General features: G+C 43.2%; 1 protein-coding gene across 5 annotated transcripts; it reads left to right on the plus strand.

Annotated features, from left to right (window-relative positions):
• Positions 1-105768: 105768 nt before the first annotated feature.
• TRIM2 (tripartite motif containing 2) lies at positions 105769-231770 on the plus strand. Of its 5 annotated transcripts, XM_084856295.1 has the most exons (18): positions 105769-105877; positions 131063-131244; positions 134445-134682; positions 143932-144083; positions 145419-145599; positions 150815-151538; positions 155566-155669; positions 156185-156352; positions 158435-158603; positions 164334-164404; positions 174562-174702; positions 189111-189176; positions 191930-191987; positions 193597-193745; positions 208857-208931; positions 209524-209638; positions 228197-228241; positions 230129-231770. In XM_084856295.1, exons 2-18 carry the CDS (start codon positions 131111-131113, stop codon positions 230233-230235), a joined length of 2697 nt encoding a protein of 898 aa, XP_084712421.1. In that variant the 5' UTR covers positions 105769-105877; positions 131063-131110; the 3' UTR covers positions 230236-231770. The 5 variants fall into 5 exon arrangements, with proteins under 5 accessions (XP_084712421.1, XP_084712418.1, XP_084712417.1 ...); XM_084856292.1 differs by lacking the exons at positions 189111-189176; positions 191930-191987; positions 193597-193745; ... (2 more) ...; positions 228197-228241; positions 230129-231770 and adding exons at positions 121698-121748; positions 176040-180381; XM_084856291.1 differs by lacking the exons at positions 189111-189176; positions 191930-191987; positions 193597-193745; ... (2 more) ...; positions 228197-228241; positions 230129-231770 and adding exons at positions 130337-130391; positions 176040-180381.
• Positions 231771-277165: the final 45395 nt, after the last annotated feature.

The following is a 277165-nucleotide window of genomic DNA, read 5'->3' on the forward strand; positions in this document are numbered from 1 at the left end:
CAGAGTGAGGTCATCTCCTCAAGTGGCAAATGGTGGGTGGTGTGGTGAGGGCAGAGCAGTGTGTTCCGCACAGGTGGCCTGCACCCCCAAGCTAGCCTGCTGCCCTCAGGTGACATGGAGGATGCTGTCCCATTACCAGTGTTGAAGTAAGATCCAACTGTCAGTCTGGTCAGTTTCTGTAGGTGGAAGTGGGTTGGGTGCCATATTGTCCTTTGCCTCAGGAAGAAAAATGTCTTGGGCCTGCCCTGGCCCTGATGATGGGACTGTTTTTAGAGTTGTGTCCTGACATATGTGAATCAGGAGAGGTCCAATGTATACAGAAGGTCTCTGTATGACTAAAAGGATCTCTAACAGTAGGGCTGACCAGGACCTTAGACCGACCTGAGACAGCAACTGCCAGTAGACTACTGGCTGGTCTATGTTCCCCAGTGGTCTGCCTCCAATTTAAGTAACTTCATATAAGAAAATGTCTCATGCTGAAACTAGTAGAAATCACTCTGAGATAACTTTGGATTTCGAAGGCTTCTGCAGAAAATGTGTACTTTCTTCTAAAAAGAAGTCTTTTCTTTGTAATAGCTGGAATAAGAGTACTTCCAGATGGAAGATTCTAGTGCAAACAGTCAAATGACATTGTGCAGCTATTCCATCTTTTCCTTCTTGAGTGGAAGCACCTTAAGGCTTCTATTTGAGGGCCAAAATGGGCATCACTTAAAACTGCACCTAGAAGTTCTGTTTCTTCTTTTCTTTTTCTTTACTCTATAGTAGGCGTAGAGCCCCAAACATAGATTGGGACCCTAGCATGGGGTTAGGGGGGCTTTTAAGATCCAGATTGGGGCCCTGCACCTACTCTAGAGTAGAGTAAAAATAGGTGGGAGACATAGCTGCCACCTAGATATGGATTTAAAGTAATGTCTCTTTTGGCCCAGAGAGAGAGAGAGAGAGAGAGAGAGAGAGAAGTATATTCAGGATTTTGAGGGAAACTTTAGGTGCTACATTAGAAGACATATTCCATTATCATACCCACAGGCACATGCAAGTTTAATAAACATCTTGATCATATATAACTCAAAACTATATGGTAGGCAACCACAACTTGCCATGTCATGTTTGGTGAATCAGCGGTATTATTCTAGTATTTGAATACTCTACTATAGCTAGTGTATAACGAATGTACAAGCTACATCTCCAGGACCTATCCAAAATGTAATGAAACACACGGCTTGATTTATCCTTATATATTGTGAGGAATGTCCAGAAATTGTGAAAATCTGTGCTTCTCACATGCATAACTGAAGCATCTTATATTGGGATATGATGTTGCATGGGACTGATGTTCTGTGATATTCCTGGGAGTTCTCAAAAACAGTGCTGAGAAATATGTTAATGGCTGCCAGAAAAATGTGGCCAAGAAGTAGGAAAATACGAAATTCCAGATGGGCATGACTGGTTACAAAATGCTGTTAGATAATCATATGGTGTGCAAGGAGAGAACAAAACATAATTTGATGAGAGATCTGAAACATTTTTGTGCTGGAATGCTGCATGGTGACAGTTATGCAACATATACCATAAATATTGTAAATAAAATCAGATGGATGGAGAAAGAGACAGACAGACAGACAGATGGGTAGTGTGTCCCACAGCAGCAAACAGCAGCTGGGGAAGATTTATATTGGCTACAGCCCCAGTCCAATTCAATGACACCCTCCCAGTCATGGCTGTTCTTAATTCTTAAAAAGAAAGTTAGGAGATCCAATTATGGATCTTTCTCATCAGGGCTGGTCCAAGACACTGAAAAACAAAATGGAGCCCCCTCCAGTTCCAGGTACAAAAGCCAACTGGACTGGTAGAGGAATCTGTCCTCCACTGCACCTGAAGGCAGCAGGCTAACTTAAGGGTCACAGAAGAGGGCACATTACATAGAGGTTTCTTCTCTGACATCTTGGTCCTAGCATCTGCTGTGTGAAATGACTGCTTCAGCCTAATGGTAGGGCCAGCCCTGTTCCTCATCCACTGTAGTTTAGGTGAACATTTCAACGAACCAATCATTTCTCATCTAGTGATAACACTCTTAGCAACAGACTCCCCCTCCCAATTCTTGAACAAATCTGTGCAAACAGCAACAAATAATAATAATCTGAATTGCCATGAGTACAATTTTTGGGTGGAAAGGTGGGATAGAAATAAAATAAAATAAAATAATTATATTGAGTTTCTCTTAAGGCTGCCTGTAGCAAAACCATTTCCTACCATCTGCAAGTGCTAAAAGGCTAATTAACAAATTAAGCTTATTTCAGTCTGTCCAGTTAGACACAATGCATCCATCTTACACCCAACACACTATGGTGAACTAAATCCTCAGGTAGTCAATGAAAGTGATGGCACTGGCCACTGCAATTTATGCCAAATTGCCACCAACTCCCTCCCTCTCTTTCTGCAGTGCAAGCAGCCAACTAGCCAAACTAGTGCACATAAAATAAGCACGATAGGCTCTAACACGGTTGTAAACTGTACTGTTGGAGAATCTGTGATGTTTTTCTTAAAGAAATACAGCAGATCTGGTATAAGCAAATGCAACAGCTGTCAGTGTGGAGTTCTCACCTGAGGCTGTTTATATAGATAGCTAAGTCCCTATTTGTCTTTTCCTTTGCTCTTTCCTTTTCCTTTGTCTTTTCCTGCAGGGAGCAAACATGAAGGGATCCTGTTATGTCCACACCTCAGTACCTCTGTGATATGTCTTTCTGACATCACGGAGTATGCTTTTCTCTCTCCAGGATTCACAGCCATGGTTCTATAATTATTTTATTTTATTTTATTCTCTCTCTCTCTCTCTCTCTCTCTCTCTCTCCATCCCACCCTTTTTTGTTTTGCAAGGAACCCAAGGTGGCTTATACTGTCCTCCTCCTCTCCATTTTATCCTCACAACAGCTAGAAGGTATTGACCAATGGTTATCTTTTTAATTAACAAGCTTTGATTCTCAACTTGTCTTTCCCTTTTTTAAGAACATGGGTGAACACATATAGCCTTGAGCCTTGATTAATCTGGGATGAAAGGACTTGGCCATTTTCTCAATTTTAACTTTATTTCCTTAATACTAGTTCTCTCTCCTTTGAGGCAGTTTCTCTAGGTGCTTCCTGGTGGAGAGGCTCTAGCATTAACAGTTAGAAAGCATTATGCAGCTGTACCAGTTTGTCATCCCTAACAGATTTTCTGAATAAGAAAACAGATGGAAAAGTAGTGGGAAAACGCAGCATGGTTACAACCAGAAGACAATGATGATTAGGGATGTAGGGATTTTGTTAAATCCATTCCATCTGTGTTTTGCAGGCTGTCAGGCATCATTTGTTCTGTTGTCCGCTCATTAATAGAATCAGATATTTTTAGGGATGTACGAGAATTTTGTTTCACTTGTGCTAATGCACATTAGTGCAAGTACGAATTCGTGCAAATTCCCTCAAAAAGTTAAAAAAAACAAGTCCCTGTGACTTGGAAAAAGATGGTCCGCTGTGGAATCTGCAGGTCAGATTCATAGAAATCCAAATTTCTCCTCCATCTCTAGATGGATTTCTGTGAATGAGGCAGGTCAATGGCACAATAAAAGCTTCATCTGGAAGCTCTCTCTCTCTCTCTCTCTCTCTCTCTCATCTTCATTACAAATTTAAGATGGTTTAACTTTCTCGGCTTTTTCCCAAGGAACACTGGGAGTTGTATTTTTTATGAATGGAGCCAGTGCTATATAACAAGATTCTTGGCACCCACACCATAGTGCAAGTCCCAGACTTCCTCCTACCATCATGTCAAGTGCCATATATATTTACATTGGTAGTATGGATAAGCCCTTTTATCTTTGCATAAGGAATTGATGGAATTCATTGCCACACAGCATGATGATACCGCTAGTTTAGATGGCTTCCAAGGCAATCAGACAAATTCATGCAGGCGGATGGCCATTGATAAATTTATTAGTCATGGTGGCTATATGGCATCATCATGTTCAGATGCCATTGGTCTCAGTTGCCTGGCAGGGTGGGAAAAAAGTGGGATAGGGCAATTGCGTTCCTGCCCTGCTTGTGGGTTTCCTGCAGGCATCTGGTTTGCCACTGCAGGAAGCAAGATGCTGGTCTAGATCAGGGGTGGGCAGAAAGTAGATCTCCAGGTGCTTTGGACTTCGATCCCAGCATTCCTGGCCATTGGCCATGCTGGCAGGGGCTTCTGGAAGTTGAAGTCCAAAACATCTGTAGATCTACCTTACCCATCCCTGGTCCAGATGGACCTTTGGTCTGATCCAGCAGGAATTTTCTTATGCTCTTAGCTCCTATTCTGAGAATGTGCCTGAACTGAACAGCTATTTGTAACTTCTTGGATGCCCTTGTTTTGTGGGTGCAGTCATCTCTCTTCAGCACCTCTACAGCAGCAACTGACGTGGCAGTAGTTGAGACTTCCTGCAATCATGCATGTGCTTTTATGTGGCTTCCTACCATGGCTACTTTATCTCTTTCGCCATTAAAAACTCTGGGTTGTTCCATCCTGGGAAGTTAGGAGTGGGGTGATGAGGAGGAGGAGGAGGAGGAAGAAGACAATGATGATGATGGTGATGACGGCGGCGGTGACGGACAGAAGGGGCACTTTGCTAATTGCTATTTTGGAATGCCTTGACTCTGGTAAACACCATTCTGTACTAGCCCATTTGGCTGCCAACCTAATTTTAAATCCATTTGTTTACTCAACAGTGTGGTGAGTAATAGGGTGGTTTGCTTTACCAGAACCACACCAGGCAGATTCAGAATGACTCACTCCAGCTTGAGAAGACTTGCACTATTTCCTGGGCTACCAGAAAGATGATATAATTACCACTTAGGGATGGAACATGTTCATGATCACATGGAGAGCTGGGTGCGCAGCCAGGCAAGCAGTATACCAAAAGGAAAATGTTGCACGTAATTCAGCAAGAATGCATTATTCATTGTGGCAAAAGCCAAGTTGGGGCACTTTCCCTCACAAGCAACCCCACGATCAGAGAGCCATCTAGTACTCTAGTGCAGACTTCCCCAGCCTGGTGCACTCCACGTGTTTTGGACTATAACTCCCATCACTCCTGACCATTGGCTGTGCTGGCTGAGACTGATGGGAGTTGTCATCCAAAACATCTGGAGAGCTCCAGGATGGGGAAAGATGCTCTATTAGGTTTTGTGCAGGAAGCACAGGCAGCGTGAAATTGGGCAGCAAGAGACAGGTGTGTGTATCGGTGGAATATTTCTCCAACACTCATTATCAAGCATAAAGGACTGGCTGGAAGATCATGGGGATCCAAAACGTACAAATCCACTGTCATCCTTCAATAGAATTTTATCACTTGGATCACCAATACAATGGACAGGCCTTAAGTGGTGTGTGGTCTTGGCTGGCTGAACCATAAGTGTCTTGAGATGTGAACATCTACTTTTCACTTACCTGAAAATTCCAACTTTATTTTATGGGGACACACACATGTGCGCACGCACGCACGCACACGCACATGCACATACTTTTCCAGACTTTGTGGCGATGACTGAAAGTATAAACCCAGACTGATTTTGAAAACACACAAGTGCATGTCTAGCCAAATCCAAATAATCTCATAATTTGTGTGTATGTGGGGGTGAAATATGTGAATGTGTGGGTTAGGGGATTATTTACTTGTTAACCTTTAGATTTGGCAATTCTGGAGCTGTGGTTTCCTAGCCGTGACAGTGTTCACTTGTATAAGGCAACTCAGTGCCGCTTCCAGCCGTCTTACTCATCTCCCCAGTGAGGCTCTGAGTGATGTAATGCTTGTAACCTGATATCCTGGTTGGGAGGACCTGCTGGGCTGGTGGTGCTCCCCTGTTTACAGGTGGGGATTAGCTCTTTACAAATGGAAAAGAGAACTTCCTAAGATTGTTCATGTGATTTGCATGCAGTGGTGTTACCAGATCTTACCCCTAGATCAGTCTTCCCCAACTAGATTCCCTCCAGATGTGTTAGACTGTAACTCCCATCATTCCCAACCAGGGTTGGGGAAGGCTGCCGGAGGTGATATCCTTAAGGATTTTGAGACAGGCAGCAGCTGTTACTCGGCTGCAGGACTTTGCTTTGCCTGGCTCTGAAGCACTTGCTAGAACTGCCTTCTCACCCCTCTCTTCTTTAATAGAAGAAGAAACCATCCAGAAAGTGTGACTTTCCCATTGTAGTGTTGTAGAGATGGAATCATTCTACTTGGATTGCTAAATGCATAACAAATAACACTGGGTGATTTCTTCTGTTCTTTTCCATGGCTTGTAGTTTTAAAAGATTCTAAGTACCACTAGTGGTACATTTGGCTGCCCAACAGCATGGACAGGCCACTGCAGGATTGTTGTGCTCCTGCTTATAACTGCAACAAAAAGAAATGGAATGAATTGTTCCTCAAACAGGAAAGCTGTGATGCACTATGATCCTATACCACACGAGCTCCAGTTTGGAGTGCAAAATGATGCAGAGCTGGTACATGGCACATAGGGTAAATCCCACAGATCTCAGGTGCCATGGAGTGCATCCAAATAGAATCCTGGTTTGCAAATAACAACAACCCAGAGTACGGGTTGAGTATGGGTTGTTGCTGAATCGTGGGTTGCCGTTATGTGTGAACCCTGCATTATGGTTTAACATGGTTTCTTAACCACAAACAGCCCAAGAAAAGAACCCATGGTTTGTTGTTGGGTTGTAAACTCGGGGTTTACGCAGAGAACACAGGCTCCCTCCTGATGGTCATAGCAGTGTCTTCAGCCTTGGGAGGGGGACTAAAAAAAACCTATGGTCCCTGGAACGCTCTCCCAGGACCATGGAATTGCACCCAAAGTCACAATTGGGTCTCATTGACATCAGTGTGGAAAGCTGGTTATAACTAGGTTTGACTCATTGATTTCAATGGGACTCAAGTGAGACTAATCCTAGGTCGACAGTACTTGAGCCAGTTGAGGCTTAATGTTAACAGACATTGCTGGGATATTAATATCTTGTTAGGAGAAGCCTAACACTTTCAAAAGTGCAACTGTTTTCCTCTCCTCACCCTGATTAGCAAACCTGCAGAACATTGCTCTAAGAACAGATTTGCCAGTCCATAGATCATAGAATCAGTTATGATGGAAGGCTAATGATAAAATTCAAATTGTGTGTGTTGCAAACTACTCTTTCTTTAAAGAATGCTTTTTTTAATATTGCTAGGTTCGCTATGTCCATTACATCCATGCCCATTTTGCACCCTTCTCTGTTCTGAATTTGGCCCAGCGCTACCATTAGGCAGAGTGAAGTAGCTGCCTCAGGCAGCTGGGATGACAGCAGTTGTGTAGCAGAACCAGGGCTCTCAGGAATGCAGCACCAGCACTTTTTTTATTAGCAGGGATGCTGACATCATCTGCCATCTCCCTCAGAATTCTCTGTTCCTTCTGAGCTTAGCTTCAATCCACACAGTAGCTGCTGGGAAATGAATTTTCCAAGAAACAATATATTGTTCCCTGTCATAATGCAAAATATTTTGCTAGGTCCTGGTTTTGTATGGGCCATTAAGACCCATTTGCTTTAGAAAGGACCTGGTCCTAGTGGAGATAAAATGGCTAGAACTGGTCTGTGAATATGGGTCAACACAACAGCCTGGATTTTTGGACCCTCGTTGGGGGCATGGCTGTAGGCTGATGAGCTCCTGCACTTCAAAATTTGCCACTGCACCACTGGACAACAGCAATGGGAGCTTCCCTAGCCATTTTTCTTGAGCCCCCCTGTCTGCTCTTCCCTGTTGGAGGACAGAGCTGTGTGTGTCACACAGCCTGCCCTATATCTCTTAAGCTACCCTGCTTCCCTCAGGTGCAGTGAAGTTCCTTCCCATTGCCACTATTTAAGTAAGTTTCAGCTGCCAGCCCAGTCAGCTTCTGTAGATGGAATGGGGTGTGGGGAATCTTGCTTCAGGCAGAGAAATGTGTTTGGCTGGCCCTGAATAACCATTTCTTGTGTTCAGTGTGAACCACACACTGTGCCCGAAGAAGAGATCTTGGCAGCTTCATGACCTACCAGTTACTGTAGTCTGACCAGTAATACGTACTATCTGAGCCACTGGGGCAATCTCTGGCCACACTCTGTCTTCCTTCCTAGCAGTAATAAACATGAGTGCTGGGTAGTGCTACACAGAACACAGTCCTGCCTTTCTTCCAGCAGTAGTTGTTTAAACCACATGTCATGATTCATTGTACCACACTTTAGCATGAAGACTTGGAAGCCTCCTCTAATTAGCACTTAGCTTGGATTATAAAGGGGTGAATTAAGGTAATTCATGCTCAAACCTGGAGGCTAGGGGCAGGTTTGCACACTTGGGTGTGGGCACTGCCTACTTTTGAATTTAGGCAATTATTGGTATGAATTCAAGTTGGTTAATGTAACAGACATCAGTATTGACCTCTCCTGAAATGCAGGCAGTAAACAAACCTATCACCTGGCAATTAACTTACCGTACTACTTCTGTTGGCAGAAGGGATCATTAGGATTATCTAATGCATCAGTTTTGTTTTAGGTTATTTTTCTGTTCACTTTTTAGAGCGGGGGTGTGTGTGTTTAAGAACCTGGGAAATCACCCATTCTCAGCTCCACTGTGAACTCGCTGGGTCACCTCAGTTCAGCTACACTCTCTTACCCTCAGCTTGCTGAGATAGAGCAATTCTGGCTTGTCTTGCAGGGTTGTTGCCAGGGTGGCTGAGATGATATACCGAAAGTACTTTGACCTGTTAGGAAAAGCTGGAGGTTTCTTCTGACTACTATATTCTTTCCGTGTGTTGTTATGCTAACAGTGCAACCCTGAGCATGTCTACTGAGAAGTAAGCCTCAGTTCAATGGGGCTTACTCTCAGGAAAGTGGGTATAGAGAGGCTTGCAGCCTTAAATCTTTTGAGTTCTGTTGCACTTTAAAAATTTGCTTGGCTATAAATGGTAAATGGTTTAAGAAATCTATTCTTCCCTCCCATAATTTCCTAATTTTCTGCATAAGGAGAAATTGCTCAACATCTGTCAATAGAACAGTAATCTTAAAGGAATTTTAAAGGCTTGTCAAAAAGGGGAAAGAGGTGTGGAAAGACAAACTGTTTTTTTTTCTCCTAGTGATAAGGCAGCTCTTGAGTTATCAGTGGAAAGATGGGGGGGGGGATTTTCATGAAATCCACAAGCCACACCCCCAGCTCAGTTCCTATCAGATATTGTAGGAATTATTTATATAGTATACATTCCAGTAGGGAGACAATCTCTGCACTAATCTCCCTCCAAGCTCCATTCACAGGGGTTTTCTCTTGTTCTGAGCTGGAAGCTCACCTCTTTCCCAATTCCCTTAATTCTGAAGGGAATTTTCAGAAAGGTGTTCATTGCTTTCATGTCCACAACCCGGACCTTCACAAAGCAAACAGGCCAACTAGGCCTAAGTGAGCCTTTCCCAGCCTGGTGCCCTGCAGATATTTTGGACTCCCATTAGTTGCAGCCATTATGGCAAATGGTCAGGAATTCTTGGAGCTGTAGTCCAAAACATGGCAGTATAGTGGTATATTTTGAAGTGCAAGCACTTGTCATGACAGTCCCCACAGCCATGCCCCCAAGGAAAGTCCAGATATTCAGGCAGCCATGTTGATCCATGTCAGCAAACCTGTTCTAGCAGTTTTCATGTCTAGCAGGGGCAGAACCTTTGTAACGCTATTGGGCCTTAATTGCCCATTCAAGACCAGGCCACCCCAAAATGCTCTGCATTACAACAGGAATAGCTCACAACAATGTATTGTTGTTCGGAAAATCCATCTTCCCACCAGCAGCTGTGAGGACAGCAGCTAAGCGCAGAGGGAATAGGGAATTCTGAAGGGGGTGGGGGTGGCAAATGATGTCAGAGTCCCTGCTAATAAAAAAGTGCTGATTCTGTGTCCCTGGCTCTACTACACCACTGCCAAAACATCTGGAGGGCACCAAGCTGGGGAAGGTTAGCCTAAGCATTCCTTCTGCAGGAGATGTTCTTCCTTGGCCTCAGCAGGGCCATCAGCCCAAAGAGACAGAATCCATCTCTCCATTGTATAGCTCCTGCAGTTGCCATTTGAGCTGGATAGCCCAGCCCTGTCTTGCTCATTCCCTTGGAATTCAAGGATGTGCTCACCTGGGTGCCAGGTTCTTTTGGATCCTGATGTCGTCCCATTTGTAAGTGTTAAAGCAAAAAGAGCCAAACTACACGTTACACGAATCATGTGTCATATAGCTGAGGTTTATCTGACATTTTGCTCTTGTGTAAGCGCTCACAGCCCCAGTTCTGATCGGGACTGTGAGCTTTTCTACACAAGGCTGTTTAATTGCCTGATAATCTGCCATATCTACTTTCAATGCAGAATTGAGATTTGCGCTACACGAGGAGCGTTTCCGTTCCAGCTTTTCTGCTACAAAACCTCTAGGTGCCACTGTGGTATGGCAGAATGGCACAACTACACAAAAGGAACTCACACTTTCTTTCACTGTCACAATTAAATGCTGCATTTTCTGTGCCCCCTGCTGTCCCCCCTCCCCCAAGTGCTGGTTAGACACAGAAGCAAAACTGGAGGGTCATGACTTCATCTAAAGAACCTGTAAGCATCTGTGATAGGGAATGACGAGTGCATGATAAATGCCTGTAGTGGAGACGCAGAAGACCATTGTTATCTCAAGGAGGATCAGTGGTGCCCAGTTCTCTTGCCCATCTCTAGAGTGCCATTTGGGCCTGTTTAGCTGTGCCTTACGTTATTGGTTTCCAGGGCTGATTCTGTTGACAGCTAAAGGCTTGTAGATAAAGCCTTTGGCAAGAGTTCAAGCTTAGCTCCTTGCTGCTTAGAATGGCTGCCCATTATTAAGGCTAATGTTTTTCCCCTGCAGGAGGATGAAGTCATGGGACTAAGTCCAGAATGGGAGGGATCAGTGGGATAGTATGTGCTTTCCTGGGACCCTCTCAAAGCAGAACCTCACCATAGGCTGAGCTGGACAGGTGCTACAGGGTCAGGCCACTGGGATCCGTTCGTCACTGCTCATATCTGATTTGCTGATCTGATAAGAGTACGGGGTTCCCGGTGACTGAAGGAATGTGTTCTTACCTTGCTTTCAATTACACTTGCTGCACGTATCACATTTTGTTTACTTGTGCTTCACTAATTTCTGTTAACCAGCTTTCTGTTAATAAAATTTCTTTCCTTCACCCAATAGTGTGTTAACTGCATTCTGAATATCCTAAAAAGAACCACTGCCTACTGGCAAAAGAATTGGCAAAACAATGCCTTGTGTGGAAAAGCCCCATCACTCAGGGAGGGGAGGGTTAAATCTTTCCACCCACCCTTCTCCCCCCCAAATTTGACACACACACATGGGGCTGTGAGAAATTTGCGGGTGGGGGGATGGGCCATGCGGTGTAAAACATCACAATATGACAGAACAAAAGAAGAACCCAGCTTGATCACACCAATGCCTTTCGAGTCTAGCATTTTGTTTCCCACAGAGGCCAACCACTACAGGCAGGGCAACCATAAGCAGGACATGAGAGCAATTGTCCTCTCCCACTGTTGTTCCTTAGCAACTGGCATTCAGAGGTATGATTACTGCATTTCGGCCCCCTCCAGCTATACTTATTAATAAGTGCAATGCCCATCCATTCATTAGGTGTGCAATTTGATGGCATGTACTGAATGTGTGCCTAATATTATGTGCCCATATTCCGCCATTTTGCCTAGAAGGAGTGGCATCTCCCAGCTTTGCTCGTGAACACTGGTTCCCCCTGCCCCCTTTCAGTTATGAAAACCAAGGGCCAAACTAAATGTGATGTTAGTCATGCAATTAGCAATTGTGCGATTTTAAAAAAATGCGGCTGATCCAGATTGGGACCACAGTATGAGATAAGCAGGGCTTTACCTTTGCCCTGCTGGATCAGATTGGCTGCTATTGACTTTTTTAAAAATCACACATTTGCCAATTGTATGAATGACATCACCTCTGGTTTGGCCCTTAGTAGCCGAGGAGTGTGATATCTGTTCCTCGGATGAAGACGAATTCTAGATTTTGAAGTGTAATCTTTCAGAACTATTTCCCTCCTAAAAATCATTGATTTATTCATTAGGCTTACTCAAAGCTATACTAGGCAGGAATACTTAAAAAAAAACAAACTTAGGCTAATACAAAGGCTGCTTCCAGATGGAGGGCTCCTGGCACTACCCGTCAAAAGATATTATGCAGCTATTTTGACTTTTTTTTCCTTCACAGATTTTTTTTTTTTTGTGGGGGGGTTTGGTGGAAAGAAAAAAGACAGAAGCAGTGGGGAAAACATGGGAGAGTTATAAATGGAAGTTGTCATTGTCTGGACCATAAAATTCTATGAATGAGGCAGGGTAATTGCATCAAAAGTCTCATTTGAAAGCATCCAAGGATACCACTAAAAGATAGCTGATTACTTTTGTGCTGAATCAGGAGTGAGGTAGTTAAGGTTTTAGTTTAATGGTGATTGAAATGAGTGTGTTTGCCTGGTCCTAGGGATATATGGATTTTGTAAATCTGTCTGTGTGCATTTTACGGATTGTCAAGTGCCTTTCATTCCATTGTCCACTCCTTGACAGAATCAGATTTTTCCCAGTTTCCCGAATTTGCACAAATCCGCACTTGTGAAAATGCACAATTCTCCCCTAAATGCTCAAACCCCCCAAATATGCATTTTTATGCTTTAGACTATGGGGGAAATGCACATTTTTAGCTGATGTTTTTTATTTTACTGGTCAGCAAGTCCGTGGAATCTGTGTGCCTCAGGAAAAGCCAGTTGACTGTGGAACCTGTAGGTCAGACTCATAGAAATCCAAACTGTTTTTATTCCGCTGCGCATTTCTCTGACATCCCTACCTGGTACACAACTGTCAACAACTGACCAGATACAAACTCAGTTTGATCAGTCATGTGAGGGTTCCCCCATTTTTGAGCAGTTGTACTTTAACCTGGCAGTGGAACAGGATGGTAACTAAAGATAGTGTGCTTCAGAAAAACCTGACCTCCTACTAAATCTTAATGCAGCCTTCCCCATCCTGGTGCCCTCCAGATATGTTGGCCATGCTGACTGAGGGATGATGGGAACTGCAGTGCAATACATCTGGAGGGCCCCAGTTTGGGGAAGACTGTCCTAACAGCATCTATAGAAGCAGCTGAAAAATAATTCTGTGATGCACAGCTTCTGACTAAATATTTATCCTTTCGGATACTTGAATCACAACCTATGCACGTCTAGTCAGACGTACGTTCCACTGAGTTCAATCTGATTTACTCCCAAATAAATTATTATTGTTAGCTGCATTGAGCAGCACTGTTTGGGGGAAAGGTGGCATATAAATCAAATTAATAAATACATGTTTATACTATACAACCTATGGGATTGGGGGTTGGACTCAATGGTCTTATAGGCCCCTTCCAACCCTACTATTCTATGATTCTATGATTGCAGCCATAACAACCCACATTCAAAGTTTCTAGTACACAATGCCTAAGCTCCTTTTATTAAACTCTTGATATATAAGCTGCAAATTTAAAAAGTTGTTGCAACTCTAGCCTTCTGTGCTAGTCTGATCTCATATCCTTTATAGTGTTCTGTCACCTTTGAGCTTAAGTGGAAAAAACACTATTTTTTTTTAAAGGAAACTCTGACTTCCATTTTAAACTCCTTTTTATACTGCAAGCATTAGCCTCTCTGTGAGCTCTGCCTTATGCTACAGAATGTCATGTATTTCTTTTCTTTTCTTCTCTTTTCTTCTTCTCTTTTATATTAAATTATGATTTGTGCCACCAGTCTGCAGAGATTCTCAGTGAGGTTTGTTTCACCTGCAGCTGAGAAGCAAGAAGATAGAATGCAAGGAGACAGTGTTTGTACAGGGAGACTGACAAAGAGACCATGACGCAAAACTACTGCAGTGGTTTAATCAAGATCTTTCAGCTTCATGTAGGTTCTTCACACACTTCCACTTCTTTCAGCTTGTACTGCACGCAATATGTTACTTCATACTGTTAACTTTATTCTTAAGTGACCTCAGTTTAGATAGAAGGAGGAACAGCAAGGGAAAATAGTCATTTGGAGAGGCTGTAGTTTGGCGTGGCTGCTGTATACAGACAATTATTTCTCTAAAATAATGGGACATTTGCCCCTTACTGTGATTGTGGCTTTAGCTATGATCCAACCATTATACTTTGGTCACTGTACAAATGTAATGGAGGAGGGAGGACACAAAGCTTTTTCATGTGTGTTAAAGCCTAATTCCTCATTGACCCTGCTCCCCATTGTTGTTGTCGTTCAGTCGTGTCCGACTCTTCTTGACCCCATGGACCATAGCACGCCAGGCCCTCCTGTCCTGCGCTCTCTCCCGGAGCGTGCTCAAGTCCATATTCATTGCATCAGTGATGCTATCTAGCCATCTCATCCTCTGCCGTCCCCTTCTCCTTTTGCCTTCAATCTTTCCCAGCATCAGGGTCTTTTCCAAAGCGTTTTCTCTTCGCATTAGGTGGCCAAAATATTTGAGCTTCAGCTTCATTATCTGTCCTTCCAATGAGCACTCAGGGTTGATTTCCTTTAGGATGGACTGATTTGACCTCCTTGCAGTCCAGGGGACTCGTAAGAGTCTTCTCCAGCACCACAGTTCGAAAGCATCCATTCTTCGGCGCTCAGCCTTCCTTATAGTCCAGCTCTCACAGCCATACATTACTACTGGGAAAACCATAGCTTTGATTATACAGATGTTTGTCGGCAAGGTGATGTCTCTGCTTCTTACTATGCTGTCTAGGTTGGCCATAGCTTTCCTCCCCAGGAGCAAGCGTCTTTTAATTTCATGGCTACAGTCACCGTCTGCGGTGATCTTGCTCTTGCTCCCCATAGTCCCACCAAATTAATTAGAGTGCTGAAATTGCCTTGACCTGATTGCAGCCAGCTTTTGGTCTAGTCAGTTTCACTCTTTAGAGATCACTGCATCTCCTTGGCCTTTTAAAAAGGGTTTCATGGGCACATATGTGGATATGCAAACATCATTCCTACTAAGAAAATGACAGGCTGTGTTGTACTTTCTAAGGTATAGTGACTCAGAAGTAAGTCCCACTGAATTCAATGGGGCTTAGTTCCAAGCAAGTGTGCATACGAGTGTAGCCTTAAACCAGTTACAAAGTGCTTTGGATGTGGAGGTGTGTGGACTGAGCTTGAAGTTGCCATGAGGGTCACGCTAAAACCTACATATTTCTAATGTAGCAACACTGCTCCTGCGAGTATACAGTTCTGCAGGTACAACTCGAATCACAACAACCTTAAAAACTAGTTTGACCAGAGACATGGTGGAACACGCATACCTACATACATAGACAAACGCACGCACGCACGCACGCACATGCATATGAATGCCAAGGACAATTGTGGCCCTTCTCTTAGCATCTCCAAGTCTCCAAAAAGCTGATGTTCTTACATTTCCTGAGGATAGTCTGATGCAAATGGAAAATGGTGGTTAATCCAGTTGTTCAAATGGAAAACTGAGGTGGCAGCTTTTGGGTTTGATTGTTGAGGTGATGTCAGGGTTAAATGTATTTATAAGCTTTATTGGCAAAGTTTCCAGCAGGCCTGGCCCTACCATTAGGCAGAGTGAGGCAATCACCTCCCTCAGGCAGCAGCTGCTGGGAGGTGGCTGCAAGGTGCTGGAGGAGATAAATGTGTGTGCATGGCCTTTTCTGCACCCCCTAACCCAGTTTGCTGCCTCCAGGTGCAGTGGAAGATGCTCTCCCATTTTCAGAGTTGAAGAAAGATTCATCTTTCAGTCCAATCAGGTTTTGTACCTGGAATGGGAAGAGGCACCATCTTGTTCTTCTTTGTCTCAGACAGCAAAGTGTCTTGTGCCAGCCCTGTTTTCCAGCACTCAAGGCAGCGTATAATCAAGAATACTGGGTTTTCCATACATGGGAAACTCAGCCTTGGTGGAAGGGGCATTAATGTACAGATAGAGATGAGAGGAGAAGCAGGGCCTCAACATCCCTCAATTGCAAAGTTGGCCCTCTCATGACGCAGGGTGAATCCCCACCTCAGATGGCAAAATGGGAGGAGTGGCAAATTGTGCACTCCCCCCTCCCATCAGGAGGACCTGCTGACATACACCCATGTTTAATCTATGGATTAGTTCTAGGTTAATCATGTTTAACCCACAATTAATGCATAATATCCAGGTTTGCATACCACGAATCAATTTCCAATCAGGTCAGTCAAAGGTTGTTTATGCAAAGCAGAAGTGGGATGCACCATGGCAAATCAGCAGTTAATTAACCCATGATTTGCCACCATTACATGTGAACAGGGCCAAAGTGAGCTTCAAAGAAGGCCTTGGTAATATTCCTGTGGAAACTGTTCATATGATGCTTTCTCATGATCCAGAACTACTGTAAGATTTTATGGGAAGTAGCCCCCTCTCTGTCTGTCTAATGTGGAACTCTTGTGCCTTCCTGACTGGCTCCTGTCAGGACAGCAGCCTTAAGAGATCAGAAGTGTGACTCCATATTGCAGCTCTTACGTTCCTTGTAAGAGAGAGAGAGTGAGAGAGTTAACAAAGCACAGTCAAGTAGAAAGAGAATGTGCAAAGAGATGTGCTATATAGAGGCAGATTCAGAATGTTGATCATTATACCTAGGCTGGGTTCCAATGGGCACGTTTGCTGTTCCAAATAATTCTCTGGTTCTGGTGCAACGTACCCAGGAGTGCATTAGGGGATCTTGGTTTATTGACATACAACAACACACCAGGATGGAGGTTGCTCCTCAGTTCACCACTACGCCTGTTTTAGCAGTGCCTGTGCAGGAACTCATTATTCATGATTTCATCTTACTACTTAAAATGCGTAATAGCTCAAAGGTTCCGTTGATGGATTTCTTCCAGCTCTTTGATGAGCCAAAGATAATTTCTCCATGTTCTCCCCTAACCAGTCCCCACTCCCTGTTTGTGGTTTAATGTTTACACTTGTGCTACATGTCTTTACTAGACTGGAAGATCCTCAGGCCGGGGATCTTATCATCTTTGTCTAACTAGCATGCACACCCATGGAGTGCTAATATTTGCAGCTGCAAAACCATGGTGAGGTTGTCTACAGCAGAGTAAGTACATACGTTGGCCATGTACCATGTTCAATCCAGACTTCCGGGCCCTGTCTTGAGACAACTGAAAACTATCTTTAAGCAAGGGTTAACAGTGAAACATCTCTGTAGCTACCTCCCAACACTCAACAATCATAGGAACATAGGAAGCTGCCTTATACCGACTCAGACTATGGGTCCATCCAGACCAGTATTGTTGACACTGACTGGCAGTGGCTCTCCAGAGCTTTAGGCAGGAATTTTTCCTGCCCTACCTGGAGATGCTGAGGATCAAACCTGGGACTTTCTGCATGCAAAACATGTGCTCTACCACTGAGCTATGGCCCTTTTCTCATATTATTTGTTACCAAATTACCTTTCCAAGCGATTTCTAACTATATTTGAAAAATCAAGTCCAAGCACAATGAATTGGACCAAAATGGAGTAAGGGTGTCCAACCTAGGGATGTTGGAGAAATCCACAACAGAACCAAATGAGTTTGGATTTTCAGATTCTGCAGTGGACCAGCTTCTCCCCTGTTGGGCAGATTCCACTGACTTGCAGATTGATTTTCTGAGTTTCCCAAATTTTGCACAAATTTCATTGTAGAAAAATACGCAAAGTTGAAAAACAGCCAAAAATGCACATTCTCCCCATAGGCTAAAGCAAGAAAATGTGCATTTCTTGGAATTTGTGCATTTTTGTATGTGTGAAATTGCACAATCGCTCATTTGTGTAAATGTGGTTTTCCACAGATGCGGAAACAAAAACAATCCAGTTCTGTTGATGGGCGAATGATGGAACAAAAGATGCCTGACAATCCACAAAACTCAGACGGAACAGATTTTAGACAATCCATACATCTCTAGTCCAACCACATAAATGTATTCACTCCTCCCACATTTTTCAAACTCCTTCTTTCCCATCATTCTCCAGCACAATTATACCCTGCATTGACCAGAATATTTGAGTAACTGAGGCCACAATCCTATGCATGTTTGGACAGAAAAAAGTCCTACAACTCCCAACATGCCCCAGCCAGCACAGTGTTTTCTGTCTAAACATGCATAGGATTGTGCCCTTAGTATTACTTTCCATGTACATTTTAATTTGCAAAGAGTATTATTATTATTATTATTATTATTATTATTATTGCCATCCACATGTATGGCACTTCACAGAGTATCATAGAATCATAGAGTTAGAAGGGATCTCAAAGGCCATCTAGTCCAGCCCCCTGCCCTGCTGATTCAGGAAATCCTCTGCTTACAGCATCTCCAATAAGTGGCCTGGCCATTCCTCCTCTACTTCAGAAACTTTAACCAAGATAAATCCATCACCTTCTTAGGCAGTCTATTTCACTGTTGAACAGCTCATACCATCAGGAGGTATTTCTTAACGTTTACATGAAATCCCCTTTCTTGTACTTTTTTGAACCTGTTTTGAATTTCTTCAGCAACAGAAAACACATTTGCTCTGATGTCTATATGACAGCCCTTTAGATACTTGAAGATGGCAATCCTGTCACCTCCTAATGGTTCTCTTCTTCAGGCTAAACATATCCAGTTCCTTTGGCAGACTATTCACTTCAGTGGAGACAATGAACATATATTTTATAGACATGGAGTGCTTCTCTCTTTTGATGGTGGCATTGGCCAACTATGCGAGGGGGAAGATCTTCAGATACCTTTGTTCTTGAGTGGGATGTTTCCTGGCAATAGAACATCTCACCAGTTGCTGGGGAACGTGGGCAGGGAGCGTGCAGTTGCACCCATGACCTGCTTGTGGGTTTCCCATGGGCAGCTGTTTGGCCACTGTGTGAACAGAATGCTGGACCAGAGGGACCTTCGGTCTGATCCAGCATGGCTCTTCTTACGTTCTTAAGTTCTGATCCAGAAAAGTTCTGTGCATATAAAACTTCTCTGGATCAGGGCGATGTTCTATTGCCAGTAAATATTCCATTCAAGAACAAAGATATCTGAAGATCTTCACTCCCACACAGTTGGTCAATGCCACTTCAGCTCCATGTTGACATTAGTTTAGTTTACTCTGGAAACCTCTATGTGGAATGGGTACAGTTATTTTACTCAACCTTTCATATTGTCCGAATTTTTGAAAAGTCTAGGCAGCAGTGGCAACTGATATCGGGCTACAGTAGGCTGGCCACCGTATGTCTCCCTCCCATGCACATGGTGCCTGAATATTTAGGGCAACATCACGAACAGAAATTCAGTAGCTGAATATTTTTCCTGGCACAGAGATGCAGTGCTGAGGAAAAGATTAGCCTGTTGATTTAAGGGCCCTCTCAGAAAAAAGTGTCATCTTTAGTCTCCAGCTGGATTGAACTGGAGTCAGCTGAACTGATGCCAGTAATTACAGTAAACATGTAGAATTTAGAATGGATCCTTTCCCTGGCCAAGAAGCCTTGAACGTGGTGGTTTCAGCCAGATAATATACATCTGTGCTAATCACTTTAAAATAATTTTCTTAATTTCAACAGGGTTGATTTTGCACTCTTCCATGATATGGCATCTATTGCATGAATAATTGGCTGCTACGGGTAAAGTTGGATGGGTTTGAAGCAGCGAAAGAGATTGGCATTTAATTGCTTGGTAGTATTTTCTCGTACACTTGTTCTCTCAGGTACAGGTTACAACAGAGCCTTAGCTTTCTTGCATTTGTTCTTTTTGCTGTCTCAGCTAGCTTTGGTAATGAACTAGGTAGGTAGATGGCCTTTAGAGCTGGTGCAACAACAAAAAATACCCCACTGCCAACATAATCTAATCAACTTTCTAATGGTTGAAGAACTTCACAGATGTTGGGGATTTAATAAAATATATCTTGGCTCTTCATCTTTGCCAGCAGCTCAACACTTCTGGAAATGCTGCTTTTAGCTTTTACTGCAGGAGAAGGCAGATCTAAAACAGCAGAGAAAGAAAGAGTTCCACTACAGAATACTACTGGTCCAGCTCAGAAGAATTAGACTTAGCATAAAGTTGTGGGTGAAACACGGCAACTGATATGGAATAGGCAGGTCAGGGCCACAAGAGAAGAAAGTGTCTTGACCATGAGATTAGGGGGGGTTTCTTCATGGCAACTGGAGGAGACGGAAGGAGAAGCCAATCATGGTTTACCTGGATTTTTCAAGGAACTGGCTTTGGGCCTTGCAGGGCTCCACAAGCAAGTGTATCACACCAGTAAAAGTCACTTCACAGAACATACTTCCGGGGGGGGGGGGGTTGGAGTGAATGTTATTGAGAGCCAGTGTAGTGTAGTGGTGAGAGTGACGGACTGGGAGCCGGGAGATCCGGGTTCTAGTCCCCACTTGGCCATGGAAGCTCACTGGGTGACTTTGGGCCAGTCACAGACTCTCACCCCAACCTACCTCACAGGGTTGTTGTTGTGAGGATACAACGGTGAGGAGGAGGATAATGTAAGCCGCCTTGAGTTCCTTGCGAGAGGGAGAAAGGCGGGGTATAAATGCAATAAATAAATAAATAAATGTTATCTGACTGGCAAGTGCTGCTCAACTAATAAGAGAGCCCCCCCCCCCTTCCAGGATCTCCCCCCACTTTCTCCTTTGATAAAATCCTGGGAGGTTTGCTCTAGGGAATTAGTGCTTTAAGATGTGCTATTTCAATGGTAGGGAGATCTCTGTAAATTCCGATGTGCACATTCAGGGGACAAGCCTCAATACCCACAATGGGAGTTACTTCTGAGTAGACACTAATTGGTTTGTTCTGGGAAACACAGGGGGGACCGGAACAGTCTCCCTCTCTCTCCTCCCCCAATTCCTTCCTTCCTTAAATAATCATTAGAGGAACACTGTGTTCTTGCTGCCCTGCTGAGATCAATCAAAGCTTTGAAGCTTTTAAATTAAGGCTCTCTGAATGAGTTATTGTGATTCATGGGGATCTCATTAACTTCAGGAATGGGCATTTCAGGAACAAGCCTCATTGCCCAAAATGGGAGTTACTTCTGAGTAGACACATATGTTTGTGCTGGGAAAGACAGGGAGGGGAAACAAACAGATGAGAAACCAGCCTCCTTTCTAACCTGATGCTGTGCAGGAACAAGGTGTGAATTAGTTACTTCTGAAGGCAATAAACCAAACAATGGAGAATTGCAGCTTCAAGAAAGCACTTTACAGCCTTTAGGGAATTAGTGCTTTAAAATGTGCTGTTGGGGGGTGGGGGGATGTCTGTAAATTCTGATGTGTGCATTCAGGGGACTAGCCTCATTGACTACAATGGGAGTTACCTCTGACTAGACACTACTTGGTTTGTGCAGGGATGGGAAATACACAGGAAACACCCCTTGACTGGGGTCATGGTGAAAGGCACACCCCTGAGCAAGGCTAGCACACCCAAGGTAAATGTGGGGGGTTGGGGCACACAGCAACTATACTGCGGAGAACCTGACTTAAGGAAAAGAATCGAACTTTAAGCAGTCTCAGGAAATCCATTTTTCCCTGATAAGCTCCGGGGTGGCTGCTGGATGGCCACTATGTCATATATCCCTAATGACCTCCAAAATCAGCCAACTTGAAGTAAATCACTCATGGAGACACCCCCTAGAACTAGGCTCTTCTAGGACTGAAAGTAACGGTGTTACCAAGTTGACCAACATGAAATGTCTAGTTAGTGGATGATATTGGCAGTTTTTTGTATTTATTATATATTATTTATTTAAGGCATTTTTATCCTGCTTCTCGCCAAAAAACCTCCCAGAGCAGCTTACATAAAAACAAGACAGTCCCTGCCTGCAGGCTTACAGTCTAAAAGGATACAGCACAAAAGGGGATGGGGTGAGAAGAGGAAAAAAGCAAGCTGTCTTTGGCTGCAGCCCTGCTGGAATGGCTTTTGATGATGTCAATTGAGGGAGGAGACGGATGGAGCTGGTCTTACAGCTGGGCTGTGGTGCATTGTTCCTTTAAGGGAGTAATAAGAAATGCTTGTCTAGCAAATGTGAAAGTAAAACTAACTAAGGCTCCCTCAGTGCTTAGCCTCCTGGCCTGAGAGTGTTTTGTAGCAGCCTCTCATGTATTGGTCATCTTCATAAATGTTGATGCTTCTAGAAGACTTGGACATCCTGAGAGTTATCTAAATGACAGACTTAACAGGTGGAATGTCCCTGCTTCCCATCAAATCTCCCACAGCTGCTGCTGCAGCTGGATTGGCTGCTATGTCAATTTGCAGGTTCCTGGTCTCTTTTCCAGGGGAGGCTGGTGGCTCTGCTATCAGTGGGGCTGTGAATCAGCTCTGGGTTTCAGTCACAACTCTAAAGGAGCTATCCAAAGTGCTTTGCATGGGAGGACTGTGGCCACACCACAGAGTTTCCCTGCCCCTTTTGTCCATGTGACCTTTCTGGGGGTTAGAAGGAGGGGCTCTTTATGCAACAGGCAGCTGTTTGGCAATTCGCCGGGCTGATAGGCCAACATAAGGATGCTGAGCTTTTTTTTTTAATTTTTTTTTTGGCAGCCTTCTTATTTACCTGGGTTTGTATTTCTTGGCTGGGAGTTAGGGGAGCCCATTTAGTGTTCCTTCTGCCAGTTATTTTCCCACCCGTACCTAGATCAAGTGTGAATGTGGCATGTGGGTTCCCGGTCAACAGCTGGTTGGCCACTGTGTGAAGTGAATGCTGGACTAGATGGGCCCTTGGTCTGATCCAGCAGGGCCCTTCTTATGTTCTTAAACTCTAATTTTTGTGCATTACTGCTTGGTCACCGAAAATACGTGCTTTTCTTTGCTTTGGGACTCCTGCTAGGACACAGTTTTTGAGACAGTAACCCTTGTCCTGGGAACTTATGTAACCAAAGACGTGTATACTGCAGTTTAGCATAGTGCATACCACTTCATTCTCCTCTTAGGCTATATTCATTCCAGCAGAGAGACGGCTTTCAGTGATAATTCAAGCAAGCAGCAATATTCTCAGCAACTTGTCATTGTATGTAAGGCTGGAGGGCTTCTTTGCCATTCAGCCACCACTGTCTTGGTTATTCACAATGCTCCACTTCTCTAAAGCTTCAAACACCTGCATCTTATGAAAGCATACATTGTTCCTTCAAGTGGAGAGACAACACATGTAGTGTCTGCTTCACTAGCAAAGGAGGAGGGACGGTGACTTCCCATTTATTCACCCCCCTCCTGTACCATTGCATGGCAGACTGGCCATTTCCTCTCATCTGCAGCCTACTTCATGTCTTTCTCTAGCTTTATTAACTGGATATGAAAAAGTGCTCTTGTCTTTAAAGTGTGTTTACATTTTGCTCTGAGAAAATTCCCAGGAATGAAATTGTTCATTTTTCTCCCATTGTTATCATAAAACAAAACAGGCCATGAGTTCAGAGTGTTATAATAGGGCAACCACTAAACTTGAGATCTGCTAAAATAAATACACTTATTATAACAGGGAAATAACAGGAATCTTTTATACACGTGTCCAAGCAAATCATTGTTATTTTACTGTTTTTACTGTTCTCCCATTGTGAACAGTAAACTCCCAAGTAACTCCCATTGTGGGCAATGAGGCTTGTCCCCTGACAAGCCTTTTACTGTTCCTGATTATTCTGATTTATTTCCTTGATGATTATTTGTTAATTTATATACTCGTGTTATTCTAAATTGCATCCCACACAAGAAGCATTGTGTCATTGATTGAAAAAATATAAAGAAAAATGATTAAAATAGAATACAAATACAGAGAGAGAGAGAGAGAGAGAGAGAGAGAGAGAGAAAGTTATACGATCGGATCCAGATAAATGCAGGCCCGACCGGGCTGCTGGAAGCTAAATTCCCCACCCCAACTCTCCCCAGCAACTTCCTAAAAATGAACCTCCAAGGGTTCTAAGACCTTGCTAAATGGTGTGGGCTGTGGCATGTGGGATCCCTGAAACTGGGCGAAAGTTGCCCATGCCATTCAGCAGGGTCATCCAGCCCTCTGAGGAATCTTGTCAGAAAGTTGGGGGAGAGAGGGGAAGTCAGCTTCTGCCAGCCCCGTTACACATGCATTTATCTAGTGGATAGGGAACTTTCTTCTTGTTGTCTCATAACACCAAAACCCAGGGTCATCCCATGTAGCTGATTGGTGGGAGATTCAGTACAGATAAAAGGAAGTACTTCTTTACACAGTACATAGTTAAACTATGAATTCGCTAACACAAGATGTAGTGATAGCCACCAATTTGGATGGTTTTAAAAGTGGATTAGACAAATTCCTTGTGGAGAAGGCTACTAGTCCTGATGGCTTTGTGCTACCTCCAATATCAGAGGCAATATGCCTATGTACACCAGTTGCTGGGGAACATGGGTGGGAGGGTGCTGTTGCGCTGATGTCCTGGTTGTGGGTCTCCCGTGGGCATCTGGTTGATCACAGTGTGAACAGAATGCTGGACTAGATGGACCCTTGGTCTGATCCAGCTGGGCTCTTCTTATGTTCTTATGTTTCTGCCTCAGTGATGTTGCCAAGTTTTGTTTCCAGGGCTTCCTCTGACATTATGTGTTCATACATCTTGAGACATGGATGTGCACATTGGTGATTTCTGTTGTGGTGATGGTAAGATATGAGAGAGGAGAATGTATGTTCTGGGTACACCAGTGGGGTTTCCCCCTCACATATGTTTCCTCTAAAACAAATGCACATTACCTTTCCTGTTACAATTAACAGTGCAACCCTATGGGGATTTACTCTGAAGTAAGTTGTATCGATTCCAGTGGCACTTGCTCCATGCACATAGGACTGCAGCCTCACACAATGTAGGATGTGGGTGTATGCCCATCTGTTTCTCAGCCTCAGAGGTTAAAGGCTGCTTTTCACATTACTCCTCTTAAGGCTGTATGTAGAGGAACCATTTTAGCAGTACCATCTTCCAGAGAGTGTTTTTAAATGTGTTATATTGATGTCCCCATGTTTCTAAGACAGAACGTAATGCTGTGACTTTGATAAGGATGTGGCAGATGACCACACCTATGTTGTGCTTTTTTGTTGTGAGACTGTTTATAGGAGTCTTTATTCCCTTTTTTCCCTTAGTACATACATTTCCCTGATTAGTATGTACCCTGACCAGTACAGAATGAGTAATCTAGACAAATGGTGAAACGATTTAAAGCCTTATCTCCAGCAGAGTTACATAAGAAATGGTGGCATTCTCCCCTGCAACCTCCATCAGCCGAATGGCTTGGTGAATAACAGCCCATGAGTGACTCAGATGGATTTCCCATTTGGCACGCCTCTCTCTGCACCCGCTGCCCTTGTTTGTACAGAGGGAGCTGTCCCTGTCCAAAGTTAGCTTTCACTATTTGTCTATCCTGAGATCATAGCCTTCCTGCCAACCTTATCGCAACTGTACGCATGCAGTCGTTTCATTAACACTCCACCTTCTTGTCAGCCTATTCACAAATGCAGGTGTCGCAGGTACTGGGCACTGAAAATATTTATCATGGTTACGATTATGGAATCAATCCTTAAATTCCCCCAAGCGACTTGTGGAAGTAAGATGCCATTATTGTTCCCATTTTACAGGTTGGGAAACTTACATTACAACTGCAGTACAATTGTACACTTGTCCAGTAATAGAATGGTTCTGGCAGGAGATCATTAAACTCAATAATGTAGTGCAGCTTCAGTTTGTATCTTCTAATCTCTCACATAGTATTAAGCTATTTCCCAGCAATATGGACTTTAAAGGAAAATATAAAGATTCACTGTACATCACTGGTAGCTAAAAGCTCTGTTCTTGGGGCTTGAAAATATTCTATATATTTATATCTAGATGAGTTGGCAATAGATGTTGTTGTTATATAAAGCAAGATTATCTAGAATGTTCTGGCTCATTTCGGAACCCTTGATTTGCTGCCTTGGGCTTGTAACTGAACGTTAGCAATCAATTGAAACAGCCTACCTTTGACCCAGCAAAAATATGAAATCTAGCTTTTAAATAAACAACCCCTTTTGGAAAACATTTTCTTGGTCTCTTGGGCCTATTCTATAAAACCCCTCTTTCTCATTTTTTTCTACCAATGTATATATAGCTACCAACCTTGGAGACCATTTCATGCATCTGGCAAAGTGAGATTTACCCTTGAAAGCTTCTAAGATATGTTAGTCTTCCAAGTCTTTTTGGAGTGTGTTTTTAAGTTAGGGTCATGGAGACAAATAAAGCTTCAGTGCTTGACTGCATACCATTTTTTCCCCATCTTCTATTCCCTTCTGTTTTTTTCTCTCTCTCCCCTCTTTCATCACCAGATTTGTGGAGCAGAAATACTGATCATGGAGTGGGCAAGGGCAGAAGGAATGTCTCCGGTCATATTTTCTTTAATCCAGCTATTAGTAATGTCTATTGTTTATATTTGCTCAATTCAGGCTATGGCTAATAAAGATGTGTCTATGGATTTGTTAGATATTGTACAATCATAATGAAAATACAATGCACTATTAAAACTATCTTAACAATTATAGTTTCCTTTAAGGAACCCTGGAATTGTACTTTCTGCAGATGCTAAATATTAGCTGTTGTAGTTCTTTGCTGGGGATCTTCAACTTTCAGAGTTTTGGGGGGTAAAGTTAAGCAAGTTTTCTTGTAGCATGTCAATACCTGAGGTGCCTAAGGGCGCAATCCTATGCATGTTTAAACAGAAAAAGGTCCTACAACTCCCAGCATTCCCCAGGCAGCAACTTTTTGGGTCATGGGCACAATTAGCAATTTGAGAAACTGTCCTGGGTACCACCACAAAATAGCTGCCATGGGAGGCATGGCAAAGGACAAGTAACCTGCCTGAAAGACTGAGTACAAGGCAGAGGTGGGGGCTGAGCCCCAACACATTAGACAACTCATTTGAATCCACAGTTTTCGGCACCAACAAAAACCAGCATTAGACAAGGGGAGGGGGCAAGTGTGTGTGTGTGTGTGTGTGTGTGTGTAGCAGGAAGTCAGTCTGTGCTGGAACTGCGTCTGACAAGGAGGCAGAGAGCAGACTTTCCTTCTGCAGGAAAGCCTATGACACTGTAGGTTCCTCTAGACATCTGATGGGGAACAAGAATCTGTTGGAGTGCTGTGAACCCTCATCTTGTGCTCAGCCTGTATATATGTGTAAATAAGCGTTTCACAAAATTGCCATAAGTGTCCTTCTAAGGCAACTGAATCCTGGGTAAAAGCTGGAAGCCTTCAAACATCTCACTGCTCAGAGGTGGAGGGCATGTGTGGAACAATTCAAAATGACTTGAACTTGAGCTGTTTTAGTCTGCAAGCAACTTTGGGAAATGTGTCTGGGTTCGGTTTTGTGGCATCTTGTGATCCAGATAGTGCAAGCTGATCTGACCAGGGCTACACAGTGCTTAACTTTTGGAGAAGAGATTCCATCAGGGCTCAAGTTTCCTGGAAATGCCACCCTTTGATCTGCAAGTCTTTCTCCTAATCCCTGATGTGTGGGGACTCTTTGTAGTTACTAGGTGGGAAGAGAACTTGCGTTCTGCGCTTGTCAGGGCTATTTTCTTCTAGCCTTTCTTAATATGTTCCAGGGTTCAGCTGGTGGAGTTGAAAACAAGGTTCAGCCCCTGGCACAAACTAAGCTCTAGGGGTGAGGGAATGGATTATGGGTTAGGCATCATAGGCCAAGACTAGCTTTGATGGACTTCTGGTCCTCTTTATGACTACAACTATGATGGTCTAAAAGAAGCACATTCTTGGTCTGCGCTATGCTGTGACATAAATAACGGCATAGCAGCAATTACGTGCTGGAAAGTCTTCAGTTCTACAAATGTCACATAGTAAGTGAAACAGCTGTGAATATAGCCACTACCTAATGTCCCTTAAAAAAATAGTGGTGTCCCCCCCGCCTCCACAACACTGTGTGGTTAGAAAGGTTCCTGTCTGAGAACAAAGTAACTACACATGCAGAGTTGCTAGTTCAAATGTCAAGATTTTTTTTTCTTTTGCAAGGATCACCCAAAAGTCATTCATCTCCCTACCTATACTTGAAAGAGAACAGAAACATGGAGCCTGGGGGAAGTAGTCTAAAATTACGCAAAGATACAGAGTCATCAGAAATAGGTCCTTCATAAAAGGAATGTTCACAGAACTCTTATGTCAGAAGCTTGCAACCAATTTGCATATTTTAATGTTGCATCGGCCACCCAGTTCCAGCAATTTGTATGAAACCTGTAGTGAAATAATTGCACATGCATGCATTGCATTTCATCCATGATGCCTTCTGGGCATATGGGGCCAACTAATACTTAGTAATAGTCAGCAATGTAAGAAATGTGTTGCTTCATAAATGTGCCGATTGCCACAGAAGCAAATCAAACAGTATGTGGGCAAAATTCCTTCCATAAATGAATACCTTGGCTGAATCTACACATAGGAGTTATACCATTATCATACCATTATCATAACTATTAGTGCACATGATACCAATGGGCACCAATAGTTATGAAAACGGTATGAGAGTGGTATAACTGCTATGTGTAGATTCAGCCCTTGTATCCATCCTCTGGACTTTAAAAGACCAGTTATATTTTGTTTAGCCACCTGGAGGACCTTTTTGAAGGGCAGGATGTAAATCACTTAAATAAATAAATAGGATCAAAATTGAAATAGTTCCTCTTTATAGTATGCCAGTTCCACATAGGAGTTTTCAGTGTTGCCTTCTTCTCATGTCCTGTTCGTAATTTGACATGCATTTTAATGCTGAGCAGGATCCTTTGAAACCCGGGTTTGCAACCCTACCTCAAACTCTCGGTTTGAATTCTGGTTACAAGGGCAATCCTCGTGGGCATTAAATATGGTTGACACTGGTACACATTTAATGCTAAATTGTGGTTAAAGCAGGGGTAGGCAACATCTATGATTCTATGATATGTGTCCATGGGCACCAATGCACCCACACATACCTTCCTTAGTGCCCATCAAGACACCCTACTGCTCTCAATTTTTATTTGTTTTAATTTATTTTTTCTTACAGCAGCTGGAATAGCTTCAAAGTGAAGTGGGAACCTCTTGCTGCTGCCATCTTAGTTTTCCATGAATGCCTCTGGGCAGGCTGCCTTTGTGACTAACCATGCCCACCCATGACAGCCATTTTATGGCTGTGCCCAGGACAGTTTCTCACATTTCCAAATGTGTCCACAGGCCCAAAAGGTTGCCTACTCCTGGGATAAAGCATAGTTTAACTATGGTAAAAGCAAAGAAACAATGGAGGGAGGGATTCATGCCATGAAGGAGACGATGGGTACTTCCAGTCAGAGGGGTCCTAGCATTAACAATCCAAAGACATTGTGTAGCTATTCTGCCTTTTTCTCCTTAACGGATTTTCTGCAGGAAGAAAAAAGACAGAAGAAACAATGGGAAATAATGGGAGAGTTATGGGTAGAAGACATGTAGACCCCCCCTCATAAAATTCCATGAATGAGGCAGGGCAATTGTACCATAAAAGCCTAATCTGGAAGCACCTGTTGTGCTTGTTCCTAAGCCTGTGTCATGATTTGCAGGAAGCCCACATTATATATTCTCTATCCACAATCTTTTATTTCTGTGTCTTTTGACTTCATACAATTAACATCCCTTCATCTCAGCCTTCCAGACATTTCAGTTGGGTTCCCAATCACCTTAATTCTTTCCAGACACCATCTCTCCTGTTTTCCCTCCTTCTTCGAAACTACCTTCATATAAAAGCAGATTACAGCACAGTATGTTTACTTGGAAATAATACCCAATGTGTTCAATGGGGCTTACTCCCAAATAAGTGTGCATAGGATCGGAGCCTAAGTGCAGTTGCTTAGGGGATGTTTTTTATTGGATTTTTTTCTCAGAAAGGCAAGTTCAGCTGAATTGCTGAGATGGTAAAGCTGCCACCAGGTGATTTTGTTTGCCATGGTGAATTTCATGTGAATATTCTGACACATCACAAAATAAGTGTGAGATCACTTGTGTTCATTACCTGTTGTCTTCAAACGGAACTGCAGGCATGACCATGTGATGGTTTCTTAACACATACTTCTTGGTGTATCTAACTGCATGTGGAACTGATCATCAGCGGCCTCTGGCAATGGGATTAGCTGTTACTGTGATCTCATGGTCCATTTCCCTGCAGTTTGAGTGCTGGAGCAAGTTTAAGCAGCTGCCAATCCCCATGGATGGAGACTTAAGGTAACTAGCTATCCAGCATGAACATGGCCCTGTGGTGCCTTTGCTACCCAGCTGTAGACCTAAAGCCACCAGAATATTCACAACGTTGCAATTGTCAGCAAGGTGTCCACATCCAAAGCTTTCTTCACATGGAGCTTTTAGCTGCGATTGAGATGGCTCCCTCAAGGAAGTTTGCGGGCTCTTTACATGATGCTGTGAACCTCCAAGGCGTCTCCTGCACTAAATGCCCTTTGTTCCATTTTTAAAGAGATCGCAGATAATTAGCTGTCAAATTACCCCTTATGTTCCGATTCAGTTTCCTCCATGAAAAGAGTAAAAGCAGCAAGAAAAAGAGCAAGATCAAGGAAAGATAATGGAAGACTCAGATATGGGGAGAAGGAGGGGGAAAGGAAGTGGGTGAAAAAGGGAGTCGTCGTGATCCTGCATGTAAAATGGAAGCCGGAAGCCCCATTTTAAATGCAGGGTTTTAGGCTGGTGTAGAGATGTCACAAGCGGGCTCCTGAGCTGCCAAGCATCCTGCCACTGCTGATGGGTATGCCCCAAATCCTCAGTTAGTGAATACAGCATTTCAAACAGGGCAGCCCTGTTATTTGCTTTTGTGGATCCTGAGCCTTTAACCTTGAAAACACGATGGGAATGTATCCCGTCACCATATCTATAACGACTCAACATTTCATTTTTGAAAATAATAATCATATCATTATTTATCAGGCATTATCAGATTGCCAGGCATTAGCCTGCCAGTCTCACCATAGGGCTGTGGGGCTGGGATGTATTCTCCATTATCTGATCTACAAACATGTACAGCAGCTAGTCATGCATAGATGACAATACTATTCAGAAGGTGATGACTAAGGCGTTATCTGCAACTTTACGAACTGCTCTGAAGTAGCCTATGAAGGGTGACAAAATAGCATGGCAAGGGGCCAAAAATATGGCAGCAGTCCTAAAACTGTGCTAAAGAATGGTTCCAGGAGGATTTTGGAGGTGGGATGCTGTTGGACTGTGAAGTGTCGGCTTTAAAACTGAGCTATTTTGTGTGTACGTAGCAGGTATGTCACAGCATTTGAAGGCAGAGGCATTCATATTCACAGCATTCTGAAGGCAGAGGCATTCTTATGAATGGCTTGGTTCTATCATTGCCATGTTAGTCTTTAGGTGTGTTTCTTCAGCATGCTTCAAATCATGCATAGCAGAGCTATGGAATCAATGGAGATTGGGGATTTCAACACCCCTGCCCCATGGAACAAAAAAATCTTCCCCTCCCAGAGTGTCACGGTTCCTATCCAAATAGGAGCCATGTGTATTTACACTGAAATAAATAAGCCACAGCTCTGCTATGTGTGATTTGAAGATCAGTAATTTTGGCCCTAAGCAACAGAATAATAAGTTAATATGTTTCATAAAAGAATTACACTGGAGGTCTTCTCAAGAAGTATGTGTTAAGAAGCCATCACATGGTCATGCCTGCAGATCCACGATCAATCCAAACTTTTTCTTATGTATTTGATGGCGGTCTCTAAAACAGAGTCTGATGCAGAAGTTCTGTTGCACATGCAGGGGCTCTTATGTGCACATGGCAGGGTGTGGTCCAGATGGGACTGAAGCAGAAGAGATAGCATTTACTTGCTTGGCGTTGCACATCTGTCTCAGCACTGCAGAGTTTGGATCATTCATATCCACCTTCCATCCAAAGTATACCTGCAAAAATGGAAGGTATACATCAGCTAATATAAGTTAACTAGTTTCTAAGGGTGTGAAGCTGGATGGTAAAGGTGGATTCAGGTCACTATTTTGGTTTGCAAATGACTGTTAGTGTTTTGTGCCGATCTGCGTTTGCAGATCCTTTCCTGCATTTTGATGCATGTAGAACTCTTCACAAAAAACCATCCACACCTGATACAAGCATGGAGTGAGAGAGTTGGTTTGTTCTGTAAACATTTGTGGGAATTCACCCTTAATGACAGCACTGTTGGAGGATTTTTAGACAAGACTGAGCGAGCCTTTCCCCATCATCCCCTCTTTTATGTGAAAACAAACAGCAGTAAGCTGCCTGACAAGTTTTCTGTGGGAAATAGAAATGTTTTGTTCACTATAATTCATGCTACTCATTTACCCAATACAGTAGTCTGTTTCATCCACTCTTCTTTCCCTGTTTTTATCTGTATTTCTCCTTCTCTGAACTATGAACTTTAACTTCTTTCAGCCAATTTTACTTGCCCCCCCATCTACTGTTTTTTTGGATATCTGTCCACACCTCTTTCCCACACCCTCCTATAGCCTTTTCTTTCCTGTTTCTTCTTTTCTTTCCTACTCCTTCTCAGGCCTGACTCACCTGCCTTTTTTTTGTACAGACAAATCCAAGGACCTTTGATAAGAACTGTATGCACCAGAAATGTATAATTGGGCCCCCTGTTCTTGTATCAGCATTCAGCACATTACAGCCAACTAAGGGTCCTGGTACTGGGCAAAAGGGTCAAAGCAAAATCCTTAGGGCACTAAGATGCACATACATGTATTTTGTGTATGCAGTTTTCATGCGTTCAAGTTGTGCATCAAAGTTGTGCAATGGCTATGAATACATTTAAACAAAACAACCCCCTCCCCCCAAGGTATTCAAAAATTGAACAAATGGAGCGGGAATATCAAAGTTGTTCCTTGCCTGAGACATTGTTTGGCCTAGGGGCAGCCTTACTGGGCTGGTCTCTTCTTAATATTATGAACTGCCTGGGGTATCAGAACCTCCACCGTGTCTCCCAGGATTTAAACATACTTAAAATTAAAAAGGCAACTTGAGAAACGTAAAATATCTTCCCATAAGAGAAAAAGAAAATGCTTAGAATTCCTGCATTGAAAGAAAAAAGGCATGAGCCCATGTAGTGGACAGAATGTTCAACTTGGGGCTCCTTCACACAGAGCTTTTATCGAGGTTTGCAGGCTCTTTACATGACACTGCGATCATTCAAGGTGTCTCCTGTACTGAATGCCCTTTGTTCCATTTTTAAATAGATCGCAGATAATGAGCTATCAAATTACCCCATTGTGTTCTGCTTCAGTTTCCTCCATGAAAAGAGTAAAAGCAGCAAGAAGAGGAGTGAGTTCAATGAAAGATAATGGAAGACTCAGATACAGGGAGAAGGAGGGGGAAGGGGTGGGGGGAAAGGAAGTGCATGTGAAGGGAGTCAGTTGTGATCCTACATTTAAAACAGAAGCAAGGAACCCATTTTAAATGCAGGATTTTAGGCTGGTGTAGAGATGCCCTCGGTCTGGTGAGAACCAGATTCAAATGTGCATTCAGCCAAAAGGTTTAGTGATTGTGCTTGAGCAAGCCAGTCTCTCTCAGGCTGCCTTGTAGGTTGTGAAGAGGACATGGGAAAAACTGTATATAGTCCATCCAGAGTTTCCCCGGAGGTCAGGTGGGATATAAATAAAACACTTCTGCTCTGAAGTCCTGATTACAGAGAAGTGCAGGCAAGATGTTTCCTGAAACAATTAGCAAGGGCAGCTAATCAAAGGGCAATGGGGGAAAGCATGCTGGACCTGGGGCAAGGATCAGGGAAGAAAAGGAGCGGTTCACAACACGCAACACATATGTCACCGTCTCAGGGAAAGGGTCTGGCTGCGTAACAGATTGGCAACACCTACGTCTGGAAGGTCCCCGAGGGCTTTTGATTCCTCCAGCTTTGGCAATGCTGCTGGAACGTGATTCCGCCAATACTGTGTCAAGGCGGTTGAAGTGAAACGTGCGCTGCTCTTTGCTTACACAATCCCTCGGAGCCCTTTGCAAGGGGCGGCAGCACTGGGTGGTTCTCTGAAAGCCTCAATGGAACACCTCTGCCGAAGCAGCTGCAGAAAATCAGGAAAGGAAAGGACAGGCGGCGAGGTGGGCTGCTTCTCCAGGCGAGCTGATTTTTATCTGTGAAGGGGAAAGGTCAGAGCTTGGGTGAGGCAGAGGAAGTTTGCCTGTCACTTGAAACCAGCAGAATGTTCACAGGACCTTTCCTTCCTATCAGAGGTGATCTGATTACCCACATCAGCCTCATAAGCAGCCTACTGAGAGAGAGAGAGAGAGAGAGAGAGAGAGAGAGAATGAATGACGTTTGCGGTAATAAGACCAGTCATTTTATTGGCTCAGTTCAGAGACAGCAGACAGAGGCTTTACGTCCATCTTCCCCAACCTGGTACCCTCCAGAGTGTGTTGGCCTGCAACTCCCATAATTCCCAGCCAGCATCGCCATGCTGGTTGGGAAACACGGGAGAGTCATGGTCCAACATACCCTAGAGGGCACCAGGTTAGGGAAAGCTGCCTTGGGCCCTAATTCTTATTCCTAATTCCTGCTGTAACTAATCTGGATTGTTAGAATTCAAAAATTGGTGACTTCCAGCAGGAGAATGGAGAAAGGTGCCAGCAGCCAGGCTTAATACTGCCACCTATCCTACCCACAAGCCTATTGTTCAACCCTTACTTTGTACTTACTCCATGTCTGTATCGAAGAAATGACCGTAACCTGCCCTGTTCATCTTGAAAAGGAGACAAGAGATGATGTCATGTGGGCAAAAGATGAAGTTGCAAAGGTGATCTAGCAAAGGGTTTGTATTGTCTTGAGCTGGACTAAGATGAGCCAAGCTGGGGTGGTCAATGGTTGTATCCTGCCACCATTGTTGATTGGCTGAACATATAGTCCAACCTTCACAGCCAGTTTTGATAGGGCAGACCAAGTCATGCTCACTTCCAATTAAGTTCTTATTTCATCTCTCATGGGTTCCCTCATCTCTTTGGGCCAAGGTGTGATTGGTTTCTGTTGGTTGAAGCGGCAACAGCCACAGTTTACCATCCACAATGCATGTCCTGCCACAGTGGTAAGGGATATTATTTGATAGTCATTTGCTGTGGCCATTAGACTGTGGAGAGGGCAGCCAGCCTCTTCAGGCTTTATCTTCTACCACTACATAAATTATTGGGAAGTGCTAGAGATGCGTAATATTTCTGCATAGGTCTGTTCATTATTACTATTGCTGTGCTTTCAGATTCTCTCTGCACACACCCTTTTTTTTTTAAAAAAAGATTGGAAATAAGGCTACAGGGAATTAGATTGTAGCATCTGTGTCCTCCATACTGAACAGTTAAATGGCTCTCCAAACATATATGATGCCAGTGGCCAGAGGGTCTTTTCACACTGCTGAAGTCAGCTTTTAATGCTAGCGTAAAAATGGGTGTGAGTGTTTTGCCTTTGTAACTGGAATCTGTCTGGAGCTTTCACAGCAGACTGTAGCTTGAAGGCTACACTTGGACCAAAGTTATATGAACAAGAGTCACAAAGATTTGTAATCACTGACAACTTTCTTTGGCAGTAAAGCAACCGCATTGATCTTGTGCCAGAGCTGAGCCATTCAACATAAACAATAAACAGCAGATTCTGGACGTAAAGGCACCCTCTTTGTCTTAAGAGTCAAACTGCCTTTGTAAGTAAGCTGGGCTATCCTTTAAAGTTTTAGGGTTCTTCGCATTTTAGGGCTCTAAAAAGAAAAGTTCATAGAACTTTTGATCTGTTCCCCAGAAAAAAGAAGGAATTTCATTATCAATATTATTAAGCCTGTCCTTCAATTACAAATTTTGGCGGGTTTAACCATCTAGATTTTAATGAATTGATCAATTGCATTTAAACAAACTTGCATATTAACAAAGCTTAAGTTATGGCCATACCTGAATGAGGTGTGAGGTACCTTGCAATTCAGTAACCAAAAGCTACTATTTTATTAGAAGTAAAAACTATAGTTATTTAAAACATTTATATTCTGCCTCTCATACTTGATTTTTCAAGATGCCTGACAAGATTAACAGTGAAATCTTATGCATGCCTACTCAGAAGTAAGCCCCATGGTGTTCAACAGGACCCACTTCCAGGAAAGTGAGTATAAAATTACAGCCTATGCTCACTTACCTGAGAGTAAGTCTCATCTAACTCGGAGGGGCTTACTTCTGAGTAGACATGATAGGATTGTACTGTCAAATACAATAATATACATGAAAATTATTAAAAGCAGATCAGTATGAAGCAGCAACAGAAAATACATTAAAACGGTCGGCAACAATATTAAAACACATTTAAAACTAGTATCAGAAAACAAACTCAGGGGGTCCTAAACACCATTGAAGTCTGCTTAAATAACAATGTTTTTACTCAGGGTCTGTGGCCTCATGTCATGCACACTTGGGGAAGGATCCAACGGTGCACTGCCGACATGCTAGCGGAAACCAACGTTTGCAGAACCTCAATAGGGCGTACTAGTGTAAGGATTCTCCCAGGAAGCCCGTGCACTAGCAAGCACTATTGACGTTGCACAAATGCTGGTTTCTGCTAGCGAAATGTCAGCTGTGGTAGCTTTCACACACCGTTGGATCCTTCCCTTAGAATGTTGGTGAGGACCACTTTGCACAAAAAGGCAGCGATTCCTTCAAATAGTCTATCTTCAGGACACACATGGGAACTTGAGCAAGCACTAAGCCATCTCTTCCAAGAATCCTTATAGATACCTCGCCTTGGGGCTCTAGACACAAACATCTAACAGCAACCCCCCCCACACTCCACTCCTACATCTGGGGCACCAAGACAGGGCACCTCACACAGGTAAGCAAAGGAAGGCGGCAACTGTGCTATAAATCAGAACTGCCGCAACTGTCTTCTCATGTCTTCCCCCACCCCTATTTGCTGTATGTTGAATACTGTGTTTTGTCTGAACTGTATTGTCCTAGAACTCTTCCTCCCCCAACTGTGAGGACACGTAGGTAAGCTCTCTGTTGGCAAAGGCCAGGCACTCCAGTCCAGCCATTGCCACTGCTGGCCAAACACTCATGAGCACTTTTGCCTTCCAGGACCACAGTTCAGATGCATGGAACAGAAGAACAGACACTGACCCATGGAGGTCCGCTGCAACCCCTAAGGGGTACATACACTCACAGTCACTGCATGCTTCCCCTCTTCTCATGGTGATTAGTGGTCTTTCCTCAGGTCCCCCTGGTGGAACTCAAACTCCCACTGTCTGCTTCCCAATCCCATGCTGCTCTGTGGAAGAGCCTCTGGGGGCCTCTGCTCTTGGGTTGGGGGGTGCTGTTCCCTTGTTGCATGTCCTGACCACCATCTGGCTATTTGTCAGATGGGCCTTGGTTAAGTCTTGATCTCTTATCCCATAAGGCAAGGATGGGCGACCAATGGCCCACAGGCCACATGTGGCCCTCACCTACTCCTGATGTGGCCTGCAAAGCCAGCAGCACCTCACCCACTTTTTCCCCTGCAGCCCAGCTGATCTGCCTGCCGCCTTCTTTCCCAGGCCCTGTGCCCTCTCAGGTCAGGGGAAAGCTCTTATCATTGACTGAAGATGAGAACTTTCACCTGCTGAGCACTGAAAAAGGCTGCCTTGTCAGGGTTTAGAAGGGGAAAGCTCTTATCTAGATCTTTTCCCTACTGGGAAGAAGGGGCCAGGCCTGAGGAGGAAGCTCCTGAGTGATTCAATCCTACTTACTTTTGAGGCTTGCCCTGCTTACTTCTGAGTAGACATGCAGAGGCTTGTTATTTAGGATGCTATTTGGAAGTGCTGCTGATTTATCAGTCCTACTTATGAGTAGAAAAAGGTTACACCCCATTAGTGGCAGTGGAGAAACTATCTGCCCTGCTAGTGGTGTGTGTGTGTGTGTGGATACACGTGCCCCCCAGCAGACACTGGATGTGGCTTTCAGGGCTGAAAAGGTTGTGTGCTCCTGCCATAAGAATTGTGTGTACTCTTTGCAGGCTTCCTGCCCAGGGAGCTAAGTGGGTGTTGTGTTGTGTGGGTGTCTTTCCTTCTCTTTCTGTGATGTGCTCCAAGACAGTCGTTGTGAGGCGCATGCAGGGATTTGCCTCCCTGCCTGGAGGGATACTTGGGGACTTGCAGAAGCAGGGTCACTGGCTCTGTCACTGGATTGGGTGTGCTATGGTGTATTGGGGCTGTGGTGTAATGGCACATTTTGAAGCACAGGTGCACTTCATAACAGCCCCCACAACCATGCCCCCAAGAAGAGTCCAAAAATCCAGGCAGTTGTGTTGACCCATACCAATAGACCAGTTTGAGCGATTGTATCTCTGCCAAGAGCAGGTGGCTTCTAAACCTAATGGGTCTTCACAGCTCATTCAGAACCATGCCATCGCAAAACACTTTGCATTACAACAGGGAACAACATATTGTTGTGGGGAAAATGCATCTCCCCCACAGCTACTGTGAGAATTGCAGCTAAGCTAAGCTCAGAAGGAACAGGGAGTTCTGAGGTGGGTGGCGGATGATATCAGCTATGTACCTGTGGGCCCTGGCTCCACTGCACCACTGATAGGGTGTGTCTTCCCATCTGCTGCGAGTTCATTGGCTTCCTACATATGTAGATGTCACATGTGGGCATCAACACCAGTATTGCTCCTGATTGGTGGGCTATGGCATTGCGTCCAGGGACCCTGGTGGCATGTCCGCCATTTTTACATCATTTTGCATATTGTTCATTTTTCCTTCATGGGCATAGAGGGTACATAAACAGTGGCCATTCTGGTGGCATAGCAGTGACATATCTCTGCTCTCAGCATAATTACTATATAGCATTGCTCGGCAAGGACCCTAAAGTGCTGGCTGTTCCATTTTTTAAATTATCAGATCACCATGTTTAATTGATCGCTGAGTTTAAACGGGGAACATTATTTTGCAAAAGAGGAGTCATTGTTTTCATGCAGTAGGGAACCAGTTGTAGGCCTACGATGTGAGGTGAGGCAACTGGCCCTCAGGCAGCAGATTTTGGTTGCTGTCCGAGGCGATTAGAAGAGAGATAGATTTGACCCATTTTCATTGAAATGACTGGAAACAGAACAGTGACTCTTATGAAGCTGGTTCCAATAAAACTTATGGAGGAAAACCTCCTGGTAGATTGTGCTTAACGATAATTAGGAGCCACTTGCTTGGAACATTCTTTGCAAGTCTGCTGCTAGCAGGTGTAAACAGTTTCAGCCATGCTTGACTTACCGCAACACAATCCATTCCCAATGCTGTTTCAAGTGGGTTTTGTTTACCTATCTACACTCAAAAGATTCTGAGGCAATCATATTACGAATGGTGGTTTTCAGTGTGTGTGTTCATATACAATGTGTAAGTCAGAAAAAAGGAATTGAATAACTAGCAAAAAGGGAATATAGCTGAAGAGTTTGTGGGCGGAATGCTTCAAGGTTCCTCCTACACAGCTCTCTTTTTGCTAAGAAGGTTTGGAGAGGAAGGTGTCCACACCTAACTTCTGTGGAACCTAGGTGTCCCTGAGGGAATCTTGCTCAAGACAACCATATGATTATATGTACACTGGCAGGTGCTGAGGTGGTGTGCGGGGGGAGAATATAACTAGTTATTGTTTGGGATCACCAGTTGTATGTGTGGTTTTTTTTTGACAGTTTTTTTGCCAGAGAGAGGCAGCTATAAATGACTTCCTGCCAGAGTCTTTAGTTCCAGAGTCTTTAGCTTTTCTGGGCACCACATTTTAAGAAGAATGCCGACAAACTGGAGAGGGTTCAGAGGAGGGCAACAAAGATGATCAGGGGACTCGAAACAAAGCCCTATGAAAAGAGACTGAAAGAACTGGGCATGTTTAGCCTTGAGAAGAGAAGACTGAGGGGAGATAGGATAGCTCTTCAGTACTTGAAAGGTTGTCAATCTCTTCTCAATCATCCCAGAGTGCAGGACACGGAATAATGGGCTCAAGTTACAGGAAGCCAGATTCCAGCTGAGCATCAGGAAAAACATCCTGACTGTTAGAGCAATATGACAATGGAACCAATTACCTAGGGAGGTAGTGGGCTCTCCCACACTGGAGGCATTCAAGACAAGGCTGGACAGCCATCTGTCAGGGATGCTCTGACTTGGATTCCTGCATTGAGCAGGGGGTTGGACTCGATGGCCTTGTAGGCCCCTTCCAACCCTACTATTCTATGATTCTATGATCCACCCCCCTTTCATTGGATGACAGCATAAATGTGGCAGCAAGAAATGTGGTTTTGGAGTTCACCCTTAACGTATAGGAAGAGGAGATCTTATGCTACTGTTACTATATACCTCAATGTAGATTAGGGTAGAGTGTTGTCTTATTCTTTGGAAATGAATGTTCCTTAACATTTATAAATTATGGTAGAACATTCAACATGTGTGCGTTACATTATTTCATAAGCCTTACAAGAACTCTGTTAAAGTAAGCCAGTTTTATAATACCCATATTGCAGATGGAGGGGAGGCATCTATCCAACTTAGTATATTTAAGGCAAAGCCCCATATGATTCACCATATGTATCTGCCACGCAGAGCAATCCTATGGATTTCCAGAGCTTCAACCTTGGAGGAAGGATCCGATCGTGAATCATCCCTCTCAGACACTCCCAGTTGTCACGGAATTCTCCAAGGTGGCTTCTCTTCTGGGGTCACAACTACAACCTCGGAAGAGACATCAGAGAGGGAGAAAGGAAGGTGGGAGGAGAAGAAGCCTGGATCCAAGAGCCTCTCCATCACCATCCCTGCCCACTCCCTGACGACCAACCTAGACAGGCTAAGGGGCCCATCTACCTGAAACATTTTTAAACAGAGAATGGAGAGGCTATAAAAGCCTTTTCTGGCTCTTGCCAGCAGAGTTTTGGATAGACAGAGGGCTCCTCTGTCGAGCGGCAGTCCCTTAGGATTGCACTCTGCTTTTCTTTAGAGCAGTGATCCGCAACCTGGTGCCCTCCAGATGTGTTGCACTACAACTCACATCATGGCCAGCCAGCACGACCAACGGTCAGGTATTTATTTATTTAATTTATATGCTGCCTTTTGGCCAAAGAATAATGCTCAAGTTGGCTATGTATGACGGGCCTTGTAGTCCATAATATCAGGATGGCACCAGGTAGCCTATCCCTGTCCCATTCACAGCAATCAGAACCAAATCTTTAATAAAGCGGTATTACTGGCCGAACATGAATTCTGAGGGATACCAAGTTTGTATTCAAACGGATGTATAAAGATTAAAAGTGGAAAGGGCACCTCCCCCTCCTCCCCAATACCACCATGACTAGGTGCTGTTTGAAGATACTTGGCCAAGGCTAGATTGAACATGCAAACATGCACAGCACATTACAAGCTTATCATGGGACTGAGGGAGGCGCAATACTTTTGCTTCATAATGGTCACATAACTTGAGATGACACAGCACAGCAATGTTCAATGGGGTCATCCTTAAATTCTTTCCCGTAACAAGTAACCTTTATTTTAACCATTCATTTCCAATTCTCTAAATGCCACAACTATCCCTGTAAAATGCCAAAGAACCAAATTAGACAGGAAAGGAAGATGTATAATGGTCTAATTCTGGAAGGCAATTTTCTCAAAACAGTTGGAGGTAACCAAATATTATGCTAAATATGTCATAAGCTGCTTCTTATAGACATGTCTTTATTTATAGTGCTGCTGTTTCATGCAAACTGTACTTACGTTCATTAGTTTAATGTCATTACAGACCTTTGATCGAGTTCATGTAAAACAACACAGTGGCACCAGGAAATCTCAACATGAAAAAATATATATTAGGTGGCCTTTTTACTGGGCAGAGGCTCTGTGCCTAAGGTATATAAGAGGCTGTCCAGATGGAATGATAAACACTGTGTGCTAAATTAATGATGTGAGGTTAGATATGTCAGGGGCTCCTTGGAGGCCTCTCTCAGTCTAATCCAGTAGCCAAGTCCAGACACAGACAAAGAAATTCCTTTCAAAGCTTTATTCTTCTTTTACAACTTAACAACTCTACAGGTAGCAACTAGATCTGAGCAGCACAGTACCTATGCCCTAAGTTGGAACAGTTGGTCCCCGTTTGAAAGGGAATTACTGGCAGACCCCTGAACTTAAGGACTAGGGAGAGTCCCTCCCCTTTCCCCTCGGATCCTCAGGGCGCAGCCGTTGTTTGCACGCCAACCAGGCACTACGCCTCCTTTCTGTGCCCTCCATTTGGTGACGCTCTCTGCGTCGGCGTCGCGCGTCCATCAAGTCTGCTTCCCGCGCTCTGTCACTCCCAGGACTGCTATCTAAGCTACGAATGCTGGTGGGAGGAATCTCCATCAACTGTTGGCCCTGGGAAAAAGGAGCGCGCTCCTCTCCCGGCAGCAACTGCTCTTCCTCAGAATCAGAACTACTCTGGGATTCTATGGGCTCAGTGTCCACCCTGACATCATCCCCGCTCCCATGAGGCCCCCCCTCGTGCTCCTCCCCTGGGGCCCCAGGTTTGTGGGGGTACAGCTGGTGGAAGCGCCTCAGCAGCAACGGAGCATGCACATTTTCCACGGATTCCCAGGATCGCTCATCAGGCCCGTACCCTTTCCAGTCCACCAGATATTGCAAGCGGCCACGAGAAAGGCGGGAGTCCAGAATCTCCGCGACCTCAAACTCCTCCTCCCCCTCCACCAGCACTGGCGGCGGGGGGGGAGCCGACCGAGCGATGAGGGTCACCAGAAACCAGGGGGGACAGCAAGGACCGATGAAAAACGGGATGGATCTTCATGGAGGGTGGGAGAGCCAGGTGAAAAGCAACAGGGTTAATCTGGGCCATAATCTGGAAAGACCCCGTGCGGCGAGGCGCGAGCTTCCTTGCAGGCGAGTGAGAGGGGAGGTGTTGGGTGGACAACCAAACCCAGTCCCCCGGTTGCAGAGACAGACCCGGCTGGCGCCGCCGGTCTGCAGAGGCCTTGTAGGCTGTCTTGGCTTGCTCGAGGGAGTCCCGTAAGAGGTGGTGTACCGCTCGCAACTCCTCTAAAAAGTCCTGGGCCGCTGGCACCTAAGAGGGAGCTAGGGTGGACGGGAAGGCCTTGGGGTGGTAACCAAAATTGGCAAAAAATGGAGTTTGTAGGGTGGAAGCATGGCAGGTATTGTTATAAGCAAATTCTGCGAGAGGCAGCAAGGAAAACCAGTTATCCTGCTAGTAATTTACATAACAGCGCAGATATTGCTCCAGAGTCGCATTGGTGCGCTCGGTCTGACCGTCCGTCTGTGGATGGTGGGCGGAGGAAAGACGGAGCGTCACATGGAGCAACGCCAGTAGCTCCCTCCAGAAATGGGCAGTGAATTGGGCCCCCCTATCGGAAACGAGACCCTCGGGCCATCCGTGGAGGCGGAAAACATGTGCCACAAACAGCTGTGGGCAACCCAGAGCAGGGGATGAAATGGGCCATCTTAGAAAACAAATCCACCACCACCAGAATAGTGGTCTTACCGTTTGAGGGAGGCAAGTCAGTGATGAAGTCAAGGGAGAGCAGTTTCCAAGGTCCTGAGGGGGTAGGCAGGGGGTGAAGCAAGCATGTGGGCTTGCCTGAGGGGGCCTTCGCCCGCTGGCAGGTTGGGCAGGAGGCGACATAGGACTTGACGTCCTGACACACACGAGGCCACCAAAAATCCCTCGTCACTGCATGCAAGGTCTTGGCAACGCCAAAATGCCCAGCTGCGGGGGAGTCGTGGCACTGATGGAGGACCTTCTCACGGAGGGGTCTAGAAGGCACATAGACCCGGCCAGAATGGTAAAGCAGGCCACCTCGCAAAGAGAAGGGGGTAGAGTGGGGGGGGGGCAGAGGCTAGCCCCAATTCCTCCACCTTTGTGCGAACAAAAGCATCCTGAGCCTGTGCAGAGAGAAGGAGCTCCTCCCAAGAATGAGGCACTGCAGCTGCCACCAGGCCTTGAGGGGGACGAATCAGAGAGTGGGGGGAAGTTTCCTCACTCCCTGGCTGGAGGTCAGGCTTACGAGAAAGAGCATCCGCTTGTAGGTTGTCTGAGGCCTTCACATGGCAAATCATAAGGTGGAACTGAGAAAAAAAAAGCGACCACCTAATCTGCCACTGGTTTAAGGCACGGGCTGTCTGAAGATGTTCGAGGTTGCAATGGTCGGTTCTAACTTCGACTGGGTGCTGTGCCCCCTGCAGGAGATGACGCCAGGTCTCCAAAGCAGACTTGATGGCCAACAGTTCCTTCTCCCAGATGGTATAATTCCTCTCAGACATGGTCAGTTTCCTGGAGTGGTAGGCGCAGGGTTGCAGCCCGCCGCCCTCCCGATCTGGCTGAAAGAGCACCGCCCCCACCGCGAAGTCAGAGGCATCAGTTTGCACTAAAAAAGGCTTCCTCGGGTCAGGATGTAACAGGATCAGCTCAGAACTGAAAAGCCTCTTAAGTTCCTCGAAAGCCTGTTGGGCAGATGCCGTCCAATGAAAAGGAGATTTCTTGCCCTTAAGGAGGTCCGTGAGAGGAGAAGTGAGCCGAGCAAAACTGGGCAGGAACTTTCTGTAAAAATTAGCAAAACTCAGAAAACATTGCAAGTCCTTCTTGGTGGATGGAGCCTGCCAGGAGAGGACAGCCTGGACCTTTGCAGGATCCATCCTGATACTGTCAGGTGAAATAATGTAGCCAAGAAAGTCCAAAGAGGTTAGGTCAAACGCACATTTCTCCAGCTTGGCATAAAGATGGTTCTCGCGGAGGCGCTGGAGTACGGCAGAGACATGAAGCTGATGGGCATCGGAGTCCTCAGAAAATATAAGTAAATCATCGAGATATACAATGAGGAAAGTGTCCAAATAGTCCCTGAAGATGGCATTCATAAAACGCGAAAAAGTGGGAGGGGCGCAGGCGAGCCCAAAGGGCATTACTAGGTATTCATACGCTCCGTACCGGGTCCCGAAACAGGTCTTCCACTCATCCCCCTCCCGGATGCGAATGAGATTAGATGCGTTACAAATGTCCAACTTTGTGAAAATCTTGGCTCGCCCCAGGCGCTCCAGCATCTCTGGTATGAGGGGGAGAGGGTACTTGTCAGGGATGGAAACGGAATTTAGATTTCTGAAATCATGCACCGGCCTGAGCTCGCCAGATCTCTTGGCCACAAAGAAGGTAGGAGCGCAGGTGGGGGAGGAGGAGGGGCGAATGAAACCGCATTTGAGATTTGTGTCCAAAAACTCCCTCAGAGCTCGAAGTTCCGGCTCCAACATCGGATACAGCTGGCCAGCAGGGATGGTCGCCCCTGGAATGAGGTTAATGGCACAGTCAAAAGGGCGGTGGGGCGGAAGCCGGTCAGCCTCCTTCTTGTCCAACACATCCCGAAAAGCTGCATACTTTTCTGGGAGGATGACAGTCGCTGAAGGACTGCCAGAAACAGACAAGGAGGGGGAGGAAAGGGTTAAGGCCTGGGCTGGTGCCTCCTCCGGGAGGCAATGCTGCCGGCAGTAGGGAGACGCAAACTCCACTTGCTGAAGCCCCCAAGAAATCTGAGGGTTGTGCTTAGAGAGCCAGGAAACACCCAGCACGAGTGGGTATAAGGGAACCTTGGCTAAGTGAAACTGAATCTGCTCAATGTGGGACTGGATGCGCAGAGTGAGCAGAACTGTAATCCGGGTCACCGCGCCCGAAGAGAGAGGACGCCCATCAATGGTCTCCACTGCCAAGGGGGCAGGAAGGGGCAGGGTAGGAATCTTGTGGAAAAGGGCGAAGGTCTCATCCATGAAACTGGTCGTCGCCCCCGAGTCCACTAAAGCTAGGGCCTCCACCCCCCCCACTGAGAGGAGCGGAGGTGAACATGCAACAGCAGATGGGAGGGTGGGGGGGTTGGGGAAGGCACCCACCGGGTGGGGAACTGACCCCCACACTGGAGGCCCCCAACAAGCTTGGGGGGCAGTCTAGTCAGGCCTGGGGATGAGGAGGAGGAGGAGGGGGAAGGAGAGGAGGAGGAGGAGGGGGAAGGAGAGGAGCTGTGGATTTCACTTGGCAGGTCTTGGCGAAATGCCCCATCTTTCCACATCGAAAACAGCGGCGCTCAGCACGGCAGCGCTCAAACTCCTCTGGCGGCAGCGAGGCTCGAGTAGCTCCCAGCTGCATCGGGGTCTCCTCTACCCCCAGCGCCAGAGTGGGGGGTGGGGGAGGAGGCAGGAAACGTGGGGGAATGGGAGTAGGGAAATCCCGGCCCCTGGCACCCCGCCGGGTCTGCCGGCGCCCCTCTAGCTGACTATCTATCTGAAGGCAGGTCTGGATGAGGTCCTCCAAAGTAGACGGGCTAGGCGTGCACGCCAACTCATCCAAAATCTCATTATTCAAACCATCCAAAAACTGAGCCACTAGCGTGGCATCATTCCACTGTAAATCCTGCATCAGCAAGCGAAAGGTTGTCGCGTAGCTGGAAACTGAGTCCTTGCCCTGCCGGAGGCGGCAAATCTCCTGAGAAGCTGTCTGCGTGCACAGGGGGTCACCAAAAAAACGTGCCATGGCTGTCATGAAACCTTGATAGTCCCCGAGCAGGGGGTCATTAGTGAGCAGGAGCCCCGAAGCCCATTTAGCTGCCATGCCTGACAGTAGGTTAATGATGAAACCCACACGAACCTGTTCCGTCTGGAAATCCTCAGGCCTAAGACGCATGTACAGCTCTGATTGGGCCCTGAAAATCTGAAAAAGTCCTTTCTCACCAGAAAACTTCTCTGCCAACGCCACTGGGCACTTGCGGCGTGGGGGAATCGGAGGTGGGGGGGGGTTGAACCACAGCCTGTAGATTTTGCACGGCCGCCATCAGTTGAGGCATCTGATCACGGAGCAACTGGTTCTCTTGTGCCAGAGCTTGCACTGCTGGGTCCCCGGCACCCTCCATAAGGCAATCGGAGAGAGAGAGGAGAGAAAGAAAAAAAAAGAGGAACAGGGACCAAGCTGTCAGGGGCTCCTTGAAGGCCTCTCTCAGTCTAATCCAGTAGCCAAGTCCAGACACAGACAAAGAAATTCCTTTCAAAGCTTTATTCTTCTTTTACAACTTAACAACTATACTGATTGCAACTAGATCTGAGCAGCACAGTACCTATGCCCTACATTGGAACAGTTGGTCCCCGTTTGAAAGGGAATTACTGGCAGACCCCTGAACTTAAGGACAAGGGAGAGTCCCTCCCCTTTTCCCTTGGATCCTCTGGGCGCAGCCGTTGTTTGCGTGCCAACCTGGCATTACGCCTCCTTTCCGCACCCTCCATCTGGCGCCGCTCTCTGCGTTGGCGTCGCGCATCCACCAAGTCTGCTATCTGCGCTCGGTCACTCCCTGGACTGCTTTCTAAGCTAGGAATGCTGGTGGGAGGAATCTCCGTCAGCTGTTGGTCCTGGGAAAGAGGAGCGCACTCCTCTCCCAGGAGTGACTGCTCTTCCTCAGAATCAGAACTACTCTGGGATTCTATGGGCTCAGTGTCCACCCTGACAAGATACCTCTTTGCATTTCGTCCCATTGACCTCATTGGTTCTAATGGGGTATTTTCTCCCAATGCAAACACTAGCTTCAGAGGAGGAACTTTCCTCAGGACTAAAGAGGGGAGCAAAGAATTAAATTCCTGATCCATGTCTGCTCTGATCCCATCAATTATCCCTCCCAGCTGATGCAATTTGCATTTTCAAACCCTGCACATTAAATGCAGAGATGCATTTAAGATCAGTGCCTAGGGGCTACAGTGCACTTTACCTTTAATAGGCTGCACACAGCTACTTCCATGCTCTTTTCTTACTCAAAAGTAAGTGTGAGGAGCCTGCTCTGGATTGGGGCTGTATCGTGGCAGGTGGGGTTGTTTAACTGTTTATCCCCCAGTGTGGTCCCAGTCTGGCCCTGCACCTGAGATTGGCATGGGGGAAAGCCGCCATTTGCCTCAAGGCAAACTATTTTCCTATGTTAATTGCAAGTGTGTGTGTGGGGCTATGGGAGCTGATCTGGATCAGGACCATGGGGGGGGCAAAAGGGTTAAAGCCTCCACCCTTCCACAATCAGGGAGCCTGCACTTACTTTTGAGTAAGACAAATCTGCATGGTATGTAATGAAGGTAGCATGTAATTCGGCCCTTGTTGTTGTTCAGTCGTTCAGTCGGGTCCGACTCTTCGTGACCACATGTAACATAGCACACCAGGCCTTCCTGTCCTGCATTCTCTCCCGGAGCATGCTCAAGTCCATATTCATTGCATCAGTGATGCTATCTAGCCATCTCATCCTCTGCCGTCCCCTTCTCCTTTTGCCTTCAGTCTTTCCCAGCATCAGGGTCTTTTCCAGAGAGTTTTCTCTTCTCATTAGGTGGCCAAAATATTTGAGCTTCAGCTTCAGTCTCTGTCCTTCCAATGAGCACTCAGGGTTGATTTCCTTTAGGATTGACTGATTTGACCTCCTTGCAGTCCAGGGGACTCGTAAGAGTCTTCTCCAGCACCACAGTTCGAAAGCATCAATTCTTCGGCGCTCAGCCTTCCTTATAGTCCAGCTCTCACAGCCATACGTTACTACTGGGAAAACCATAGCTTTGATTAGACGGACCTTTGTCGGCAAGGTGATGTCTCTGCTTCTTACTATGCTGTCTAGGTTTGCCATAGCTTTCCTCCCAAGGAGCAAGCGTCTTTTAATTTCATGGTTACAGTCACCGTCTGTGGTGATCTTGGAGCCCAAGAAAATAAAATCTGTCACTGCTTCCATTTCTTCCCCTTCCATATGCCAGGAAGTGATGGGGCCAGATGCCATGATCTTAGTTTTTTTAATGTTGAGTTTCAAGCCAGCTTTTGCACTCTCCTCTTTCACCCTCAACAAGAGGCTCTTTAGATCCTCTTCGCTTTCTGCCATTAGGGTGGTATCATCTGCATATCTGAGGTTGTTGATAATTCTCCCAGCAATCTTAATTCCGACCTGTGATTCATCCAACCCGGTGTTTCTCATGATGTACTCTGCATATAAGTTAAATAAGCAGGGTGACAATATGCAGCCTTGTCGTACTCCTTTCCCAATTTTGAACCAATCGGTTGTTCCATGTCTGGTTCTTACTGTTGCTTCTTGACCCTCAAACAGGTTTCTCAGGAGACAGGTAAGGTGGTCTGGTACCCCCATCTCTTTCAGAATTTGCCACAGTTTGTTGTGATCCACACAATCAAAGGCTTTAGCATAGTCAATGAAGCAGAAATAGACGTTTTTCTGGAATTCTCTTGCTTTCTCCATGATCCAGCAAATGTTGGTGATTTGATCTCTAGTTCCTCTGCCTCTTCGAAACCCAGCTTGTACTTCCGGTAGTTCTCGGTTCGCATACTGCTGAAGCCTAGCTTGTAGGATTTTGAGCATCACCTTGCTGGCATGTGAAATGAGCGCAATTGTACGGTAGTTTGAACAGTCTTTGGCATTGCCCTTCTTTGGAATTGGAATGTCAACTGACCTTTTCTAGTCTTGTGGCCACTGTTGAGTGTTCCAAATTTGTTGGCATATTGAGTGCAGCACTTTAACAGCATCATCTTCTAGGATTTTAAATAGCTCAGCTGGAAGACTGTCATCTCCGCTAGCTTTGTTGTTAGGAATGCTTCCTAAGGCCCACTTGACTTCACTCTCGAGGATGTCCGGCTCAAGTTCAGTGACCGCACTCTCATGGATATCAGGGACATTCAGATCTTTCCTGTATAGTTCTTCTGTGTATTCTTTCCACCTCTTCTTAATCTCATCTGCTTCTGTGAGGTCCCTGCCTTCTTTGTCCTTTATCATGCCCGTCTTTGCACAAAATGTTCCCTTGAGATCTCCAATTTTCTTGAAGAGATCTCTAGTCTTTCCCATTCTATTGTTTTCCTCGATTTCTTTGCATTGTTCATTTAAGAAGGCCTTCTTGTCTCTCCTTGCTATTCTCTGGAACTCTGCATTCAGTTGGATATATCTTCCCCTTTCTCCCTTGCTCTTCGCTTCCCTTCTTTCCTCAGCTACTTGTAAAGCCTCATCAGACAGCCACTTTGCTTTCTTGCATTTCTTTTTCTTTGGGATGAATTTAGTTGCTGCCTTCTGAACAATGTTATGGACCTCCGTCCGTAGTTCCTCAGGCACTTTGTCTATCAGGTCTAATCCCTGAAATCTATTCCTCACCTCCACTGTATATTCATAAGGGATATGATTTAGGTCATACCTGAATGGTTTAGTGGTTTTCCCTACGTTCTTCAATTTCAGCCGAAATTTTGCAAGAAGCAGCTCATGATCTGAGCCACAGTCAGCTCCTGGTCTTGTTTTTACTGACTGTATAGAGCTTCTCCATCTTTGGCTGCAAAGGACATAATCAATCTGGTTTCGATATTGACCATCTGGTGATGTCCATATGTAGAGTCGTCTCTTGTGCTGTTGGAAAAGAGTGTTTGCTATGATCAGCGTGTTCTCTTTGCAAAACTCTATTAGCCTTTGTCCTGCTTCATTTTGTACACCAAGACCATGCTTACCTGTTACCCCAGTGATTTCTTGACTTCCTACTTCAGCATTCCAATCCCCTATGATGAAGAGGACATCTTTTTTTGGTGTTAGTTCTACAAGGTGTTGTAGGTCTTCATAGAACCGATCAACCTCAGCTTCTTCAGTATCAGTGGTTGGGGCATAGACTTGAATTACTGTGATGTTGAATGGTTTGCCTTGGATTCGTACTGAGATCATTCTATCATTTTTAAGATTGTACCCCAGTACTGCTTTTCCTACCCTTTTGTTGACTATGAGTGCTACTCCATTTCTTCTAAAGGATTCTTGCCCACAGTAGTAGATATGATGGTCACCTGAAGTAAATTCGCCCATGCTTGTCCATTTTAGTTCGCTGATTCCCAAGATGTCGATGTTCAATCTTGCCATCTCATGTTTGACCACCTCCAGCTTACCTTGATTCATTGATCTGACATTCCAGGTTCCTAAACAATATTGTTCTTTACAGCATCGGATTTTCTTTTCACCACCAGACACATCCACAGCTGAGTGTCCTTTCGGCTTTGGCCCAGCCGCTTCACTCTTTCTGGCGCTACTTGGAAATACCCTCTGCTCTTCCCCAGTAGTATATTGGACACCTTCCGACCTGAGGGGCTCATCTTCCGGCATCATCTCTTTTAGCCTTCCATGGGGTTTTCTTGGCAAGAATCCTGGAGTGGGTTGCCATTTCCTTCTCCAGTGGACCACATTTTGTCAGAACTCTCTGCCATGACCTGTCCTATTTCTTGACAGGATTCATTGAGAGCTAACTGCACGTTGAAACCATCAAATGTGATCTGGAATCTGGATGCGCTATTGATGTTCTTAATTTGAACTGCAAGTTCAGACATGTTTCAGGAGAACTGGCTCTTAGCTCCGCCAAGTGGCGAGGTCCTCTCATGACAAGAGCAAGGTGTTAATGAGATAGGGACAGAGTGTAAGGACAGAGTAGCTACATCAGCCTTCCCTAACCTAGCGGTCTCCCGATGTGTTGGACTTCAACTCCCATCATCTCCAGCCAGCGGGGACAGATTGGTATACGAGCTACATCATATGGAAAGTCCCACCTCCTGCATCGTAGGGAATTAAGAGTAGGGTTTCTGTCATGTGGGACATCTAAGTTTGGAACTGTACTGCAGTTGGAACTCTAAGTTTGGAAGCGTGAGTTGCTTTGCTTTGCGAGTTGCTTACTGTGCCTCCTGCCTGATCCATCCATCACTTCCTTTGCTCACTTGTTGTAGCAACCGGGATCTTTTTTCTACCCCGTGTCAGTAGGGGGAAAGGTGGGGGAGATGAATAGCTGTATCTCCTGTCACTATCAACCATTTAAAATTATAATTACAGTTTCCATTTAAAACCTTCTGGCACCTCAAGATCAAAGCAGCCCAGAGAAGGAAAAAGTCTAAATGCACAATTTGTTATAGTGTAAGGGTCAGTCACCTTTATTAAGGCAGGGAACCTATGTCTTGTTTAATAAGAGGCTATGACTGGGTTTGCACAAGATGCTAACCCACGCTTAGTGGTTGAGTGTTGGTTGTTGTTGAACTGTGGGTTAGCGTGTTGTCTGATCCCAGGACATTTTCCACAGGGTGGCATGTTAACCTTGCAGTGTGGCTTATTTTTCTTGAGAACCCATGGTTTGTTGTTGGGTTGTTTGGGGTGGTTAAGAAGACACACTGCATGGTGAACAAGCAACCCTGAGGAAAATGTCCTGGATTCAGACAACATGTTAACCCACAGTTCAACAAACAACCCACGGTTCAACAACAACCACACTCAACCACTAAGTGTGAGTTAGCGTGTTGTGTGAACGATCCTACGCACACTTACTTGGGATTAAGCCCAAATAAGCTACAGCAGGACTTATTTCTGAGTAAAGATGCATTGGTCTATACTGACAGTGAATGATATTATTAATTTTCGTTGCAGTTATGGAGAAACATATTGAACATTATTTCTGTAACTACCCAGATGTAGTGACTTAATGTTATTCATATTGCAAGAGAAATAGAGGGCCAAATATGGAGTTAATATAGAAATAAAAGAAGATTGTTTTTGACTCAGGCTTGAAGCCTAATCCTATGGTCTGTTTTGCAAGGCAAAAATGGACAGGAATATGCAGAATAGCGCTGCAGTGTTGTACCCATGCAAAACGCTCACAATGTTGTACCAGCAAACTGTGCAACTACACTGTGCAAGTCTTGTGTGAGTCGCATGACAGTAGAGAAGGGAGAGCAACATCATTGTGCAACCTTTCAATTGCATGAATGTCCACATGTTAAGGCCCAGAGAGGAGACAATTGCAAGGACTGGATTATTGACAGGATTATTGTTAGCTGCCTTGACAACTATTTTTGTAGTGTAACGGCTGGATATCAGTGTAATAAAATAAATAAAATGCTGACTGGGAATATAACTCCAACAAGCATGACCAGCGCAGAGATGGTGTAGTGGCCTATTGCAAACACTTGTAGGATCAGACTACTACTAGTAACCTCAGAAGTACAAAAGTAGGGGCAAGGGCATTTATTTAAGGGGTAGCCAAATGTCCTACTTCCAGAGAAGAGCTTCATCCTTTTTAGCATCAGTATTTTGTTTCCATAAAGAGGTAGTGGCTTTACTGTTTGTCTGTTGACATGTCAAAATTGACTTTTGGGGGATCACTTATTATTATACCCTTGATTTTAATGAGTTCTATGAAACATTTTCTCCGTTCCATTGTCCTGGCAAGTGACAAATTGACCACACCACTTTCTGGTGACTTCCCTGAGTTCTTTTCCCAAATAGCTTTTGGATGCCCTCCATCAGCCTTCCCCAACCTGGTGTCCTCCATATATGTTGGATTGCAACTCCCATAATTCTCAGTCAGCACAGGTGGCCATTGGCCCTGCTGGCTGGGAATTCTGGGAACACATCTGGAGAACACTAGGTTGGGGAAGGCTACCCTAGATGCTAATGAGATGTTCTTAGGCGTTTCAAGACTCCAGATGTTCACTGGCTTTCCAAGCAAGGGAGGATACCTTTTCTCAGTCTGGTCTGCAATGTGTCAGACAAGGTGTATTTATTAAAAGTTGTTTAAAGATCCTGTTCTTTATCTGGTACAAATACTATTCTCATAGAAAGCACTTTGTGGGTTGTGATTTACTCGAGAACAGTATGTTCTGAGAACCTTCTATTTTTGAGGCCTCCTTAAATTGCAACAAATCACAGAATGCCTACCTAGTTCTTTGTTAAAATGCTTGACAAACATGACATACGTTGTGGTGGATGTCTGTTTACGCCTTCATACTGACTCCTTAATTACATTGCAACATTTATTACAAAAGTACCTTAAAGGCTCCAGCTGCAACTAATGTGTAACAAGAGTCACTTGTTATATATCAGATGTAGGACATTCAGAAGTGTGAGTGATGTTGATTCAGCCCTCCTGATGCAGCTGGTGAAGGAGAGGTTTGCTGATCTCTGAAGTTCATGGATATTGCTATACATGAGATCTGAGCATCCCTGGTGGCTTTTAAAGTGGGATATTAGACCATGCAAACTCAAGATCAATGGGCTGTATTTAGAAAAAACAACAAAGCATCTTACAGCACCTTAAAGACTAAGAGCGCAATCCTGTGGCCACTAGGCAGTGGCTAGACAGCCAAAGGGTTTTTCGGGAACCAACCTTGGAGCCAGCGCTTCGAGGTCAGTTCCCAGAAAAACCCTCTCTGCACCTCCCCTGCTGCCTCGTAGGTGGTGTGGTTTGCCCCCGGCTCTGCACTCAGAAGAGCAAGGTGGAGTGGGGGAAAAGTGGGTGTTCCTGGGAGGGGCGGGGAGGGCGGAAGCGCCAGTACGACTCTTCATATGCGCTGTCTGACCTCCCCACCCTGCTCCGAGCCGCCCCAACTAGACAGCCAAAGTCGGCCATCTAGCCACAAATGCAGGGCGGCTGGAGCATGGAGGAGAGGATCCCCTCCACACTCTGCCCGCCCTGCATTGGATAGTCAGTCGTCTCCGAGTTTGGAGGTGGTCGACTATCCCCATACGTTTGCACCCATGTATTATGGCATAAGCTTTTGTGGACCTTGCATCTGAACTTGTATCTCTAGAAGTGGACTCTAGTCCACAAAAGTTTATGCCTCAGTAAATGTGTTAGTCTGTTAAGGTGCTACAGGACACTTTGGTGTTTTTGCTGCTACATGGTAACTGTGTTTAGAGAAACTGAATATTGCCCCAAAAGAAAAATAATTAATGGCATGATCATGTTCCAAAACATGTCCCACTAGGAGGCCCTGGATCTTTGCAAAAGATCTAGTACCTCCCTATTGAAGCATAATCATGTCATTAATTATTTTTCATTAGGCGCAATAGGGATTTAGGAGAGACATCATTAATCTACAGTCTACTGCTTGAAAGGGTCTAATTTGAACATATGATGAATAATGGTCCATATAGCCCATTACTTTGACAGTGGCTTTCCAGGATCTTAGGCAGCCCTTCTTCCTAGCTTTGCTAACTGGGATCCTTTAGCTGGAGATAGAAGGGATTGAATCTGGGCCCTTATGCATGCTAAGCATGAGTTCTACACTGGGCTAAGGAGCCCTCCCATCTCAGGCTGGGAAAGGCTTCTGTCTTCAGACTTCGAAAACTCTTGCCTGTCCAAGTAGAGACTACTGGAAATGGTGGCCAATGGTGTCCATGGAAGAGTTCTAGTCTTTGTAAACACTATAGGCACAATGATGTAACAGTAGCTGTTGGATTTATTTACAATCTGTTAGAGCAGCCTTCCCCAACCTGATGCCCTCAAGTGTTGAACTACAGCTCCCATAATCCCACAGCCAGCACAGCACAGGATTATAGGAGTTGTAGTTCAACACATCCGAAGGGCACCAGGTTGGGGAAGGCTGAGTTAGAGCTTTCTCAGTGAAAGAATGCCAAGGCAGCTCTAGTAGCTGAACTAGTTAAATGTTGTGTACAACGTTTTGAAGATATATAGGACTATCTAAATGTTAATATTAGTAAGTGTAGTTGTCATGGAAAACAAGCCTCTGGCAGCCAGCAATATTTGTCATTGTCACTGCAACTGAAAGTGTTTTTTGTTTAAATTGAAAATGCCAAAAGGTTGTATAGTTGAGTGCATTTTGCAAGTATATTTTTAGCAGTAGCATTGAATGGGCTCCAATGGAGGAATAAAGAAGAAATGACATATTGGTGACCTTTTTGCATGACTTCCACTAAAGGGGTTCTCAAAATAGTTGTGTGTGCAGTGGGTGGGTCGAGGTTTGGCTAATCCTGTTTCCAGGGCCTGGGTCCTTAAACGCCTTTGTTCAGAAATATCAGATGTCTATCAGGAATCAACACATAATGTCCTAGGAACGTAGACTGAAGAATGCCTTGGTTACAAACTATACATTAGGCCAAAACAAATCCCGCATTAAAGCAAGTGCTACCTGAACATTCATGATTATATTTCAGAAGACTGAGGGATGGGAGGGGATGGGAGCATAACAAGGGGTTGCGTGCATCAAACTACAGGCATATTCATCTAAGGACAGATTCAGACATTTCCCACACCACTGCAGTGCAACTTTTGCAGCCATTATGAACAGTGCAGAACAAGTGAATTGAGGTTAGCTGAAAAGATTCAGTTTGTGATGGAACCCAACTCAGATGTGATCAGATTTGGAGTGCAGTGACATCACACCATGTATGTTTACATGATCCAACATGTGTACAGTCAACATGTGTGTAATACAGCTGGATCATGACAGCAAGTCCCACCCCCACTATATATGCATTCATGTGCACATCTGCAACATGCTTTTGCACGTACACACTGGTGTGTATAGGTTCATACACACAGCTGCAGACGGTACGTTGTGAAGTGTCTCCAAATGCACGTATGAGTCTGCTCACATATAGTTTGTATACACATAGCGATTGGCACATTGCAAACAAATGCATGTATGGCAGAGGGCAGAGTCACTACAAACCCTCTCCCATCCTATGCATGTTGACTGTATGTACTGGATAGCGTGAAAAAGTGTCAGCTGCCAGTGGGGCTAGGGCAGAGGAAAACAGGGCTGTGCTTTTTTTTGTCAGCAGCCACACAACTCTCTCAATGGCTAGCTCCAGTCTAAATTTAAAATGGCTTAATCCCTGTCTACTTTTTCTTTTCCATGTTTCTAAATACGCTAGACGTCTATTTCTAGACTGCATTTGAAAGAACTTAGTCAAAATTTCAGGTATGGCATCAAGGGTAGGCATGGTCAAGCACTGGCCAAGGGCCCCCTCTCCAGCAGGGATCCACTGGCAATAGCCCCTGGATTTGCTCCCCCTCCCCACCTTTGCAACCTGCTTGGTCACCCACCTCTCCCTCGGGCCCAGACAATGGTGGAGTAAGAAGGAGCAGCAGCAGATGCCCCTGCCTACTTGCTCACTGGCTCTCTGCCTATGAGTCAGCAAGTGGTAGCAGTGTTGGGAAAGAGAACGAGAAGAAGCAATAGCGGTTGCTGACAATGGCAGTGAGTACGTAGACTCACTGAAGGAAGGGGCCTATTGAGGATGTCTTTCCCAAGGGCCCTCAAAAACCTGAAGCCAGCACTGGGTCAAATCCAGACTCTTGAGAAGACCCTCTCCATAATCAATTCCATTATCTGTTTCTGTTACAGGACACCACCCATCTCAAACCACACACACACTCCCCCAAGCAAAGTGCAGGATGTTAAGAGGCCTATCAGGATGTTAAGATGTTTACACTAAGAGGATATTATTGTCACTGCTTAGAGGCCTATCAAGCATTCCCACTCTCATTAGATCACCAAATTTCATGTTTGTGTCTCATCCAGGTTCATGCAGTGAAAATCTATATATATATAAAAAAGTGCTCATCCAGTTGTGTGATCATCTAAAGATTTTGGATGTCCCCCTGGCCATTTGTATAGATGGTACTATGCTGTAATGTTAATTGTCAGAAGGCTTTCCCATCTTGTATTCCCACAAGCACTGTTGTCCCATTGCCAATGGGTCTGTCAGCCAGTTCTTGTGGTACTTGTGGTACAGTTCTTGTGGTTCCTCAGATTCACATTCATGAGGATGAACATGATGGCCGGGAGCCAGTTAATTACTTTAGGCACACCCAAACATGGAGCATGTGCATCACTCCACATCCAAAGATCTCGGAGCAGTGAACAGCAGACAGAATAGAAGAATAAAACACCATGTTGAAATAATTAATATATTTTTAAAAGAAACAGAGTTCTGACAAACCGAGTTTTGATCAACCACAGCTGGTCATTCAAGGGAGGCCTCCCAAAATTGTGAATTACAAAGGAGGCAGTTCGCAGCCTGGCATGTGACTGCGTTGGTGGCTATTTTTGTCCTGGGCCCAAAGGAAGTTCAGTAGCACTTTAAAGAATTGCTCTTACTCTTACATTTTAGAAGAGCCTTCAAATGGGGATGTCCTAAAAATAAAATAACCCACTGCTTTGATCCCTGAAAATATGTATCTCGTTGTTAAAGTATTTCTGGATGTTCCAGGAAATGGACTGTGCATTTTTAAGTATGACAGGGAAATGTGTCCATTAGCCCAGCCACCAACAGAAGGCATACAGCGCCACAGAAGAAACTGAGCCTAGAAATGAGGTAGGGATAATTTTTCAGGCCAAGCAGCAAAAAAGTATAATGTTAGACATACTGAGACCTGTAGCCAAAAATGTTGTGGTGAGGAGACCTAAAGAGGTGAGCAATCATTGCAGGAATGCCAGAACATAAATACAGAGAGCCAAATAGATTTTAAAATTAATTAACAGAGCAATCCAGAGGGGAAATCCACGAGAGGGGAACCATCAAATCCAAAGTCCTGCTGGAAAGTGGGGGACTGGAAGGGAAAGAAGTACATCAGCTCCAGGGCTGGCATACTTTCCCACCTGCCATTTCAGGGGTGTGTTTTGGAGGAATGGGAGGGCTTTGGACCCTATGTAATGCCCCCTAGCATGCCACTTTTTGCCATTACTGCCATTGGAGCACTGATGGCAGCATGGCAAGAATGGCAGAGGTTTCATCACCTGCAAGGAGGAAGCTTTTGAGGGCGGAGAAGGAGTTCCACTCTGTTCCATGTCCCCTGGCATGCTCATCCAGGAACCATGGGATTGCAGCCTAATTCCATGAAATATTAAGAAAATAAAATTTTATAGAATGTAAACATAAGGGCTGTCAGTCATCCTAGTGCCTTTGTACTTACTGTCAAAAATATTGAAAGGCAGAAGGCCTCTCTAACTTTGCAAGCTACCATTAATGATGACATAACCCATTAATTGACAATGTGGTTGATTTTATTTCAAGAGAATAAAAAATATATATGCCTAGTAATGGATGCCAATATGAAATTAGGTGTCTGTGCCTTTAATAACCGTATAGGAGGCAACAGGATTGAGGGTCACTTTCTTCTATCACTATAACACTATGAAGAGAAAAACTGAAACTCTCCCCTATATAGACTTGTTCATACACTGAACCTGACCAGAGCCATTAGGCAGAGTAAGCAATCACCTCGGGCAGCAGATGCTGGCAGGCAGCAGTCTGCCAACTGTTCCTCCCCACCACTCCCCTGTCTTGGAGGACAGAGCTCTGTGTGCCACAGAGCCCATTTCGCACCACCTAAACTTGCCTGCTGCCCTTGGCCATGGTAGATGATGCCCTCTCTTTCCAGTGTTGAAGTAAGATTCAGCTGTAATCCCTGTTGGCTTCTTTACATATAATGGAGGGGGGCATGCCATTTTGTCCTTTACTGTAGGCAGCAAAATGTCTGGCCCAGCCTTGCGCCTAATAACCCTAATGGCAATGGCTTTGAACATGTAAGTTGTATTATTGTCCATTAGCAAGTAGTAGTTGTTTTTTCCTCAGCGCTTATCACAGCCTGACATGTGCATCCTGGCAAGCACTTCAGACTAAGGCTATGCGGCAATGGAACCTCGTGCTTTCCAACATTCACACGTTAAGGAGCATCAGTTCACAGCTATATAATAGTCTCTTTCAAAGCAATTAGATATGGTAGCTCTGACTGTAAAATAATAACGGGACAGATCTCTCAGCTGTTCCTCTTTGTGAGAAACTGCTTAAAAACATCCTGCCTGAAAAGCATCGGAGAACGAAAGGGAATAAACAGGAAACAGATAAATAAGTAGGTAAAAAGCATGATGGAGGATGGGTCAGTAGCTTTGAAAGTAGATGCAAAATGTCTCTCGGGAGAAGGAACAGCTGCTGGCATGGTGCAGCTTTGGTCTTAGCAGCTGATCAGCCATCTCGGCTGTGCTTCTGACTGGTAAATACAATTCCACATGGCTGTTTTGGCAAAAAGAAAGAAGATTATGATCTGCTAATTTTGAAAGCCCAGGTGTAACAAAATAAGCAAACCTTTGCAAGCATTTACGTTACACTGGCTGTTTAAACAATGTATTGCCTTCCAACATCTTGCCTGCACTTTTTAATTTGCACTGCTGTTCCTTTACCGTTTGTGTATTCCCCCCTCCCCACCTGCCCAAATAAAGTTATATGAAGGCCCAGATTGCCCAATGGTGTAATAATAATATGTGCAGACTGGTAAGTAAGTCAGGCTAAGTGTTCTTTCAAGTAAAAGTGTCTCTTACTTGTTTGTTTTTGTCCTATGCAGTTTTAACTCTCTGAATTAGTTATATAAGTGTTCCCTTTGGCTCACTGTCAAGGTTTCAGATTAATGAAAGCTACCCTGCGCTTGGCTGGGGAGTCAACACACACAGCTGGTCCACGTGTCATTGTTGTATTCCCAGCTCCTAAATATTCTGTTGAGTGATGTGTATGTGGCAGAGGGCAACATATCTAAAAAGGAGCAAAAGCGAAGAAGTCAGAGTTGTAAAATGTGCCCTTTGGCATGGCTCAGGTTAGAAAGGGCAACTTCAAGATGGGGCACCAGAAACCAGAGTTAACCACTTTGACGGGCTGAATTAGACATTACATATATGGGTGAAACAACCCACCCGCTGTCCTCCTGGGAGACGGCACTGTCGTACTGGAGGCGAGGGCCGGTGTCCAAGCCTGCTCGTGCACCAGTGGGACCCACCATTCACACAACGGGGAGCTAGCAGTTCTAAAAGCAAATGAAACAAGCAGAAATGCTTGTTTCCAGAACAGGGCAGGTCAGTGGAGTGCACACAAGGACATTTCACTGACCTGTCCCAATCTGGAAACAAGCATTTCTGCTTGTTTCTGGGATTGCTTTTTGAACTGTTAGCTTTCTGTTGCATGAGTGGTGGGTCCTGCTTGCACAACAGAATGAGTGGGAGCACAGAGGTGGTACTGGATGCTGCCCTAAGTGCCTTCCCCGCCCATCATTCTGCTGCTCCAAATCACCCTCCAGTTGGTCCTCCCACCACACACACACACACACACACACACACACATCGCAGCTCCAAACATGTGTTTGCCTGGCAGCTTCTTTGCAACTGAGAAGCGAGTCAGGGGGGAAGTAGCTTAACCCGTCCCCTTTCAACCACTTCCCTACTAAAACTTTCTCCCTGCTTCTTCTTCCACCTTCCCCAGCTTAGGTTTCCCTGTTTGCAAAGTAAACATAGGTCCTGAACACTGGCAGAGGTAAAAGCAGCAGAGAGGGCACTTTCCAATAGAGAAGACGTCATTGGTCTGTTTAACAATCGCGGCAGCATAACATGTACTATGACCCTAAGTTGCATTGAACTGTGTGAGGTTTACTTCTTAGTAAGCATTGATAGGGTTGTGCCTCACCTTAGAAGGAATCATCTGAAGTGCGGATGGCTTTTGCTTTCAGTTTCTCAAACAACCCCCCCCCCCCATGTCAATGCAACTGTAAAGTAATAGGTTAGTTGCATGGCATGACTATTATAGTACATGCAATGGGGATACAAATATCACTTGATTACTGCTACTATTTCAGTTACCAATATGAAATGGCTCTCTGTATAAGCCAAAAAGGTGAGCCTTTCTACACAAGACTTTTATTGTGCGCTTATGATTGCTCACTCATGGTAGCTTGCAGGTCCTTTTCATGACACTGCCATCCTCCAGGGCCTCTCCCATGCTTTGTAACCATTATCATGTTTTTTCCCCCTAGCCAGTAAAGTCTGGTATTATTTAGAAATGGCAGAATGAATGTCTCGTGTAATTGCACAATTCCACTGTACCACAGCGCCATCTAGAGCTTGCATAATAAAATATAGAGAAAAGCAAAGAAAGAAACCCCCTAGAAAACAGCACGTGTAAAGGAGCTGATCTTAATCCTACAAAGAATCCGGAAGCAGAAGCCTCAGTAAAGGTGCAGGATAAAGGCCTCATGTTTAAATGCTTAGTGTCTAGCTTTCATAACATTAGTACTGCATTTCTTCCTCATTATGCTATGCCTTTCAGGATTGGAAAAATGATATCAAGATGCAGTTTGGGGCAGATGGAAGCCACCTTCATCTTTTTTGGGGTGTTAATTTTCTGTTGGAGTCCCGCCTTTTCACAGTCATCTAATGGCAGGGTGGATTAAACTAAATCACTGGTCTAAATCAAGTTTCCCATTTTTTAATTCCTGTGTTTCCTGAACAAGATTGCATACTAATTTGTTGCTGAAACAAAACATATATTTGTTTGCAACTCTTTAAACATTCTAGGAGACGAATCCAAAATGTCTGGTCATGTTGCCGACATTCCTTTTACACTACAAAATTATGTCTGCTTAGAGAAAAGGGTGTGTGCATGCATAATTAATGGATTTCTGTTTGACACTCTCTGAATACATGGAAGGATCATAAGCAAGATCCCTTGCTTCAAGATGATTTCTATCTGAGGACAGCATTAGATATCCTGGATTATGGCCCAAGGGCCAGAAACATTTCAGAAGCAGGGGCTGGGGAAGACAGTGTGTTGCTCCACTTTATGGAAAGTCCATGGTATTTTATTTGATATGGTCTTAAATACTGATAGTTGGGGATAAGGATAAACGAAGTACATGGATTACAGTATGATCATTATTGCTTGACCTCAATTTCTTGTGTTCACCACTCCGAAATCTGTTCTAGATATGGAGCGGTATATAAATATTGTAAATAAATAAATAAATAAAGTCACTAAGTCAGAATTGCCAGTGGCTGGAATCTAAAAGAACCTCCAACAATGGTATAGTAACACAACAAGATTTGGGATATTGCCCTTATGGAAATGGGCAGATCAGAACATCAGATAAACTCCTAGGAAAAAATGGTTTCTGTGGCTCTGTAACCAATCAAACATCAATCCTTTGATCTGTTTTAAGATCCATTTTGGAGGCCCTGCTTTTTGGCCTGCCACCAATAACACTAAGGGTGGTTGTGGTGGCCCCTGCCCTACTGAGAGACATCTGGCTGGCCCCATCCGTGGCTGCTTTTAAGACTGTTTTAAAAACTCACCCATTCTCTCTTGCTTTAGTTGAGAGTTTTAATGGTATTTGCTGCAGGCAGGTCTTTTACATTATATTTTTAATTGGAACTGGTTTTATTTAAAATTATTAATACTTCGTATCTTTTATTATGTTTTCTTGTATTGTTTTTATTCTGTAAGCCTCCTTGGGAAGACTGGTCTTGAAAAGCAGGTATGAAATGGAAGAGGTGGTGGTGGTGGTGGTGGTGGTGATGATGATGAAAAAAGCACCCCACGTGAATGGTAATCCCTGTGTTCCCAGATGGCTACAATCTCAGCTGTTTTCTTGGGGCAGACACTCCAGGATAAAAAGTCCATTGACACTGACGTATTATTTGCACTCAGTAATCTCTCCTTTTGTTTGCTGTTGCTGCTGATTTTTGTAACACAGCACAATGTGGTTCAGAAGAAAGTCCCATTGATTGCAGCCTTATAAAACACACACACACATTTTTGAAAGTTAATTCCACAATAAATTGGTTGATCTCTTTAAAAAAAACAGCAACCTAAAGACAAAACTGTTATTTTTTAATGATTGTTTCTCACTGAAATATCCTCCCTGCTTGATGATAATACGGTCACAGATTTCTGCCATGTGGTTCTGACTGCCATCTGGGTATGTGTGTTTGTTCCTGTACTCACACATAATGTCTTGCTTCCTTTCTAAATCACATGAGGCTGGAATAATGCGTTGATACTTATTCTCAGATATGATAAAGGCAAAGCTTGAGCAATCTACATGGAATCTGAAGAGGATTCCATGACCTTGAACAAGCGGAACTTCTGAGGAGGTGCCAGGAGTTCAAATCTCTGAACATGTGGCTGTGAACATGCTTAAGTAAATTTAAACAACACTGCTCTGTAAATATGTGTCTGATAAAAATCCAGTCTGGTGTAATTCAAAGGGATTCCACCACCCTCCTTTTTTGCCATTGTAGTACATCTGTGGTAGAAACAGGTTCCTAGTATCTGATCACGAGGGTTGCGCTAAAACCATGGGTCCTGTGGTGAAATAATCTCTTTCGTCCCCCAGCTGCCCTGTGATTATTTAGAAGAATATCTCTGCTGAATGCAGGTTTCACCATTCACTTCAATGGCACAGAACCACCTCCTCCTGTACAGTGAATGGGGAATACTTTTTAGGGAGAGTCAGACAAACTCCCTCATGTGGTTAAACCACATGATGGGGCTGCGGGGCTATATTGGCTAGGCACTCCTAAGGTGATGCACCCACAACCTGACAAAAATGTGTTCAGCAAGCCTGTGAAGCTGCTGTATGTGCATTCTCCATGCAAGGGGAACTCTTGCGACAATGCCAAAGGCGCATGTCAGGATCTCCCCCTGAAGGAACTCTATGCGTATATGTTGGTATGTGTGTAGAGCCCTCCCACATGACAAACACATGGCTGATGGAGTGTGGTTGCCAGGAGCATTGGCAGCAGGGCGGGGCTGGCCCATGCAAGCTCATATGGCCCACCCCCCAACACACATGGGGTGTTCAAATGAACACCCCTTTCTGCACGAGAAGCCCTGCAACTACAAGAGCCCAGGAGGCCAGGGCCAGTTCTACCCCTCGTGTCATATCGATACGATCCCATCATGGTGATGCTATATCCCTCTTGCGCATTTATACCTCGCACTCACAATGACATCTGCTGTGGTATATAAAGCAGGAAATAATGCTAGAAAAATCGCATACAGAATGTGTAATGTGTCCCAACAGTTATCAGTGGTAACTGAAGTACTGAATACTGATATTATGGGAGCAGTCGTTTGTCTTAAAACAATAGCTGTGGAGTATTTGTTTGCCTTCTTGACTATAAATTTTCTGCTTCAAAACAGGCTCTTTCAAGAAATGTGTTTGTGTGAATAGATACACATTTTGGGGGAGAGTCCATCAAGAAGTTACCCTGAGTAGACCCTATTGAAATGAATGGGAGCTGTTAAAAACCACAATTGTACCTCTTGCCTTCCTTCATTCCAGCAGTGCTTAGGCAGGTCTTGGTGGATTTTGCCCTTTGAATCAAACCTTACCTCGCTTGTAATCTATTGGTGTCAGACCAAGACCTGGATAAAAGCTGCTAGGCAAGAATTTCACTGCCAGGAGCAAGTCCTTTAAAGAGGGCACAAGATATCACAGAATCCATGTTAGTGTAATATCTTTATGAGGCCAACTCAAAGGTTACAAAAAATGTGCAAGCTTTCAAGATCTCCAGATCTCTTCATCAGGAAGGTGTTAAAATAAGCAATGGAGGAAAGTCTGACCTGATGTTAATGTTTGCATGGTCAGAGTCTTCAGAGAAAAGGGAGGAAGAGGGTTTGCAGACATTCAAACTGAACTCTGCGAAGTTCTGAGGATTTTATATTTTCAAAACTGGGACTCAACTATTGTTTGTTTCTTGTTCTCAGTGATCCTAGGGAAAGCAGTTCCAGGTGAAACCTGAAACCTTCACATCACATAGATGAGCCCAGTTTGAATGTCTGCAACCTCCCCCCTCCACGTACACATTTTTCATCTTAAGGCTCTGACCATGCAGACATCATGACTTCCACACTGTCAGCCCTTTTTTTCCCTCCTATTTGCCCATCCTCCACAACCTGTTTGTTTTTTTTGTAATATCTTGCCTGATCAAGAGATCTGGAGATCAGAAAAGCTTGCATGTATTTTGGGGTGGCCTTTGAGCTGGCCTGATAAAGGTATTATTACACCATATTATTACATTATATGGATTTTGGATTCCACCCATCCCGCCCTTTCTTATGGCCAATGTGGCTACCTTTTGCTTTTTGTATAAAATATCACAATGATCATCATAATAATGTCTTTTCTCTCTCACTTGTCATACAGTACAGTAAAACACTGGTTAAAGGAGTGTACCAGTCACATGCACAGAGCATGCTTTGTTTAACCTCTTGTCATCAGCAAACACATGCAGATTGCGTGGAGTGAGGTATAATACTCTCCTATAATTTTGGGTTACACCTACTTCTGGTGTGGTCCTGTACTTTAGCTTTGGCAGCCACTCTCAGAATAAAACTGTTTCTTTAAAAAAGGGGGGGCACAATTTCAGGTCTAGTCCCTGCTGCTGGAGGCAAGGGTGGGATGACTGGGAAGGAAAGGACTTCTGCTGCTATAAATATAGAGAATGAATTAATTTTCACAATGTCTCTTCATTCAAAAATTAAATAGGTGGAAATTTCAGTTTGTGCACACCTTGCCTGCAGTGGCAGACGTCGGGAGCGGAACAAATAATATGTGATCCATCTTCATAATGGAAAACAGAACAGGCATTTCAAAGGAAATAAATATTGTGTTTCAGACTCTCCCTAGCACTGCCTGCCTTACTCTTAATTTGCATGGTTTTATGAAACACAGGAACTGCCTGTGGCCTAGTCAAATCAACTGCTTCCCATTTTAGCTCAGCACATGCAATTCTCACGATATATTTTCACATCAATTATTTCTTTGGCAACTCCATTTCATGGTCAAAAAAGAGGCATCTGTCTGTCTGTTTGTTGCGTGTAAATACATGGATGCATTTTCATTTTTGTAAGTCTTAGATCAGGGTAGAATTCAGCCTTGTATTTTTATTAGCCCAGGGTCCAGAACTGGAGCCAGATGCAAAATGGTGGCTAAGGGGTTCGAGCCAATTACTAAATCTCAATCAGCAGTGCTGTAGTGGAGCCAGGGCTCACAGGAACTGGGTTCGCACGTCATGATAAGCCATGGTGGTTTATGGGCCATGGTAGGGTCAGCGTAGCTTACCAAGATGTCCAAACCCAGTGAAGGCAATCCAGCATGGATTATTTTTCCCCAGCAAACCACCCTGAGAACCTATGGCTTGTAGTAGGGTTGTTGAGGATAGCTTGTTCTCAGGGTGTCTTGTCATGATGTCCAAGCCCAAAATAGGGAGGATGAGGAACATCTAAGCCACCTTGGGTTCCTTGCAAGAGGAACAAAGGTGGGACTTGATGATGATGATGTGCACATATTAAAAATGTAAATATAAGACAGTAGGGGGAGGGGGGAGTATCATTGGGACCACATGAACTGGGAAAGGAGAATTTAACCTTTCCCCCCACTATTGTAATCCAGACAAAAATTGTCCCAGTCCTTAGAATTGCTCTTGGTATCAGACAGAAGCCTCCATTGGAAAATAGCAGCTTTCAGAGCATGGCGGTGGGGAGGGGGGAGTTTCCATCCTTACCCACCCCCGTGGCTCCATGCTGCTCTTCCTCCCACAGCTGCTATTTATATTTTTTTAATGGGCACATTAATTACTGTCATGCGATTAATGTCACTTCTTGTCCTAATAAAATGAACCAACTGCCTTTTAATTTTAGCTTTCCACATGCAGTTTTCACTCTGTATTGTGGAAACAGCCTTGTCAGTTTCCCTTTCCTGATTTTGGTAGCAGAAATGAAATAGATAAGGCTCTCATTTACAGCACTTTGACATGAATTGAGTTCCTCCCATTTAAAACAAAACCAACAAGAAAAAAGAGAAAAGGAGGGGCTCAACACACTCATTCTCCCAGCAAATTCTGCACTTGGGATTAACTATGGTCCTTAAGTGAAGAATGGAGCAACGGGAATAAACATTGCTCGGTGCATCTGACAAGGGGAGGGGTCACGGCTCAGTGGTCAAGCACTGGTTTTCTGTGCAGAAGCTCAGTCCCAGGCTCAATCCCTGGCATCTCCAGGTAGGGCAGGAAAAATTCCTGCCTTTAACCTTGGATAGTCGCTGCCAGCCAGTGTCAGAAATACTGGACGAGATGAACCAGTGGCCTGGCTCCATGTAAGGCCCCTTCCTAGCTTCCTAAGGTGATACCGAGAAGCCAAACCACTGATTCCAAAGGTTTGTTGCCATGTTACAGTTTGACACACTCCTGTTAGTTCTTGCATACTTGTGGGGTACTGACGACTGCACTCTTCCCCAACCTGGCACCCTCCATATGTGTCAGGCTGCAGTTCCCATGATTCCCAGCCAGTGGTCAGACCGGCTGGAAATTACAGGAATTGCAATCCCACACATATGGAGGGTGCCAGGTCCACTGCATTACATGCAATAAAACGGGGATGTGGCTTGAGAAAGTGATATGATCCCTTGACACGCTCACTAACTGGCTCACTTTGTTCCCAGACAATTTCAACCCCCATCGGAGACAACCTTTGCTAGACCCACCTGACGGCTTTTTCATTTTTTGTTCTTCCTCTTTACCGACAGTTTCAAGTTTCAGATTAACTTAACAGGAAGTGCAAGTGGTACGCAAGTGGTACACAACTTCCCTTTCAAGAAAATGCATGCTTGTCATGCACTGTCTACAGCATTTGCACTCTGGGCTTTATTTTCTCTTCCACTACAGGGTCCTGTACTGCAATATTACTTACCCTTTTGATCTGAAGCAGGACTTGTCACAGACCAAGGGGGTGTTGCGTAGTATTTTGACACCTTGGAGTTGGCCTAATAAAGATATTATGGTAATATGGATTTTGGACAGTTTCTTTTCAGGTTTTTCTGAACATGACTAACTTCATTTTTCATGTGATCGTTGTTTAAGGTGTGTCCTCGTGCATATCTGCTGAAAAATAGCTAGTGCTGATATATCTGTAGTGTCCACTAGGTGGCACCAGATGCTTAAGCTGGACAGCTCCTAACCTATTTCAAATCGCTAATGGAAATGATCACTCAGCACTCACACAGCTCGCCATTCATTCGTTTTAGCATTCTTTTCCATTTAGTCCTAGTACCCAATACTCCCGTGGTAGCTAGAATGATTATTAAGGGCCAATGTCAGTGTGAGCAAACTATTAATATAAACTGGCCACTCTCTTTTTCACAATTCTAGCATCTGGAGATACCCTATGAGCTGCTACTGCTTTAGCTCACTCATCTAATGCCAGGGCATGGTTTGGGGTTACATGTGAACCTGCCCATGCTAACAAGGAAGTACTTATGAAAACGGGTAAACATCTTCAAGGTCATCCTAACTGGATCAATCTGTGCCTGATACTGTGCCTCCATTCTGTTTCATAATCATCCCAGTCACTTTAGTGGGTCAGCAGGTTATAGTTTCTAGAAACTGCAAGACACAATTCTCTGTCGTCTCTGAATGGAGAAGTCATGTTTTGGGTTAGCAGCAGAATGTGTTCTAACCCAAGTAAACAGGTTGCCTTTGTCCTTTAACTTAGAGCATTCACTTTGGAAACCAGCTTATAAATCACTAGAGATTTCCTAGGATTAAGCCCACAGTGAGAGTCCTGTCCTTATTTAGAACATCTGCGACATCAGCAGTAGCAGATTGTTGGCTCTCTGTCAGCAGAAGCAAAGTAGTCAAATGTTCAGCATTTATACTGATAGTGCAGGAGAGATTCATTAGCAAAAAAATTTTTTATGTTCAGGCAATGTATGGGATAGGATAGGATAGGATAGGATAGGATAGGATAACAGTGTATGTTATCCACTGAGCCTGTGCAGAGCACCAAACCAGTTTTCCTATTATTATGTGCTTTTGTTAAATCAGTCCAAAGACTGAATATGCATTTGTATGGTTAATGATAATTTTCAAAGCTATTTTAAAAACTAGGGGCAATATCCAATGCTGCCAGCATGGTACCAGAACCCATCACGAGCGCAACGGGAAGCTAGCGGTTCTTGAGGCAACCAGAAAGAGCAGAACGTTTGTTTCCGGAACGGGGCAGGTCAGTGGAGCTCGCAGAAGGAAACACTGCTGACCTGTCCCACTCCAGGAACAAGCGTTTCCATTCATTTCTGTGGTTGGTTTAGGAAGTGTTAGTTCCTGTTGCGATGGAACTGGTGGAGGTGCAGCAGCTATACTGGGTCTGAATTGCAAATCAGCAACACTTGAAATTATTTCAAGAAATCAAAACCTCCTTGAATGACCATTCATGGTTATGGATTCTTTCCTGAGGGTGAGTTTATCCAATCACGTTTCACAGGGAAACAAAGTTAGCTTTCCCTATAGTTCTTCTGGGGTTATGTGTGCTCCTAAATGCATCCCCACAGGCTGCAATAATGATAAAAACACCTGAAATGCAATGCTGATGTTCAGTGGCTGCATTTTCCATGAGGCGCATTTTAGGAACAAGTAACTTCTGAAGAATTATAGGGAAACAACATTTGCGGCATGGGGGCATTTTTCTCTGAGCTGCATTCATGGGAGGGGATTCCCATAGGGAACTATTGGATCCTTTTCTCAAGCTCACCGGGTAAGTCACCATCTCTTGGCCTAACATGCCTCACAGGGGTTTTTGAGGATAAAATGAGTTCACCCCTCATGTATGCTGCCATAGGTTTCTAGAGAATACAAATGTAACTGAAAAATATACCTCAAAGGTTTTTGAGTGAGAGAAATGGCATGAGTGGGCATTGTCATGGAGCTGTCTGTTCCATGACAACTTAATGCTCTTCGAAGTGTATGTGTCTGGAGGGGGGGAGGTAAGTGGGAAGGGCTGACAGAGAGAGTCTCAGACTTGGTGCTGAGGACTCCCAGAATGATGGTCCTGGAGGATCTCAATATCCATGCCAAGTCTGTCCAATCTGGTGTGGCTCAGGACTTCATGGATGCCATAACAACCATGGGGCTGTCCCAACATGGAATCAGCTCAATACATGCATCAGGCCACACTCTGGATTCGGTTTTGTCAGTTGGGCAGGAAGACAGTGATCTGAAAGTGGGGGATTTAACATCTACCCCTCTGTCATAGTCAGATCTCTACCTATTGAGATTTAGACTTTCAGCAGCTTTTCCCCTATGCAAGAGTGGGGGACCTATTTGAATGGTCTGCCCCTGGAGACTAATGGAGGCCAGTGGCTTCCAAAGGGCTCTGAAGCACTTTCCAATTGGTTTGATTGGCACTCCTGTTGAAACCCCAAGTCACTGTATGGGACAGGAAAGTGACCACGGTGGTTGACAATATCATGCCCAAGCACCCTCTCCCACTTGGCAGAGCCAAATTAGTTCCTTGGTACACCTGGTGGCTGAGGGAAAGGAAGCAAGTGGGGTGTCGCCTGGACCACAAGTGAAGAAAGACTTGTGCTGAATCCAACCAAGCACTGGTTAGAGCTCATTATCGACCCTACATTGGGCCAGTTATGGTGGCAAAGAAGAGGTTATTTTCCATCTCCATTGCATCTCCACAGTGTCATCCAGCAGAGCTGTTTTGGGTGGTGAAGGGGTTATTACAATCTGACCCTGAGAGGGGATTTCATCAAACCCAGGTGAGGCAGTGGCTGTCCTGAATCGGTACCTGAGCAGGGTAATGGACTGGATATATACTGGCCAATAAACTGAAGCTCAATCCAGACAAGATGGAGTTACAATTAGCTGGTAGTTTGTCTGTCTGCTTGAGTGGTGTTCAACCAGTCCTAGAGGGGGTTGCAGTCCCCCTGAAAGATCAGATGCGCAGCTTCAGGGTGCTCCTGGATTCATCATTGTCACTTGAAGACCAGGTGGCCTTGGTGGCCAGGAGCGCCTTTTATCAACTTAGGTTGATATACCAGCTGTGACCCTATCTAGACAGAGATAGCCTGGCAACAGTTATCTACTCTCTGGTAACCTCGCAGTTGGATGACTGCAATGTGTTGTACATAGGGCTACCTTTGAAGACGGTTCAGAAATGTCAATTATTTCAAAACAGAGCTGCTAGGTTAGTAACTGGGACTGGCTGAGATGATGATGTGATCCCAGTGCTTCATCAGCTGCACTGGCTTCCAGTCTGCTTTCAAGCCCAATTCAAAATGTTGGCGTTGACCTTTAAAGCCCTAAATGACTCAGGACCAGAATATCTACAAGGAACATCTCCTCCCATATGTACCTGCTTGGACCCTTAGGTCATACCCTCCTCTGGGTACCCCCACCAAAGGAAGCTAGGTGGGTGGCTACAAGAGAGAGGGCCTTCTCAGTGGTGGCACCCCACTTAAGAGATTCGCCTGGTGCCTACGTTATCTTTTTGGTGCCAGGCAAAGGCCTTTCTTTTCTCCCAGGTATTTTAGAGACATTGTTCTAGATTTTTATGGCTGTTTTATCAATTCCTGTGTTGTTTGTTGTTTTGTTTTGTACTGTATTCTTTTAAATATTTGTATTGTATTTGTATTGTATTTTTTTAACTGTATCTATGGTATTTTAGTCTTTTAATTGTTTGTAATCTGCTCAGAGAACCTTGGTTATTGGATGCATTAAAAGTATAATAAATAAATATAGCATAAAATAGAATAATATAAAATAATATAAAAGCCATTGTTGTTAATTGAATGGTCAAGAAAACAGGACAGCCTTAGCTAGGTGCCTAAATGACAGTCATGATGGTGCCAGGCAAAATGTCCTGCAGAGGTTGTTCCAAAGCCACGGTGCCACCACAGAAAAGTCCTTTCTGGTAAGTACCCACAAGATCTCCAAGGGAACAAAGAGTAAAGTGGAAATATGGGGATGCAGCATGGAGAATGATAAAGTAGGGCAGAGAGAGAGAGAGAGAGTTATACTATTATCATAACTATTGGGGCCCATTGGTGACATGTGCACCAATAGTTATCATTGCAGTATGATAACAGTAAAACTGCTATGTGTAGATTCAGCCAGAGAGAGGGAGATCAGCAGAACATCATCTACAGTTAAAAAAGAACACTGGGTCCCACATAATAACTTAGGGTTAGAAGTGGGTCTTGATCAGAAAAGGTTGATAATCATTCGCCTGTTATTATAGGTGAGCTAGCTCTCTCTCTCTCTCTTTCTCTCTCTCTCCCCCCTCCCCCTCCTCACAACTAACATTGGTTCTCATTGCTTCTTCCAAAGATTACTCCTAAATCCTATCAAGGGACAGGAGCCCTTGGCCTCAACACGTCCATGTCCTACAGCCAGCGAAAAGACAAAACACCTTTCGACATGTTGGAGGCAGAACACGGTTTGCCTTCACCCACTTCCTGGCTTTCCCCCATGGCTTTTGTTTCTTTGCTTCTGTCTGTAGAAAACAGATTTTAAAAGGTCTTCAGATATAAATCAGTGCTAAGCAGACAGGCGAGCCGAGACTCTGTCACAATGTATTCATCTGTCGAGTTTGTGCCGCATGGCTGCTAGCGGTATAGAAATACTGCAAAGCGGAAAGGTCCAAGAATGCAGCCCCGACGGAAATAAGAGCAAGGTAGGATATTCAGTCTGAAATACTGTCAAAACTGGGATGTGGCTGTAAAAATGCTGTGGACATCAGCAGCGGTCAGAAAATGGTTGCTTAGGGAGGCTGTTGGTTAAACAGATGTCTTATTATGCTGCTCCTTAAGTATGCACTTGATGCATTAGCAAGGGTAGATGGGCAGAGATCAGCTAGACCCTTTTTTTCAGGGACGGACATAGCCTTTTGACCAGAAGGGGGGAAAGTCCACATGTTGGTCCAGATACGTAGGGTTGCTCACCTGTTCAGGATTGTCACCTGCCTGGTCCACTGGCAGCAGTGGTAGGGCAGATGCAGGGGCAGTGGTGTTTCCAAGGTGGGGGCATAAAAGCATGAAAGCACCAAGACAGTAAATGCCACGCACATGCTTGTGTGTGTGTTTTAATTAAAAGGATCAAAGTTTGCCATCCCTTCCACTGTGTTGTAGGCCATCTGAGGCTGTAGCTTTGCTTCCCCTTACCTCTTGGAGGGTTAGCCATGTTTCTCCTGCAGTAGATTTAAGACAGGATCCTGGTAAGTAGTGTACTTTTGGTGAAAGCATTGGCTAGGACTGGGGAGACCCAAGTCCTCGTTCCCATTCAGCCATGAAGCTCACTGGTGACTTTAGGCCAGCCACTGACTCTCAGCCAAACCTACCTCTCAGGGTTGCTGTGAGGAGAAAATGGAGAGAAGGAGGATCATGTCCTTGGGGTCCTTGGAGGAAAGGCAGCATATAAATATAAGAAATAAATAATAATATAGATTTTATTTTTCACTATGCATATGAAAGAGACATATATCTCATGTTTTTGACATCTTTATTGTGGGCATGTCGATTTATTTGCTATGATGATATATAAGCGTGGCCTTTTCTTCATTTTCCCTAGCCAACGTGTTAAATGTGTATAAAATAAAAATAAAGATATTACTTCTGATACAGATACAAGAAATTAAAATTAATATCTGAAATGGCTATCATATATTTTGACATATTACATGTATTAGTGTGTTGGTAAATATTTTATTTGTACAAATGCCTTAGTAATATATTGTTAGAGTCTTAAGTGGTGGCTTAGAGTCTTTAAATCATCTTAGCACACTGACAAAGATAACAGGATGCATCCTAAAAGAACTTGAAAATGTAGAAACTTTCCATTAAACCCAACCCAAAATGCATAGTAATTTTGGTGATGTACAGAGGTGCAGACAAACTGATATTTTCAAACTGCAGAGAACAAATACAAAAGCACAACACGTTTCTGATTCCTCTGCTTGGGGCATCTCTACACATTATTTAGCACAGTTTTAGGATTGCTGCCATATTTTTGGCCCCTTGCCATGCTATTTTGTCTTTATAGGCTACTTCAGAGCAGTTCGTAAAGTTGCAGATAACGCCTTAGTCATCACCTTCTGAATACTATCGTCATCTATGCATGACTAGCTGCTGCACATGTCTGTAGATCAGATAATGGAGAATACTTCCCAGCCCCACAGCCCTATGGTGAGACTGGCAGGCTAATGCCTGATAATCTGATAATGCCTGAAACATAATGATATGATTATTATTTTCAAAAATAAAATGTTGAGTCATTGTAGATACAGCGACGGGATACACTCAGGATCCACAAAAGCAAATAAAAGGGTTGCCCTGTTCGAAATGCTATATTCACTAACTGAGGATTTGGGGCATACCCATCAGCAGTGGCAGGATGCTTGGCAGCTCAGGTGGCATCTCTACATCAGCCTAAAACCCTGCATTTAAAACGGGGCTTCCAGCTTCCGTTTTACATGCAGGATCACAATGACTCCCTTTTTCACCCGCTTCCTTTCCCCCCTCCCCTTTGCCCCTCCTTCTCCCTGTATCTGAGTCTTCCATTATCTTCATTGATCTCCCTCCTCTTCTTGCCACTTTAACTCTTTTCATGGAGGAAACTCAAGCAGAACACAACGGGGTAATTTGACAGCTCATATCTGCGATCTCTTTAAAAATGGAACAAAGGCAATTAGTGCAGGAGACGCCTTGGAGGTTCATGGCCTCATATAAAGAGCCCGCAAACTTCTGTGAGGGAGCCATCTCAATCACAGGATAAAAGCTCTGTGTGAAGGAGCCCTTGATCTCAATGCTGGTAATGAGTATTTGGAAGAGAGCTTTGGGTAAGGATAATGTTTGGATTTGCAGAGTCTGTGTAGAACAGAGAAGGTTCCAACAGATTGAACCAGGGCTGCCTGTCTGGTGAGGTTGAAGTTTAGGAAATTGAGGAAGGGTCTGGACATTGCTGTTAATTTCACCATGTAGCCAGATTTGGATTTTAAATGAATGTAGAGAGTCGCTTTAAATCTTAGGCCACTCCCCCACCCAAGCTAGTTTATTAATTAGGAAAAATAACACAAAAAACACAACATTCATGACTGGAAATAGGGCCTAATATTTCCCCAGTGAAGAGGGTAAGAATAACTCCCCGCTGAGTCTTACCTCATGCAAGCCCTGTGGAGAAGAATAGAATTCCCACTGGCTGTGGGCTTGTTGAATTGTTCACACACCTTGCAAGCCTGTTTTGCAGCAACAGATTGAAGGATCTCTTGCCACTTATCCTCCCAGTCCTTTCAGTCATTCTGATTTCAGACCTTGACAAAACAGACTTTGTGTTACTTTAACACCTTCCCTGTGGCCCAACAGCCCATGTTGTTTTAAACCAGATATCTAAATCTCTGTTGTCTTCAGGGCAACTCCTTGGGAATGGATTTTCAGCATGAAAATGTCTTTCAGTCCACTTGAAACATTTCCTGAAAGATCCTCAAAAGCATACTTGAGCTATGCGCATCCCCAGTCCTCCAGCTGTGAGAGGTTTCAGGGTGCAGCACCTACCTGGGTTTGGTCTCCTTTGGAAAGGGTCACTGAGACTTACTGGAATTTTGCAATGGTTGTGTTTTATTTACTTATATGCACGTTGAGCATAGGTGGAGGTACAGCATTAAACACTCTGACAGATGCTGCTCTTCCCACAGATTTATAAGGTTGCAGCTAGGGTTGTATGGATTTTGTTAAATCTGTTTGGTCTGTGTTTCGTGGATTGTCAGATGTCTTTCATTCTGTTGTCTGCTCACTGACAGAACTGGATTTTTGTTTATGAGTATTTCGATCCTGTTTGCATTTGCGCAAATGCGCATGGCTGCAAGTGCATATTAGTGCTAATGTGCACTTGCGCAGTGCGCACTTTTGAAACTGTGCACTTGCACGAATCTCCCCCAGAGTAAAAAACAAACAAACCCACGCTACTCAGAAAAAGCTGGTCCACTGCAGAATCTGCAGGTCAGAATCATAGAAATCCAAACTCATTTGGATCCATTGTGGATTTCTCCCATATCCCTATTGCAACCACCATCCTAAGTTTCTTGGGACAGTGTCTTGTCTTTTAAAAAATATGTTCCTGTCTGTCTTTCCTTCACTTTGACATATCAACCTAGCCTAGGGAAGGGGGAAAGGGAGGGAAGACAGGAATGCCCCTTTCCAGAACAGTCACTGGCCATTTCTTTAGTCACCTATTGAAAGCCATCAGCTAATCCGCATAACAAAGAGAGGGTAAACTAACCTGTCCACCCAGCCTTGCCCAGTTCAGATGTCACAACAACTTGTGCCCAGCCAGGGTAATTATGCTAATTAGGCAGCTTGCAACCAGCACAGGCAGGGAGGGAAATAAGCCACCGTAGCTTATTTTCTGTCCATGATCATGTGAACCTGCCCACTGAGTTGGAAGGTGTCCCAAGGTCATCCAAGCCATCTTTAAACCCATAACACTTTTGTGTGTGCGCGTTGTTCACCCACCCTTCCTTCCCCTTGTAACAGTTGTATTAATCATGACCCCCTCCCTCAGCTGTTCTGGGCTCATATTGTGATGCAATGATGTCACCGTGCCAAACAGCCAGTCACAATCTGGCATTGTGACAACATCATTAACGGCAAACAATGCAAATTCAGAGTGTGGGGACGCTTCTTGTCTCTCACTGCCCTTACTCTGGGTCAGTGGGATGGGAAGAGGGTCATGCTTGAAGCTGAACTCGGGGGGGGGGCAGGTGAACATGGCCACTACCTAACTCCCAGACTCTTCTGCCTCTGACCCCACCATGTCTTGTATGCTGCTACCAGTAAGACTGGTGAATACTTTCCTCATGTTTGCAGCCTCCTCCCAATCAGCAAAAGCATAGCCTGTAAATGGGGCTGTGAAGTCAGGAGGTGTACATGGGCTCAGCCCTTGTTGCCTTGCTCAAGATATCGGTAAAATTTCTATGCTGTCATATTAAGGGTATTTCTACATGAGGCTTTTATCCCACACCTTTACCGAGGCTTCTGCTTCCAGATTCTTTATGGAATTAAGATTGGCTCCTTTACACATGCTTTTTTCAGGAGGGGTTCCTTCTCTGCCTTTCTATATGTTTCATTACACATCCACTAGATGGTGTTGTGGTATAGCACAATTACATGAGACATTCATTCCACCATTTCTAAATAATACCAAACTTTCCTTGTTAGGGAAAAAAAACACTATTTTTTAATTTATTTTATTACATTTCTTAATCACCCATCTGGCTGGTCACCCGGCCACTCTGGGCGATGTACAATACAATTTAAAACAGTAAAATCACATATTAAAACATTGTCTAAAAATACCCTAACCCAGCCCAAACGCCTGCCTGAACAACCAAGTTTTCAATGCATGACAGAAGCTCATTAAAGAGGGGGCATGGTGGCGTTCCCTAGGGAGGGAGTTCCACAGAGTGGTGGCCACCACAGAGAAGGCCCTCTCCCTTGTCCTCACCAGCCTAGCTGTCCTGGCTGATGGGACAGAGAGAAGTCCATCCGAGGCTGATCTTGTTGAGTGGCCTGTCTGGTGTTGCTGGAGGTGCTCCTTGAGATAGGCTGGGCCAGAACCATATAGGGTTTTAAAGGTCAAAACCAACACCTTGAATTTGATTCAGAAAACAACTGGTAGCCAGTGCAACTCCTTCAGCACTGGAGTGATGTGATCACGCTGGTGGCTGCCTTTAATCAGGCGAGCCGCCGTGCTCTGCACCAGCTGCAGCTTCCGAACCATCTTCAAGGGTAACCCCACGTAGAGCGCATTACAGTAGTCTAGATGAGAGGAGACCAGGGCATGTACTACATGGGAAGGTAAGGGCGCAGCCACCATATCAGATGGAGTTGGTACAGCGCTGTCTGGCTCACCGCTGACACCTGAGCCTCCATGGACAGCTAGGAGTCCAAAATGACCCCCAGGCTGCAGACCTGGTCTTTCAAGGATAGCCATACCCTATTCAACACCAGGTCAACATCCCCCAGCCTCCTCTTGTCTCCCACCAAAAGTACCTCAGTCTTGTCAGGGTTCAGCTTATTCCTCCCCATCCAGCCACTCACTGTCTCCAGACTTTTGGACAGGGATTCTATGGCCAACCCTGGTGAAGACTTGAATGAGAGGCAGAGCTGCGTGTCATCTGCATGTTGATGACACTGCACCCCAAACCTCCTGATGATAGCCCCCAGCGGCTTCACATAGATGTTAAACTACTGTAATACGATGTCTCCAATGCCCAACCTCTCCAGGCGGACCAGGAGGGTACTGTGGTCAACGATATCAAAAGCTGTTGCAAAGTATAATGGTTGCAAAGTCCGGGACAGGGCCTGAAGGATGACGACGTTGTGTCAATGACACGTAAACTACCATGAGTGAGCAATCATGAGTGCAGAGTAAAAGCCTTAGGTAGAAAGGCTCTAAGTTTTGAACTACATGGATCCCAAATCTAGGACTTGGGACCTCTTGTCTTAAGCTCTCTTAATAAAGTCATTGACATTTTTTTTTTCCAACAGTGAGTTTCTAATCCTCATGACTGTAGAAAATACCATAAAGTATTTTATGTAAAGGAACTACACTGTACTGAGATGCCTCTGGCTCCACTCCCAAACCTCTGTGCTTCCTGCCCTGTGTCCTTCATATGGGTGCCCTGCAGTGCCTATCTAGATGACAGCCCTTGGCCAACATGGTCCACTGTTACTGCCTGCACGGTCTAAAAAACAACACAAGGGTGGAAACAGCTGAAGAGGTCAGAGCATCAAAAGAGAGAGGAAGAGAGAAAACAGGTGGAATCCCCCAACTAGTAGCGGCTGTTCTCCTTTGTTTTTTGTTTTGCCTGGTAAGGAGATGCCTAGAATAACAGCACCAAACTGGAGGCAACCAGAGTTGATGTATTGCACCCAGAACTTCCTTTTCCCTGCAGCGCAGAGGTGCCACTGAGAGAGGCTTGGAAGCGACAGGTATCTGATTTGGCCCCAATCCACAAGCCAACAGGAGGGGGAGAGAAAAGATACAAGGTAGCCCTGGAGAGGAAGGGGATCTGCTGCCAGACCCTAAAGTGCTGGAATTCACACAAGCACCTTTTTTTTTCTTTTCGTCTTAACAAAGCCAGGTCCTCAGTCCCGCAAAAGTGGAAAGGGTAAATACATTCAACTTGAAAGCAGCAGGAGCAAGCTAGCCCCACATCTCATTCCAAGTCTGGTGGAGCACGTCATGCAGCCGTGCAACATACCTTCAAGCCTTATAATCCTGAAACAGGTGATTAAAAGAAACACACAAACAATGGATGATAACTCTGTGATTACAACTGTGTATAGCTGGCTAGTACACATTTCATTCACACCTTGAAGAGAGAACACCTTCTCCCATACAGATCTGCCCAACCGGTATGATCATTCTGGTTGTGCCACATTCTGCAGATGTGTATCTGGTGACACTCAGGAAGAGGGCCTATTCTGTGGTGGTGCTCACTCTCTGGAATAAGCTGTCCTTCCCTGCCAACCCTGCTGCCACTCTTTCTTTTTGCTCATTCTCACTCCTCTCCCATGCTTGCTCTTTCCATCACCAGGCAGCAGCACTTTCCTTTTTTCTTTCTTTTAAGTTTAGAAGAGTTCGGGTGCACTGCAGAGCAAAGCTGCAGTCATGCCCAGCCTGGTAATTCCCCCAGCATGCCTCTGGGCCCACATGGGCTAGAGGCCATATGGCAAAACAAGGATGCCTGGCACCACTGCAGCTTCTTCTGCAGCATTCCTGCATTCTTCTAAAAGTAGAAAGAAAGAAAGAAAGAAAGAAAGAGCCACTGCCAGGGAGGAATTAAGCAATGGAGGGGGATTGGCACACAGGTGGAGGGAGGGAAGCAAGCAAGCAAGCAGAGTACCGATGGGGCGGGGGAATGGAGCCAGTGGGGGAGGGAGAGACTGCATTTGGGGGCTCTAAAGGCTGCAGGGCCCTGAACCTCTGTCCCCTGGTCCAGCCCTAGCAGCATCACTAGAGATAGAAATATTTTAAAGAAATAAAATAAACTTAGCGATAAAACTTAAAACAATTTTTAAGGACTCATGGTATACTTTCTTTTGCTTAGAAGTGTGTGTGTGTGTGTGTATGAGAGGAAGAGGGAGAGCTTGGATCCTAACTTCCCTTCTGCAAACACCCATGGAGTTTATGTTCATAGAACAAGGTCTTCCCATCTCCCACCACGCTATATGCCCAAGACCCTTGAAAATAGTGTGGGATATGATGTAGGGAGCTGTAGATGGAGGGGGGAGTTGGAAGAAAACACCTCCTTTGTGTGAATGGAGGAGTTTCTTGGTCTCAATTCTCTTTTGTGGAAACACAGGCTCGCTAACATTCGTATCTTCGAATGTTTCTTAGATGGATTATAGTATTTAAATACAGAATGCTTGGCAGCAAACTGCTTAGGAAACTGTAGCAAAGGCAATTGGTTTTGGTTAGAGATGAACCTTATCAAGACTGACAGACTTTCAGCTTCCTGTAATGCAGACAGTTAATTTTTCTTTGTCCTTGACAGTTTTTTAAAAATTTCTTTAAAGAAAAGCTACCTTTTAAAAAACGTTTTAGTTCCCTTTTAAAATAGTATGCTACAAGAAGATTTCAGTATTATTTATCTTTTAATCTATTCCTGTAAACATTTAGGGTGCAGTCCTATGCATGTTTAGACAGAAAAAAAGCCCTACAACTCCCAGTGGCTGGCTGGGGAATGCTGGGAGTTGTAGGGCTTTTTTCTGTCTAAACCTGCAAGGATTGGGCCCTTATAATCCCATATGTGGCTACTCAAAAGTAAGCCCCATTGAGTTCAATGGGACTTACTCCCAGGTAAGTATGTGTAAGATTGCAGCCCAGCCTTAATCACTGATGATTATTTTAGGTGCGCTATAGTGATTCTTTTTCCTTGGATTTCAGGAGATTATTTTGCAACTATGTGAGGAAGATGCAGAATGTGCTAAATTCAGCAGTATACAACCAATTTAAATTAGTGAGTGTCAGTGATTTAGTCTGAGGATAGTTCTATGTGCTTGACCAGTTAAATTATTTGTGATTTTTAAATAGCTGACTTTAATTTTGCCAAATATGCAGAACACCTACAAACCTTCTATTAGATCTAATAGCAGTCTGTGACACCATTTCAGAAGGACTCAGTTTCTAGATAAAGATTACTAATCTTGTATTGGCCCAAAAGAGGAGGTGAGTAAACATCCAAAAAGTTACTGATAGATAACACCAAAGGACCCTCAAGCCGGTTATATTATACTGCACAGAGGCAGGGAAACCATCACATGACTGGTGGCAGGGAGAAAGGGGTTGAGGCCATGGGAAGGTGGCATGCAAGGGCATCTGGGAAACCCTGGAGGGACAAATTGGGACAACAAGCAGGCAAAACTCGCCCACCCACCCCCACCCCAGGGCCAGAGGTCCTGCACCCCTGACTTACAACAATAAAAACAATAATAAAAAAAAACTGAACAACCAACTCAAGGTAATGCAAAACATAACAGAGCCACTGCACAAAAATATAGAAAACAGTATTATCCATGAGCAGGGTACAGAACTTACAGCACAATCCCATGTATGTTCACTCAGAAGAAATTCCCCACTGTGTTCAGTGGGATTTACTCACTGGTAAGCATGTTTAAGACTGCAGCCACAATTTACCCCAGCCCAAGCACCTGTCAGAAAAGACACATTTTCACTGTTCACCAAATGACAAGCAGCAAAAAAAGCGAGGCAGGCTTCTTTAGATGGGGAATTCCAGAAATGAGTCACCACAGCCAAAAAAGTTATTTTTTGTTGTCCTGCCTGCCGTGCTTTGGACCAGTCTTTCCCAACTTAGTACCCTCCAGATGTGTTGGACTGAGACTCCCATCATTCCCAGCCAACATGGCCAATGGTTTGCGGAAGTATGCAAAATTGTTAGGGAAAACACCTCTACAAAGGGTGGGGGTGGAAGGAAACCCAAAACATCCCAAGCATGCTCAGTAGAATACTGACTGACTGTTGTGGGAGGAGAAATGGAAAACTGGGTTGGGTGGGGCAGTGCAGTATCCTGAAAGAATACATGGCTGGCTGGAATACTGAACAGGAACACTCCACACTGCAACATTTTGTTGCAGATGCTACTTGTAAGAATCCATTACTAAATCATGAACAACATCCCCACCCCAGCCCACTTTCATGGCAAAAGGAAATTAAACACTTTAGATATTTTCCTTATAAACGTTTACAAAGAAAGGCAATAACGGTACTGGCTGAATCTTGCCCATGATGACTACTACTATTTCTACTGCAACAATTAAAGGAGTTATTAAAAGTCAACACTAAGCACCAAGTGCAATTAAAAATGGAATGATTCCTACCCAGAGACTAGCTATCTTGAGCCTGCCCTTGGAAGCAAGTCCCACTGAAATCGGCGAGACTGACTCTGAGTAAACATGGTTAGGATGAAATATAAGAGCTTCTTGTTACTGGGTGGACTAAAAATATATGCATATAAAGAAAGAAAGAGATGATGATGATGAAGTGGGAGGAGATGGGTCAAAGGAGACCTTGACCCATAGTAGTAATGTCAAGGCAGGGAAGGGTTACTAGGTAACAGACAGTGCAGAAAAGGTGAGGTCATTGTTCATCTTGAAAAAAGCTTTGGATCCATTACAAACTGAACCAAAAACATCAAGCTCATTCTACATAGATCAGCAAAGATTCAGTCTGAAGCTCAGCTTCTATCAGTCTTGACTTGGACAACTGCTAAAGAACGGCAAGATTCCCATAAAAATCACATTAAAAATAACCTTTTCTACATAATTGTGCTCTCTCTCTAATATTCTGGCACAGAATTCTGGCATTTAATAGCAGCCCCACAACACTCAGTGTTGCTCAACTGGAACCTGTAGTAAAGTGTCAACGAAGACTTGAGTCATAGTGGAAAGTTGAGACCAGCCAGTGAAAAAATGATTACACTTCTAATGTATTTTAAATATTATACCAGATTTCTAATTTTAATATTTCAGATAAATGTGAAGTGCTTAGAATTCTGATGCTTTCTCCAGCATTCCTATGAATCAAGGTATATTTGCAGATTCTTCTTCTATTTATCCTGTGCATTTGCCATCTGTTCAAGGATTAAACTGCTCTTGAATATATTCAAGATGAAATGCAAATGGCAGAATATATTGAGAGCATTTATACTGGTTATTCCCCCCCCCCCCCCGCATATAATAACTATAGCAGTACTATCAACACAGGACAAACAGTCACACTTTTAATGCAAAGGGATTTGTGTCATTGGTATGTATTGTGTCACTGTTTATCACAATGGTCACTTGGTTTGCTTAACATACATGATGGCTAGATATAAAGTGCTCTTGATTAAGAATCACATATCCTCTGAAACATTGGAGGGGCGGTAGTGGGGGCTACTGGAATGAGTCGGTGGGAGGGAGCCAGGCATTCTCCTCAGGCTTGGATTTTACTCAAGCCAAAGGAGAGGTTGGGGTCTTGTTAAGTCTGCCTCTCATTTGAGGCAGATATAACAAGACTCCAAGCTCCATTTCCAGGCTTAAGCCTGGTAAAGTCTGCAAATGTGAGATTGCACAATTTTTCAGCCTTACAATTTGACAAAGGGAAAAACAAGAAGAATTTTAAAAAAACCTCATTTATTTATTTATTTATTTCGATTTTCCTGAAACAAAAATGGCAAAACAAAAAAAATACGCTAGTGCATCCTGGAATCCATGCTATAAATACAGAATCACAAAATCCAGGGCAGAATCTAGTTGAGGCGGATTCCAATAGCATCCCTATCACCATTTGTACTGCCCACACTTCCTTCATCCAAACAGTGGTGCTGGTGGCAAAAGGAATATGGAATTACTGCTATGCCCACAGGACTCCTGGTTTGATCCTTGCAATGCCTGTCGGTGAAGATTTGTCATGATTTGGATCACTGACATTTTGATGAAATAATTTTTGGTGGAGGATGGAGAAAGGGATTGTCACTGTATTCACTTGTATTCTTTTTTTATTCTGGCTGTAAGGAGAGGCATTTTTTAATCTAAAGCAATTATTCTTTGTAGAGTTGATTTCCCAGCTCCATAGGAAAATTATGCTTTACCCAAGTTCTGCATAATTATGTAGGGTTCACATAAAATAATTTCTGCTCTATTAAATATTTTAGCTAAAGTTAGTTATACCTTTCTTAGCCATTATGGCTTCCCTTTTCTCTCCCTCCACTTGGATAAAGTATATGGACAGGGAATCCACAAGAGAAGAAAAAGAGACTACACTACTTCACATAAATATTTGTGCCAGTTTAATGTTCCCCTTTGAAACATCCTGTGATTATACTAGCTAAAATAGCTAGTTTGAACTGGAAAATAGTGGCAATAATGGGCATTATAAAAAAGCGTTTCCATCTTTTCCATCATTCTTGGCTTTCAAGAACAGTGGTTTATTTATCTGAAAGAGGAGGTTATATCATAATCAAGTCTAACCAGAAGCTCAATGTGCTAGTCATTTTGGACTCTAGTTCACTTTGTTCATTTCATTTAACTTCTTATGCTAACGAAATTACAGTGAGATTGGAACTGAACTCTGGAGCCTTATCCTGTGGTCCATAGAATCATATAGTCAACAGAGTATTTCTATGATCTCATATATAAACAACAAATATAATCTGTCTGTTTCCATTAAAAAGGCTCAGGAACTAATCCACACAAACTGATGGTGTGGTTTAATTTAACCACAGTTATTCCTCAGCTTTGGAATTCCCATACCAAGATCTCCTAATTCCAATACTAAGATCTCCCACCCCTCTTATTACCCAGCTGCCTGATCCTGGGTTGCTCTCTGTGACAAAAGAGCAATGAAGACAATGGGCCAGTTCGCACGATCAAACAAGCCACAGTGGCTGGTACATCCCAGGCACGTTTTGCATAATCACCACCCAGCCATGGCTTATGGTGTTGTCTGAACTAAGGCGGCATGGCTTGTTGGAGGGTTGAACAACCCTCAAATAACTCATGGGCTATTGTAGGGTTTGCATATTCATAATGGTGGCTGGCACATGCTGCAGCTCCTTGCAGGTAAGTTATCCCATGATGGGCTGTCGTGTGTGAACTGGCCCAATGAGTGAGGATATCAGAGGATGTACAGGGGAGAGGAAGGGTGATGGGGCCAAACTAGGTATTTTATGCAGATACATGCAAGATTCTCCTGATGATTTTTTTTTTTTTTAATGAAATGCAGCCTCAGGAGTTGACATTAGAAGAGCAGCAGGAGAGGAGCTCCTTGACCTTTTTCTCAAGGCTGTTTTCTGTATAAAATCCCCCTTCCCCTATTCCCTATTTATATTTCCCCCTGCAGGAAGAAAAGCAGCTGGGTGGTTTTGAGCAGATTTGAGGTGGTTTTGAGCGGACAAATGATCCCTGGTCAAAGGGTTAAGTTAAGCTCCTACTGTTCTTCCATCCTGATCACAATCTTTGATGACAGTTTTTCATTAAAGCAAAAGCAAAACAAAACACCCTAACAGGAGACATAAAATTTGGTTGTTTGGCCTTTAAGACACATTACAAACATGCTTCATATATGTTTTCTGTAATTTCTCACTCTGTGAGGAGTGAAGCACACAGACTCAGGAAACATTTACGGTCTCTGGATTATGTACACATTAAAGACTGGCTTCATGCGACACTTGAAATGTGAAAAGTAGCTAAGCTGTGACTGCCCAAAATGTTGAAGTTTCCTTTCCAATAGCTGAGGAAAACTGGACAGCCTGTCTTGAAGTGATACCGAAAGGGAAGAAGATACTGCTGGCAAGCAGGCTTTTCCCTCCTGTTATCTTTCTTAACGGATCTCCCCTGCTTCTCCTCCCTTGAATTCCTAGGCATGGGAAGCCTTCATGAGAAATTGCTTAGTAAATTATTAAATGGCCTGCACAATACAGCCTCAAACAAACCAGTGGCTGCAAATCTATCCACCTGCCTCAGTTTCTGCACTAAATAATCAAGGCCATTCAGTTCATACATACAGCAGTATGTGGATATTGTCTTCAAAAAGAGCCACCTATTGCCCACCAGTTTAACTTGATCTCAGCTGGGAAAGGCATTGTTTCCACAATGGTTAATATGTTCTCTGTTCAAGCACTTGGGGATAGGTGGTAGGTGTTTAAACCTTTGAAATATCACATACCTGGCAATCATGTCCCTGCCTTCTTTAGAATCTTGTATTATACAATATTAATTTTTCAATTTGTTCTCATTGCTGTCTTTGAGCATTGTGCTTTTTGAAGTTCGACGTGTTCCACTAGAAACCTGTCAACGCTTCAGTGCTGAAGTGGCAATTCAACTCTTTCTAACCCTCTCAAGGGAACTCTCTCATCTTTATTTATGCATTTGAAAATACCTATGCTTTTGGGTCCAAAACCAAGCAACAACTTTATGGGTTGATGCAGGTTTGTTCATATCTAGGAAAAGTAGGGTGGGGAATGACATTGGCAGCAATGAAACCTAGTAGGTTATGTCTCCTAGGCATATCCTCAGAATTTACAGACATTGATCACTCAGCATAATTAATTCATAATCAAGATAGAAAAAAGAATGGCAAAAAGGCAGATCTATCCACGCTGAACTCCATCCTAATCCCCACAATTTTATATGTGGAGCAGTGATTCAAATATATGGTTTACAGTGGCCGTGTGTCCTATTTTACAGAGGACAGCGCGCTATTTGAAGCAATCAATTAGTAGGGATGTTGGAGGATTCCGCCACGGATCTCAGTGAAATCCATGGCAATCGAAATCCGAAATCCGTGGTGGAACGAAGCCCCCCGCCTCACCACCCTGCGAAAGGCGTGCAAAACGGAGCACTTACCTGGTGCCATTCACGCTGCTTTGCAAATGGCAGCCATGTCTGCGGCCACCATTCGCGTCTTCATTATTGCCGTGATAGGCTACGTAAATACTTACGTAGCCTATCACGGCTAATGCAGGGACGCCATTTGCATCCCTGCGGAGGCCGTGATAGCCTACATAAATATTTACGTAGCCTATCACGGCAAAAAAAAGGGAACGCAAATGGCGGCGGCTACAGCGGCCGCCATTTGTGTCCCTGCGCAGCCCAGCAGCCGGATGTCTGGCTGCGGGCATCCCCAGCTGGCGGCTCTGCGGAGTCACCGCAGAGTGGAGCTGGCCAGGGAGAATTTCGGGGGGAGGGATGGAGTGCCTTCCCACCACCGCAGATGTCCCTGGACGAAACCAGGTGTTTCATACATCCCTATCAATTAGTTTGAAGGGCTGTCCAATCCAAGCCCAGTTAAAGATAAAGGACCATAAGAAGGGGATGCAGGGGCCTTGAAGTTGCCCATCAACAGCTTGCACTTGGACAGCAGACTGAGCAAGCACACAGGCCACCTGGTCACAGTCTTCCACACTCTGGTGAAATGTATTGTATTTCTATTTAAATTCCAGTAATTATTTCTAAATTTGAATCTATCTATATGCATTAGCATATGCAAATGTTATGCAAATTTGCATCATGTTTTATTCTCTTTTTTGCTGGGGCATAAGTGGCCGCTTTGCTAATCACTGGCACTGCCAGGTTTGGAGGGGGTGCTAGACAAGATGCCTTCTGCCCCCCCCCCACTGCCTTGGCTGTTTTGTTGCCCTGCTCCTTCCCCTCCCCAGGGGTCAGTTGTCCTCCCCCCACCCCCACCCCTGCTCAGTGGCAGGAAAGGAACAAAGGGGTCCCTTTTCCTCACCTTTTAAAAACTGTTTATAGAAGTTGTCAGGCACGCTGGGCAGCAAAGCTCCAGAATGCCCAATGACCTCTGTAAAACATTGGAGGGGGAGAGAGTAGAAAAAGGGACCCATTTGTTCCCTTCCTCCCCAGTCTCTCTACCCCCTATTGCTTCTCTTCTCTCCCTTACCAGCAGCAGCAGGAGAAGGTAGTGGCAACTGTGGAAGGGGGCGGGATGGTCCCTATACAACCCTAGATAGGCAGCAGTGGAGGTGGGGCAAGCCATAGCATGCAGTAGGTAAGTGCTGCATTGGCCAGTCAAGGCTGCAGCTGAGTGATTAAAAATCCAAGTATTTTCAAGTGTGAGAGTGGCAGCAAGCTGAACCAATCAGCTCACTGCCTGTGTGTGTGTTTGTGCGTGTGTGCGCGTGTGTGTGTGCATGCGCGCGCACGCGCAACCAATAAGGGCACTGGAGCAGCAAGGTGGCACACTTGGAAAATACTTGGATTTAAAATGGCTCGTGGTTGCAGCCTCAACTGTGCAGCATGGCACTTTCCTTTACTGTTCACCATGGCTTGTCCCTCTGCCATTGCCTCCTGTCTTTTGGGGGGCCCTCCCAGACCATGGGGCCTTGGACCTATGTCCCGTGGCCCAGCTCTAGCGGTGCCTCTGTTACTAATGATTGTGGGGTCATTATCAAAAAGGGGATATATCTTATTATAGATTCACTTAATGATAATAAGATTGTGACCACATTATATTACCTCTTTCCCCATATTATGTTAGAAGAATGTATATTTCTGCTGAAATTATTTGTAATGTGGATGTAGCTCTGTTTACACTAGACATCCTTTGTATGAATGAAAATGTTATCTCCCTTTTGTCTATGCTTTGCTTAGCCTAACACCCACCCACCCCTCTATGGTTATATTTTTCATGTGGTGCATTTCTATTCGCAAGGAACAAGGCAGAGCATCAAGGCATTGTATATGCAGGTCAATGAACATCTGTCAGATGGTTGCTATTGGGCTAGAATTTGACCTATTTGTGTTATTTGAAAGCTTAATGATCTTAGTGCACGTTCCAAACTGATTATCACTCTAACTGTTAAAAATACATTCACATGAAAAACAGTGATACCTGGTTCAACGGATGGTTTAAAATCTCATTAACTCCTTCCTCCTTCACTGGAATTAGGCAGGATAAAAATCTGCCTTAATTTGTTGAGAAATTGGAGCTGGAGAAAACAGTAATGTGTTTTGATTGTTTATGCTCCATTGCATTGCATGAGTCACTTGTTTGCACAATGTCTTTCAGACTCTTGAGCACATTTTCAGTGCTGCTTTGAACAGTGGACACAAAACTATGCATAGTATACTTTTTTTCTTTAGAAATGTACAGCCCACTTTTTGAAGCATCCTCAAAGTGGTATATAGCATGAATAAAGTAGCAATAACAATATAAAACACGAAGGGCATCCCAGGGGCTATAAGACATTGTGTACACCCCCTCTGTGGATCAAGAGGGAGGGCTGCTGGAGAGGTCCTCACTTGACTGGTGGTGGAACGCTCCACCTAGGCTCCTCTTAAATTTATTTTCTGGCTTAGCACCAAGAAGCAGCTGGATCTGCCCACACTTTTATTTTTCCCACAGCGCCCACCTAGTGTTATACTGGGGCATCATGGGAAATTTTAAAGGCTGGCTGCTTAGAACAGAAGAACATATGAACAGCCCTGTTGTATCAGACCAAATGCCTATCTAATCTGGCTTTCTGTTCTTACAGTGGCCAACCAAATGTCTATGGGAAGCCCACAAGCTGGATATGAGTAAAAGAGCACCCTCCCAGCAACTGGTATACAGAGGCATACTCTTTCTGATATTGGAGAAGGTAATATATGGCCATCGTGACTAGTAGCCGTTGATAGCCTTATCCTCCATGAATTTGGCTCACCAGAGTGGACCCACTGACAGAGGAGGAGGCTCAACAGAGGAAACTTTGCCAACATTGCAGGAACTAGGCCACGAGCATACAGTAAAACATGATAGCTTGTCAAAGAGTCCTAAAAGCTATGGCAAAATGCAAAATGCATATGCCAAAGACATCTGGTGAAGGACACCATATGAGCCAACAATGTGATGTGGCTGCAAAAAAGGCCAATGCTATTTTGGGCTGCATTCATAGAAGCATAGCTTCCAAATCCTGGGAAGTACTAGTTCCCCTCTACTCAGCACTGGTTAGGCCTCATCTGGAGTACTGTGTCCAGTTTTGGGTACCACATTTTAAGAAGGATGCAGACAAACTGGAGAGGGTTCAGAGGAGGGCAATAAAGATGATCAGGGGACTGGAAACAAAGCCCTGTGAAGAGCGACTGAAAGAACTGGGCATGTTTAGCCTTGAGAAGACTGAGGCGAGATATGATAGTGCTCTTCAAGTACTTGAAAGGTTGTCACAGAGAGGAAGGCCAGGATCTCTTCTCAATCATCCCAGAATGCGGGACACGGAATAATGGGCTCAAGTTACAGAAAGCCAGATTCCGGCTGAACATCAAGAAAAAATTCCTGACTGTTAGAGCAATACGACAATGGAACCAATGACCTAGGGAGGTGGTGGGCTCTCCCACATTCAAGAAAAGGCTGGACAACCATCAGTCGGGGATGTTCTGACATGGATTCCTGATTGAGCAAGGGGTTGGACTCGATGGCCTTGTAGGCCCCTTCCAACCCTACTATTCTATGATTCTATGATTCTGTGTATAATGTTAGAAACTTCCGAGAGTTGGAATGCTTTGTATTAAGAGAGAACATAGATATAGAGGGCATATTGGAAACCTGGTGGAATGGAGAGCAGTGGTGGCTGGTGCACACTGCTGCTGATGGGGCGCCCTCCTTGACACCCATTTTCCCACTGAATGTTTTTGTCCCCCTCTGGTTGGGGGAGGGGGCATGGTATGGCCATATATGACATCCAGGCTGTGTGGGAGGAGCCAATGACATGCCTGGTATGCCAGAGGATTAGAGTGGTCAGAGTGGAGGAGGAGAAAGGAGGATGCGTGGAGCTCTGCTCCTTTTGCACATGCCCAACTCCACTCTGGAAGCTGACATAGTCACTGGAGCAGTCACTTACTCACAGTGAAAACGGGTTTTTTTTTAACAGATTAGTTTAGATGGGTGCCTGGGAGTTTGATGTGGGTGGGGACACAAACGGGACTCTGTCCCTCTCAACTTAAATGATGGTCCACCTTTGATGGAGAGAACCGGTGGGATATGGTAATCTCTCAGTGCAAACTCTATAGGAATGATAGGGAAGGGTGTACTGGAGGTGTTGAGCTGTGTACATCAAAGAGGGCATTGAGACAAACTTGAAATCTCAAAAGAGGCAATCTCCTCCACAGAATTGCAGTGGGGGACAGTACCAGGCCCCAAAAGTAATTTCATACGAGGAACAAGATTGTTAAATTTCTCCAAAGTGCCTGGGGTTTACTCTAGTCTAAACCATAATAATAGAAGCTCAGCTATAATATATACTGAAAAATGCATACATTATGTCAGAAAAGGTAGCACCAAGGCCAAAAGGTAACCAGCATAATGAGTGGCTAGTATCGTAAAGAAGGCTTCCTTAAGAACCTGGTAGTCTCGGCCAAATGAGAAGGCTATCAATGGCTACTAATCATGATGGCTATATATTACGTGCAGTATCCGAGGTAACATGTCTCTCAGTGCCAGTTGCTGGGGAACATGAGTGGGAGGGTGCAGTTGCATTCATGTTCTGCTTTTGGGCTTCTGGTTGGCCACTGGACTAGATAGGCTTTTGCTCAGCATGGCTCTCTTGTTCTTATGAAAGATGGTTACTCCTGCTCATCAGGTTCCTAAGGACCAAATTCAGCATTCTCAACATTTAGCATGAGTTAAAGGCATCTTGCAAATTAGCTGTGTGTGTGTGTGTGTGTGTGTGTGTGTGAGAGAGAGAGAGAGAGAGAGAGAGATGAAAAATCTTTCCTTCAAAAACTAAATTGGAATGGAGAATGTTATTCTTAAACAGCAATTTGGGCAAAATATTAAGCAACCTTCTGTATATTCAGAGAGGAGTGTCATTTTGAAATTCTCTGAAAATGTTCATTAGACTGAACCTTTTATTGGTGCAGCTAAATGCTGCTTTCAGCCCATGTTTAAAGGCTAAACATGCATTTCTTCAGCCTGCCTAAGAACAACATGGTCAAGGGGGGTGTTTTTTCAAAACAAAACAAAACAACACAACAACAACAACAACAAGATGTAAATGTCACATCAGTTTCAGAGAAGACTCATAATCTGTGCCATATACATTATGTAAGGTTTCCATGGCAACAGTTTCTCTGAGGGGGAAACTCAGTGTCTGCAGTTTCCACAGAAACTGCTCCCTGCTGAGACAGGTGCCTTGGGTGGAAGGGAATAGAAATGAGAAGGATCACATGATCTCCGCAGCAGACATGCATTGATGCAGAAGCAACTGTATTTTCTCTATTCTTATTCTTTACTTTTTTCATTGCAAGGATGTATGGGGTGGGAAGGAGGGGGATTTCCTGTATCCTGTAATGTAAATCTCTCCATCATAATACCTTTGGCCTATATGGAGGTGGTTTCATGGCTAGTGGTTTGGAAATGCCTCTCCTCAAGAGAAAACTGAAACCAGGCACTTCATCTTTTAAGGTGCAGCATTTTATGAAACACTTTGCATGGGAACATTTTACTGGTAAATAAAAAGCCTTTACTTAACTTCCTTTATCTAAAGAGCCAGCAAGCAGTAATATGGATGCAGGGGAGGGGAAATCATTATCTGAATTAATTTTTTTTAAAGGTAAAATGGCTTTATGAAATAAATCATGTATTAAGAAATACGAAGTAAACAGAGGTACACTTGTGTGTGATTTTGGTCCTACCTAATCCAGTGCATGTTTTTCTTTAAAATCACAGTCACAATATTTGATGATGTTTGCAAGATATATTAGCACAGCCCTTTAATTAAAAACAACAACATAGCACTAGTTTATTATTTCCCGAGTTGAAGAGGTGAAATACTGTGGCTTAGTGCTGGCATAACTGCAGACTAATATGCTGGCTATTTCATTTTCTCCTGTCACCTCTTTTCCTCTTTTATGGGGAGAACAGCCTGACATGCTTATTAAATCTGGCAGCTGTGTTGTGCATGCACAGGAGAAGCCAGCAGAAAAAGAACGGCTTTCCGATAACAGCTTCCTTTCCCCTGCTGGTCCTGGGCATGAAAGACGGTTCAAAAGGCTCTTTCTGTCCTTTGTAATTATTAATTGCTGGATCAGTGCGCAAGTCTCACAAACAATTGCAAATGTAAGTATTCCTGGCTTCTTTGATGCTTTCAGATCGCCAATTAAGGGTTGTAGTTGTGTGTGTGTTTAAAAAAATAACTTCACTGTTCTAGTTGAAAGGGCAACAAGATGAAAGCCAAAGAACAATCAGGCAGGAATTTTTTTTTTTTTGCAGTACTGAACTGACTTTCAATGGACCGTATAAGAAAGGGAGAAATAGTTCAATAGAACAAGAAGTCGTGTGTCGCAGTGATTAGAGGCTGCGGGTTTTTTGTGAGGTAATATCGGCAACCTCAAGCAATTTTCACAATTTTTTTGAAGTGTTAGATCTAGAAAGCTGGAAGGAGCGGCATTCCTCAAAACAGGCTTTTATTTATGTTTATTTTTTATAATCTTGGATACCTGATTAAAAAAAATGGGTGGGTGAGGGGAGAATCCAGCACTGCTGCTGAGAAATTCTACAGCATCTACTTGGCTGACGCAAACAGCCATTGCGAGGCAGTGCTAAATCTGCATCAGAAGGGAGAAGAACAATGCCAACAGAATGGTGAGGAATGCCTCTTTTTTTTCTTTTTTCTTTTTTTTAAGAAGCCTGTTCTAATGTATAAAGAGGATGATCGTTCATCCCCGATGAGGCATGAGTGGTTATTAATGGTGTTTGGGGAATGCAGGCATAGACTTGAATGACAAGGATTCTGTTTTTTTCTTAATCTGCGTTGTAAACCTAATCGTGGTCATTTTTGTTTATAGGGAATTGCATAAGGCAACAGCAATCGTGGATTTTAGAATACAACTTGTGATTTCTCATTAAAAATAAAAAAGTGCATGCTGGAAACAGTGCAACTGGTACCATATGTACTCATATCTGATACCTGCATGAGAAATTCCTGCCATTTCCAATTTTGTCATGTCCTGTTCGTTCATTTCCAAGATGTGTTATTTACTGGAGATTTAGTCATGGCATCCTACTTTTTAACTATGTAGCCATTTAATTACCGCAGTCCCTTTACACGCTTATTAAAGGAGGGAAGCGTGACTAGAAAGCTGTGTATACCATGTCTCAGTTGTGATGATGCTGCAGACCACGCTTTGGAAGCCTGCAAATGTGCAATGGGCTTGCATTCTCCCTCCTCCCCACTCATGTGCAGATTCCTGTCTCCATTTTCTGGGCTGCAATAATCCTAGTTTGCTGTGACATCTGAATTGGGCAACTATGGTTTGCGCAAATTTGGGGAGGACATGGGGCGGGCAAAGCACTTAGTCCAGTGAGTGTGCTGCTCTCCCTCCCAGTTGGGGGAGTGTGCTGGGGAACCAGAGATAACAGGGCGATTCCCCTCATTTAGCGTTCTGCTCCCCCTCCTAGCTGGCAAAGCTTCTGCCCCCTCCCAGTTAGCAAAGCTGCCCCAACCAAGGATTGCTCACCCACCCAGAGCCTTGGTTGGCAGTTGGTGCAAATGGGCTTTCCCTGGCTGGGGAAAGCTGGCTCACACCAAATCCAGGCCCCTGGCCTAGGTGCCATGTGAAATAGTGTTCCTGCATCTGCTGCCTTGGTTGAGGAGCATGTGGGCTTTCCCCAGCCAGGGAAAGCCCACGTGCACTGAAGCCAGGATCGAGGTGGACTGCTCTGCTCTGCCTGGGCTTTCCCGGCTGGAGCAAAGCTGAGCAAGCTTAGACTGCTTCGCTCTTCCATCAGAAGGCAACAGAAGAGCAAAGGGGGCTGAGCTGGCTCAACTTTGCCTGCCCAGCATCCTCCCCAATGGGAGAAAGTACGGGGCAGGTGAAGCCACCCCAGCTGAGGTGCCAGTTGAACAAGTGCTCCCTAAACCTGGCCCTTTGACTGGGGAAGCCTCAGTGTGCATAAAGGATCAAAGCCAGGTCCCTGGCCAAAGGAGCCCTGGCTGCTGCTTTTGCTGGGGACCGAATGACATTGGGATATGGACGGACACACACACACACACACACACACACACACCCAGCATAATCAGGCCATAATAATTAGCCCCCACCCCAAACAAACTCCCCACCCCTGGCTTAGAGGTTAGTGCTTTCTATAGTTTACCTAATTAAGATACCATGGCAAGAACTGGTTATTGCAGTCCAGATATAGAGGGGAGGAACCACGTGGAAGAAAAAGGAGAGTATGGGTGAGCACATGGTATGTTCAGCCTATGGCAACTGAGCCTATATATTTTGCTATTTCAGCCAAAGGCATTCCTGGTTTGAGTGCAGTGAATCAGAATCTGAAGTTGTGGAAGGCTTGTGCAATGCAGAATCAAAGAGGAATTGACACTTTACTTGTGCAAAGATGAAAACAGAGTTTCTGCAAGCGGTAGAAGCTTTGTTCTGGTGGAATGACACCACTGGATATAACTGTTTATTTATATTTCTATCCTGCCTTTCCACCACAAATAGTAGTCAAGGAAGCTAACAGCAAACAAAATACAAGATAAAAATATAAAAATATTTTTAAAACCTTTAAAAGCAAATCAATTAAAAACACTTCAATAAAATTAAGAAATTAACAGCAGCCACCAGTTAAAGCTTATTTCAGTAACTGACAAATCAGCCTAAGGGCCAAAATTCTATCAGAATAAGAACGTCTTTGCCTGCCAATGGAGGGATACCATAAGATAGAGCTAGCCTGGTCTCCCTTGGCAGGGAGTTCCAGAGCCCCTGAGGGCAACCACTGAGAAGGCCCTTTCTTGCGTTCCCACCAAATATGCTTCCAGTGATGGCAGAGCAGAAGGAAAGGTACTTAACACCTACGTAGGCTCATATGAGAGAATAGGTTCTTTCAAATAGCCTGTTCCCAGGTTATGCAGTGCTTTGTAGATTATAATCTATAGGTCCTATAGGGATGCTGGCGAAATCCACTGTGGACTCAAATGAGGCTAGATTCCAAAGAAGCTGACCTCCAGAGTCCGCAGTGGACTGGTGCACTCACCTCCACATCCGCAAGAGTTCCAGCAGAGTGGCTCTCCAGCTTTCTAAAAAACGCGATAGGCTAATGGCGGCTGCCATTAGCTTATTGCAGGAACATTATAGCTGTAAATGGCATATTGTACACCATTTGCGGTTATAAAGCACTTACTTTTACATAAATACAGCTGTAAACAGCTGCAATTTATGTAAAAGTAAGTGTTTTACGGACACAAATGGCATAAAATATGCCATTTACAGCTGTAGTTTAATGCAGCCACGATGAGCCTATCGGGTCTTTTAGAAAGGTGGAGAGCCACTCCGCCAACTCTGGCAGACATAGCAGGGCTCCAGAGAAATCTGTGAGGCCCCAAGCTGCTCAAATTGCCCCACGGCAGACCCCCGCCCCAGACCAGACATTGGAGGTTTCACCCATCCCTAGGTCCAGATGCTGCCACAAGACTACTGACTGGGGCCAGTTATATGGAGTGTGTGATTCCCACATTGCAACAGCTTAACTGGCTACCAATTTGTTTCTGGGCTCAGTTCAAAGTGCTGGTTATAAGAACATAAGAAGAGCCCGGCTGAATCAGACCAAGGGTCCATCTAGTCCAGCATTCTGCTCACACAGTGGCCAACCAGCTGCCCATGGGAAACCTACAAGCAGGATAGGAAGGTGCTGTTGCGTTCATGTCCTGCTTGTGGGTAAAATGCTGGACTAGATGGACACTTGGTCTGAGGCAGCATGGCTCTTCTTATGTTTTTATAACCAGCATTTTTAATTGAGCCCAGAAGCAAATTGGTAGCCAGTTAAGCTCTTGTAATGTGGGAGTCACATGCTCCATATAACTGGCCCTGATCAGTAGTCTTGCTGCAGCATCTGGACTAGCTGAAGTTTCTGAACACTTTTCAAAGGCAGCCCTACATAGAGGACATTACAGTAGTCCAAGCATCCAAGTTCAGGGCTAAACTGAGAAGTACATCCACACATGAACTTGAGTCTTCAAGGAGTGTGTAACCCCATCCAAAGCAAGCTAAGAGCACAATCCTAAGTAGATAGGGAGGTCGGGAGAGGAAGCTGCTGTACGACACATAGGATGTGTCGTACATGCAGCTCCGCTCTCCCCGTCCCAGAATGCCCCCCAGCCTCGCCCCTTTTCAGTTGCTCTGTGCTTGTCTTCTGAGCGCGGAGGATGGGGCTTCTCCGTGCTGCCTCTGAGGCAGCGCAGATGAGGGGCGAGGTTGGATTTCTGGGAACCGACCTCGGAGCGCCGAGGTGGGTTCCCAGAATAGAGCATATCCTATGGCCCGCTAGACAGTGTCTACCGGGCCATAGGATTGCTCTCTAAATCCCTATTCCTTGATCTGCCTTTTGTCTGATCAGGAGCACCTTGGTCTTGTCTGGATTGAGCTTCAATTTGTTCATCCTCATCCAGCATATTATTGACATGATGACATCTGATTTAGAATTTGAACAGCTTCCTTATATTTAAATGGAAAGGAGAGTGAATTGGGTGTCTTCACCATACTGGTGGCATCAAACCCCCAAACTCCAAACAATCTCCTCCAGCAGTTTCATGTCTATGTTAAATAGTATGGGAGACAAGATGGAACCCAGTGTCTGCAACATTAAACAGGAATCCCCGAGCACCACACTCAGAGATTGCCCCTCCAAGAAGGACTTGGAGACTAATTTGCATATGTGGTCTAACTCAAGTGATCTATAAATTTTTGTCTGATTTACACATTTTATGCATGCTCTAATATCAGACAAGTGGTTGGGCTCTTGCAAAAAGTAGAATAAATATTGTAGATAGCAGAATATCTTGTCATCTGTTGTTATTTTCAGGCCAGATCAAATGTAACATTTATATTTCATGGAAGAAAGTATTGAGGAGTAGGCATGGAAAATATCATGTCAGAATGAACTGGGGAAACTGTAAAATCCTAGGTGGTCATGGATTTGTGACAGTTCTTTAGCCTACAGATAAAGTTTAAATTAGTAATCAGTTACTGCTCAGGCAGTAGGTAATTAGTAAGCAAAAGCTAACCAGTGATGCTTAAAACTGGTTAAGGACTGAAATTAAGCAATGCCCAATATGGATTATCGTGAACATGTTCTTGGTATAATATATTCTTGAACTGTAAGCAATTTTCTGCCTCTGGGTATGCAAGCATCTGTTTCTCCCTATTTCTTTGCTCAGGTGTCCACTGTTATTAATTCACAATAAATTGCAAACTCTTGTTGCAGTCTGAAAATGTGCAAAAATATGTGTTTTTAAATCTATTAATACAAGTCAATATGATGAAAAAGCAATTTTAAAACAACAGAATGAGACATGTAACATAGTTTCTTTATGCAGGGCTAATTACAAACACTACTGCATGGGCCTTATCAGCCATGAAACACAGTACTTAAGAATCAATAATTATTGACGAAAAAAGAAGCAATTATTTACAATGTAATTACTGAGATGCTGGTGGTAGTTCAGTTTAGTGCTGACCTTGAAACTATGGGTACAGAATACAAATTTGTTGTTGTTGTTCAGTCGTTCAGTCGTGTCCGACTCTTCGTGACCCCATGGACCATAGCACGCCAGGCCTTCCTGTCCTGCGCTCTCTCCCGGAGCGTGCTCAAGTTCATATTCATTGCATCCGTGATGCTATCTAGCCATCTCATCCTCTGCCGTCCCCTTCTCCTTTTGCCTTCAGTCTTTCCCAGCATCAGGGTCTTTTCCAGGGAGTTTTCTCTTCGCATTAGGTGGCCAAAATATTGGAGCTTCATTCATCAGCTTGGTTCTCCTCAGTAAATGTGAACAGAAAAAAATTGCAGCAAGGCTCTTACTTTTGGCTTTTACGTTGTTTTAAACACGGTTGCACTTTAATTTCTGTATTTCTCTTGACCAAAGTATAGCCACTTTTTGTAGTGTCAAATCTGGCTATCTGTCGTTCTCTCTGTGTGGGATGTGCATATTCCACAGCTATTCAAGTCTTCTGTTAGGATTGGTTATATGATAAATGGGAATATACAGTTTTTCTTTCAGATTCTGCCCTGCCCCCAGCCCATTCACAAGTTGCCAAAGGGCCTAAACCCATACAACAAAATCCATCTAGCTGTTTGTTTGTTTGTTTGTTTAATAGATTTATATGCTGCTTACCATATTTTTTTTTAAATCTCTAACTGGTTTACAGATAAAGATTAAAATATATTAAAATACGTCATAATAAATATTAAAACATTTATAAAAACATTAACCCCAAGTACTCAAAACATTATAATTAACAAACAAACTGGGCAGAACAATCAGCCAGGGAAGGCCTGAGTAAAGAGATGGGTCTTTAATTGGAGTCGAAAGCATGCCATAGTTGGTGGCAAATACCACAGGGGAAGGTATTCCATAAAGTGGGTGCCACCATGGAGAAGGTCTGCTTCCAGGTTGCCACAAGATGGCAGTCTCCAGGTCACTGCAACTAGCAAGGCGTCCTTCGATGTTCTTAATGTTCACACAGGTCTGTATTGGATTTAAGCCTCTAGAATGTTTTATTAAACATCTCTTGTTAAAAAAAAAGAGAGAGAGAGAGAACCCCATCAGGCATGAATGTGAATAATCCACGGCACAGGATTGTATTTAAAAATAAAATTGAATTTATTTAAGAAAATCATAACTGGCATGAGAGATTTTGATACAGCCAGTGAGTGGTGCAAAGGAAAGGGTTATGCCCACCTGCCCAACAGCATCAATCAAATCACAGTCTCTCTCTCTCTCTTTCTCTCTCTCTCTCTCTGTCTCTCGCACGCACACATGCACACACAGCTGCTTTTGTTAGAAGAAATTTATATGGGGAGATCCAACCATGGATACCCCACATAATGTCTGATTGGCCTCCAAGTGATTTCAGCTTATTTGTGTTTAAGTTGGCTGTTAGGGGCAATTACACTTCTGTTGCTGTGTATCAAAGCATATATGAGAACATATTCTGGTTATGTTGACTTGCACGAATCCAACAAACACTACAGTGTAAAAAAATTCAACTAAGGCGGAATTGCCAAGTAGCACAAACCCCATGTGGATGGTACCAGAAACCCCAGATGAAATTTTACAAAATATTTGCTGAACGATTTTATTGTTGTGGTTAACAATGGCTGGTCCTTAGACAAGACAAGCAATGTTTATTTCAGCAAGATACAGACACAGTGCAGCCTCTGTTTTTTTCTCCCCACTCAGCATGCCCAGTTTTTTCCATGGGCATGGCTTGTTTTCAGTCAAAGTTGTAACTGTGATGAAGAGGAACACCCACCAGCAGACAGGATGAAATGGATAGCCCTGTCTCATATTTGGCATAATGGCCTTTTATAAGTGGGACACAAATTCTGACAGCAGCTGGAGCAATGGAAGATGCCATAGACCATATTCCACCAAGCTGTGCAGAGAAACACTTAAAAGTCACTTATATATGCTGCTGATATAATATCGTTCTAGCTTGTTTGGTTACTCATAAAATTTTATATAGGCAGACCTAGAGCTTCAGGCTCCTATCAGCACTGGGAAATTGTGGGAATCAGAGGTACTTTATCACTAATCGCAAATTTCATAATGCAGTCTGGAGTTTTGTCATGCACTGGGAAAACAAGCTTCTCAAATACTGCTGGGCAGAACAGAGCTATACTACCTATCCCTACCTTTTTTCAAAGACTAAAGTTCTTTTCTGTAATTCTGGCATACTAGTGCAGTAACCTTAGTTAACGGTATTTGTACCAATAAATAAATGTAAATGTTTATGTCAGAAAACTGTGCTAATTCTTTTTAGGTTTTAGGTTTCCTTAAATAAATTGAAAAATAGTTATTTTAAACTAAAATACAAAATTAAAAACCATTATTTTCACTTTCAGTTATTTTACCTTTGTTCTTCCCTTGTATAGTGGGTAGCTACTAGTTAAATATGAAAGTTCACAAATAAAATATTTGTGAAAAATGCGATTTACTTTCTCAACTGCCCAGATCCTCCCAGTTGGGTCCTGATTTGGTTCTGGAACCCTGCATGCATTGCCCACTGCTGTAGCAGCACAGGGCTCCTTTCACACTGACACTGAATGCGTGGCCACTAAGGGGCATGACCTGTGGGTGGCTCAGCATGGAGGTGTGGCCTTCAGGTGCATTCTTGCTACTTCCCCACACATAGAGTGGATATATGAGGCTGTTCACCTGTTATATGAGAAAGCATTGTAGAGAACTTTGCACATTCTACATGCTCTATAAATAAGAAATAATAATGCAGTCGGTGTGTAGGTGTGTTGGTCCAACAAGCAAACAAAAATATAGACCAAGTGAAACAAAATGTCTCCTTTCTTTGCTTTTAAAAATCCTTTTCCTGAGCATCCAGTTTAAAACTTGAATGTCACATTTTGGGCACTAGTTGACTCAAATATATAGAAATGTAGTCACCAAATACCAATACCTATGCACCATTTCTGTCCAAGTTGTGTTCAGAACATTCCCCAGCAGCAACTGTTTAATCTGAAACATTTCAAAGGAACATGCTTTTGAATTAAACATATGTAAGATTACATCCTAAATCATCATTCATTTTGGGATTTTGACAAGGACATGTTAGTATGAGAAAGTTAACACAGGCAGAGGATGAATTTTAAATATTAATTAACATTGATATTAATTAAACTCTGTGAATGAAGAACCATACACTGTTGATACCCCAAAGCTTGCATCCCTACGGATTCTCCATCAATCACAGGACAGCAACAGGGTTGGAAGCAATATTCCATTTTCAGAACAAACTAACATTTTGGAACAAATTTTGTGATAGGGCCTTGACGCAATTATTGATAGATCTGAAAGGCTATCTTTCCAAATCAATATTGCTCCTAATAACAGTGTTGCATTTCCATAGCACATCTTCAATCCTGGAATACAGTCGTGCTTTTATGGTAGGTTAAGAACGATCACTGCATTTCCTATGTGCACGAAATTGCACATTTTCTTGGAAGTAGGTACCACTGTGTTCAGTGAGACTTACAAATAAGTGTGCCGCATGAAGCATGTAACATACCAGAACACTGGAATGTGGCACAACCATATAGACTGTTACTTCCACATTCATGCTTTAGCCATGAAATTATACTTTCACTTAGACTAATACTATAATCTCTTAATTCCATATATGTGAAAGGCAACAGACTACTAGTGTACATTGCAGGAAAAATCCGGGTTAAACCATGTATGCACTATTAACATAATAGCAAATATGGTGCCAGCAACTGGGCAACTGTCCAGATATCCAGTTCTCCTGGCAAAGGGGCCTTTATCCCTATATCCTCCTGCTGCTGCTCTATAGCTCGCTAGGATTAAAGATGCAATGTCTGTCTGAAGATAATTCTGTATAAAAGAGCTGTGGGAAAGCATGTGGAAAACCTGGAAATGACTGGCCTGAAAAGAAATCCCACAATGATTGATTTGACCAAACATTTCAATATGGCAACTATTGTCCTCCCACAATTTTATCACAGAAATGCAACTCTTTGCACCTCGAACACCAACATTGCTTTAATAAGCAGTAGCCCGCCAAAGTACCTGTGCCTACAACAAAGAATTGGTTCTTAAAGGCCCCTGAAGTTGCATGCATGGACAATGCTCGAGATTTGGTTCATCAATGAAATCAATTAGGACTCTGTGGCAGAAATGTCAGCCTTTTGTGGCTTTTTGGTCTTATGTTCTTGAAAGACTGAATTTGCCTCTCTTTTCTCTGTAACTTGTGACTGCTTGTTTTGGCCTACAACTCCCATCATCCCTCACTATTGGCTATACTGGCTAGCCTGATGGGGGTTGTAGGCCAAAACAAACTGTCACAAGTTGCCCACCCCTGCTGTAAATGGTATAGAATGTATTATATACCATTTATAATGGTATGAAATGTATAGAATGATAGAATAAGAATAAAAATACTCTACAAAAATAGCGCAACTGTATGCCAGGGGAAGGGGCCGCGGTGGCTTAGTGGTTACGACGCTGAACTGCAGACTGGAAGGTCGGCAGGACAGCAGCTTGAGACCCGAGTGCTGCGTGACGGAGTGAGCTCCCGTCTTCAGTCCCAGCTCCTGCCAACCTAGCAGCTCGAAAGCAAGACATTGCAAGTGGATGAATAGGTACCGCCTCGGCGGGAAAGGTAACAGCATTCCGTGCACCTCGGTGTTCAGTCATGCCAGCCACATGACCACGGAAGCGTCTTCGGACAGCGTTGGCCCTTCGGCTTAGAAACGGGGATGAGCACCGCACCCTGGAGTCGGACACGACCGGTTGGGGACACCTTGACCTTTTTATGCCAGGGGAAACTGTAGCTGTTGAATTTCTGCTTGCCATGTGGATGTTAAAGGCATAGGCTCCCTACCAGAAAGAAAGACTGGATACTTATTGCCTTAAGACATTTTGATCCTGCACGAGAAATGATGATGCTTGTATAGTTGACAGTGGTCAGGGTGATGATCATTTACAGGACTTTCAGTATTCGAAGTGCTTCACACGCATTATCAAGTAAACACTGCAACAGCCCTGTAAGGGTAGTTCAGGGTTACCACTGCTGTATTGCAGATGAGGGCCTGAGAGAGGGGTTTGCTTAAGGCCACTTGGCGAGGTTGTGGTAAAGATGAAATCTGAACCTGAAGGTTCCTGGTTCACAGTTCATGGTCTTATCTACTATACTGGATGTCTATTCTGCTGTGAAAAAACAGGAAGAGTTGTGTGGAAAGCTCCTATAAAGACCTCAAGAGAAACGCTAGTTTCCCCCTCCCCACTCCTGAAAAAGATGTCTGTAAGATACTTATACTCCACCCTTCCTCCAAGGGCCTCAGCAAGATGTACATCATGGGTCTCCAATGCAGCGCCCGCGGGTGCCATAGCACCTGCAGGCACCTCCAATGGTGCCCATGAAGGGTTCCCCAATGTGGTACCCCTGGGCACCTGAATTTTTTTCCTGTTTTTTTAATAGATATACATGGATTTGTATGAAATGCAAACAACTTTCTAGCAATTATACATAGGTTTCAACAAAAGTGGACCACATATCCAAATAAGTATCCATTTGAAGGTGATATCTATATACCACCCGTTCAAATGTTGAAAGCACTGTAAGGTCCTCCGTCCATTGCATTATAGGAGGTGAGTGTTTATCCTTCCTATGTTGTAAATAGGGTGCGGAGAATCCATTTACGTGAACATTTGCTAATTTCCATTAAGCAGGTAAATAATATAAGAGTGTGTAAATAGATGAATATTAAAGATTGTTCCAGTACAAAATTTGTCTTTGTACTAACCTCCCCTGCAAAAGAAGAAACTACTAGATATTGCCAAAATATATGTTTAAAAGAAACATTAGCTGTATTGCACCACCAGAAATTAGCTGAATTAGACAAACCCTTATTAAAGAGACGTTGCAATGTCCAATAGACACAAAACAAAACTTTTTGCTGAATACAGTGCAGCCTAAGTCCATAGACGTGACAGGTAGCTGCCAAAGTGGCGATCCATTTATTAGGTATTTTTTTGATGGTGCCCACAGGAGTTTCTCAAATTCCCAAATATGCCCACAGGTCCAAAAAGGTTGGGGACCCCTGATGTACATGATTCCCTATCCTTTTTATTGTCACAACAGCCCTATAGGGCAACCTTCCCCAATCTTGGTGCCCTCCAGATGTGTTAGCCCACAACTCCCATCATCCCTAGCAAGCATGGACAATAAATCTGGAGGGCACTAAGTTGGGGGAGGCTGCATAGAGATAGGTTAGGCTGAACTATTGTGACTGGCTGAAAGTTATGGCTGAGGAAGGATCTGAACCCAGGCCTTCCTGGTGCTGTCCCAAACTCTAATCCCTACACTTTGCTGATTTTCAGTGCAAGATAAAATGCTCCATGGTTTTGCTCCATATACTTATTTAATATAAAAGCAGGACCAAGCTAGATGCTACATGGTGGCCTACGGGTTTTCAGTTAGTACACACAGCAGATATGTGCTTTCGCTGGGGTGGCATGTTGATTTTTATTATTCCTTGTGCTACACATTCCCCCCTGCCCTCCCCTTTCCGCTGTGTGAGCAGTATGGCACCGTTCTTCTCTTCAGCTCTTCGCACCCCCCACTCTCCTCTTAAGAATGAAACACAATATCTTAACCAAACAGACGCTGAAGAGGCTGATCATTGGCTGATGTTGTCCCCTGATACAGCAGTCCCGCCTCTTTGGTCGTGCTGACAAGCTGTTTATGTTTTTTGCAAGGCCGCCCTTTAATTCAGACTCCTGATGGTTATAATGGGAACGATTGTCTGAATGCTGCAGGGAGCAGTCTCCTCTCCTCAGAGAGGCTGCATTTCAGTCCCTGGAAGGACATAATGGAACGCCTGTAAGTAAGCTTCTAACTGTGCCATCAAGTTTCTTTCTTTTCTTTAATATATATATATATACATGTACACCCTGGGATTATAGAAATCCTCATTTAGCAGAGCTGGTGATGAGTTTATGATTCAGAAAAGTTTGGATTCGTACAAAACTAATTCTTTTGTCTGTTTGGAAGGAAGCCTTAGCCTTTGAAAGAGCGGCTACTTTGTATTCAGTAACATGTTTCTGAAGATTTCTCTGTTCCTACCTCAAATGAGAGTGAGATCATCCTGTGGAGGGTAATAGAAACAGATGGAAAAAAACAGTACAGTAAAGTTAATAGGACAGCTTCGCTGAGGGGGTACTTTTTCAAAGAACCAGAGTCGTGAGTTAGTTGTCATTAAAAGCTTCTTTAAGGGCATAATGCTATGCATGTTTAGACAGAGAAAAGGCCTACAATTCCCAGCATTCCCCAGCCAGCCTTGCTTTCCTCTGTCTAAACATGCATAGGATTGTGCCATAAGACATTTAAAATATATTAACATTCAGAAATTCATCAAAGGGTGGACAGGAGTGGTGTGTGTGTGTGTGCGTGTGTGTGTGTAGACTTGGAAGGTAGTAAGCACAGTCCTTTAGAAAAATGTGAAAGTTTAAGAGATGGCATGCCATAAAAATGAAAAGTGCTGAGCTCTGCTTTACTTCTAGTGTCTTTCTAGTAATAAATAGTCCATGCTCTGCAATGTCAGAATAACTGGCCTGCCTAAGCTTATGAAGCATTTTCAGATTCAGAGAGTATGAGAATGTCATTAGTATTTGACCAAAGTATTTGTGCTCTATCCCCAATTTTCATAATTTCACAAAGCAAATTTTGTCCTTTAGATAAAGAACTGCAAAGTTAACTGAAAACATTAAATTAAGTATTTTATAGACATGAAGTGCTTTTCTTTAAAAAAGAAGACAGAAAGAATTCTTATCAGAATCCATTTTTGCAGGAATGGTATAAATTGCTGTAGCACCACCAACATTGGTTGGGAGCTGGCATTAGGGCACAGGCTCTCAACACTTGAATCCTAATGGATCTTTATGGCTCATGAAAGCCCCACTTTCTAAATAGGGGAAATCCAGATACAGTGGTTAAATTACTCCCCTAGGCTGCATGGTATGTAATTAATGATTTTTAGAACTTCAGCAACAAGTATTTTGCCTGGCCTTTCATTTTATTGCAAAATTTCTCCCAACAGTCTTTTCCAATAAGGAGCACATTTCCTGCGGGGGTTTGCTTTGGTTAAAAGAACTACCTAGATTTTATAAAGTGAGCAGACACGCTAAATATCAGGTGAAGCCACCACAAAAGCAGCTTCTTTATAGTCTGGCGGATTTCCCGTGCTTTTAACAGCTGCTTTCCAGGCTGAAATTCAATTTCAAGCTGATGGGTAAAACTTCACCTGTTGAATTTCTACTAGCCACACAAGCTGTTGAAGAAACCAGCAGGGGAAAATTGGCCACATTACTCCAGAGAAATCTTCTTAAACATTTCCATTTAGGAATGACCGGTGGGACTGGACTATTCTCTTCGCCATCTGCTACTGCTACTACATGTATTTAAAATTTATACTGACAAGAATGGAGGCTGAGCTAGGGAAAAAGTATCTGATAAGGGTTGTTTCAAAATTCCCTGGCAGCAATCCTATTTGCTAGCTCACCAGCTTTTTTTTAAGCAAATAAAGCTGGACAGAGTTCTATTCTTAAATAAATGAACATATGTAAATTTGTCCCTTTTACTACGGAATGTGAACATTGTTAATGTGTTATAGAAAGTGGCCATCACACTCTAAACTGAAAGCAACAGTGGCTGTGTCGGCCTTAAGCAAAATCCATATTGGTGTAATACGTCTACTAGGCCAACGAAAAGATCAACAAAAATGAGATTTCTTCATCAGGCAAGATGTTACAAAAAGCAGGTTGGGTCGGGGGCAAGGGAAAGAAAAAAAATAGAAACAGACTTGATTTCTGCATTGTCGCAATCTTGAGATGAAACGAGGGAGGAATGGTCTGCGGGCATCCAGACACAGCTCTAGCACAGGGGTGGCAGCTTTGGAAGGCTGGGAGGCCACATTGGCCACTCTGGAATCCTGCAAGGGCCCATGCCCTCGGAAGTGGCTGTCTGCTGGAATCCGAGTGATATTGCTGAGAAACGAGGCACTGACTCCCTGCGTGCCCTTTTCCCAACTGAATCGCTGGGGTTTGGGGAGTGCTGGTGGTGGCATCAGCAGCAGTAGCAGGGCTCAGGTGGGGGACCGTTCAAATGGCTATGGCAGGTCGCATGTGGCCCATGGGCCATGTGTTGCCCACCCCTGCTTTGGCAGGGTTTCAGGTTCCACCTGGAGCTGCCCCTAGCACTGCTGGGAGGAAGGAAGGCAGATGTTTGATCCTCCATTTTTTGGAAATATAAATATAAGAATATAAAATCAATTTCTCAGTAAACAGATGGATTTTATATTTTCTGTACTGGAGGATCAAACATATCTGCCTTTTGTCCTCCCAACAGCCTTAAGGGCAGCTCCAGGTAAAATCTGAAACCCTGGTAGAGTCTCATTGGAATGTCTGTAGACCCTTCCTCCCCCATTCCATCTCAAGGTTGTGATCATGCAGGCACCAGGCCAGGATTTTTAAAACATTCCCTCTTCTACCCCCAAACCTGCGTTTTGGAACATGTTGCCTGTTGAAGAGATCTCAAAAGCTTGCATGTTTTTTGTGATCTTTTGGTTGGCCTAATAAAAGCATTACACTCATAGGGATTCTGGAACTTTAAACTGAATGCATGTTCAAGACAATGTAGGCCTTATGTTCTAATTTCAGACATGGGAAATGCAAACACTGGCTTAAGCATCACCTGGAAAAATTGTCTAAAGCACCATCCCTCTTCCTGCCAAGTTATGCAGCTGACACAAAGCCCTAAAGCCCTTACTGTAGAATGTGTTGGGGAAAAAAGGACAACTTTTCTGTCTCCTGGAGTTCTGTGGGTCACTTCTGCAGCAGTATCAAAATGCAGTTTTTATGTACTTACTGGGGGGAAAGGTACTTGTCTTTTTAAAGGACACTTGTGCTTTTTGTCTGTGCTCTGTCTGGAGTAAAGGCATCAGCCATATGGATTATTAGCTCTTAATGCTGCCTTTGGCCTTCACTCATCTTGATTATGATCCTTTTGGCAGAGATGGTTCCTTCCAAGTTCTGTACAAACCTTTGCACAATGCTCTCTGTTAAATGGTTGTAGCACATGAAGCTGTGGATCTTCGGGCATTTCTACACCAGCCTAAAATCCTGCATTTAAAAAGGGGCTTTCAGCTTCAGTTTTAAATGCAGGATCACAACTGACTCCCTACACGCGCTCCCTCCCCCTCCCCCTCCCTGTATCTGAGTCTTCCATTATCTTTCATTGATCTCGCTCCTCTTTTTGCTGCTTTAACTCTTCATGGAGGAAACTGCAGCGGAACACAACGAGGTAATTTGATACCTCATTGTCTGTGATCTATTTAAAAATGGAACAAAGAACATTTAGTGCAGGAGGGTCACGGCAGGGTCACTGCATCATGTAAAGAGCCTGCAAACTTCCATGAAGGAGCATTCTCAATCGCAGGATAAAAGCCCGGTGTAAAGGAGCCCTTACAGGGTTGAATCAATATTGCATGTTCTTCTTGTTGCTGTTGTTTGAATAAGGCACGTGTATCACACTTGTTGAAACTGGATGATTATATTATGAATGAATGAATTCATATTGTTACAAGAAGAGCTGATTATATTATATTTATTTTAAAGGCCACAGAGAGAAAAATCATGCCGGGTAGGTCTACCAAAAGCTAGTAGCCATGATGGCTATAAGCAGGGCCAGCTCCAAGGTCCCCTAGTGGGTCCCCTTCTCTGTCAGTGGATTCTGGCAGGTTTGCCTGGTGGCAGTGGCAGACAACACTCTGCAGTGGCAGCACTCTGACTACCACCAGGCAGCTGAATTTGGCTGCCATTTTAATCTCCCACAATGCCCCCAGTGTAGTGGCACTCCAGGCCTTGTGGGAGATTTAAGTGGTGCCTAGACCCAGTTGCTTGGTGCTGCTTGGAGCATCAGGCCAGAATTTCTTTAAAAGTGTGTCAGGAGAGGTGTCATTGGTGGTCTCTGCTGAGGTGCTAGGATCCTGGCATCTGCGAGGTGGTGATATAGGCCCTAGCTCTGTGCCACTTTAGGCCACCAGTCGCTGGAGACAAAAGTAGTAGGAAAGGGCTAGCGCAGGGGTAGAGGACCTCGCATCCCATGCCTGCTTTCCCCTGGTCCTACCCCCTTTCTCCTAAACATCGATCATGTGGTGGTTTCCCAGCTTTTCTGCAGATTTTCCCCATTTTAAAAGGTTGAAATGCATCTCCTAAGCCTTAGCTACTGACAGTAAACATTTTTTAACCTACAATATGCTTGTACTTTTTGTATTTTGTGCCCTGTCCCTTTTGGCCCCTGTCCCTTTATCTTTGCCCCACCCACTACTGGAATGCGGTCACCAAGAGTTTCTCTGAAGTTGAATTCAGCCCTCAGGCTGAAAGAGGATCCCTGGGCTAGTGCCTTCTAGCCTGTGATCAGAGATTTTCAAGAGGCGTCCAGTTGCCACCATGGGAAGCTGGATACTAGAATGGATGGGGATTTGCTCTGATCTAGGAAGGAAGGGCTGTAGCACAGTGGTAGAGCACATGCTTTTCATGCGAGAGTTCCCAGATTCAGTCCCTGGCATCTCCAGGAAGGCCCCTGTCTGAAACCATGGAGAGCTGCTGCCGGTCAATGTAGACAATACTGAGCTAGATGAAGCAATGATGTGACTTGATATAAGACAGCTTCCTATGTTCTTTCTAAACTGAAGGTTGACAAGTTCAGCAAGGGCATAAAGGGATGGGATGAGGGTCGATCCCCAGCCCTGCATCCCACGGCCCACACCATACAGAGGTGAGAAGGTTGTCCTGCTCTCTTGAGCTCTTTTCTCAGCAACTGCCATCTTGCAAGATGCTGGGGTGGTGATGTGCAGGATCTGTCACTGCATCTCAACAGGACAGCAACAGCAGAAGAAGCTTTGATTAAGGGCGGTAAGACAAAGAGTCGGTAGGAAAATTCTTCTCACTCTGGCCCCCTGCACTGAAGATGCTGACATTGCAATCATAAGAACATAAGAAGAGCCATGCTGGATCAGACCAATGGTCCATCTAGTCCAGCATTTTGTTCTGTTCATAGAATCATAGAATAGTAGGGTTGGAAGGGGCCTGTAAGGCCATCAAGTCCAACCCCCCGCTCAATATCAGATAACGTTAGTTCATCACTTCTCACAGGTCGCAAAATCCCTATGCAACCATTCAACAATTGGCAGACTTGGGCTACATTCAGCAGACAAGGAGCTACTGATTCATTTTCTCACTCACCCTTTGAGGGAAGCCAGGGTGCTTAAATGAAGAACAGATGCAAACTTAGTATCTCTTCTAAAAGTGGCATGGAAATGAGAAACAAGGTGAAAAGAGAAGGTTACCCTTACAGTGATGATGCGACCGTACCAGCCATTGAAACCAAGGTAGTGGTTGGATAATTCTTGGCGTTTTTAGCCATTCAGAACCAAGCCTCACTGTGGAAAGGCCTGTTCTATGGTACGGATGCAAGCCTGGATATGGAAAAAGGGAGCCCTAGGTGTTCACACAGAGGCCAACCAGCTGTTGACTGGGAACCCCCAGGGGGAGAGGACTACAAAGTAATCTAATGGGCTTTGAGCTCCAGTTGCTGATTTGCAAGTCTCTGATCTGTCATTTAGTCTAGCTGACAATCATATGGGGATCGGCACAGTCTTTGCCTGGCTTGAAGGCATGTGCGCTGATGGCTACTGTCACGCATCTGCGTGCGCAAAGTAACCACACTAGAAACTGGGAGCTGGCTGAACTGTGTCAAACATTCTACACAGTTGTGTGGGGTCTGTTATGCTCCAGGCCAGCTGGAAGGAATAATATTGTGATAGTGTTGCCTTTGGCATTCCTAACACATCACCTGGGCCAGCTGGTGTCATTTCAGTGAACCGCGTGATCTGCTAGGGGAACGTGGTGTTTCCATGCCTCACTCTCTCCTCTGTGGTTACATCAGACTGTGAATCAGGTCAGCTGGAGCTGGGCTGGAGGGTGTGCAGGATTTATAACAAAGCTTCAGCCATCCTGCTGTTGTGAGCAATCTCAAAGAAGTGGTGTACTCTATGTACTCAATCCAGCTCAGTGTTAATTTCATTGGATATTTCATAATTCACCACCAGCAGCACCAGTGTGATTTGCTAGGCATGGGGACTTGTATATTGATACAGTGCTGGAAACAGGCCAAGAGCTCATGAAACAGGCCGTGGATCTGTTTTTAGACTGGTTGTAGAAATATGAGTTTGTACTGGTGAGATCTAAAGTTGCTTTACATGTATTTGGTGGAAGTGTCTCAAATTCCAAAATAGATTTAACTATCAATCATTCGGACATGCGAGTGACTTTTAAAGAACAGAACTTTAATAACTGCAATTTAAAACAGCCAGCTGTTGGATATTTGCAGTCTCTTTCAGATTCAGAGTACTTACGTTTGTGAAATTCTACCAACAACTGGACAGAACACATCTTTGTGTTCCTTTCTTCAGTTCATGAAGAACAGATGTGTTGAATAGCCTGGAAATTAACACACAGTAAAATCAGCTGCCAGGAAGGTAACAAAACCCTACACTGGGTTAAGAAGATTTGGCTACATTGTTTGCTTGCTTTCTGTGGTGTAATTGCATCACTGGTATGTGTCTACGTAGAGAGAGCAATTTAATTTGTAAGTGGTGTGGGGATAATGTCTTTTTGTTTCAGAGCTCATCACACCATGGAATACTGGAGCAAAGATATTTGTAAGGAAAGAGTTCTTCAAAGGAACGTCTGGTTCTTTTCCGCATTGCATTTTAAAGGTGGAAGCAAATGTTCTTTTGCCACTGCCTTTCTAAATACCATATAAGTTTACTATAGCTCCTTGCATTAATTTTCACTGAGATGTGTTCCATAAAAGTGTTAAGAAAACACTTCTGCTGAGATTTCTAACAGCAATTCTGCTGTGTTGTGCGAGCGTGAAAGATGAGAGGGGGAGAGAAAGAGGGAGGAAGAAACAGAAGCGCCCCTCCTCCAACTCTGTTTTTGGAAGGAGGGGTGGTGGCCCTGAGTGAGGTCAAGAGCTGGCACTTCGAAAGTTTTCTGCTGCAGATGAATAACATCTATTTTGGAATGTTGGTCACCGCAGCTTGAGAGTACCAGCCATCAGCAAGAAGCTTACAAAAAGAAAAAAGGATTTTATCCACTCTTGTGTTTCAGGAGTTGGCCGGAAAAGTTATCTGTCCGAAGAGATTGTGCGATGCTGCATAAGCAGGAAAAACCAAGACAAAGAAAAATAACTATTTCCTGTTCTTGTAATGATTTTTAAAACCTGGGTCAGTGGCAATTTGCTTGCGCATGAAATGTGAAAAAGTGTATTTATACCAGGAATACAGCCATATCTTCCAGGAGAAAAAGTATCTTTGATTTTTAAAAAAAACTTTTAAAATTTGTTGATTGTTTTTTATGTCCTGTTTTCTAACAAAAACCCAAACACAACGTGGGTTTTTTCTTCTTCAATTTTTGGGTGGAGGTAAGGTAAACCAGCACACTTGGAGGTGCTCAATATTTTTATTTCTCATATTTAAGGTGTTGGGAAATAATGTTGTGTTTGTTGAGAGTTCTTAGAGTATCCGTTGCTTTATTATAGGTTTTTAGGTTATTCATTAGCAACTTGCTTCAGGTGCCAAGTGTTTTGATTTCAAATGATTTGCATGATAGATTTTAGAAGAATTGAAGTATACATGAAGGAAATGAGAGATGGGAAAGTTGGTGTCAATTTGGATCAGAGTTTTGTAAAACCTTTTGTGAACACTTTGCAGAGTTTTATTGTAGTTTGTAAACTGATGGCATACTCCGGTCTTATTGTCTCAGTGCTAGATGGCAGAAACTGTGAATTGTTGGTATTCTTCACTGAATGTTGAAAACTGTTCCACTGGTGATTGTCAACATTTCACCTGAAAAAACTATGCCGTCAGTCCCTGAGTTTCTGGCATTTGCAGTAACAGCAATGAAACATAAAAACAAAAAGAAAGGTAGCCATGCTGGTCCATGACAGGGAAAAAAAATCTAAAATCCACAGTTAAGCAATACCTTTATTAGGACCAAACAAAATTCCACAAAAATGTACAAGCTTTCAAGTTCTCCAGAGCTCCTCATCAGGCTAGATGACAGGAAGAAACAGAAAAGAAGGGGATGGGGGAAGAAACAGAAAAGTCCAAAAATTTGGCTAGATGTCATGGCCCTGTCTTCAGTGGTGTGCATGCAGCCCCTACCACTGATGGCCACGATGTAGCACTTCCGGGGGCAAGCGCCAAAATGAGTGGAAACACTCATTTTGGAAGGGTTGCTTGCTCCCAGAAGCGCTACATTGCAGTTCACCTTCGAGCAGCGTCACCCACGCGAACCAGGTAAATAACTTTTCTGAGTAAACTTGCCTACTATTGGACTGTAAAGCTGAGGTTCACCAGGGTTACCCACAGTATCTCCATTTTAGTCAAATCTCTATTTCACTTACTAGGATCTAGGTAATACTCCTTAAAAAAAAAAAAAATCCACTGAGATTCCAAAGTAACTGGAAGAGCTGGCATATTTAATAGATACAAGAACTATATAGCAGTTACAAATTTATTGAACAGACCAGACTTACATTTTTATTAACAGCAACAAAATTTGTAACAATGGAGCAATGCAGTCACTGCCACAGCAAATACAGAAATTAAGGGCACAATCCTATGAATGTTTAGACAGAAAAAAATCCTAAAACTCCCAGGGGAATGCTGGGGATTTTTTCCCCCAGTCCAAACGAGCCTAGGATTGCACCCTAAGATGCTCTTGCCCTTTCCAGAACTTAACAGTGTGCAGGAGTTGCATTGTATCATTGACACTTGCACACACACACACACACACTTGGGCACAAGTGTCTATTCCTTTGGCAGCACTGAAGATGCTAAAGGAACTGGCGCCCCTACCACTCATACTGCTAGTAATTTACAATTCAGTCCCATATATACAGAGGGCTCCAGAAAAAGTAAACTAAACTTGTTATGATCAGAGTTCTAGGATGGTTGTGATAAATGATTTCTGGGAGCTGTAAGGCAAGTAAAGAAAATATCTTAATTCAAGCATTTAGTATCAGAATCCTCAAAGTTTGTCATGTTTAGCATTTTAAAGTCAGGATCTTGGAATTGTTGTAGATCACAAGCTGAATATGAGCCAACCATGTGATGTGGCTGCAAAAAAGGCAAATGCTATTTGGGGCTGCATTCATAGACGCATAGCTTCCAAATCATGTGAAGTACTAGTTCCCCTCTACTCAGCACTGGCTAGGCCTCATCTGGAGTACTGTGTCCAGTTCTGGGCGCCGCATTTTAAGAAGGATGCCGACAAACTGGAAAGGGTTCATAGAAGGGCAACAAAGATGATCAGGGGACTGGAAACAAAGCCCTATGAGGAGAGACTGAAAGAACTGAGCATGTTTAGCTTTGAGAAGAGAAGAATGAGGGGAGATATGATAGAGCTCTTCAAGTACTTGAAAGGTTATCAGAGAGGAAGGCCAGGATCTCTTCTTGACCATCCCAGAGTGCAGGACACGGAATAATAGGCTCAAGTTACAGGAAGCCAGATTCCGGCTGCACATCAGGAAAAATTTCCTGACTGTTAGAGCAATACGACAATGGAACCAATTCCCTAGGGAGGTGGTGGGCTCTCCCACACTGGAGGCATTCAAGTTGAGGCTGGACAGCCATCTGTCAGGGATGCTCTGACTTGGATTCTTGCATTGAGCAGGGGGTTGGACTCGATGGCCTTGTAGGCCCCTTCCAACCCTACTATTCTATGATTCTGTGATTCTGTGTATAATGTTAGAAACTTCCGAGAGTTGGAATGCTTTGTATTAAGAGAGAACATAGATATAGAGGGCATATTGGAAACCTGGTGGAATGGAGAGCAGTGGTGGCTGGTGCACACTGCTGCTGATGGGGCGCCCTCCTTGACACCCATTTTCCCACTGAATGTTTTTGTCCCCCTCTGGTTGGGGGAGGGGGCATGGTATGGCCATATATGACATCCAGGCTGTGTGGGAGGAGCCAGTGACATGCCTGATATGCCAGAGGATTAGAGTGGTCAGAGTGGAGAAGGAGAAAGGAGGATGCGTGGAGCTCTGCTCCTTTTGCACATGCCCAACTCTGCTCTGGAAGCTGACACAGTCGTTGGAGCAGTCACTTACAGTGAAAATGTTTTTTTTAACAGATTAGTTTAGATGGGTGCCTGGGAGTTTGATGTGGGTGGGGACACAAACGGGACTCTGTCCCTCTCAATTTAAATGATGGTCCACCTTTGATGGAGAGAACCGGTGGGATATGGTAATCTCTCAGTGCAAATTCTATAGGAATGATAGAGAAGGGTGTGCTGGAGGTGGTGAGCTCTGTACATCAAAAAAGGCATTGAGACAAACTTGAAATCTCAAAAGGGACAGTCTCCTCCACAGAATTGCAGTGGGGGACAGTACCAGGCCCCAAAAGTAATTTCGTATGAGGAACATGCTATTGTCTCTCTGACCGAAATGCTCAGGATGATAATGAGATGGAGAATGAATTCAGGGAGATATCCAAACGAGGATGTGTTGTAGTAATGGGTGACTTAAATCACACCCACAATGACTGGATAAATGCATATTCCAGTGGTGCCAAAGTGGCTACATTTGTTGATACCTTAAATGACTGTGCCCTAGAACAGTTGGTCACGGAACTAAACAGAGGGGAGGCAACCTTGGCCAAGTGCAAGGAGCCCCAGTGACAAAGCATCAGCAAACAAGCAAGTTAAGCAACTGTGCGAGTTTAGCGACAGGGCAAGGAAGCCAGGGTAGTTGTCACTTTCCTCCCTATTCCATACTCACAGTAAGTAACTGTAAATAAATAACTATAAATAATTTCCCCAACCCTACTATTCTATGATTCTATTCTGTGATTCTATACAATGCATCCTGAAGTCTAACAGAGACCAACTTAACATTGTGAGCTTTTCTACATGAGGGTGTTAATCGCTGTATCCACTTTCGGTTTTGTCGTAGCATTGAGATCCAAGCTCTACACAAAAAACCTTTCTTGGTTTTCCACTACATGCTCTGTAGGTGTCGCTGTGCTATAGCAGAATATTGCAGTTACACAAGTAGGAAACTACCTTTTCTTCTGCTTTTGGAAATACTACCCTTTTTCCCTCCTTTACCCCCCCTCCCATAAAGCACTCTTAAAAAACGGAAGCAAAACTGGAGGATCAAGATGTCTTCTAAAGAACCTGTAACAACCGTGAGTAAGGAATCACGAGCACACAATACATGTCTCATGTAGAAAAGCTCATGAATGTTACATTGGGTGAACAAGCACTGGATTTCTGTGTCTCTGTCTCTTTGACTAGCACATAGAGTTAAAGCAAGCATAGCTAAATTAAGACAAAGGCCTAATCTCAGACATGTGAAATATGCAGGGGATATTCTGGAACTTCCTGTCCTAGCTGGCTTTATTAATGGGCAAGTTTACAAACAAGCAAGCTTGATATTTTATTTGACACTTTAATGTTTTGAGACAGCAGATGAAAGGAAAATTTTGTAATATACCCTGGTCACTCACTACGGGAAAGAAATTGACAAATGTAGAATTTGGAGTCACCTTAATGTCCAGTTTTCAGATACAGGAGCTGCTTTTAACCCCAACCTGCAACATGGGATTCACTTCAAGTTTGCTACTGCATATGCCTGTCTTCTCTTGCTCTCTCTTTTTCTGTCTCCTTAAAAAAAACAAAAAACAGTAAACCAACAAGAAAATGGTAGTGGTTGGTAGTGCATGGGCAATACACCAGCTGTAGACAAATAATCTTGTTCATCCTTTCTCCTATTAAAGCAGAATCTTTTGTTCCAAGAACTACTATCAATGTGAGCACATATTATGCTATAATGTGCCACAATGACAGAACATGACGAGAGATGTATATTGACAGGACATGAAATATGTCAAATGCAACTTTTCCCTTGTCCCCACGCCCCGTTCATCCTTTTTTGGGCTCTGAATTGGAACCCAGTGTGTTAGTTCAAGCATGTAACTCAGTTATTTTACATCCACATATAAGATATTTGACTAGATCTCCCTCTATATTATATCAGAACTAGTCAGAATATATTATATTAGAACTAGTCAGAATATTTTGCTGATTGACTGATAGTATTTTTATCCAGCTTCTCACTGAAGTAACTTAAAGCAATCCCTAAATAAACTCGTAAACACAAAAAGAATCATGTGTGCCTAACTTTGGAGTTGTCACATGTAATGTCACAACTCAAGTGACTTGTTTGTAAATAGTACTGGCTTCCCTACAGGGGGTGGAGTGAAAGTATCTAATGTCTAAATGCTTACTATTGTATTTGCATTGTCAGGTTGGAACCTGGGTTGACTGAAATAGTTTGCTGTGGGCGTATCCTGTGCTAAAAATTCCTTGGTTTTACACAGAGATTCAAATTAAGATTGTGTTGTTCTCTAACTCTCATTTTCCACTTGCCAGTATGCTGCCTAAGCAACCGTTCCTGGCGCTATCAAGTGACTGCATGATCCAGTAGCTTGGGTATTCAGGGCAATGGCTTATATCATTAGACAACTGAAAATGCTTTATAAAATAACAAGTTTTCAAAGGCCACATGTCTCTTGCTACATTGCCAAGATCTGATGTTTTGGAAACTATTCAGACTTCAGTCGCAGTATGTCATGGTGGTTTTCAGTTCAGCAGAATGTTTAACTGTTTTGGTGTGCCCACAAATAATTCACAGACCTAGGAAGGACACTGAATTTTGTTGTGGGGGACGGGGCAGCCTAAATACACATTTGTCTGATTTTCATTGGTATTTTCCCCCCACCTTAGAAATAGAAACGCTGCTTGTGAAGGTCAATAAAATCCAGACACAACAACTTGCTTTCCTTATCTTTGAAAGTGAATGTGATTATTATAACCCTAACTGGGATTAGTCTCAGCTAACCATATGCTTCCTGAGTCTCTCTCTATTTGGGATGAAAACCACATAAAGCCCAAGAGTCCTCCTAGCAACTCTTTCCCAAAGCTTCATCCCTTGCTTGGCCACTTCCTTTCTGCCAGGATTGCACAGTCCTAATGTACATAAGAATTTATGTATGCATATATTTACCTCCTGCCCTTTCACTACATTTGCAGCTCTCAGGGCAGCTGTACCGCACACCTTCCAGAGAACTTTGGTTATTGGGCAGTTTAAAAGTGTTTAAAAGTGCAGTAAAGAATTTATATATATATATATATATATATATATATATATATTTATATATCTATATTTACATCTATATCTATTTATTTTAAAAAACAACAATAATAAAACCCATTAGAAATAATTCAATCAGCAACAAAAGTAAGCAGCAGTAAACTGCCAATTAGAGTACACAATAGTGGGCTAGATGAATAGTTTGACCTCGTATAAGATTTATGTTCTTCTATGTTCAGGTTTCATTTCCTAGCTTGTTGCCTACTCCTTTGCAACCTTTCTTCAGCCTCCTTGCCTCTGGGCTACTTGTCCCTTATGGTGCAATCCTATGCATGTTTAGACAGAAAAAAGTGCTACAACTCCCATCTTCTTCAGCCAGTCATGCTGGCCAGGGAATGCTGGGAGTTGTAGGACTTTTTATGTCGAAACATGCATAGGATTGTGCCCTTAGTGTCCCTAACTCCCAGGGCCTTTTCCCTGTCTTCAGGAATTCCTTTGTGTAAAGTTTTAATCCCATCCAGACTGACAATTTTCCTTTCCCTCACAAAAGCTTAAGTACAAACTGTTAAGTCCTAAATGCTTTAGCCCAGAGGTAAGCAACCTTTATGGGTCCGTGGGCACATTTGACAATTTATTAAACTGTCTTGGGCACCACCACAAAAAGGCTGCCATGGGAGGCATGGGAAAGGACATGTAACCTGCCCAGGGCAGAGATGGGGTCTGAGTCTCAACACACTAAACAATTCCTTTGAACACAGTTTTCAGCACCAGCGGAAACCTATTTTGAGCAATCCCAACTACCAGTAGGAAAATGTGTTAAGTTGTTTTTTTTTAAGAAGACAGGGTAAGGCACCTTGGTGAGCACCAAGAAAGGTATCCAGGGGTGCCTTGGTCTTTGCAGGCACCATGTTGCCCACCCTTGCTTTAATCTGTCCTTGTAGAGAAGTTGTTCCAATCTCTTGGTAATTTTGGTCGCCCTTTTCAGCTTCTTTTCTAGACTTGTGGTACCCCTCTTAAAGATGGAGCAACCAGAACCAGGCACAGTATTCCAAATGTTGTTGCACCATAGTTTTATATGAAGGCATTATGATACTTTCTATTTTATTTCTATTCTTTCCTAATAACCCCTATCATGGAATATGCCTTTTCCTCTGATGCCACACACTGAGTTGTTTTAATGGAGCAATCCATCACAAACCCAGTATCTCTCTTCTGGTTAGTTATTGCCAATGCAGACTCCCATCAGTATATGTGAGACTTAGGGCTTCTCCACATGGACCTTATATTGTGGATCAAGATTGGTTACTCATGGAAGTTTGTGTGTCCTTTACATGACGTTGTCAACCTCCAGGGCCCCTCCCGCAGTTTAATACCTTTATCCCGCCTTTGTAAAATGCAGGGAAAGTGTGATTTTTCTCTAAGAAGTGCACTTTGCTATCTGTGTACTTCCGTAATGGTGCTATAACAGCAGCACCATGCAGTGGCTGTAAAATGAAACATATAGAACTTGCCGAGAAATGAAAACAACATGTGTCAGCCTGTGTAAAGGAGCCGATCTTAATCCCACAAAGAATGCAGAAGCAGAAGCCCCTGTAAAGTTGTTGGATTTTAGCCTCATGTGAAGCCCTTAGAGGGTTTGCCCAATATGCATTACTTTACACTTCCTTTGGACATCATTTTCATTTTGTCATCCATTGTCCAATTTTGGAGAGATTCTTCTAAAGCTCTTTATGGACTGTTTGGGTTTTCATTATCTGGAACAATTTGGTGCCATCTGAAAAATAGGCTTCCACTGAAATTATTGGGACTTCATTCCAAGAACAGGTGCATCGGATTAGTTCTGCTGATCTTGAGGACATGCCATTTTCCTTCTGACAAAGGGTAAGCTCCACAAGGGAGAATGTTTTGTTTTTCGTACAGACTGGTGGGACCAGCAACAAAGTATTACAGCATGGAGTGCTGCCATTCAGGATTCAAGCCGCTCCATTTCGTTCTGCCTCCCCAGTTTTCAATCCCCATCCCACCAACAGTCAGTCAGAATTCTGTAGCCAATGAGCAGGCTCAGTCCTCATTGCATTTTTTTTTTTTTTTAGTGATCTTCCTCTAATCTTTTTCCCCCTAAAGATTTTTTGGTACTTCTGCAAACTCAAGCCTGTTGATCCCTCCTTCTTGTGTGTGGGTGGTACTGTTTTGGCTACATAAGCAACTGCACTTACAGCCTGGACATCAGAAATAGAGAGAATGATTTGCCAAGTGATACTGGGAGAAAAACAAGGAGATCCCCTTTATATCTGGAACTTCTATTTCTATATTAATTGAACAGCAGGATTACACCCATGCACTATCAGAGCAGCAAAAGCATGGACAGTAGCACCCATCAGCCTGCCTTCCCCAACATGTTTTGCTGTGTTTTCAGAGAAGAAAGGCAAGTAGAAGCGGCTATTTCCTTGCATGAGCAAATGGCCAGGTAAGAAGAATGTTTCAATGCTCCTGCCCCTACTTTTTTGAGTATTTGCTAGGAGCAAATGACAGACAATTGGTAGAAAATGCACAACTAATATGCTGGATTTGTGTAATCAGAAAACACTTTCCATAGTATTAGGCTGCTTAAATTTGGAGTCCTGAGACATGTCAACCCTTGTATAAGGGTTATCTGGAATAGCTTCAAGTCTTCTTTCCTTCCATAAAGTTTCCTCTAAGATGAGAAACATTAGATGATTTCATGGGGACCTTAGTACACTTCTGGATGGATTGGTGAGCTCATCTTGTTCAGCATTTGCACATTAAGTAGCTGCCTTTTGGTTACCATATTAAACAAGGGGTGGAGTGGTGGGCACGCTAGGAGTTTTATAAAAAAAATATGAGCAGCATAGGGAAAGTGGATAGGGATTTTTCTCCCTCTCTCATTTTCACTGAGAAGTTCCATTAGAAACTGAGAATATTTCCTTCCAAGTAAATGTGTGTTGAATAGGTGTACTAGTATTACATTCATCCTTTAATGTTTTCAGGAAAGACTTACATGCGTCTTTTGCTGCCATGCCAGGCTGGCAGCTGTCCTTGCTTGCTAGTCCTGTAATAACATTCCGGTGACCAAATTCAATGGGCCAGCAGTGAGCCTTGAAACAGCTGATTGCTGACTAGGAAAGGGGGGAAAATCCACCCAGCGAATCTCATTGCAGCTCTATGCTGCATCCCTATCCCACAATCCCTTGCACGGTTTGCTGCAGTCTTTCAGCACAGGTTGAGTGAGAATGATGTACTAAATAAAGATTGATTGGCTGGAATCCTTTCGGGGGTCTCCCACTTGTCAGTGACCTGGAGAGGGGGTGGGGAAATTAATGATACCTTGACTGGGCCTCCTTTCATTTCTTCCATTATTCTCTCCATGGAATTGAGCATTGTTACCTAAAGCAAGATATATGCTGCATCTCTTAAGAATGACTGTGCAGTCGTAGGGATTCTCTTGCAGTTCCACACGTGAGGTTTTCAAACTCAATATTTTACTGTAATTATGATTGGCTCATCTGGACTACTGCAGGACGCAGCTCCATCCTGGAAAGGATTTCTTATTTGGCATTGCATTGATTAAACTCTCTTCCGTGACGATGGGTATGTCTTTAGCATTTGTGTGTGTTCAGTATTGTGACTGACTAGTAGGTGATGGCTTTTTGGTGATGCTCCCTGATGTTTTGTTTTTAATTAATAGTGTTACATGCTTTAGGGTTAGGTAAGTGCTTGAAACAATAGGGGACCAAACTGATTAAAATAATTTGGGAAAGAGAAAGGGAAACATTTGTGTGTGTGTGTGTGTGTGTGTGTGTGTGAAAGAGAGAGAGTTTTCCCTAATTGGTTTTTTTTTTAATGTTGTGCATTTTTATAAATGGATTAATGTTGATTCTGCCAGGAAATGGGCTGTTTTTATAGCTTCTCCTCCTCGGTAAGGTTTGTCCCTTGAAGTGCTCTGCTTGTGGAATTCTACTGATACCTTATCCTGTCTTTTCGAAGCAATGTTTTTACAGTGGGAGTCCCATCCTCGCCTGCAGATTTGAGATTTGAGAGATCCATTGAAAATGTTGCTACTGGAAACCTATTCATTCATAATGCATGGCTTAGACCCTTTGGGTTCTGCGAATCATTGATAAGTGGTAGGCAATTTAGGCTGTTCTTTCAGAGTCTAATCACAGCTCTGGTTGGGCGGAGCACTGCCTTTATTTGAAAAGCCTATACATTTTGAACAGGCTACCATCAATCATCTTTATACTTTTTGGTCCACCCTGTAGAATCATATTTCTGATACAGATCAATATGTTTATTAAAACTGTATAAAAGACTAGAGCCCTCCTTTCTTAGGAGTTCTATTCCAAATGGGTGTGGCCGCAGACATGACTGGTTTCTTTCTTCATGGATATACATCTTCTGTTTGGGTTCTTGTATTATATGCACAAACCCATTGTGCATTTACTGCTTTATGTGTCTTAAAGGCCATTTTGATAAGAAATCAGGAATTGCTCTGTATATCTTTACAATCAGAAACCTGCAAGAAGAAACAAGGATGATGTCATTTTCTGGAAGGCTTCTTAATGCAAGCATTGATCCCTTGTCAAAGGCTGCTAAATGTTTTAGAGCTCTTACTCTAGATTTCATTTTTAGAGGTGTCTCTTTATACAATGATGATGATTTATTTAGGTTTGCTCATCCCAACGGTACCTGTATCACCCCTTCTACCTTTCTTAAAAATGAGGGGAAATAATTGTTTCCTATCTTAAAAATAACAAGTTCTCTTTATAGCTTTGCACTGAATTTTAGCACCACTGGTTTAACCCTTTCTTATTCCATAGCCCTATAAGCCCAGATTTATTCCACCTTGATGGCACATGAAATTATATATGTGCTTTTCAGGTGACTAGAAAACTGTTCCACATCCTGAATAATAAGGTGTCTAAACATATAACTCATATAAGAAAGATTTTGGACACAAGAGGTGCTCTGGTTGTTAAATGTAACTTTAAACAAGGAGCCAGTGTGGTGTAGAAAATAGAAGGTCTTGGAACAGGGAGACATGAGTTTAAGTCTTAGCTATTCCATGGACTTATTGGATGTGTTCAGATGATCTTCCAAATCAGGGCTTGCTCAAATCATTGTTTTCCAGTTCAGATAAAATGGAAAACTATGGTTTGATTAGATCAGGAAGCAACCTGTTAAGTTGCATATGTGAGGGGAGAAAGGAATGTTCAAGAGCCATGGCTCTTTGCCCCAAACTGTGGATTAAACGTTTGTCTGCATGCAGAAATTGTACAGCCTCAACAACTCACTTGCTGCAGTCTTGTGCACAGTTACTTGGAAGTAAGCTCCATTAAGTTAGTTGAAGTTGTTTTAAAAACATGCATGGGATATGGCTACACAGTGGGAATTAAGCGAGAGCGTGGAAACCTTAAAGAGTTCCATAGTTCATAATCACAGGGTTTGGACAATCAGTGGCTTGTTGTTGGGGTTGTGTTTGGAAGCCACCCCCGCTGCGCACCTTGCCGGGTTCGGACGAGACAGCAACCCACGCTGCAGCGAGGGTAATTAGGGAAATGGCGGGCATGCGAGTGGCATGCGCAGGGTGGGGAAAAGAAGCCGTGGTGGCTTCTTTTCCTCTGCTGATCGTCCCAATCCCGTATGAATGGTTTCAGGGTCTAGCAAACAAGGCAACAATTTAACTCATTTGCCTCTTTTTTTCTTTATACAAACTAAGGGTGATGGACATGAATCTTGTCTGGCCTGGGACCCTGAATGCCAAAACTTCCACAATTCCCAACTATAACAGAATAGGAGGCCTAAAGTTAATAAAAACAGTGAAACAGTATGTTTATTATTAAAGAACTAATTAGGAAATCATAACAAAAAGTTGTGACAATAGCCTATGCAGGAATTCTGAATTTGTTGTTCTTGTTGTTGTTGTTCAGTCGTTCAGTCGTGTCCGACTCTTCGTGACCCCATGGACCATAGCACGCCAGGCCTTCCTGTCCTGCGCTCTCTCCCGGAGGGTGCTCAAGTTCATATTCATTGCATCGGTGATGCTATCTAGCCATCTCATCCTCTGCCGTCCCCTTCTCCTTTTGCCTTCAGTCTTTCCCAGCATCAGGGTCTTTTCCAGGGAGTTTTCTCTTCGCATTAGGTGGCCAAAATATTTGAGCTTCAGCTTCATTATCTGTCCTTCCAATGAGCACTCAGGGTTGATTTCCTTTAGGATGGACTGATTTGACCTCCTTGCAGTCCAGGGGACTCGTAAGAGTCTTCTCCAGCACCACAGTTCGAAAGCATCCATTCTTCGGCGCTCAGCCTTCCTTATAGTCCAGCTCTCACAGCCATACATTACTACTGGGAAAACCATAGCTTTGATTAGACGGACCTTTGTCGGCAAGGTGATGTCTCTGCTTCTTACTATGCTGTCTAGGTTGGCCATAGCTTTCCTCCCCAGGAGCAAGCGTCTTTTAATTTCATGGCTACAGTCACCATCTGCGGTGATCTTGGAGCCCAAGAAAGTAAAATCTGTCACTGCTTCCATTTCTTCCCCTTCTATATGCCAGGAAGTGATGGGGCCAGATGCCATGATCTTCGTTTTTTTAATGTTGAGTTTCAAACCAGCTTTTGCACTCTCCTCTTTCACCCTCAACAAGAGGCTCTTGAGATCCTCTTCGCTTTCTGCCATTAGGGTGGTATCGTCTGCATATCGGAGGTTGTTGATAATTCTCCCGGCAATCTTAATTCCGACCTCTGATTCATCCAACCCGGCATTTCTCATGATGTACTCTGCATATAAGTTAAATAAGCAGGGTGAGAATATGCAGCCTTGTCGTACTCCTTTCCCAATTTTGAACCAATCGGTTGTTCCATGTCTGGTTCTTACTGTTGCTTCTTGACCCTCGTACAGGTTTCTCAGGAGACAGGTAAGGTGGTCTGGTACTCCCATCACTTTAAGAATTTGCCACAGTTTGTTGTGATCCACACAGTCAAAGGCTTTAGCGTAGTCAATGAAGCAGAAATAGACGTTTTTCTGGAATTCTCTTGCTTTCTCCATGATGCAGCGAATGTTGGCGATTTGATCTCTAGTTCCTCTGCCTCTTCTAAACCCAGCTTGTACTTCCGGTAGTTCTCGGTTCGCATACTGCTGAAGCCTAGCTTGTAGGATTTTGAGCATCACCTTGCTGGCATGTGAAATGAGCGCAATGGTGCGGTAGTTTGAACACTCTTTGGCGTTGCCCTTCTTTGGAATTGGAATGTAAACTGACCTTTTCCAGTCTTGTGGCCACTGTTGAGTGTTCCAGATTTGTTGGCATATTGAATGCAGCACTTTAACAGCATCATCTTTTAGGATTTTAAATAGCTCGGCTGGAATACTGTCATCTCCGCTAGCTTTATTGTTACTAATGCTTCCTAAGGCCCACTTGACTTCACTCTCTAGAATGTCCGGCTCAAGTTCAGTGACCACACTATCATGGCTATCAGGGACATTCAGATCTTTCCTGTATAGTTCTTCTGTGTATTCTTGCCACCTCTTCTTAATCTCATCTGCTTCTGTTAGGTCCCTGCCTTCTTTGTCCTTTATCATGCCCGTCTTTGCACAAAACGTTCCCTTGAGATCTCCAATTTTCTTGAAGAGATCTCTAGTCTTTCCCATTCTGTTGTTTTCCTCGATTTCTTTGCATTGTTCACTTAAGAAGGCCTTCTTGTCTCTCCTTGCTATTCTCTGGAACTCTGCATTCAGTTGGGTATATCTTCCCCTTTCTCCCTTGCTTTTCGCTTCCCTTCTTTCGTGAGCTACTTGTAAAGCCTCATCAGACAGCCACTTTGCTTTCTTGCATTTCTTTTTCTTTGGGATGGATTTTGTTGCTGCCTCCTGAACAATGTTACGGACCTCCGTCCATAGTTCCTCAGGCACTCTGTCTATCAGGTCTAATCCCTGAAATCTATTCCTCACCTCCACTGTATATTCATCAGGGATATGATTTAGGTCATACCTGAACGGTTTAGTGGTTTAAGAATACTGGAGTGGGTTGCCATTTCCTTCTCCAGTGGACCACATTTTGTCAGAACTCTCTGCCATGACCTGTCCGTCTTGGGTGGCCCTGCACGGCATAGCTTATGGCTTCACTGAGTTACGCAAGCCCCTTCGCCACAACAAGGTAACATGCAAGGAGAGGGAGCATACTAAACCCAGCCCCTCTGTCATCGCTTTCATCACCATCTACACATGGAGGGCAACTTTGTGAAGAGGAGAGCCTCCTGTATCTGCATGGGCTCTCCATGCAATCCAGAATGCTGGAAAATCAGCTGTCTGGATCATGTGGAGGGGCCCCACAGATTAAGGAGATGCTCCTCCTTATAAAGTCATCTTCCACGTGTAGAGGGTGATAAAAGTGATGATGGAGGTGGGGCCAGGAGTCTTCTTCTCCTCGCATACTTTTCCTTAATTTAGAACACCTGAATAGGGCTTATTTGAGTGCGTGCGTGCGCGCGCGCACACACACATATATATAATCCTTCCTCACAAAGAGCTCAGGGTGGCTAACAACCTATGTAAAACATAATACATTGTATAAACAACATCAAAATCATGATTCTAAAATCACAAATATATAATAAAATGCAATAAACCATCAACACTATCAATCAATGAGAAAACAAATTAAAATGTATCTACATATCCCCAAAGCCTGCACAAATGAATACATCTTCAACTTGCTTCTAAATGGCAAGTGTGTGTGGGACAGCTGAATTTCTACCAGAAGGGAGTATCATAGCCAGGTGGGCAGCCACCGAAAAGGCCCTGCCACATATTATGTATTATACTTCTATCTTGCCCTTTCTCCAAGGAACTCAGTGTGGCAGACATGGTCTTCCCCCACTTATCTTATCATTGCACCAACTCTGTGAGTTAGGTTAGACTAAGAGATGGTAACTGGCCCGGAGAGCTTCACAGATGAATGGGAATTTGAACCTGGGTCTCTCCAACCTTAGACCAACACTTCTGTGTGTCAGGAACAACTAGCTGAAATAAGGATGTGTGTGTTCTGTCCATTAAAAAATGATGTGGCAAGTTACTTTATATATATATATATATAGTCTACTTTGTTTAATTTCAATTGCTTTGGGTGGGTCTGGGCAAGCAGTTATGTGGGGCACTAAAGCCCTGACCAGTAGAAATTGACTCACCAACCCCTTTGGCTTCTGAGACTTGCACATGTTCAAGCCTATCTTTGCAATCACAAGGACTTAAGGGGGAAAAAAATACTTAGTCGGGTATCTTGCATTACGCAGCCAATCCAACTTCAGAGGCTCTGGTATGTTCTGTAAACTTTCTTTTGTATTCTGTATGCATGACTATTGGTTGTGGCACGATTACATTGGCTTTTGTGCCCCTTCTGAAAAGAGAAAAGGCAGTTTGCCACAGTTATCTATGCTTCCCTAACATCTTGCCATAAAAAGAATGCTGGCAGCCCTGGCTCTCCGATCATTTCTGCACTCTTGCCCTTTCCTGCTGTTTTTCATTTTCATTTTCTTAGACTAACTTGCCTGCTATATTCCCTAGTGAAGCATTTCCCAACCTTTATTCCCAGGCCTGGAAAGGCTTCGCCTGCTTAATTTCTGTCAGGAACAAGCTATACTTGTGGGCAACAGACCCATTTGTTTAAACCTGGCTTAGCACTGGTCACGTATAAAGTAGGGACAAGGTCCGATTTTGAGAGCCAAAGAGGAAGCACAGGGGCATGTGGGAGGAACGCTAATCCTCCTCTATCTCTCTGAGGACATTTTTCTCCTCAGCCAAGCTCCATAATGGAAGTGGGCTAAGTTGGGCAAGGGCATGGTAGGGGAGAGGCTACGGTGAGGTAAGCAGCAGGTGTGTGGAGGATTGTGCATCTTTATATGTGAAGAGTTTATATGGGCAGAGTTTAAACACATGAGCTGGCTGCTATTGGGCATTTCTTGAGCCTAAGAGTGGAGTTGCTCTGTGGCAGAGCACATGCTTTGCATGCAAAACATCCCAGGCTTAACCCCTTGCTTCTCTACGTAGGGCTGGGAAAGACTCCTGTGTGAAGCCCTGGAGACACACAGTTGGTCATGGTGGTAGTAGATGAAGTGTTGGCAACCTGGCGCCTTCTGGATGTTTTGGACTACAACTCCTATTGGCCCCAGCTAGCATGGCCAATGTTCAGTGATGATGGGTCTTGTAGTCCAACACATCTGAGGAGAACCAGGTTGCAGTGCTACCCCTGGTATAGAGAGTGTTCAGCTAGATGAACCAATGGACTGACTCAGTATAAGGCAGCTGGCTTTCTGTGTTCTTTCTGTTAACTGAAGGCTGGCTAGTACAGCAAAGGCATACTTTGCTGTAGACTGAGGGCCAGCCCTACCATTACGCAGAGTGAGGCAGTCACCTCAGGCAGCAGAAACTGGGAGTTGGCAACAAGGTTCTGGAGGAGAGAGCCATAAACCACGCAGCCTTGCCTTACAACCCCTAAGCTAGCCTGCATTACAACCTTCTGGTGTGGTGGAGGATGCTGCCCCCAGTGCCAGTGTTGAAGAAAGATTAAACTGCCAGTCCAGTTGGCTTTTGTACATGGAATGGGAGGGGGTGCCATCTTGTCCACCTGAGGCAGCAAAATATCTGGAGCCAGCCCTGTATAGGCTCTGGATATGAGTTGGTTTTCACTGATTGGCCAGCCTGCTATACAGTTGTATGTATCAGCAGCCGTGTATGTTAGCATTATCTTTAGCGAAAGTGTCTTATGAACTTAGGAAACTGATTTCTAGCATGTCAGACAATTTGTCTGTCTAGGTCAGTATTGTCAATTTTGCCAGGCTGCAAGGTCTTCAGATTCTCAAGGAGAGATGAGTTTTTCGCATCACATGTTTTATGGCAGGGATTGAACCTACTACATGCAAAGCATAGGCTCTACCACTGAACCATGGTCCCTCTGTAGCATCAGAAACGTATACCCATCAGGTTTGCAGTATTGTCAGTTGGCCAGGTTAATAAACATTTCTTTTTGTTACAATTCACTGCAACAGGGCAGATTTTTTGGATTCACTCAGCATCATAAATACCTGTCAGCTTTTTGTTCAGGTAAAATTTTCTGATCTCTTTATTCCTTTCTCTGATTTTCTTTCATTGTTGTTGCAAGTATCATAAGCTTATGTTGTGAAATGGTTAAAGCTAAGCAGTTTTCAGCCAGGTCAGTTCCTGAATAAAATCCCAGATTCAGGTGGGGTAAAACCTTCTTCCTCCAGTGTAGAGTCCCACTGTAGAATGGCTGTATTTATTCTCTGAGTTCTCCCCAACTCCAATTACAAGGTAAAGGTACTCAATATAGATTCAATTAGTACACATCTAAAATTATCTCCAGCCTGTTTAATATAAAAACTGCCTAGTTTGTCTCTGTGATCCACTGGTAGAAGGCCAGTGTGCTTCAACCAGCATGGAACTACGTCTGAGTAACTGTGGGATTTCCAAAATGCAGCAACTTTTTGGAAATGTCCAACATTTTCCCCTTTCTGGTTCTCAGCAATCCTAGGGGCAGCTGCAGTTCCACCCTGTAACCATCACATGACCTGCAGAACCTTATTTGAATGTCTGCAGACTCCCTCGTGTTAGGGTTCCCCTGCATTTATTCTAGAGCAAAAAAGAAAAGAAGACATAAGTCATTAAAGTAACATGTGCTTTGGGTTTAAAGTTCATTGTTAGCAGGAAGGGTTTTTTTAACTTCTAAAGCTTTGTTGTTTGTTTAAACATTTCAGCAGCGTGCCAGGTAAAAAGGAACGGGAACCACATGTCAGCGGTCTAGGATGGCCAGTGAAGGCTCCAACATCCCAAGTCCTGTGGTGCGTCAGATTGACAAACAGTTTCTGATCTGTAGCATATGCCTGGATCGTTACAAGAACCCCAAAGTACTTCCTTGTCTGCACACTTTCTGTGAGAGGTAAGAATGATTTGCACGAGTGTTTTTCAGGGTGCAATCCTATGGCTGCTAGTCAGCCGCTAGACAGTAGGTTGGTTCCCGGGAACTGACCTTGGAGCCCACACTCTGAGGTCGGTTCCTGGAGAAACAACCCCCACCGCTCCTGCGCCACCTTGTAGGCAGCGCGGATCGACCCCGTACTCCACGCTCATAAGAGCAGTGTGGAGCGGCGAAAATGGGGCATTCCCGGGGGCAGGGCAGGGAGGTTGGGAATGTCGGTATGACACATTCTATGTGTCATCTGCTCACCACTTCCTGCGCTCCAAGGTCCCGCGGCTAGACAGCCGAAATCGGCTGTATAGCTGTGAAAGCAGGGCAGGGGGAGCGAGGAGGAGATCCATTTCTCACCACTCCTCCCGCCTTGCACTGGATAGGTGGTTGCCCCCAGGGTTGGAGGCGACTGTTGACCTGGATAGGATTGCTCCCTCAATTGGTTGGTCTGTCTAGACCAGCCATCCCCAACCTGGTGCCCTCCAGAAGTGTTGAACCGCAACTCCCAGCATTCCTAGCCAGCATTGGGAATGCTGGGAGTTGGAGTCCAAGATCTCTAGAGGGCACAAGGTTGGGGAACGCTGGTCTCATCTACTACAACAATCAGTTCCCACAGAAGTCTCGAGTTACATTTAATTAACAGTGAACCTTCAATCCAGTCAAAATGTTCTCCTGAAATACAAAACTAAGTTTAACCAGTTAAAGGATAAAATGCCCTTAGGCTCATTAAATTTAAAAGAAGAATGAGGAGGATTCATCTTCTTGGGAAGGTAATGGCAAATGTACTCTGGAATCTCACTGTGCTCTTTTGGTAAACATACTGTTTTTGTTGTGACTCCCCCCCCCCTTTTTTTTTTTTTTTAGGAATTCCCTTGGCTATAATAAGTACATTTGCATGAAATGAGGCAGAAGAGCCATTTCCTACTTGTCCATTGAACTGGATTTAGGCTGTAAATCTAAGCACATTTTAACTTGGACATAAAATCCATCAACATGAATAGGATGTTCAGAATTGAAAGGTTAAATATCAGCACATTAAGTCTAGCAGTAAAAGAAGGATTTATTGTCAGAGGTAGTGCTGCTATAGATGTCTGGAAGTATTGCTGATGTCTTTTGTTTTCCTGTGCCTTTAACAGCTATAATATACAGAGAAATTTAACAGGGGGCATTTTTCCTACACTGAGGACTACATAGAAGTTGTACCATAACAAGTATGCTGCAACCCTCTCTGAAAGTGAAAATGATATCTTCACTGTTTCTGCACTGATGCCTTTTTCTGGTGTTTTTATTTTCATTTTGCCAGACTATTTTGTCACCTTTTAGGCATTTGCTTTGTGTGTGTGCGCACGCATGTGCGCATGCACACGCATTATTTTAAATGCAGTAGTGCTAATGGCTCCATTTGTCTTCCTATAATTTGTAGAAAGCTCCCTCCCTCTTCGGCCGCAGTGGCTTAGTGGTTAAGACGCTGAACTGCAGACTGGAAGGTCGGCAGGTCAGCAGTTCGAGACCCGAGTGCTGCGTGACGGAGTGAGCTCCAGTCTTCAGTCCCAGCTTCTGCCAACCTAGCAGTTCGAAAGCAAGAAATTGCAAGTAGATAAATAGGTACCACCTCGGCGGGAAAGGTAACAGCGTTCCGTGCACCTCGGTGTACAGTCATGCCGGCCACATGACCACGGAAGCGTCTTCGGACAGCGCTGGCTCTTCGGCTTAGAAACGGGGATGAGCACCGCACCCTAGAGTCGGACACGACCGGTTGGGGACACCTTTACCCTCCCTCTTGGTATATCATCTTAGAAGCCAATTCAACTGGAAAGACAGTCATATGCATCTGCTGCCATGGGCTGAATTTAGTCTGGCTTCAACTTTTGGCATTCCTGTGCAAATGTTCAACATTTGTAGTGGTGGCCAAAAGCCAAATCTGAGCTGAAAACAGCCTGTGGTGACAAATGCACACAATTGTCTCACCGCAGGCGGAAGCAGTTAGAAGTCAGCAAATTCTGAGCCCTAAAGTATTCTAAGCCATGTCATGGGCCCTGATTGGCTGGAAAGCATAAATAGTAATGCTTTATGTGCTGTTGTGTTAGAGTAGAGATTATCCTAACTTTTTAAGCATTATAGATGTGTGGCTATTGTCTCTATAGCAAATGTTCGTCTCCAACTTGTGGATGGTAATCTGGTGTCTCAAAATAACATAGACTCAGGTTGGTAGTATTTGTTGTATATTATGGTTTTAATTGTTGTGAACTGCTCAGAGAGCTTTGGCTATTGGATGGTATAGAAAGAAAAGAAAAGAAAAAAAGAAAAGAAAAGAAAGAAAGACTGGCCTGTCAAGAAGTGCTTGACTGTTATATGATACGATAATTGTACAGTTGTTAAAGTCAGAACCAAAGGATTACATTCAGTGTTTCGTACACCCACTAGGACGGAGTTAAAGGAGATTGCAGAGAAACTAAATGAGTTCTTTTCATCTGTCTTCACTGCAGAAGACTTGGGCCAGATACCAGTGCCTGAATTGATATTTTTAGGAAGGAAGACTGAAGAACTGAGGCAAATTTTGGTGACAAGAAAGGAAGTTCTACACCTTATTAACAAATTGAAAGCTAACAAATCAGTGAGTCCAGATGGTATCCATCCTAGAGTTCTTAAAGAACTCAAGTATGAAACTGCTGATTTTCTAACAAAAATAAGAAACATGTCCCTACGATTGGCCTCTAGACCAGAAGATTGGAGAATGGCAAATGTAACACCAGTTTTTAAAAAAGGGATCCAGGGGAGTAACTGGGTGTATGGTGGGAGATTCAGGACAGATAAAAGGAAGTACTTCTTCATACAGTACATAGTTAAACTACTGAATATGCTACCACAAGAAGTAGTGATGGCCATAAACTTGGCTGGCTTTAAAAGGGGATTAGAGGATAAATCAGTACTGGTCATGATGGCTATATATTACGTCCAGTATCAGAGGCAGTATGCCTCTGTATACCTGTTGGTGGGGAACATAAGTGGGAGGGTGCTATTGCACCCATGTCCTAATTCTGGGCTTCCCACACAAAGCTGATTGGCCACTGTGTGAACAGAATGCTGGACTAAATGGGCCTTTGGTCTGATTCAGTGTGGCTCTTCTTATGTTCTTTGATATCAGCCTGTCTTTTTACCATCCTCCTTAGGTGCCTACAAAATTACATTCCAGCCCACAGCTTAACCCTTTCCTGCCCAGTGTGCCGTCAGACATCCATCCTACCAGAGAAAGGGGTTTCTGCACTTCAGAACAACTTCTTCATCACCAACCTGATGGATGTCCTGCAGCGAACTCCAGACAATAGCATTGAGGAGTCTTCCATTTTGGAGACTGTCACAGCTGTTGCTGCAGGGAAGCCACTGTCCTGCCCCAATCATGAAGGCAATGTAAGTGGACTAAGCTCCTATAGTGTTTACAAATTAATTAGATGGTGCTCCATGGATCAAGTGGATTCTAACATTAACATTGGGGACTATTGGACTTGCAAATTATTGATCATTTATTCCTGTAAAAATTAGCTTGTATTCAATTTTGATTGTATATTTTACATATGTATGTTTACATATGTAAAGAGAATGAATTTGGATGCACTTGTGTTAGTTTTCAGATTAATCTGTAGTGAGCACAGTATTGAGACTTTTGGTTGTATCTTCATGTTGCAGCATATTTATCACAGTGAAGTGCTATGGCATTAATCAAGATGGTTAGTAAGGTATCTTCATTGCTGTTAACCTCAGACGTTAGCATTCCCTTATTCAGTAAGCTACATTTTATGCATACATTTTATTTTAAGTGAAAGCAACTGGTCATAATTTGGAAGGTGAATGACTTATTTTGCTTCTTTCATATATTTGTATGAAATATATTTCATATATTTGTATGTATTTGTTGAGTGGGAAGGCCCAAAGTCCATCTGTTCCTCCACTATCAGCACTGTTGTGAGTCCTTTCCTATCATCAGTATATACAATCCAGAATCATAATGTATTTAATGTGGGGAGCAAGTGAACTGCAGAAGGTGTCTGCAAAGCAAATACTAGATCAATCTATCAAACAAAGTAAACCATACCATGGAAGAAAAGCAATCCCCTTCCCCTTAGTCATTAGCTAGTCTGACCTAAGGAAGCATTCCTTTCAGACAGCAGGTCAGATCCTGCATGTGAACAAAGCCCATTTGGATGAAATGTTGTTGGATTCAACGTTGCACCACCAACATCATTGCTCCCCAGTTTTGGTAATCAGTGGCACCAGAAGATTAAAAATATGTATAAAGCACATGTGCTAACAAGGGACCTTGGGAATAAATGGAGCACATGAGTTGAATTATTTCATTATTGCATTTGAGCTGGCAGGTTGGCATCACTATTGATACATCAGTGAGCACTAAGTTGCATTGAGAATGCACCTATGTAATACAAACAGTCTTGCAAGCATTGCCTCGCACATTTAGGAAGCTTTTTATAAAAGTGGAACACAATCAAATGGTTGGCAAATAAAACTTCTTAAGCATGACAGAGGTAACGCAACTTGTGGCCAAATTGGTTTCAGAGTTGCAGGGAAGGTAGTAAAAGCACATTTCCTCCTGGCCCTTTCGCTATTACAATTGCATGGATATCTAGCACAAGGCCCTATATTCTAACATTATTTTATTCATTTTATTTTTAACCCACGCAATAACAAACATTCTCTGGGTGGATTACAACGATTGAAAATACTAAAATGCAATACAATCAGTTAAAAATATAAAAGAGAATGCAAATATTTAAAAGAATAAAATACAATATGAAACAACAAACAGCACAATAAAGATATATAAGAACAGCCATAAAAATCTAGAACTAGGTCTCTAAAATGCTTGGGAGAAAACAAAAGTCTTTTCTGGTGCTTAAAAGATAATGATGTAGGAATTGGTTGAGCATCTTTGGGGAGGGCTTTCCATAAATGGGGTTCCACAACTGAGAAGGCCCTCTCTGTTGTAGCCACCCACGTAGCTTCCTACACGCTCTCTCCAAATAAGATCCTTTCCCTCCTTCATTCCCCTATAATATATTACTTGTATTTATGCATCGCTCAGATTAATACAACTTAAAAAAAAAAATCAGATTCAGATAGGGATGTCAGAGAAATCCTTAGGGGATTCAAAGGAGTTAGGATTTCTATGAATTTGACCTGCAAATTCCACAGTAGATTGGCTTTTTCCGAGTTGTATGAATTCCATGGACTTGTGGACCAGTTTTTACGTTTGGGGAAAATTTGTGCAAATTTGCATATCTGCAAGTCAAATGAAATTCTTATAGATCCCTAAAAAAAATCTAATTCCGCCATGAGCTGATGATGGAATGAAAAATGCCAATCCATGAAACATAGATGGAACACATTTAACAAAATCTGTACATCCCTAGATTTGGTATTGTGAGATAAAAGTCCCCTTTTCTTGCAGATATAGTGTGCTGCAGATGTTCATCTGCAAATAGTCTCTTGACATATGATAAATCAGGCTCACCTGATAAAGTGTACATTCTGTCTTTAAAGTCAGCAAGGGTGGATTGTGGCCATAGCATTTTACTTTGAGATAACAAGTTCTATGCAACTTGCCTACTTTCAGAGTATCCTTTCAGTGGGACTCTTGTTCTTTGTAAGGGATTTGCCTTTATTTTGAAGAGTTGCATAAATTCTGAAATATTATGGGTCCAGTAATACTAGACAGAGTGGATATTACTGCTGAAAACATACATAGGTATGTACGTGTGTGCGTGTGTGTGTGTGAGAGAGAGAGAGAGACTGAGAGAGAGAGAGAGAGAGAGAGAGAGAGAGAGAGAGAGAAAGAAAGTGGGGGGAAGTGTTGTGGCACCTTAAAGCTACTGCTCTGGAAGATACAGATAATAGGTTGCATCAAGGACCTGCCTTCCACAAGAGGAAGCTTCCTCTGTCAAATTTTGGGGGATCTCCTCTCCCCTGCACACCACAGTTCATCCCATTCAGCAGGGTCTCCTACTCTATGTAGCGTTTTCAGGGAGCTGCAAGGGCTGCCATGGGAAAGAAGGTCCAGGGAAGTCCACTTCTGTCAGTGCAGTTGATCCATCATAAATCTGGATCCAACCCATGATTTAAAAAATCTTATATGTAAAATAAAAACTTCAATAGAGATAACATGTTAGACTTATTTTTATGAGGTCTTTTAAGCCTCTTGGTCACGATGGTCTTATTTTTTAAGGATGCAGAATAGAACTAAGAAAGATATTATTACAGAAAAATATTTCACCCTTTGTTAAATGAAAAGCTCGAATCTATTTCTGTTAATCTACATAAGCATCTTGGCTTTACTGGTCCCTTTCATATAATTCCTTCTAATGTCCTCTTTCCTAATTTGAAAAATCACTGATGCTCTCCCGCTCTCTCTCTGGTAAACTACTCCCTGTTAAACTTGTAAGTGCCAAAAATATGGGCCTCATTATCTGCAAACCCAATGCCATTCTGTTTTGTATTTCAGAATGAGTCGCTAACGCTTTAGGCATTACTCCAATAGCACAAGAAATGGCAATTTAAAACTGAATGGTGGGGGAAAAGACACACAACTGTATCTATCCTAAATTGTGTAGGACAGAGGTGGTCAGACTTCAGGCTTGCAGGATCTGCTTTGTTTTTTACTGGAACCTCGAGATCCACCCGCTTGGTGCAAAAGACTTATTCTTAAAATTAAATAATTCTGCGTCCAGGAATTTGTTTTGAGTACTGGAACTGAATGGAGCTCCCAGTCCTTCCACATAGGGACCACAGTGCTATCAGAAATAGTGTGTTTGTGTGTGTGTGTGCGCGTGCGCGCGCACGTGTGTGTGTGCGTGCGTGCATATATATATATGAGGAAAATTGCCAAGGAAGTCCAACACAGTCACATTGGACTTCAAAAAAGGAAACTTTTCTGAAATGAGGGAACTGGTAAAAAAGAAGTTGAAAGGGGGTGCCAAGAAGGTTAAATCCCTTCAAAATGCTTGGAGGTAACTCAAAACCACAATTATAGAAGCTCACCTAGAATGTATACCACAGGTTAGGAAAGATAGCACCAAGTCCAAGAGGTTGCCAGCATGGATAACTAGCAGTGTCAAGGAAGCTATTAGAGAGAAGAAGGCTTCCTTCAGAAAATGGAAGTCTTGCCCAAATGAGAACAAACTTGCACAAAGGAGATGCAAGCAGACAATAAGAAATGGAAAAAGCATATTGAGGAGCATATTGATAATGGTATCGAGGCCAATAATAATTATTTAAATATATCAGAGGCAGGAAACTGCCAGCTAGGGAGGCAGTTAGACAGCTGGATGACAATGGATCTAAAGGAGTACTAATGGAGGATAAGGGGACTGTGAATAAGCTAAATGAATTCTTTTCATCCATCTTCACTGCAGAAGATATAGGGCAGATACCTGTGCCTGAACTGATGTTTTCAGGAAGGGGGTCTGAGGAACTCAGGCCACTAGTGGTAACATATGATGAAGTTCTCAACCGTATTGACAAACTGAAAGTTAATAAATCACCAGGCCCAGATAGTATCTATCCTAGAGTTCTTAAAGAACTCAAATGTGAAATTGCAGATCTTCTAACAGAAATATGTAACATGTCCCCAAGATCAGCCTCTGTACCAAGGGATTGGAGAATGGCCATAAACACCATTTTTAAAAAGGTATCTAGAGGTGATCCAGGAAATTACAGTCCAGTTACCTTAATGTCTTTTCTGGATAAATTGTTTGAAAGCATTATTAAAGATAAAATTAGTAAGCATATAGAAGGACAATTCCTGCTGAAAAAGAATCAGCATGGCTTCCACAAAGGTACGTCATGTCTCACTAACCTTTTAGAATTCTTTGAGAGTGTCAATAAACATGTGGACAGGGATGATCCAGTAGTCACTGTTTACTTGGACTTCCAAAAGGACTTTACTTGGACTTTGATAACATCCCCCACCAAAGACTCCTGAATAAGCTTAGCCAGCGTGGAATAAAAGGTGAGGTCCTCTTCTGGATCAATAACTGGTTAAAAAACAGAAAGTAGAATGTAGGAATAAATTGTAAATTCTCCCAGTGGGAGGGGATGTAAACAGTGGGGTCCCACAGGGAACTATACTGGGCCGATGCATTTCAACTTGTTCATAAATTATCTGGAATTAGGAGTGAGTAGTGAAGTGGTCATGTTTGCTGTTGACCCCAAATTATTTAGGGTGGTTAAAACAAAAAGGGACTGCAAAGAGCTCCAGAAGGATCTCTCCCAGCTGGGAGAATGTGCATCAAAATGGCAAATGAGGTTCAGTGTAAGCAAGTGTAAAGTGATGCATGTTGGATCAAAAAATCCCAACTTCACGAACATACTGATAAGTTCTGAGCTAGCAGTGACTGACAAAGGAAGACTTCTTGAGGTTGTGGTGGACATGCAAATGTTGACCCAGTGTGAGGCTGCTGTGAGAAAAGCAAATTTCATGTTAGGTATAATTAGAAAAGGAATTGAGAATAAAACTGCTGATATCCTACTGCCCTTATACAAACTTATCGTGCAACCACACTTGGAAAACTGTGTACAGTTCTGGTCACTGCACCTAAAAAAGATATTGTAGGGTTAGGGAAAGTGCGGGAAAGAGCAACTAAAATAATCAAGGAGCTGGAGCAACTCCCCTACGAGGAAATATTACATCACCTGGGACTATTTAGGTTAGAAAAGAGGCAAGTAAGTGGAGATATGATAGAGATTTGCAAAATTATGCATGGTGTGGAAAAAATGGATAGGGAGACATTTCTCCCTTCCCCCATATAATACTAGAACCCAGGGTCATTCTGTGAAGCTGATTGGTGGGAGATTCTGGGGGCGGGGCGGGGAGGAAGTACGTCTTCACACAGCACATAGTTAAACTATGGAATTCGCTACCACAAGATGTAGTGATGGCCACCAATTTAGATGGCTTTAATAGGGGATTGAACAGATTCCCTGTGGAGAAGGCTATCAGTGGCTACTAATCCTGATGGCTATGTGCTACCACAAGAGGCGACTTTACACATGGACATCACCAGATGGTAAATATCGAAATCAGATTGATTATGTACTTTGCAGCCAAAGATAGAGAAGCTCTATACAGTCAGTAAAAACAAGACCTGGAGCTGACTGTGACTCAGATCATGAGCTTCTTATTGCAAAATTTCAGCTTAAATTGAAGAACATAGGGAAAACCACTAAACCATTCAGGTATGACCTAAATTCTATCCCTTATGAATATACAGTGGAGGTGAGGAATAGATTTCAGGGATTAGACCTGATAGACAAGAGTGCCTGAGGAACTATGGACGGAGGTCCGTAACATTGTTCAAGAGGCAGCAACTCAATCCATCCCAAAGAAAAAGAAATGCAAGAAAGCAAAGTGGCTGCCTGATGAGGCTTTACAAGTAGCTCACGAAAGAAGGGAAGCGAAAAGCAAGGGAGAAAGGGGAAGATATATCCAACTGAATGCAGAGTTCCAGAGAATAGCAAGGAGAGACAAGAAGGCCTTCTTAAATGAACAATGCAAAGAAATGGAGGAAAACAATAGAATGGGAAAGACTAGAGATCTCTTCAAGAAAATCGGAGATCTCAAGGGAACGTTTTGTGCAAAGACGGGCATGATAAAGGACAAAGAAGGCAGGGACCTAACAGAAGCAGATGAGATTAAGAAGAGGTGGCAAGAATACACAGAAGAACTATCCAGGAAAGATCTGAATGTCCCTGATAACCATGATAGTGCGGTCACTGAACTTGAGCCGGACATCCTCGAGAGTGAAGTCAAGTAGGCCTTAGGAAGCATTCCTAACAACAAAGCTAGCGGAGATGACAGTATTCCAGCTGAGCTATTTAAAATCCTAAAAGATGATGCTGTTAAAGTGCTGCACTCAATATGCCAACAAATTTGGAACACTCAGCAGCGGCCACAAAAGAAGGGCAATGCCAAAGAGTGTTCAAACTACCATACAATTGCACTCATTTCACATGCCAGCAAGGTGATGCTCAAAATCCTACAAGCTAGGCTTCAGCAGTATGTGAACCGAGAACTACTGGAAGTACAAGCTGGGTTTCGAAGAGGCAGAGGAACTAGAGATCAAATTGCCAACATTCGCTGGATCATGGTGAAAGCAAGAGAATTCCAGAAAAATGTCTATTTCTGCGTCACTGACTACGCTAAAGCCTTTGATTGTGTGGATCACAACAAACTGTGGCAAATTCTGAAAGAGATGGGGGTACCAGACCACCTTACCTGTCTCCTGAGAAACCTGTTTGAGGGTCAAGAAGCAACAGTAAGAACTGGACATGGAACAACTGATTGGTTCAAAATTGGGAAAGGAGTATGACAAGGCTGTATATTGTCACCCTGCTTATTTAACTTATATGCAGAGTACATCATGAGAAACGCCGGGTTGGATGAATCAGAGGTCGGAATTAAGATTGCCGGGAGAATTATCAACAACCTCAGATACGCAGACGATACCACCCTAATGGCAGAAAGTGAAGAAAATCTAAAGAGCCTCTTGTTGAGGGTGAACGTGGAGAGTGCAAAAGCTGGTTTGAAACTCAACATTAAAAAAACGAAGATCATGGCATCTGGCCCCATCACTTCCTGGCATATAGAAGGGGAAGAAATGGAAGCAGTGACAGATTTTATTTTCTTGGGCTCCAAGATCACCGCAGACAGTTACTGTAGCCATGAAATTAAAAGACGCTTGCTCCTTGGGAGGAAAGCTATGGCAAACTTAGACAGCATAGTAAGAAGCAGAGACATCACCTTGCCGACAAAGGTCCGCATAATCAAAGCTATGGTTTTCCCAGTAGTAACGTATGGCTGTGAGAGCTGGACTATAAGGAAGGCTGAGCGCCGAAGAATTGATGCTTTCGAACTGTGGTGCTGGAGAAGACTCTTACGAGTCCCCTGGACTGCAAGGAGGTCAAATCAGTCAATCCTAAAGGAAATCAACCCTGAGTGCTCCTTGGAAGGACAGATACTGAAGCTAAAGGTTGGCCACCTAATGCGAAGAGAAAACTCCCTGGAAAAGACCCTGATGCTGGGAAAGATTGAAGGCAAAAAGAGAAGGGGACGGCAGAGGATGTGATGGCTAGATAGCATCAGCGATGCAATGAATATGAACTTGAGCACATTCTGGGAGAGAACGGAAGACAGGAAGGCCTGGCGTCACGAAGGGGTCACAAAGAGTCGGACATGACTTAACAACTGAACAACAAAATGCCTGTGTACACCAGTTCCTGGATAACATGGGCGAGGGGGCTGTTGAATTCATGTTCTGTGCGTGGATTTCCTGGAGGCAGCTTGTTAGCCACTGTGTGAACAGAATTCTGGACTAGATGAACCCTTGGTCTGATCCAGCACGGATCTTCTCATGTTCTTATGTTCACACAAAAATCCACTCCTGTGTTCCCCAAGATTTCTTCATTTCTGCAATACAATTTAGGGCAGGAGGGAATTTATTTTGTTGCTGCTGTTGTTAAGCAGTTAGGAGTCAGAAATCCTTGCTGATCTACTGTAAATCACCCAGAGATCTACCAGTAGATCCAGTTCTATCTTTTGTCCACTCCCGGTATAGGATTATATTTATTTGTTTTTGTAAAAGTAGGGTAATTTTCAATGTGTTCCATTAAAATTACAACTGTAAATCCATATCCTGATGTTGAAGCATAAGCACTGCCAGTATTTAATTGATTATGCAAAAGGTTTAAACTCCATCTGCATACATGGCTATTTATAATATAATACAATACCATTAGAATGGAAATGTTGCCAGTATAGGACAGGAACAGTGCAATCCTCTGAATGACTACTCAGAAACAAACCCCACTGAGTTCAACGTGAATTACAATTAGGTAAGTACGTATAGGGTTGTAGCCTAAAGTTGCAGTCTTATATAGACTTACCTGGGTGTAAGCTCTACTGAACTCAGTGGAGCTTACTTCAGAGAAGACATGCATTTGTTGTTCAGTCGTTCAGTCGTGTCCGACTCTTCGTGACCCCATGGACCATAGCACGCCAGGCCTTCCTGTCCTGCGCACTCTCCCGGAGCGTGCTCAAGTTCATATTCATTGCATCGGTGATGCTATCTAGCCATCTCATCCTCTGCCGTCCCCTTCTCCTTTTGCCGAAGACATGCATAGGATTGCACTGTTAGTGCTAACTGAAAATCTATAGCCTGTAGCTGTTTTGGACTTCTTAGTGCAGTTGATACTGTACAGGCAGATGTAGCATGGAAAAATCATTGAAGCTGGATTCACTTTCAGAAGCTTGGGGTCTACGGCTGAATTGAAATGCAAAGTGCCAAATAACTGTTCAATTTAATTCCAGCTTAATGTGTCCAAAATAATTGCATTTGCCTCTTAGGATAAACATGGTAAATTCTTTTGGTTTCAATTGACAACAGTCAGTAAGGATGGATGGTCATTTTAAAATGTCTGAGCACTGAAATACATTTTATTGCATGCTCATAAATACTGGAAAATCCCCTCTCCCTGAATCCAGTTAGTTGTGGCAACATCGCTAAGAGTTTAGGGTCTCAATAATGAATTCAGAAGAGTTTGCTTCTCTCTTGGTATTCTAACAAAAGTCACCTTCTCCCCCTCTGTAACCAGCTGATGGAATTTTACTGTCAGTCTTGTGAGACAGCCATGTGCCGGGAATGTACAGAAGGAGAGCATGCAGAACATCCCACGGTGCCTCTCAAAGATGTAGTGGAACAACACAAGGCTTCTCTTCAAGCACAACTAGATGCTGTCAACAAAAGGTATGAAAATACCTCTGCAACATACATCCTAGAATTCTAGAATGCCAGCCTGAAAACAAAAGTGAATCTAGTTTCTAATGTAAGTGAGCCTGTTTCTATGACTCCTTGAGATAGGTGCTTATGACGTTACTGAACATCGGTGGCCAGCGGGCATGATGGTGGCGGAGGGAACAGAAAGAAAATGCCAGTGCCTCATGCTTCCTCTGTCCTGTGGTCTTCCATACAATATGGATTTAGACAGTTAGTAAGTTGCAATATCACTCTTTTTATTCCTTTGCTGAAAGGGAGATAACACCAATCCTTCGATCCTTTCACGCTGTGTTTCATTTAATTACAATTATATTAGACAACTCTTACTTCTTACATTTATTTAGAGAATAGTCTAAAGATTTGTATGCTTGGGAGACACTGGGCAGTATCCAAAGCTGGCAGTCCACCAGCGCTCATTAGGCTGTGCTAGTGGGAAGGATCGCTAGTGCAATGGGAAACTGGCACATCCTAGGGCAACCCTGCAAACTAGCTGAAGCTAGCATTTCCAGAATGGGATAGATCAGCAGAGCTCCCTTCTGCAAGTTCTGCTGATTTGCTGCATTCTGGAGATGCTACTTTTCGCCGGTGCTCTAGGAAGTGCTAGCTTCCTGTTGCACTAGCAGTTTTCCCACTAGTGCAAGGGCAGCTTTGGATATTGTTCACTGAATGTGATCACACATAATTCTAAATAAGCTTTAATGCTATGAGGATGAGCCTCTGTGTGCTCTGTGCTCATGCTCCCCTCCTCCAGTGCAATTGACTAGCAAGAGATGAGAGTTTATCTTAAACCACAATTTCTCGGTCCCACACAAGGACAACCCAGGAATCTGCTCCACCTCCCTGCCATGCAGGTGAAGGAGAAGTTGCGGGTGTAGGTTGTGGCACATTCCTGATTGTGCATGTAATGCTAAATTATGGTTTAGTGTTAGCAGTGGAGGCTGATGGCTCCAATGTTAGTGGGGCAGTGAATCTGCTCTGTGTTTCAGTCAGAACTCTAAAGTAGCTATCCAAGGTGCTTCCACATCTTGGATAGCTCCTTTAGAGTTCTGACTGGTTCTGACTGAAACTCGGAGTGGATTCACTGCCCCACTGACATGGGAGCCACCAGCTTCCATTGGTGTTATGTGCAAACTCACCCTCTAGAATACAATTCCCCTAAGGAAGACTTGGAATCTGAATATTACCAAGGTTTAACCTATAAAATAAAAAACCCTGAAATAAATGTTCTTTCTCACATGTCTTTAGAAGCCAAAACTATGGCAATGCTAATTGAATTGCCATTTGCTATCATTTGTCCTCTTGCAGGCTGCCAGAGATAGATACTGCACTTCATTTCATTTCTGAAATTATACATCAGTTGACCAACCAAAAGACCAGCATTGTAGATGAAATTCATTCCACTTTTGATGAGCTCCAGAAGACTTTGAACGTCCGCAAGAGCGTGCTGCTTATGGAACTGGAAGTGAATTATGGCCTTAAACATAAAGTAAGGCCCTTGTTCTTGTTGTTAAAATTGTATTGGTTTTAACTAATGGGTGCATGATGCCACTGGGAGAAATGATGTCTGAAATCTCATCATCTTTGGCAGAGGAAGTGTGGGAAATGGCCTGTGTACCATATAAGGTTAATTTAGATCTCAGTTTTAATTTAACTGTGCACTTTCTATTTCATTTTCATTATGTTGAAACTATAGTGACTTGTGCAAATAAACATGTTCAGAAACATTACCATAAAATTTGTTTGAAAGAAACAGTAATTGGAACTGTATTAAAGGAACAATTATTCCTTGTTGGACTTCCAGGCCATATATTAATATATCCATGTAACTTGTTTTTGAAAAGTGAACATTATGTTATTACCACTATTCATGGTCAATTTTTTATGTCGAGTTTCATTAGGCATAATGTAGAGCCAGTGTAGTGTAGTGGTGAGAGTGACGGACTGGGAGCCGGGAGATCCGGATTCTAGTCCCCACTTGGCCATGGAAGCTCACTGGGTGACTTTGGGCCAGTCACAGACTCTCAGCCCAACCTACCTCACAGGGTTGTTGTTGTGAGGATACAACGGTGAGGAGGAGGAGAATGTAAGCCGCCTTGAGTTCCTTGCGAGAGGGAGAAAGGCGGGGTATAAATGCAATAAATAAATAAATAAATAAATAAATTAGGCATAATGTGTTGTACAGCAGGAAATAAAAAGTCAATATGACTCTCACCTTATTAGATGAAGGTGATGATAATAAAACAGCTACAGACATGAATATAGGGCAGCTATGAAATTTTAAAGTATGTGATTTGTATCCTTAATGTGTATTAAAATCCAAGAGCCTGTAAATAGGTATATTATTAGCATAGAATTCCCTCCCTGTGTAAAGAAAGAGAAAATGTATGTTTGGAAGGATGCAAATCTGTGTGTACCATTTAAAAATAATTCTTTCTTTGTCATGTATCCCTACTGCCATTTGGGATTTACCTCATCTCACCCACATATGGAGCTTATGGTCAGATTTAGAATTCTAGCTAAACACATCTGTTTAATTCGGCCTGTACTTGAACTAAGATGGAGCAGAAAGAATTGTATTGTCAATTTATTTTATCCAACAGACTACAAAAATGATACAAAACACATTGAGCACGATATATGTTTTAAAAGTTGATGTGTGTATTTTTTATTTATTTTGCCCCACTGTGCTGTAGTCATTTATTGGTTGCATTTTCTTTTGTTCCCCCCCCCCTTCTTTTTTGTATATTATTATCCAAATAGTTTTAAGCCCTGTAACAAACTGATCTGGCAGGCTTGCCAGCTGGGCCTGCGCATCTGTCGGTCAAGAGGGAGGCACCTCCTTCATGATAGAATCAGGGAGGAGACAGGGAGAGATCACCGCCTCACTGGCAGTTGGAAATGACAGTTGGAACTTGTCAGTTAGGAGTAGGGGGTTAGCTTGAGAGAGAGAAAGTGGTAGATGCCTGACTTAATCAAGCACATATATAGTTATACTACTCTCTAAATCAGGTTGCAGAACTTCAGCCCTCTGGATGTATTGTTTTATTATTTTATTAAAATATTTATATACCGCTCCACATCAAAAGATTTCAGAGTGGTGAACAGCAAAGATTAAAGAATAAAACACAATGTTAAAACATTTTTTAAAAGACAAGTTCCAATAAGGCTGAATTTAATAAACTGTGACTAGGCACTCAAGGAAGGCCTCTCAAAACAATGTCTTCAGGAGGGGCTGGAAGGAACACAACATTGGCGCCTACCTGACCTCCAAAGGAGGCACGGAATTCCACAGGAAGGGGGCCACCACACAGGAAGGGGGCCACCAAGGCTCCTTGGATTTCGCTAGAAGGCCATGACCCATTTCCCCCAAATAGCAAACATTTGGTGGTTTCCTGGGTGTTGTGCAGTTCCCTCCCCCATTCTAAAAGGTTGAAATGCCTTTCCTAAGGTGTTGCTACGAACAGTTAAGAGCTTTAAGATCAAATATGCTGTTACTTTTTATATTTTTTGGCCCTACCCCTTTTGCCTTTGGCCCTTCCCACCACTGGCATGTGGCCCCTGAGAGTTTCTCTGAAATGGAATTAGGCCCTTGCACTGAAAGAGGTTCTGCACCCCTGCTCTAAATAACTCCAGGGCTAGAGGCAGTGTAGCTAGGGATTGTAGCAAGTTTATTTCTTTGTTTCTCAATATATGTTCTGTATGTTAGTCCATGCTTTTCATCTATAAACCCAGCCTTTTTGCCTATGAATAAATAAGCCCCATTTTGAATATTCAGTGGATCCCATGGTGTGATTTTAGACATCCCTTCCTCACAGACCTTCCCTATGATGCCTAGTCCTCAGCCTAGCTTACTGTGTCCAGATTTATAAAATTCAAAGGTTCTCCCAGCCCAGCCAGAGGAATATGGCAAACAGGGAGTGGTGGCAGTGGATACTACCTGAGCAGACCTTGGATATAATTATGTATTAACACTGAAAAGCTTCCTAATTCATCGTGAGGTGATGTATCACAAGCTCCATTTGGGCATTCAGTCCTCACACAATTAAAATTGCATGAAAGGGAGAGTGGGGCCATAGTGTCTCCATCACCTGGTCCCACCACTTTCCACATGTTGGAGAGGAAATACTTGAAGTGAGGAACCTGCTGTCCACATGGAGGCTTCCCATGCAATATAGAAGAAGCCTGATTGTGCAGAATCCTGAATTCCGGGGGTTTGTGGGGAGTGGTCTACACGTGTACAGCAGATTCACTGCTTCAGACTTTCCTCCTGTAATATGTTTAGGGTGGAGGGACCAGCCAGTGCAGCCTTGTTCTCCTCCTCATCTTGTGGGGATTCAGTGGCCAAATAGAGCTATGAAAACCTATGAAAAGTTTGTGTATGTGCAGGGGTGGGATAACTTCTAAAATAGAGAAGCTTTTTATCTTCTGGATTTTTGGTTTGAAAAATTCTAAATTCTTGTCTTGAACTTTATTCAAGTGGACTATTTTGAGAATTTGGTCAATGAAATATATGTCAATATCCTCCCCCCCGTCCCCCATTGACTGGGATGATAGTACTAAATAGAAGTTTAACAAAAGCTAACAAGCTTACATTGTTAGATTCCTCAGCCCCCACCCCAACAGACATTTGTGGTTTTACCATTTCCACTATATCACTAGGGAGACCAGAGTTAAAATCCCAGCCACAAAGCTCACTGGCTAACCTTGGGCCAGTCACACACACTCGGCCTAACCTTCCTTGTAGGTTTGTTGTAAGGATAAAATGGGTAAGCCACATCCTTGTAGACCTTCCTGAGATCATTGGAAGAAGACTGTGATATCACTGTGGTTGATAATAATATGGGAGGGAAGAGCAAACCTCCAGCCATGTGGCTAGGCCCTACTAGTCAGTACACCTTGGGAATCCCCCCTTCTTTCTCTTGAGTCCTTTAGGTTTCCCTCTCTATATTTCCTTACTCTGTTAGAAAACAATTGCCCTGGAAAGCAATATACAAAAAGTGGTGTGTAGCCAGTCACCACCAGATGCCCTTATTTCACTTTAAAGAGCTCACTTTTAAAGGGGGTTTAGCTGTACTGTATCAAGTACTCAGTATCATAAGCGAAGCAGTACACAATCAGTATCTCAGTATGCTTCTAGTGGACTTTTAAAATTCAGTACTCAGTGATCTGGTCTGGACATAATATCAAACTGTGGTTTAGTGTCACATGCACAAAATGTGACACTCATGATTTTCCCCTCCCCTCTTCTTCAGTGCAGTGGCAATAGGGATGTCAGAGAATTTCTCCACGAATCTCCGGGAGGCCAAACGCCAACGTATTCGGCCCCCGAAATTGGTGGAGAAACGGTCCGCCCCCTTGCCCCGGGATGGGACTTACCTTGGTCGAATGTCCCTGGTGGCGGCGGCGGCAGCTCCCGCTGCCATTTCCAAGTAAAACAACAACAACAAACGTAATAGGCTACGTAAAGATTTACGTAGCCTGTCACGGCTAGATTTTCAAAAAACACCGTGATAGGCTACGTAAATGTTTACGTAGCCTATCACGGCTGACTTTGGGGGGGAAAAAAAGCATGTATGCAAATGGCGGCGCCCATGGCGCCGCCATTTGCGTTCCTTATTTGGGCACGTGTAATCTACGTAAACGTTTACGTAGACTACGGCGAAAATAAGGGCAGCGACAATAAGGGCCCATGGGCGCCGCCATTTGCGTACGCGCTCCCCCCCCCAAGTCAGCTGTGATAGGCTACGTAAACATTTACGTAGCCTATCACGGCTGACTGCAGGGACGCAAACGGTGGCGGCTATGGCCACCACCATTTGCGTCCCGGCAGGAGAAGAGGTTTCACGGAAACCTCCCCCCCAGAATTTTGGGGGGGAGGGACGGAGCACCTCCCCCCCACTGCGAAGCAAGCTGCGGGACCAGGTAAGGGACTTTCGTCCGTCCCTAGGTGGCAAGGAGGAGATTGGAAGTTTTGCTTTCATTTTCAGTTACCTGTGATTTATTGTTGTGTCCAAACCCAGAACTATGGTTATTCTTAACTATGGTTTAGAGTAACAAGCCAGGTTTGTAAATCATGGTTTGCTTCCTAAACCATAGTTGAGACTAACAACAGTTTGTCTGCGTTTGGACATAGTGAATAACAAGGGTTAGTTTAAAATAGAAGCAAAAGCCTCTGCTCTCCTCATGGCTGCACTGGAGGAAAAGAGACGAGGAAGATGCTCACATGTCTGAGAGCTGTTCATGTAATGCTGGGTAGGCCATAGTTTAGTGTTATGTCTGAACAAGGTCATTGACAAGTTTCTAAACTGGTAGCTTAAAAACACATGCCCTCTCTATCCAGGAATCCTACCCCAACTTAGCAGGTGCTCAATCAATGCTATTTAGTATTTTTTAAACTGAGTGCAACAACGAACAAAGGGCTGGATATGCCAGATCTCGTCTGATCTTGGAAGCTAAGCAGGGTCAGCCCTGGTTAGTACTTGGATGGGAAACCACCTTCCTCCACTTAGCAGGGGGTTGGACTCGATGGTCTTGTAGGCCCCTTCCAACCCTATGATTCTATGATTCTGAACTTTCTATAACATTATCCAGTTCAAAGGCATCCTTAGACATTTTCCATGATAGACAGAAGCTTATATGTGTGCTGCTTGCATTGTAACTTGGTCTTGCATGGCATAACCATGGTGTTTTCTCTTCTGCAGGTCCTGCAGAATCAGCTTGATACCCTACTGGAAGGACAGGAAAACATTAAGAGCTGTAGCAACTTTACAGCCCAGGCGCTTAACCATGGAACCGAAACAGAAGTATTGCTTGTAAAGAAGCAGATGAGTGACAAGCTGAATGAGTTGGCTGTCCGAGACTTCCCATTGCAGCCCCGTGAAAATGATCAACTGGACTTCATAGTGGAAACAGAAGGGTTGAAGAAGTCCATTCATAATCTTGGAACTATTTTAACCACAAATGCTGTTGCCTCTGAAACAGTGGCCACAGGGGAAGGACTGAAGCAGACTGTGATAGGACAGCCTATGTCAGTCACCATCACTACCAAGGACAAGGATGGCGAGCTCTGTAAATCTGGGAATGCTTACCTCACGGCTGAGCTGAGCACTCCTGATGGGAGTGTGGCGGATGGAGAAATACTTGACAATAAAAATGGCACTTATGAATTTTTGTATACTGTCCAGAAAGAAGGGGACTTTACTCTTTCATTGAGACTCTATGAGCAGCATATTAGGGGCAGCCCATTCAAACTCAAGGTAATCCGGTCAGCAGATGTGTCCCCCACCACTGAAGGAGTTAAGAGGCGCGTTAAGTCTCCGGGCAGTGGCCATGTGAAGCAGAAAGCTGTGAAAAGACCAGCTAGTATGTACAGCACTGGCAAAAGGAAAGAGAACCCTATTGAAGATGATCTGATCTTCAGAGTAGGTAAGGAGTGTATTTTCTTCTAAATTCTTAGGACTTGAATTGTCCATCTGCATTGCCTTATTTTAGCATGAATGTCAACATCGAAGCAGAAATTATGCAAACTACAGTACTGTAGGACTTTCTGTAGTATAGAGAGGTGTTACAGATGAATGTACTGTAAATGAGCCATATTAATGGGTCTTAGTTACAGTTTTTTTTAGCTAAATCTCCCTCAAGCATTCTATGCCAAACTATTGCAGATCTGAGAATGAAAAATTAACCCCATCTATACTGCATATAGAGTTCAGAATTCCTGAAACAATATTTCTGAGAACTACATTGATGGAAAAAGACAAATGGGAAAATATTTTGAGCATTTATTTCCTCTATATTTTTATTACAAGGCTTGTCTATGTTTTATGAAGCAAATGGCAGATGCGACCACTTCCCAAACAGTGATCTGAATTTAGTGTTGCTTTAAATTGAAGTTATATATGTGAGCATATGAGTTGATGTCACCCATGGTTGCAGTTCAAGGACCTATAATTCTTGTTCAAAGAAAAAAAAAGGACATAGGGTTCACAACTTCATTAATGAAGGGTTTTTTTTCAGCAAGTCATATCATGTCACTTGCTGAATGGAATAATAACTCAGTAAGTAGCGAAGATAACTTTAGTACACTTGCTTGGGATGTTTCTGTATACACATCTGCAGACTACTTCTCTGTGTTAGTGAATAAGCCCTTCCAGAACACAAATGACTGAGGGGGAATTTAGGTCAAATGTGCTAGGGGAATCATTTCCCACTACAACTCTGGCTCTATTCTGTCAGAGAATAGGCTATCTCTCCAGTAGATCTAGCCAAGAGACTAGCATGTTTTCCAGACTCAAAGGAGTACAGCATGAGTAAATCTGGATTACTCTAGGTACCGGAGTGCCCACATAAGTTACTTGGAGAACAACAGAGACAAGATCAGAATGCTTTTCCAGAAATGGAGTTTTATTGAGAAAGTAAACAAATGGTAATATAATAGTTTAACTATAGAAAGATGTCCCAGAAACAGGTGGGATAAAGGAGGATGAACAGTTATAGCCTTTGATTACACAGACTTACAAAAGAGTGATCTCCAGTCCACAAAAGAAAGATGATTGTCTTGTCTTGTTTAACAAAGGGGAATCTATGCTTTAGGTAGAGTTTGGAGTACGTCTTGGAAAGATCACTTGAAATCTCAAGGTTCTCCATAGCCAATCAATATGTGATAGTGTGGCTTTGATTAAATTAGGACTCAGAGGAAGAATGAACATGTAATGATTTCATGAGGTCCCACATTAGTGTATAGAGAAGTGTGGACACTCTCCTGTCTATCTCAATAAAGGACATTTGTCCTTATTTGCAAGATCATTACTAGCTCACCTTCCCAGACAAAATGTAATCTTTTGTGCCAAGGTGCTCATGAGGGGAGACACAAAATGGTTGCGGAACATTGCTTTCCAGCAACAATTACATCAATCATCATATTGAATATTGAATAAATATTGAATATTTTATCTTTTGAGAAACTGTCAATATGTTTGGATGCATTAATCAAAACATTCTGGAGGCTTTACACTCAATGAAAATTGTCTCTGTTAAAAAGTGAGGATTTAGTAGTGTTGCACAGAAGAAAACTGAGTGCTGGAATAAGCTACTTGGATAATCAGTGATTGTATATAATAGAGAGGAAAAAATGTATATTTGTTTGCATTCAGTTAATGCTGCTGACATTCAAATATCAGGTTGAACTCCTGCACCCATTTCCAAAGTAGGGAGAAAAACGCAAAATCTTCTGCTTCGAAGATTGAGATACTGGAATTAAAGTGGGTGTGCACATTCAAGATAACATCCTATGTTTTTCGAGTTCAAATTTCTGATCAGCTTCTAACCCCAGTTTTCAAAGTGATTATGAAACATGTCAAATACAATACAGTACAATATCTCCCTTGAAAACTTAAAACATCAACGTTAAATGTGGTGCACACTTTCACAAAATAATGGCAAAAGGAACAAAAATATTCCTTTCTCCGACTGGAGCTTGGTGAGTAATGAGGTACTGGCATCCAAGGTAATGTGTGAGGGCACTAAACTGTAAAAGATGGTCTTAAATTGCTTCAATGTCATCTATTTCTTTCTGGTTGTCTGCTCACACTTGGAAGTTAAATCTTTCCAAAACAGAACCACCACCCCCGCCCGTTACTTCTATTTGTTTGACCATTGCAGATGTTATAGTTTCACTTTCTATTCCAGCTTGAGAGATCATTTTCTTTGGTGTCACAGGGTGTTTCTGCATTAAGCAAAAACTCCGCAAAAATCTACATCCTTTCTGGAGTGTCCTGCTTTTGGTTTCTTTGCGGGATTAGGAAGGGCTCCTTTACACAGCAGACACGTGGTTTGAAATGAGAGAGTGCCTCCCTCCCTCCATGGCATGTGTGCAAAGCAGCAGGGTGGGGGTGGGTTCTTGTTTCCGTAGCTTAACTTCTGCAGTAGTCTTTTCTCGCAGCCCCCAGGAAACCTCTGACTTACTTCTGAGTATACATGAAATGTAAGATTGTGCCGTAAGTCTGCAATCCTTGGCACATTTACATGGGAGTAAACCCCATTGAACTCAATGGGACTTACTTCTGAGTAGACATAAGAGCGCCCTTTAAGTCTGCAACCTTTGGCACACTTACTTGGGAGTAAGCCCCATTGAACTTAATTGGGTGTGCTGAATCAACAGAGGATGTTGCTTCTGAGCTTGGTGGGGTGGGGGATCAGATGTGTCTCCCTTGGTTGCAGGGAGACATTTTATCCTCTTCTCCCTCCAACTGAGAAATGTGCTCAAGCCTGGGAATCGAGGAAAGTCCTTTTTCAGCAAGACTTGAGTGGAGGCAGGAGTTGCAATCCGAGAGTGATTCTTGCCCTCGCACCTGTCAAATCTGCTCCTGCCTGCCCCGCTCCCATCCTCAATGCCATCGTCGTCCTGACTGCACGCGCCTCCAGCAACTGAAAATAAATGCCCACAGCGGGCGGGCAGAGCAGTTTCTCCCACTATTGGAAAATTTAACGGGGAGGTCATGGCGTTCCTGTTCTGTGGGGTGGAAAAAATACTACATTTTTTTTGTTTGGGGAAAACACGAGATAGGCTGAAGGAAATGGCAGGAGACACCCTGGAGGGTAACGGTGTCATCTAAAGAGCCCGCAAACTGCCATGACAGAGCCATCTCAATAGCAGGATAAAAGCTCCATGTGATGAACCCCACAGTCTTGTATTTCACAACCTGCCTGTTCAACATAGGCAACAAAGAATTCCATGCAGATGAGTGTATGCATGCAGCAAGTAGGCTGGCAGAGGAGGGATAGATCACTCTGTTACTCCTTGGCCAGGCTGCTTTCAGTGCTAGCCACAGAGGAAGGGAGCCTGCAGTAAGAAGCCAAGTGGGCTAGCAGAGGAGAGATGGAACGAACCATCCATGAGCCTGCTTGCTGGAAGGTGACTTTTTTTTTCTTACTAGCCCACTAAGTGGTTAGTAGCCTGCATTTCCATGAAGGATGCAGAGAAGAGGGTTCCTCTGTGGCTAAGATGTGAACACAGATTACTAGTCTCTTAGCCAGCTACAGAACAACAACCAGAAGGCTAGTAACTTTTATGGGCTGATTCACAAGGCTGCATTCTCCTCACACCCCGCTTCAATTCAGAATGGGATCATTTTTTTCTGAGTTTGTTCAGAAAAATCTTAGAGAAAGTTTGGGCTTTCTCTGAGGCTTCTCTGAAATCTTGGAAGGACCTGGCCCATTATGAATGTTTCCCTGCCACTTCTCCACTGTACTAATCCTTCTCAGCATCTGGTTTCCTTCTTCTGCTCCACCCTTGTGAAGCCCCTTTCCTTTCCCCACAACTTAGCTTCGGTCAGCAGGGAGGAGGAGGCACAAACATGAGGCTGCACATCGGGCCTAAATGGTTGGGATGAGTTTTTTGTAGCCATTTAATTGACTTCCTTCCCAATTTGTTTGTGCTCTCATTTTCTTTTAGGTACCAAAGGGAGAAACAAAGGGGAGTTTACAAATCTTCAGGGAGTAGCTGCATCTACAAATGGAAAAATATTAATAGCAGACAGCAATAATCAGTGTGTACAGGTAGGCCGACTTTTCTTCTTTTCGACTGATAGATTTTATCAAGGCACAGGACTGATCAAATGCATAGAAGAAGCATGTTATCTGAAGCAGCAAGATTATAGTATTCATACTGGATGATGCTGTGGAATTAATAGTTCTATGTTAAATGTGAGGGATGGTTCAAACACCATTTTGCATTTTATCTCACCATTTTGGCTACAATGTCACTCACAGCCTAAATATTAGAGATAGAGGGAATTATAATAAATGAATAGTGGTTCACAATCCAAAGCTTTGCAAATGCTGAAACTTTCTATTCTATGCAGTGAAGTTAAACACTCTGTGTATCCATAAAGATTATCCATATCACTTGTTGAGTATTTCTTTACTCACAGATAAGTAAGTCGCTGAGCATGTAGAGCTCCATGTTTGCATTGAAACTTGTCAACGCTTGTCACTTGTCCCATCTAAATCATGAGTGTAATTGCGTGTTATCTGAAAGTTGTTTTTTTTTTAAACTCCTTAAAAAAAAATAGATATTTTCCACTGATGGCCAGTTCAAGAGTCGCTTTGGTATCCGGGGAAGGTCTCCTGGTCAGTTACAGCGGCCTACAGGAGTGGCTGTGCATCCTTGTGGCGACATTATTATTGCTGACTATGATAATAAATGGGTTAGCATATTCTCCTCTGATGGAAAATTCAAGGTAAATTTAAAGTTAGAATGGAAAATAAAAGGAAAACCAGACCTCTCATTTTTAAATTTACAGTTAAGGTGTTGGTGTTGGAGAATGTATGAAGTGATTTATATACTTGGTAAAATGACCACTGGGAAAATTAATCCTGTATTAATTGATTGGTAGAACTAGTGGTGATGAGGGAAAGAATGGCTGTATGGATATTGATGAAATTATTTTGTGGATTCTGAAATGGATGGAGGGAAGAAGTCTGAAACATTAGCCCTGATATTGACTGAAAAGCATATAGGTTATGGTGTTCCTCATCTCTTCCAAACTCTTGCTTTAACTTACTTCAAAATCTTCTCCACGTACAAACAAACAAATATCCAAAAAAGGATTTTTGAATTTTAGGGTTTAACTCATTGGGGATTAATACTAAATACATGATGGGTAGTGAAGGGAGCAGGAAGGCAGGGCACTGGGTAGAGTGTGGTCATGGTTTACACATGCTCCTCGAAGCTAACTAGCTTGTCCTACACAAGACCATGAAAATACCCCATTTAGGCTGCAATCCTAAACACATTTACTAGGGAGAAAGTACTGTTGAACACAGTGAAACTTGCTTCTGAGTAAACATGTAGAGAATTATGCTGTTAAAGGACTTTCCTTATTTCTCAGTGACTCGTGGAATGGGTAAGAGGCTCAATCACCATTTAAAAACAAAATGTGGTACTAATTCCCAACAAAGTGCAGCTTAAGACTGGCAGCCCTGAATTTAAATGGGCAGGCATTTCTGAAGCAGCCTCAGATCCAAGCCTGTATTACCATCTTGCCTGTGGAGGGAAGGTGCAACCAGAGGCTACATACAGTCAGTCACTCATTCAGAGAGAAGAGGAGGAAATATGTTCAAGAGCCAACCACTCCTGAACCCTCTCCGAGTGAAAGTGGACCATAGAATCATAGAATAGCAGGGTTGGAAGGGGCCTATAAGACCATCGAGTCCAACCCCCTGCTCAATGCAGGAGTCTAAGTCAAAGCATCCCTGACAGCTGGCTGTCCAGTGTTTAAGAGCTCTTCCTTGTCCATTTCCACAAAATGGTATATATCTCACTTGTATGAAGTATTTTAATGGAAATAAGGAGTGTTTATTGTGAAAAGATTCCCAACGTTTCTATAATCAGCAAACTAACAGATCAAAGAGCTGTGTGCTATTAATTTAGTACAGGAGGCTTCTGATGATTATATCAACTTTATTTCAAACAAATAACATGAAAATATTGGTTAACGTTTCACACAAATAACACGAAAACAGCCTGAAAACAGTAAGGTGAAAACATATTCCTTGGAAGCCACTGCAAAAATAACAGCACCAACATAATTGACAAATGGCTTCAGACAGGGCTAGCAAGCCTTATCCCAAGGCCTTTCTAAAAAGAAAGGTCTTCGCCATACATTAGAAGGCCATGAGGCAAGCAATACGAGCCTCCTTTGGGAAGGAGTACTAGGGCCTATCGAAGGCCTATATTCTTCTCTATTCTTCAGAAGGCACTGAGCCAAGGGGGCATAACTTAGTGGTAGAGCACATGCTTTCCATGCACAAGGTACTGGGTTCAATCCCCGTCATCTCCAGGCAGGGCTAGGAAAGACTCCTGCCTGAAACTTTGGAAAGTGTCAACAATACTGGGCTAGATGGATCAGTGGTCTGGCTCAGTATAAGGCAGCTTCCTGTGTTCCAAATGCAGACCATTGGGGCTGATATAACACATAAGAGGACCTCCACTTAATCAAGGGGGCAGGTTCATATGGAGAAAGCAGTCCCACATATCCCGATCCCAAACTGTGGAGGGACCTAAAGGGCATCACCAGAACTTTGAATTGGAAACAAAAACAAATTGAAATCCAACACAGCTGTTTCAGCCAGGGAGTTGCATGCTTCCTATAGGTAGCTCCAGTTAGTAACCTACATTCTGGACTAATTGAAGCTTCCGGATACTTTTCAAATAGAACACATTGCAGTAATCCAAATGTGATATAACTAACACATCTGTTACCATGGCCAGATATTTGTGTGTTAAAAGGAAGCTTAAATCTCTTTCTTTGCTCCTATAGACAAAAATTGGATCTGGAAAACTTATGGGACCAAAAGGTGTTTCTGTGGATCGCAATGGGCACATCATTGTAGTGGACAACAAAGCATGTTGTGTCTTTATCTTCCAGCCCAATGGGAAAATAGTGACTAGGTTTGGAAGCCGAGGCAATGGAGACAAACAGTTTGCAGGTATCACTTGCAGGTTAATATGTAATCCCCTTTTGTCTTCTACTTACTTTTGAATTATATTTCGCCATTCTGGGAAAGCAATATCCTTACCTATGTGCAGTGGTCTACAGTTTTTGACCGGCCAAGCCAAACATTGTAGTCTCCAGCTTCCTGCCCATCTTTCCCAAAGGAAAGAAAAGTGGGAAGAAGGGGGAACCAGTTTGGCCACTGCTGCTTGAATGTGTTCTGGCAGCAGCATCTAACATCCCCTACCCAACCTTCCTTTTCCTGCTCCAGAGCAAAGGAGGGTGGCAGGGAGAGGTTGCTGGTTTGGCCCTGTTTGAACCAAGCCATTCCAGGTGCTTTTGCCACATAGCTGCTGAACAACCCCCAACCTTTCTCCCAACTTGGAACTAGGACCATGGCTGGGATCATTGTGCAACTGCTGGGATGATGCTTTCTCACCTTGGCAGCTTCACAGTTGCGAGGAAGGCTGTTTGTTCATCACATCTGTCCGACGGTAGTGTCACCCATGCCATGACAAACTGAATTGTTGAAGCCTGCTTATATATTGTGGCCTTGCCCTAAAATGGCAGACCTATGACTGTAAAAGGTACAACAGGTTTTCAGTAACCTGTGATCAAGAAATAAGCGTTATCTTTTAATATTTTTAGATTGTTGTATGCTGAATGAATATCACTATTCATAAACTAATATTTCAGGATATACAAGTTAATCTGAGGTAGTGTTCCCAGATACTGTGTTAGTTTGCATTTTGTACTAAACAAAGTCTTTGTTACTCATGTTACAGTTAATGTTTAATCTGTTGGAGCAATTAGAGTCTTTAGTACTGTGCCAGAATTTGTACACGTCTTGATTAGATATTAGCCTGTGCCTGAAAATGCTTCAGGTAACTGCCCATTAATGCCCCAGACTTCATTTTATCCTCAAAGACTGTGGAGATACTAATCAGTGCTTAAAAGGCTTTTACAAGTGAGCAGACTTCTTTGTGGACATGAGAAAAAGTTTAGACAGTATAATGTAATTGCTTTGCAAAATGAGGTGTACAGTTTCACGAGAAAATGCAACGCAAAATGGCTAGTTAGCAGAAATCATGTAATTTACCACCTGTCTTTCTGTATATGTCTCTCAGGCTCAGACTACATGTTACCCAGACTTCCTTTTTGTTTTTGTTCATTTATTTTACAAAGCCAAAATTTGGCCAAGCAGGTTCCGAGCCAGGGCAGATGGAGAGAAACTGCCCCAAGGTGCAGTCCCATGCATGTTTAGACAGAGAAGAGTCCTACAATTCCCAGCATCCCCAGCCAGCATAGGATTGTGCCCTAATCCTTTTCCTCTCTGGTCACATTTTAGCTGAGGATTACCCTTTCCATGCTGCTTTTTCATCTGAAGGGGCAAAGATAGATGGAGGGACTCCAGATCTTTTCTCCTGTGGGTGAAAAAGCAGCTGCGGGGGGGGGGGGGTCATTCTGACCTGAAAAACAACCTGAGGGGGAATGATGAGGCATCCTCCTTTATATGCCCTGACTCTCCCCAGACTCATTTTTTAAAATAAATGTGTGTGCAGGGGGTAGTGGGGGCATATAGTTTGAACTTTTGTTTGCATATCAGATTTATTCGTGCCGTTTGTGCAGACATTTTGGTTTTATGTTGAGATATCCTGCTGAAATGTATTGCTGGCATACCTCAGTGCAGAATTTGAGCACTGTAGTAAACCCATCCAGTATCTTTCTGTCTCCAGCAAAATGGATATATTTGTTTGCTGGTGGTGTTTTTTTCACCCACATACAATTGGTAGGATCAAAATGGTTGGATAATACCTCCCCATCCCCCACCCCTGGCCAACTGTGTTGGTAAGCCATACTTTTTTGTTCTGCTATAGGCAGGAAGAAAAATGTGCAACTGGACACCTATCCTCCCTTCTTAGCATCATTCAGTGGATCATCTCTGTTTTGGGGGCCACCACATCAACACTTCAAAATTATCGTGTTGATGATGGGCCAATTCTACTTTGCAATTACATCTTTTTTTAAAAGACTATTTATAAAGCATATGAACATATAAAGTATATTTTGCCTGAAAAGTATCTATAAAACAAGATAAAATAATAAGACAGAAAATCCTAACCCTCTCAGATGAATCATTCTGCTTTTGAAATGGTACAGAGTTAAACAGAATGTAGGTCTCATTTTCCTTCCAGGGCTTTGGAGTGTTCATTGGGGTTTTGGAGTGGGGAAAAGCAATATTTCAGGAAAAACTGCAGGGACATACCCATGCTATGACTCTTGTGGTTTGCCTACCATTTCATTTCTTAAAACCTTGTTCAGTGAACACTATGATGAATCCTTTAATTATTACAGTTCAAAATCCCAGGTGCAAAAAGAATTCCCGTTCACTTGCATCTGTTAAATGAGTTTTAAATGGCCTATTGCTTAACGCTGAAGTATTAACAATGACATCTAAGCTGAGAAAAGCCAGTCAAACTATTTGAATATGGCCAGGTAGCAAATTTATTTTAAATTTATTCTCCAGAGTAATTACACAGTTGCCCAAGTTCACATTTTTGTTGAGTTAGTAGCTGATTATATTCTGGTTAGGTTATTGGCTTGCGTTGGAAGTACTACGAAAGCATGCCAATGTGGCACCAATTGGGGATTTCTGCCCCAAAGCAAGCAAATACCAGCTTTAGAAAAGGATTTTCCTTATGACCAACCGCAGCAGGGGAGGATGAATTCTACTTCCAGGCTGCTGTGGTATCAGCCCCCCCCCCAGCTGATGCAATTTGCATTTTCAAAAGCCTGCATGTTAAATGTGAAGGCAACTGAAGTTACTCTTTCCAAGTGTGTACTAGCCAGAGCTGGGCTGATATGGTTTGACCACTGGTAGGGTGAGGGGGCAGGAGACATTTCAGAAAATTTGGGGGCGGAGGGGAATGACATAACTCACTTTACAGACCAGGTGTTCGAGGATAGGTTGGTTTTGGGGAGGTTTACAGTTTAAAAGAAGCCTTGCCAGCCAGGCTTCCAGCTCTGCAGCCTTCTACATATTTCCTGGCCATGTTCTTCCTGTGCCAGATCACCATGGAAACAGCACTGCAGAAACCAGCAAGGCTTCTTTTAAAGTGTAAAAAATAGGGAAAAGCCTGCCCCTGATGACTTCATCTGAACAGTAAATTAAGCCAATTGCCTGCTTCAAAACATTTCTTTGAAATATGCCCACCCACCACAAAAAGAGCATACATTCCCTCTCCACTTTCATAGGCAGTGAAATTTGGTCCAGAAAGGCAAATTCAGTCCCTTGCTAGGGCCACCCAACTTTTAGTACTGGCCGTCCAGAGTTCGTTTGCTATTAATATTAAAGTCCTGAACTGTGCTGTGAACTATTATTTCAGATGTTCACAGCACAGTTGAAAAAATAATCTTATTTCCAAATTTTATTAAATCTTTGACACCAAAATAACAAACGAAAGAAATGATGGTAACTCTCTCTCCCCTCCACAGTCCTGACCCTAATAAGACTTCCCCACAGCTATTTACAAATTAAAAAAACAAGGCCAAAACGATGCATTTAGTAAAGCATGTAGTTGGACATTAACTAGAAAAATGATCATAGAAAAGAACAGCTGATCATTTGTGGATGAGTATTTTTTTCCTAATATGGTTCTTCCTATGATCTTGGATTCCGTGGGATTATTTATTTATTTGTTTACAACGTTTGTATACTGCTCCACATCTAAGCAGATTCCAGAGCGGTGAACAACAAGAGATAAAGTGAACACAAGGTAAAAAGAATGAAACATGATATTAAAATTATTCTTTAAAAAACAGTACCAATAAAACTGTGGCTGGTTAACTAGGGAGGCTTCCTGGAAAAAAGCTGCTTTCAGGAGGTGCCGAAAACAAACCAGTGTTCACTCCTGCCTTACCTCCAGATGCAGGAGTTCCATAGGAAGGGAGCCACCGCACTGAAGGCTCTTCTCCAGGTGGACTCCAGTCAGGCCATAGGTCCATGTGGAACTACCAGGAGCATACCCTCTGATGACCTCAGCGATGGGGGAGGTTGGTAAGGGAGAAGGTGCTCTGCCAGGTATCCTGGTCCCAAGTTGTTTAGGGCTTTGTACACTAGTACCAAAACCGTAAACCTGGCCCAGTGGTAAATAAGCAGCCAGTGCAGTTCCCTCAGCAAAGCAGTGGCATGGTGAAAAGGGGCAGTGCCCTATAACAGCTGAGCTGCTGTGTTCTGCACTAGCTCCAGCTTCTGGAGCAGCCTTAAGGGCAGCCCCACATAGAGTGCTTTGCAGTTATCCAGTCTTGAGGTTACTAGCACCTGTACCGCTGTGGCCAAGCTATCCCTGTCTAGGAGTGGGCATAGCTGGCGAACCAGCCGAAGCTGGTTAAAGGCACTCCATGCCACAGCAGCCAATTGGGACTCCAGTTACAGTGATGGATCTAGGAGTACCCCGAAACTATGGACCTGATCTTTCCAAGGGAGTGCAACCTCCTCCTGAACAGGCAATGAGCCTATCTCCCGGACCCGGGAACCACTCACCCACAGGACCCAGCTTGCCAGGAATTCAATTTCAGTATATTGGCCCTTATCCAGCCCATTACTGTAACTAGGCACTGATGCAGGTCTTGCACAGCCTCACCTGATTCAGATGTCACAGGGAGGTAGAGCTGTGTGTCATCAGCATACTGAAGGCCCTTGGCTCCAAATTCCAAATCCCCTAATGACCATCCCCAGTGGCTCCATATAGATGTTAAACAACATTGGGGACGGTACTCTGCAGAACCCCATAGCTCAATTGCCAAGGGGCTGAGGAATGGTCACCCAAATGTTACTTGCTGAAACTGACCCTGCAGGTAAGACCAGAACCACTGTAATACAGTGCTTCAAATGCCCATCCCACAGAATCAATCCAGGAGGATACCATGGTCAATGATATAAAAAGCTGATAAGAGGTCAGGCAGAATTAGCAGGACTGCACTCCCCTGTCCTCTCTCAATAAAGGTCATCCATAAGGGCGAATAAGGCTGATTCAGTCCTGTAACCAAGCCCCAAATATCTTAATGTACAAATTTAAATGAAGTTGATTCATTTTCACATATTCCATTTTTCTTAACACATAAATTTCAAAAAACGTATGTGATGAATAAAAACCACTTTCACATATTTGTGAGAAATCATGCATTTTATGACAATGGCTAAATTAATTTCCACTAAGAGACTGAAACAACTTGGATGAATTGCATTACCAATTTTTACAGGAATTTTGAACATACCTTGGCCAGTATCTAAAAAGCTACTTCGTATGTATTCAAGGGCTCATGAATGCCTAGTGAGATATTTGTACTTTTTTTAAAAGGAAGGTTCTTAAGCCCCATCACAAACTACTTTTTGAAAATCCTCTTGGTTTCAAAAATGGTTTACTATACAGCTTGTGTACCTGCTATTCAAGAACCTTAGGCCTGTATCTTGTAAGCAAAAGATCATACCAAGCTTATAAAAAAAAAATATCTCTTTCCCCCAAAGTGGCTGGAGGAGTATTTTGCAAGAACAAAAATATGTTTTATTTGGAAAAATAAGAATGAAATGCTTTTTGATTTTAGATTTTTTCAAACTCTGAACAAATCATTCATACTTTTGAACATTTGAATAGACTGTTGTCATGATTTAACTTTTGTTCCTTTCCTGGACTGTTTTTTATTTATTTCCTCCTGTTTTTTGCAGGCCCTCATTTTGCAGCTGTCAACCACAATAATGAAATTATTATTACTGATTTCCACAATCATTCTGTCAAGGTATGATGCTGTTAGTTCTTCAGGAAATGTAAACGTTATTTATGTATTTATTTACAGCATTTGTATACCGTTTCACATCTAAGCAGATTCCGGAGTGGTGGACAAGAGATAAAATGACAAAAAGTTAAAAAGAATAAAACATGATATTAAAATTATTCTTTTATAAAATGGAGTGCCAATAAAACCATGGCTGGTCAACCGAGGAAGGCTTCCTGTAAAAGAGATGTTTTCAGGAGGCGCTGAAAACAACACAGTGTTGGCACAAGCCTGACCTCCAGGGGCAGGGAGTTCCAAGGGGGCCAACTAAAATCCAGTGAATACATAAAAGTTGTTACTGCAATACTTAATTAAATTCACATGTTCTGGTAAGAGAACAGATTAATTACCTCCTGATCATTATCCAACAAGAGCTAATTGTGTAAATGTTACAGTGGGGAAAATAGAGTGGGTCTTTTTCTTTGTCTGTTTTAAATAAAGATATACATTCTCTTTGAGCTGGTTCAGGAAGTATGATGTTGTTCTCTATAAAACATTCCTTATTGTCATTTCACACCATCATTTTGACATGGTAGTTGTCAAGGTGGGATATATGCTTGGAGAATTTACTCAAGTGTTCAAGTGACTCTGGTCCACTTAACATATTGCAAAATTCCTGCAAGGAAGACACATGTCATCAGTACGTATGATATTCGAGTGTGCCATGGGTTATAAGGGAAGCTACCTTATACCAAGTCAGGCCATTCAGCTATCTAGGGGCTCCTTCACACTGGGCTTTTATCCTGTTATTGACATTGCTCCTTCACAGAAGTTTGCGGGCTCTTTACATGACGCAGTGATCATCCCAGGCATCTCCTACACTAAATGCCCTTTGTTCCGTTTTTAAATAGATCGCAGATAATGAGCTATCAAATTACCCCACTGTGTTCCACTTCAGTTCCCTCCATCAAAAGCGTTAAAGCGGCAAGTAGAGGAGCAAGATCAATGAAAGATAATAGAAGACTCAGATACAGGGAGAAGGAGGGGGAAGTGGGTGGGGGGAAAGGAAGCATGTGAAAAAGGGAGTCGTTGTGATCCTGCATTTCAAATGAAAGCAGAAAGCCCTGTTTTAAATGCAGGATTTTAGGCTGGTGTACAGATGCCCTAGGTCACTGTTGTCTACACAGACTGGCAATGGTTCCCCAAGGTTTCAGACAGGAGTCTTTCCCAGCCCTACCTGGAATTGCTAGGGATTGTACCTGTTTTACATGCGAAGCATTTGCTCTCCAACTGACCTACAGCCAAGGGTCATATGTCTACAGTCAGGGCCAGAAATATTGGAACAAGGATAACTGTTTTGGCAGTTGGCCTCTCTACACCACCACATTGAAGTTGAAAGGAAAAACACCCCGATGGGAGCAAAGTCAGGACTTCCAGCTGTAATTTGAGGGGGTTGACAAAAGTGGGGCACTAACCATTCAGGAAGGACAGCCAGTGGCATACACACACCCCCATCGTTGGTGGCTCATAAGTAATGGAACGAATGGCTGACAAGCAGCTGCATGGCCAGGTGTGGCCTGTTTCCTGGGTGCCCCATGACCAAGCAAGCAGATAAAAGGCCTGGAGGTGGTTCTGAGTGTTACATTTGCATTTGGTAGCTGTTCACTGGAACCCCCAACATGAGGTCCAAAGAGGTGTCCATGCGAGTGAAGGAGGACATCATTAGGCTGAGGAAACAAAATAAACCCATCAGAGAGATAGCAAAAACAGTGGGAGTGTCCAACACAACAGTTTGGAACATCCTGAGAAAGAAGGAATTAACTGGCAAGCTCAGCAACAGCAGAAGGCCTGGAAGACCACAGAAGAAAACTAAAGTGGATGACCGCAGAATTCTGCTCATGGTGAAGAGGAACCCTTTCACAACATCTAGCCGGGTCAAGAACGCTCTTGAGGAGGTAGGCATGTCATTGTCAACATCTACAGTCAAGAGACAGCTTTATGAATGTAAATACAGAGGCTTCACAACAAGGTGAAAACCACTGGTAACGCTCAAGAACAGACAGGCCAGATTAGTAAATAAAGTAGCAGTTACAGGAACTCTGGGGGAAAGTGACCATGTTGTACTTCAGTTCTTAGTTCTAAGGGAAGCAAAAGCCGCGTGTAGTCAAACGCATACCCTGGATTTTAGGAAAGCTGATTTTAATAAACTCAGAACAATGATCAGTAAGGTCCCATAGCAAGCGACTCTAACGAGAAAAGGAGTCCAAGATGGGTGGGAGCTTTTAAAAAAGGAAATTCTCAAGGCACAATTACAAACAATTCCAACAAGAAGAAAAGGTGGAAGACAACAGAAGAAGCCAATGTGGCTTCACAAAAAGCTTAGGGATGACCTGAAAACAAAAAAGGACACATATAGGAAGTGGAAAGAAGGCCAAGTAACAAAGGAAGAATACAGGCAGGTAGCACAGAATTGCAGGGATGGCGTCAGGAAGGCTAAAGCTGAGAATGAGCTGAGGTTAGTGAGGGATGCTAAAAACAACAAAAAGCCTTTCTTCAGCTATGTGCATAGTAAAAGGCAGAGGAAAGAAATGGTTGTTCAGCTATTAAATAAGGACGGCAAAGCGATAACAGATGACAAAGAAAAGGTAGAGGTGCTCAATTCCTACTTTGGCTCAGTCTTCTCACAAAAGAGGGTCTATGACCCCCCTGGCAAAGGCGAAGTACAGGCTGAAGGGGCAGGATTGCAGCTTGAGATCGACAGGCATAAGGTCAAGGAACACCTAATTAGTTTGAATGAGTTCAGATCTGCAGGGCCAGATGAACTGCATTGTAGAGTAATTAAGGAACTGGCAGAAGAACTCTCAGAACCGCTGTCTATTCTCTTTGAGAAATCATGGAGGACGGGTGAAGTGCCAGATGATTGGAGGAGGGCTAATGTTGTCCCTATCTTCAAAAAGGGTAAAAAAGAGGAACCTGAGAACAACTACAGACCAGTCAGTCTGACATCAATCCCTGGGAAAATTCTGGAGCAGATGATAAAGCAATCCATCTGCAAGCACCTTGAAAACAATGCAGTGATTATTCAAAGCCAACATGGATTTGTCAAGAACAAGTCCTGCCAGACGAATCTGATCTCATTTTTTGATCAAGTAACCTCCCTTGTGGACCGTGGGAATGCTGTAGACATAATATACCTCGACTTCAGCAAAGCTTTTAACAGAGTGCCCCATGATGTCCTGATGAGCAAACTAGCTCAAAGTGGGCTAGATGAAACAACGATCCGGTGGATCCACAGTTGGCTACAGAATCGGATTCAAAGAGTGCCTATTAATGGGGAGAGGTAACGAGTGGGATACCGCAGGGCTCAGTCCTGGCCCAGTGCTCTTCAACATTTTTATTAATGACTTGGAGGAGGAGATGCAGGGAATGCTGATCCAATTTGCAGATGACACAAAATTGGGCGGGATAGCTAATACTTTGGAAGACAGAAACAAAATTCAAAGTGATCTTGATAGACTGGAGCGCTGGGCAGAAAACAACAGAATGACATTTAATAGGGATAAATGCCAAGTTCTGCACCTAGAAAAAAGAAACCAAATGCACATTTACAAGATGGGGGATACCTGGCTCAACAACACTACAAGTGAGAAGGATCTTGGAATTGTTGTCAATCACAAGCTGAATATGAGCCAACAATGTGATGTGGCTGCAAAAAAGGCAAATGCTATTTGGGGCTGCATTAATAGATGCATGGCTTCCAAATCCCAGGAAGTACTAGTTCCCCTCTACTCGGCACTGGTTAGGCCTCACCTCGAGTACTGTGTCCAGTTCTGGGCACCACACTTGAAGAAGGATGCAGACAAACTGGGGAGGGTTCAGAGGAGGGCAACAAAGATGATCAGGGGACTGGAAACAAAGCCCTATGAAGAGAGACTGGAAGAACTGGGCCTTGAGAAGAGAAGACTGAGGGGAGATATGATAGCGCTCTTCAAGTACTTGAAAGGTTGTCACAGAGAGGAAGGTCAGGATCTCTTCTCAATCATCCCATAGTGCAGGACTGGTGAAAATGGCATAGTTGAAAAGAAGAATACAATAGGTGGGTTCGAATTAAATTTCGAACCCACTGGGACATGTATCAACAATCATGGAGATGTCTGACAAGTAGTTTCTGGTGAAAATTAATAACTTGTGTTTATTTCAAAACACTGTTTATCTTTAATGAAATATTTTGTTTAACTTTGAACTATTTATACTGGGTTGTTTTCCAAGACTTAAAGAAAAGAGTGTGTTTAAAATGTAGTAGAGGCATCATTTAGAGGTTTTAACCAAGTTTTTATTCTTAAAATGTTTCTTATGATTGTCAGCTGCCTTGAGATCCATTTTCTTGGTACAAATCCAGTAAGTAAATAAATCATTCAGTGTCCAAGAACCAATATTGAGGTGAATTTGTTGGTTTTTTCCAGTCTGTATACTTGCATCAAAATAAACACTCATGCCACGTTTCATAAGCATCTGGTATGAAGTGGCACCTATATTAGCAAATCAAATGTTGCTAATCCATTGCACAAATTTTACAATTAAGCCAAGTCTGTGGCTTAACAGGAATGGAGGACATGTAGCCCTGCACATGTTGTTGGACTGCAACAATATGTGGAGCCCTAGCCAACATAGCCAATGGTGAGAGATGATGGGAGTTGTAGTCCAACAACATCTGGAGGGCCACAGCTTCCCCATCCCTGTTATAGAGTAAGGGTCAAACTACAGGTACATTAAAGAAATACTGTGCAGCTCTACTTCTTCCTTTTATCCAGAAATATACACAGGGGAGTCATTCTAGATCAGAACTGCAGTGCATGGAGATGAGAGGATTAATCCTTTCATCCCCAACTACAGCCCGCCTCCCTCTGAAAATCACTCTCTCTGTGGCAGTTAACAATAGTTTAAAGACCTTCTGTTGGTTCCAACGGGACTTTTTTTATTATTGTTAACTGCTAAGCAGGGGTGGAATTTTTAGGGGATCGTGGCTGGAGAGATTGGGGGCCCTGTGCGTTTGAGAAAAAGATGGAATCAGAGATGCATACTATGCATTTAATGTAATGTGTAGTTTGATCCTATGTTTCCAGTTAGCCCCACTTGCAGTAAATGACAATATAGCAGGGCCTATGTTCTTCCCTATGCCAAGCTACTTTAAAAATTCCCCTCAGAACATGAAAGAGGCTTCCTTACCACATGGCCCTGACTACGTTCACAAACATGGAAACCTAAAATATTGGTAGCCTGGTCAGCAGAAGGAACAGAATGACCATGCATACTGTGCTAGTATGTGTGTGGTACAAAGAAAAATACTAGCTTATTTGGTGGACCTGTATAAGACTAAGGGTGCATCCTGCAGAGCTACTTGAAGCAACCTCTACAGTGGCTGCTTATTGCACTAGATGACTAGTGCGACACATTACAGAAGCCATGTGGAGGCCTTTTCATGTGGCTTCCATGTAATGCAAGTAAAGTTAAGAGCAGCAGGGAAAGGCTGTGTCATACGGGAAAGCAAAATGTGGCATGGTCCATTTTAGGGCCTCCATGTCCCTTTTACCTGACATACAAGTGAATAATATAACTCTTACTTAGAGCTAAATGGCCAGTTTCTAATTGAGACCATTTTTCATAGGCTTCTGGAATTAGGCAGGAAATAACTGTTCATGTGGTTTGGATTACAATGAAGAAAGCAAAAGCACAGGAGAGTCCATAAAGTGGATTGTTGGCATAGTTTAGCAGTGGGGGGGGGGTACTCTTTTGATAAATCTACACCCTTAGAAAGAAGCAATGCAGGATTTCCTAATAATGACAGAGATTGTTAGGTCTATGGCCAGACTCAAACAAACAAGAAAATAAAGAAGTTAGAATTCTGATTGAAAATTGAGAAGAATTTATTACTGGCTTACTAATAAAATTGAAGGATATCTGAATTAAGTTCCTGGCTCCAAGTGTGCAGCCCAGCACATCATTTTCAGAGCAGACTCAACTGTGGCCTGGATACTGTCTCTCCTTCCTTGCTTCCCCAGTAGTGCTGGGATGGAAGTGGGGAACTTTTTATCCTTTCTCTGTAGTTGTCATGTTTTGTGATTATGGTGTAAATTCTCCTGTAGGCTAGCAGGGTTTTTTTTGTAATTTTTAGCTCCAGGGAACTTTTCCTGTCTTGATTTGTAGTACAAATAAAATGGCCTTAACCTTGAAATAAATCTGAAAACAACATCATCACATTTCATTTACATAGGACAGCCTGTGTATATATATTTACTGAAGAGCCAGTGTGGTGTAATGGTTAGTGTTCGACTAGGACCTGTGAGACCTGGGTTCAAACTCCCACTCGACCATGAAGTTCACTGGGTGACTTTGAGCCAATCATTGACTCTCAGCCTAACCTACATACATCACAGGGTTGTTGTGAGGATAAAATGGAAAGGAAGGTGATCATGTATGCCGCCTTGGGTTCCTTGGATGAAAGGCGGGATATCAGTGTAAGACAAGTCCCAGCTGTGAGCTTTCTTTGTACCAGCCTCATGATATTATTTACTTTATGTATACGTGTGTGCAGTTTGTTTTTATTCTTTTGTAAACTGCTTTGCAATTTCTTTCAAATGAGAAGCAGTATATAAATATTGCTAATAAATAAATAAAATAGAAAATGTAGGGCCATTGAAGCATGCAAAAAAGTGTAATTTTTAAATTATAATTTGAATGATAAACATGAATTGTATTCTAAACTTGTCATGAAGCCAACCTTGTGTGTGTGTGTGTGTGTGTGTGTGCGCGCGCGCACGCTTTAAAAACTCAAAATAATTTAAGTTTAAATTTCTTAAGGACAAATCCCCTCCGCCACCGCCGCTTTCTTACTCATGGGAGAGCTGCTGACAGCAGTGAGGAGGGGAGTCGGTCAGGAAATTCCTATGTGGGTGGGATGACGTACCAGGAAACTGGATTGGGGCTTCTAATGTATTTACATTTCTATTGTAGTTAAAAATAAATAATGCCAATTCATTATATTTTATTATACAATATGCAGAGGGGGGAGAAATCTTCTTCCAATTTATCCTCAGAATAAATTCCCATACAAGAATAAATCTGAATGAATTACGAGGGAGGGAAACATTACAAGGTATATATGATATTTATTAACGTAAACCTTTTAAGAAGAATGTAGAGAAAGATAGTATTTCACATTGGGATACATTAAATTCTTTTTATATTAATCATTAAAAGGTTTCCGCTTTCTTTAAAGGTATCCCATCTCCATGGGGGCCCTGATTTTTAGGAGTGGACATAATAGAAATTTTATTATTTTCAATTTATTTAAAAGCGTATATTCCATACTTGCCTTATAAAATTCTTGAGGCAGCTTACAGCAATAAAAATCACATATAAAAGCAGTCAAGAACTAGCATATCCAAAACCTAATAAAACAGATGTGTAGTTCAATCTTATACACATCTATTAAGAAGTAATCACTATTGAGATTGATGGTACTTAATCCAGGTAGGGGTACCTAGGATTAAAGCCTTTACCAGAAGCAATAGAAATGAAACCTAATATAGATAGGAAAACCTGTATCTTTTTTCCCAGCAGAGGGAAAAGCAGCTTGGGGAAAAACAAAATGGCTCAAGGGGAAAAGGCTAAGAAGCCCAGCTTCACCCATGCCAGTCTTCCTTGTCAAATTGCAGCTTCAATGGCAGCATTCTGTTGATAATTGCTTTTTCTTTAAGTCACTAAAAAGAACCACAGAAGTACCAATAATTTAGTTCCACCGTTATGATAGCTTGTCATTACAGAAAAACAAAAAATGTTTTTTTTGTTTTGTTTTTTGTTTTGGTGAGACTAACTTCCAGGTTAAGTTTATATTCTACTAGACTTTACTCCCCTTCATGGATCACTGCCTTGTTGTGGCGAAGGGGCTTGCGTAACTCAGTGAAGCCATAAGCTATGCCGTGCAGGGCCACCCAAGACGGACAGGTCATGGCAGAGAGTTCTGACAAAATGTGGTCCACTGGAGAAGGAAATGGCAACCCACTCCAGGATTCTTGCCAAGAAAACCCCATGGAACGTATCAAAAGGCTAAAAGATATGACGCCGGAAGGTGAGCCCCTCAGGTCGGAAGGTGTCCAATATACTACTGGGGAAGAGCAGAGGGAATTTCCAAGTAGCACCAGAAAGAGTGAAGCGGCTGGGCCAAAGCCGAAAGGACACTCAGCTGTGGATGTGTCTGGTGGTGAAAAGAAAATCCGATGCTGTAAAGAATAATATTGTTTAGGAACCTGGAATGTCAGATCAATGAATCAAGGTAAGCTGGAGGTGGTCAAACATGAGATGGCAAGATTGAACATCGACATCTTGGGAATCAGTGAACTAAAATGGACAGGCATGGGCGAATTTAATTCAGGTGACCATCATATCTACTATTGTGGGCAAGAATCCCTTAGAAGAAATGGAGTAGCACTCATAGTCAACAAAAGGGTGTGAAAACCAGTACTGGGGTACAATCTTAAAAATGATAGAATGATCTCAGTACGAATCCAAGGCAAACCATTCAAGATCACAGTAATTCAAGTCTATGCCCCAACCACTGAAGCCGAAGAAGCTGAGGTTGATCAGGCTGCATATTGTCACCCTGCTTATTTAACTTATATGCAGAGTACATCATGAGAAACGCCGGGTTGGATGAATCGCAGGTCGGAATTAAGATTGCCGGGAGAATTATCAACAACCTCAGATATGCAGACGATACCACCCTAATGGCAGAAAGCGAAGAGGATCTAAAGAGCCTCTTGTTGAGGGTGAAAGAGGAGAGTGCAAAAGCTGGTTTGAAACTCAACATTAAAAAAACGAAGATCATGGCATCTGGCCCCATCACTTCCTGGCATATAGAAGGGGAAGAAATGGAAGCAGTGACAGATTTTACTTTCTTGGGCTCCAAGATCACCGCAGACGGTGACTGTAGCCATGAAATTAAAAGACGCTTGCTCCTTGGGAGGAAAGCTATGGCAAACCTAGACAGCATAGTAAGAAGCTGAGACATCACCTTGCCGACAAAGGTCCATCTAATCAAAGCTATGGTTTTCCCAGTAGTAATGTATGGCTGTGAGAGCTGGACTTTAAGGAAGGCTGAGCGCCGAAGAATTGATGCTTTCGAACTGTGGTGCTGGAGAAGACTCTTACGAGTCCCCTGGACTGCAAGGAGGTCAAATCAGTCCATCCTAAAGGAAGTCAACCCTGAGTGCTCATTGGAAGGACAGATACTGAAGCTGAAGCTCAAATATTTTGGCCACCTAATGCGAAGAGAAAACTCTCTGGAAAAGACCCTGATGCTGGGAAAGACTGAAGGCAAAAGGAGAAGGGGACGAGAGAGGATGAGATGGCTAGATAGCATCACCGATGCAATGAATATGAACTTGAGCACGCTCCGGGAGAGAGCGCAGGACAGGAAGGCCTGGCGTGCTATGGTCCATGGGGTCACGAAGAGTCGGACACGACTGAACGACTGAACAACAACAAAAGACTTTACTAGTCTACTGAGGAATCCCTGGTTGTGGCAGAGGTTTCTGGAAAGCTTTTCTAGGGTGCGCAGTCCATTTATGCAGGGTGCTGGCCAGACCTGTGGGGGCTCACTATTTTTCTGCATGAACTGAGAGTACACTCAACCCCTTCTGCAGCTGTTCAGTGCAGATAATTAGTGGTGGCGATTTTCAGGGAAAATTTGTCCACCATCACTGATCCTCTCATTGTAAAATCCATGATAAGCTTCTGAGGAATCCCAGGGGGTCTCCAGAGCATAATTTGGAAAACACTACTATAAGTACGCAAGGGTTTCAATCCATCAAAGTAGACCTCTTTACTGACAACTATAAAAGGAAATAGATCTAAAGTCTCATAGTTAGCACTCCCGCTGTGGTAGCAGCTGTGGAGCACGGCCATAATATTTTAGGATTCCTTTTAAAATATTTTTTGCTGGTTCATCCTTGTGCAATTTGCCTCCGCAGACAGTATTGTTGGGAGGGCCTCACCTTAACTTGCCTCAGAAAATAGTAATAATGGTGATGATGATTTCCTCGTGTTTTTGGCTCTTAAATTTCATTACCAAGTACTGTATAATGTAATATGTAACTTGATTTTTTTATTATTTTTTCATACAGGTGTTTAACCAGGAAGGTGAATTCATGTTGAAGTTTGGATCAAATGGAGAAGGAAATGGGCAGTTCAATGCTCCAACAGGAGTAGCTGTAGATTCTAATGGGAACATCATTGTAGCAGATTGGGGAAACAGTCGAATACAGGTAGAAGAAGTTTATTTTTCAAGTCAAAAGGCTTAGTTTGATGTGTATTGTTTGGATAGGGATCCCCCCCCCCATCTGCCCCCAGATACCTTCAGGGCTTAAGACTCAGTTTCCTAATTCTATCTCCAAATGACTTCTAGCACAATCATATCCATGCATACACAGAAGTAACTCCCATTGATTTCAGTGGGGCTTATTCCCAGGTAAGGTTTGCAGTTTAATGTGCTCTGGAGAGAACAGAGGCATGAATAATAGAATCACTGTCCAGGAAGTCTTCTAAAACTTTTAAGAAGAGCCAAGCAAACCAAGATCATTAACTGGTTAATTGAGCTGGGTTAATGACATAGCACAAAGTTTATCAAAGTACAGTGAGGAATAGATTTGTCCCTGCCATAAGAAAACAAGTCGAGCCTTGGTTTATAAGCCATTCAGTACACTGATGTCACCTTTGTTTTTTGTCGTTTTGAGTCATCGGTACATTGACTTTCAACTCAGTAGGCCCAAGACAATTTACAACAAAGGATAACGTAATCACAATAAAATCCTAAAACAGGTTTATAATCAATACAAATGAAAATGGCAATAAAGCAGTAGAACACTTATTCACCAAAATAATTCCAAAAAATGGGGCCACTACTGAAAAGGCCCTGTCCCTGGTGCCCATCAGTCTGATGGATCTTAACAGTGTGGCTGCTCTTAAGTCCTTAGCAGGTTTGTATGGCTGCAGGCCTGATCCCAAACTGTTTGGAGCTTTCAAGTCAATACTAGTACTTTAAACTGAGCCTGGAAATGAATCGGCAGCCAGTGCAACTAGTACAGTATCAGTGCTCTGAATGCCGGGCCTCCACAAGCATCCTAGGGGCTGAATTCTTTACCAGATGAAGATTCCGACCTGTCTTTAAAAGCAGTCTCATATATAGTACATTATATTAGTATATTCTGGTTGCAGCTGAGGCAAGGGTCACTTTCTCTAGAAAGGGTTGCAGCTGGTGATCCAGCCTAGACTGGTAAAAGTCACTCTTGGGCCTTGGCCAATGATGCCCCTTGTAAAATGTGTACAAAGGACAGTTTCAGTTTCCACTTGCTAATTATTTGCCCAGGCAAACTACAGAATTAATGTGGAGACTCCGTATTTAACCATGCAATATATGAAATGTCTCTGATCCTTTTACATTCTCTGGGCAATGGGCAAGAACCCGTGCAGACTTGTCAATTTACACACATTTTCTATACCTCATGTGCACAGTTACCACTGTTTGTGCACATTAGCTATGATGTGTACACTTTATGGTGTGATTTCTTTGTCTGATGCATGTTCTCATTACATCTTTTCACAGGTTTTTGATGGAAGTGGATCCTTTTTATCGTATATAAATACATCCGCTGATCCGCTTTATGGTCCTCAAGGTTTGGCCCTTACTTCAGATGGTCATGTTGTAGTTGCAGACTCTGGCAATCACTGCTTCAAAGTCTATCGATACTTACAGTAACCACTGGAGCTGGATCATGCTCAAGAAGTTACTAGCCTCTGAGGGCAAATGTAGCTCTTTTTGTGTAGGATGTCTACTCTTAAATATTTCGATTTTAACACTGAAGGAGTCTCCAGTTTTTTGTTTTATTTCCAAAACCTACCTTGTTTACATAGGACTTGCATCTCATATGTTCCGCACTGAAGGATTAATAAATAAGACCCTCTTCTCCCCCCTGCCCGCCACTCCGAATTCACAAAGACAGTGGAATACTAGAAATGTGAACTGTGGCTTGTAGATCAGGCACTTATATAACTGACTGACTAATTTTTGTGAAGGAGGGGAAGAATTTAAAAAGCTACATTATTTAAAGGGGTTTATTCAACATGTGAATGGGAGCGCTTGTTTAAAGCTTCCAAATTTGGAAGTTGTTAATGTTAAGCATTATTTAATCCAGCAGGAAGTCTGGGAATCTTCTAGATCACATTGTTATAGTAGGTATTACACTTGTAACATTCTTCAGTCTTAGTAACTGTAATAAGTAGTTTCTTTTAGTAATAAAGAGATATGGTTAACCCTTCCTGTACTAGCTATCAGACCTAACACATCTTACTTTTTGGCACTACAAGAATCAATGCAAAACTTCCTGTCCTATGTGGGATTGATGTACATACATGTTTATCAGCTTTCCTACTGCTCAGTATGTTGTAAGAATTTTCCAGGGACCTGAAATTTCTAAAGCTCTGGAAATTTACTCTTATAGGGATAGGTTACTGCTGACACTTTGTAGAATCAAGTTCCTTTTAACATTGGACTAATTCATTAGCAAATTAGGTTACATGTCAGCTTAGCTAACTTCACAGATTCATCCGGGTACTTGCTATGGTTATGAAAATGATCTATTCTGTTCAGTTACTCATTTTCACACAGCGTAACAAGCCACGCATGCATCCCATCAGAGGACCTATCTTATACAACCAAAGGAAGTTTGGTAGTTGACAGTATTTTAGGATGAAAACAAAGAGTTACCAAAGCAGGCTTTGTTTTTAATTCCAAAAAGATCGAACATAAAACAAATAAATTGGGGGGAAACTACTGAAGGTCTGTATGAGTGTAAGACGCCTAAAGAGGGATTTCAAGTACAGTTTATGATTTTCTTCATCATATGTGTGTATGTAGTCTGAGAACAAAGAATGAGGAACATAAATATAGGTTATTTGATCAAACAAAAATACTTATAACCTGTGTGAGAGAATATTCCAAAAGGGTCTCTCCTCTCCCATCCCCAACTTCCCATGTACAAGTATGGTAACCTAAAATTATCAGATTCTCACGACTACTCACAACATGTTTTGTTTCTATTCATTTCCAACAACATTAAGGAGCGTACGTTTGGAATACCTTCTATATCAAGTGAGGAGAAAAACAAAATTGATAGCAAGAGAAAGTGAGGTCATGCACTGCCTCCAGCCTTATTATGTAAAAAGACACGGTGGTCAGTGTGGCTCCAGTATCTGAAATAATCTTATATTTGTTCTTGTTCAGTCAGGCTGGCAACATAATATCTGCCAGCCTGAACATCTGGAGTGGGTAGAGCAATATCTTGCTTAAAACATTTATATAACGAGTCCAGTGAGAAGTCTTGCAAAATGAACAAGCCAGCCCACAGTACAGTACCTAGAAAATAAGTTAAAGCATTGATTAGCAATGTTTGAAGGCTTTAATTCCTTCTCTGTAAGAATAACAGAATAATTTCACATACTATTTTTTTAAAATCCTCTTAAAATGAGTATCACCAGGAATCTAATTTTATGGTTCCTGGATAAACAAAGAAGTGTCTGGAAAGGCAATAGATAACTGTTGTCTTGGACACTGAACCATCTTGAATGCTATTTAAATTCTGTGGGGAAAGGGATATCCTGTTTATGATTTTATGTGTATTTATTAACCATGTAAACAAACAAACAAAAACTTTAAGCTGTCTCATCATTGTTGTTGAGCTTCTAATATAAAGGAACTCACAAACTCTTAAGTATGTTATTGCTATAGACTTGATTCAAGGCACATTGTCAAACCAATCTGGCTTAAAAGTTTTAGATGCTTATGCTTTTATACAGATGTTCTTGTGACAAAACGAAATCTTCACTTGAATTTTTTAAAAGGGTACTGAACCAAATCCTTCAATGGTCTAAATAGGTATAAGGAGTACTGCCCACTAGGTCTTCTCTTGCTTCTAGTGAAGACCTGCGGTCTTTTGTACTCCTGCTTATTTTAATGGAACTTGTGTAGGAACAGGTCCCAGTGAATCGTGTAAGGGAAGCATCAGAACCTACACTTTTAAACTGACACATGGAGACCATGTCATGCATGCAGACATGTCCATGCATTCCTTAAAACGCTTTCCTAAAATAATAACTTCTTAATTCTAGTAAATAATATCTTAGTAATGCTGTATATACTACCTTGCCTCAAATTTGAATTATTGCTTCTTTCCTTTCCAACAAAACTAACACATGTTAAGGGTTATGTGGCCTTCCCCTCAATCCCCTTTTAGATCCTTGTTCTTCCTTGATAAATTGTTAAGACTCTGTAAAATCTGTTAGTGGTGCACACCATTATAAACTGGTGCTAGTTTGGAACCGTGTTATATTGCGGATCCTTGCCACTTGCAGTTGAAAGCTCAGCATCAGTCAAATGGGCACAGGGCAAAAATAGCTTGCTGTAGCAGTGAGCATTTGAAAATTAGCTAGTAATAATCAGAATGTTTCTTGCTCACCAGTTTTCAAACGATCACTGCTAAAGCAAACAATTTCTGCCCTGTACCGTTAACTGATCAAAGATTTCCCAAAACAACCACCACTGCAGAAGTGTAACATTTTTTAAAATGTAACATTTCTAAAAGATCATTTTTTGTTCCAGATGAGTCAGAATTCTGGTGTTTGCTTTGCTGAATAAATATCTACAGATGGTACATGCAAGTCAGGCTCAATCCTGCTACTCTGCCAAATCCACAGTTACAACCTAGGGCACATCTTCATTGCTGTAAACTGGATTAACCGTCACAAGTTGCCCTAAGGATTCTTGGTAAATTCTAGTTTAGGTTTGCACTATAGACATCCCTGTCAGGTGGTGCTCAAAGGTGCAGTAATGAGTGGTAAAACATCATGAGCAGTGCAAGTGCACATATTTATTCAAAGCAAACAGTGGCTGGAAATCTAAAAACACTGTCAATCCATTTTTGGATAAACTCACAAACTGTATATTGAAGGGTTTTTTTAACTGTAAAAAAGTAAATTGCTAGTGAAGTTTTTACACTGATTTAAACTTTCGGCAACGTAACAAGAAGATATTGTCTACTGTTGTTGACCTTCGTAAACATTACAAGGCTTTCAACTTTACAGCTAATTTTTTCTTTGATAATTAAGGATCTAGTGTTGCCATAATGAAAATAAGTGCCCATTAAGTTATGCTTGTTGTGTGAGGAAATGGTGGTGGTTGTTTTTTATGGATGACAGCAAGGAACAAAGTGATAATGTCCACTGAAAATGCTGTTAAAGATAAACTGTGATTAATGGCTTAAAAGGTTTGTGTTTTGGAGAATGTATGGAAGAAGTTTGTACTGTAGTTTAGGATGATTCCAAAGTGGTGGTAGCTTCTGATGAATGTACAATACTTAAATGGATGTTTGTGAGCAACACAGCCTTAACCCTGATGCTTTGCTTTTTTTGCTTTATGACATGGGAATGTTCCATAATGTGCATCGTGTATTGTAATATCCCTGCGCTGTAATTGTTTCATATGTTGTATTCTTCCAGTCCTTGGAGTGAATGATTTTTTTTGTTTTGTACATTCCAGCTTTATAAGCCAGTTTCATAAGTTTTGCGTAAAGAATGCTATAAAGTCTTGCACTTTCTGAAAATGATGCTGAAGGATCTTAGTCTTTTTCTTGCCCACCACAGTCATGCACCCTCTCCTGTTTAGAAGAAATATAAACTTGTCTAGTTAAGGCTGAGGATGAAAGCTGTTCATTGAAGACCGTTTGTGTGTAGGTTTAGCTTCATGTGTGCCATGGTATTTTTTATGCTTTATCCTACAAAGAAAGCTTAAAAAAAACCTTACCTTGTGTTGGAACAATAGGAAAATCCAGAGTCAAATGTGTATCCTTTATCATGCACACCTCCCCACCCCCAAATAAAAATAAATGAATAAAGGTTGTTTCCTCTTATTTTTCAGAACTGAAAATGTTTAGTTTGTTACACAGTCCTAATAAATGTACCTTTGTTGCTCAGCTGTCTTGTTGAAAGGAAAACTGTTAGGAAGGATATATGCAGAGCATGGTCATGAATCCGTAACATGTATACAAAGAAGGTAAAGGTTTTTTTGCTGAAAATGGTAATCTTTCTGAGCTTTCATTGGGAAGTAGAGGGGAAAGTGTATTATTCATCTTCGCCAATAACTGTGTGAGGACGGTTTGCTCAATCTCCATCATACACACATCTGATTAGTCTGCTACTAGTATACCAACTGGAGGTTTGTAGATGTCGGCTTTAAAGTAAGTAGTGAACAGTGCAATATGCTCCCCCGATCCCCAAGTGGTGAGACTTCTGGGATCCAGTTCCCTTTATAAGGAAGTGAGTAAGCAGTGGAGACAGATAATTTATTTATAAATATACTACTACTAATCCTAAATCAAATTTGTCCCCAAAGCTACAATTAATTAATTAATTAATTAAATTTATTAATCGCCCATCTGGCTGGTCACCCAGCCACTCTGGCCGATGATGTATACATACAATTGTATACATACAATTGTATGTTTTAGCCAACTCTAGCTAAACTCTCAGCTCTGTGTCAACTTTCACATGCAATTGCTCCCCCCCCCCACAAGGACATACTATATACAGAAATATGGTTTAGCATGTGAATATTTGCAAGATCATGGCTCAGATACACAGACGATACCACCCTAATGGCAGAAAGCGAAGAGGATCTAAAGAGCCTCTTGTTGAGGGTGAAAGAGGAGAGTGGAAAAGCTGGTTTGAAACTCAACATTAAAAAAAACTAAGATCATGGCATCTGGCCCCATCACTTCCTGGCATATGGAATGGGAAGAAATGGAAGCAGTGACAGATTTTACTTTCTTGGGCTCCAAGATCACTGCAGACGGTGATTGTAGCCATGAAATTAAAAGACGCTTGCTCCTTGGGAGGAAAGCTATGGCACACCTAGACAGCATAGTAAGAAGCAGAGACATCACCTTGCCAACAAAGGTCTGTATAATCAAAGCTATGGTTTTCCCAGTAGTAATGTATGGCTGTGAGAGCTGGACTATAAGGAAGGCTGAGCGCTGAAGAATCAATGCTTTCGAACTGTGGTGCTGGAGAAGACTCTTACAAGTCCCCTGGACTGCAAGGAGGTCAAATCAGTCAGTCCTAAAGGAAGTCAACCCTGAGTGCTCATTGGAAGGACAGATACTGAAGCTGAAGCTCAAATATTTTGGCCACCTAATGTGAAGAGAAAACTCCCTGAAAAAGATGCTGATGCTGGGAAAGATTGAAGGCAAAAGGAGAAGGGCACGGCAGAGGATGAGATGGCTAGATAGCATCACTGATGCAATGAATATGAACTTGAGCACACTCCTGGAGAGAGTGCAGGACAGGAAGGCCTGGCATGCTATCGTCCATGGGGTCATGAAGAGTCGGACACGACTTAACGACTGAACAACAACAATCGATGAAGAGCTGGTCCACATGGAAAAAGTGTAAACACAGTTGCTTAAAAAGTACTAATTAGTAGTTCCTTTGTTTGCAGAGAGGGCTTTCTGATTACTTTTGCTGCCATGCATTTTTCATGGTAGAGAGTGACACATGGTTCTAGGAAACAATGGAGAATTCCTGGAATTTATCAAAGTATCATGTCTATTCCCACACCCCACCCCAGAAAAAGAAGCAAAAGAGAAGTGTTCAAATAGGCATGTGGGAAAGTGTAGTTTTAATTTTTTTATTTAAAACACTACAATTCATGCTGTAAATGAGCTATCTTTCCCATTTTGCAGATTAACCCAACCCTGCAATGTAGTTCAGTGTAATTACCTCCACATTCTAGACAGAGAGAAGGTCGGTGAGCAAAAGTACGCCATTTACAACTATCTGTAACGTAGTCTGCAGTGATTAATGCCTTGTTGCAGGTTTGGGGTGGGGATGGGGGTCTCACTCACCCCAAATCATGATCCTAGTATCAGATGGAGGGTAGAGGTTGATCGGTAGTTGCCTACAACTCTCTAATGAAAGTTTTGAGAGTTGCCACCTTCTCAATCTCAAGGGTGTGCAACCTGCAGCCCTAGAGCTCCATGTAGCCCACAGTGTAATTTCAAAAGCCCTCTGCAAGAGGTCTCATTAAGAGAGAAAAGAGGTGCTGCTGCTCTAGCCCCACCCAGAGCCACCATGCAGCCCTGGAGAGATGATCCCTTGACAAAGGGGGCTCCCTGCAATACAACATGCAAGCTGAAGTCAGACGGCATATGAGGGTAGAATCTGCTAACAGTGTCTGTGCGCCTACCTAAACACATCATAGAATAGTAGGGATGGAAGGGGCCTACAAGGCCTTCGAGTCCAACCCCCTGCTCAATTCAGGAATCCCAAGTCTGAGCATCCCTGACAGATGGCTGTCCAGCCTCGTCTTGAACACCTCCAGTGTGGGAGAGCCCACCACCTCCCTAGGTAATTGGTTCCATTGTCGTATTGCTCTAATAGGAAGTTTCTCCTGATGTTCAGCCGGAATCTGGCTTCCTGTAACTTGAGCCCGTTATTCCGTGTCCTGCACTCTGGGATGATGGAGAAGAGATCCTGGCCTTCCTCTCTGTGACAACCTTTCAAGTACTTGAAGAGCGCTATCATAACATGGGGATGCTGAAATCAGATAGCACAGCCAAAGAGACTCGAAAGATTTCTCAGTTTTCTGTAAAGGCATAACTAGTTACATCCACCCTCTTCCCCTTTCCTAAAGCCACCCTCAGTTGAATGCATGTGCAATGCACCCTTTGCAAGTCAGCACCACGGGGAGAGATCTCAAATAATACAGGAAGCCGCGGGAGGGGGTGGGGGTCCTAGCCTTTTTCTTTCTCAGTGGCTGGGATGATTTTTAAAAAGTGTATGTATAGACAGAGAAGGCGAGAGAGCGAAGAGAAGGCCGTGGAGGCAGAGGCGTGAGGGAGAGGACAAATCGGGGTTATTTAGGTATAAAATCCAACTGTATTTAAATAAAATGTTAATTCTAAATAAAGATCAGGATGAAGCAAGGCCGGAAAAAACGTTAGAGGGGCACCATAGAGGTGTAGAGTCTCGTTGGGCCGACCTTTTTTCTTTTGCCGCTCTTTTTGTGAGAAACGCTGTTGCTGTTCTACCTTGCCGTTGTGGAGTAGGTTGCAAGGGTTTGGGCAACAAGATGCAAAAGTAAACGAATACAAGATAAAGAAATAATGAAGCGATATATATTGAGAGAGAGGGAGATCACTGCCAGCATAGTTTCGTGTTTAAATTCGAAGCTTCACAGGGCGTAGCCGCGTTAGTCTGTTGCAGAAAGAAACCAAGGCGTCTCGAGGCACCTTTGTGTTGTGACCCTCACGCCCGCTGCCGCGCGGGTGTTGTTTTTTTAACATTCCTGGGAGTAAGTGTCATTGGACTCCATAGGACTTGCTTCTGAGTAGACATGCATAGGATTGCACAGTAAATAAATAAAAGTCATGCATCATCTCAGTGATCCTTCACTTCAGAGCGGCACCAATTAGGAAGGAAGGGAAAAAAAAACACCCATGGCGGCTTCTAATACTTCCCGGAAGTGTACGCTGTGGGCCTGTGTTCTTCTCCATTTTTCCTATCTCTGTGATGCGGAGCTAGCGACAGCTCGGAGAAGGGCGGAGCCGACTAACCTCTCCGAGTCCGGCAGGGTGCGCTTCAGTTCAGGGGCGCCAGATGGCGCTAATCAGCCGGGGCGGGCGGAGCGGCTTCGCTTCGGCTTCCCGCGGCCCTTTCCTCTCGCACTCAAATAGTTCCCGCCGTTCGGGAGGGTCCCGCTGCGGAGGGGAGGAGGCGACATGGTAAGCCGCGTCCGCTTGGGTCGCCCACTCGCGCGCCGACCGGCTCCCAGCATGGCGGGAAAAGAGGCGCCGGGGGTGGGTGGTCACGGAGCCAACCAGGGAGCCCCGGCCCCGGCGGGCTCATCCTGCTCAGTTGACGCTGTGGGAGCTGAGGCGGCAAGCCTAGACGCGCGCTTACCCGGGAGTAAGTCTCATGAACTCGGTGGGACTTACTTCCGAGTAGGGCTTACTTCCGAGAGACCGCGTGAGAGCTAGGGGTGCTCCTTTGGGAGTGGCAAACTGCCCTCACCTGGGCCGCTAGTTTCTTCTTACTAGAATAACTGGATCGGCGAAGGCCCACCTATGCCTCTCTATCTGTTTGTTTATTAGACGTATATCCCTTCAAGGAATTCAAGGCAGTACAGGAAGAACCTTCCCCACTCCCATTTGATCTTCTCAACAACCCTGTGAGGTAGGCTAGGCTGAGACACAGGGCGAAAGAGAGTGACTGGCTCAAGGTCACCTAGGGAGCTTCATGGCTCAGCAGGGATTTGACCCTGTGCCTCCCTAGTCCTAGTTCAATATGCTACCACCACATCACGCTGTTTCTCCAGTAACCCCTTTCCCATACTTTATTTTTATTTGATTTATATCCCACCTTTCTACCCAAAAAATGGTACTCCAGGCAGCTTACAAAAACAATAAAACACATTAAAATATAATGAAAACATAACAGTTACAGACCCGATTATAAGCTAAAGTTCTTCTTGAATAAAGCAGTTTTTGCCCGGCGTTGGAAGGATAGCAGAAAGGGAGTGAACCTAAGCTCCCTTCGGAGGGAATTCCACAGCCTGGGAGCAGCCACCACAAAGGCCCTCTCAAGTCACCACTGTAATGTTTTCAAGATTATAAAGTAAATCAAAAAGACTGAATTATCAGGAACAAACTTTACTTAGCAGTGAGTTGCTACTAAGTATATACGTAACTAAAAGTAGTCAGATACCTCTTAGCAACCTTTCCCTGCTGGTGTCACCCAGAACTGACTCCCCCCCATACAACCACCTATAAATCAATTTAGTTCCTACTCACATAACCACCAAATGTGCCCCTGATGGGTGGCAGTTTCAAAAGAAGGGTCTCTCCAAAAGATCTTAAAGACCAGGCAGGGTGGTATGGGAAAAGGCGGTCCTTTACATAGTCTGGTCCCAAGCTGTAGAGGGCTTTATAGGTCATAACCAGCACTTTGAATTCTGCCTGGAAACAGACTGGTAGCCGGTGAAGCTGATGTAACAAGGAAGTTGTGTGCTCCCTGGAACTGGCCCCAGGCAACAGTTTGGCTGCAGCATTCTGGACCAGTTGAAGGTTCTGAACAGTTTTCAAAGGCAGCCCCAGGTAGAGTGTGTTACAGTAGTCCAAACAGGATGTAACTAAGGCATGTGTGACTGGCCAGATCAGACCTCTCTAGGAACAGGAATAGTTGGCACACTAGCCTCCGCTGTACAAACGCAGTCCTGGCTACCGCCAAGACCTGAGTATCCAGGTTCAGGGCTGAACCCAAGAGTACACCCAAATTGAGCCTGAGCCTTCAGGGGGAGTGTAACCCCATCCAGCACAGGTTAAATCCTTTTTCCCTTATCTACCTTTCAACTGACCAGGAACACCTCTGTCTTGTTTAGATTAAGCTTCAATTTGTTTGTCCTCATCCAGCCCATAGCCTCCTGTCGGATTCTTTGGGGGAAGCCTAGTGGAGGGATTGAACCCATATCTCCTCAATCTAAGTCAAGTATTCTAGCCACTATATTACACTGGCTCTATCACATACACAGGATCCACCCACAATTGAGTACTCTAAGGCTGCCTTCTTTTTCAGAGTTACTGGAGGAAGTAAGCCCCATCAGACACAGTGGTGGGTTTACCTCTGAGTAAACATGCATGAGATTGGGTGGTGTTAATGATCTAGAACTGCCTTGCTGGGTCAATACCTTTAATTCAAGACTTTATAACAAATATTGGCTAGCCACATGCCACTAGGAGGCCCATGAAGAGAGCATAATGGTAATTACTAACTCATGTCATTTGGCCAGGAATCTGATCATAATAAAAATACTGCCTTTAGCATGACTAGTAGTTGCTGAAAGACCTACCCTCAGAAACTATCTGAGCCATTTAAAAAGATAAGTCACAATGTAGTTATAACTGCTATTAATCTTGTGCAGCAAGGATGGTCCTGCCTATTGATCATTCTTGAAATCTCTCGGCTTGCCCATTTTGCTTTCTGTGCAACACAGCCTCTCTATTCCAGTAATATACATGTGAAAAAGTTTGCTTTTATGTGCTCAACTGTAGAGATGCATAGTCTTATCCACATCACAGTGCCATGGATGTGCTGGAAATACCCTAGTGCTGCTACAGAAGCGAAGGGTTGAAAGCCACTGTTTGAACTGGTCACTTACAACTTCCTTTCTTCAGCCCTGTTAGCAGCAGCTCAGCTAAACTTGTTATGATCTTGAGTTCTTGAAACTTAACACCTGTTGCTTCTCACACATTCCAATAACCACAAGTAAAACTGTGATAGGTTATAAAGGGCATAAACATGTCAGCATTGCCAGACCAGTGCTGGGAACTTAATATTGCATCCTGTCTCAACTTTGGGTTGAAAACTCACGTTCTGGCATGTTTATGTGACTTGCTTTCTCAAAAGATTGATAAAAGGAAAAATGGTGCTTTATCATGCCTGTCATCATCTGGCAGTGACTTCTCAGCTTAGTTAGGGTTTCTTTCACTATGGCTGGGGAGATTTTCCTGGGCAACAAGGTCCCCTAAGCATATTTTAGTCTTTGTGTGTTATGCTTCCCCAAGTCTCGCATAGCATTGTATCCTGCCTTCATATACTCTGGGGATGGAGAAGAATGTCCTGCTGCTGGAGAGACAGCCTTCCTCCTGATGGGATAGCTTTTACTGCTGTTTTTCCCCTCCCCTTTTAAAAAAAAGTGAATTCCAGTGTTAGAAAATAAGAATCTTGTGTGTGAGAGACAGTTTTCTTTTTAAATGATGCTCTCCTAATCTAATTGGCTGCAGCAGAAGTTGGGGGAAGTTAGGCAGAGATATACATTTAGGGCAGGAGTGGGCAACTTGTAGCCCTCCAGATGTTTTGGCCTACCAGTTCCATCAGCACTAGCCAGCATAGCCTGACTATGCTGGATGATGGAAGTGGTAGGCCAAAACATTAGAAGGGCCACAAGTTGCCCAGCCCTGATTAAGGACAAGCTTGCAAGGTAGCCTATCTCTGTGAGTGGGAGACCTAGCTGACAACATGTCTGAGCCCCATCTGACAAAGCTTCATGGCAAAGCAGTTGCTCAAACAAGGAAGTTAAGTACAAGGAGGCCAGGACAGTCAGCCCTCCCCACTTTTTCATCTTAGAAATCCCAATAAACAAACCTTCGAACAGGTATGAAGGAAGAAAGCCAGCAATGGTGTGGGGGCTATCCAGTCGCCTGCAGACAGTGTCACATTTATTTATTGAATTCAGTGGGGCTTTCTTCTGAGTGGTGAGGTTTAGGATTGCGCTGTAAGACAGGCTTAGATATTTAGACTGTACTGAAATGTAATTGCAAGCCGAAGCTCATATACTTTGCAGTGATTGGTTAACTTGATCAGGTCCAACTTTGGTGTATGGAAAGCAATGGTCATAAGAGATGCATGTGCACACTTAAAACTTTTTTCCTTAGTTTTCCCTGTAACAGTTACCGGCATTCAATTGGCAAGTTCCTTTAGCATTCAAGTGCCAGCAGCTTGGAAAGTAAAGCTCTGAATGTGTGCACCCACTCATCTTTGCTGGATTGTGTTCAGTTTGTATTAGAGTGGATGAACACAGCATGTTTTCCTTCTGAAGAGTTGTTGATGGAGAGCATGAACAGAGCCACACATTTGTTCTGCTTATTATTGTGGTCTCAATGCTTTATATGCCACTTCTGATGGCCAAATATTTTATATTCTTGTTTGTCTTTTTAGCAGTCCTGTTAGGTAGGCCACCACAGTTTTACAGATGGTGAACGGAGGGTTGGAGGCAATGTATTGGCAAAGGCTGTCCATGGAGACTGAGAGCTTCAAAAGCAAGCAGTGTCCCTTTTGAAGCCCATCATTCTGTCAGGTGGACCACACTAGACATGTATCATGTCTTCCTCCTTTCCTGTCCTCTGGTGCAGCATTGCTAATTATGAGCTCCTGAATCCTCCCCAGCAGAAATTGAGCCCATTCACTCATCTCCTGGATTAAGCTCAAGACTGAGTGGAGGTTCCTGAAAACATGTTTAGCAGACTAATCTTCTAAGCATGATTAACTCACTGCATAACCCACTATGGTCTGCTGAATGATCTACTGAAACTAATTCTAATCCAGATGAGAGAGATGTCTACTGAACAATGCTCCTTACAGAAAGGCATAGAATATAATTAAAATATAATACAGAAGATGTAATAATTGATTCTACAGTATCTACACATGGTTGGCGTTTTTCATTTTGGAAATGTGTAGTCCACTTTTGCAAACCAGCTCAAAGGCAGGCTCTGTGCAGCTAAAATACTAGCCATATGATAGCTGCACACAGCTGTATACTGATATTTCAGTACTCTATGTAGAAGACCAGAAATGGTGGGTCAGTATAGGTGGTGAAGTTCACATGTCAAATTTTGGGATTCTTTGGGATGGAATCAAGTATACTGTGCCCTGCACTTTATTTTTTACATATGAATCACTGGAAATGTATTCTGTGGGTATGCTCTCACAAGGACAAGTCTCTAGACATACCTGAAGATTTTAGCTTCAGACATATTATCAATTATTTGCATTTTTTTTTCCTGTTTAGTCAAAGAAAAGGGGGCTGAGTGTTGAAGAGAAGAGAACTCGGATGATGGAAATATTTTTTGAAACGGTAAGTGATATTTGTTTGCTATTGGAGACTGTATTGTGAATGGTTTCGCTGTGAGCACATATTGAGCCTGAACTGAAAACATGCAGTTGCCAAGCGAGCTTGTCAGGCCTGGCTCAGAGGCATTTGCTGCAAACTGAATGTTTGTCCCAGAAGCTTCCAGGATGTCAGAGAGGATCTAGGAATGTACAGTCAGGTTGCACAGATTGCTGGCCTGCCAAAAACACCATGAGAGCTTTTGACTTGCATGTTTCTTTGGGCATGAGGGACACTTCTTAAATTGGGCTGATTGTATGTTTGACAATCATGGTCACATAATTTGGCTTTTTACTAAGATTTTCCAAGTGATCTCTGAAAGCTTTGAGTGGATCCAAACAATCATATCTTGGCTTAATAAGCCATTATAGGAATGAGCCTTTTCCTTGCACATGCAGCCCCTTTCTGTGAGATGCAATTCTCCATTTAACCAGTTTCCTGGTTTGGATAAAATGGGAACCTATGGTTAATTGAAGATTTCTTTGTTAGTGTTGTGAAAGGAGGAGCAAAGAGTTTGCATGCATGGAGCAAAGTGTTTGTTTATGTCTCAGCTTATTCAAGCACCTTTCTAGCCAAGAACTTTGAATATTTTAGCTGTATTTTGCTCTTCATTTATTGCATGTGAGGGGCATGTATTCTGCTGGATTGTTCAGTTTCTGGCAAAGGGTATGGTGGAAACAGCACTGAGTAGTTTGCACTTACATTTTCAGTCCTGCCTGGGTAAACACAGTTCTTGACCACCGTGTGCCAAGTAAAAGAAGTTCAATATTTAGTGTAGTGCTGTACTTCCAAATCTTATAGCAATTAATATGAGGAAATACCAAATTTGACTTCCCAGTTTCTGTAATCCTTGCTGATGTTTGTGCATATTAGGTGCTTTTTAGACATTTGCATACAGGCTGCTGTAGTGTAGTAACAGTTCCTTCTAGAATTATATCTAAAGACCTTCATTTTTCTAGCTGAGATGTAAAACAGAAATGAGCAAACTTGGATATATATTGTTCAAAAGTATACCTGTGTGGGGAGGGGAAGAAGTGCAGCAACCAGACCCCATTGAATAACTGGGGTTAAAGTAGATGCAGACACTTCTGAAGCAAAATCTAAAACTCAGCCACACTCCCTGCCTCCAATTCTGTAACCAAAAATATTGGAGCTGGCTACAGGTGCACTTGAGGTGAGATGGATCATAAGCCATTGTGGAAAAGCAAAAACCTCAATACCAGTAACCTAAAATATTTACCTTATTTAATCTATTGAAAATGTATGTTAAATTGTATTAGGTTTTTAAAAAATGGAAAGTGTCCATCAGTCGCCCTAGTGCTTTTCCTCTAACTAGTTAGAACGGGGATGGGGAACATGTGGCACTCCAGACATTGCTGGAGTGCAACTCCCATCATCCCTCACCATTGGCTATGCTGCCTAGGGCTGATGGAAGTTTCAGCCCAACAACATCTGGAGAGCCACTGTTCTGCATTCCTGAGTTAGAACATACAACATAACTGGGCAGAATAACTCCTGAACATTTCCTCTTTGATACCTCTGTAAGGAAATAGGCCAAAGACAACCATTACTTTTGGAAAGGTGAGTGGAATATCCCTTGGAGAGGGAATATTGCCTGTTCTCCTGTGGGAGAAGACATGACAGGCAGAGGAGAAGCAGGATAGTCCTTGTCAAGGATCTTGTGTTCTTTGTCAGTTGCCCATGCCCCACCCATAGATGTGTGGGGTTTGGAAAAAATTAGAGCCATAAGGCAGATTGCTTTTAATCCCAATCAGAGAGATTCCTGTAGTAGTGTGGTTTAGATGATAATTTATATAATCCTGCCCCCCCCCCACTCTCACACACACACACACACACTACACGTAGTCCTAGGACAGAGAGGGACATAGCCCTTTCAGTGAGGTTTCTCCCATTTACTGTAATGTGAAGGAACTCCAAACTCTCTTTGCTTTACTCAGCCCTTTCTGTTTTGTCTCCTCCCACCTGTCCTGCATTCAGTAGCAGAAGGCAGAGCAGAGAAATAGCAAACGCTAAGAGTTGGGTAAATGTGCACACAACCTGGGGTTTGGCAATGGAAGGATGGAACGGCTCATAAATCTGTAGACAGGGCAAAAGAGAAAATGAAAATGCAGAGATGTCCTTATGGTGTTAAATATATTTAAAAGGTTGGGACAGTTCAGTGTAACTTGTCCAGTACTTTACACCAGTGTTCCTCAACCAGGTACCCTCTAGATGTGTTGGACTACAACTCCCATGTTGACTGGGAATTATGGGAATTGTAGTCCCAACACATATGCACTGGGAGTTGTAGTCCCAGCACATCAAGTTCAGGAAGGCTAGTTTACACAGTTATTGGCATGTGGACACCAAAAGAATTTAGCACTTGTCTACATGACCACAGATATCTGAGGTGGTTTCAGAGAATTATTGGGGATATTCTGCTTGCTGTAAGAAAGAAACGGGTGTGGAATTAGTCAAAGAGCTAATCAGTCTAAGAGCTTCCACCTCTCACATGTGAAAGTGGTGATGTGGTAGAGTATCTTAGGTAAGTTGTAAGACTATTGAGTCATGACTGTTGAGCTTAAAACCACAAAGCCCTCTTCGCTGAGGAAGTAATTCCGGAGTGCATTGGATGCTTTGCATTTAACTATGATTACAGCGATGGTGTGCTTGTTTTCCTTTCTTTCTCTCTCTCTCTCCCTCTCTGTCTTTGGAAACAGAAAGATGTATTCCAGTTAAAAGACATCGAGAAAATTGCTCCCAAAGAGAAAGGAATCAGTGAGTACCTAGACTTGTTTTCCACCAAGTCTTTACCATAAGAGCAAACTGTTTTGTAAGGTCTTCAGATCTTCCAAACATTCCTAGGATGTATCCAGATGGAGGGCTTCCAGCACTAACAATCAAAAAGCATTCCATCTTTTCTTCCTTAATGGATTTTTTCTAGTAAGAAAAAAGATAGAAGCAGCAGCAGAAAAACATGGGAGGGCTACAAATGTTGTCTGGATCCCCCAGTAACATTCTGTGAATGAGGTAGTGTGATTGCACAATAAAAGACTAGTCTGGAAGCACCCCCATTCTTCTTAGGGATTTTGGAGGTATGATCCTCATAGCAATTCTGTAAGTAACTATATCAGTGCCTCCTCTTACTGTAATGTGCAGTAGACTGGTGGAGGATAAGAGAAGCAAATTCTGTTGACCTTGCTGCTATCGTTAACGTCCTAATAGAATAGGGAGCTCCTTCTTACGCAATTTATATATAATACCCTGATTCTACCTGGATGTAGACTTTCCTTGCAGTCAGTTAGTGATATACAATTAAAATCTTGTATTTCTGGAAATGTTGAAAATGGGTCACAAAGGGGGAGCGGAGGACCCCCCCCCCTTATCCAGACAAGTGATTATTTTTACAAAAGGGATATTTCTGCAATAAGTAATAGCTTACAAAACTAAACTCTGTAACCTTTTTTAGGAATGAAAAGTATGTTGCATATAATTGTTTGGGACTTATCTACTGAAGAGACTAGCCCTATACCATGTTCTTTCACAATATACCAAATTAATGTACTCCTTGGTTATGTCATCTGTGTGCCAACTATAGAAAGCAGGATGCATAGAGAGGCATTCTCAGCAGTTTCCCTAGAGTGCTGTAATTTCTTTACACTGCAGATTTGCTATAGAGTGTGAGTATGATCTAGATATACAAAATGACATTTTACTTTGGGCTGGCTTTGAAGACCAGAGTTAAGTTTTCACTGTGTGCAGCTGTCATGTAGATTTCTTTTTGACTGATAAATTTTAGAAATTGTCACAAGCCATGATTTCGAGAGGTGGGAAGGACTAGATACCGAAATAAATAAAACTTGTTCAGTTCATCTTGATAGTGTTGGTATACTTATGGGAAAGTATAAAACAGTGTTTAAAAACAGTGTTCTTTCACATTTCATTTGAAGTGACCAGAACTGTACCTAGAATTCCAAATGTGGTCGCACGAAAGATTTGAATAAAGGCATTAAGATCTTGACCTCTTTTGTGCTTGATTCCTTTCCTACAATCCCAACATGGAATCTGCCTTTTTCACAAGAGTCTTTACACTTACATCAGTCTTTTAGGAATACTTCATACAACCACTTTCCTCCTAAATGGTGACTTTCATGCTGTCGACTTACGGTAGAGATCCACATGCAACTATACTTCTTCCTGCTATTCTGTACTTACTTAGAACCTGGTATTCTGTAGTGACTGGCAGAACTTTACAGGATTTATGTGGAAGTGTCCAAAAAGCAAGAAAATCATCAGGTTCTTGTTAGGTGCTCATATGTTCCAATAAGTAGTCAACTCTCCCCACCTCCATTTAAAAAAAATAATACAGTGTTTGTTTCTTTGACAGCTGCTATGTCAGTAAAGGAGGTCTTACAGAGCTTAGTTGATGATGGTATGGTGGACACTGATAGGATTGGGACTTCCAATTATTTTTGGGCTTTTCCAAGTAAAGCTCTTCACGCAAGAAAACTTAAACTGGAGGAACTGCAGAATCAGGTAATTCAGAGTTGATATTCTATTTGCCACATATCCGAGGTGGACATAGGGATGGCAGCCTACTCCCAAATAACATTGCTCTTCCCCCCCCCCCTTTCCACTCTTGTATCAGTTGAGACTATATGCTTATGATTGTAAACCTTTTAAAAATATATAATTTTGACCTGCTGACCGTTTCTGTGAAATATTTTGTTGCAAATATGATTAAGCCATTCTTTGGTGCAAAGACTTTCAGAATTGCTCTGAGTCCTATGTGTAACCTAGTGCTTAAGACTGAAACATCCTTTTCAAGCTGTTAATTTAATAGCACTTAAAGGTGCAATTCTATGCAAGTTTAGACAGAAAAAAAATCCTACAACTCCCAGCATTTTGCAACCATGGTGTTGTTTTGAAGGGCTTGAAACTGGCTATAGATTTTAGGTGATTAGTTCACCCTTGTAGCCTTAACTGTGATTATCATATGGATTCTAGGTTGTGCGGCCTTTGTAGCCTTAGCTACGGTTAACATAGATGCATACATATCTGCACGGTGAACTATGGCTAAGGGCTGGGTGGGTGGAGGAATAAAGTGATGTATGGTCTCCTTTCAGTAAACTGAGTTTATGCCTTAGAGGGGGATGGAAGGAAGGGTAGAAAGTGCACAATCCCATGGACTGTTCTTCATCTCCTACTATGGTGAAGGAACAAAAAGGCATCACATCCATACTAGTCCTTTAACACAATTAGCTTATTCTTCATTGAAAGAATTATTAAAGCAAAATATTCCTGTCTTTGGAAAACGATCTCAGACTTGTATTTTCTCCAGTCCTGGCTGGTGAAGTACACCATCACCATTGCTATCTTAAGCTAACTTGTTTTAGTAATTAGGTTTTTGCATTAGTGGTTCTTTGTAGTGGAAAAATACACGGATGCACAGGCTCCTTTCAGTAAATGGAATCTTAAAGAATCATATGGAATGAATTCAATTAGTCTTGCAGCAAATGACTGACCTGTAGAATGGGACTGACTTCTAGAAAAGTTGGAGAAAAATACGCTTTAGAAAATAGGCTCCCCTTTTTCTTTTTGGTCTCCATGAGATTACCTTCCTGTAAGCTACCACACACTTAATTCTTCTGGTGCCCTACTGAGTATATGTGAAAACGTGCATAACATATGCAGATGTAAATAACAACTTCTCTTCCTGGGACATGTCAGATTGAGAGTGCTAGAGTTAAAATTGTAATAGGCTTTGTGTGTGTGCAGGAGTTAATCTGCATTGTATTAATTTTTAATAAATAGAACTGCTTATGTATGTTAGTATCCTGTTATGCAAAGTTCAAGTTATATGTACTATTTACTAATCCGTTATGCATGAGGAGGATATTGTTATCATAACATGGATATAGTGCCCTATCATAATACGGATATAGTGCTCTATAACAAAGAAGTGCACAAAATGAATTTTAAAAGGATAGGTACTGTCTGCAGGCTCACAGTCTTAATTTTTCAGAAAAGTAACTTAATTGTACCCCTCATCTGAACATGGTTTGCAGAATTATAAAATGCTCTGATGAGGCTTCAGATGATTGCAATTCTTTTCTGAAATATATGAATTCATATTTTGGGCCCTCCTCTGAAATGCTATGCTATCACTATAATGCATCTTCTGCCATCTCATATGCTTTTTATATTTTTACAAATATGCAAAATACACAAAATGTACAAATTTAATAAAAATAATTCCTATAATATCTTCAAACTATAAATTATTTGTACAATAATTTGTACGAATAAATTATTTGTACCGCTATTCACAACAAAGAAAAAAAATACAGAAGGTTGAATAGCTGAAAATTATAATTCAATATGTTACACTTTCTCATGAGTCTCTCAGTATTACCTCCCCTTTGGTTTCTCAAATAATAAGTAATCTGACACATGACTGCAATATGAGATATCTTTAAATACCATTATGAAAGGAGAGAATTATTTTTCCCAATTAATGGCTATATATATATATATCTTACCTGCTGTTTATAAAGTAATTACTAGCTCTAAATCAAATTCTGGTACTATATTCTTCAAATAACATGGTATAACCATGTTGGGATCTACTGGTAAAGAGTGGTCTGTAATTTAATCAGATATCTTGTTCACCCCTCTCCAGATTTGATTGATAACTAGACATGCCCAGAACATATGAAACAAATCAGTAGGTGATGTAGAACACTGCCAATACACATTGTATCTTATATTATAAATTAGAGATATCCTAGGAAGTGTAAGATACCATTGAAACTGAAATCAGACTAGGTGGAACATTTTTTCAAATCCATACCCATTCATTTTGTGGAATAGGTTGAGTTGGATCTTTTTCCCATTTCTTCTTAAAATGCTAGTTTTCATCTTATATATTTAATATTTGATATTTGATAAATGTTACTGATAAACCTCTAACTTACACCCATTGATATTTCTAATTCAAACAGGGTCTCAGGGCACCCAGTGATCTGAGTTTTCCAGAAAATTTTGAATTGGGGTCATTTGCATAGAAAAGTTTGCCCATCCCTAGAGCAGGGATGGGCAACTTGTGGCCCTCCAGAAGTTTTGGCTAAATCTCCCGTCATCCCTCGCTATTGATTATGCTGGCTAGAGCTGATGGGAACTGTAGACAAAAACATCTGGAGGATCACAAATTTCCCTAGACAGATCTAATTTAGCATGTTTATTTTACTTGTATTTAGTAAACAAAGCTAAAAAAGTACCCCATTTTAATTTTTAGCCCAATACATCACAAGTATTTGACCTGAAATACTGGGGGGGGGGGGGAGGGAATAAAGCCTACTTAATGTGATTGAAATATTATATTACGTAGAAATTTTTATGGAATATTTGTACAATTTTAAGACAATAGTATGTACTTCCCTTACATTGTTTAAATTTAAGAAAAAACAAAGGTACCAGGTTTGGATAACATGTTGCAGGGCTGGTGCCATAGTGCATATCCAACCCCCACTTGGGGGTTATCATGTCATGTGAACCCAGTAAGTGTAGGTTATGCAAGGGTTAAACAGATCATGGTTTATACGAGGGTTCACATAATCCACCCTTGCCAGATTCGCACACCACAACACTCGCTGACTGGGGATTGTATATTCAAAATGGCGGCTGCACACATCCTGTGTGTGCTGCAACCTCACTATGGGTTAAATAACCCAAGATGGGCTGTCATGTTGTGTGAACAGCCCCACTAATTTTAGGATCCCAAAGAACTGCGTGACCACAGAGTTCAGCTGTCTTCCACTGAGATTGTTGGGGCATCTTCAGTTTCGCTGTCACTATTTATTAGTTCCATTTCACTCTGAGACATATACAGTCAGGGCCAGAAATATTGGAACAAGGATAACTGTTTTGGCAGTTGGCCTCTGTATACCACCACATTGAAGTTGAAAGGAAACACACCCAGATGGGAGGGAAGTCAGGACTTTCAGCTGTAATTCAAGGGGGTTGACAAAAGTGGGGCACTAACCATTCAGGAAGGACAGCCAGTGGCATACACACACACCCATCGTTGGTGGCTCATAAGTAATGGAACAAACTAACATCATTTTAAACTGAAGGATCGCCTTTAATAGCTGGATGAAAATCCTTTGCAGTCAATGACTGCCTGAAGTCTGGAACCTATGGACGTGACCAAATGCTGAGTTTCCTCCCTTGAGATGCTTTGCCGGGCCTTTACCGTAGCTGCCTTCAGCTGCTGCTTGTTTGTGGGTCTTTCTGTCTTCAGTCTTGTCTTCAGTAAGTGAAAAGCATGCTCTGTTGGGCTGAGATCAGGCGACTGACTTGGCCATTGAAGAACATCCCACTTCTTTGCCTTGAGAAACTGTTGGGTAGCTTTTGCTGTATGTTTTGGGTCATGATCCATCTGCAATATGAAGCGGCGTCCTATCAGTGCGGCAGCATTCGGCTGAATCTGAGCAGAAAGTATAGCCCTATACACTTCAGAATTCATCCTGCTGCTTTTATCAGCAGTCAGGTCGTGAATAAACACCAGTGACCCGGTTCCATTGGCAGCCATACATGCCCATGCCATAACACTGCCTCCACCATGTTTGACAGATGATGTGGCATGCTTTGGATCATGAGCTGTTCCTTTCCTTCTCCATACTTTTCTCTTCCCATCATTCTGGTGCAAGTTAATCTTGGTCTCATCAGTCCAAAGAATCTTATTCCAGAACTGGGCAGGCTGTTTTAGGTGTTTGCTGGCAAAGGCTAATCTGGCCTGTGGGTTCTTGAGCGTTACCAGTGGTTTGTACCTTGTTGTGAAGCTCTGTATTTACATTCATGAAGCTGTCTCTTGACTGTCGATGTTGAGAATGGCATGCCTACCTCCTCAAGAGCGTTCTTGACCTGGCTAGATGTTGTGAAAGGATTCCTCGTCAGCATGAGCAGAATTCTGCGGTCATCCCCTTTAGTTGTCTTCCGTGGTCTTCCAGGCCTTTTGCTGTTGCTGAGCTTGCCAGTTAATTCCTTCTTTTTCAGGATGTTCCAAACTGTTGTATTGGCCACTCCCACTGCTTTTGCTATCTCTCTGATGGGTTTATTTTGTTTCCTCAGCCTAATGATGGCCTCCTTCACTCTCATGGACACCTCTTTGGACCTCATGTTGGGAGTTCCAGTGAACAGCTACCAAATGCAAATGTAACACTCAAAACCACCTCCAGGCCTTTTATCTGCTTGATTGGTCATGGGGTATGTCAGCCATTCGTTCCATTACTTATGAGCCACCAAGGATGGGTGTGTGTGTATGCCACTGGCTGTCCTTCCTGAATGGTTAGTGCTCCACTTTTGTCAAATTACAGCTGAAAGTCCTGACTTCACTCCCATCTGGGTGTGTTTCCTTTCAACTTCAGTGTGGTGGTGTACAGAGGCCAACTGCCAAAACAGTTATCCTTGTTCCAATATTTCTGGCCCTGACTTTGTGTGTGTGTGTGTGTGTGTGTGTGTGTATTTCAATGACATATATGTATCGTCTCACATACTTGTGAAGGAAAATCACCTGAAAGACATTAATTACAACTTTGAAACTCCCAAGCTTGCCTACCATTATATTTGCAATTGACATATATTCATTTTTATTAATAAATGCATAAAGCATATTTTTTTCTGTCAAAATTAAGCACTGGAAAATTTTCCACCCCACATCACTGGAGACATGATATTCCCTAATTAGAGTTCTAACAACATGCCTCAAGGGGGGGAGGGGCTATTTCTGCCTGATATGCAAGCTTTTCATATACAGGGAGATTTGGCTTTTTTTTCTTCTTTTTTTTACACAAGGAAGCTCTCAAACATGTGGGTCCCCGATCTGCAGTTGGAAGTGGTACATTTGAATTAACCCTTAATATTCTTCTAGCATACCAACAAATTTCAGTGTAGTCGTTTTTTAAGATGATATATGTTAAAGTGTGTTGCCCACATGCAACCGAATTCATGCCTTATGCATAGACCAGGAAGATGCCTCCTCAAAAAAACACCAAGCCCCTCTGTGTCAGTATTCAGAGATACCAGTTCAGCTCAGCAAGTGTTAAAACCTTTATACTTTGTTCAGCCTTTGAGGAATTGCTGAGCCACACCCAGAACAATTTGAACTAGCAGTGGCATCTGACTCATCTGAGCCCAACCAAGAAAACAAACCTCTTTGTGCTTGGAGGCTTTAATGGTGTGGCTAGAGTGACTAAAACTGTGTGCATGCTGACTTTGCAAGTGTAATGGCCTCTCCTCACCCTGAAGATGCATAATCTTTTGACTTTTGTGTCCCACACCAAGCCATCTGTGATATGGAGCATAATAATAAAAACACTGACTTGTATCTTTTTGGAAATTAGTGAGCTTTCAACTGGAGACTTAAACAAACAATCTCATAATAATTAATTTACATAAGACTTTTGTACAAAGGTGTTTTTAAAACCTTTGTCTTGTTACTCTTCACCTCAGTACTAAAAACTATGTAGTCACTTTCATTTACAGGAACTGAGGCTGAACATGACTTGGTTCAAGTAATCTCTACTGAAGCTGTGGCAGATCAGATATTTAAACCTACCAAGCCAGGCATGGTCCAAAATCCAACAATATTCTCTTATTGGTATAGATGCTAACAGCCAAATTAAGCTACTATAAATAATTACATACCTAAAGATGTTGTATTCAGGTCTTGTTTGTATTACATAGACTTCTCCAACCACCTGCTTGTAAATCACAGACTTGGAAAGAACCATCCTCTCATAAATCAAGTCAACAAATGAATCAATCATATATAGTGTAAGAATTGTACTTGGAACAATAGCTCTGTATTAGCCTAGCCAAATACAGATAAAGAAAGGCAGAATACCACGGAAACAGCCTATCTGACTTAGGGGAGAATTCCTTTGTGATTCCAAATATGGCAATCAGTTAGATCTTGACTGTGACCTAATCCTAGCTCAAATGAATGTGGATGCATGTGTGCATGCAGGCATGTGCATGTGCATGCAGCCCCCTGGCACTGTCAGATGTGGCCTTCAGGCCAAAACAGTTGTGCACCTCTGCTTTCCACATTTCCGTGGGATTTCATTGTTTCAGTCAATTTTACCCAGACTGTAGTGTCAGCCAATGCGGGCTAATTGACAGAAGTACTGGTTACACTTGGGGTCAACTTTGCAATATCTAGCAAGCTCATTGGGTGGACCTGGGCAGGTCACAATTTCCTAACCTGCCACATAGGCTTCTGAGAATAAAATGGAATAGTTCCATATATGTCACCCTGAGCTCCCTGGAAGTGTGATTTTATATCTAAATTGTGACAGATATATATGTACGACAAGCTTCTAGAATGTATTGTCTTAAGTGAAAGAAGTCTGTGGGCTTGTGTTGTCACCGTTTCCAAAAGCCTGTCTATTATGAACTTGTTGTACAAAGAATTTGAGCATTGTGAATAAGTAACTCCACGAAGCAGAAAACTTAAGATGTGGCTGTTTCCAAGAATGCTCTCATTTTGGAGAGAGAAAAGGGTGGACCTCCAAACTGCACATTGTTTTATTTTGGATGCAGCCTGGAGAATTTAAGCAGATGCTGGCAAGTTTACCCTTGCTCCTTTGCCTTCTTGCTGTGCTTCCCCCAGCTGACTTTCTCCCTAATTTTACATTTCCCTAAATATTGCTCCAATGGTGACTGACATTTCTTGTTCTGTTGGTGGTGGTGATTCCAGTTCGAAGGTGGCAACTTTCTAAAAATGTAATTATAAGACACGTGTGGCTTGTTTGTCCTGCAGTCCAGACAACTGGATATGCCTGGTGGATCTTAGGGTTATTACTTTTTTTTCCTCTGTCAGAGCTTTTGTACCTTTTAATACATGCATAACAGGTAACGTTTATCCCATCCTTGAATCTCCATGGTGGGAACAGGTTGAGCTGGAGTATGGGATTTCTACCTGCATTTGTGAGAGATACTTTTGTCAGATGCAGGAGCTCTGCCAGAAAAAAAAGTTGGCAAGCTTATTGGCTTCTTCAGTGGAAAGGGAGGGCCTAGGGCATTTGGAGTTAACAGCAGACTGCATCAAGACTAGCCAGGACATGAACAGTTCTGTGTGAGATGATCAGCCTTGGGTTTGGGTTGCTGGGGGTGTGGGGTGGAGTGGAGGGGGCAGGGAGTAAGTACATTTCAATCGAAGCTGGTATACAGGAGAGAGAAGGAACCATTAATAAAACCATAGGATGGCAGGAACACAGGTAAACACTCAAACATATAAAAGACAATGCACAGGACTTGGAGAAATAAGGCTCAAGCTAGATGTGCAGGACAGCCACACTTATGTTTGCATGTCTGCCCCATTTGCATTTATGTTGGGGTAGTCTTTTATCCAAAAGGGGCTTTGGACATCTAGCTTGGGCCTAAAGAAAAGCTGGAATATGAAAGATAGCAGTGCAAGGAGTACAGGGAACCTTTGTTAGTCTGCAGTGTTTATACCGTGAACGGGCATTTTTAGTTAGGATCTGCAGTTTAAGGATGTTGATGTTTTGTCCTTACAGTAATAGCTGGAAGAAATGGCTTCATTTTTTCACAATCCATGCTTCCAGATAGCTATTCAACTACTGTTGAGACTGAGGATCCCAGTCAAAGCTAGCTTCCTTTAACATAATTATAGCATGATGTAACCAGTTTTCTTCAGGCTACAGAATAACATTAGTACCTTGGTGACACAGTAGATTTCCACTAAAATATGGCAGTGGGTAGCTTTCCAAATATGTTCGGTCTGCTGGGCCAATACCTTATTGTTGTTCCCTCTGTGTATCTTGTATAGATTCTTCATCTCTTTACGACTGCTGTTAAGCAGGAAATCTGAGCAGTCCCTTCAGAATTAATCACTACTGGGCAACTGCCCTTCTTTCCTGTGGCTCATCTAAGTCTTTGTTCAATTTGAAACAGTAAATTTCAAGCTTCTCAGTTTAGTCTATAGTTTGGAAAAGGGCCTCTCTTCCTAAAAGGATGTAGTTTCTCCTTGAGAGATTGAAGTAAGGCATGTTATCTGGATGGAAGTCAGTTTGCCAGATGTTGAGAGGGAGAGAGGGTTGCTGTGCACTTCGACAGAAACAAAAGCCCGTATATACAGTCAGGGCCAGAAATATTGGAGCAAGGATAACTGTTTTGGCAGTTGGCCTCTGTACGCCACCACACTGAAGTTGAAAGGAAACACACCCAGATGGGAGCAAACTCAGGGCTTTCAGCTGTAATTCAAGGGGGTTGACAAAAGTGGGGCACTAACCATTCAGGAAGGACAGCCAGTGGCATACACACACACCCATCGTTGGTGGCTCATAAGTAATGGAACAAACCAACATCATTTCAAACTGAAGGATCGCCTTTAATAGCTGGATGAAAATCCTTTGCAGTCAATGACTGCCTGAAGTCTGGAACCCATGGACATGACCAAATGCTGAGTTTCCTCCCTTGAGATGCTTTGTCAGGCCTTTACTGCAGGCAGCTGCCTTCAGCTGCTGCTTGTTTGTGGGTCTTTCTGCCCTCAGTCTTGTCTTCAGTAAGTGAAAAGCATGCTCTATTGGGCTGAGATCAGGTGACTGACTTGGCCATTGAAGAACATCCCACTTCTTTGCCTTGAGAAACTGTTGGGTAGCTTTTGCTGTATGTTTTGGGTCATTATCCATCTGCAGTATGAAGCGGCATCCTATCAGTTTGGCAGCATTTGGCTGAATCTGAGCAGAAAGTATAGCCCTATACACTTCAGAATTCATCCTGCTGCTTTTATCAGCAGTCAGGTCGTCAATAAACACCAGTGACCCGGTTCCATTGGCAGCCATACATGCCCATGCCATAACACTGCCTCCACCATGTTTGACAGATGATGTGGTATGCTTTGGATCATGAGCTGTTCCTTTCCTTCTCCATACTTTTCTTTTCCCATCATTCTGGTACAAGTTAATCTTGGCCTCATCAGTCCAAAGAATCTTATTCCAGAACTGGGCAGGCTATTTTAGGTGTTTGCTGGCAAAGGCTAATCTGGCCTTTCGGTTCTTGAGTGTTACCAGTAGTTCGCACCTTGTTGTGAAGCCTCTGTATTTACATTCATGAAGCTGTCTCTTGACTGTCGATGTTGAGAATGACATGCCTACCTCCTCAAGAGCGTTCTTGACCTGGCTAGATGTTGTGAAAGGATTCCTCGTCAGCATGAGCAGAATTCTGCGGTCATCCCCTTTAGTTGTCTTCCGTGGTCTTCCAGGCCTTTTGCTGTTGCTGAGCTTGCCAGTTAATTCCTTCTTTTTCAGGATGTTCCAAACTGTTGTATTGGCCGCTCCCAATGTTTTTGCTATCTCTCTGATGGGTTTATGTTGTTTCCTCAGCCTAATGATGGTGTCCTTTACTCGCATGGACACCTCTTTGGACCTCATGTTGGGAGTTCCAGTGAACAGCTACCAAATGCAAATGTAACACTCAGAACCACCTCCAGGCCTTTTATCTGCCTGATTGGTCATGGGGTACCCAGGAAACAGGTCACACCTGGCCATGCAGCTGCTTGTCAGCCATTCGTTCCATTACTTATGAGCCACCAAGGATGGGTGTGTGTGTATGCCACTGGCTGTCCTTCCTGAATGGTTAGTGCCCCACTTTTGTCAACCCCCTTGAATTACAGCTGAAAGTTCTAACTTCGTTCCCATCTGGGTGTGTTTCCTTTCCACTTCAGTTTGGTGGTGTACAGCTACCCAAGAGTTTCTCAAGGCAAAGAAGTGGGTTGTTCTTCAATGGCCAAGTCATTCACCTGATCTCAGCCCAGTAGAGCATGCTTTTCACTTACTGAAGACAAGACTGAAGGCAGAAAGACCCACAAACAAGCAGCAGCTGAAGGCAGCTGCCTGCAGTAAAGGCCCGACAAAGCATCTCGAGGGAGGAAACTCAGCATTTGGTCATGTCCATCGGTTCCAGACTTCAGGCAGTCACTGACTGCAAAGGATTTTCATCCAGCTATTAAAGGCGATCCTTCAGTTTGAAATGATGTTGGTTTGTTCCATTACTTATGAGCCACCAACGATGGGTGTGTGTGTATGCCACTGGCTGTCCTTCCTGAATGGTTAGTGCCCCACTTTTGTCAAACCCCTTGAATTACAGCTGAAAGCCCTGAGTTTGCTCCCATCTGGGTGTGTTTCCTTTCAACTTCAATGTGGTGGTGTACAGAGGCCAACTGCCAAAACAGTTATCCTTGCTCCAGTATTTCTGGCCCTGACTGCAATTGGCTTGGAAACCTCTTAAGAACTCTTGTGACTTAGAATTGATGCATAGTTACAAGTATTAGGATTCAATACTAAACATATATATAGAAAGTAAGTTCTTTTACAACTCAGTTGGGTTACTTTTCATTAGACATGCTTAGGATTGGACTGTGAAAGTCGCATCATTTCAAGCCATTATTCCAAAGCATTCTTTTTGCTAATAATATACTCTGATGATGAAATTCCAGTTATCAGCAAATAATGTCCTATGAAAAGGAGAACCAGGATTTGGTGCCAGGTGAAACATACGGAGGTAGAGGATTGTGGAGATGCAAAATCATACCTTTCTGTAGCTTTTGGTTAGATTCTTAAACTCTCCCTTTTGCTGCCTTGTCTCTTTTAAAATTGGACTGGTGTATGTAGAATACTGAGATAGTCATCTACCCCTCAGGCTCAGCCAGCAAGCACAGTTGTGGAGCCACTGAAGTTTCATTCTTTTAAAAGCATACAAATGTTCCCTTCATAATTTCATCTTACTATAAAAGAAATACTTTGCCTAGATTAATTATTTTCTCTTTGCTAGCTGTAAAGCTTCCCAGCTGGCCCCCAAACCCAGAAAACCCCTTAGTTTTCTGCAGTTACATATATATTGGCATGAACATAATTAATTGAATAAGAAAATAAGAGTTACATACTCTTCTAAAAAAAATGGATGCTCTGAAATAGAGTATCAGTATGTTGTTGATCAAAGTCTTAATAACAATGTTATCCCCACAAAAGGAGAAACATGGTGTGGATAAAACAAAACCTTGATTTCATGGAACCATGAGAGCTGCAGGAAAGTAGATAGGTTCTCTGCTCAAAGACAACGTGTGTGAACCACTTGGCAGATCCCAGTGTATTAATCTGGGTACTATAGTTGGTGTGGTGCAAATACAGAGCAGACGCTCTGTAAGAGCTGATTGCGGAATAACAGCTACAGGCAATTTCTTGTAGACCAAATTATGTTGGCCAACTGGTGTTTAATGCTGAAGCAAGCTTTAGAGTCGTACAGCCTAGACATGGATGTTGCTTTTCCTGGAGTTTATCCAGTCATGCCTGCAGACTTTTCAGCCAGTCTGTCAACTACTAGATATTTCAGTGGAGAAATTCAGTATGCATTTGCATACCTCTGCACATGGAGATTGGGGCTATCCATTGAAATAAAAAGAGCTTTTGTAGACCCCGCACTGATAACAACAGCTAGATTGGCATGCTTGTGCATAGACCTCCTTCAATTATATAAAATAGTTTTCTGGATTTGACTAGTAACATTTCAAGGTGACTCGTTTTAGTTTTGTAGGAGTCTGTCTGTATTTTTGGTCCCCTGGGTAGGAAAGAAGATTGCTGCCCATTAGGATGATTGTTTTTTAATGATCACTGCTTAACTGGGCCCTTTTTTGAATGGTTGAGACATAATGATTGCAGCTTCATAAACCATGGTTATGAAGACAGGAATGAAGATAAGGCCTGCCTCCTCTTTCCTTGTCCTTCTCCTTGTGTTCTGGTTTTAGCATTTCAAACCTGGTCAAAGTAACCTACAGTTTGCCATTGACTTGGTTCACACATCACAGCTACCCAGGGTTTAAATACACCCTGGGTAGTTGGGAGTGAACAAGTGTGCTGGCGCCCAGCCGCTCCTGCTGTGCTAAACAGCTCAGATATGCTCTGTCCCTGGGTTGTTGTCTGTGATGTACAAACTAGGAATTCTGGGCTGTTGGGGGAGGAACAACCCAGGCTTCTAACCTGTGGTTTGTTCTTGGGTCACAAGTCTGGGTTGTTCCTCCCAATGACCCCGAATACCTGGTTCACATGTCACAGAATGTCCTTGGGTTGTTTAGTGCTGCAGGGGCGGGTGGGTGGGTGGAGCCAGCACGCTCTCTTAATCCCACTTGTTCATGGCTACCATGACGTATAAATCGGGCTTTATGTCCAAAATAGGACATCGCGGCTTAATGTTAGATCGCTAACCAGGATCTGAAATCACATTTTTATCCTGGTTAGTAAATCAATGTTAACAACATTAAGCCACGGGTTCATGTTTCAGACATTAAAAAAAATGTTTTGCAAATACTATAAGAAACCAAAAACAAAAAAAGGATGGGGAGAACCACAAAAGAGAAAAAAAGAGCAAATATATTATAAAACATATCCATGCACAATAATCATTTACATCACCCTTGATATAAAAAGAAAAAGAGGGAAAAAGAAGGACTTAGCACTTCCATTTCAAATATATATGTTAATATAAGCAGAAGCACATTGCCCACAAGGAATTAATTTGGCAAATTTATGAATAGCTAAGGTGTTTGGTTTGTATGGTTGTTAGGACTCAGGAATGTGGCTAGGGTATACTTTAATATGTCCTTATGCCATAGCTGGATCGTTTCCCTGGCTGAATAAATGTTAAGAGTGGTATAGCCTTAAAATTTAACAGGGGATACTTTGGGTGGCTGGTCTTAAGGGACATTGGTTTGGTTTCTAGCCAGTGCATACCTTAGGGCTTATATTTTCATAGCCAAAACCACAATCATAAACTTTCTTATTTGGAAGTAAGGCCCATTGATTTCATTGGAACATGTTGCCAAGTTTGCGTTCTTAGGATTACAGTGAGGTTTGTATAAACCTTTCTACTAAACTCTTAAACCAAGTTGTTCAACAAGGTTTCTGATCAGAACACTTAAAAGTATTGGGGTTTGGAAGGCTGGAATACAAGACTGATTTTCTGTATTCGACTGAAAAAATAGGAGAGCAGCTCTGTAAAGATATACTTGTACTAGGGCGCCTTTTGAAAGGCTTCACCATAAAAGGAGATGTGGACAGAGTGGGAGCTGTAAGTACTTGTCGGTGAGTCAACAGAACAGAACCTTAGCAATGTAGCTTGCATGATGTGTTGTGAACTGTTCTCAGACTTCAGTTGGAACACTAAATACAATGTACCTACCCCACCCAATAGGCTATGCATTATAAATATTATACGCACTTTATGGTGCTGATAATTGAATTTCTTGGCAGCTTAGGAGCATGTAAGGTAACTGTTTAGCCAATTGTGCTTTTTCTTAGTGAGTTAATGCTGACTTGTGGGTGACAGTAGCAGCTGATGAAACCATGAAAAGGTGTGGGAACTCTCCAGTCATTCTTGAATGTTGGAAGGATAATTGCAAGCATGCAATAATTGCACTATTAATTGCAATAGACCTGGCTTGCACATAACACTAAACCATGGTTTAATTAACCCATGGTTTGTTACCCTACCCATGGTTTGTCTGACAGACAAACAAACTGCAGGCTGTTTTCTCAGTTCCTGTGTTGTTTGTTTTCCTTCTCCTTTGCTCCCTCCCTCCCTGTATCCTCAATGCCTTTGTAGCATAAATAAAACCATACTATTAAAACTTTTTTTTAAAAGGGCATATGGGGACCATTGAAAGGGGTAACTGTATGGAAGAGCAGGTTGCACATCAAAGGGTTTGCCAAAACAAGGGTCTGATTGGCGTGGGGTCTTCAAGCAGTGTGAGGTTCCAGGAGGATGTCTGTAATATAACTAGAGCCTATTATTACCTCTACTTCCATGGCTCAGTGGTGCACATGCTTTGCATGCAGAAGGTTCCAGGTTCAACCACTAGCTTCTCCAGGTAGGGCTGGAAAAACTTGAGTCTGAAACCCTGGAGAGCTGCTGCCAGTCACTGTCAACAACTGACTGGTGGACCAATGTTCTGACTTAGTATAAGGCAGTGTCCCAGGTTCCTATTACTTTAAAAGCCATTAGTTTATAGAAACAGCACAGCCCAGGTGTAATCAGAGATGACTCAAAGCAATAAGCTGCTGTCCGGCCAGATACCATCTGATACTATGTCCGGCCAGAAGTCCCTGTAAAGAAGGAATAGTAAAAATAGACCTCTGTCACAATGGCAAGGGTTGAAGTGGAAAACCCCACCTGGAATTTGTGAAAATTGCACAATGGGGGACGGGTGTCCCAATCCACATTCTATACTGGGAGTCTTCATGGAAAGAATCTCATCGCAAAACTCTTCACATGATCCACTACCTCAACCCTGATCCCCTGAACACCCAGTTGTCTGAGACCACATCCCACCACCACCATTGGAAGGAACCTGATTTTGTACTTCTGGAATTTTAATGGAGGAGTTTAAACATTAAAAGAGTTTAGGGAACAATCATACTTTGGCCAGATTCCTGATTTATCATCCAAGGCTAAGCCTGTTTAAAGCTGACTATATGTTATTTCTGAAGATGAAAAAAAATGTATACAGTCAAAATCAAATATAGAGATGAAGAAGTTAATATTGTTTAGGTTCTGGTTCTTCTCTTCCTTCAGTTCTCAGATTATTGCCAGAAGAAAAGGAGCTTAGAGGAAAGCATTGAGAAATCAAAAATTGGACGTCAAGATACTGTAAGTTTTATTGTTAGAAAGATCTAGAAGGAATTACAATCTGAAAACTTTAGGATATTGGATGAAATGGGTTTTTTAAGTGTGAGACAGGGAGGGAATGATCTGACCTGCGTTATCTTTTCTGAAAAACAGCTCTGCACTACTGCTGATACTTGTATATTATATTGAGTGGAGTGGAGGATGGGACACACAAAAATGGGACTAAAAGTTGGTCTGCTTTTTAAAAAAAATATGCGCTTCTTCCTGCAAGTTGCTGCACTTGCCAATAAAGCTAAATATTCAGGGTGAGGCATGCCTGCTTCTGTATGAGAATATTCTCACAAACTTGATGTTGCAGGGATGCTATTACAGTGTTGTAATACTGCCATGGCAATACAGAAACAACCTACTTTAACTACAGTAGGCAGGAACAATGTCGCCCTGCCCTCAGAGCCCAAATACATACTGATATAATGCCTGTCCTATCATATCAATGGATCTGGTGCTTGCATTTTTAGAGGAAAAAGGGGGTAGAGTACAACAGTTGTCTTGCATTGTAATTGCTACCTTTTAAGATTATTTTTTGGATTCTCCCAAAATAAAATGAACCTAGGCAGAACGTGCTGCGCTAACAAAGGAGCTTACAGCCCTTCGACAGAAGAAGGACCAACTAAAGACAGAAATAGATAAATATAAAGAATGTGATCCAGATATTGTTGAAGAAATCCGTAAGTTGTATCTAGATTTGCTTTAATGTACTGTGTATTTTTTTACAGAGAATAACTGAAATTTATACCAGTTTTAGTACCGCATGAGAGCCTCCTAAAACTGAGAGGTGGTATATAAATACAGTTGCTATTCACACAAAAAGGCAATAATTCAATTAATGTGGCAGTGGCAGAGGAGCATCTGATATGTAGAGGAGTAACCACATATTTGAGTGATAATAAACATTATAGGCATATTATTAATGGGCTATGACATATGTGGAGTTTCTCCTAAGCATTTCACAAGAGCAGCCCTGCTGGATCATACCAAAAGTTAATTTAGGGCATCCCAGGGACTATAGGATTTTTTGGAGTTCCCTTCCCCAGGCTGCAGAGACTGCTACAACCTCCGGAGTGGGACTCTGGGTGTGTTTGCATGACACGCTAACCCATGACATCATGGTCGGAGGCCTTTTTTTCCAGTGCCTTTCCCCTTGCTTGTGGCTGTTGGAAGGTCTCAAGCCATGAGTCACTTAACCTGAACTTGAAGGTTAATATCTACCTGAGTAAGGTGGGAGGGTTCTCTAGGAGATGTATTGCCTTGTCTTTGTCTCCTCCCCCTACTCTCCTATTCTTCTTCCTACTTCCTCCTGCAAGGGATGCTGACCATGAGGCTGACCTCAGCCAGCTTACCTCGAGATGTAAGCTTGTTGTATCTCAAGTAAAGTCCGTTTTTAACCCACCACTCAAGTGTGTTTTGTCTACACCCGTGGCTACTGACAGGGGGCTGATTTGGACTTCAGGTTATGTGGTCCAGCCAGCCAATAAAGAAGAAAAAGGCTTTGGCAAGGAATCACCCGGAAACCTGTGAGTACTGCCCATCAAATAGACAAGGGAGAGAAAAATCTTGGAGGATGTAATGAAGGCTGAAGTAAATGTACATGCAACCATGGAAAAACTAGGCACCGGGAACTACCAGATATGGAGGTTCAAGATGGAAATGGTGCTAGTGAAAGAGGGCTTGCGGGAGGTTCTGGAAGTGGCTCGCCCCGCAGAAAACCCCCAAGACTGGGACAAAAGGGACAGAAAAGTAAGGGCAACAATTGCTCTATCACTCCAAAATGACCAGTTGCTCCACATCAGAAATGAGAAAACAGCTAAGCAAATGTGAGGCTCTGGGAATAGTGCACCAGCCTACCAGCATAAATACAAAGCTCTTCTTGAAGATGAAGCTGTTTAAAATGAGGCTCGAGAAAGGAGCCAGCTTGCCAAGCCGTGTAAATGCAATCTTGTTGCATCTTGTTGAGGAGCAATCTTGTTGAGGAGCTGCAGCAATCTTGTAGCAAACTGCAGCAAACCTCAGCAGTCTTGTTGAGGAGCTGCAGGCAATTGGCTCAGAGACCCCAGAGGAGGATGTTGTGGCCATCATTTTGTGCAGCCTAGATGACTCCTATGAACCCCTCGTAACAGACTTGGAAGCGCATCCTGAAGCAGAGCTAAAACTGGACTATGTAAAGGCCAGGCTGGTTAGTGAGTGGAATCGCGGGATGGAAAAGATGGCTGACGCCTCATGTAGGAGGACAAAGGCTAGGCCAGAAACAAAGGCCACGAGGGAATCAGAACAAGCCCTTAAAGCAAAGACAAAGGTACGCCACAGATGTGGGGCCAAGACACATTTCAAGAGAGATTGTCCCTAAGACGGCCACAAGAGGGAGCCAAAGAGCAACAGGGCAAGGCAGAGTAAACTGTGAGCCACAAGGGGCCCATTCCTGCCGGTCTGTTAACCTTGGCGTAGCCAGACCTCAGAGGCACAACCTAGTTTGGGTACTGGACTCAGGAGCTAGCAGCCACATGACTAGTCAGAAGGAGTTCTTTTAGGAATTGGATCACCAAGAGCAGGGTTACGTCTACCTGGCTAATGGGAAACAGATAAAAGTTTCGGGAATAGGAGAAGGCACCATAGACTGTATAGCACCACCGGATGGTGGGAAAACAAAACTAACAGAAGGGAACTTGCTCTCAGTAAGAAAGCTTACAGCAGATGGATTTGTCCTAATTTTCAAAGGGGTTGAATGCCAAATCTCCAGAGAAGGAAGGTTGTGGGGCAATGCCATGGTAAGAAACTATATGTATGAGATTGCTGGCAGCAGAGAAGAGACCAAGGGGGCAGACCACACACCCCACGCATCCACCTCTGGCACAGACGCATGGGGCACAGAAGCATGGAGGCAGTGAAGGAGTTGGTGACCAAGGAATTTACTGCAGACTTACAGATCCCAGCGTGCAGGTCAAGCATGAGCTGTGTGTGCTGCATCAAGATCAAGCCCACGCGAGCCACTGCCAAGGGCAAGCAAGAGCAGAGCTAAAGAACCATTGGAGCTCATCCACTCCTACCTCTGTGGACCAATGGAGGCGATAACCCTTAGAGGGGGTAAGTACTTCCTCACCTTCATTGATGATTATTCCCGGTTCACAACAGTGTACATCATCAAGCGTAAGGACCAAGCACTGAGCAAGCTGAAGGAGTCTGTTGCAGCAACCAAGAACAAATTCCTCAAGACATTGGGCGCCATTCATACCTACAATGGAGGGGGGTACATCAGAAGAGAGATGGAAGCGTACCTCCGGGCCCAAGGCATCGCACACCAAAAGACAGCTACTCGCCGGAACAGAATGGCATGGCTGAGAGGCGCAACAGATCACTCCTGGACATGGCAAGAAGCATGCTGTCAGATGCAAATCTACCATTTAAATTCTGGGGAGAGGTGGTGTCCACAGCAGCCTACATACAGAACAGGCTGCCAGCCAGGGCCACTAGTAAAACACTTTTCGAACTGTGGCATGGAGCCAAGCCTAAGGTGGGCCATCTGAGAGTGTTTGGGTGTAAGGCCTATGCTCATATCCCAGAACAGAAAAGGACCAAGCTGGCTGACAGAGCTGTCGAAGGGGTGCTGGCGGGATATAGTCCGTACCATAAAGACTACAGAATTCTTATTCCCCAAGACTGCAGCATCATAGTCAGCCGAAGTGACTATGTTTTTATATTTTATATTGTTTTACTGTGTGCTTTTTGGTTTTAATTTTTGTGAACCGCCCAGAGAGCTTCGGCTATTGGGTGGTATAGAAAATGAATGAATGAATGTGCAGTTCAATGAGACTGCAAGGCCTGGGATTATAGAGCTGATAGAGGTAAACCTGAGCATACCTGAGAATGGAGGAGGGGAGCTCACAGTGCCCGAGGAAGACAAGAGGGAAGCTGACACACCTAATCCCAACTGAGGCCAGTGACACCGGGGAGCCCAAGCTGAACGCAGCAGAGCAGCAGGAACCTAGGAGGTCGGAGAGAGCCACCAAAGGCATGTCACCAGCCAGGTCCCCTACAGGGACTATTTCTTTGCAAGCAGAGCCCAGCAGATCCAAGAGCCAGCGAGTTGGGAAGACATTGCCTCCTTGCCCAAGGATGAGGCAGACAGGTGAAAGAAGGCAGCACAGGAAGAGATGGACTCATTACACGAAATGGGACCTGGACCCTGACTGAACGTCCCCCCCAATCGCAAGGCATTTGGCTACAAGTGGACCTTCAAAGTGAAGCGCAACACAGACAGTGAAGTAGAACACTACAAAGCCAAGTTAGTAGCGAAGGGATACTCTCAAAAGTATGGGGAGGACTACGATGAACCATTTGCCCCAGTGGTAAAGCACACCACCATTAGAGCAGTGCTGAGTATAGCATCCAGCAGGGGGATGCAAGTTAGGCATCTAGACATTAAAACAGCATTCCTGTAAGGTGAAATAGAAGAAGACCTGTACATGATGCAGCTGCCAGGGTTTGCAGATCCAGAAGGGGCAAGGAAAGTGTGCAAACTACACAAAAGCATTACGGACTCAAGCAGGGCCTGGAATGATAAAATTAATGGAGTCCTAGTAAATCTGAGCTTCACCAACGGGAAAGCTGACTCCTGCCTCTATACCAGGCAGAAGGGGGGCAGGTGGGCATACATACTGGTGTATGTGGACGATCTGGTCCTGTGCTATGAGCAGGAAAGCAACAGCATAGAAATTATGCTCAGACTGAAACAGAACTTTGAAATCAAGGACCTGGGTCCAATGACGCACTATTTGAGTATACAGGTCAAGAAGAGGGACAAGGGGAGCTTCCTCCTTAGTCAAAGACAGAAGATCGAGGAGATGCTGCTGGAGTTTGGAATGGCAGAGGCAAATGGGGTCAAGACTCTCATGACCACAGATCACCTGAAGGGGCGAGATGATGACGTCCCACTGCCGGATAATCAGTATCGAAAGGCCATTAGTAAGCTGCTATTCATCGCGACAGTTACCAGGCCAGACTTAGCTGCAGCCATGGGCATCCTGAGCAGGCAAGTGGCCAAGCCATCTCAATGCAACTGGAATGGAGTGAAGCGTGTGATGTGCTACTTGAAAGGTACCATACATACAGAGCTCAAACTTCCCAGCAGCACACATGCAGGGGTGATCGGGTTTGTGGATGCTGACTGGGCGGGCGTTGAGTCAGACCGCAAGTCCACATCAGGAAACCTGTTCACATACAACAGCGGGACTATCAGTTGGGCCAGTAAGAAGCAGGCAGTTGTGGCCATGTCTTCCACAGAAGCAGAATATGTGGCAGCAGCCAGTGCATGTCAGGAAGTGATTTGGCTCAGACAATTATTCACTGACATGGGACTGGAGAACATGCAAGCCACAGTGCTATATGAAGACAATCAGGGATGCCTAAACCTGGCATCGAGTGAGAAACTGAGGCCGTGGACGAAGCACATTGACATTAGCAAGAGGTGATTGAACTGAAGTATTGCCCAACTGAAGAAATGGTGGCAGATGTGCTGACAAAGCCTCTGCCGGGGGAACTGTATCAGCACCACCTGATGGGCATGGGATTAGTACAGTGACCCATTGCCCTCGAGAAGGGGTGTTGGAGGGATTCAGGCCATGGGTCACTTAACCTGAACTTGAAGGATTAATATCTACCTGAGTCAGGTGGGAGCATTCTCTGGAAGATCAAATTGCCTTTTCCTTGTCTCCTCCCCCTACTCTCTTATTCTTCTTCCTACTTCCTCCTGCAAGGGATGCTGACCATGAGGCTGACCTCAGCCAGCTGTTAACTAAAGTCTGTTCTTAACCCATCACTCGAGTATCTTTTGTCTACATCAGTGGCTATTGATAGGGGGCCGATTCAGACTTCAGCGGCAGCCCCTAGCTCCCACCAAGCCCCCCATCCCTGCTCTGTTTGCAATCCTGATAGCAGTTGGAGCCTTCTTTTTTTAATTTTGTGGGCAAAAACAGGGCTGGGATATTTTTCCCCGTATTTTTCCCAGCTGCATTTTATGTGCACAAATGGCCCCTTTAGTTATTTTATAAAGTTCTGTTTTGGTTATTCACAGTTGCACGCTGGCACAATTGCAATTATCCAGAAACATAGGGGATTGCCTTGGCTGTTGTCAGACATATAATGGAACACTCCAGGCTACACTGTAGCAAGGCTGTTTTGACAGCCTTGCACAGTTGATAGGTGGGGAAACAAGGCCCCTAGCAAGCCTGTATCCAGGGCTCAATGCCCTGAACCTTGGTGGTGCCCTGCTAGGAATCCCCACTAGTCTGAGTCCCCTGTACCTGTTCTTAAAGGTGCCTGAGGTGCCACCCCTTTTACTCTTCATATCACAGTAACCACTTCTATTTTGACAGCTGTCAAAGTAGAAGCAGTTGCTTTCTTTGGGGTAGAGAAATGGGGTGGCATGAACTTTTCTATGAAAACGGGGTGCTGGGGACTCAGGGAGGGGTGAATTAGAAGGAGAGGTTTCCCAAAGGTTGGAGTGGTACTTTAAATCCCTGGGGTCTTTGGCTAACTGGATGATCTTGAGAACTTTGACAGGTGGGGAAAGTGTTCAAGATCACCTAGTTAGCTGAGCGCTCCCCCAATTTAAAGTCTTGGCCTGGCCCTTTGAGGTGCGCCCACTCAGTTGCACCCCACCCTGAGTCAGTAGAACCCTGTTTTCATATAAAAGAGTCTTTTTCAAGCAGATCCACTCATTCCCCCCTCCCCTTTCCATTACCCGAGCTGTCAAACTCCCATGTGGCTAATAGAACAAGAGCAAAAAATGGGTGGGATGCACTTTTTATGAAAACAGGGTCCTGCCAACTGGAGGTGGGGGGCACTAGAAGGGGAACTCCCAAAGGCTGAGGCAAGACTTTAAATACTACAGCCTTTCCAGCCCTGTCCCCTTCAGTGACACTCCGTTAGACTGGCTCAGAGGCCTGTCTAGTGGGAAAAAATTAAAAGGAGAACAGAGAGACAAAAATAACCTCCATTGCTCCTCCCACCCTGCCAGAAGGAGTCTGGCAGGTCATAGGAGTCTTGGAAGCCTCTGAGATAGGAGGTTTCCATCTAGCAGGCGGCAGCCTGATAGGGTTGCACCCTTAGGCTATCATCATGCTTCCCACATTGACCAGCCAGATAACTCCAGGAAGCCTATAAGCAGGGCTTGAAGACAACAGCACTTTATGGCTGGGTTCACATAACACGACAACTCATACTTAAGGTTGAGTGTGCGTTGTCATTCAGCCGTGGGTGGGTTGTTTGTTTGTTTCATTTCAATACCGCCCAATAGCCGAAGCTCTCTGGGCGGTTGTTGTGTAGCATGAACCTAACTGCCTTAACAAACCATGGTTTGTTAGTGCGGCTGGGTTCACACAGCACAACAACCCACAGTTCAACAAGAACCCATGATTCAATGGCAACTCACACTCAACCTTGGGCTGGTATGCTGCAGTGGGCGTGGGTGGCCATTTTGAATATTCAATGCTTGGCCGCAGCTTGTGTCATGCAAACCCAGGCAGTAGGGGTTTTGCAAGGTTATAATACCCTTGCATAACCCTACAACAAACCATGCAGCCCTTCTGCCCAACAAGCTGCGGCCGGGGGTTGCATATGCAAATCCTGCCTTGCTCGGACTACCATAGTGGGCTGTTTTGATCACGTGAACCACCAACTTGAGTATGGGTTGTCGTTTTGCGTGAACCAGTCTACTACTGTTGCTTCCCAGCAACTGGTATTCAGCAGCATACTTTCTCTGAACCTTGAGGTTCTATACAGCCATCATGACAATAGCTGTTGACATCCATAAATAGCTATTGGCAGAGTACATAAATTTGTGTAATCCTAATGACTGAATAATAAATAACTATGAAGAAATACTTCCCTTTGCACTGAATCTGTTGCCAAACCATTTCATTGGGCGACCCCAAACCCTGGTATTATAAATGAAGGAGGCAAACTTTTTCTATCTTTTATTGATTGATTGATTGCATTTATATCCCACCTCTTTTCCTCTAAACCAGGCATAATTTTATAACCTCTAGTATGTTCCCCCTTAGTACCCCTTTTTAATCAACTAAAAAGACCCAGGCTCCATTCCCCTCTTCATTTTTCTTGCCTTTTTCTGTCCCCTTTCCAGTTCTACGATACAGTTTTTGAGATGGGCTGACCAACACTGTACATAGTATTTTAAATGTGAATTTATGCTAGATTTGCATAAGGCCATTATGATACTGAAATTTTTATTTTCAATCCATTTCCTAATAATCCCTACTATGGAATGTGCCTTTTTAAAAAGGCACATTCAACATCAAATTGATGTTTTCATTGAACTATCCACCTTACCTCCAGTATCTTCTTCCTGGTTAGTCACAGCCAAGACTGCCATCAGTGTATTTGTATAGTTCAGGGCTTTTTGCCTGAATGTGTGTATGATCCAGTTCGGTCCAGTGGGTAGAATATCAGATTTGGATGTGGAATAAACAAGATTTTCATCTGTGAAAATCACTGGGTGATCTTGGACAAGTCACTGACTGTTTTTGTACGATCAGTGGAGGAAAAGCACCCGCCATTTCCCTAATTACCCTTGCCGTGGCATAGATTGCCATGTCATCCGAACCTGGCAAGGTGCACGGTGGGGGTGGCTTCCAAACTATCCTGTAACCCCTACAACAAGTCATGGGTTGCGGGGTGGTTTGAAAGGTACCCCTGCCGCGTACCTTGCTGGATTCGCACGACATGACAACCCACACCATGGCGAGGATAATTAGGGAAATGGCGGGCTTGTGGGGCAGGGAAAAGAAGCTACCATGGCTTCTTTTCCCCACTGATTGTCCAAACCCGAGCACTAACTTTCAGCCCAGCCTATCTCGAAGGGTTTCTGGAACTTCGGTGTGGAAGAATGGGATTCATATGTGATGAGTAATAGTAGGAAAGCTAATGATTTGATGTAACTGGTTGGTTTGTCTGAGTACATTCCCAGAGCAGAATTTGCTCCCCAGTGCACTTCCTATTTTGGCAGAAGTCTTTGTACAACCATGATTGTTCTTCGTGTTTCCCCATCCCCATTTTGGATCTGTTTGTTTAGACTGTACTTTTTTCATAGTAGGAAAGTAATAACTATTACCTAGAAGCCCTATTCAGGCATTATTAAAATGTATCCATGGAGGGAGAGTGGGGCCCTGAAAGCCGGCCTTTCCTGGCCTTCCCCCCCCCTCCCCTGCAGGTGTCAGCTTCACTCCTGACTTTCCCGTGTTGAGCAGGAAGGTCTGAAAGGGGATTCTAAGCATGTTTGCTTGAATGCACTTAGAATCCTTGTGACCAGAAACTCTGCAGGATGGTGCAGAGTTCCTGTGCATGAAGAGGATTCTAAGTGCCTTTAAGACGTTCCCACCCAACATGGGAAGATCAGGCATGAAGCAAGTGCATGTGGGAATATTAGGGCAGGACTAGCATGCGCAGCCTGCTCCCTCCCTCTCCACTGGTATAATTTAATCATGCCTGAAGAGGGTTGCAGAAGATCCTGAACTTGAGTAAACAAGTGGAGCCCTGCAACAAGTGAGAGAGAGAGAGTTTGTAGCCTTCAAAGCTTTCCTTTCTCAGGCAGGAGCCTTTCCAGACCTGGGCAGACTCTTCGCTTGAGGAGGGACAGCTGAAAGCCCTTGAAAGTGTAGAATGTCAGCTGGCCTGATCTGCACCTTCAAAGTGCCCAGTTTTCAGGTGGCGAGGCTACCCAGGACAGGAGAGCCTTTCCACCTGAAGTGGAGCCTGTGCTGTCTTCCCCCTGCTTCCCTACCCCCCCCCCCCAGCCACACACACATATGCCAGGTTTTGTTCTTGTTGTTGTTTTCCCCCCTCCACCTTTTTTTGTACTTCTGCAAACCTCTGTATTCTCCTGAGCAAACTGAAGCTTTCCTGCTGTGCATGGATAGTGCTATTTTGTCTGCAGTCATGCCTGAATGTCAGGAATAGATCATAGAATCTTAGAATGGAATATCTTGCACATTGTTGTGATGAGAGTGGTATCAGAAGTCAGAGTACCTATGATGCATCTTTTGGCGAGACACAAAGACTATGAATTGGCCTTTCAAATATCATCTGAATAGATCCAGAAAATATAAATACATCCACCTCTCTTTTCCTTTTGTGTGAGAGATGCTTCCTAACTATTGCTGTTGGGTTGTGATGGGCTAAAACCTTTGTGCAAGGCAAATTTTGGAAGATGTCTGTGACTCTTGTCTTCAGTTAAATCCTTGGAAGAATTTCATCGTCTTCATTAATTTTGCATTGTTTTTCACTCAACATCTGTAGAGGCCTGCTGTACAGGAAATGCATAAAGCAATGTCACATCTGCCTTTACACTCAAGCAGTGCATATTAAAAACAACTGTATAGTTGTGCCTTTGTGGAGCTGCATTGTTAAAGCACTCGATCTTGGTGAATTTTTTTTTGAAAACTCTGTCAAGTCCCATCAGTGCAGGCTTTCCATGTCCCTTATGGAAAGGTCAGACTGTCAAATCTCATCAGTCCATAAGTAGTGTCTCTCCAAAAAGTGTCTGATAGGGTTTGTCAGGACTAAGTAACAAAAGATTTCTGTCAACTCTACACATATACATTGTCTACAACCATATGCTAGGCTTAGTTGTACTGCTCACATGCCATTGACATATTTGGATTTTCTCTTTCTCTCCCTCTCTCTTTTACATAAGAGGTTTTGCTTAGAATTCGGCTCCACAACCAGCAGTAGAAGGTGAACTGAAACTCTGCTTGCAATTTGAATGCCCTCCCACACACACAGGCGCACACACACAGCAGCTCCCAGCCCTCTCCCTGTAGCCCCTTCTGGGACTACTGTAGTATGGACAACAACATGGACGGAGAGCAGTTTCTATTGATCATCTCCTATTAGCTGGCATATTCATAACAAGCAGCAGTCGGCTTTTGCTCTGTGGAAGAAAGCAAAAAGAAAGCAGCGCAGCTCAGTAAATGCAGACATTGCATCTTCTACCTGGCATTGTCAAAGAATTCAGCATCCTGAGAATACTGGCTTTTCTTTTTCTTTTTAAAAGTTGCTGTTTCCTGTAGTTGTAATGACATAGTTCCAATGTGTGGGATTTCCACTGATGAGTCCCATACACTTGAGATGCATTAAATGTAATAATAGACTGAGTTAATACACCAATCTTGTCCATATGCAAAACAAACAGTCCATTTTATTTTTAAACACACATTCAGATAGTTACCACAGCACAGCATTTCTAATCTACAGTGCAAGTACCTGCAGGGTATTTCTGTGATTAATTGAGCTGCGTGTGGAAACGGATATAGATCCCCCATTGTGCGTGCACTTTTTACATTACTCAAATATATTGGGCCAGTTTGCACATTGTGATAAGCCACCCTGAAAATAAGGTACGGTGGGGTTGCTCACTAACCCAGGTTACTCTCGACAGACGATCAGGCATTCTGCAGCTTGCTGCAGCTCATTTCTCCCTTAGTCCTCCTGCCCGCTTCCGACATATATCCCATAGGCCTTTGCGGCACAACCTTAACAGTCTACTCTGCTAATAAGTGCAAATGCGCTCATTAGCAGAGTATAGTTCATAGATTTTTTTCACCTTTAGGGAGATTTGCACAAATGTAACTTATTTTTTAACTTTTGAGGAGATTTGCACAAATTCACTAAAGTGCAGCAACTACTGTACATGAGTGCAGTAGTTACTGTGTTTCAGCAAATTTGCAGAAATCTCCCAAAAGTTCTTTAAAAATTAAATTATATTTGTGCACATCTCCCTGAGGGTGATTTTTTTAAAAATTGCGCAAATCTCCCCAAAGGTAGGGAAAATAAAGGTGTCACTGTCTAGGGAGGCAACAAAATGGAGGAATAAATTGACTAGTGTCATCTCAAGATGTAATAAGGGATATCATTAATGAGACCATGAGGAACAACTGTGTTTTTTGCTGCTCTTACAAAGCGGCTCTCTTACCACTTTCTGACAAGCCATTGTGCTGGGTTTGCACATCATGACAAACCACTCTGAAAACAAGCCACCTGAACAATCCAACAACAAGCCATGGGTTCTCAAAATGGCTTGTGTGAGGTTAACAAACCACGCTGAGGAAACTGTGCTGGGTTCAGACATCACAACATGCCAGTCTGAAACAAGCAAGGCTGACAACCCATTGTGGGTTGTTATGTGGTGCAAACCAGGTCACTCTGACAGGGAACATGGTAACTAGCACCCTTGCAGTAGCTGAGTCAAGTACCAGAATTTCAGCTGGACAGCACTGATATCAAAGCTATTGTTAAAAAAAAAGGTCTAAATTTTGGCCCAGGAAGAGTCAATTTCTGTTTTAGGAATAAATTATGCAAACCCCCAGCTTCTAAACCCCACCAATACCTAGATCTCAGTAGGCAGTGAGAGGAGGTTTAAGCTGCCCCATTTCTGTGTGCCAAAGTGTATGCGGGCAGGGGGCGTTGTATGTGGGAAGGTGGAGACTGTGGAGGAGGGGTGGAGAGATTGAGATCATGTGCAGGTGTGGAGTGTGTGTGTGCGTCTTTGCGTCTTTGCATACACACACATTCACAGCCCCTGGCCCCACATCTGACACCAGATGCACCACTCAGGGCTGAAAAGGTTGTGTATCCCATCATATATGCAAATATATTTATTTTATTTGCATAAGTTTGGAATGGCATAGAGCTATGCACAGCAATGGGACTCATTAACCCAGCTGTGACGTGCTGTCCTGTATTGTCTCCCCATATTCAGCCACTAAGCTGTCAAGCAAGCGTTTCCTAGAAATGAAAAGCATTCTGCTTTAAACTTGTTCTTGTAACTTCCGCTTGTAGGTTATAGACTATACAGTTCTTGTCTTAGGGTACGCTTCTGAGGACCTGCAGGACCTGATGTTGCTTTTTGCAGGAACCCTCTCACTGTTTATAAATACAAAAGATGACTCTTAGGAGAAGTGTACAGCTGCAGTTATGCAGCTTCTATCTCTTCTGATTTCAGATGAGATTGGAATAAATTTATCCGAGCCTTTGCAAGTAACTGTTACTGAAGTAATTGCTTGGGAATATCAGAGGAAAGAATGGCATGGCAAAAATATTTTCTCTTGGGGGTGAAAAGGGTATACCATGCACTGTCTTAATAGTAATTAACTGAATGGCTTCTAGGGGATCTTGATCATTGTCAGTTAGAAGAAATCCATAAATCCTGTGCACTGATGGATATCTGCAGCCTGATAGCTCATACCGGCCCAAGCCACTTCTTGTTTTGTAAATTTAGCTATTCTTTCTGTCATAATTCATTTGATGATTTTCCCAAGGACAAGAGCTTGAGGTTCCTGTTTTTCAAAAGATTTATTTTCACTGCAACTGGCCTTAAAAGGCAAAATGCCAGTAATATTTGCACATTCTTTTTGCTGAAAATTAAAATTGTGCTTGTCTTTAGTGGGAGTGTGCTAAAACAGAGGCCTGCCAAATCCTCAGCACAAGGTAATAACATTACTGAAGATTGAGAATTCTACCTTACTCTTTATTTTTTGTTAGTGTTGGCCCTTTCTCTCCATAATATTTTCTTCTTAAGAAAAGCTGGTCTTTTCACATTAACTTCGCAAAGAGTCTGAGACATTCTTCTACTAAATATATCCAATATATAGATACTGTGAAATGTCACTATAGCTTTGCTTATAGCAAATGCACTACCCCAATCTCAGAACTTCCTCCTCCTAAAGTTTGCAAAGGGCCCTTCAGCTTCTCTTCTTCACAAGTAACTTCCCATTAAACTCTATCAACTGACCAGACCTGAGACCTGATAAGACCCTGAATAGATGCAACGTCAACTAGTATTGTGTCCTATTTCTACCAGCCTTTCTCTTCCAGCATTTAGAGGCAATTGCTTTCCAGTTGTACCTTGAAGTGCTTCCAGATGAGGCTTTTATTGTGCAATTTTCTTGTCTCATTCACAAAATTCTACAGGGAGTCCAGATGACGACATCTTCCATTTACAACGCCCCCCCCCCATGTTTTCCCACTCTTCTTCCATCTCTTTTCTTACCACAAAAAGCAATTAAGGAGGGAAATATGGAATACCTGCACAGCACTATTGATTGGTGGCACTAGGAACCATCCATCTGGAAGCAGCCTTCAACACTGACTGCATTCAGATGTGGGTTGTTGATTCTGGGTTGTCATTATGTGCAAACGCAGCTGTGCTAACCATGGTTTGTTAACCATGAACAACTCATAAAGAGAGCGCACGGTTTGTTGGTGGGTTGTGAACTCTGGATTGTTTAAACCATGAGTTATTGTGATGTGCGAACTCGCAACTGTGAGTTGTTCATGGTTTCTTTCGCCAGACTACAGAGGCAGTGGGCAAAAGCAGTTTAAGAAGCCAGGCACTCCACAGGCAGTGGTGCTCTCACTTGCCCTTTGCCCAAATTAACACTAATGGCGAAGTCTGCCTGGCAGTGCCAACCAGGAAGATCTGCTCCCATCCCTTACCTGAAGCTCAGTGCTGCTCCTTGACAGCACTGGGGGAATTTTCAAAGACTACTGAGCAGATCACCTCATTGCCAAACTGCATGTACCAAGCTATCTCTACCCCACCCCTTGGAGGTCAAGGACTTAAGCTCTCTGGAGTTTACTCCCAAAATACATTTCTCCTTTCTGCAAAGTGGTCACGCTAGCTACCTCTAGAGGTCAAGAACTCTGTCACTGAGAGGTTTCCAGTGCTTTGGCTGGAGATGGGGAGTGGATGCCTTTCTGCAGTGAGCTACAAGCGGTGCTGGGAACAACTGATGAATCTTCCGTGCCATGTGTATAGAACAGACTAAGCAGGCAGTCTGGTAAGCAGGCAGCTGACATGGTGAAGTCCTGCCAGTATTACTGCACAGCAAAGGCATTCAGGCATTTTTGGATTGCATCATTGCCACAGCATTTTTGTTGAGTCTGAGGCATTTTTCAATCTGAAGAAGCTATATATATATGCAAAACAGGATCACACCGGGTTCCTGTAAAAATCTTCAGAAAAGACCCTTGGTAAAAGATTTTCCGAAGACCTTCAGAAAAGACTCTTGGAAAAAAGATTTTCAGAAAGTCTTCTTTGAATATGCTTTTTGATATAAATGTTCAAATTTTTTATTACATGTATAATAGTATATTTACATTGTTTTTTCACATTTATATTTCTGTTTAAGCACTACTCATTTTCACGAAAAGATGAATCAGCAAAAATTATGAATGATTGTGTGTTTCAGTATTGTTACATTATTAGATTAATATACCTAGATCAGTTTTCAGTTGTCTGCTAACTGCATTTTCAGAATTGGTTCTGCACAACTGTGGCCCTATTTTTTGTTCTATAGTACTACAGCACAGCAAAGGCATTCAGGATATGGGGAGGTAGTGGGCAAAGGAGATGTCGGGTGTCGGGGAAACAACCCAGTTATCAAGAGAACAAACGGTGGTTTCATTGATGGTCTGCCAGACAAAACCTGCATAGGGCAACAAACAATGGTTTAAATAAACCATGGGTTAGTGTGATGTACAAATGCAATCAATGTGTATTCGTCTCTTCTTTGACTGCAGACTTCTGGAGATTGCAGACTTCCTTTGGATTAATACATTTGAGTGTTAGCCATAATACTGGATGCTGGATGGAAAATAATAGCAAGGTGGCTTACACAAACAAGATCAGGGTGGAATTTGAGATCAACAACAAACAGTTAATGGTGGATGCTTTTCCAGGCAGAGAGAACTGAGAGACACAAATAAGACATGGAGTCATAGTGGGGAAATTATCTAAATTTGTGCTAAATGTAGGAAGTAAAGAGGAATGCAGGGAGATACATTGTAAAGAGGGAGGAATTATAGTCAAAAGCCTTGAAGGTAAGGACTTAGAAGTTTGAATTTCATTTCTACGGGAATCCAGCATAAGAACAAATAACATGACCAAAGCTTAAGATAAGCCTGTGATTGTATAAGTGTTAGCTTATCTGGTTACAGTTATTATACTTGTTAAGTTCTACAATTACATTTGGCAGAGAGGGTTCTTCTGTAATGAGACTTAGAAACCTAAATTCTAAAATTGAGAACTGGAGTCCTAAGAATTGGTTTTCTTTACACATAAATATGAAGCCCAGTATTTATGTGTGCCTGTTAAATTGTCTCGTTAATGTCTTACTTTTAAGAGGCAGTTAAACTTTATTGTCAAATTTGTGGGAAAATGAGACATGGCTTTTTCAGTGGTGGCCCCTTATCTCTGGAACCCCCCTCAAGAAATACATTTGGCTTCCTCCCTATTTTCTTTTAGGCAGGTTAGAGGACTTTCTCTGGTTAGAGGAGTTTGGGATATTTAATTTATTACTGCTCTTGTTTTTACTATTTTTAGAATGATTTATAATACTGTGATTCTGCTCTGGTTTTTTGCACTGTATTTTATGTTTTTCTTTTAGTCTTTCATTTTTAAAAAAGTTTTTAATATTTAGATATTGACATGTATTATTATATTATTATTTGTTTCAATATTTTTCTACTTTGAGCTGCCTTGGAAAATATTTTATTTTGAAAGGTGGCATAAAACTTTCTTAAAATAATTTTTACCATCGGCTATTGAGATCCTTCATGTTGTCTTCCTCATTCTGTATTTTTGGCAGTCAGAATGTTTTTATTTGGTTAGTTCATTATTTCCATTACTCTTTTGGCATCAGCATGTGAAAGCTATGGTAAGATTTCATATATTGTGTGCTTTTGCACTTGTAAAGGGGCAATGGTGTGTATATAGCTAAAACTACAGTGGCTCTTGGTGACTTGTTTAGATTAGAGGTTCCCAAACCATTTTATGTTTTGTTTTGTTTTTATTAACCTCCCTTTGGGTATAGTAGACCTTTCCCATGAAAGACTTGGGGGAAAGTGTTGCTTTGTAAATACAGTGTCTTCCCAAAGACATTTTGCATCCTAAAGACAGTATGACCTGGTTTGCACGTCACAGCCAATTCCTGAGTTGTTTAACCCAGGAATTGTTAGGGATATGTGGGAGTTACTGAGCGAGCGTTCTGCCTTCCTCCTGCTCGCCACTTCCACTTTCAATTAATTCCACTTTCGTGGGTTAACTCTGGGTTGTTTAACTCCCAAGTAACCCAGAGTTTTCATGTTTGCATGGCATGAAACAACCCAGAAACACACACACACCCCGCTGCCTCCCCTGTTCCTGAAAGCAAAAATGGACGAGTGGGCAGTAACAAGCTCACTTGCTCCCACATGCTCACAAACAACCCATAGTTAACAAACCATGGATTGTTTGGTCATGCAGACCAGGTCTATATGTTATCACATTTGGTTCATACATAGCAACAACCCAGGGTATGCTTGAGTATGAGTTGAATTGTGAGTTGTTACATGCAAATCCTACACTACGGTTTAACTCTGGGTTGTTAACCGGGAACAACCCAGAATTCATAATCCCACAATAAAGAATGGATTCTCTTCCTGGGTCGCTCATGGTTGACAACCCATAGTTAACCACAGTGCAGAGTTCACACGTAATGACATCCCACAATTCAACGACAACCCATACTCAACCTGTACTCTGGGTTGTTGTTTCATGTGAACCAGGTTTACTTGCCTACTCGTGCGGTACCTTCTTTAGCTCAGAGCTTTCACCTAAGAATCACTTGGACAGTGAGGGATCTATGGAGGGATTTTGAGTGTCTTGCAATGTGGTTAAAATGTTAGCTTATTTTATGCACTCTCCAGAAACCTATAACAAGTGTTGACAATACAAATTATTGAAGTTTTTTTTAATTGTAGAAAGATTCTTAATACTTCCTCCTCCTATATCATAGAAAACAAAGTGCAAATGCTCATTTTCCTTTCCATTGAGGGTAAAAAAAAATTGTTAACCAAGTGCACAGTGAACTGGAGTGCAAATTTTAAATGCTCTGAAATCTTTGACTTTACTTACTATAGTGCTTGGAGTTATCCAATTTACACTAACCCTCCTTATGTGTCTGACAGCCGCTCATTTTGCAAGTTAAGTAAGTCTTGCCTACAGTACAGACTTTATAACAATTAAACATTTTATGTTGCATCAGTTTCTCAGCGTCCCTAGAGACAAGCTCTAGGCTGTGCATTGACCACTGCCAATATATAATACTAGGCAAGCACTGGCAAGACAAACGGGTGGGTGTGGGAAATATGACAGCTCTTTCAGGGTTTCAGTATGGGAATCTATCTTGAGTCCATTTACAGAGAGGAAAAGGGGAAGTTGAAAGACATTTGTTTACTTCATCTACACTCCTGTGCCCTTCATACTGTTTGTAGACTAGTTGTAGAATATGTTTTGCCTTGCCCTGTGAGTTGTCTGTTTGCATGAGTAGACAAATGTGTCAACATGAACCTCAGCTACATCAGGTTTTTTCAATCTGGAAAATGCATACTTTGATCATGAAAGTTACAGGGTCTAATGTTGATAGTGACTGGCTCCCATACATTGCTGGTCACTTAAATAAATTGCCCTCGTGAGGGAGGAAGGTGATTGAAAAGAACATCTGAACTGGCCCATGAGTGAGGCCGCTCCAATCATTTAAAAACAAACACACACAAAAATGGGCGATTTCACCAGAAGGTAAAAGGTTCTGTAATCTCTTTTCTCATACATGAGCCCATCTGTGGTGAAAGAGAATGTGAGAACCATATGAATGATTTTCCTTTAAACTTAACAAGAATGTTCCATGGGTGTTATCAGAGAGACAGTTCCAACACCCACAACAGGTGGATGCCAGGGCTCTGGAACAGGGTGTGCTATCGACCTCCAAAGGATGGCCCTACAAATAAATGTAGTGGAGCAGCAGGTTCAGGAGGGGCCCAACAGAGCTACAAAGGAATGTGAACAATTAGTCTATTCCTATTGATTGTATTTCCACCCTGTGGCTGGAGAGATGTCTGTGGTACATGACTGAAGTTGCAAAGTTGGGATTTTTCTTTGTAGTGCACTTGTGGAAACGGTTGGTTTACTTTGATATAACTTTACTAACCTTACTTGAGCATTGGTTGAATATTAACTTCAAAAGAATAGCAAAACTTCTTTGAGCTGTTAAAAGCTATAAGAATTATGCCCTATGTTCTTAAAACCATTTTAAAAATGCAATTTTAACCCCTTTGAGTCTGTCGTATTATGGGTATGGGACTTGCTTGTACTGATTTTCTTTTGTTTCTTGTTTTTTCAGGTCAAGCAAATAAAGTAGCTAAGGTAGCAGCCAACAGATGGACTGGTGTGTCTGCGTTTACATTCCTTTTGCAGCAAAAATAAATTCAAGGGAAGAAGCAATCATTCATAGGACTTTAAAATTGTTAGTTGCCAGCTAAGGAGCAAGTTTGGCAACTAATGGGTTGCTAACAGCTCATAAAATCTTCTGTCATTGGTGAAGTTTGCCATCGCTGGAGAAAATGTTGACTTAAATACAATGCCTGCTACTCCTCATGGATGCATTATTATAAATATGTTTTGTCTGCTCTTAGCAGTAATCTTAATCATTGCCAGGTATAGTTGCAGGTTTTGTCCTGATATAAACCATTGTATATATTAAGCAAGTCCAATCTGTAAGACAGTGTAGGTAATGTGCAGAGTAGGAGAGTTTCTTCTATAAAGGAAGCTTATTTTTACCTGCAAACTAGCAAAGCACTTGAATTTAACCCAGTAAACACTGATTTAGGTGAACTTGGAGCACACAATGGCAGCTCTAAGCTTTGCACGGCAGCTCTTAGATCATGGTAAGCTTTTCATGTAAAGCAGCTGCCTCATGCAAAATTAGAATGGCTTGCTCAACACCAGACATCGACATCTAGGAAGATGAGTGGTGGCATACAAACTCTGTTTTTGCACGTCATAGCTGCTTCACATTAAACCTTGACCATTAACACTACTGTGTAAAGCAGTGGCCGTTTGTCTAGGGTTCATCTGCATCAGTTCTTAACCCTTGAAAAGTGGGAAGGAAAATGTGCACACTCCACTTATTAAAAGAATACCATGAAGATGCATCTTTAACTCAAAACGTGCAGAATATAAGTTGCTAATGCATTGAGGTTATCTTCATATGCCCTTCTCCTGGTACCCTCACCTTTCAAGTTAGGCTGGTGGCTATTGGGGAAAAGGCCACCTTGGCTAGTGCCTCACCTTTGAATGCCCTTGCCAGGGAGGCTCACCTGGCATCAACTCTTACATTTTTTTCTTCATCAGTCGAATACCTTTTTATTTTCCCAGGCCTTTTAAACCTTGGTTAATCTATTTTTATTCTCATGCTGCAGTTTTATGCATGCTGCCATTTTATTGTTGTTTTGGCTATCTGATTTTATTAGTTTATACTTTGTTGGCCATGGTTTGGGAGCAGCAATACTGAAGGGCTGAGTAAGAACATAAGAGCCCTGCTGGATCAGACCAAGGGTCCATCAAGTCCAGCATTCTGTTCACATAGTGGAGAACCAGCTGTTGACCAGGAACCCACAAGCAGGACACAAGTGCATCAGCACCATCCTGCCCATGTTCCCCATTAACTGGTGCACGTAGGCATACTGCCTCTGGGTAAAAATAATAAACCTTTTATTTTGTTGAGCAGCTCTGTTTCTCTTCATCAAGCGTTTGCAAGCAATATTATTCTAAGAACTGAATGTGTGCTAACTATTATGGGCTAGTGCTATACTGTTCTTTGTCCATGTACTGATGTCCTTCCTTGTGCTTTTCCACTTCTGTTGTAGGGGCAAGTACCAGTTACTATGTGAAGATTCCAATCATGGAGAGTTTCCTTAGACCAGATGACCTGTTGGAGTTTTGAGACTAGTGTGAAAGTTCTCATCTCCACATGAGAGGTGGAAATTGCATAATAACTGGTACTAATATTTCAGTGGAGAGGTGGAAAATGTCCACGACAATGAGCCAAGACCAGGATTCCCCAATCTGGTGCCCTCTTGATATGTTGGACTACAAGTCCCAGCACCCCCAGCCAGCATGACCAATGTTGGCTGGGGATTATAATCAGACATGTCTGGACGGTTGGCACTGGGTTTGAGAAAGCTGACAAGACATGGATAGATTGACAATATATTTCTTGAAAGCACAAACCCCTTTTATTTAATGTTCATGTTTTTTCCCACTTTGTCCACAGATAACATCTTTGCAGTCAAGTCTTGGGCCAAACGGAAGTTTGGATTTGAAGATGGCAAAATTGACAAAACATTTGGTATTCCGGAAGACTTCGACTATATTGATTAGTATGTTTAGAAAGGATGGCACATAATTTAATATTGTTCAAAAGATTTTGTTTTCATTCTGAAGTTTCATTTCCTTTCTTTCCAACTACTGTTTGTATTTTGATTAATAAAATGTGAAAATATTTTGAAAATATATTTTTCCTTTCATTCCTTGACCCCCCCAGTAATTTTGTATCAAAATGAGAGCTACTGATAAGAAAATACATAGGCAGACTAGATGTCTTGATGCCCACTGTGCTGGCTACGTGATGTAGGAAATGGGTGAGGCCCAGAGGGGAAAACAGAGACTCTGGGAAGACACATTAATTCTTCTGGAATATATTTGAAAAATGAGTCTTTGTGGGGTGGGGGATGAATTTCATTTATTTAGATATTTGAAGTATTTTACCCCATTCTTCAGACAGCTGTGATTTAGGATCACTGAGCTATTTTTAAAAGCCAGGTAGACCCCAAAAATGAGGCAATACAGATTATCTGAACACAGAAGGAATGCTGGGAATGCTCTTGGGAGATGTACACAGAGATCTTACCCTGGGACAAGCAGAAGATGCAGTAAATTAGTAAGATGTAATTGCAGTCCCACTCTGTGTGTGTGTGTGTGTGTGTGTGTGTGTGTGTGTGTGTGTGTGTGTAGAGGACCTAGATTAGCTGCCAGCAACTGGCACCCTAGGCAAACCATCCAATTGGCGCCCCAAACCTCAAGGGCATATCTAGGCTGAGGTTTTTGGTAAACTGGGAAACATTTTGCCCCTATTTTCCATTAATGAGGCAATCCCCCACATCTTTGGAAGCATAAATATTATAATTGAACACACCCAAAATGTGTGTGTGTGTTTTACTAGGCACTGTATTAGAACAGAGGGTTTGATAAAAGCAACAAAGACTAGTGCAGCTGTCCGCTCTGTGAAGGAACAGAAGTCCCATCCACAACACTCAAGGGAGGTCCCTGGAAGAAGGGGGTCCTGGTTGCATCGGGGCGACATGGCCAACAAGGCACCGCCAGCCCCTAGGCTCAGCCCTCTGAGGGCAAAGGAAGCAGCTGCTCTCGGGGGCGGGGGGGGGCTCTCCCTGCCTCCAACTGGAAGCAGCAGTGGAGCAGGAAGACATCCTGTGTCACCTGAGGGAGGACCGGGTCCCAAAGGCAGGTGGATGGCCTGACTTAGCCCCACCCTCCCCAGCTGGTCCCTTGCTTACCTCCACAGCCTCAGTCATATTCTCTCAATGCGCACAGGAATTGAAATAATGACATCCTCGTTATTTTATTTGTATGTTTTTTAAAATTTGTATTTTTTCCCACAAATTTGGCTCCCAACGTAGCTCTGCCTATATGGAATTAACTCCACCTAGTTCACCTATGTATATGGAAGGGCTGCCCCTGATGAGTGTGTGAGGGAGATAGACATGGCGCAAATGCTGTACGCTGGAAATGACTTCTTTCTTTGTCGATGATGGCAATTTAAATAATTGTAAGATTGTGTCCTTGATTAAAGGTCTTTCTACAAGACTCTGTACAATAAATGTATAGTTGTTTGTTCCATCTTCCTCAAGGTGATGCTACATTGCTTGATGTGGGGTTGTGAATTATAGGAGGAAAAGCAGAAACAACAGCCTATACTGAGGCCACCTGGCAGCAGCCCTCACTTGCCCATCTGGGGCAGCCTTCTGATTTTGTCCCATTGATCCTGTTGCATTACCAAAGCATGCTGTCCTGCTCTAGAGCAAGTCTTGGCTGTTTGCAAGCCCATACAGGGAGCGAGGCAATAGAGTAGTCAAGGTGGCAAGGAAATGGTCAAGCACACAGGTTTCAGTCAAAGGCATTTTAAGCTAAGGTGGGAGTGGTCAAAATCCAGACAGAGGTCAGAACACCAGTAGTCAGGCAACAAGGATCAGGCAGCAGCAGGAGTAGTCCAGATCACAAGCAAGAGGTCAGACACAGTAAAACAGTCAGGTACGTTACACAGTCCAGAAGCAGGGTCGCTGAGCAGTCCAAAAGGTCAGGAAACAGAGCATCAGGCACAGAGCACGATTCAGGAGGCACGGCAGAGGCTGGAAGGACCAAGTTCCAATGCTGGCTGGGTTTCCAGTGAAGGCTTTTAAGCCTCCAGCCAGCCAGCCAGCCCCCACGCAGAGCTCAGCTGTAGCAATCAGAGCTCCCTTCCCAGACCCTACTCCTGAGGAGTCTCTTGTCTTCTGAGGAGACCGCTTCTGCAGGCAAGCACTCCTTCGCACAGGCGCCCTGCTAGCCTGTCGCTTGAGGTGACGAAGCTCCCGTGGATCAGGGGATGGCGCAGCCTGTGCCTCAGAGGCAGAGTCCCTCTCTCCTGACCTGGATGATCAAGCAGCCACTTCCCCCAAGGGTTCAGGCTCCTGTGGGGCTGGTGGCAGTCCCTGGTCTGGGGGTACCCTGGGCTTCTGGAGCCTCTAGCTTCTCCTCTGAGGAGGACTCCACGAGTCGGGGCATGACACATGCTGGGCTTGTGAAGTAAAACTTGGTTGGAAGCATGCACTCCAGAACCCCCCGTCACCATACAGGTGTCTGTATATTTCTCACAAGGATCTGCCTTTGGCTGGAGTCCTGCCATGCATATACTCCCTGACCAAGTTTCCTCTTTGCAGCCCTAGCATACCAAACCAATTACTTTTATGGCAGCAGCAAGCAGCTATAGGAGAAGACTGAAAGTAAACCCAGGTGAAGAATGGGTGAGGGTTGCTGCCAAGAGGCGCTCCTCTCCTCTTATATGCAGATCTACAGAGCAATGAAGTTTGGATTAGCTAATTCATTCCATTACTTACTGACGTTTTGACTCTCCCTGGGCTTGCATGCACCAAGTCTCCAAGAAACTCTTTATAAGACACAAATATGACATTCCACTGTGCAATACATTTTAATATGAATCTGTCCTGTGAAAATATTACAAGTACTTTCTTTTCCTATGCTGATCTTTGAAAGCCTTGACATGCAACATTTGAGCTGTTTTTTGAGAAATTGGGACCTAATTTTGAAAACACTTTCCAAGTCTCATCTCTGTCATGGACTTAATAGTGTGGCCTTGGACTGGTCAGCATCTTTCAGCTTTAATTCCCTAACGATAAAATGGGAGTGATAACTTACCTGGCAAGGTTATTGTGAAAGTGAAGACAGTTAAAATTATTGATTTGCAAAGTGCTTTATGAAATGATACATGAATAAGTACTAGAAATAACATTATTAAATGTTTTTATGTTTTGCTTAAAAGGGGGTAGATGAAAGACACTTGACAACAAAACTTAACATTGCTCAATATTAAGTCCTCATAAATCTTAATAATACAATCATTCCAAAGATGCATTCTGTTCTCGTGTAATTTTTAAAAGGCCGATTTCTCTTGAAAGCTGGGATTCTCTCTCTCTCTCTCTCTCTCTCTCCTTTCCCATGCTATATTGTTAACAACACGCTCCATACTTTTTTAATCCAACAAGCCAGTTGATTTCCATGTAGATGCTAATTCCACCCTTGCAGTTCCAGGGAGATTTGTTATCAATTTCTGATCTTTTGCACAAGGGATAGGGGGTTTTTGGTGGTGCCATCACACTGTTGGAATTCATCACCAGCTGGGGGATGGGAGGCTCCATCTTTGCCGTCCTTCAGAAGATCTCTAGAGACACATTTATTCTCAGTGGCCTTCTCCTAAGACTTCTAGGGGGCTGCTTTATAGAAATTGTTCTAGAGCAATTTTAGAGCAATCCTATGGTCCCTGGGTGAGCATCCCAGGGACCACAGGATAGCTCAGTTTCCCCCTCCGAGGTCAGAGACGGCATGCTCCGACCTCAGAAGGGGGAGTCAGCTATCTGACCCCTTGCAGGCAGTGCAGAAAGAACCACACCAGCTGCCTCCCCGCGGGCAGAAACTCTACCTTGGCAAGGGGGAAAAGGGGGTGTTCTGGTGGGCAGGGAGGAGAGGAGATCAGAGAGACCAGAATGTGAGCTACTCTTTCCCTCCCCTTCCAAAGTGCCCTTGCTAGATGGGTTAAAAAGTCCGTCTAGCAAAATCTGCAGGGCAGGAGGACAGGGAGGCAAAGATTGCCTCTGCCTTTCCTGTTGCCCTGCATTGGATGATCAGATGCTTCCGAGTTTTGGGGGCTTCCAGTCACCGAGGGCGCAATCGATAGGATTTTAATGTTTGAATCTGGATTTAGACTTTTTTGTTTGGCTTTTATTACTTATTACATTGTTAACTGGATTTTAATTAGTGGTGCACTGATTGTGAAATGCCCTTTGCAGAGAGGCCCTGGTGCCTACACTGTGGTCCTATTGGTGCAAGGCAAAGACCTGCATTATTAAATGACATTTTAAGATTGCTTTGATATCTTTTAAGATCACCAGTGCTTCTTTTCTCTCTGTGGGTACTGGGTCTTTTTTTCTGGATTTATTTATTTAGTTTTGTAGTGTAGTGGGGTTTTTAATCTATCTAATGTTTAGTGTTCTTACTTTACATTTTGTAAACTGCCCAGAGGGCTATGTTGGGAGGTGGTATATACATCAATAAAATAAAATATTATTGATGGTGTTTTATTAATCTTATACTCTGCTTTGCGAGGGCTCTTTTGTTCTGTAGATGGCCTATAAGCATCTTTAAATAAATGAAATAAATGTCTTTTACAAAACTCAACAAAATAGTCAAAGGGTCATAGCTGGATGTGTCTTTAATTATACTGATTACTCCAAAACTCTCTAAATATATAGCAGCCCCACCACGTATGAAAATCATCTGTAGGATATTACAAGTAGGCTTCAGTGCAATGTCTAAGCTGGTGTTTTTAAAATACCAGACACAGATCACAATCCTCCATTTAGGGTCAGGCTGCTGGTAACAAACTTGTGTATGGAAGATTTGTAGGAAGACTGATGAAGATAAGTTTTTTTCCTCTTGTGGCTCCGTTCAACTCGTTTCTTATTTGTATGCATTCCTGTATGTCTCTCTCTCAACTGAACATGAAGGGGCGGGGGAGAATATAAATGTAACACTTGGCCAGTAAACCCTTGCTAAAATGTATTTATATAATTGTTGTGTTCTAATTACCTCATTTAAAAACAAACAGAAAAATGTCCACTCTTTTGAAATTGCATATGGAGTGTGAATTGCAATTGTGTTCACAATATTAAAATCCCTAGTTGGTTAATAGAAAACAGAGCTAAATTTCTCAGTCTTCAAATTCACATGTCCCACTCAGGTCTCTTGGACAATTTTTTGGACAATGGCTGAAACCATAACTTATTTCAAGAGTTTTCAAAGTCTTATTAATAATTGGTGTCTTTCTTTTAACAAATGGTGTCTTTCACTCTTCATATAGATATTGTTCGGGTGTATTTTTTGTAAGCCTTCCCTATTTTTTATTTTTGTCCTGCACAGTGGAGTTCTATGTCCATTGCATATAAATATTCTGAACAACTGCAGCAAAATCGTCAGGATCAGTCTTTTCAAAAATTAAACAGCAATCAGTTTAGGATCAATTTTGCAAACTTTGTAAGAAGGCTGAGCACACCTTGAAGTGTAACTTAAGGTGTAACTATAAGGATATCTGTGCCAAATAAGAGGCAGACTGACATTTGCCTCCAGGCTGAGTATAAAAAGTACACTGACATGCAGCAGTCCTGAATGCGATGTCTCCAAAAAGTTCTTGTGATTTGTGGTGGGGTGCAGGTGGATAACTTTACACTTTGTCCTTCACTGCAAAAGGTGGTAAGACAGCCCTGCTCTGCGTATGTGGGTGGCTGGGCCGGTGGGGCTCCTGCACCAAAGTTCTCCCCTGAATGTGCCACTTGTAGAGAGAGAGAGTGTCTCTGTATATGTCTGCATGTCTAGCTTAAAGAACTTTAGTTTGGATTCCCTTAATATGCCTTAATCCAGACACTAGTGCTCTTCATCCCTGAATTAATTACTTAAACAGTCACTGAACTTCATCACTGGGGTTCATTTCACCTGTTTGTTTGTTTTTAAACAGAAAGTGTATCCATCTGTCCTCTACAAAAATAATGTAAATTCCACACATATTTGCACATGCCGTTTTTTCACTCTATGTACATGTGGCATACATGTGCCAGAAACCTAGTCAGTTGTGGCCTCCCAGTAAATGTAAACAAGAGAAAAATAAAACAAAAACATTTGTGATTGTCATACATGATGTTCCACTAATAGGACTTGCAGTTGTAATCCATGTCCTTTGAATGGTACGGAGAAGTACAAATGACTACCAGTATTTTACCAGTATATAAGTATCTGTGTTAAGCTTATAAATAGAGTTTGCTATGAGTCACTTATGGTAGGAAAGGAACCATGGGCACTTTTTCAGGTTCTCCATGAGAAAAACCAACAGGAAATAGGAATGAATGCCAGATGTGGGAAAATGCAGGTTTTAACCACCCTATGTTTTGGTTCTCAAATGTTTCGCCTTGTTGCTAACGTTTGGTGATTTTGGTTGAATACAGATAGCCATATATCAAATTATAATTAACATGTGGTAAGCTGTCTGTCTGTGGTATCCAGCCAAGGGGATAGTGAGAAATCCGCTGCTTGCCCAGATTTTTGTAGGAAGAGGCAAGTGGTGCATTTCTGTTCACCACTTGGACATGATTTTAAGAGACTGGCTCACCACATGATTACCAAGTTGCCACTTGGCAAACAATTGCTGTATTCACCACATTTTTTAAGTGCTTTCCTGGGTGGATATTTAATTTGTGATAGCAAACGGATAAGTCCAGGGCTGGATTTAGGGGCATTGGGCTTCGAGAGGGAGGACCTCATGCAGCAGCCGAAGCAAATAGTAGAAACAGTTCATCTTCCCCTGTGAAGCTTAATGCTTTTAAGTATTGGTGGCTGACATTATACTTGGAAACCATTTTTACACAATTGGTTGCACACACAATTCTTGGGGATCAAGTCTGCAGATTACTGCAACCCGCTTTGCATAGGGCTTCTTCTGAAAAGTGTTCAGAGACCAGGGTTGTGTCGGGCCAAGGCAGCTAGGGTTGTGTCTGGTGTCTGTGTTTAGAGAATATAATTCCCGTATTGTTAAAAGTTCATTGGCTTCCACCAGCCTTGTAAGTAAGCTCATAAAACTTACTACCCTGCCAAAAAAAAAAAGTTGTTATCAGCCTGCTGGGTGCTGGCGGATGAGGGATGCAGTGTTAAATTTCTTTGATGGGCACAGAAGAGGTGGCTCTCATCTTTTAGCAGCCTGCTTTGTTTTATATACTGGGTGCAGAGGAAGGACTGACCACTCCATCCTTCCTCTGCCAGCGACCTCACTTGCCTGCATGCAATTCCTGGTCTTCTATGTCTACAGGCTAGCCCTTAAATCTAAGGGCTTCTCCACTTTTTATCCTGCAGCTTACCAAGGCTTTTGCTTCCGGATTCTTTGCAGGATGAAGATCAGTTTCTTACATAGGCTTTTTCCCCCAAGGACTTCTTTTGTCTGCAAGTTCTACATGTTTCATTATTCAGCCACAAGATGGTGCTGTGGTATAGCAGAACTGCACAATTACACACAGCCATTAAAGCGAATTAACATTTATTACTGCATTATCCCTGACCTTTAAAAAACTGGGATAAAGGTCAGAAAGCAGGAGAGATGCCCTGGAGGAGGAGGATGTCATGTAAAGGACCTGCAAACTTCCATGAGTGACCAATCATGAGCGCACAATAAAGCCTGGTGTAGAAATGCTCTAAGGCTGGCTCCCACTCCATTTCAGAGCACAATTCAAAGTGTTGGTTAACACCTTTAAAGCCGTAAATGTTTTGGGACCAGGATATTTGAGCTTAACTACTTGGCTGCAATAGCAGAGGCCCTGCTCTAGGTCCCATTGCCATCAGAGGTTTGATTGGCTAGAACATGAGATGGGGCCTTTTCAGTTGCAGTATCCAGATTATGGAACTCCTTACTCTTTGTGAGCCAACTGGCTCCTCTGTGCTAGTATTTCCGCACACTATTTGTTTTCTGTGCTTTCTGTTTCATTTCTTTCCCCCTTCTGTGACTTTATTATATGGCTGCTGACTCTTAATTCTGTTCTTTAGTTCATTTTTTTTTAATTTACTGCATATTGCTTTAACTCTATGGTGGGGAACCTCCAGTCCGCAGGCCTAATCCCTTCCCTCTACTCACTAATGGTATGGAATATTCATTGTGTGTTTTCCCAGCTGCCTAGTTCTCAGCTGGAAAATAAATGGGCAGTGATGGATACAGAAGGGTATATGAGCGCAAGAAGGACATAGACGGACACCCACCCACCAGTTTCTTGCAAATTGAGAAATCTCACTTGTAAGTCATGAATGAGACTGAAGAGTTTATTGGCGCCCTCACAAAGAAAAGTTTCTTAGTACTTAATTCCATGTGTTTGCCATGTCAGGGTTGCAGTCTTTAACTGTATCCAAATGTCCAAGTATCAGATATTTGGTTGAAGATTGACCTCTCCCTTCACTTCTTCAGTAAAAACTATTTGAGTTCACTACACTTGTATACATCATATATTTCTATAAAATATTAAGATATTTTAGATCTTCCTCTAATTGTTAAGAGAGCATAGACCTCTCTAAGCACAAGTAATTAGCCTAAATAGTATAGTTTATTACTTTAAATACTCTTCCCACTTGTGGTTTACAGGTTTAGCACTGCATTAAAATATACATATGAGTCATGCATCTCCCCTCACAGAGGGAAAGAATCCTAATCTTTATTTTTAAACATGAAAGAAGGTCCATTCTCTTGTTCTAAGCAATGCCAAGTAGGAAATTTTCTTGTGTTAAAATATATGGCTGTGTACTTTCTCTTCCTTGGACTATTGTAACTTTAATTTAAAGGACAATTACTCACTGAAAACATCTCATTATTTTCTGATTGTCCATAATTGCAAGGATGGTAAGTGAAGACATCCAATGAGGAAAACTTCAATTCTTTTGAATAACGTGCAAATGTTTTATTAACTCAAATTCAATAGTTCCCAACCTTGGATCCCCAGATGATGTTGGTGTACAATTCCATTAGTCCTTGACCATTGGACTTATTGTCTGGGGATGATGGTTGTCCAACATCATCTGGTGACTCAAGGCTGGGAACTTCAAGAAAAGGTTGTAATTTTTTAAATTGTATTCATATTTTAAAGACAAAAATCGTCAGTGGTTTTTACTATGTATTGTGTAAGGCCGTGGTTCAAAGCTTATCTGAGTACTGTGATTGCTAATATTATTTAACCAATATTCCCTATAGCCTAGAAGTTAAAAAAAAAAAAAATCAAAATAGAATATTGAGGGGTCACTTTGCAACAGCTCAGAAGCAGCTACTAATTCTGTTATCTGTTATAACCCATTCTTATATTAGGTAATGCCAGGGTGGAAACTGAGCTGATAGAACCCCAGAGCAGTTCTGATTCTGAGGACGAACAGCAATCTGTGGGAGAGGAGCGGCTCATCTCTCACAGGCACAGCAGCTGGCAGAGATTCCTCCTGCCAGCATTCCTGAGAGAGATAGTGACCCTGGCAGTGAGAGAGGGGGGGAGGGGGCTTGCCAGATGCTCGGCTCAGACACAGGGAGCGACGACAGCTGGAGTGCGCAGAAAGGAGGCGTAGCACTCGTTTGGCACGCAAGCAACGGTCACGTCCCGAGGACCCAAGGGAAAGAGGGAGGATCTCTCCCTAACCCATAAGTTCAGGGTCTTCCCGTGATTCTCCTTCAAATAGGGACCAACTGCCTAACCTGGAGCATAGGCTACTCTGCTGTTCCTTGCTTAGTCACTGGTGATTAGCATCTGAAACAATCATTAAGTTGTAAAAGGATTAAAGCCTTGAAAATAATCCTTTTGTCTGTGTCTTGAGTTGGCTATTGGAGTAGACTGCAAGAGGCCGCCAGGGCGCTCCTGACAGGTAAAAAGTTCAGGAATATGGTGAATTACAGGGGATGGGTCATTAACAGAGAAAGGGAAACCCAACTCAGTGAATGAGTTGCCTTCCTAACAGTGTCTTCCTAACTCAGGGTAGATATGAAAGTAAGCAACAACTTATAAAGGTCAAAACTGGTGATTAAGAAGGACCATAGTTGGATATCTGGCCCCCAGATATCTTGGACCACCTTCAAATGTCCCTTGGTTGTGTAGGATGGGAAATCACTTGTCCTCCTTGCCAAGTAGGCTTCTGAAAAATACTTTTCCACATCCCTGAAAGAGGTGTCCGAGCACAACAAGAATATGTTGTGCATATTCCTGACTTATGTGACGGATAACGTCCTCCTAAAGAAAGTAGAGGAAGGAACTAGAGGATCGGCTATCCTTGACTTGATCCTAACCAACAGAGATGACTTAGTGGATAAAGTAGCAGTTACAGGAAGTCTGGAAGAAAGCGACCATGTTGTACTTGAGTTCTTGGTTCTAAGGGAGGCAAAAGCCGAGTGTAGTCAAACGCGTACCCTGGATTTTAGGAAAGCTGATTTTCATAAACTCAGAACAATGATCAGTAAGGCCCCATGGCAAGCGATGCTAATGAGAAAAGGAGTCCAAGATGGGTGGGAACTTTTAAAAAAGGAAATTCTGAAGGCACAATTACAAACAATTCCAACAAGTAGAAAAGGTGGAAGACAACAGAAGACGCCAGTGTGGCTTCACAAAAAGCTTAGAGATGACCTGAAAACAAAAAAGGACACATATAGGAAGTGGAAAGAAGGCCAAGTAACGAAGAGTACAGGCAGGTAGCGCAGAATTGCAGGGATGGCGTCAGGAAGGCTAAAGCTGAGAACGAGCTGAGGTTAGTGAGGGATGCTAAAAACAACAAAAAGGCTTTCTTCAGCTACGTGCATAGTAAAAGGCAGAGGAAAGAAATGGTTGTTCAGCTATTAAATAAGGATGGCAAAATGATAACAGATGACAAAGAAAAGGCAGAAGTGGTCAATTCCTACTTTGGCTCAGTCTTCTCCCAAAAGAGGGTCTATGACACACACCCCCGGCAAAGGCGAAGTACAGGCTGAAGGGGCAGGATTGCAGCTTGAGATTGACAGGCATAAGGTCAAGGAACACCTAAGTACTTTGAATGAGTTCAAATCTCCAGGGCCAGATGAACTGCATCGTAGAGTAATAAAGGAACTGGCAGAAGAACTCTCAGAACCGCTGTCTATTCTCTTTGAGACATCATGGAGGACGGGGGAAGTGCCAGATGACCGGAGGAGGGCTAATGTTGTCCCTATCTTCAAAAAGGGTAAAAAGGAGGAACCTGGGAACTACGGACCAGTCAGTCTGACATCAATCCCAGGGAAAATTCTGGAGCAGATGATAAAGCAATCCATCTGGAAGCACCTTGAAAACAATGCAGTGATTACTCGAAGCCAACATGGATTTGTCAAGAACAAATCCTGCCAGACGAATCTGATCTCATTTTTTGATCAAGTCACTGCCCTTGTGGACCGTGGGAATGCTGTAGACATAATATACCTCGACTTCAGCAAAGCTTTCGACAAAGTGCCCCATGATATCTTGATGAGCAAACTAGCTCAAAGTGGGCTAGATGAAACAACGATCTGGTGGATCCACAGTTGGCTACAGCATCAGACTCAAAGAGTGCTTATCAGTGGGACCTTCTCAAACTGGGGAGAGGTAACGAGTGGGGTACCGCAGGGCTCAGTCCTGGGCCCAGTCCTCTTCAACATTTGTATTAATGACTTGGAGGAGGAAGTGCAGGGAATGCTGATCAGATTTGCAGATGACACAAAATTGGGCGGGATAGCTAATACTTTGGCAAACAGAAACAAAATTCAAAGTGATCTGGATAGACTGGAGCACAGAATGAAATTTAATAGAGATAAATGCCAAGTTCTGCACCTAGGAAAAACAAACCAAATGCACAATTTCAAGATGGGGGATACGTGGCTCAACAACACGACAAACGAGAAGGATCTTGGAACTGTTGTCGATCACAAGCTGAATATGAGCCAATAATGTGATGTGGCTGCAAAAAAGGCCAAAGCTATTTTGGGCTGCATTAATAGAAGCATAGCTTCCAAATCCTGGGAAGTACTAGTTGCCCTCAACTCAGCACTGGTTAGGCCTCACCTCAAGTGCTGTGTCCAGTTCTGGGCACCGCACTTTAAGAAGGATGCAGACAAGCTGGAGAGGGTTTAGAGGATCAGGGGACTGGAAACAAAGCCCTATAAAGAGATACTGGAAGAACTGGGCATGTTTAGCCTGGAGAAGAGAAGACTGAGGGGAGATATGTTAGTGCTCTTCAAGTACTTGAAAGGTTGTCACAGAGAGGAAGGCCAGGATCTCTTCTCAATCATCCCAGAGTGCAGGACATGGAATAATGGGCTCAAGTTACAGGAAAACTTCCTGACTGTTAGAGCAATACAACAGTGGAACCAATTCCCTAGGGAGGTGGTGGGCTCTCCCACACTGAAGGCGTTCAAGACGAGGCTGGACAGCCATCTGTCAGAGATGCTCTGACTTGGATTCTTGCATTGAGCAGGGGGTTGGACTCAATGGCCTTGTAGGCCCCTTCCAACCCTACTATTCTATGATTCTATGATTCTATGTTACTGTTGGGGCTGGAGCCTGAACAGTAAAGTACTTCTGAAATTAAGGTGGCTTTCAAAAATAGCTTTGTGGTATAAAGATTTAAGGTTCTGTTTATTTATTTATTATTAATACTTATATAGCACTTAATATAACAAAATATCTAAGCATTTTACATAAAAAGGTAAAGGTGTCCCCAACCAGTCGTGTCCGACTCTAGGGTGCGGTGCTCATCCCCGTTTCTAAGCCGAAGAGCCAGCGCTGTCCGAAGACGCTTCCGTGGTCATGTGGCCGGCATGACTGAACACCGAGGTGCACGGAGCGCTAAACAACTTGGTATCATGTCACCTTAGGGATTGCCTCACGCCTTATGTTCCTACTCAGACCTTGCGGTCCTCAGGCATACTTCTGATGGTGCCTCATGCTCCCAAGGTTCTCCTCAGGAGTACCTGTAATAGATGGTCAAGCGTTGGAGCATCTGCCCTCTGGAACATACTCCCCATTGACATTACACAGGCACCTTCAGTCTTGATCTTTAAACATCTGCTCAAGACCCACCTCTTCATGCAGGATTTCCCTGAAGGGTGACCCAACCAGTATGGTTATAGTTGATGTGATTATTTTACTGTGTTTTTATTGTCATATTTTATGTTCTTCTGATGTATGGAAGCCACTTTGATAGCACACTGGAAAACAATATATTATCTATGCAATAAATAAATAAATGTAAAATAAAATAACATTAAGGGCCTGAAAAGTAAAATCTGTCAGAGGGAATGGATAAAGCAGCTCTTTGGATCCTAGCCTTTGAATGTTTTTGTTTCAGCCCTGCTAATTATTTCCCTCCGTGCTATTAGGCAGAGGTATTCTGGCTCTTGTCCCCCAGGGATGATACGTTTTAAATATCTTCTGAAGGCTTTTTTTCTTGATTGCAAGGAGACTTTGGAATCTATTAAAGGGTGAGGAATTCTGAAGACATGTAATTTCCACTCATTATTGCTACAAACACACTGGCCTTCAAATGAGCTTCAAAGCTCTGAAACTGTGCCTCTTCTTACAGCTTCTCCCAGCATTATAGATGGTCTTCAGATTAGGGATGGTGTGGGGTGGTGGATGGGAGTGGGGCTAACAACAAATTCCTCCCAACTCATTCTCCAACTCCCAACAAGCCCAAGCACGTTACAGTTGGTATTTTGGTCATGATCTAGATTTGACTTATTTATCTAGCACATCAAACTTAGCACTTTTGATGACTAGCTGTAATGTGCGTGGTCGTCTTGTGTCAAGCCTTGAAGTGAGACTGCTGTCTGACCTTACCCAAAGAAGGTTACCAATATCATGGCAACCTCAATAACTCAGTCATAACATTTCTACAGCTGTCCAGTGAATAAAGTAATTCCCCTGTCATACCTTTGGGGGGGTGTGTGTGTGTATGTGTATATATATATATATGATGTGCTATGTGTAATAGAAATACACGCAGAGTTAAGAGACTATGAAACACAACTATTAACAAATATTGCACCTTTATCTATAATAAGCATATGAAGTCTCCACAGGATTTAAGCTCTGACAGGAAGTCATCACACTGGGTTCTTCTTTCCCCAGCCTAAGCGCAAACATAATCAGCATCTTTCTGTTTCAATATAGTTCAGAAAAGGGACAGTGTGACACTTATATAACAAGCATTCTAATGTGTTGTCAGAGAACAAACAGCCCATTTGTACTGAGATTGTAAAGGCATGAAGAAGTGTGGTCTGAAGAGAAACAGTTCAGGAAATGGGGCAGGGAGAGAAGTTAAAGGATACAGAACATGAACAAACGTATGGAGAACAGATTTCCACTTTTTACCCAGCGAACAAGGCCTAGGAGGCATAGTTATACTGCCTTGCTTGACTAGGCAAGCAAGTAAGGCTATTGGCCTAGCCTTAGAGATAGGGTGGCCACTTATAAAAAAGAGGAAATGTATATCACACAGAAACGAGGACACCGGTTTGCAGAAACATTGCATATGATTGTGTGTGTGTGTGTAATTATTACATTTCTATACTGCCCAATAGCCAAAGCTCTCTGGGTAGTTCACAACAATTTAGAAATAATTACTATAATTTAAACAAATACAGTTCAGCTCACAATAGTGTGAAAGACTGTGACCAGGTGCCCTGTAGGTCTGCCTGTTCAGTCTGCTATTCAGGTGCTAATTGTTGATGGGCAATTGATTTTATGGTTCTTTATCTTTAAACCAAAATTGGACAGGACAGCCCTTCAAAGAGAAGACACCTTCAAATGGAAGATGGTCCTCTGACAGCCCTTGAAATAGGGGACAGTCCTCTGTAAAAAAAAAAAGGGGGGAACACACACATGGTTACCCTAGGATACAAGTAGTCATAAAGACTAGAATTTTAATCATGGGTGCCTGCCTAACTTTTTCTGATAAGAAATCACAAGCCTTTAAAGTGGTGGAAAAACGTAGGCCTGCCTTTTTCTAAGAGTCTGAAAGGCCTGGGGGCCTGAATGTTCATTTTGAGCCCCCCTCTTTTTCTTCTCAGATAAAATGTGATGTGTGTGCCCCCTTCCATGTGCAAGGCCCAGGGCAAGTGTCCCAATTGTCCTCTTTGAAAAGGGCTTGAACATAGGTATTCATAAAATTTAAAGATAAGCAACTGGCTTGAGAGGCTTAAACTTATGAAAACTAATTTTAAAATGAAAACTCTCAGATTTTAAACAAAATAGTGAGGAATTATTCTATATTGTTGTCTGTTTACCGGTTCTACATTCTGGGTTTGGGGCTCTCCAGTGATAAGAATCACAGTTTTAGTATGTAATATGACTGCAGCAGTTGCTGTGCCCCATTAGCAGGAATGTTGACTCTGTTTGCTGTATGAAAGAACATATGTCTTGGATCAGCAGTAGGGGAATGCTTGCAGCTGTATTATGTTTTCACTGAAGCTTACCTACCTCCTCTAACAATCAGTTCATAAGAAATTCTAGCCTCCCGGTGAGGTATAAATATATCTAATTAAAAATGAATTGCTACGGATGTAACCAATAACAGATATGGCTACAATTAGTCTGAGGAGCTTAAGCAATGATTTTTCCAATATTTGGGAATAAACAAACTTCTTGTCAACTGAACCTAACAGAGCATAGTGAGCAAAGTAGCATTTATAATTATTTGAAGTGAAAATCAAATTGAAAATATGCATTTTAATGAGCTACTTGGCAAATAAAGAAGCATAGTATGCCATAACTTGTAAATGAAATGAGGGGAAAGCTAAAGCATTTGTTCCAGCAAGCAAGAGAGAGAGAGAGCGCGTGCAAATATACAAGAAAAGCATATGCAAAAATAATGCATGTGTAGTAGTGCCTAGATATTTATGGATGTTCTTCATGTGTACAATTCAACCTTTAAAACTAAATGACCAATCTTTACAAAACACGGTGTGTCATTAATATTTGGATCTCTTGTGTTGCCTAGGCAGTTTTGGATTTTGTAGGGTTAAACGGGCTCAAGCAGCTTCTTGACACATTCCATGATACGATTATCAACATTGTGATGTCACTGATAACCAGAGGACCTGATTGTGATCCTTCTCTAGATAGTTAGTTGCAAGTTTATGGGGTTGGATCCAAACTTAGTCACACTTAGACTTAGGGAGCAATCCTATGGCCGCTAGTCAGTGGCTAGACAGCCATAGGATAGGTCCGTTCCCTGAGAACCGACCTTTAGCTCCTCCCGTGCTGCCTCATGGGCAGCATGGAACGGCTCTGTGCTTGGAAGAGGACCTTGGAGCGGCGAAAACAGGGCGTTGCTGGGGGTGTGCCAGGGCAGGAAACTCGGAAATGCTGGTACAACACATCCAACGTGTTGTCCAGCTGCTGCTTCCTCCCCTCTGGCTTCCCGTAGCTAGACAGCTGAAATCAGCTGTCTAGCCGCAAATGCAGAGCGGCTGAAGCGAGGAGGGGATGATCCCCTCCGCACATCTCCTGCCCTACACTGGATAGGCGGTCGCCTCCGAGTTTGGAGGCAGCCGCCTATCCCAGTTGGATTGCTTCCTTAGTTGCAAGTTTATGGGGTTGGATCCAGACTTAGTCATACTTAGAGTAAACCCTTTGAAATCAATGAGACTTAGTCAGGATGAACGTAAATCCAACTGATTTCAATGGGTCTACTCTAGACATGGTTAAATCCTTTTCTGAGCCATGGCTTCATTTTATTACTGCTAGTATTTGACTATCTTTGGTCATGGGAATACTCTCCTTTGCAGAAGAGTAGTTGTATTTGTTCATATCTACTTGTAATGTAGCACTTGGTTTTATATACACACCTAGCAGATATTAGTGGCACTGGCAGGGTGTGGCTAAGATACAATGAGGATGTCCAGAAAATGGGCCGGTATACTGATAATATAAATCTGTTTCATATGGAATCAAGCCATTGGTCCTTGCATCCCAGTATTGTCTATTGGCTGATTGTTAGAAAGAGTGTCGCTGGCAACAGTCTGCTTTTGAACGAACCAGAAATCTAGGTTGGCAGGTTCTGTTTGTGCAGATAGGTTTATTATCAGTTTATTTGTATTCTGCTTTCCCATAAGATTGTGCCCAAAGCAGCTCACAACAGAACAAAACGAACAGGAAGAATTACAAATAACCATAGTGTCAATAAGTAAATGCATAATAAAAATATCAAACAATTCATACAGCATTGTATTACGAAATACAAATAAACTGACCTATTTCAACATTTTAAAACTAAACAAATGAGGAGGAAAGTGTAACACAAAACTAAAAATACACTATATACAAGGCCACATGGATCTTCATTCCACAAAGACTTCGCATTTTGAGAAGAAATTAACATTTTAGTCTGGAACATATTATTATTAATAACAACAACAATTATTAGTAACAACAACAACAAAATTTCTATACCGCCCAATTGCCAAAGCTCTCTGGGTGGTTTACAAAGACTGAAAACATTAAAAATACAGTACACAGAGATTATAAAGCCATTGACATTAAAAACACATGGACAATATATACAAGAGAATATATATCTAAAGAAACTTAAAACAAGCAATTTCAAGCAAACAACCATAACTTATCATATGCCGCCAGATCCGTGGGAGAAGAGCGCAGAAGAGCGCATCTTGACCTGGCGCAGAAAAGACAACAATGCTGGCACCAGGTGGGCATAATCAGGGAGATCATTCCACAATTGGGGGGCCACCAATAAGAAGGCCCTCTCCCTTGTTGCTCTCTTCCAAGCTTCCCTTGGAGTAGGCTGCCAGAGGAGGACCGTAGATGTTGAGTGGGAGTACAACCCCATCCAGAACAAGGTCTCAATCTTGTATGGATTGAGTTTCAGTTTATTAGCCCTCATCCAGTCCATTGTCACAGCCAGGCACTGATTTAGCACATCCACACCCTTGTCTGAAGAAGAAAAATAGGAGAAATAGAGCTGTGTGTCATCAGTGTACTGATAACAATGCACTCCAAAACTCTGGATGATCGCACTCAACCGTTTCATGTAGATGTTAAATAGCATGGAGGAGAAAGCTGATCCCTGTGGAGTCCCATACTGGTGAATCCACAGGGCCGAGCAATATTCCCCAAGCACCACCTTCTGCAGCCGACCATCCAAGTAGGAGCGAAACCACTGCAATGCAGTGCCTCCCACTCCCAGTCCAATCGTCCCAGAAAAATACCATGGTTGATGGTATCAAAAGCTGCTGAGAGATCAAGGAGAATCAACAAGGTCACGCTCCCCCTGTCTCTCTCCCGACATAGGTCATCATACAGAGTGACCAAGGTTGTTTCTGTGCCAAAACCTGGCCTGAATCCTGATTGAAATGGATCTAGATAATCAGTCTCATCCAAGAGTGTCTGGAGCTGGTTGGCAACCACCCGCTCAAGAACCTTGCCCAGGAAAGGAACATTTGCCACTGGCCTAAAATTATTAAAATTTTCTGAGTCCAGGGAGGGTTTCTTCAGGAGTGGTCTCACCACCACCTCTTTGAAGAGGCCCAGGACCACTCCCTCTCACAAGGAGGCATTAATCACCTCCCCGGCCCATTCAGCTGTTCCTTCCCTGCCAGTTTTTTATAAGCCAAGAGGGGCAAGGATCCAGTACGGAAGTGGTTGCATGAACCTGTCCAAGCACCTTGTCAATGTCCTTGAGCTGTACCAACTGAAACTCATCCAGGAGAATAGGACAAGGCTGTGCTCTGGATACCTCACCAGATTCATCTGCTGTAACACTTGGAGTCTATGCCCCAGTGGATGGAAGAGATTTTATCCTGGAAATGCCTAGCAAATGCATTACAGCGGGCCTTGGCGGGGGGGGGGGGTCTATTATTTTCTCTTCCTTAATGGAAATAATTAACCAATTTTCCTGTCATATTGAATTCTGAACGTAATATCAATCCCAAATGGATTGATTGATTGATTTGTACCCTGCCTTTCTACCAAGTAACTGACACTAAAGTTACCTCTTCTTATATGCAGGGCTTGCTTTATGGATGCGAGAACTGGATTTTAAACCATCCCTGAAAATGCTAGATACTTCAGCACCTTTGGACCAGATTAAAAGAAGCCCAGGTAGAAGACCATTTGTGATAAATCTGGAGTAGGAGTGGTCTTATCAGAAATAGGCAAAGTGGATAATTCTCACCTATTGTATGCATAACAAACAGATCAAGCTTACGCATGGTGCCATTAGCTATTCAGACTGCACAGAGCTGAAACTTTCTGCAGTATTGTATTACCAGCTCACATGCTTCCAATTTAATTTTGCAACGAGCTTAGACAACCATATCTTTATCTCTTCAGAGAATAGCTCCAAAATTGTAATACAGTATTCTTAATTGAACTGTGAAATAATTGTGCAATGCACACTGTTCTCAAACTGATTGTCAAGAAGATTATTTTAAAAAATCCTTTATGTGCCATTTCTCCCTAGCGCAAATCTACTTACATAGATAAAATAACTTAACAATAACATCAGGCAGTAACAATCAACAAATGAAATGCAGCATACAGCTGGGCAAAATTAACCAGACTCATCAAAGTCTTAGCAAGACCAAAAACATACAAAAAAGCAAGCAAACTCTTGCAACCTTCTCAAAACATGGACATGGAGGAATAACTTCCCATCTCAGTGGGGAAGTAGTTACATAAACTTGGGATCGCTGCATTAAAGGCCCTGCTCCTAGCAGTACTGGTTCTCAAATCACATTTTAAGGGTACACAGATCAAAGCTTGCTCTCCCAAACAATTTATAGTGCAGTGGCTGATATAAAGAGAAGCAATTCCTAGATGTCTTTTAGCTCCTAGGCAATGAAAGTTAAATATGGACCAGAAGCAAACAAGCAGCTACTGCAACTCAGTGCAAAGTATGAGCTGAATATGCTCATACCTCCCAGTGCCTATTAGGAGATGACCCATAACATTTTACACCAGCTGAAGCTTGTGAATCATCTTCAAGGGCAGCCCCATTACAGCAGTCAATCCTGAAGGATAGGAAAGCATGAATCAGCATGCTCCCTGGTTACCATCACTACCTGCTTATCCAGGAACAATAATAGATCTATGAGAAGCCCTTGGCTTCAAACCTACCTCAGATAGGGATACTTCAGTCCCATCTATCACAGGCATATTAACTCAGTCCAACATCCAACTTTTTACACTTGAATCACCCTCATGCCATCTAGATCCAGTGCTAATTTGTTCCACCTTCGTTTATGCAGCAAAGGCCTCCATGGACAGAGAGAGAAGCTCCTCAGTGCTTAGAGAAATATAGAGCTGGGTGACTAAACATAACATAATTCTACAGGAAGGACATCAAATGTTCTTGGTTTCTAAAAATCTTTGTTATCAATCTTATCTCCTTAATGTTTCCTGAGACATGATGACAGGGTGGTTGAGCAATGTTAATCTGCTATGTTAATCTGCTAAATTTTGTTTCATTTTCTTTGAAAACACAGCAGTTTGTAACAATACAATATGCACTTTCAGTGCAGAAATGGTAACCAGGAAGATTGCCAAACCATGTATGTATTAAATATTTTATTGAAACTTTCTTTAAAAATGCAGCATTTATAGTAATATCGCAATTGTAATTCTTCTTGTACTCTTGGCTGTATAAGACAGCATTAAAAAGCGACACTGCTTGATTTTAGATTCCCCACTGAGTAAAATATCAGCACGACATGCCCAGAATTATGCACATGGCTCTTGTTATGAATAGAAGCTGCATATCTAATCCTCCAGCATTATGTTAAAAACCGCCAATTTCAGGCCCAGCTGTGGACAAAAAAATGCTGATGATCAAAATAAAAGGCCCAGGAATGCTGGGACCGTGTTAATGTGTGTGTAAGTGCAAGTTGAAGTAATTTCACCCAATCTTACATTATTGGAATGTAATGAGAGCGCACAGGGGGCGACTTCCCTGCCCTCTTTACCCCAGAAGCTCCCAGAACCCCCCCCAAAGCCTCTCCTAAATGGGGGAGCTTCACCCACAGAAAGTGCCTCTACCCAATTTGGGGGGATCTTCCTTTCCTTCTCAGGCCCCCGTGCTACAGACCAGTCTACTCAGGCTCAGGAGTGTTACCCTACCCTCAGGAGAGGCTTTTAGGGGGCACTGGGGGTTGCTGGGGGAAGGAAGGAGCAGGGAAGTCACCCTCCATGAACTCCCTTCCACCAGCACAACATTGGATACAACCCAAGGGAAATAGATAATATAAGTGTATGGCAGTGAAAATTAGACAATACATAAATGGGAGTGAACCCCACTTGACTAGAAAAGGGCTTACTTCCACTTCAACAGGCGCAGAGTCAGGCTGCAAGTTTGTCAGCTTGTGCAAGATGTGCGATGGCAATCAAAATTCCTTAACTTGATAATAAACAAAAGCGTATTATTTATGTTGTACTGCCTTTGATCCTCAGTGAAACAGGAAATCTGCTTTCCCATTTAAAATTGGACAGGCAGGCTTTTGGTTGTTAAGCTCACCTGTTTACTGAACTAGATGGATGCAGTTTATTTTTTAGTTCTTTTAAACTGATGTGTTTTAATGGATGCATTTTAACTGATGTTGTTTTCTTAATTATGTATAATATCTGTATTTTATTATGGTTGGCCACCTTGAGCACTAGTTTTAGTAGGAAAGGCGGGCTAAATAACTAAGGGCACAATCCTATACGTGGCTGCCTGGGGAATGCTGGGAGTTGCAGGCATTTTTTCCTATCTAAACATGCATAGGGTTGTGCCCTAAATCTTTAAACAACACTGCAGGGAAAATGACCCCATCTATGGGGTTTATTTCCTTCCTTCCTTCCTTCCTTCCTTCCTTCCTTCCTTCCTTCTAGCAGTGCTTATATTTCAGAGCCTAATAAACTCTCTGCCGCTATAATTCAGAGTTCTACAAGCCAACCCTTTTCCATGGCCACCAATTATCTTAGAATATTTGAAAACCTCCTAGTAGCTTGGTATAAGAGGCCTACATGTGAGATGGGCCCCACCACAAGAGACAAGATGAACTATTAAACAAGTTGGTTTATTAAGGGGATAATTTGTACATAAGGGAATACAGATATTTACTTTGGGATTTTCAAAAGAATGCTTACTGACAATTCTTAAGGACTTAAGAGAAACGTGTTGCTTATACAAGCCTCTTAGGGTGCAATCCTATGGCCGCTAGTCAGAGGCTAGATTGTTGTTCAGTCGTTCAGTCATGTCCGACTCTTCGTGACCTCATGGACCATAGCACGCCAGGCCTTCCTGTCCTGCGCTCTCTCCCGGAGCGTGCTCAAGTTCATATTCATTGCACCCGTGATGCTATCTAGCCATCTCATTCTCTGCCGTCCCCTTCTCCTTTTGCCTTCAGTCTTTCCCAGCATCAGGGTCTTTTCCAGAGAGTTTTCTCTTCGCATTAGGTGGCCAAAATATTTGAGCTTCAGTTTCAGTATCTGTCTTTCCAAGGAGCACTCAGGGTTGATTTCCTTTAGGATGGACTGATTTGACCTCCTTGCAGTCCAGGGGACTTGTAAGAGTCTTCTCCAGCACCACAGTTCGAAAGCATCAATTCTTCGGTGCTCAGCCTTCCTTAAAGTCCAGCTCTCACAGCCATATGTTACTACTGGGAAAACCATAGCTTTGATTAGACGGACTTTTGTCGGCAAGGTGATGTCTGTGCTTCTTACTATGCTGTCTAGGTTTGCCATAGCTTTCCTCTCAAGGAGCAAGCGTCTTTTAATTTCATGGCTGCAGTCACCGTCTGTGGTGATCTTGGAGCCCAAGAAAATAAAATCTGTCACAGCCTCCATTTCTTCCCCTTCTATATGCCAGGAAGTGATGGGGCCAGATGCCATGATCTTAGTTTCTTTAATGTTGAGTTTCCAGCTTTTGCACTCTCCTCTTTCACCTTCAACAAGAGGCTCTTGAGATCCTCTTCACTTTCTGCCATTAGGGTGGTATCGTCTGCATATCGGAGGTTGTTGATAATTCTCCCGGCAATCTTAATTCCGACCTGCGATTCATCCAACCCGGCGTTTCTCATGATGTACTCTGCATATAAGTTAAATAAGCAGGGTGACAATATGCAGCCTTGTCGTACTCCTTCCCCAATTTTGAACCAATCGGTTGTTCCATATCTGGTTCTTACTGTTGCTTCTTGTCCCTCGTACAGGTTTCTCAGGAGACAGGTAAGGTGGTCTGGTACGCCCATCACTTTAAGAATTTGCCAAAGTTTGTTGTGATCCACACAATCAAAGGCTTTAGCGTAGTCAATGAAGCAGAAATAGATGTTTTTCTGGAATTCTCTTGCATTCTCCATGATCCAGCGAATGTTGGCGATTTGATCTCTAGTTCCTCTGCCTCTTCGAAACCCAGCTTGTACTTCTGGTAGTTCTTGATTCGCATACTGCTGAAGCCTAGCTTGTAGGATTTTGAGCATCACCTTGCTGGCATGTGAAATGAGTGCAATTGTGCGGTAGTTTGAACACTCTTTGGCATTGCCCTTCTTTGGAATTGGAATGTAAACTGACCTTTTCCAGTCTTGCGGCCACTGTTGAGTGTTCCAAATTTGTTGGCATATTGAGTGCAGCACTTTAACAGCATCATCTTTTAGGATTTTAAATAGCTCAGCTGGAAGACTGTCATCTCTGCTAGCTTTGTTGTTAGGAATGCTTCCTGAGGCCCACTTGACTTCACTCTCTAGGATGTCCGGCTCAAGTTCAGTGACCGCACTATCATGGCTATCAGGGACATTCAGATCTTTCCTGTATAGTTCTTCTGTGTATTCTTTCCACCTCTTCTTAATCTCATCTGCTTCTGTGAGGTCCCTGCCTTCTTTGTCCTTTATCATGCCCGTCGTTGCGCAAAATGTTCCCTTGAGATCTCCGATTTTATTGAAGAGATCTCTAGTCTTTCCCATTCTGTTGTTTTCCTCGATTTCTTTGCATTGTTGACCATAGGTTATGTCGGTTTCCGGGAACCGACATCCCCTCCCCGCGTTGCCTTATAGGCAGCACCGAACAGCCCGGCCCTCCGCGCTCAGAAGAGGAGTGCGGAGCGGCGAAAACCGGGCGTTCCGGGGGGCGTTCTGGGGTGGGGAAGGCAGAAATGCTGGTATGACACATCCAACGTGTCATCTGGCAGCTGCTTCCTCCTCTCCGCCTTCCTGCAGCTAGATAGCCAATTGGCTGTCTAGTCGCAAGTGCAGGGTGACTGAAACGTGGAGGGGATGATCCCCTCCGTTCTTCTCCTGCCCTGCATTAGATAGGTGGTCTCTTTCAAGTTTGGAGGTTGCCACCTATCCCGGTAGGATTGCTCCCTCCATGACTTTGTTTTACCTCAGGCCAAATTGCCTAAACCTCCACCCCAGCCAAATATACCCACAACCAGGTCCAGCTCTTCAGTATACTCTTCTTCTGATACAAAAGCTCCTCCTGTTGTACTACTGACTGTCTGGTCAGTTTATCTGGTTTTAATGCCTGCTTGTGTAACCTTCTTTGAGTAAGATGTTAACACAGTACAGCCCCCTGGCATAACACAACCACCTGCTCCCTACTCCTGATCTTCACCAGCAACATACGGTTATCACACAGGGAAGGAATAACTCAATATTCAGGTCTCAGCAGTACACCTTCACCTTAGCTGTTCTCTGACCCTTGTCTATCACACCACAAACCAAACAACAGACTCTCTCTAACTCTTCCAACTGACTGTCAACTCCTTAATTGTCCTTCTTACTTGTCGTTTCTCAACTGCTTTTTCCAGTGAGCTAGAACCCACCAGCCAATCAGAGTCTGATGTTTCCCAGACCAATTAAAAAAATGACTGTACATGATTCAGGCCCCGTCTATAAATATTAAACACAATGGTCTCTCCTCCTTGCAGAATCTGTCACCAAGCAACTACTTCTAAACAGTTCTTCAACACAGTACCAAAGCTAGGCCTCAAGCCTGTTCAGATACATTATAGCCTCACAGAGGCCACACAAAGTATTTAAAAATTGCAGTACATCAACAGACAGTTATATAAATAGCATTTCTCAACAAGCACCTGCAGCTAATTTGTTTTATTTGTATTTATTTGTTACATTTATATCCTGCCTTTCCTTCAAGGTGCCCAAGGTGGTGCATATGATCCTCCTCCTCTCCATTTTATCCTCACAATAACTCTGTGAGGTAGGTTTGGCTGAGTCAGTGACTGGCCCAAAGTCACCCAGTGACTTTCATGACTGAGTGGGGACTAGAACCTGGGTCTCCTAAGTCCAAGTCCAATGCTCTAACAACTACATCACACAGCTAAGAAAACTTGTTCCCTACCCATGTTATGACTGGAATAGAGAGTCAATGTGATATAGTGGTTAGAGCGTTAGACACATAAGGAAGATTTGGGTTCCGATACTTCCTCAGCCACAAAGCTTACTTGGGTGGCCTTGGCCAATCTCTACCACTGAGCCTAAACTACCTCACAGGATTGTGATGAGGATTAAAGGAGAAACGTATGTGCTCTTTGGAGGAGGAAAGAACCATAAGAAGGGAGAGCAGGGACATTTAAGTTTCACAGCAACAGTTGAACCTTGGACAGTGAACTGAGGAGGCACACAGGTCAGCTGATCACAGTTTTCCTTGTTACAATGAGATGTATTGTATTTCTATTTGAATTGTAGCAATTCTTTTTAAGTGTGTGTGTGTGTGTGTGTGTGTGTGTATACATATACACATACACACACGAGACAAAGAGTTGCATAAACTGTGCACATAATATATTAACACATACAAAGTTTATGCAAATATGTGTCCTCTTTTGTCCTTTTTAGATAATGCGATTCCTGTTTTTCACCGATGCATAAGTGGCCACCCTAAATGTATATGTAGGCAAAACTAGATGTGACACTGGATATGCATGAATGCATCTTACATTATGTATGTGTGTGTGCATGTGGCTAAATGCAGCAATTTGGTGTGGGCCCGTGGCATGGAGAGTGAGTGTAACCCTTTCTCCTACTATACTGATTCACCAATGCAAATTTCCCCCGGAGTTGTTATTCACCACCACCAAGATACTGAGAGATGCATTCACACATCTCCAATGTCACATCTATATGGCCCCAAAACTATGTTTCTAGGTCACTTCAAGGATGTGATGACACATGCTGCACCTTACAAAAATTCCATAATAAATGTATTACTCTTAAGGCTGCCACAGGACTCTTTGCAACACATGAATGCAGCTACTTTTCTGAAATGTATCATTAAGGAGAAATTATAATAAGACAATTCAAAGTTGGTTTTGCATAACTTCTTAGTTAAATCAGAATTGTTTTTCATTCAAGGCAGAAACTTTATCCAGCATCACCTGTCAATTCTTGATAGCATTTTTGGCCCTATTTATTACAGGTTTCAGGTTCAGATACTTCATGTTGCTGCCTTTTAAAAGTACATTGACATCATGACTTCACAGACTCCAGAATTATGGTCTTGGAAGATTTCAAAGCTTTGTATTTGTTTTAAATGCCTTTTTAATCATAGACAATGCCCAAACAGGCTTTTTAAAACTCCATGAAGCTTACAAAGCTTGGAATGATGTTATAACACAGTAAACCTGTCAGGAGACTCAAAAATTATGCTGTGGATAAGTATCTACCATGTTTACATAGAGAACTGTTTATGCTGAACAATGCATGCTGAGCTGAAAGAAAAGCCATATTGTGTGCTTGTATTGCCATTTCCCCCCTATTTTTTCTATTCTAATAATTAAAATACGTTAAGGGCTCAATCCTATGCAGGTTTAGCATGGGAATTGTAGGCCTTTTTTCTGTCTAAACCTACATAGGATTGCTCCCTAAATTAGTACAATTCGTCAAAGTATACCATACCTTTTTGGTAGGAAGGTATATTATTTATTTTATTTCACTTTATTTCAGAAGCTTGCCCTTCTGCCTGACAATAGACCTCCAAGGCAGCTTAAAAGAAAAGAAAATCAACACACCATTAGGGCAGTATAAACATTTGTTGTTCAGTGGTTAAGTTGTGTCCGACTCTTCGTGACCCCATGGACCATAGCACGCCAGGCCTTCCTGTCCTCCACTCTCTCCTGGAGTGTGCTCAAGTTCATATTCATTTCATCAGTGATGCTATCTAGCCATCTCATCCTCTGCTATCCCCTTCTCCTTTTGCCTTCAATCTTTCCCAGCATCAGGGTCTTTTCCAGGGAGTTTTCTCTTCACATTAGGTGGCCAAAATATTTGAGCTTCAGTTTCAGTATCTGTCCTTCCAATGAGCACTCAGGGTTGATTTCCTTTAGGATTGACTGATCTGACCTCCTTGCAGTCCAGGAGACTCGTAAGAGTCTTCTCCAGCACCACAGTTCAAAAGCATCAATTCTTCGGCGCTCAGCCTTCCTTATAGTCCAGCTCTCACAGCTATATGTTACTACTGGGAAAATCAAAGCTTTGATTATATGGACCTTTGTTGGCAAGGTGATGTCTGTGCTTCTTACTATGCTGTCTAGGTTTGCCATAGCTTTCCTCCCAAGGAGCAAGCGTCTTTTAATTTCATGGCTACAGTCACTATCTGCAGTGATCTTGGAGCCCAAGAAAATAAAATCTGTCACTGCTTCCATTTCTTCCCCTCCTATATGCCAGGAAGTGCCAGATCTTAGTTTTTTTAATGCTGAGTTTCAAACCAGCTTTTGCACTCTCCACTTTCACCTTCAACAAGAGGCTCTTTAGATCTTCTTCACTTTCTGCCATTAGGGTGGTATCGTCTGCGTATCTGAGGTTGTTGATAATTCTCCCAGCAATCTTAATTCCGACCTGTGATTCATCCAACCCGGCGTTTCTCATGATGTAAGGGTATCGTGTGCTAACTTACATACTCTCTGACTACTGGAATAAACATAATGTTATAATAATGATAGGATACAAACAGATGATGTAACGTTTTCTAGGTTTCTATGTAGAGATTACACAAATTAACAATGACGATGATCAAGTTTAATTTGAATCAGGGCTTACCAGAGCACAGTCCCACAACCTGTTTTTGAGTGTCATTGTACAGCACTACATGCTTACACGTTAGGAACCATAGCTCAGTGAGCACATGCTTTCCACACAGAAGGTCCCAGGTTTAAACCCTGGTACCTCCAGTTAGCAGGTGATACACAAGACCTCTGCCTGAGATCTTTGAGGTTTCCTACCAGTTACTCCCAGACAGGGATAGTCTGGTGGTCATAGTGATCAGTGTTGTAGTACCCTTTTGGCTGGATTACTGCAGTGCACTGTATGTTAAACCAGGGCTGCCCAGAGGAATCTGGGGACCCAGGGTAATGTAATTTTCGGTGGGCTCTTGTCATACATGGGGCTTTGGCCCATGCGAATGGCTTGCATTTTTTTAAAAGAAGGTTGTTGCAGGGCTTCTGTTGCATGGGGCCCTGGGGCAACCTGCCCTGTTTGCCCCTGCCCCCTTGCAGGCCTCTGTGAAGCTGCCCTTTAAGATGGTTTGGAATTTTCAGTTAGTGCAGAATACAGCTGCCAGAACGTTGGCTAGTATGCCTGGTTCTCCCATATCATGTCACTTTTGAAATGGTTTCATTGGCTGCCTGTTTGCTTCTGAGCCTATTCAAGTTGCTCTTTTTAAAGCCCTAAACAGCTTGGGAGCTAAATATCTGAAGGAGCACCTGCACCTATATCAACCTACTCATTCTTTAAGACAGAGATTTTTTTCTGGTCAAGATGGATGCACCCATCTTCTGCTGGAAGGCCAAAGATGTTGTGTGAAGATTCTGGCCAACTGCAGCCATCAGGGAAGCCATCAGCGGAGTGGTCAGCACTTATGCTGTATGGGCAGCCTTGGTCAGATTGGTCAGCCATTTTGTGGACTGCATTTGCAACAACTGTAGAAAAAGAGGACGCTCTGGGCATTCTAAAAGTATTGGCAGTCCTATGGACATCTCCAGGGTAAACAGGAAACTGGACAGGATGATCTCCAAGGTACCTCCCCATTCTACGATTCTGTGAACTGAACCACCTTTTCTGGTCCATAAGAGAGTCTTGCATGAGTTGTATGGACCATCAGTTGTGCCACTGTACTGGATATGGACACACTGAAATGGTTTCAGTATATTTATTGTTAGATAAAGGGCAGCATTAACAGTAGTACCACAAAATATGGATCAGTCACATTGGTTTCACTTTGCATTGTTGCCAGCAAGATACTCAATTGCTTTCTTATACCAAACACATTGTACAGTAATTGCAAATGGAAGTTTGCCTGGGACAGCAAGCTTTGACTATTCATTTCAAGAATGCTCATTGGATTCTTCTAAAGCATGACTGACTCAATTATTTTTATTTGGACCAGTCAGCTCTCCAGGCATCATCAGATGCAGTGCAAGCATTAGTACAAAGTGTGACTCAGTATTTAGTCAAGAGAGGGTTACTTAAGGGGTGGAAGTTTCATCTGACTATTCAACAGGGAGCCACACCTGGCATTAGGTTTTTAAGGCTCGCCCAGTGCCATATACTTCAGGGAGGCAGTAGCCAAACAGTTAACTGCTTTGCAACCAGAAGGTGTAACTTCTCCAGTGCCTTTAAGTGAGTGTGTACCTAAGCAAGATAATAGGGCATGAATCTGTGAAGTTTATGGACTTGCAGTAAACTCCAACTACAAGATTTGTGTTCCTAATTGTCAGGGAATTTTAAACCGTTCATAGGTCTATCAAGGAGTAGCTATCAAAACCTTCTTTGGACAATATTAATACTCATAGATGTCTCTTTCAGTATAAATGTCTACTGTAGCCACCAGCCATCTTTCAGTGTATCTTGGATCAGTGGCTGCCAGGTGTTATTTTGATGATATCTGAAGAATTTGGAAGCAGTTCTTCTGGACTTCCAATCTGTAGGTGAACAGACAGAGGTGCTTCATTTTCCAAGATCAGGCTAAATATTTGGACCATGTGATTGACCAACTGGGAATCTCTCTGAAGCCGGAAAAAAAATCAAGTGATTGTAAAGGTCTTCATCCTTGTGAAATGTTTCATAATTACATTTTACCTAAATTGACATACTATTTATTTACTTAATCATACTTATATACTACTTAATATTTAAAAATAACTAAGCAGTTCACATATAAATATTAAAATTACATTAAATACACTATTAAAACAATTTCAATTACAATAAAAATACATTTAAAATACAGTATTAAAAACAATTTCAAACTACAATAACAAAACAATGCAAGGAATGGTAAGCTGGAACAGCATATAATTAATTGCAATTATTTACAAGCCAGAGAAGACCTCAGTGAACAAGTGTGTTTTCAGGAGGCATTTGAAACATACCACATTTTCTGCCTCTTGAACTGCATGGGGGAGGGTTTTCCAGCGGGTGGGTGCTGCGACTGAGAAGCCTTCGCGATATTACATGCCAATATTCTGTTGGTCGCGGAATGACCAGCCAATACTATGCAAGGTTCCTGGGTGCTCTACAATGAAGAAACCACCCAGTTATCCTTACCTGTTATGCCAAACGCCTGCAAAGCTCCTGACCATGACTCCTTTAAGAAGTCAATCCTTATTAAGAAGTCGCAGTCAGCATAACCAATAGTCATGAATGCTGGAAATTGTAGTCCAAAACATCTGGAGGGCACCTGGTTGGGAAAGGCTAATATAAGGGCTCAGTTCATCACTGATTGAATAAGGTGTCTACCTTGAAGTTATCTGTGGTCCTGCAAACTGTGCCCAACTGATAATTATTCCTGATTCCTGCTCTTCAGCTGTCCTTCACCAGCTTCCCTACTGTTATCTACTTGTTGGTTTCTGTTGTTCTCTGTGTTCTGCATTCCAGCCCTGCAATTTTATGAGTATGTATGTATGTATTTATTTATTGAGAGAGTGAGAAAGAGCTTTCCCTTCTTGATGGTCTATGAAACACTGTTTCTTAAGTCAAATAGGTTAGGCATGTTGCTTTTTATGTTAACAGCATTTTTAAGGAGAAGGGGGAAAGAGTTATCTGATAGTTGTGATAGTAGTATTAATCAAACCTACTTGCTAGTATTAAGCCCCATTGAAGACAGTGGGACATTTCTGAGTAAACGTGGTTATGACTGCATTGTACACCACTAAGACTGTTCAAGTGGATCACTTTTACAAATTAATCGTAGTTTCTGAAATTCTTATGGTTTCTTCTCTTAATTGTACAGGTCAGACACAATGAAAATAAGAGTTAAGTTTAAAGTAAACCATTTCCTTTTGCAAAAAGAAGAGGTTGTTACCTTCTATCTTCCTTCATGCTCACCTTTATTTCCATCATTGTTAATTCTTACTAGACAGGCTGCACCCTGAGGTATGAAGCTAAAAAATTTGAGAAGACATCACCTCGAGAAACGCTAGTAAGACTCAAAAAGGTTTATCGTTTTTGACAGGAGTTTTATATATAAATAATTAGTGAGAGAAAGAAAGTTGCTTCCCTGGTGTGATTCCATGCTGCTCTGTAAGATTCCATTTTGGCTTCTGCTAATGTATACAGAGACATGTTAAGAGCTAGTGTAATGTAGTAGATACAGTATTGGATTAGGTCCAGGGAAAGCAGGAGTCAGATGCCCACTCTTGAGCATTATCTCTCAGCCTAACCAGGGTTGTATTGAAGATAAATGTGAGAGACCACGCATGCCTCTCAGAACTCCACTGGTTTAATAATAATTCATTTCCCTTTTCTCAAAAATAATGAATGCATTTAAAACAGGAAAACAAGCTTGTATAAATGTATTTCCAAGTAAAAGGGAAATGTTATGTTCACTGCAATAGAAGATGTTGGCATTCTAGGCCCCAATGATTTCTTTAGACTACTTCTGAGCAAGTCCCATTTATTCTGACCTGAATTTCTTTCTGTCCTTAGCATTTAAATAATAGCAAATGCATACACACATTTGAAATACATTTGGCAGAAACGTGGATACACATCAGTGTAATCACAAAACAGTAACCCTGATTATATGTAATGGTACAGAGTCACCATACAGTGCATTAAAAAAGCCCACATTTCCAGTATATGGGGCACATGAACCTAACAGATGTTTACTTCTTCGGGATCTCTGTCTCTCTGTACGTTCTGGACTGTTCCTTTAAAAACAAAGATACAAACTAAATCCCACCTTTTTCAATATTATCTCTTTTCACATGCTCAAGTGTCATTTAACTGAACAGTATTAGTTAAATTTTTGAATGCTAAATTTAAATAAGTAACTAGCAATTGTCTACAAGCTGCTGGTGTTGCCCTAGCAGAAGGGCTGAGGCCTCCTGCTCATGCAAGGGAGCGAGTGGGACTTCATGTGTGGAAGCTTACCTACTGCCTGAACCTGTGCGTTGCGGCTGCTGTTCTTCAGAGAGCATACATCTGGCTTTAATACTGTGGGGTACTCGGGTGGTGATGACATTTGTATCCCGCCTTTTTTCCTCTTGCAAGGAACCCAAGGTGTTCCTTCTGCATGAATAAAAGGGTATGTGAGGCGACGGAAGAGGCAATGAAGGGGCAATTCCATTCCAAAGAATCAAGACTACTAGAAGGAAGAAGAGGCTCAAGTTTAATCCCGTAGGTAGGCTTCTGATGTGGGGGAGGGGAAAATCAAATGAAGCCCGACATGTTTCAATAAAATATCAGAAGCAATGCGATCTGATGTTTCCCATTACGTATAGTGTTTCTTGACAAGAATGATCTTTGTAGAATCTTTCTCTAAATGGATCCAAAATCTATAGTAGGGCAATACTTTAATTAAGGCCAACCAAAATGGTGCACAATAGTGCAGGCTTTCCCAACCTGGTGCCCTCCAGATGTTTTTGACCTCAATTCTCTTAAGCCCCAGCCAGCATGCCCAATGGTCAGGAATGCTGGGAGTTGTAATCCAAAACATCTGGAGGGCACCAAGTTGGGGAAGGCTGTAATAGTGTAAATAAACCCCATTTTCGGTTGGCCTAATAAAGGTATTGACCTATGGTAGATTTCAGAGTTTTGTTTTTATATGGCTCAACATGGCTATCTATCCAAAAAGGACCTTCTTAACCAAGAAACCTTTAGATAGCAGAATCTTATAATTTGTTTCTTTGCTAAGTGGTCATTCAGACCATGGGTGGGCAGAAAAAAGTAGAAAGAAGTCCAGATGTTTGGGACGTCAACTCCCAGCATTCCTGACCATTGGCCATGCTAGCAGGGCTTCTCAGTTGGCCCAAAACATCTGGAGATCTACTTTCTGCTCCCCCCCATTTTAGGGTGTTCTCTGGAGCAATCTCAGGCTGCAAAAGAAGCTGGTAGAATCTTATGATGGTAGAGTGGGCTATATAATTTCAGGCTGTAGGTGGGGCATGCCATTGTTGAATATTCCTCCACATTAAATAAATAACTCTGCATGTAAAACAACAACAACCCCAAGACATTTGGGAGGAAGCCAAGCCCATGTCCAGCCCAGCTAACTGCTAGGAGTTCTTTTAAAAAAACTCACATCATATGAGATAATTAAAAATGTGATGCCTGAGCTGTAGTTTGAAATGGTACAGTCTATTCTATCACTCTGTTCTCCTCCAGTGTCTGCCCCTTGTCTTTTGAATAGGATACTGTAGCTAAAGGCAGTAGATTCCTTCTGCATCATGATGTCTCTGGCTCTGGAAACTATAGCTGGTTCACTCAGAATGGCAAAGTGCCTGGTAACTTTAGACAGGTATTGGAAGGAAAAGTATGCCATTTTTTTTCACCCAGTTGACCAGTTCACACATAACAGCAGCAAATCATGGGTTAATTAACAAACTCAATGTGTTTCAGGACCTGCTTGCCATGTTTGTATGTCAAGAGTCCAGAATTTTGGACTTCTTCATTATCGACAACCTCAGTGACTAATTGGGTAGAAGGATTTTAATCTGCAATTAGAGCTACAATCCTGAGCACACTGCAGTAAGACCCAGAAAACTCATTTTTAAAAAAGTTACCCATACTGGTTCATGAGAAAAACAATCCAAAACTCATAGTTGGGCAATACATTTATTAGGATCAACCAATATGCCACTAAAGTTCGTGGAAGGCGGCAGTAATGCAACCGAAACTCTCCCCATGACCTGAGTTCGATACCAGCGGAAGCTGGTTTTCAGGTAGCTGGCTCAGGTCGACTCAGCCCTCCTTCCTTCCGAGGTCGGTAAAATGAGTACCCAGCTTGCTGGGGGAAAGGTAGTGTTAGAAAAAGGAGACTCCATAACCGTTGGTGTCTCAAGTTACGTAAGAGCCCGAGTGGCGGGAAAATATAGGCGGAGCAAAAAGGGAATCATACTGACGTGCTCATGACTAACAGCTTGGTAAGCTGATAGTGCCCCTTCATGGATCACTGCCTTGTTGTGGCGAAGGGGCATGCGTAACTCACTGAAGCCATAAGCTATGCCGTGCAGGGCCACCCAAGACGGACAGGTCATGGCAGAGAGTTCTGACAAAATGTGGTCCACTGGAGAAGGAAATGGCAACCCACTCCAGTATTCTTGCCAAGAAAACCCCATGGAACGTATCACAAGGCTAAAAGAGATGACGCCGGAAGATGAGCCCCTCAGGTCGGAAGGTGTCCAATATACTACTGGGGAAGAGCAGAGGGTATTTCCAAGTAGCGCCAGAAAGAGTGAAGCAGCTGGGCCAAAGCTGAAAGGACACTCAGCTGTGGATGTGTCTGGTGGTGAAAAGAAAATCTGATGCTGTAAAGAACAATATTGTTTAGGAACCTGGAATGTTAGATCAATGAATCAAGGTAAGCTGGAGGTGGTCAAACATGAGATGGCAAGATTGAACATCGACATCTTGGGAATCAGCGAACTAAAATGGACAGGAATGGGCGAATTTAATTCAGGTGACCATTATATCTACTATTGAGGGCAAGAATCCCTTAGAAGAAATGGAGTAGCACTCATAGTCAACAAAAAGGTGGGAAAAGCAGTACTGGGGTACAATCTCAAAAATGATAGAATGATCTCAGTACGAATCCAAGGCAAACCATTCAACATCAAAGTAATTCAAGTCTATGCCCCAACCACTGATGCCGAAGAAGCTGAGGTTGATCGGTTCTATGAAGACCTCCAACACCTTCTAGAACTAACACCACAAAAAGATGTCGTCTTCATCATAGGGGACTGGAATGCTAAAGTAGGAAGTCAAGAAATCACCGGGATAACAGGCAGGCATGGCCTTGGTGTACAAAATGAAGCAGGACAAAAGCTAATAGAGTTTTGCCAAGAGAACACGCTGATCATAGCAAACACTCTTTTCCAACAGCACAAGAGACGACTCTACACATGGACATCACCAGATGGTCAATATCGAAATCAGATTGATTATGTCCTTTGCAGCCAAAGATGGAGAAGCTCCATACAGTCAGTAAAAACAAGACCTGGAGCTGACTGTGGCTCAGATCATGAGCTGCTTCTTGCAAAATTTCGGCTGAAATTGAAGAACGTAGGGAAAACCACTAAACCATTCAGGTATGACCTAAATCATATCCTTTATGAATTTACAGTGGAGGTGAGGAATAGATTTCAGGGATTAGACCTGATAGACAGAGTGCCTGAGGAACTATGGACGGAGGTCCGTAACATTGTTCAGGAGGCAGCAACGAAATCCATCCCAAAGAAAAAGAAATGCAAGAAAGCCAAGTGGCTGTCTGATGAGGCTTTACAAGTAGCTGAGGAAAGAAGGGAAGCAAAAAGCAAGGGAGAAAGGGGAAGATATCTCCAACTGAATGCAGAGTTCCAGAGAATAGCAAGGAGAGACAAGAAGGCCTTCTTAAATGAACAATGCAAGGAAATCAAGGAAAACAACAGAATGGGAAAGACTAGAGATCTCTTCAAGAAAATTGGAGACCTCAAGGGAACGTTTTGTGCAAAGACGGGCATGATAAAGGACAAAGAAGGCAGGGACCTCACAGAAGCAGATGAGATTAAGAAGAAGTGGAAAGAATACACAGAAGAACTATACAGGAAAGATCTTAATGTCCTTGATAGCCATGATAGTAATGTCCTTGATAGCCATGATAGTGCGGTCACTGAACTTGAGCCGGACATCCTCGAGAGTGAAGTCAAGTGGGCCTTAGGAAGCATTAGTAACAACAAAGCTAGTGGAGATGACAGTATTCCAGCTGAGCTATTTAAGATCGTAAAAGATGATGCTGTTAAAGTGCTGCATTCAATATGCCAACAAATTTGGAACACTCAACAATGGCCACAAGACTGGAAAAGGTCAGTTTACATTCCAATTCCAAAGAAGGGCAACGCCAAAGAGTGTTCAAACTACCGCACAATTGCGCTCATTTCACATGCCAGCAAGGTGATGCTCAAAATCCTACAAGCTAGGCTTCAGCAGTATACGAACCGAGAACTACCGGAAGTACAAGCTGGGTTTCGAAGAGGCAGAGGAACTAGAGATCAAATCGCCAACATTCGCTGCATCATGGAGAAAGCAAGAGAATTCCAGAAAAACGTCTATTTCTGCTTCATTGACTATGCTAAAGCCTTTGATTGTATGGATCACAACAAACTGTGGCAAATTCTTAAAGTGATGGGAGTACCAGACCACCTTACCTGTCTCCTGAGAAACCTGTACGAGGGTCAAGAAGCAACAGTAAGAACCAGACATGGAACAACCGAGTGGTTCAAAATTGGGAAAGGAGTACGACAAGGCTGCATTTTGTCACCTGGCTTATTTAACTTATATGCAGAGTACATCATGAGAAACGCCGGGTTGGATGAATCAGAGGTCGGAATTAAGATTGCTGGGAGAATTATCAACAACCTCCGATATGCAGACGATACCACCCTAATGGCAGAAAGTGAAGAGGATCTAAAGAGCCTCTTGTTGAGGGTGAAAGAGGAGAGTGCAAAAGCTGGTTTGAAACTCAACATTAAAAAAACTAAGATCATGGCATCTGGCCCTATCACTTCCTGGCATATAGAAGGGGAAGAAATGGAAGCAGTAACAGATTTTACTTTCTTGGGCTCCAAGATCACCACAGACGGTGACTGTAGCCATGAAATTAAAAGACGCTTGCTCCTTGGGAGGAAAGCTATGGCAAACCTAGACAGCATAGTAAGAAGCAGAGACATCACCTTGCCAACAAAGGTCCGTCTAATCAAAGCTATGGTTTTCCCAGTAGTAATGTATGGCTGTGAGAGCTGGACTATAAGGAAGGCTGAGCGCCGAAGAATTGATGCTTTCGAACTGTGGTGCTGGAGAAGACTCTTACGAGTCCCCTGGACTGCAAGGAGGTCAAATCAGTCCATCCTAAAGGAAATCAACCCTGAGTGCTCATTGGAAGGAGAGATACTGAAGCTGAAGCTGAAATATTTTGGCTACCTCATGCGAAGAGAAAAGTCACTGGGAAAGACCCTGATGCTGGGAAAGATTGAAGGCAAAAGGAGAAGGGGACGGCAGAGGATGAGATGGCTAGATAGCATCACCGATGCAATGAATATGAACCTGAGCACACTCCGGGAGAGTGCGCAGGACAGGAAGGCCTGGCGTGCTATGGTCCATGGGGTCACGAAGAGTCGGACACGACTGAACGACTGAACAACAACAACAAAGGTGATAGTGACTGTTTATTGGATATTGACTTAGTGAGCCGATGTACTAACTGTTTCATTGGTTACTGGTAAGAAAAATAGAAGTGATATGATATAAAGGGCTTTTGCACACGTGTCTCGGGGTCCAGACTGCTCTGCACCCGTTTTGCAAAATGTTCAATAAAATAGTGTTGGATCCACTGCTGCCTGCCTGGCATTCTTTTCTTCTAAACTGAAAGCAAGGACTTTTTATCTAACAATTTGGTGCCGTGACTCGGATCCTGCTTCGGGGTGCGTCCCCTTCGCGCTGAGCCGAGGGACCGCGGAGGAGAAGTGGCCACAGGCGGTTGTTTTACACTGCCTTCTCCTCACGACGGTGGCGGCAGAGGCGCCTGGGGACCAACGCCAGAGGAAGAGGGAGACGTGATCACTCCTTTTAGGCACCGGCAGTGGATCAATAAGCAGCTGGACGCAGCTGCGGGCGGGACAGAAGAGGCTTTTGGGGTAAGTGAAACAGCTTACATTAGGGGATAAACGCAGGACGGTGGTGTGTTTGCGATTGTGTGAGACGCCTACGGGCGAAGCGAGTGGGGAGCCCCGATCTGCATTTCCTTACCCCAGAGACGGGCTAGGTCAGAGGAGGGTGAAGCACAAGAATTGCTGATTGAAATTCCCACCGTCATGGGCGGGTCCCAATCTAAGTCTGCGAAGAAGTCCCATACGCCCTTGGAGTGTTGTTTGCGCAATTGGTCACATTTTAAGCAGGATTATGGAACTAAGATGACAAAGGATCGTCTTGTCTTTTTTTGCACCCGGGAATGGCCAATATTAGAACCCAAATGGCCACCCGAGGCGTCTTTTGACCCAACCTTGGTATCTGATGTGCGAACAATAGTAGCACAGAGGGGAAGTTGGGACCAGTTCCTTTATATTGATTTGTGGGCAACATGTGTGCCCCTTCGTGACAGGCCTGCTCCGTGGGTTGTTAAATGCATGTCCCTTGCCCTTCCCATGGTGGTCAAAAGGAAACCAGCAAAAGAAGGACCACCCAGGGTCGTGGCCACGGCACCAGAGGACCTACTGCTTCCTCCTCCCTACGGGACAGCCGTCGCAGGGCGCTCGTTGCAACCACCACCCTCTCCTGAGGGGCCCGCCTAGCGGTTAGATGCCCCCGAGAAGGACCCCTCTCACGAAATAGTACCAGAGGACCCCACCCCTCTAGTTGAATGCCAGGACACTCTCCAAGATCGTCTATATTCCCTAGAGGAAAGATTGGATGTCCTACAGAGAGAAGCAAAAGGGGGACCTAACTACAACCTGCGAAAGGACCCCCAACCACCGGTGAAGTTCACCTTCCCCATCAGAGAAGTCCCCGATCCTACCGCCCAACGTCCTCAAGGGACGATGTTTGTTTATGTCCCATTCACAACATCTGATTTGTATAATTGGAAACAATTTAACCCCTCCTTTGAAGAGGATCCCGGGCCACTCCTGTCTCTGATGGAGAATGTGAGGCTTACTCACAACCCCACATGGGACGATACACAAATGCTATTGAACACCTGTTTTCTCAGCCAAAAGCCAACCATCCTTGCGGGGGCACGAGCCAAGTATAGGGAGGAAAATCCCCAGGCAACTGAGGAGAAGACGGCGGAGGTTCTGCCCACAGGGTGACCCAATTGGGGGGTGGCCACAGCGGCACATAGACGCTTACATGCTGACTATTTTCGACTCATTTTAGCAGGCATGAAGCAAGCTGCGAGAAGGGCCCCCAATTTGCAAAAAGTCCTGACTCTAAAGCAAGACAAAAACGAACCTCCTGCCGTGTTCCTCCAAAGGCTGAGGGAAGCCTTCGCTAAATATACTGACATTGACTTGAATGATCCAAATAATTTAAGGATCCTCACAACTCAGTTCGTGGGAAATAGCTGCCAGGACATCAGAAAGAAGTTGCAAAAAGTTGAAGGAGGGTTGGCAGCTGACCTAGGAGTTTTAGTTGAAGTAGCTCGAAAGGTTTATGAGAGGCGAGAAGAAGAAGGAAAAGAAAAAGACAAGAGGCAGGCCAAGCTCCTTGCTGCGGTTCTTAAACCTGACAAAGAGGGAGCTAGAAAGGGGAGGAAAGGGGGAAGGAAAGGATCTCCCCTGGGGAAAGATCAATGTGCCTTTTGTAAGAAAATGGGGCACTGGAAGCGTGACTGTGAGGCTTTGAAGCAGAAAGAGAGAGGGGAAAATACGGGAGGAGCGCAGAGAGTTCTGTATGAACAGGAAAGAGATTAGGACAGACCGGGGCCCGGCCCCCTCTTAGCCGTCTCTGAGGCAAGACAGGACCCCATGGTCAAAATAAAGGTTGGGGGCCATTCCTACAAAGCCTTTGTGGACACAGGGGCCACCCTGTCCGTCCTCCCCCTCAGTGAGCCCCCAACGGGAGGTGGAGGGTTCACCACCGTAATGGGGGTCGAGGGAAGGGCAACCCAAGTGCACCTCTCTCTTCCCCTGTTCACCAAGGTTGGGAAAACACACCTAAGAACATGCATTTGTCTGTACCCCCTCCTGTCCGGTGGCATTGCTAGGAAGGGACTTATTGACTAAACTCCAAATTGAGATTGCTTTTACTCCTGACGGAAGGATGGAGATACGGCTCCCTAAACAGCAGAGTAGTAACTACCAAATGGCCCTTTTGAAGGTTGCAGAAGAATCCACCCCAGAGGCCACCGAGGACTGGAGCCTAATAGAAAACAGAGTCAACCCTCTAGCTTGGGCCGGGATTGGAGGGGCGTCTCGTGCCAAGTTGGCAGCACCATACAAAATTCCCCTCAAGGAGGGAGCAAGCCCTGTTCATGTGAAACAGTATCCCCTTTCCCGCCAAGGAAAGGAGGGCCTACAACCAGTAATAACAAAGCTCCGAGAAGAAGCCCGGCTCATTGAGATAATGTCCCCCTATAACACGCCCATCATCGCTGTGCCAAAAAGGGGAGGGGGGGCAAGGGCTACCGCTTAGTGCAAGACCTCCAGCTCATTAATCAGCAGATCGAGGCCCCCCATCCTGTGGTCCCCAACCCACACACCCTCCTTGTAGGAATTCCGGAAGAGCACGCCTGGTTCACTGTCATAGACCTAAAAGACGCCTTTTTCAGCATCCCCCTCCACCCTGATTCAAGGCCTTTGTTCGCCTTTGAATGGGAAAGCCCAGAGGGGGGGTCAAAAGTTCAATTAGCATGGACAGTCATCCCTCAGGGGCTCAATCTCTCACCGGTCGTCTTTGGCCAGCAGCTCCAAAAGGATCTCGAACCCTGGGTCCAGCAGCACTCAGAGGTGCATCTCCTCCAGTACTGTGACGACCTCCTGATTTCAGCCAAGGCCAAGAATGCGTGCCTGAGTGGGACGGTTTCCCTCCTCAACTATCTAGCGGGGGGGGGGGATAAAGTGTCAAAAGAAAAAGTACAGTTGGCCCAACCAACTGTAAAATTCCTAGGCTACCACATAACTAAAGGGACTCGGAGCCTAGGGCAAGGAAGAGTTGAAGTCATCCGTGACACTCCTGTCCCTAAGTCCCCCCGCGAATTGAGGACCTACCTGGGGTTGACCGGATTCTGCCAACTATGGATAGCAAACTATGGGGAGACAGCGCGGCCGCTGTATGAGGCGCTGCAGAAAGATAGACTGGATAAATGGAAATGGACTAAGGAAATGAATAAGTCTTTTCTCAGTCTTAAAGCTGCTCTTGTGTCACCACCTGCTCTAGCCATACCAAATCCCAGCCGGCCATTTAGACTTTATGTGCATGAAAATAAGGGCATAGCTTCGGGAGTGCTTTGCCAGCGAAAAGGGCCCTCTTGGAGACCAGTGGGATATTATTCCAAGGTCCTAGATGTCGTAGCACGAGGATGGCCAAGTTGCCTGAGGGCAGTAGCGGCGACAGCTCTGATCTGTACCGAAGCCAAGAAAATGACAATGGGAGGACCCATTGAAGTTTGGGTGCTGCATGGAGTGCCACAAATTTTGGGATCAGGAGGAGGAAGCAAATTTCTCAACCCAGCCCAGCATTCCCGATATGAAATAGGTTTACTAACAAACGAAAACCTCACTTTTAAGGCTTGCTCTAGCTTTAATATCGCCACACTACTGCCAACATTACTGGGCACAAACGGATCAGGACTCCCAGATCATGACTGCCTTGAAGTATTAGACCTAGACACCAAAGGCCGACCGGACCTTGAGGATGAACCAATAGAGGGAGCCAGAGATCTATTTGTAGATGGATCTAGCTATATGCTGGATGGAAGACGCTACACAGGCGCGGCCGTCGTTACTCTAGAGGAGAGTGTGCGCGAGGAAAGGCTGCCTCCTCATTTCTCCGCCCAATCTGCTGAACTGGTAGCCCTGACAAGAGCCCTGCAAGCCAGCAAGGGAAAGCGAGTAAATATTTATACCGATAGCAAAAATGCCTTCACCATTGTGCATGCTCATGGGCAACTGTGGAAAGAGAGGGGATTCCTTACAGCAAACCGATCTCCAGTGGCTAATGGCGGCCTAATAGTGGATCTTCTGGATGCCCTCCAGCTACCCTCACAAGTAGCTGTTGTCCACGTCCGAGCCCATGGGAAAGAAAAAGAGGAAAAATGGAGACAGGGAAACCAGAAGGCAGATGAGGCCGCAAAAAGAGCAGCCAGAGAAGGAATCCAAGGAACATTCCTCATTCTACCCAAAAGAAAAGAGCGCCCCACATACTCCCCTGCTGAGTTACGGATGGCACAAGAACACGGAATAAGTCCCTGCGATGACGGATGGATACAGATGACAGATGGAAGACTGCTTCTTCCACAGACCCTGCAGAGGGTTGTTCTAGAGCAAGTTCACCATTCTCTTGGACACCCTGGAGCATCAGCCATGATCGACTATTGCAAGAGGCTGTTTGTCTCCCCTGGCTTAACTGTATGCGCCCACCGACTAGCCGCAACCTGTGAAGTCTGCCAGAAAACCAACCCTCCCAGGGCACCCCCTCCTCCAAAAGGAGGGCGACCATGGGCCTACTATCCTTTCCAGAGGGCGCAGATTGATTTTGCTGAGATGCCACCATGTAGGGGTTACAGGTATTTGCTTGTAATAGTATGTCAAATGACGGGGTGGGTAGAGGCGTTTCCATGTAGGAACTGCCAAGCTAAAACTGTTGTTGCTAAATTGTTACAGGAGGTGGTGCCCCGGTTCTCCCTGCCCGAAGTTATAGAGTCCGATCAGGGCTCACATTTCACCTCAGTTATTACACGGGGACTGGCACAAGCTCTGGGAGTAGAGTGGCATTTACATTGCCCTTGGAGGCCCCAGGCAAGTGGACAGGTTGAAAGAATCAATCGGAGCCTCAAGGAGACTTTAACCAAACTCCAACGAGGGGTGAAGCTCACTTGGGTTGAGGCTCTGCCAATAGCTTTAACGATGCTTTGAAGGATGCCAAGAAAGGACATAAAATTGTCCCCCTTCGAACTGATGTTTGGGTTCCCGCCTCGGGTACACTGCGGAAGGAGGGAGGAAGTCAAGTGGGAGGTGGGTGATCAGATGCTAAGGGATCAGTTGACTTCTCTACAGTCTGTTCTTTCACAGCTACGAGCTTATTCCGTTCCGTTTCAGAGACTGCCGTTAGATGCACCTATCCATCTCTTCCAGACGGGAGACGAGGTGTTGCTGAAAAAGTGGAATAAAGAAGCATTAAAGGAAGGGTGGGAGGGGCCTTATTTGGTGGGACCAACCAGCCACTCGTGTGTAAAGCTTGTGGGTTCTAGTAAATGGACACATTGCAGCCGGATAAAGCCATTTAAGCGACCCTCGCTTCCTTCTGTCACCTGGAAAGAACAGGAGGACACAGGCAATGGTCCTTTGCTCCCTGGCACCCCTCCGGAAGCTGCCAGGGACACAGGCGAAGAAGCCATCCAGGAGCCACAATCGCCTGTAATATACAAGTCACAACATCTGGGAAAAGCTCGGGTTCGAATTACAAAAAACTTGTAATATGAAGCAAGTATTGTGGGTGGTGTTGGTAATGTTAGTTGAAGAAATATTAACGTGGATGGTGATACCTCAAGCACTTGGGCTTGACAGCTTTAAGATAAAACCCCGAAATGTCACACCAACACCCCTCAGACCACTTCTGGTACAGATCCCCGAGAAAGAGAGGCGTCCCTGGAGAACCAGGTTAGGGATCCCAATAACAGAGGAAACTGATAATGTGTGGTTAGAGTGGATAAAGTATACAGCCAAGTCTTTAAATAAGTCTGACTGTTTTGTTTGTGCCACAGGGAGATCTGTAGCAAAGGTGCTGCCCTTTCCACTGGGATGGGACACTCCTTCCCTCCTCACCTGCGTGATCCGTTTGTTCCAACACCCTGATGCATGGGGAGAGGAGGAATGCCAAACCCTCAATAAATTATACCCCCCACTCAAATCAAAGGATCGTGTCAGACCTTCCACAGTCTTCCTGCAAAGAAGAAACCATACCAGATGCATACACCGAAACCTTGCAGACACAGAGGGGCGTATAGGGAACCTGACGAGTAAAGTAAGATGTGTTAATTCCACCCGCTTTAGGAATAATTCCCTTTCAATCCCACGAGCTGATCTCTGGTGGTATTGTGGTGGTCTAGAGTTGTATGAGGTATTGCCCTCCAATTGGTCCGGAGCTTGTGGGTTAGTTCAGTTGGCAGTCCCCTTTTCAATTGCATACCATCCAGCAGAGAAGACTGGCCAACCCCGGCAGAAACGATCAGTAACCCCTTTTGATGATCAAATATATATTGGCTCCATAGGAGTACCAAGGGGAGTGCCAGACGAGTTCAAAGGAAGAAATCAAATTTCTGCAGGATTTGAATCTACCCTGTTTTGGTGGGTGACCATTAACAAAAATGTAGATTGGATCAATTACGTTTATTATAATCAACAGAGGTTTATAAACTATACTCGAGATGCTGTAAAAGGATTGGCTGAGCAGTTAGATGCCACCAGCCAAATGGCTTGGGAAAATCGGCGTGTTCTTGATATGATGTTAGCAGAAAAAGGAGGGGTTTGTGTCATGCTAGGTGGACGGTGTTGCACCTTCATCCCTAACAACACTGCCCCAGATGGCACGGTAACAAGGGCTTTGCAGGGCCTTACCACCTTGTCTGAAGAAGCCGAGAATTCAGGGATTAACAACCCCGTGACTGCCTGGTTAGAGAGATGGTTTGGAAAATGGAAACACCTAGCAGCCTCAATCCTTATTTCGCTTGTAGTGATGATAGGAGTTTTAGTGTTATTTGGTTGTTGCATTATCCCCTGCGCTAGAGGCTTATCCCAGCGGTTAATTGAAACTGCTCTGTCAAAACAGATGCTCTTGCTTTATTGTGCTGATAAAGAAACTCCGTTTTAAATGCTTTAAGACGTGAATAAAGACTTAAAGGAGGGAATTGTTAGAAAAAGGAGACTCCATAACCGTTGGCGTCTCAAGTTACGTAAGAGCCCGAGTGGCGGGAAAATATAGGCGGAGCAAAAAGGGAATCATACTGACGCGCTCATGACTAACAGCTTGGTAAGCTGATAGTGACTGTTTATTGGATATTGACTTAGTGAGCCGATGTACTAACTGTTTCATTGGTTACTGGTAAGAACAATAGAAGCGATAAGATATAAAGGGCTTTTGCACATGTGTCTCGGGGTCCAGACTGCTCTGCACCCGTTTTGCAAAACGTTCAATAAAATAGTGTTGGATCCACTGCTGCCTGCCTGGCATTCTTTTCTTCTAAACCGAAAGCAAGGACTTTTCATCTAACAGTAGTTAGGACTGGGGAAGGCAATGGCAAACCACCCCATTATACAGTCTGCCACGAAAACACCGAGGAAAAATGGCGTCCCTCTAGGGGTCAGTAATGACTCGGTGCTTGCACAACAGGAACCTTTCCTTTTCCTTTCTTTATAAGGCTAGGTGGTACAAAAGGCAGGAGATAGGGGAAGAAACAAGAGTCCAAAAATTAGGCCAAAGATTGTGGTCTACAGCTTAGACTCAGGGCTCCTTCACACTGAGCTTTAATCCTGCGAATGAGATTGCTCCTTCATGGAAGTTTGCGGGCTCTTTACAAGACAAGAGGCTGTGATCATTCTCCTGCACTAAATGCCCTTTGTTCCATTTTTAAATAGATTGCAGATAATGAGCAATCAAATTACTCCATTGTGTTCTGCCTCAGTTTCCTCTGTGAAAAGAGTAAAAGTGGCAAGGAGCGAGATCAATGAAAGATAATGGAAGACTCAGATACGGGGAGGGGGGAGGGGGGAAAGGAAGCACATGAAAAAGGGAGTCCTTGTGATCCTACATTTAAAACTGAAGCAGAAAGCCCCGTTTTAAATGCAGGGTTTTAGGCTGGTGTAGAGATGCTGTCAGTCTCAAGACGGAGGTTGCAGAGTGAATGAATTAGTCACTGGTAGGTGTTGCAAGTATCAGATCACATCTAGCATTCTGGAACAAGAAGCAATGGCCGACCTCCACTGCTGAAAATATAAAGGCTGACTTAACTCAGCTCTGTCTCTAAACTAATTGGTACTGACTTCTGAATGAACATGTTTAGGGCTATGCAGTAAAGCATTAATTGATTATTTGCACTAACTAATCCCATGGAAACCAACTGTTCTGGCAAGTGTACCACAAACTAATTCCATGGTATGAGACAGTGACAGTCCCATACACATAGGACTACTATGACCCTCCCCCCCCCCGCCTCCCACTCATAATCAGAGGCCTTGTTCCACATTTTATCACCATCAGAAATGCAACAGGGTCTTTTTAGTTGTGGTGCCTTAGCTGTGGAATTGCTTAGATTGGGAGGTTTGCTTGTACTTCTCCTTACTGACATGCCACTGTTTGCTTTGCTGCACTTCTGAATTAGGTTAGCTCTCCATGTTGCTGGTTGCTGCTCCTTTGTTTCTGTTGTTTTGATCTTTCTTTTAATGGATATTTATGTTTTTGTTTCAACTGATCATTGTGAATTGGGATTTTTTAGACCCTTTGGGGATTAAAACGTGAGCTAATACTTTAAATAAATATGTGGTCCCATAGCCTCTGGTGGCTTCCCCTCTAGTCTTCTGTAGATAGGGGGAGTAAGTGGCAGCACAGTGCTAGAGAAACAGACATGCCTATATTTCATTTCATTTATTATATTTTTATACCACCTCATAGCTGAAGCTCTCTGGGCAGTTCACAAAAATGAAAAACCATTAAAATATATTTAACATAGTGTATAAAAAACCATTCATGTAAGGACATAAAACAGCACACACAACAACATACGTATATCTAAAACATGGCATG

The sequence above is a fragment of the Heloderma suspectum genome, chromosome 5 (genome assembly GCF_057233095.1).
Source record: "Heloderma suspectum isolate Gila_16-S chromosome 5, 16-S_ref, whole genome shotgun sequence".
NCBI lineage: Eukaryota > Metazoa > Chordata > Lepidosauria > Squamata > Helodermatidae > Heloderma > Heloderma suspectum.

Coding starts and splice junctions, on each gene's coding strand:
- TRIM2 (XM_084856295.1), top strand. CDS start 131,111: ATGGCCAGTGAAGGCTCCAACATCCCAAGTCCTGTGGTGCGTCAGATT. Junction 191,988..193,596: donor TCCCAAAGAGAAAGGAATCA/GTGAGTACCTAG, acceptor TTTCTTTGACAG/CTGCTATGTCAGTAAAGGAG. Junction 208,932..209,523: donor AAATTGGACGTCAAGATACT/GTAAGTTTTATT, acceptor AAATGAACCTAG/GCAGAACGTGCTGCGCTAAC.